This window comes from Gorilla gorilla, chromosome 1 (genome assembly GCF_029281585.2).
Source record: "Gorilla gorilla gorilla isolate KB3781 chromosome 1, NHGRI_mGorGor1-v2.1_pri, whole genome shotgun sequence".
Taxonomy (NCBI): Eukaryota; Metazoa; Chordata; class Mammalia; order Primates; family Hominidae; genus Gorilla; species Gorilla gorilla.
The window spans coordinates 34,026,374-34,306,258 of record NC_073224.2 but is presented as its reverse complement, the minus strand read 5'-3'; the positions used below and the strand labels follow the sequence as shown (position 1 = coordinate 34,306,258).

The 279,885-nt window shown below is 39.6% G+C and overlaps 2 protein-coding genes, 1 long non-coding RNA gene and 2 pseudogenes across 8 annotated transcripts; 1 reads left to right on the top strand and 4 right to left on the bottom strand.

The window, feature by feature from the left end:
- Positions 1 to 43,453: 43,453 nt before the first annotated feature.
- On the bottom strand, positions 43,454 to 52,359 carry C1H1orf115 (chromosome 1 C1orf115 homolog). The gene is made up of 2 exons (XM_004028429.5): positions 51,893 to 52,359; positions 43,454 to 45,998 (listed from the first exon to the last, which is right to left on the bottom strand). The coding sequence occupies exons 1-2, from the start codon at positions 52,199 to 52,201 to the stop codon at positions 45,879 to 45,881; spliced, it is 429 nt and encodes a 142-aa protein (XP_004028478.3). The 5' UTR covers positions 52,202 to 52,359; the 3' UTR covers positions 43,454 to 45,878.
- A 25,309-nt stretch (positions 52,360 to 77,668) lies between these two features.
- Positions 77,669 to 213,708, bottom strand: MARK1 (microtubule affinity regulating kinase 1). 6 transcript variants are annotated; one of them, XM_019030673.4, is made up of 18 exons: positions 212,965 to 213,708; positions 162,048 to 162,251; positions 160,484 to 160,537; positions 143,256 to 143,304; positions 141,769 to 141,834; positions 137,483 to 137,553; positions 125,642 to 125,698; positions 123,094 to 123,330; positions 122,885 to 123,004; positions 110,498 to 110,597; positions 109,325 to 109,437; positions 106,106 to 106,259; positions 105,609 to 105,802; positions 90,893 to 90,993; positions 89,434 to 89,598; positions 88,232 to 88,486; positions 83,773 to 83,817; positions 77,669 to 79,796 (listed from the first exon to the last, which is right to left on the bottom strand). In XM_019030673.4, exons 1-18 carry the CDS (start codon positions 213,013 to 213,015, stop codon positions 79,442 to 79,444), a joined length of 2,391 nt encoding a protein of 796 aa, XP_018886218.2. In that variant the 5' UTR covers positions 213,016 to 213,708; the 3' UTR covers positions 77,669 to 79,441. The 6 variants fall into 6 exon arrangements, with proteins under 6 accessions (XP_018886218.2, XP_004028476.2, XP_063564342.1 ...); XM_004028427.5 differs by having other exon boundaries at positions 88,232 to 88,483; XM_063708272.1 differs by lacking the exon at positions 212,965 to 213,708 and adding an exon at positions 190,540 to 190,926.
- On the bottom strand, positions 110,606 to 122,872 carry LOC109027715 (histone deacetylase 1-like; annotated as a pseudogene).
- Positions 213,709 to 256,590: 42,882 nt separating the features above from the next.
- LOC129529520 (uncharacterized) lies at positions 256,591 to 259,017 on the top strand. Its single transcript, XR_008675062.2, has 2 exons — positions 256,591 to 257,134; positions 258,681 to 259,017. It is a non-coding gene; the product is annotated as an uncharacterized lncRNA (long non-coding RNA).
- Positions 259,018 to 275,186: 16,169 nt separating this feature from the next.
- Positions 275,187 to 276,119, bottom strand: LOC115931588 (PRELI domain containing protein 3B-like; annotated as a pseudogene).
- Positions 276,120 to 279,885: the final 3,766 nt, after the last annotated feature.

The window sequence follows — 279,885 nt, the reverse complement described above, 5'->3', positions numbered from 1 at the left end:
TCACCAAAAGAACTAAATAAGGCACTAGGGACCAAGTTTCAACTTGGGTGAGACTCTGAAACATGCTGGCTTCAGGTGTGACCCAGCACATTCCCAGCAGTGGTGGCTACAAGGAGAGACTCCTTCAAGCAAAGGGAAGAGTAAACAGGATTTTGCCTTGCAGCTTAGGTACCAGTGTGACCACCGTGGATTAGAGCACCAGGTGGGCTCTTGGGGTCCTTGGTTCCAAGACCGGGCTGTTGGATGGCATTTCTGGATCTGTCCTGGGCCAGAAGGCAGCCCAGTGCCCTGAAGGGTGAGTCCCAGGCATAGCAGTATTCACCACAAGCTGACTGAACAGCCCTTGAGCCTTAAGCGAACATCAGCAGTAGCTTGGCAGTACTCCGGTGGGCCTATGGCGATGGTGGCATGGAAAGAAGCTCCTCTGGCATGGAAAGAAGCTCCTCTGCCTGTGGAAAGGGGAGGTAAGAGTGGGAAGAACTTTGTCTTGTGATTTGGGTGCCAGCTCAGCTGCAGAAGAATAGAATACCAGGTAGATTTCTAATGTTTCTGACTCCAGGCCCTGGCTCCCTGACAGCATCTCTGAACCCACATGGGGCCTGGGGGAACTTGCCACCCTGAAGGGAAGGATGTAAGACTGGCTGGCTTTGCCACCTGCTGATTGTAAAGGCCTAGGGCCTTAAGCAAACATAGGCAGTAGCCAGGTAGTGGTCACAGCAGGCCTTGGGCAAGACCCAGTGCTGCGCTGGCTTCAGGTGTGGCCCAGCAAAGTCCTATGGTGGTGGCCATAGGAGGGATGGTGTCACCCCTCCCCCAACTCCAAGCAGCTCAGCACAGAGAGAGAAACTCCATTTGTGTGGGAGAACATAAGAGAAGAGAACAAGAATCTCTGCCTGGTAACCAGAGGGTTTTTTAAAAAATCTTATCCAAGACCACCAAGAAAGTACCTCCACAAGTCTGCAAGAGGCACAGAATTACCAGGATTAGTGTGCCCCCTAATGCAGATACAGCTGCAGGGACCAAAACCTAGATTACAACACGCAAGTCCCTTTGAATACCTGGAAAGCTTTCCGAAGGATGGGTACAAACAAGCTCAGACTGTGAAGACTACAATAAAAACCTAAGTCTTCAATTCCCAGATACTGACAAACATCCCTGACCAATCAAGACTATCCAGGAAAACATGACCTCACCAAACGAACTAAATAGGGCACCAGGGATCAATCCTGGAGAGACAGAGATATGTGACCTTTCAGACAGAGGATTCAAAATAGCTGTTTTGAGGAAACTCAATGAAATTCAAGATTACAAAGAGAACGAATTCAATATCCAATCAGATAAATTTAACAAAGAGATTGAAATAATTAAAAATTCAAGCAGAAATTCCAGAGTTGAAAAATGCAACTGACATACCGAAGAATGCATCAGAGTCTCTTAATAGCAGAATTGAGCAAGAAGAAGGGAGAATTAGTGACTTGAAGACAGGCTATTTGAAAATACACAGAGGAAACAAAAGAAAAGAGATTAAAAAGGAATGAAGCACACCTACAAGATTTAGAAAACAGCCTCGAAAAGGCAAATGTAACAGTTATTGGCCTCAAAGAGGAGGTAGAGAGAAAGATAGGAGTAGAAAGTTTGTTCAAAGGAATAATAACAGAGAATTTCCCAATCCTAGAGAAAGATATCAATATTCACGTACAAGAAGGTTATATAGAACACCAAAGAGATTTAACTGAAAGAAGATTACCTTGAGGCATTTAATAATCCAACTCCCATGAAGAAAGGATCCTAAAAACAGCAAGAAAAAAGAAACAAATAATGCACAGTGGCACTCCAGTACATCCAGCAGCAGCCTTTCAATGGAAACCTCACAGTGGAAACCTCACAAGAGAGAGTGGCATAACATATTTAAAGTGCTGAAGGACCCTACAAGAGTATATCCAGTGAAAAATATCCTTTAAACAAGAAAGAGAAATAAAGACTTTCAAACAAAAGCTGAGGGATTTCATCAACACCAGACCTGTCCTACAGAAAATGCTGAAGTGAGTTCTTCAATATGAAAGAAAAAGACATTAATGAGCAATAAGAAATTATCTCAAAGTGCAAACTGAGAGTTGATAGTAAGTACACAGAAAAACATAGACTATCCTACCACTATTATACCACTATTATTGTGGTGTATAAACTGCTTATATTTTAAGTTTCTACTTAAACATGACAAGACTGAAACATGAACTGATCAAAAATAATAACTACAACAACTTTTAGATGTAAATAGAAACAACAAAAAGTTAAAAAACAGGGGCACTAAGTTAAAGTGTAGAGCTTTTTGTTTTCTTTTGCTTGTTACTTTGTTTAATCAGTGTTGTCATCGGTTTAAAATAATGGGTTATGATATAATATTTGCAACCCTCATGGTATCCTCAAATCAAAAAACATATGATGGATACACACAAAATTAAAAAAAAAAGAAATTAAAACATCCAACCAGAGAAAATCTTCACTAAAAGGAAAACAGGAAGAGAAGACCACAAAACAGTCGGAAAACAAATAACAAAATGACAGGAGTAATTTCTTGCTTATCAGTAATAACATTGAAAGTAAATGGACTAAACTCTCCAATCAAAAGACACAAAGTGACTGAATGGATTAAAAAAAAAAAAAGACCCAACAATCTCTCACCTACAAGAAACACACTTTACCTATAAAGACACAAACGGACTGAAAATAAAGGGATGGAAAAAGATATTCCATGCAAATGGAAACCAAAAAAGAGCAGGATAACTATACTTATATCAGACAAAATAGATTTCAAGATAAAAACTATAAAAAGAGACAAAGAAGATCATAATGATAAAGAAGGGGTCAATTCAGCAAGAGGATATAAAAATATAAATGTGTATCCACCCAACACTGGAGTGTCAAGGTATATAAAACAAATATTATTTGAACTAAAGGAAGGGATATACCCCAATACAGTACTAGCTGGACTTCAACACCCCGCTTTCAGCATTGGACAGATCTCCCAGACAGAAAAATCAACAAAGAAACATCAAACTTCATATGCACTACAGACCAAATGGATCTAATAGATATTTACAGAACATTCATCCAATCACTGCAGAATACACATTCTTATCTGCAGCACATGGAATTTTCTCAAGGATAGACCTTATGCTGGACCATAAAACATGTCTTGAAACATTCAAATAATTGAAATAATGTAAAATATCTTCTCTGGCCACAGTAGAATAAAACTAGAAATCAATAACAAGAGGAATTTTGGAAACTATACAAATACATAGAAATTGAGCAATATGCTCCTGAATGGCCAGTGGGTCAATAAGGAAATTAAGGAATTTGAATAATTTCTTAAAACAAATGATAAGCGAAACACTGTATACCAAAACCTATGAGATACAACAAAAGTAGTACTAAGAGGGAATTTTATAGCTATACGTATAAAAAAGTATAAAAGTAGGCCAGGCACAGTGGCTCACGCCTGTGATCCCAGCACTTTGGGAGGCCGATGTGGGCGGATCATGAGGTCAGGAGACCGAGACCATCCTGGCTAACACGGTGAAACCCCATGTCTACTAAAAATACAAAAAATTAGCCAGGCGTGGTGGCGGGCGCCTGTAGTCCCAGCTACTCAGGAGGCTGAGGCAGGAGAATGGCGTGAATCCGGGAGGCAGAGCTTGCAGTGAGCCAAGATGGCGCCACTGCGCTCCAGCCTGGGTGACAGAGCGAGAAGCCGTCTCACAAAAAAAAAAAAAAAAAAAAGTATAAAAGTAAAAAAGTATAAAACTTCAAATACACTGTATAACACTACATCTTAAAGAACTAGAAACGTGAGAGCAAACCAAACCTAAAATTAGAAGAAAAGAAACAATAAAGATCAGAGCAGAAATAAATGAGTTTGAAATGAAGAAAACAATACAAAAGATCAATGAAATGAAAAGTTGGTTTTTTGAAAAGATAAACACAATTGGCAAACATTTAGTCACACTAATTAAGAAAAAAAAGACAGAAGACTTGCCATGATGTGATTATTACATATTGCATGCCTGTATCACAACATTTCATGGATCCCATAAATATATACACCTACTATGTACCCATGAAAATTAAAAATAAGAATTATAAAAGATCCAAATAAATAAAATCAGAGATGAAAAGGAGACATTACAACTGATACCACAGAAATTCAAAGGATAAGTAAAGCTACTATGAGTAGGTACATGCCAATAAATCGGAAAACTTCAGTAAAGTTGCAGGATATAAAAACAAAAAGCAAAAATCAGTAGCATATCTATATGCCAACAGCAAACAATCTTAAAAGAAATCAAAAAAAGTAATTCCATTTACAATAGCTACAAATAAATTTAAATACCTAGGAATTAACCAAAGAAGTGAAAGATCTCTACAATGAAAACTATAGAACATTGATGAAAGAAACTGAAGAAGACACAAAAAAGTGGAATGATATTCAATGTTCATGGATGGAAGAATCAATGTTAAAATGTCCATACTACCCAAAGCAATCTACAGATTCAATGCAATCTACAGATTCAATGCAATCTACAGATTCAATGCAATCGCTATCAAAATATCAATGACATTCTTCCCAGAAATAGAAGAAAAAATCCTAAAATTTATATGGACCCACAAAAGACCCAGAATACCCAAAGCTATCCTAAGCAAAAAAATAAAACTGAAGGAATCACTTTACCTCATCTCAAATTATACTACAGAGCTATGGTAACCAATACAGCATGGTACTGGCATAGAAATGGACACAAAGACTAATAGAACAGAATAGAGAACCCACCAATAAATTTATATATCTACAGTGAGCTTATTTTCACAAAGGCACCAAGAATATACACTGGGGAAAGAACAGTCTCTTCAATAAGTGGTACTGGGAAAACTGGATATCCATATGCAGAAGAAAAAAACTAGACCCCTACCTCTCACCATATACAAAAATCAAATCAAAATGGATTGAAGACTTCAATCTAAGACCTCAAACTATGCAACGACTAAAAGAAAACTTTGGGGAAACTATCCAGGACATTGGACTTGGCAAAGATTTCTTGAGTAACACCCCACAAGCATAGGCAACCAAAGCAAAATTGGACAAATGGGATCACATCCAGTTAAAAAGCTTCTGGACAGCAAAGGAAACAATCAACAAAGTGAAGAGATAACCCACAAAATGGGAGAAAGCATTTGCAAACTACTTGTCTGACAAGGGATTAATAACAAGAATGCATAAGGAGCTCAAACAACTCTATAGGAAAAAATCTAATCTGATTTTAAAATGGGTAAAAAATCTGAATAGACATTTCTCAAAAGAAGACATGCAAATGGCAAACAGGCATATGAAAAGGTACTCGACATCACTGATCATCAGAGACATGCAAATCAATACTATAATAAGGTATCACCTCAGCTCAGTTAAGATGGCTTTTATCCAAAAGACAGGCGGTAACAAATTCTGGTAAGGATGTAGAGGAAAGGGAACCCTGGCACACTGTTGGTGGGAATATAAATTAGTACAGCCACGATGGAGAACAGTTTGGAGGTTCTTCAAAAAACTAAAAATAGAGCAACCATAAGATCCAGCAATCTCACTGCTGGGTATATACTCAAAGGAAAGGAAATCAGTATATGAAAGAGATATCTACACTCTCATGTTTATTGCAGCACTATTCACAATAACCAAGATTTGAAAGAAACCTACTACATGTCCATCAACAGATTAATGGATAAAGAAAATGAGGCACATATACACTATGGAGTATTCAGCCATAGAAAAGAATGAGATCCTGTCATTTGCAACAACATAGTCAGTACCGGAGGTCACTGCATTAAGTGAAATAAGTCAGGCACAATAATACAAACTTCACAGGTTCTCACTTATTTCTGAGATCTAAAAATCAAAACAATTGAACTCATAGAGAGTAGAAATATGGTTATCGGAGGCTGGGAAGAGTTGGGAGTTGGGGTAGTGGGGATGCTTAATGGGTACAAAAAATAGAAAGAATGAATAAGGTCAACTATTTGATAGCACAACTGGGCGACTATAATCAATACTAATTTAATTGCACACTTTAAAAGAGTGTAATTGGATTTTTTGTAACACAAAGGATAAATGCTTGATGTGATGGATACCCCCATTTACCCTGATGTAAATTTTTTATTTTTTATTTTTTATTTTATTTATTTATTTATTTATTTATTTATTTTGAGACGGAGTCTCCCTTTGTTGCCCAGGCTGGAGTGCAATGGAGCGATCTCGGCTCACTGCAACCTCCACCTCCCGGATTGAAGCAATTCTCCCACCTCAGCCTCCCAAGTAGCTGGGACTACAGGTGCCCGCCACCACGCCTGGCTAATTTTTGTATTTTTAGAAGAGGCGGGGTTTCACCAGGTTGGCCAGACTGCTCCCAACTCCTGACCCCAAGTGATCCGCCCGTCTCGGCCTCCCAAAGTGCTGGGATTAGAGGCATGAGCCACCGCGCCCGGCTTTTTTTTTTTTTTTTTTTTTTTTTTTCTGTTTTCTTGAGACGGAGCCTCGCTCTGTCACCAGGCTGGAGTGTAGTGGCGCGATCTCGGCTCACTGCAACCTCCGCCTCCCGGGTTCAAGCGATTCTCCCGCCTCAGCCTCCTGAGTAGCGGTACTACAGGCACGTGCCACCATGCCCAGCTAATTTTTGTATATTAAGTAGAGATGGGTTTTCACCATGTTGGCCAGGATGGTCTCAATCTATTGACCTTGTGATCCACCTGCCTCGGCCTCCCAAAGTGCCGGGATTACAGGCATGCATGAGCCACTACGCCCGGCCCCTGATGTGATTATTATGCATTGCATGCCTGTATCAAAATATCTCTTGTATCCCATAAAAACATACACCTACTATGTACCCACAAAAATTAAAAATTAAAATAAAAACAGGAGTTTGAGGCTTTAGTGAGCTATAATCATGCCACTGCACTCCAGCCTGGGTGACAAAGCAAGACTGTGTCAAAAACAAAAGTCCCCTTAAAAAAGTGATTGAAAACAAGAAAGGAAGGAAGGAAGGGGGAGAATAAAATGATAAGCTATGTATAGTGATCTTCAAAGTTAAAGAATATTTTTTAACTTGAAACATTAGTAAGTACAATGTTAATTTTTAAAAATCAATGTAGCCTTGTTTAGGGCCTTTAGGGCCTTGTAACAAAAAATACATATACACACACATATATACATATATATTTATATATAATATATTTCTATTTATTTAATATAAATATATTATATATTATATATGTACATTTATTTAATATAAATATATTATATAAGTACATAGTTATATAGTATAATTAATTATAAATATATATTTAGAATATACATAATTTATAGTATATATTTACATATATACATATTTACATATAATATATACTATAAATTATATCTTACATATTATATAAATATAAACATATATCTTATACATATTATACACATGTATAATATGTATCCCTGTGCCGTTTTATCCATTCATAGTGACTAACATCTCTGCATGCCCACAAGTTTCTCTTCCTCCCTGTGAGGATTTGAACTGGGAGAACAAACCAGCTCAGCTCAAGGAGAGTTACTTGTGTATTAGTCGGGCACCTCTTTAGATTGCAAGGAGAAGACATACATTCAGATTAGGTTAGGGTTGGGGGTTGTCATCAGGATACCCAGGGAAGTAATGCCTCAACGGCCAAACGTGTGTCCCAGAACAACATCTGAGGCGGCTAAGAGCTCAGAAGGGCTCCAGGAGAACAAGCACAAGGGTCAGTTGTTGTTCAAGCATGAGCAACTTTCGTTCACGCCCTGCTATATGCTAGATGCTAGTAAGTCGTCTTTAATAATGATAGAGGAAGATAGAGTGTCTGATCTTGAGAAGCCAGTAAATCGCTAAGGTAGCATATCAGGAAATAGCCACTTCGATCCTGGCTGGAAAGTAGAGAGCAAAGGCCAGGAGAGAGGAGTGTACTAGGAAGGTAAACAAGCACAGATGGTAGAAAAAATTATACTGCACACAGAGGAATGTGGACTTCATTCCACATAAGTGAGTAACATCATGTACCAATAAGAAGAGAAACTGGGTGGCTGGAAACATGAATATAATGGAAAGTTTTCATTTGTATACTTATGCTTTTTGAATTTTGAACTGTGAAAAGTATTACTTGTTCAAAAAATTCAAAAATAAAATTATTTAAAAATCCAATGCAATGAGTCTGGTGGTGTACTAGGCTCTGGGAGAGCGAAACAGCAAATATTCCCTATCAGCCTACACTCTACTAGATATTTTTAAAGTTTTATGGCTCATCGGTGACACAACACAGCTTTAGGTAGATTCCCAATGTCAAAACATGTGTAAACAAATAATTATAACAAAAATAGTAATTGTTTTCCTAAAGATATGGGCTTAGAGCTTTGAAAGTGCATGTTGTGGGCTGGGCAGCTTATTCTGCTTGAAGGTTAGTGGGAGGTAACATGTAAACTGGGATACGAAGAACGCATGCATAGGAGCTTCAAAAATGGAAAAGAGAGTAAAAGCAATTAATCAACGAGAAATACAATTTTCCGAAAAAAAAAATGAAATGTTTTTGGAGGAAAATAGTTTCGTATGATGATCGGACCAGCAAAGGGAATGACAGGAGGTGAGGCTAACAGTCAGGATGAGACCAAATTGTGCAGGCTTTGCCTGTTGTCTTAAGAACTATGAATTTCTACCCCAGAAAGCTCAAAAAACCCTTCATGAGCATTGGCATTCTGGAAGTTGGTGAATATGTACCTTTAGGAAAATGGATTTTATCTCCAAATAGTGGGGGAAAAAATTAATGGGAATTTCTTTTTCTATTTTGAGTTTTTTTCCCCATAATTTTTACTGAAACTTTCTGGTTTTATTCTGGTTAATATAGGAAGTTAAGAAAATCAGTATATAGCCAGCAAATATAGATGGGAAAACTCAGAAGCAAGTATGTTAAGTATGTTTGTTCTTTTTTTCTCCTCGTCAAATATGTTCACAGTTGTGATTTTTATATATCATAAAAGATATCTTCTGTTACCAGGATCGCTCCTTGTCAATGTGTTGGGATTAACTATCATCAATGTTTCATCTTTTCCACAAGAAATCAAAGCTTCCTGACGGTTTGCAACCGCCCCACAGCCTGGCCCATAGCTTGTTTTATTTGGCTTACACAGTTGTTTTAATCGGGAAGTGTCTAGCTTGTCTTTTAAAACCAAAATATCTGGCAATATGAGGTCTATATTCAGCATAACGAGAAGCAAACGGACCTGACTGGAGCCTGTTCCCTGTAGGCATCACCGCCCTGTAGGAGCCCCAGTTCCCGCCCACCCAGAGTTCAATCGGACCCCCTCCTTCAGCTTTCGACTTTGGCCCGGGTTAGACGGGGGATTTCCCGGGCAGTTGCTCTGGATTTACACGAGGGGGCGCTGTGATCAGGGTTTTGGACGGAAGGGTGGGGAGGAAATGCTTGAAGCTGGTTCTAACGGGAAGTGAAAGGAAACCCTCCTTTCCTTTCTGGTGAGTAAGTCCTAAGGAACAACCTCCTGTTACCCAACTCAGTGAAGAGTCGGGACTAAGAGTATTTTGAAATAGGAGGAATACTATATTTGAAATGTCAGAAGTCATAGAAAAGTGTGGGAGAAACAATGCCACACTTTCTATTTTCCCTGCCATTTGAATAATACTTTGCAGTCTATAAAACTCTGTCGGAAGCAGAAGGCTATTCGGTCCTCACAGCAATCCCATGTCCGAAGTAGGAGAAGGCACTTGCTCCTGCAATAGCCGAGCCACTCAGAGTTCCTCGTCTCACCTAGGAGCGCCTACCCAGCCAGAAAGGGGAGGTCCCGTGGCTGCTTCCTCACACTTTCCTTTTTAAGGGAGGAGGAGGGGGAAAGGCCCTGGAGAAGGACAGGGTGCCAAGAATATGTGGCGAGAGGAAGGGACAGGCCAGAAGAAATAAGTTGAGAGACCAGTCCCAGGAAACTTCCTACCTAGAAGATGGCCTTCCTTGGCTGGGACTTGTGCCTCTCCCTGTGTATCTCAGGCACAGTCAATCTCAGTTTGTATTTGTTAAGTAAATAAATTACCCGAGGCGTCTGTTGGGCCTTAACCTGTATATGGGAAGGGCCCTGTTATTCCATCAATATTAGTTACAAAATTATGGGGGCTTGAGCTGATGACACTGAGGGTCCGGGGACCTTCTCACCTCTGGTCAACCCTGCCCTGGATGGCCCCTAAGCTCTATCAGTGGCCCTGACTGTGTGTCTTTGTGGCTTTGATTTTGACGATGTTATCAACCAGGATGCAGAATCCTGCTTCCTCTCCCAGTTTTCATTTACTTTTTTTCTGTGTTTGTTTTCTTTGGCTGCTACAGGGAGATTTGCTTTTCATCTTGGCAGCACGTGCCCCACTCAGAGTGGAAGAAGGCTATGGCAGGATACAGTGTTTTGGGAAGGGAAGAGAATCTCCTTGCTTGGGGACATCCTTTCCAAAACAAATTCCCTGTAAAGTCAAGTCCTGCTAGTGTTTCCCTCCAACCTCTCTGTGTTCTACTACTTGCCCAAGAAAAAAATTATACGAAGTGTCTCCTCACCCATGCTTAGTCACAAAAGACCTCTGTTTCCCAGGCTCCCTTTCATTCTACTTATTCATCAGTTCATCAAGTGATTCGTTCATTCATTCATTTATTCTGTGACAGTCTTTACTCTTTCCTAAGTATGACCAGAAAATAATGACGTAAGTATGATCTACTCTACAGCATGTAGGTTGTAAGCATTGTTATGGTCTTTTTTAAAATTAAGATACAACTCACAAAACATGAAATGTACCATTTTAAAGTGTACAATTGTATTTGTCCATTTTCATGCTGCTGATAAAGACATACCCTAGACTGGGTAATTTATAAAGAAGAAGAGGATTGAGGGACTCACAGTTCCACGTGGCTGGAGAGGCCTCACAAACATGGCGGAAGGTGAAAGGCACATCTTACATGACAGCAGGCAAGACAGAATGAGAGCCAAGCAAAAGGGGAAACCCCCTATAAAACCATCAGATCTTGTGAGACTTATTCACTACCACAAGAACAGTATGGGGAAAACTGCCCCCATGATTCGATTATCTCCCACCGAGTCCCTCCCACAACACGTGGGAATTATGGGAGCTATAATTCAAGATGAGATTTGCGTGGGGACACAACAAAACCATATCAACATTCCATTGGTTTGTAGTATATTCACCCTATTATGCAACAATCACTTCTCATTCCAGAATATTCCTATCACCACAGAAGGAAACCTCATACCTGTTAGCAGTCAGTCCCAGCTCTGCTCCCCTTATCCCCTGGCAACCACTAATTTGCTTTCTGTCTCTGAGGATTTGCCTATTCTGGACATTTCATATAAATGGAATGACACAATGTGTGGCTTTTTGTGTTTGACTTCTTTTATTTAGCATAATGTTTCCATGTTTCATCCCTGAGCATACAGCATATAACAACAGAACATTCCTTTTTATAGCTGAATAATATTTCATCATATGGATAGGCCACATTTTGTTTATCTAGTCATCAGTTGATGAACTTTGTTCTGGCTATTATTAATAATACTACTATCAACACTCATGTACATATTTTCTTTTCTTTTTTTTTTTTTTTGAGTCAGGCCTTGTTCTGTTGCCCAGGCTGGAGTGCAGTGGCACAATCACAATTCACTGCAGCCTTGACCTCCTGGGCTCAAGCAGTCCTTCCACCTCAGCCTCCTGAGTAGCTGGGTCTACAGGCACACGCCACCACACCTGGCTAGTTCTTGTAAGATAACATATTTTCAATACTCATGGGTCTATATTGGAGTGGATTCATCAGGTCCTGTGCTAATTCTGTGTTAACTTTTTGAAGAACTACCAAATTATTTTCTACAGTGACTGTACCATTTTAAATTCCTTCCAACAATGTCGAAGTTCCCTTTCTTTCTTAACACAAGCAATTTAAGGGATTGCTTAAATGGTCTTAGATGAATCTGTCATCAAGGTGGGGGAGGGCATGAATTGATATTTGCACAGTGCCTGTGCAGAGACACCTGACAGTAACCCTTAGGACGCTGGATAATTTATCCCAAGCCATGGTGAGGAAAATGGAAAGGAATAAGGCAGTCAGTAACATGGAGCAGATTTGCCAATCTCTTATCCTCATCAGTTTAGGGATTGTGTTGGTCTTTAACAGATGGAGAAGAGGTCTGAGAACATTTAATACATGTCCACTGCTGAAGGAGCAAAAGAGTGTAGGCCTGCATTTTGCCTCTCTCCTGTAAGACTTCTGAGGTGCCTTTGAACCCAAGCCTCAGAGAATGAACAGCAGTGGTAAAGACAATGCCCTTTATAAGTGTGTAGAGGGTTGAGGAAATGGTTGGGGTGGGGGGCTTTTCTGTAGAACTGCCCTCTTTTCATGTTCCCTTCAAAGGGTACAGTGAAACAGAATACTGTATTGTCAACTAATTTATAAAAAATGGGCTCAATACATCCTGCTATAGAAATTCCATCAATGTACTAGAAAACTTACATTTATCAGAGTTCATCTATTGAATAGCAGCTGGAGTTGTGTGTGTTCATGGATGTGGAATGAGAATACAGAAGTTCAATCTTTATAAGCACACAGCAGAAACACTGTAGGTAGAGGGGTCAATTTGAGACCATCCCTGCCTATCTTTGATTGGCCTGTGAAACACAACAGGAAACTAATTCATCTGAAAGATGTGCTAAAAACACTCGTTGGCTTTAACAAAAGGAATCTTGGCTGATTTTACATTAAAACTTCTAACAAAGGAAAATAAATGCTCTTGGGTGGAGAACATGTCTTTATAACCAAACTCTACAATTGTTACCATATAAATAATTTTTCTTTATAAAAGAATAAAAATATATATGTACCTAAATATATGTATGTGTATACGTAAGAGACAAATATAAAACTTCAAATAAATTATTTTGCTTTGGATAAGTCACTTGAGCCTTTGACAGTGTGAGAATGTTTTTCTTGGCCAGGCGTGGTGGCTCATGCCTGTAATCTCAGCACTTTGGGAGGCCAAGGCGGGTGGATCACTTAAGGCCAGGAATTTGAGACCAGCCTGGCCAACATGGTGAAACCCGTCTCTACTAAAAATACAAAACTTAGCTGGGCGTAGTGGCGCGCACCTGCAATCCCAGCTACTAGGGAAGCTGAGACCAGAGAATCGTTTGAACCCGGGAGGTGGAGGTTGCAGGGAGCCAAGATGGCACCACTGCACTCCGGCTTGGGTGACAGAGCAAGACTCTGTCTCAAAAAAAGAAGAAGAAGAAGAATGAGGAGAGAAAATGTCTTTCTTCGTCTCTCAGTAATCAAAATGGGGAATCAATACATTTAGTAACGCTCACCCCACCTGGCCTCATCAGCATCTTCCCCACGATTATCTCTTTTAGTGTTGTTTGCTCACCACAAGCTGTAATATTGATACATATGAATTATGACTGAGCATCTATTATATGCAAGACTCTTACATTTGCAAAACAAATTTGGGAGCATTCTTCTCCCTACAATCTTAGAATCAAGTGTATAAAATTACATATACATAAATGTATAAATAAATAAATATAGTACAAGGTGGAAAGTGATGAAGGTCATGTGGGAGGTTGGAACATAGTGATACAGAGATTCAAAGGGAGGAAAAATAACTTTTGGTGTGGAGTCAAGAGAAAGATTCTATTCTTGTTGAGAAAGGCTGAAAAGCATTTTCAATGGGGAGCTCACTCTGGTACCAGGGCAGCTATTAAGAGAAGTTTTAAAAGGAAATGCCCAATTAGACTTGGGGTGACTATGCTAGATACTCAGTTAAAAGAAGAGAGAGTTTGTACATGTGCCTCATTTAGGCCTTGTTCCCTTCCTTTCGCTGCATGAATAATTAGTTTTTGAGACCTAAAAGTCCATCTTCCACCCAATTAGTTCCTCTAATTAAAAGCCATCATGATGACAAACGTTTTCTCTCATATCCTTCATTTTTCCAAATCTAAATGCACAGTTTCTAGAAGTTCTCTTCCAGTTCGAAGTTTTTACAATTTCAGAATAATGAAAAATGACCAGCTTTCCCTAATCATATGTATAGGAAAGTGTGTACCTTAGGATTTTGATACTCCTTGAGGAAGGCCATGTGGATTTCTTTCTTTTTTTTTTTTTTTTTGAGATGGAGTCTCGCTCTGCTGCCTAGGCTGGAGTGCAGTGCTGCGATCTCGGCTCACTGCAAGCTCCGCCTCCCGGGTTCACACCATTCTCCTGCCTCAGCCTCTCGAGTAGCTGGGAATACAGGTGCCCGCCACCATGCCTGGCTAATTTTTTTGTGTTTTTAGTAGAGATGGGGTTTCACCGTGTTAGCCAGGATGGTCTTGATCTCCTGACCTCCTGATCTGCCCGCCTCGGCCTCCCAAAGTGCTGGGATTACAGACGTGAGCCACCGCGCCCAGCTGGCCATGTGGATTTCAAGTGTCATACAGAAAGCCCAAGTCCACAGCTTGGAATGTTCCTAGTCATTATTAGGATGATTAATGAAAAACTTCCAAAAGCCAATATGGACTCAGATTAGAAGCATCAAAAACTCCCCATTCTGGCTCACTTTATCGTGACTCTGCTGAGCATGTGGTATAATAAAGACAGTGGGTTAATTAGGAGAGAATATTATAGTAAGGAAACATAGGTCTCACCTATAGAAACTTCAGGAAAGGTTTACTGCTTTAGCTTGGCTTGACATGGTACAATGCCCACTTCCATAATTCATTCATGCAACAAAATATGTCTGGTAGGTACTGAGGATCTAACGGTAAACAAGAGAAAAACAATCCTGCCTTCAAAGCGGCCACAATGAAATCATCAATGTTTTCCAGGTTTCTTTGGGCCAAGCTGACTGCTTTCTTTTGCAATATCCTAAAGTGCTGAGGAAGCAATAACTAAAAGGAGGAGTCTTTGGCAATGATAACAGCAATCATTATAAAAACAGAGGCCTGGTTTCCAATAATATTAAATAGTAGACTAGAAAACTAAGACACATACAAGAATGTTTTGGGCAGCATTATTGGTGATAGACAAAACCAACCCAAATGTCCCTCAACAGCACAATAGATAGATAAGTTGTGGTGTATTTATTCAGCAAATGAATGTACAGCAAATAAAAATGAACAAACTATAGCTACACACACACGAGTTAAACTTTTTTAAAAAATGAGCCAAAGAATCCAGACAAAAAAATAATACATACTGTGTGATTCCATTCCTATAAAGTTCAAAACCAGGAAAAACTAAAACACGATGTCAAGGGATACACAAGATGGTGGGGAAACCACAAAAAGACGCAATCAGGTAATAACCATAAAACCAGGCTGTGGTTTCATGTAGAAGGGAGAGTAGGTGATGTGACTGGGAAGAAGCAGGGGGAAACTTCTGGAGCCTGGAGCATTCTTTTTTGTGGCTTGTTCAGGGGTTACAGAGTTGTTCACTTTATAATGATCTGTCCACTATTACATTATGTTTCCTGCACTCTCAACATGTGTACTGTTGGGAGAATGACAAAATAAGGAGAATGACAAGCCAATACCGACATCAGGACAGCAGAAAGGGGTCCAACCATCCATCATGTTCTGGGGCAGTGCACAGTGATCTAACAGAGTGGAAAACAGACACCTAGAGTGGGGCGTTGGTCCTTGGGCTCTGGGGCTTTTAGGCTGCATGAATGGGAGAAGAACCAGCTCCTCTCTGTCATGATCAGTAGCTGGCAGTCAATTATAAGCTGAAAAGAGAGACCCTGGGTTTCCAGCCCAATTCTAGCACCTCAGTGTTTATGGCTGGGGGAGCACCAGCCCCCTACCTGCATAACCAGGAACTACAGGCAAATCCTTGCAGTTGCAGCTGTACATCTATCCGGTAGTGAGTTCTACCAGGATTGATTGGCTTCATTCAGCCTACCCTACAGCCGGTGTTCTTGGAGGTCTGCAGAAGACCAGTGCTTTCTCTGGGAGAGCTGTCTATAGGGATCAGCCTCAGCTCTCGTGTGTTATATTTCACAGTAAAGAAGGAAAAGAAGATAGGGTAGGCAGAAGTATAACTGATCAAAGATGTCCACATCATAATTCTCAGAACCTGTGAATATGTTACCTTACATGGCAAAAGAGACTTCACAGATGTGATTAAGTTAAAGATTTTGAGGTGGGAAGATTGTTCTGGATTATCCCGGTTGGCCCAATGTAATCATGTCTCCTTATGAGGGAAAGAAAGGGGCAAGAGAGTCAGAGAAGAAGATGTAATGATAGCAGAAGTTGGAGTGATGTGATTGCTGGTTTTGTAGATGGGAGAGGGCATGAGCCCAAGAATGTGGCAGCCTCTGGAAGCTGGAAAGACAATACCAGAAAGAAATTTACAACATTCGCAAATATGTAAAAATCAAACACACTCCTAAATCATCAATGGGCAAACAAGAAATCACAAGGGAAATTAGAAAATACCTTCAGATGAATGAAAATGGAACCACAACATACCAAAACTTTAGGAGATAAAGCTAAAACAGTGCTTAGCAGGATGCTTAGAGATGTAAATGCCCAAAAATCCCAACTCAGTAGCCTAATGTTCTACCTTAAAGAAAAGCAAGAAGAGCAAACTAAACCTAAAAGAAGGAGAAGAAAGGGGTTGATAAAGATTAGAGCAGAAATAAATAATACAGAGAATAGAAAGGCAATAGAGAAAGGCGATGAAACCCAAAAATGCTTGTTCTTTGAAAAGATCAGCACAATTGACAAACCTTTAGCTAGACTAACAAGAGAAAAAGAGAAAAGACTCAAATTCATAAAATCAGGAATGAAAGATGGGAAACCACTACCAATCTTACAAAACTTAAAAGGTTATTAGAGAGTATTATGAAAACTGTGTCCCAACAAGTTAGATAAACTAGTTTAAACTGACTGATTCCTAGAAAGATACCAATTATCAAAACTAACTCAGACCTGGGCAACATGACAAGACCTTGTCTCTACTAAAAATTGAAAAATTAGCTGAGCGTGGTGGCATACACCTGTGGTCCTAGCTACTTGGAAGCCAGGAGGTTGAGGATGCAGTGAGCCATGTTTGTGCCACCCAGCATCTTTCCATGGTAAATATACTGAACAAATTAGCAACAGAAGGGAACTTCCTTAATCTGAAAAAGACCATCTAAGAAAAACTCGCGTCATACCTAATGGTGAAAAACAGAATGGAATGCTTTCCTCCTAAAATCAGGAGCAAGACAAGGATGTCTGCTTTCACTACTTCAATTCAATATTGTATTGGAGTCTCTTGCCAGAGTAACTAGACAAGAAAAAGAAAAAACAGGATCTATATTGAAAAAGAAGTAAAACCATCTCTACTATATCATAGTCTTGTATATAGAAAATCCTAAGTAATCACTAAAAAAACTATTAAGTCCAGTAAATAAATTTAGCGAGATAGCAGAATACAAGATCAATATCCAAAAATCAATTGTACTTCTATAAACCAGCAAATGAATAATCTGAAAAGGAAATTTAAAAAATAATTCTACTTACTGTAGCATCAAAAAGAATAAAATACTTAAAAATAAATTTAACAAAAGAAATGCAAAACTCATATTCTGAACACTACACAACATTGTTAAAAGAAATTAAAGAAAATTTAAATAAATGGAAAAACATCTCATCTTCATGGATTGAATGACAATATTAAGATGACAGCATTCCCCAAATCTATAGGTTCAATGCAATACTGTCAAAAATCTCATCTGGCTTTTCTTTTCGTGAAAATTGATGAGTTAATAGTAAAATTTATATAGAAATGCAAGGAATCAAGACGAGTAAAACAATTTAAAAAAAACCACAAAGATGGAGAACTCACACTTTCAAAACTTACTACAAAACTATAAATATTAGGACATTTTTTATACTGTCACACAGTCCGGCATATAGTTCATTGGAATAGAATTAAAAGCCCAGAAACAAACCCTTGTATGTACGTTTAATATACATAGCGGAGTCTCGCTATGTTGCCCAGGTTGGACTTGAACTCCTGGGCTAAAGCGATCCTCCAGTCTTGGCCTCCCAACATGCTGGGATTACAGGCATTAGTCAGAGTGCCCAGCCTTCAACTTATTTTTCACATAAATCCCAAAACAATTTAATGTGGGGGAAGAATTGTCTTTTCTTTTCCTCTGTTTCTTTCTTTTTGAGAGAGTCTCCCTCTGTCACTCAGGCTGGAGTGCAGTGGCAGGATCTCAGCTCACTGCGACCTCTGCCTCCCAGGTTCAAGCAATTCTGAGGCCTCAGCCTCCTGAGTAGCTGGAATTATAGGCGTGCACTACCATACCCAGCTAATTTTTTTATTTTTCATAGAGATGGGGTTTCACCACGTTGGCCAGGCTGGTCTCAAACTCTTGACCTCAGATGATTCACCTGCCTCAGCCTCTCAAAGCGCTGGGATTACAGGAGTGAGCCACCAGGCCCGGCCAGAATTGTCTTTTCAATAATGGTGCTGTAACAACTGAATACGCACATTCAAAGTGCACCATACAGAAATTTAACTCCAAATAGAACATAGACCTAAATATGAGTTAAAACTATATTTTTATATAGTTTTATAGGAACTAAAACTCTTAGGAAAAAATAAAAGTGTACATCTTCATGATCTTGGATTAGGCTAAGCCTTCCTACCCAGCACCAAAAGCACAAGAGACAAAAGAAAAAAATAGTCACAGTGGAATTCATCTGAGAAAGGAACATTTTGGGACCCCCGAATTACTAAGCTAAAGGCAAAAATCAAGCTGGAAACTGCTCAGGGCAAACCTGTCTCCCACTCTATTCAAAGTCATCCCTCTGCTCACTGAGATAGATGTGTATCTGATTGCCTCCTTTGGAAAGGCTTATCAGAAACTCAGAAGAATGCAACACTTTGTCTCCCACCTCCCAGTAACCTGGAAGCCCCTTCCCTGCTTTGAGTTGTCTCCACCTTTCTGGATGGAACCAATGTACTTCTTACATATATTGATTGATGTTTCAGGTCTCCCTAAAATGTATAAAAACCAAGCTGTGCCCTGACCACCTTGGGCACACGTCTTCAGGACTTACTAAGGCTGTGTCACGGGCGCGTGTCCACAGCCTTGGCAAAGTAAACTTTCTTTTTTTTTTTTTTTTTTTGAGACTCGCTCTGTCTCCCAGGCTGGAGTGCAGTGGTGCCATCTCGGCTCACTGCAAGCTCCGCCTCCTATGTTCACGCCATTCTCCTGCCTCAGCCTCCCCAGCAGCTGGGACTACAGGCGCCTGCCAGCACACCCGGCTAATTGTTTTGTGTTTTTAATAGAGACGGGGTTTCACTGTGTTAGTCAGGATGGTCTCTATCTCCTGACCTCCTGATCTGCCTGCCTCCGCCTCCCAAAGTGCTAGGATTACAGGCGTGAGTCACCGCCCCCTGCCGGCAAAGTAAACTTTCTAAATTAACTGAGACCTGTCTCAGATTTTGGGGGTTCGCATTTTGGTAATCGCGAGGGATTCTGAGTGGAGGTGCTCTTGACCTTTGACAAATCTCCTATCGGTGCTTGGTACCTACATGAGCTATGTTTATGGCTTAAACCAATAAGACAATTTGCTGAGGTCTGGGAACACCCCCTCCAGACAATCCCTGATCTCACAAAATTTGGTCGAGATCTAAAGTTTATTTTGCAGTACAACTCCCTTTTTTTTGGAGTTTTACTTGCTTCCAACAAGGAAGGCAACACTTCCTACTTTTTTCAATTTAAAGAACGGCATCTTATTCTATGCTGATTGCTATTGATCGTGGCACAAGCATTAAATTTTAGGGTTATATGCTTGGGAACCCCTCTTTATTTTGTCCTAGCTATTACTTTACTTGTGTCACCTAGAAAAGGACCAGTCCTTAATTTTATTTTAAAAACTGTGTTCATGGGAGGCTTAAAATGGGTCATAACACGCATCAGGTTTGTTATTTCCTGGGCTGCATACCTTGGATACAATAGCATTATACAAACAAGTTTCCTTTAGAGTCCCGGTACACTTATAATAACCATAAAATAATAGGACTGTAGCAATCTTTTGTCCTACCTCGGTGACTTGATGTATATACTGGGAACAGTCCTAAGTCTGAGGAAGGTCAGTTGAAGTCCTTACTGTAGAAGTCCAAATTTTAAGGAAAATGAGTCCTGCGATGAGTTCCCTCATGTTTCGGCCATGCGTGGACCAGTCAGCTTCCGGGTGTGACTGGAGCAGGGCTTATCGTCTTCTTCAGAGTCACTTTGCAGGGGTTGGCGAAGCTGCTCCCATCCACGTACAGCTCCCAGTCTACTGATGTTTAAGGATGGTCTCAGAGGTTGGGGCCACTAGAATAAACTGAGTCTAATACTTCCACACAGTTATGTTTAACTGGGCTCTCTGATACCAGGAGCAAGGTGGCGGGGTTTAGGGTGTTGTAAACTTCAATGGTTATGCGGGGACTTTCACAGAGCAAGCTTTGGTATCTAGTTAGTCTAGCATTCGTTAGCTAATGATGTCTTTTGGTATTGATTAAAGTCACCACAGCATGGGAGGACTTTATGTTTAGGTTTTGCCTAAGAGTTAGCTTATCTGCTTCTTGTGCTAACAGGGCCGTTGCTGCCAGGGCCCTTAGACATGGGGGCCAGCCTTTGGAAACCCCGTCTAGTTGTTTTGAGAGATAGGCCACTGGCCTTGGCCAGGGCCCCACGGTCTGGGTTAAAACTCCAACTGCCTTTTTTTTTTTCTTTTTGACACACAGAGTGTAAAAGATTTTGTCAGGTCAGGTAGCCCCAGGGCTGGGGCCGACCTGAGTTTTTCTTTTAACTCATGAAAAGCTTGTTGCTGTTGGTTGTAATAGATGTAGTTTATCTAATTTATATTTTTATTGACTGTCATCTACCAAAATATTGACTTAAATCCTGTAACTATTTGATTTCAAGCTTTAAATTGATCTGGTGTTCCTTGTGGGGCTCGAATTGCATCTAAATAGACGTGAGAGTTGAAAGACCTATAAGGGGCTTCTCTTGCTTTATGATGTCTTATTTTTTTTCTTCCTCTGGTTGATGAAATGCCAGGGTGAAAGGGACAGCCAAATGGACTAAAGCACAAGTGCCACTCTAGTTATTCGGCAGAGTGCCCAGTAAAGGTCCACCACAATACCATCGCACATCCGCTCGGGGATGAACAAGGGCTGACTGATTGATAAGCTCTTGAAAATTCTTAAGCTCACTGCATCCCTTCAGGTCTCCAAGGAATGCTAAGTTTCCTCCCTGTCATGAGAGACACGAAGTGAACTTAGCGTTGGGAGACAGAAGTTGGATGGTCTCCAGGGGCTGACCCACAGGGTGCCGGACTTTGGGATATAGCAGAGAGAGCTTGGCACGACTTATTACTCTAGGCTGTAGAATCCTGGAAAAGAGCGACCATGGAGCCCATGCTCAGTCGACTGGAGGACCACCTTAGTGGAAAGGGGACCATCTGGGACTCTGGCCTGTCATGTGCACAAGCATAATAATTGCTTTTGTTTAACATGCGGATGGAATATTTGATCCATTCCAACCAGGCATTTGCATCTTGTTGTGCTGTCTTAATTGCCAAAGTTTAAGTCTTTAACTTCTATGATCCTCTAGTAAAATGAATGTTTCCTTTAGCACCTATTTTTATGAGTTTTTAGACCAAAGAAAGCTAAACACAATTTTATATTTAATAATGCTTCTTGTATGATTTTATACCAGATAAGCTAAACTCTACCTTTATATTAGTGTGTTATTAATAGTAAATTTAATTTTAATAAAACCTTATAGACATATTTATCCAAATTTTCATGTTTGACCATAAGGTAAGATTTTATAGACTCTTTTTAACCTTTTATAATTTTTGTTAAAGAGCAGGTTGGTGCTTTAAGAAAAACCTGTTGTGTTTTTACTTTAATGTCCAGTTCACAGAAAAACTGGATGATACCTTTTTAACTTTAGCTAATATGTTTACACACAGAATTTTCTTTACAATTGATGTTTTAAAACTTGCTTAAACTTTCAAAACAATAACTTTTTTTAACCTTTTACTGTAGGTAAAAATCCACATTCTTATGCCTCCTTATATTCCTTTTACCAAACGTATATTTTACTTTTCTTATACACCTTGCACATAAAACTGTTTCTTCAATACTACTCAGGAGGCCTTATTGCTTTTTAAATTATACAACATTTTTTGCATAAAATTTTTTTATAACCTTTTTTCTTTCACAACTTTCACAGACAATTCTTCGACATGTCTCAACTTTCTGACTTATTATAAACATTTCTTTCTTTAAACAACCAGTTAATTTATTTCAGGACAAGAATTTACCATATAACACTCTTTTACGTAAATTCTGCCTCCCCCTTTTTTTCCTTTTTTCTTTTTTTGAAGATAACCATTCTTTTTTTTTTTTTTTAAAGCGAACTTTCTTTATGTCTGTGGACTAGATTGTCTAAGGCCACAAGATTAGAAGTTACTGTAATACGTGTTACACTGTTAACTTTAGCAAACTTTACTTTTGTTGAAAACCTTGTAAGTTTGGGATTTCAATTATCCTTTGCTATTAATAAGACCTCGTTTAGTCTAAATTAACTTAGAATTAGTATAGATGGCCCTTTTTTTTTTTCCGTTAGCAAAGCAGCTGCCATCCGGGGGTTACTGGATTAAGGATTTTTGATAGGAAGACCTCAGTGCTTTCGGGATTTGCCCTTGTTTACACTGACAACAAAGTGGTATTAGAGTGTCACAGGGTTATGGAGAATACCTTTAATTATCAATTATAGGTTTTAAATTTACCTTGGCTTTTAAAGGAATAGGGTATACTGTTTTTTTCTTAACTACTTGTGTATTTCTCTTTCTCTTTTTCTTTCTTTCTTTGACTTTCTGTCTCTCTCTCTCTCTTTGACTTTCCTTTTGCCTCTGTCTCTTCCTCTCTTTCTGCCTCTCTCTCTCTCTTTGACTTTCCTTTTGCCTCTGTCTCTTCCTCTCTTTCTGCCTCTCTCTCTGCCTCTCTCTTTTCTTGACTCCTTCTTTGTCTCTCTGTCTCTTCCTCTGTCTCTTTGCCTCTTTTTCTCTCTGTCTCTTTCCTCTCTTTCTCTCTGCTGGTCTTTCCTTGCCTCTGCCAGCCGCTTATGCTGCTGTTCTCTTAACTACTGTTTTGGGGAAGGGGGTCTAAAACCAGCTGTAACTAAGTGTCTCTCTACGGAAACTGGGCTGGTTGCCCTGCCTTACAGGTTACCTTGTGCCATACCTTTGAAACAAGGGACCTGTCCAGGCTTCCTTCTGATGGCCAACACACCTCTAATGCTGGCCAGTCTATTTCACACAAAGTTCTAAGTTTTCCTGGTGTCATAGTAACACCGTAATCTCCCTTAAATCTTTTCTTGAAATTTTTCAACATAGTTCCTAGCCGGGTGGGCTTATTTGTGCCTGACCCATGCTTCTTCAAGACAAAACACCACACTCACACCACACATACACCACAAAACAAAGAACAGGTAAAAAGGGCACACACACACTTTTGCGGTTTACACCAAACCAAAATCAAAACCAAAATCAGAGAATCCAGAAATCCAGGCCATGTCAAAACCAAAACCAAAGTATCAAGCAACCTAAGTCAAGTCAAAAACAAAAACCAAAGTGCCGGTACAGGCACACCGTGGGTGATCAGGCCACACTTCCACTCAAATGGAGTGGGCAAGTTCCCAAGACCAGTCCTATCAAGCAATTCAAACCAAGTCAAAACCACTACCAAAGTGCTGATAAAGGCATGCCGTGGGTGATCAGGCCGTGCTTCCACTCAAATGGAGTGGGCAATTTCCAAAGACTAGTCTTACCAAGTTTCAGATATCCAGACTCCAAGCACCAGTTCCTTCCCATTGTTCAGCCACTGCGTTGATCCTCCACGGGGGCGTGCCACACACTGCTCTGGTGAGGCGTCCCACCAGGGCAAATGCCTACCCGGGAGCACTCTCAGGATCTTTGTCGCTCCAGCTGGTTGGAGTCCCCCGCAGGGATGTACCACAGGGCAGGCTAAAGCTGCCTAAGGAGCTGCCTTGACTGTCCGTTAATCACCTCACTTCCCGGTCAGGGAACCAAGAAATGTAGCAGGATGAGCCATGGAAAAACCCCTAAGACACCGAGACACTGAAAGGAGTGGCTTTAATCAGGTGGGAGTATCAGCAGACTATCGTCTTAAAATCCAAGCTCGTCAGGTGCTCAACTTCTGTCCCTTTTAAGGGCTCACAACTCTAAGGAGGTCCACGTGAGAGGGTCATGATCGATTGAGCAAGCCAGGGGCTGCGTGACAGGGGCTGGAAGCACCAGTGGTCAGAGTGAAACAGAACAGAACGGGAGGTTTCACAACGTCCTTCCATACTGTGTCTGGAATCTATAGGTAACAACAGTTGCTAGATCAGGTGTCGATCTTTCACTACCCGGCTTAGGTCAGGCAGGCCCAGGCCTGGTTTCAGGTCTGGTTCCTTGGTTTTGGGTCTGGTTTCTAGGCGCCGGGCTACCTGCCTTTAGTTTCGCTTCTCTTTCCTTTTCTGAGTGTAAAACAATATCAAACAATATGAGAGGTTCTCTCTCTTCCCTCAGTATGAAACGGTGTTTGGTTTTCTTTGGGCCGTATTTGTGTAAATATGTTATTTGTATGTGTTCCAAAATTATGGGCAACTCCTGTAATTCTGATATGACTAAGTGTACATTATCAGTAATAATCATAATTGTCACGTTAAAATTATTATGTGCCACAAAGGTAACAAACTTTCTTGCCAATTGTGTCTTTGACTATGGCGGCCCTAAAACATTTTGTCATCCACAGACAATTGTTGTCTTGTTTTGGTACTGTTTAGACAGTTGTTTTATAATCAGCTATAACTGGTGCCCTTGAATGCAGGTTTCTAATAACTTTGGAGATTGTGACATCAGAACAGTGGAAAAAGGGGCACAGCTTGGTTTTATACATTTTAAGGAGATACGAGGCATCAATCAATATATGTAAAAAGTTTATTGGTTCCATCCAGAAAGACGGGGACAACTCAAAGCAAGGAAGGGGCTTCCAGGTCACAGGGAGGTGGGAGACAAAGGGTTACATCCTTCCGAATTTCTGAGAAGCGTTTCCAAAGGAGGCAGATACACATCTATCTCAGTGAGCAGAGGGATGACTTTGAATAGAATGGGAAGCAAGTTTGCCCTGACCAGTTCCCAGCTTGACTTTTACCTTTAGTTCAGTAATTTGGGGGCCCCAAGATTTTCCTTTCACACTTCCCCCCTTTTCTTTTTTAAAATCTTTTGGAGAAAGTATTTTAGAAGAAAATGAGTCTCTGATTTCAGGTTTCATCTGATCTCTCATGGTGAGGATGGTTTATTCCTAGACAGGTAGGTCCCAAAAGTTCATTTTTAGCAGGTTATGAAGTCTCATGTCCTATAAAGAGAAACTAAGGGGAGGAAGAGAGAAAAACAACAGCAAACAGAAGAATGATCCTGGAAAGTGGCTTATGTATGTAAATGGGTTGCTGTTATTTTCTTCTGAAGTTTAAGTTGTCTAGCTTCAGTTTGCAGGGCTTTAAGAAACACAGCTTAGTTTTCAGTGATTTCAAATTAGGAAAAATTGGGGAAAAAAAGAAAAGAAAGAAAAAAATATTGAAAATGTTATTTTGTAGACTTGTAGCCAGGAAAAATTAGAGTTCAGCCCAAACTGTAGAAAATAATAAAAATTGAAAAACATTAGGCAAGACTAGAATCTAACAACAAGTGTACTATAGTTTTTGAAACATATTTTTTCTCTCTCTCCAGTTTCCCATTTTCACTAAAGACAAATCATGGTAGGACCAACTTGCTTTATTTTACCTGTCCAGATTATTTGTATAAAGTACAGCAAGAATAATTATTTTTCACATAGGCTTTTTAAAATTGGCTTTGATGAAACTTTGTTCCATAGAAGAAATATCAAGACATTTTTAAAGCTGAACCCCATGATGGATTTGTACCACCATCAAATACCTATGAGTTGGGTGAATTACCTCTCCTCTTGAGGTTCCAAGATAAACCTAGGGCTCCTGGGCCTGTCAGAAGGTGACATTCTTTACTAATGACAGGTCAGAAACCCTGTACAGGGACTCTGTAGACAAAGTATGAGGCCAGTTTTCCCAAGGGCTTTTATTGGCTGCATAAGTCAGGTTTTATTCTTTAAGGAAAGCATGCCATTCCAGTCAAAGCCTTGGTAAAATAACCAGTTTCTCCAGTTGTGTCCTCTTACAAATGAGAACAGATTCTTATTGCACTTAAGCAAATAACTGTATTGTCGTAAGTTAAGAATACTCACAAATAGTTCCCAAATTCTGCAGAAATCAGGTAGAGAGAAACAAATATGCTCCAAATTTTGTTCATAGGAGTGTACTCAATTGTTAAAAGCTGTCAATAGCTCAAAAGAAAAGTTTCAAGACTCCGAAAAACAAAACAAAAGATCAGCAATGTTTTAAGCAAGAAGTCAAAAAGATTAGTTCAGTCCATGCAGTTAATTCCTGTTTTGCTTGATATTCATGGACATTTTAGCTCTCCGTGAGTCCACCTTGGGCGCATGTCATCAGGACTTTATGTGGTTATGTCATGGGCATGCATCCTCAACATTGGCAAAACAAAATTTGTAAATAAACTTTCTAAATTAACTGAGACCCTCTCAGATATTTGGAGTTCACAAATCAAAATTAAAAACTTTTGTACTTCAAAGGACACCACCAAGAAATTGAAAGGACAACCCACAGAGTGGAAGACAATATTGGCAAATTATAGATCTTATTATATAAGGGACTTGTATGCAGAATACATAAAGAACTGCTACAACTCAACAATCAGAAAAAGTAACTCAATTTTAAAACAAAGCATTTGAATAGGTACTACTCCAAGAAGATATATAAATGACCAATATGCGTAAGAGAAGACAATCCACATCATTAATCATTAGGGAAACACAAATTAAACCACGGTGAAATATCACCTCACACCAAGATGGCTATAATAAAAAAGATAACAATAAATGCTGGTGAAGATGTAGATAAACTGGAACCCTCGTACATTCCTGATGGTAATGTAAAATGATGTAGCCACTATGGAAAAAAATTTGGCAGTTTTTCCAAAATGTTCTACATGGAGTTGCCAATAACCCAGCAATTCCATTCATAAGTTGTGATATTATGATTATATGTTTAGGTTTTCCTCCCTGGTTTCTGGCTAATAACTCCACTAGCCCTTGTTACAGTCTTTTACTATAATGTTGAGGTGTTTTAGCCTCAGAAGCAGGCCTCAGGAAATAGAATCTCTCTCTCTGACCTTCTCCTGTCCTCTTTACACCTTCCCAAGGCAAGCCTTTAATCTAACTGTGGGTCAAAAGACTCTCATTCCAGAAGCAGTCCTGCCTCAAACCCTGGGGAAAGGAATGCTATGCAGAGAGGCCACAAAAAGTCTGAATAGACAGGCTTCCTGGGTTTAGATCAGGCACTTTTTGTCCAACCACATTTCTACATGGTTGTCAACCATATCTATGTAATAAAGCCTCAGTGACAACCCAAAGGGACATGGTTCAGAGAGCTTCCAGATAGTTGGAACGTGGAGATCCTGGAGGGTGGCGTGCCAGGAGAGGGCATGGAAGTTCTGCTTTCCGTCCCGCATGCCTCACCCTATGCCTCTCTTCATCTGTATCTTTTGTAATAGCCCTTATAATAAACCTGTAAACACAATTGTTTTTCTCAGTTCTGAGAGCTGCTCCAGCAAACTAATCAAACACAAATTAATCCAGCAAATTAATCCAGGGGGGCATGGGAACCCCAACTTAAAGATGGTTGATCAGAAGTTTTGGAATCCCAGACTTGTGACTGGGTCTAAAGAGGGGGGACACAGTCTCGGGGGACTGATCCCTCAAACTGTGAGATCTGACACTATCTCCAAGTAGATAGTACCAGCACTGAATTAGAGGACGACCATTTGGGTGTCATCTACAGAATTCATTGCTTGCTTGCTGGTGGAGAGAAATCCCCACATATTTTGAGGTCATAGAAGTCTTCTGTGTTCATTATTACTGTGTTGATGTGAGAACAGAGGAAAAAAAATGGTTTGAAAAACATGTTAAACATAGGTGTATACCCAAGAGAAATGAGAATACATGTCCACACAAAATATGTACACAAATGTTCATAGCAAAATTATTCATAATAAACAAAAACACAGACACAACCCAAATATCAATGGATGAATGGCTGAACAAAATGTGATATATCCAACCAATGGAATATTATTCAGCCCTGAAAACAAATGAGGCACTAATACATTGCTACAACATGGATGAACCTTGAAAACATCAAGCTGAGTGAAAGAAGCTAGTCACCAAAGGCCACATTTTGTATTATTGCATTTATATGAAATGTCCAGAATAGGCAAATCCATAGAAAAATAAAGTTGCTTGGTAGGTATCTGGGGTTGGGAGAAAATTTGGATTGACCACTAATGGGTACATAGTCTCTTTTTGAAGTGATGAAAACATTCTAAATTTGATTTTGGTGATGTTTGCACACCCCTGAAAACATAGTAAAAACCATCGAATTATACACTTTAAATGGGTAAATTGTATGATATGTGAATGATATCCCACTAAATCTGTTTTTTTTTTTAAAAAGACTGTCCTTATGTAAAAAGGTTTGTTAGAGGATACAGCAGCAACTTAGAAACAGGGCTTACATTATAGTCAGGAAAATGGATTCCTTGCATGCAAAGATAAAGCAAACTGCAGTTCAATAAGCTAATGTAAAATCAGTAACACTTTCAGAGCTAAGGGATTTCAGAGGTGGGAGAGGTCCTCTAGCCAGAGGAAGAGGGAGATAGGGAGAGGTTCAGAAAAAGCTTTCAGCTGGGCCTGAAAATGTGAAAATTCCTAAGTAGGAAAGTACAGAAGACCTAGACGTGTGGTCCTGCAGGCTGGTCACATCATGGACAAAGGCAGAAAAGATGGAAATGTGAAGGACATGGCCGGGTGTGGTAGGTCACGCCTGTAATCCCAGCACTTTGGGAGGCCAACGTGGGCGGATCACTTGAGGCCAGGAGTTTGAGACCAGCCTGGCCAACATGGCAAAATCCCGTCCCTGCTGAAAGTACAAAAAAAGTAGCCAGGTGTGGTGGCAGGCGCCTGTAATCCCAGCTACTCAGGAGGCTGAGGCAGGAGAATCTCTTGAACCTGGGAGGTGGAGGTTGCAGTGAGCCGAGATGGCTCCACTGCACCCCAGCCTGGGCGACAGAGAAAGACCCTGTCTCAAAAAAAAAAAAAAAAAACTGTGAAGGACATGTTCAGAAAGTTTGGCTGTAGCCAAGGGTTTGTATAAGGAAGCAATGGATTTTTTTAAGTCAATTGAATAGGTTATAATGGTGTATTTTTGTGCTAATTTGCATTTCTATTATTATTGAGGATGTATTTGCAATGTTCTTTTTTTCTTTTAATTTATAAGAGTTTTGTTTCAATTCTGCATATATTATCATTTATATTACACGCACACTTTTTTTTTAATTTAACCCACAGTTCTATCTGAAATTTGGGTGAGAATATGGCATGATATAGTAGCTCCAAGCCCGCAGACCCCGTTTGTCGTCTGGTTTCTCACGCTTCCAGCACAGCACAGTGGTGTGCAGTTTGGGAAGCAAAGATCTTGCAGAGATCTATCCAGAAGAGAACACTGGAGGCCTCCCGAACAAGCAATAATAGAAGATTATGGTTCATTCCACACAGTCACTTCACACTGTGCTGGAGAAGGCATCAAATGATCTAGCAAATGTCCATCACCATATGTCTGAGTGGTGGAATTACCAATGATGTTTTTCATATCCCTCTTTCCTCCATTCAAATCTTCTGTGACTAAATACTTAGAAGTCGAACAATAAATAGTAGTCAAACAAAAACACTTTTAGGACATTTAAAGCCTTGAAAGGTTTAAAGTAACTCATCTACAGGCACGTCTGGGTCCACCACGCAGTGTTATCCTGGGTGCAGGGGCCCCTAGAGATCTTTGTGCCCAAGCTCACCTGGCTGGCTCCCCGCAAGAGCAACCGTCTCTAAGAGTGTGAGCCATGGCTCCAGCCAATCCGGATCCATCTAAACTCTATTTCCCCAGGAGCAGTTCTCCGTTCCCTCAGCCTCTGCCTGAAACATCACCCCTTAACTGAATAACAAGGGGGTGGGCTGCATAAAAGTTGCTGCCCGACCAGGAGCCGTGGCTCATGCATGTAATCCCAGCACTTTGGGAGGCCGAGGTGGGTGGATCACCTGAGGTCAGGAGTTCAAGACCAGCCTGGCCAACATGGTGAAATCCTGTCTCTATTAAAAATACAAAAAAATTAGCCGGACGTGGTGGCGGGCGCCTGTAATCCCAGCTACTCGGGAGGCTGAGGCAGGAGAATTGCTTGAACCCGGGAGGTGGAGGTTGCAGTGAGCTGAGATCACGCCATTGCATTCCACTCCAGCCTGGGCAACAAGAGCGAAACTCCGTCTCAAAAAAAAAATTTTTTTTGCTGCCCATATTTCCCTAAGGAGAGGGGGATTTCACTGAACCCAATACTGTATTTGGAAGCCACAAAGTTGTTTCTTCCCTAAGTTTTGGAGAAATCAACATGGGGAACCCACAGACCCTCAAATGGAAAGAGAAGTGCTTGGGAAAGGGGAACTGCCTAGTGTAAAGTCCACCTGGACAACAAGCACAAAATGTGTGTGTGTGTTGAGGGGAGTGGGAGAACCAGAGCAGAAAAAGCCTTTCAGGATCTATCTGGAGGGAAGGCATGACCAAGAACGGTGTGGAATCCACCCAGCCTGAGATGTCTCCTGTGGGGCCTTGTGCAAGGAGAGGCCTCTCGGTCTCACTTCCTCATTTGAATAAGAAGGATAATAACATCTATGTTACTGGGCTCTTATGAGGATTAAATGACATGATACTGAGCACCTAGCAGGGCTTGAATTTTACTGAGGCGTGCGTGTTAATTTCCTTCACTCAGTTCTGCCTTATATGCACAAAAGGCACCACTTCTGTCCCCTTCAGGAGGGCCTGAAATGTGCCTTGAAGCAGACTCCAGAGCCAGGAGACACTAGTGGGGAGTGTGTGTACAGTAAGTCTGTGTCTCTCCCAGGGAGGACAAGGTCAGGGACGGGGCCAACCATGTGACTGTACAGGTTCCAAGGTAAAAATGACAAGGGCAGAGGAAATACTTTGGCTGCAGCAGAAAACCCCAGAGCTTGGCTTTGCACATTTTCTTTCTGGCCCAGCATAGAGGCATTGTGCAAATTAAACAAATAAACAGCAATCTTGGCCTTGGGCTCAAAAGACTCCACATTCTCCTGTTTCTTCCTCCAGCTGGTGCCTTCCCTGTCGCTCAGACCAAAATCCCAGAGAATTATTTGGTTCCACGCTTTCCCTAAGTCCCACACTTATATTGACAAATTTTGTTACCTCTGTTTTCTTTCCTTTCCTTTTTTTGGGGGTGGGGGGGCAAAGGGGTTGGGGACAGGGTTTCTCTTTTTGCCCAGGTTGGAGTACAGTGGCAAAATTATAGCTCACTGCAGCTTCAAACTCCTGGGCTTAAGGGATCCTCCAGCCTCAGCCTCCTGAGTAGCTGGGACTACAGGTACATGTCACCATGCTCAGCTAAACATTTTTCATTTTTTTAGAGACAGAGTTCTCACTATGTTGCCCAGGCTGGTCTCAAACTCCTGACCTCAAGCAATCCTCCTACCCCGGCCTCCCAAGGCACTGGGATTACAGGCTTGAGCCACTGCACCCGTTTCCTCAATAGGGCTCCAGTGGGCTTTCTCTTTTCCATTGCTCCTGGACCACCCAAGGCCCCTTCCACTCCTCCCTGCTTCAGCAATCCCACCCCAGGCCAGCCTGTTCCCATAGCAGTTAGAGGGATCTTTTCAAACCATGGAGTGGATCCTACTGCCACGCCTCCCCACTACTTAGAGCCTATCAAAAGTTTCCCCTTCACTTCCCCTCGCTGTCAATACAGCCTACAGGAAGTGGGGAGAGGGCACCTTCACTTCCCACCCCCACTCCCTTCCTCTCCCCTCTCCAGCGAAACTGGCTTCCCTTCCCAACCACGCTGAGCCCCCACCCTCCTGAAGGCACTGAAGGCATCCCTTCTGACAACCTTGCAGCTCTTATCCCTGCCCAGAGCGCCTGCCCCAAGGCTGTCAAGTCCTCCCACAGGCCTCCCTGCCCATCCACCGGAGGCTAGGGCCTTCTCATTTGCTTCCCCCATAGCAGCTGACTACTCATTTGTCTTTTATCCTCGGTCTGCCCCTCAGTAGGAGGCAAGGAGGCAGGCACCATGCCCCTGGTTGCTTGTGCACTGTCCCAGCCTAGTGACAGGTGCAGAGCAGGTGTCAGGTAACATTTGTTAAATGTCTGAGTAACTAAATAGGTGAAAGAATTAGCCAGGCATGATGGTGCATGCCTGTAGTCCCAGCTACTTGGGAGGCTGAGGCAGGGGCATCCCTTGAACTCAGGAATTTGAGACTGCAGTGGGCTGTGATTGCACCACTGCACTCCAGCCTGGGTGACAAAGACCCTGCCTCAAAATAAATAAATCAGTAGGTGAAAGGAATTGGTAATCAATGACACTATAGAGCCAAGCACACTTCTTTGACTCTCCAAGGTACAGTGTCATGGTGGGTTAGGGTAGGGCCCTAAGCAGACACCCACATATTGGACTTCAGGCTGGCATGGAGCCCCATAATTTGTATGGGAGCTTGAGTGCTGACTTTTTGGAGAGAACCCAGCACCGGTCATGCCAGCACCTCCTCTCTGGGCTGTGTTTGTCTGTCCTTGTTTACTATAAGAGATAGGAACAAAGTCAAAGTATTTTTCCTACTCACACACCCAACACTCAACACAAAACTCTTCTGAGACCAGATGTTCCCCACACACTAAACACTTCTCCGGTAGACTCCAGCTGGGTGTCCTATAATTCAATCGATTTGGACCTGAGCCACCTGGAGTCAGCCAGATCCCTCAGGTTAAGGGCCCAGTCCTGCCAGACCGCCTCCTACTTCAGACGCCAATCCCAAGTGGTAGGTTGTCATCTATACTTCTGATCAACCAGCTATAAATCAGAGTTCTCATGACCTCTTCCTTAGGTTCAATTAATGTGCTAGGATGGCTCACAGAACTCAGAGAAACACTTATGTTTACCAGTTTATTATCTTAATAAAGGCTGTGATAAGGATACAGATGAACAGCCAGATGTAGAGGTATATAGGGCAAGGTCTGGAAAGGTCTCAAGTGCAGGAACTTCTGTCCCCAAGGAACTGTGGTGTGCCACCCTCTCAGCATGTGATGTGTCTACCAACCAGGAAGCTCTCTGAACCTTGTAGTTCAGGGATTTTTTTAAAGTTTCATTTCATTTATTTATTTTTAATTTCAACTTTTAGGTTCAGGGGCACATGTGCAGGTTTGTTACATTAGCATATTCTATGATGCTGAGGTTGGGTGCAATTGATCCTGTTAGAGAAATGCAAATCAAAATCACAATGAGATACCATTTCATACCAGTCAGAATGGCTATTTTGTTCATTTCTAATTTTTGTGGGTACATAGTAGGTGTATATATTTATGGGGTACATGAGATATTGATATTTTTGATACAGGCATACAATGTGTAATAATCACATCAGTGTAAATGAGGTATATATTGCCCTCAAGAATATTTTTTTCTGTTTTTTAAATCATTTATTTTTTTTTCAATTTTAATTTCTGGGATACACGTGCAGAACCTATGCAGGTTTGTTACATAGGTATACATGTGCCATGGTGGTTTGCTGCACTTGTCAACCCGTCATCTAGGTTTTAAGCCCCACATGCATTAGGTATTTTCCCTAACACTCTCCCTCCCCTTGCCCCCCACTCCCTGACAGGCCCCCATGTGTGATGTTTCCCTCCCTGTGTCCATTTGTTCTCATTGTTCAACTCCCACTTGAGTGAAGCTCAGGAAATTTTTGGAGGCTTCATCACACGGGCACGATCAATTATTAACTCAATCTCCAGCCCCTCCCTTCTTCTCAGAGGATGGGGGATGGGGCTGAAATCTCCAAGCTTCTAAACATGGCTTGTTCTTTCTGATGCCCAGCCCCCATCTAGGAGCCCACTAAGAGGTGCCTCATTAGAACAAAATATATTCCTATCGCCCAGGAAATTATAAGAGTTTTAGGAGCTCTGTAACAGGAACCAGGGGCAGAGACCAAATATACATTTCCTGTCATATCAGTACTATGGTTTGAATGTGTCCCCTCCAAAATTCAGGTGTTGCTAATGGGATGGTATTAAGAGTTGGGTCTTTTAAAATGTGATGGGGCCATGAGGGCTCCTCCCTCATGAATGGGATTAGGGCCCTTATAAAGGAGCTTGACAGAGAGTTCACCCCTCTTGCCCTTCTGCCTTTGTCCATGTGAGGAGACAGCCTTCCTTTCCTCTGGAGGATGCAGCAACAAGGCGCCATCTTGGAAGCAGAGAGCAGCCCTCAGCAGACACTGAACCTGCCGGTGCCTTGACCTTGGAATTCCCAGCCTCCAGAACTGTGAGAAGATAACTTTGTTCTTTATAAATTACTTTGTCTGTGGTATTCTATTACAGCAGCACACATGACTAAGACATCACAAGATCTCATTCACTCTTCAGCAGATGGACACAGAGCCCCTGCTCCATGCCAGGCATCGTTGAAGGCATGAGGATTCAGCAGCGAACAAACCTGTCCCTGCCCTCACAGAGCTGACATTCGAGTTGGGGGAGTGAACCTGCAAACAAGTGAGCAAACTGATGGAGAAGTAAGTACAGACAGGGCTGGTCATGAGCAGGGGGCTGTGAGGGAGTCACACCTTAGATGCGGTGGGGCTGGGGCTTAGGCGAGTTCGTCACTTTGCTTCAGTGTCCTCATCTGTGAGATGAACTAATGAGCATCTCTCCCTTTAGGGCCCTGCCCTCCTCTGTTCAAAATCGTGCAGCAGTGCCTCATCCCACTCTGAGCAAGAGCCAAGTCTTCACACGGCCCATGAGGCCTGCGGGATGGCCCCATCCCCAGCTCCACGCTCCCCAACCCAGCTCCCTGTCCCTCTGCTCCTCCTGGGCATCCTGCTGCTTCTCAGTCAGTCCAGGCAACACATGGGACAAGTGCCATCCACATCCGGACCACACCTAGGGCAGCCTGTGGACAGCCCCCAGAACTATAGCTGAGGGTCCCACCCTTCCCACCCACATACACTTTCTGAACACTCTGCTCCGGGCAAAGGGTACCTGAGTGCAGCAGCAGGGCCGTTGGAGCAGCTTTCCCAGGGCTGTCAGCAGTGACCCAGGGAGACCTCCCTCACAGCCTACTTCCTTGTTCCTGAGCAGAGCTATCCAATGGAAGTACCCAGAGCCCACACACTCCCTACAGATTTTTATGTTGGACATAAAACAATGAACAGAGACTAATGTTGCCCTAGATGTACCAAGCCTCCTATAGAGATTCGTACTGTTTCCTTTCTTGCCTTCTTCTTTCCCTCCTTCCCTCCCCCAGCCAAACATGAAGCACCCACTATATGCAAACATCAGGCTGGGGCCAGTAGGGGAAACCATATCTGTGAACAGGTAATTCTCATACGCAGCAGAATAAGACAGGGGCTGAATATCGGGACACACATCGTGCTCCCCTGTCCAGAGGCTGATTCATTCCAGCTGCTGAGATCAGGGAAGGTTTCATTCAGGCGGGGCCCTTGCTTTGAGAGAGAAGCAGAATTTAAAGTGCAGAGTGGGGAGGCTGGGGTGAAGGCCGGGAGTGGCCTCTCCTGGCCAATCCTGACTGTTCTGCCACTGGGAACCTTGGTCAGGAGGGAGCCCAGGGCAGAGCGGATGGTGGGGTTGGGAAAAACAGCTGCAGGGCCAGCAAAACAACTCAGATACCTATCCGAGGTGGGGCAGAAGCGATTCCCATTGTTTTTGTTTCCTTTGTGGGGGGCAGCGTGAGAGGAGGCGGCAGGCCTGATATTGTCAGAGTGGCCTTGGGAGCTGCTTAAGAAGTCAAGAGGGAGCCCAATAGGAAATGGCCCTCATGAAATGAAAGACAATGATCCAAAAAAAACAAGAGGTGATTTTCTTAGAGGCAGGACAGGAGAAAACACCTCAGACTCAGCATGCCAGAGCAGGGAGGGACGAATGTACCATCTACTTCAACCGCGCTGTTTTGCAGAAGACGCCCAGATTCAGCTAGGTGGGTGACTGGTTCGAGGTCACACGCAGCTGATTGCCTTGCTGACTCCCAGTATAGTGCTCAGGTTGCTTCCTGGGGCTGAGAACAGGCAGAAAGGAAAGCCCTAAATGCTTTCTCCCTGCCTCCTGTGTCAGCTGAGTATGGCTCCAAATTCCCAGCTAAGCAGGACGACTTGCCCAGGTGTCCGGGATGACCTCATGGCATAGCGCCTCAGCAGGGCCTTAAGAGGAGGAGGCTACTGCCCCACCGCTCCCTGGCCTTGGAGGTCAAGGTCTCCTGATAACTCCCTGCCAACTAGCATCCATCGCTCTAAAGCCCAGGCTATCTAGGAGGGCTGGCTCCAGTCCCGACCAATCAGAAGAGCAAACAGGTTATTATCATTATTATTATGATAACAACAGATTATTATTTTATGCTTGCAGCAGAACGCGCCTGCTTTGTAAAGGCTTCTGTTTGCCAAGGTCAGTTCATGATTGAGGCACCCGCCACTGCCCCCTCCCTGCCAGCCCCAGGTCTCCCACTCCAGCCACACTGTCGCTTCTGAGTTTCTTTCACCTTTAGGGTCTTGCATCTGTAATTACCATTGCCTGAAACCCTCTTCTTCTCCCACCCTTCTGTACTTCCTCTGCCTGGGCATCACCTACTCATCCACAGGCCCCAGCTTGGATACCCCTTCCTTTTGAGAAGCCTTTCCAGGATGGGGTGAGGTGCCCTTCCTAAGGGCCCCCCTCAACCCCTGCTTGTACGTGCTCATCATACTGGATTATAGTTGCCTGGAAGTGTACAAGACAACACACACCGAGTTCTTTCTGTGGGTTTCACTATTGTGAGAATTCACTCACTCCATCCTGCTGATGGCTCTAGGAAGTGGTATTACCCCCATTTGTCAGTTGGGCAAACTCATCAGAGATGTTGAGCCTCTTGCCCAAGGTCACACCGTGAGTTGTGGAGTCAGATTCCACAGAGCCAGTGTGGTGGACAGATCAATATGCTACCCAGATCCTCCTTCGAGTGAGGATCTTGTGCCACTTGCTGGGAGTGTTGTCAGAAGACAACTTTGCAGCACAGAGCCCCTTCAAGGATTGCCGCAGCAACCCAGAGCTGCCTGGCCTCAAGGTATCTCTGTCCCAGGGCAGCTCGTCCATCAGTTGATCAACGTCGGGTATAATTGTTACTGGAAAAAGGGGTCCTGGATTTTGTGCAGGAAGAAATTCAAGGCAAGTAGGGGGTGGAGTGAAAGAAGCGAGTTTATTGAAGTGACTCCATTACAGGGTAGGGTGTCCTCAGAAAGCAAGCAGAGGAATGTCTTTAAGTTTTTCTTATGTGGGGCCTTCCCTATGTCAACACTAAGCTAAGCTGTGCCTTATGTGTTTTTCTTATGTGGGACCTTCCCTATGTCAACACTAAGCTAAGTTGTGCCTACGTCCAGGTGGGTTGATAGCCTGAGAAATTTTATTATTTTATTGATTTAAATAAAACTATCCTTAACATTTTAGTGTATTAATACATTCAAGTATAACTATCATTATCTTGAAAGCGTATATTGTTATGGGACGTCTGGACTTTCTGTTGTAGGAATTTGTCCTCGAAGGCATTATCAAGCTGTTTTCTTAGCTTTAAACATCTTAGGATGGGTCATGACTGGCAAGGAAAGTGTCTTGCTAGGCTAGTTTTAAGACAGATTTTTTTATTTTTTATTTTGAGACAGTGATTCGCTCTTGTTGCCCAGGCTGGAGTGCAATGGCGCCATCTTGGCTCTTTGCTACCTCTGCCTCCCAGGTTCAAGCGATTCTCCTGCCTCAGCCTCCTGAGCAGCTGGTAGTACAGGTGCATGCCACCACCCCTGGCTAATTTTTTGTGTGTGTATTTTTAGTAGAGACAGGGATTCACCATGTTGGCCAGGCTGGTCTCGAACTCCTGACCTCAGGTAATCCACCTGCCTCAGCCTCCCAAAGTGCTGGAATTACAGGCATGAGCCACCACGCCCAGCCGACAGAGTTGATTTTAAAATGGTGTCACTCTGGCTCTCTGAGGCCCATGCTTCCCTAACATAACGGCCCGGCCATCCCATTGCAAGTCGGGTCAACCCTGAAGGGCCATTCTAGTTTCGTAGCTCCTGGTGGGGTGGGCTGAGGCCTTTGCTGGGTCTGCACTGCAGCTCAACTTCTCCCCGTCCAGTCCTGCTTCCTTCTCCTGTGGGGTTGATCAAGGCACTCCCGCTAGTCATCACCCTGTACATTAAACTCCAACCCTCAACAGAGAGTCTGACACTAGGACTCACAGCCGTAATGGCTCCCTCCCTTCTAACACCTCCCAGTGGAGCAGGCCCAGCATCTAGCATGAGGCCAGCACACAGCAGGGGCTCAACTGTGTTTGTTGAATAAGTGAATAAATACACAAATGAAAATACTTTGGGAGATTAAGGAAAGTGCATATTTGCCTTCCAGGTTGTCATAATAGCTATTATTAAGTATGTTGCCATCATATTTGCAATGAGCAGTGACAGCGACCCCTGTGCACTTCCTCAGGGCCCAGGGGTTTTCTCACTGATCCTCAAACTGCCTGTTTGTCCTGTGCACCCTTGTGCCTTGGGGAGCTAACAGGACTTCTTCCATCCCGTTACAGATAAGGTGAGTTTGGGTCTCCAGAAACAAGGCCATAGGCTGACCAGAAGGGGAAGTGAGTTCAGGGCAAAAATTGAGTCATTCCTTGTCAGGGGTGGCTGGGAGAGACCAAAAGCTACACACAAACCCTTTCTCTCCCGCTGCCTTGAACCAGCCCGGCTCCGTCCTCTTCAGCCCTCTCTGTCCTGCTGCTCCTGAGCCACAGCCCCCAACCCAGTTCCCCTGCAGCTCCTGCCGCCAGGTTTGCTTTCCAGCAAAGGGAAAGCTAGGTCTCCAATCTTTCTGGAAGGAGAGAAAAACACAAATGGTTGGGGAGACAGGTTGTGTCTCTCCTTTCCTTTCCCTCTCACCCCTGCCTGTTTCCCTCCCTGCACTCTCCCCACCACCCTGCCCCACTCCTAGCTCTCAGACCTCTTTCCTTTCCTCCCACGGGTCAGAGGCAGCTGACTTTCAGCTAGGGGCAGTTGCAGAGGCAGAACACTTCATATCCTACAGGTTGGGCTCTTAATACACTTCATAGTTAACCTTCCGAATAAGCCTCTGAAATAGATGCCATCTACTTTGCAAATGAAATTCAAAGTTGAAGAGCTTGTCTGAGGTCACACAGATACAGGATTGGAAGCCAGCTGGTCCAATGCCAATACTGTTCCTATTAGGCAGGGTGGCTTCCTGCTGCCCCTGGAGCTTCGAAAGGTGGCTTCTGGGCCCCTGGGGTGAAAAACGGAGGGTTGCATCATGAGAACAAAATTGCAGCCAGTGGGAATAGTTACTGCAGCTGCAGAAGTCACGCCAAGGAAGTGTGGCAAAACTGCAAAGCAAATTCAACCCCATCGACTTGGGAATCACACACCCCTTCACATGCTTCCTTCTGTGTTTTGATCATGGCAAATCCACAGCTAAACTATCTCAGCATCTCAAAAATCCAGAGTATAATGTCGGCACCTCAAGTCTTTATTGGAGTCTTGCTAACTATTTTGATTACATAAATGCAGTGAGAAATACATGTTGGATTTAATTACATCTAAAGCTTTCTCTTCCTTGTGGTCACTGGAGGTTAACAGGAGTGTGAGCCAAAGCAGCAAAGGTAAGAAGCCATGTTCCCTCAACTCTGCCTGCCAGCGTAATTTCACGAAGCCCCTGACTGTGACAACATGCAACTCTCTGGAAAGATGCACTGAAGACAAAATAGGATACAGCACAGGACACCCCCATATCTCTTGCCTGAGTCACTACATTCCTTAAAAGATAAATGATCATAGTCCTTGCTGTTTCCTACACATAACGTCCCCCAAACAAGCAATAATAGAAGATTATGGTTTGTTCCACAGTCACTTCACGTTGTGCTATAGAAGACCTCAAATGATCAGGAAACGTCCATCACCATATGTCTGGGTGGTGGAATTACCCACGGTCAGTGGTTACACTTCTGTAATCTGGAGCTGATGTAATCTTGAACCCAAACTTTGATGTGATTTTGCAGCTACTTAACCTGCACCACCTGTGTATAAGCAATGGGCTGAAACACTGTGCTGGAGCAGCCTGACAGGACCTCTCTAAAGGGCTGCTCCTCGGCTTTAAGCCTCAATCTAGAAGATTTCTGAATAAAAGTGACTTTAATGCTTTAAAAGCTTGATTTTTTTTTCCCTTCAGTTGACAGGAGCTTGAGAGGAAATGGAAATAAGAGGCAGCTGAAACTGACAGAAAGTGCATAGTCTTGGGTCCTGATTTCAGCACCTCCTGGCCAAAGCACCAGAGCCAAATTCCCTAACTTTCCTCAACTTCAGTTTTATTATCTATAAAACAGAGATAATCATAATATCTACCTCATCGACACTGTTATTGAGAATGAAATGGAGATAAAATGATGCTGAACCACCCAGCACAGTGCCTCGTGTACCTACCGAATGTTTATTTATTTTCATTTTTTTGAGACTGAGCTTCACTCTGTCACCCAAGCTGGAGTGCAGTGGCACTATCTCGGCTCACTGCAACCTCCGCCTCCCAGGTTCAAGTGATTCTATGCCTCAGCCTCCCGCGTAGCTGGGATTACAGGCGCCTGCCCCCATGCCTGGCTAATTTTTATATTTTGAGTAGAGACAGGGTTTTACCATATTGGCCAGGCTGGTCTTGAACTCCTGACCTCAAGTGATCCGCCCGCCTCGGCCTCCCAAAGTGCTGAGATTACAGGCATGAGCCACTGCACCTCACCCCTACTGGATGTTTAATGCATCTTAGTTTGCAGTGATCATATATGTCCCAGAAGTGTGTCCAGGGGAAGCAGATGGGGTTCTATTCAGGGGCTTGTGGAATTCTATGAATGGCTCATTGCTTTATTAAAATGAAAACACTGAAAGACAAATTCAAGTCTGATTTTGTATATGAGAATGATGGCTGTGAAAATGTTTCATAATTACATGCTTTTTTTCTCCTTGACTCTAAGAACTCAAAATGCAAAAATCATCATCCTTGCCAGAAAGCATCTCTGCTTCCGAGCTCTGTGACCATGGACATGATAATAATACCATGGAATTAAAGAGCAAGTTAAAGGAAGTGTGAACTCTTCAGCTCTATTTCTGTCTGGTCCTTTGGCTGGGATTTTTATGTCTGGTTTGGACCAGATGCATCTGTTCAGAGCCTTGTCAACAGGTTATGCAAGAGGCACTACCTGAGAAACACTATTTTAAAAAGCAAAGTCCATCCTCAAGGTGCTTTATTCTAATCCTAGTTTGTGTCTCCAGATGAGGCTGAAGGGTAGAAAGCAGGAGGCATTTAGAGGCGGAGATTTGGCCTGAGGCTTCCAGCAATAAAGCCTTTGTTCTGCCTTTCCTCGGCAGGGTGGCTGCTGCACTCACTAGGCTCAGGCACTGAGGCCTGTAGATCAGAAGTGATCTCCTTTTCCCTTGGCTATCCTTGGAGTGGTTTGGCTCAAAACCAACCTTGCCTCTAGAAAAAAAAAAAATACACACCCTGTATATTTTTTATTTTCCCACATTTCCCCATGAATGGTCAATGCAGTAGAGATTTTTTTTTTCACTCAAGAACCATCTGGGTTTTTGGTAAAACCATGGAACCTCTCAAATATGTTTTTTCTGTGTGTTAATTACAAAATAAGCTTCTGGGGTGATCTATCAAATGTTCAAAAACATTATGGAAGTGATGGCATCATTGAGTTTACTCAGTTCCTCTGTACTCCTGCAGTCAGGGGCTGGAAAAAGACCTCATGGGTGCAAACCCCCTAACCATGGCTGCCTAAATCTAACACTGCAATAACTGTTTCCTGAGGCCACAACTGTTTTCTGCTAAGGGAGACTACCATTCCTCAGAAGACTATTGGAGGGCGGAGGAGGTGGTCTGAGTTCAAGTCCTGCCTCTGGCTGCTTCTTGGTCACAGAGGCTGTCGGGACTTCTCTGACACGACACAGGTGCTGGGCAGAGGGGCAGCAGAGATGACTCCAAGGTGGCTGAAGACACAGTGGTCCCTCTCTTCTGCTTTGCTGTAAGCCTAACAGCAGGTTGGGACCAGTGGGCCCTGATGGCTACCAGGACCACTCCTCTCCTCTCCACCTTCCCCACCTCCAAGACCTTCTCTCTCACTTCTGTGAGGACTCAGTGAGCAGGCATACCACACATACTCAGTGCAGGCCTGGAACCTGGCAGGGCCCCTCCTCTGGCCCAGCCTCCCACTTGGAGTCCCATTGGCAGATGCAATGTGCAGCAGGCCCCCAGGGGCCACCATTTCCCAGCTGAGGCAGAGGAACAGCTGCATTGGAGTTTTCTCAGCACCTTGTGGGCAGTGCAGCTCCTGCCCCCCTGCTAGGCTCTCTAAATCTAAGCTGGAGGTTCTGGAAATTTTTTTTTTTTTTTTTGTCTGAGACAGAGTCTCACTCTGTTGCCCATGCTGGAGTGCTGTGGTGCAATCTTGGCTCACTGTAACCTCTGCCTCCTGGTTTCAAGCAATTCTTCTGCCTCAGCCTCCCAAGTAGCTGAGATTACAGGAGTGCGTCACCACACCCAGCTAATTTTTTGTATTTTAGTAGAGATGGGGTTTTGCCATGTTGCCCAGGCTGGTCTCAAACTCACGCAATCTGCCTGCCTCAGTGCTAGGATCATAGGCGTGAGCCACTGTGCCCGGCCCATTTTTTAACAAACCCATGAGCTGAGGCTCCTACAAGGCAAAGCCTGTTCTGCTGGCTTAGAGAGAACTGTCCCCTTTAACACACATGCAGAGTTCCCAGGTGAATTGGGGTCTCTCCCTCCCCTGGGTCCTTGGGGAGCAGCTGTGGGCTCCTACTGGTTCCCAGGGAGGTCTCTCCCGACTGGTCATCACCTGCTGTGCCAGGCTCTCAGTGTGGCTGGACTCCAGGAATCTCCCTCAGGCAAGGCTAGAAAGTGAGGAGCTGGGAACCCTTCACACCAGAAACATTACATAAATCGAGGCTTTTATTTACATCATAGGACAAGAAAAGGATACAAAAGAAGTCTCTTGGTCAAGCACATCAAGCAAAAGCTCTAAAACTCAATACTCAGTAAGGTGTGGGCACTGATATTGAAAAAAAGAAAAAAAAAGAAAGAAAAGGTAAAAAGGTAATCTGTGACATGATCCAAATGCTTACACTCCAGGGACTGAGTAAGAGAAACCCAGGGCAGCCCTGCCACAGAGAATGACGGCTCAGGCTGAGTGACATCTGAGATTCATCTTCTGTACCCGTGAACCTGACTCCCAGGACAACCCCTAGGAGGTTTTGACTTTTGACATTAGTGAGTTAATTCTTAACCAGATTCTTAAGAATTTCAGGGCCAAACAGGCTTGAATGTACGGTTTTTCCAATTTGGGGGATGGGAGTGGGGAAGCTCTTCCTGGGACAGACTCCCAGGCAAGGAAAGGCCCCAGCAGCTCTGTCCCCTACCCTGGGCTCTGCCTCCATCTCCCCACGAGAAACTTGTGGGCTGCCTGGGGCTCGTCAGCAGCCTGCACAGGCTCTCACTCTCTTTCCCACTCACTGTGCTTGGCTTTTTCTTCCACTTATGACTATCTCTCCCTTTCTCCAACACCCAGTGTTGTGGGGCAAGCTGTAATTATCTCACGTGTGTGAAAATGTGCCATATCCACTTTCATCACCTGGGCTAAAACCAGATCACTTGTTTCACTTTTCCTCACAAATATTAACAATGCAGGAATTGGGTCCCAGTGAATCTTCGACATGAAGTTGAAGCTTCAGGAAGTGAAGCAGAGTCTAGCTCCACAGCTTCAACCTTCTCCTCTACCCCTTCCTTTTTTCCGTCTGTCTTTCTGTCTGTCTTGGTGGGGCTTGATTAGAGAAGCATGAGTGTTGAGGCTTCCTTTGTATGCCTTGGGACAACAGGTAGGTGCTGTCACTGATCCTGCAGACCATTCAGCAACAGCCCCTTTGGATTTCTGGATATTCTGGAAACAAAGTCAGAACAGTGGCCTACTGGGGGGTTGGCAGAGGGGTATGGTAAGAGGACCTCCTTCTTTCATCTCTCTGTTCAGCATCCGATGGCAGTCCACAGGTCATCCTTGGTGGGTGTCAGGCCCAAGACCCATGCCCACCTTACCCTTTGAATCCAGGTGAGATGAGGTCAAACCAGGCAGCATAGAAGAAGACAGGATGCTACAAAGGCAGCCAATGAGCTCATGGCCTCAGGGGTTTTAAGCACCAGCCCTGGCTACCCAGCCTCCCTTGTCCCTACCTAGAGGCACAGACCCAGCCTACCTGAACTCCCTCACACTGATGCTCCAGACCTGGCTCCTGGACGGCAAACTTCTCTCTTCCAACGTCCTCTTGCCTCATTTCCATTTCCTTCACATCTGTCTCCTACTTACTGGTTCCTTCTCTAAATCCGTATTTTCATTCCTGGGTGTTATGTCTCCCCCCATCTCTCTCAGCCCCTGTGTCCCACCCAGGACAAAGCACTCTTAGTTGGACTGGCAGAGAGGAGCTGAGCCAATGGCGGGAGTGCGCTGATGGTGCTAGTAGCACCCTGACCACAGCCAGCCACACCTTTGCAGGGACTCTGGTCGCTGCAAACACGTGGCTGGGCCGAAGTGGGCAATGCCAGGCAGAAGAGCCCTCCAGAGTAGTCCCTTAGCCAACCTGTCCCAGCCACCCAGCCTGCATCTGAACTTGCCCTTCTTCCTCCTTCCTCGCCAGCTTCACAGTCATGCAGGGATGGGGTAAAATGACAAGCTTTTATCTACTTTAAACAGTCATGCCACACTGCCAACACAGTTTCCAAAGCATCAAGATATCTTTTCTTCCTTTCTTCTTCTCAAGCCTGTAATTAAACTCCTGGTGACAGAGTGGTAGAGGAAGGAGATCGGGGAGCATGACTTGAGGAATAAACAGCTCCTTAGCTGCCCTCAGAACCGAGGCAGCCAAGGAATGTGAGCGCCTGTCAGCCTACGACCTTTCAGGAGAATACAGCAAATCATCTGACTCCAGTAACATCCTCTTCCTCCCCCAAGATCACTGTTCTGCTGCACACCCACACTGCTTGCATCTGTTGAGTGTTGGCTTCCGCCCCAGTGCCTGCCACCTTCACGTGAAGGCTCTGGCTTTAGCACGCTAGCTCCACTCCCAAACCTAAGCTCCGCTGAATTCTCTGCAGGATTGACCACTGGGTCCACGTGTGACTGAGAGATGTGAGAAGCTCAGCAGATGGGTAGGGATGACTCATTCATCATACTAATGTGATTCAACAAAGAAAGGCATGTTTTCTCTTCCAAATATGCTGTGTGTTCAAGTCTGAGATGCTCCAGGATTCACAAAGTTCCCACAGCAGGGGCTCCCGTTCACTCTGGGGGCACCTGCCACAGCAGCTCCCATTAGCGCACGAAGGATACCACGCTGGTGGCTACCGCAAACGGGGCGGAGTAGGCTGCAGCGAAGCCTTGCAGGCCGATGACCACGTAGCGGCATCCTTTGATGATGACCTTCCCGACATTCTAGTGTTAGGAATAAAAGAGAAAAGCAAAGGATTAGGGTAGGCAACTTTTTAATTCTGCCATCTTTCATGAAAAAAAATGAGTCATGGCGACATATATAAAGATCATTTTTCCTGATTCTCTTGTGACAAATCAGCAAGTTACCACATTCCCACATCTCTGGTGGAAGGTGCCCACCTCCAGCCTAAGAATATGTAGCGGCTCACAGCAGACATCATCACCTTGCAAAGTGCTTTCAAGCACAGCTTATTTCCAGATAATTCAAAGACCTTCTTGGAAACAGCAGTAAGGCTGCTAATTCTAAAACTAAAGCAGTTTTGTTTTGTTTTTTAAACCAAAGATCACTCCTCTTCTCCGTTCCAGCTAAAAATTACTGGACCGTCAGAAGGCTGGGTTAAGTTTTCCTTCCTTCACCTTATCTGAAAGCCCATCTTCTCCTCCTTCTACCTCAATGGCATATTTCTGTCTGACCCACACATCTGTCCCTTTGTAGTCTTCTGCCATTTTCTAATTGCTATATCCACGTAAGTCCAGCATTTCCAATACCATTATAAGCTCCTTGACGGTCAGGCTTGGGCAATGCTTTCTTGGTAACCACTCCTCCTCTTCCTTTTCTACAAGGCTGGATAGGGGGCATTCAGGGAATGTCAGGTGCTAGACAGGGGAAATCTAAAGGACTCAAATGTGATTGCAACAGAAAAATTAACACCACCACCACCAAACATTTATTGCATGGCTGCCCACGGTCTTCCCCTCTGTACCTCAACTTCTGTCATCACTCTTGGTGACATCAATGTCCATGCAGATAACCTGTGCCTTAGGCCACATACCTTGTCTCTCAGTCCTTTGACTTTTCCATATTACCATAACCACTCAGACTGGTTTAACTTAAAATTCCTGATCACAATCACATATCTCACCTTGACTTCCAACACCACCTGACAAACCTCTCTATCTGTCCAGTAGGATGAATTTCTCTCTCCCCTGGGTACTGCCTCATACCTTTTCCCTTCGTAAGCCTCCCCACTTGCAACACACACGAACACACCCAAGTCTCCATACCTTCATGAGATGATCCCACTTCACCTTTCACAGAAAAAAAAAAAAAAAAAAAAAAAAAACCCAGACATCATCAGGGAACACGTTCACCTTCCACCACTCTCTACAGCCCTGCCTGTGTCTGCCCCTGGCTTCTCCCGCGTTGCCTGTGTTACGGTGGAGAAAGTGGTCCTCTTCCCCCAAGCCATTCCCTTGATACTTGGTGTTGGTGCCTTCTCCCACCTTGATCTTGGCTTTCCCTTCTCCACCTCCATCATTCGCTTCCTCTCCATTGGATCCCATTAGCTTACACACATGCTCGGGTATCACCGTGACTCCATATCCTGCCCCAGTCTCTGCCCTCCATCGTGCCAAGCCAGCCAAAAGAGCCAACCACATATACTGCCTCCATGTCTGCGCTTCTTATTCCCTCTGACTCCGGCTCCTACCCCAACCCATGAGGGACTGTCTGGTCATGGCCATCTACAACCCCCATGCTGCCTGACCCAGTGGACGCTTTTCTGTCTTTCTCTCCCTGACCTCTCAGCAGCTTTTGACATACTTTATGAAATAATCATGTGACGTCTTGGACTCCGTGTTCTTAGTTCTCCCCTACCTAAATAGGGAGCTCCTCCTCAGCTTTCTTTGCTAAATTATCCCTTCTACCAGACTTTAAAATGTTGCTGTTGTTCAATACTCAGTCCTGGGTCTTTCCTTCTCTCTTTCTTTCCCTACAATCTCTCCGTAGATGGTCTCATCCATTTCTAATGACTACAAGTATCTCCTAGATTTGAAGAACTCTTTAGTTCAGACTCAAATATTCAATTCGTTACTTGAGATCTCCACTTTTTGAAGACCCCACAATTCCTCTGACATGCACTCTCCCTTGTAGCCCTAAGCACATAAACCTAACGTGGATTGGCTCCTGGCATGTCCCTGGTGGCCTTTGTCTATCAGACTTCAATCATTCAAAGCACAGAGAGATTACATCTGTCCACATGTATATATCTGGTTAGAGGCAGAGCTGAAGTTCAATCCCAAAGAAATCTCACTTCAGGGCTTATGACCTTAACCCCCATACTATATTTCCCTTTTTAAATAAAGGCAATATGTAAGCTTCTAGTTAACCACTCATGCCCTGGGCTTGAATTCCAACTCTATCACTTACTTAATTTCCCATGGCCTCGGTTTCCTCACCTATACAATGGGAATATTTAGTAACCACCTCATTGGGTTGTTAAGAGGAGTAAATGAGATCACATAAGCAAAGCACTGAGAACAGGGCCTGGCACAAACTGCAGGCAGTATAAGTGCCCCCCAATGTCAGCTATTATTGCTGCTAAATAACATCTGCTTCTTTTGATTACATAGCAATTTAGGTTTGTGGTGGTGATAGATAAACCCAATATTTTTGTTGTCTGTTTGGGAAAGTTTCTTAAGACTATAATTTCCTATGACTTCTGGCTTACTTGAGCTTTTTTTTTTATTTGACACTGCGTTTTGCTCTTGTTGCCCAGGCTGGAGTGCAATGGCGCGATCTCAGCTCACTGCAACCTCCACCTCCCAGGTTCAAGCGATTGTCCTGCTGCAGCCTCCCAAGTAGCTGGGATTATAGGCATGCACCACCGCACCAGGCTAATTTTTTGTATTTTTAGTAGAGACGGGGTTCACCATGTTGGTCAGTCTGGTTTCCAACTCCTGACCTCAGGTGATCCACCCGCCTCAGCCTCCCAAAGTGCTGGGATTACAGGTGTGAGCCACCACGCCCAGCCGAGCTTTCAATAGTTTAAATTACAGGGTCCCTCACAGTAACAGAAGGAGGGCAGGGACTCTGTTGTGCTCATTACTGTATCCTGAGCATGTAGAAAGAGGCTGGGTGTTTCCTTTGGTACCTCTCCCGCTAAATGAGGAGCTTTGCAAGAACCAAGTAATGTCTGTGTCTTCTCTAGACTCTGCTTTCCTGGACATTACCCTGTTGATGTCTCAAAGAGACACTGGGCTGGGGCATGCGCATGTGTGGGTATGTGATGTTGCTAAGAGATACAGTTCTCTAAATGTGTGATAAGAATCACTGGGGGAATTTTACTTACATGTTTGAAACAACAAAAGAAAAACATATTCTCTGGGAACAAGCTTAACAATCAAGAGTGATGCATTATAAACAAGATCAGAATGACAATCGCCTGCATTAAACGTGACATTTTTGGTATTTGTACATCCATTTTGCTCAGCCTGTTATACTTTAAAAGCTGCTTGTCACTTTGTAATTTAGGGGAAAAAAATCTACTAAAATAGTTCATTAACTGGAACACTGTTAAAAACACAGATTTGAGAAATGAAATGCAAAGAAACATAAAATATCTCTCAACCACTATTTCAGTGTCATTTAAGAGAGTGCATTTGGAATTCTTTGATCTGAGTAGAGCTTTCTACCCAACTACTCTCTCAGAGGGGAGCTGGGGTCTAGGGGAACAAAGAGGGGTCACCTGCTTTATATCTCCATGTTTGAGCCTGGTGACCCTCTCAGTTGGCTCCAAGAAAGTAGAAGCTGAAGTCACTTTTGAAGGGCAGAAAGGAGAGATCCAACCCTAACCTGACGATGTCCTCTCACCTGGCCTCCTGGGTCCACTGAACTAGCATGCAACACTCTAGAGCTTTCATGCCCACAGCTGGGCTTGTGATGGCCCCTCTACCTGAGATGACACCACTTCTCTATCCACTGAAATCTTGTTTTTTTGTTTGTTTTAGTTAAGGCAAAATTCACATAACATAAAATTCACCATTTTAAAGTGCGTACAGCCCAGTGGCATTTAGTACATTTACAATGTTGTGCAACCACCACTTCTATCTAGTTCCAAAACATTTTCATCATCCCCAGGAAAAAACACATTCCCCATTAAGCAGATGGGCTCCATTCCTCTTTCCCCCAGTCCCTGGCAACCACCAATCTGTGTTCCATCTCCATGGGTTGACCTATCCTAAGCATTCCATACAAATGGAATCATACGCACAATACGTGATCTTGTGGGTCTTGCTTACTTCACTTAGCATAATATTTTTAGAGGTTCATCATATTGTTGCATGGATTAGTACATTTCCTTCCTTTTATGGCTGAATACTATTCCATTGTATGTATATAACACACTTGTTTATGCATTCATCCATTTAGGGACATTTGGGTTGTTTCCACCTTTTGACTATTGTAAATAATACTTCCATTAAAATGTGTATATAAACATTGATTTGAGTACCTGTTTTCAATTCTTTGGTTACATCCCTAGGAGTGGAACTGCTAGATCACAGAATAAGTCTACACTGAACTTTTTAAGGAACTCCCAAATTGTTTTCCACAGCAGCTGTCCCATTTTACATTCCCACCAGCAATGTACAATGGTTCCAATTTCTCTACATTCTCGCCAACATTTGTTATTCGGTTTCTTTGGACATTTTTTGGAGTAGCCGTTCTAGCGGGGATGAAGTGTGCCTACTTCATACCACTTCACTGTTATCTGGTGAAATCTTAACTCATCCTTCTGTGCCCAGTTTTCATGTCACCGTGATTTGAAAACTTCCCTGAGTTTACAAGCTCACCGCTGAGGAGTGAACTGCCTGAGCTCTGTGCCGTGAAGCCCCCCCGGGGGCGGGGGGAGCCAGCTATGTCAGTGTCTCCCTGGGAGGCTGTGCCCTTCTCTAGGGCAGGGCTGCACTGTATTCATTTTCGCATCTCTACTGCTCAGCACAATGCCTGACGCATAATGAGTGCCCCCAAAATATCTTCAAGTCCTAGTCCTTGAGCTGAGGTTTCTGCAGTATCAGTTCACCAGTGGAGAGGGACATGATGGCTTCTTTGTGCTCAACTGGGACCCAAAGCAGAGATGAATCGTCCTAGCAGGGCTCTAAGCCTGAAAGACCCAACTTCATATTTTTAACCCTGCCTGTATTCTGCTCCAGAAGCTGCTGACATACCTTTAAAGAGGATGATAAACCTAAGCTCCCAGGCATGGAGACTGAATGGCTTCAGGTGTAAGACGGCATTGGGCAACACAGATAAATAGCCAATAAATCAGATGGGGCCCGTGGCCTTTGGCCAGGACACAGTAACTTCTGTGACTTTATTCTGGGTGGCCTTGTCCAGGCCAGCAGAGCTTCCGGCAGCAGCTTCGAGTGTTTCCATGCAGAGACACCTGGGAACTGCATCTGGGCTTTGATTTCCGCGAAGGAAACTGTCATTTTCTCCCATATTCATTCTTCCTAACCCCATCTCCCCGAGACAAATGGCAGAATGTTTTGAAGGCCCCAGAGTACACTGATAGTTGGCTAGACGAGAAAAATTCAACGAGCGCCTATTTATGTATTTGTTGCGCTCCCAGGCTCGGGAAATAACCTTGGGAATATTTGGGAGAGTAACCCAAACATTTCTCAACTAGTGGGATATCCTGGAGGGGATGTTACTGGAAAACAAATACACTGGGTTGCAATTTCTTTCTTTCCAACTGGGCCACCTTCTCCAAGTCACCTGCCGCGCTAACGCTTCAGTATTCCCATCTGTAATCAGGAGACTGATTCCTGATCTTACATAAGAACCACCTCGGTAGGAGCCCCTTGAGAATGTTCTTAAGCAGCCAGGAGCGCAATAGCAGGCACAGCAGGGACCACCCAGCGCAACCCCCGATTTAAGTTTCTATCACGACTCGCAACTCGCGGCTTCCCTCCGGCGAGGGAATGGGAGCGGGGGCGGAGGGGTCGCAGGTGCAGCCCGGAGAAACTGGGTGAGTCGATGGTAAGGACCCGGCTCCCGCTCCCCCGCGGGACACCACACCCGCGCCCCCCGGGCAGTGGTGGCGCAGGGCCCCTACCTTGCCGTACTTCTTCAGCTTCCTCCGGTACCTCTTCCTGGGCTGCTCGCTCGGCGCCGGCTCCTCCAGTGGCTCGTAGCGCTCGGGCAGGAGGGCGAAGTGCACCCTCCGCGCGCCCCGGGTCCCCGGGCCCCGCTCGTCCGCCGCGCTCGTCCCGCTCTCGGCCGCCGCCTCCGCCTCGTCCGCGTACTCCAGGTGCTCCAGGATGGCGGCCGCCTCCTCGTCCCCCTCGGTTCGCCCTCGCCCTCGGGGCCCGCGGCGCAGGAGGCTGCTCTCCGCCTTGCTTCGGAGCCTGGCTCCCACCGTCATGATGTCCCGGCCCCTCTGGCGAAGGTCCGAGCGCAAAGACACCAACCTTTGGTCCCCGCCCGCTCCTCCGCCCCAGCCCGGACGGGGCGGGGGATTGGGGGGGCCGCAGCGCCCCCTGGCCGTGGGGCCCGGGATGGCGTTGGCTCCGCTCCGAACTGGCCTCCCAGGCGGCGGGCGCGCTCCGCCAGCCCCGCCCTTCATCCCACCTGCCGGCCAAACTGTGCAGACTACGGCGCGCACTGCACAATGAACATGCAAAACACCTTCAACTGCACTTGCTACGAAATTAATGACCCCAAATAATAGGACTCCGTCTGCTCATGTTCAAATTAGCAACGATGGAAAATGATACTAGAGATCACGCTCAGTGCTAGGGAGGGCATGGCGAGATAGTCACGGTAACAGGATTCGTGGGAGTGCAAATTGGTGGCAAGGTTTTGGAGAGACGATCAGAAAATCTTTATCGTGAGTCTTAGGAAACGTCCGTATTCTAGGAAATATTCGGAAACGCAAGACAGTGTGTCCACGGTGTTCAACGGTCTGACTCAGTGAAAAAGTGGAGCAAACCAACAGGGAGGGGCAAAGGAAATTCTGGTGCAGACATGCCAGCATATGGCGCAGTCTTTAAAATCATGATTTTCAGGAATATCTCTCTGTGAGATAAGCATTCTCAGTGTACTATGAATCTCAACAAGCTGAGAGTGCCCTATTTTCTTAAGTGGGTAAATGCCTTTGAATTCTGGCTAATGTAGAATTAAGGGCCGAAAGCAGTGGCTCACGCCTGTAATCCCAGCACTCTGAGAGGCTGGGAGGATAGCTTCAGCCCAGGAGTTCGGGAACAGCCTGGGCAACATAGTGAGACCTCCATCTCTAGAAAAAAAAAAAATTAGCCAGGCGTAGGGGCGCACACCTGTGATCCCAGCTATTCAGGAGGATCGCTTGGGCCTGGGAGTTTGAGACTAGCCTGGGCAACACAGGGAGACCTCGTCTCTAGAAATAGAAAAACAAATACAAAAGTTTACCTGTAGTCCCAGTGAGGTAGGAAGATCGCTTGATCCTGGAAGGTGGAGGTTGCAGTGAGCTATGATTGTGCCACTGCGCTCCAAAGGGGTCGACAGAGTGAGATCCCATCTCAAAAAAATACTTAGGTATAAAATAACATAGATTGTTAGATATACTGATATTTTAACATTAAAGTTTGTGATTAAATTTAAGAATAACGTGGATATGTTGGTATAAGCACATACAATGTTTACGACAATTTAGTTCACTAGGATGCAAAAGAAATTAGTTTTGTGATTCCAACTTAAAATGTGAGCCAGCATGGTGACTTTCACCTGTAATCCCAGCAACTCCACAGGCTGTGGTGGGAGGATCCCTTGAGGCTAGGAGTTCTGAGCAATGTAGGCCCCATTTCTAAAAAAGTAAAAATGTGTGGCTCGGTGCGGTGACTCACACCTGTAATCCCAACACTTTGGGAGACCAAGGCGGTGGATCACCTGAGGTCAGGAGTTCGAGACCAGCCTGGCCAATATAGTGAAACCCTGTCTCTACTAAAAATACAAAAATTAGCCAGGCATGGTGGCGTGCTCCTGTAGTCTCAGCTATTCGGCAGGCTGAGGAGGAGAATCGCTTAAACCCAAGAGGCAGAGGTTGCAGTGAGCGGAGATCGTGCCACGGCACTCCAGCCTGGGCAACAGAGTGAGACTCTGTCTCAAAAAAAAAAAGTAATCAACTAATTGATTTACGCTTTTATTTAACTGTTATTTAATAAGGTAATAAGTAATGACTTATATTTAATCTTAAAAACATATAGTCTTTATATGTAAAATAGTATATAAAATTTATGTACAATTCAATTTCGGGTGAAATGGGTATGAAAATAAATTTAACTTACTATATAAGAATTACTTAGAGTTTTGTTATAGAATTGAAGTACTTGAAAAGAAAGTCAAATATTAAATTTGTAAAAGTTGCTTGAAATGTCTAGGAGAATTAACTAAACAGTAAAAGTGCCTCCTTACAGTAATTGTGAAATTTTATCGGGTGAGTAAATAGTTTAAAACAGTATGTAATTTGAATTTAAAAGGTTAAGTGAAAGTAGATTTGTAGATTTGTAATTTTGCTAAAGCAACTATTACTTTATAAACAAACAGAGACCCTTGTAGTCCCTTTTTTTTTGTACAAAACCGACCTCAAAGAACCCTAGGCTGCTTATCAAATGGTGATATAGTTTGGTTCTATGTCCCCACCAAATTTCATGTTGAATTGTAATCCCCACTGTTGGAGGTGGGGCCTGGTGGGAGGTGATTGGATCATGAGGGTGGCCCTTCATGAATGACTTGGCACCATCCCCTCAGTGCTATCCTAGTAATAGTGAGTGAGTGAGTTATCGTGAGATCTGGTCGTTGAAAAGTGTGTGGTGTGCACCTCCCCCTTCTCTCTCTCATCTTCCTTCTTTGGCCATGTCTGCGTGTTTCCCCTTTACTTTCTGCCATGATTGTAAGTTTCCTGAGGCCTCCCCAGAAGCAGAAGCCATCGTGCTTCCTGTATAGCCAGCAGAACTGTGAGCAAATTAACCCTCTTTTCTTTATAAATTACTGAGTCTCAGGTATTTCTTTATAGCAGTGCAAGAACGGACTAATACAAATAGAGACGAAGGTAGAACATCCATGGGCCTAAAATGTGTTTTTGTCAGTACAAAATACTGTTCAAATATCACAACAACATTTAGTTTGCCTTTAAAGGCAAAACACTAGAACAATTAAAAATTGATCTCCAGATTAAGTCTCTATAACCAGTGAACAAGCAGAATTTTAGGAGATGTAATCAGAAACTGTCTTTATGTTGCATTCCCTTGTCTCTCTACAAGTTATTCTGTTCAGAGAATGAGTCTCTTGCTCCTCGGTGAAAACTTAGGTAGTCTTGTAGGGTTTTTTGTTTGTTTGTTTGTTTGTTTGTTTGTTTGTTTGTTTGAGACAGAGTTTCACTCTTGTTGCCCAGGCTGGAGTGCAATGGTGCAATCTCGGCTCACCGCAATCTCCGCCTCACAGGTTCAAGTGATACTCCTGCCTCAGCCTCCTGAGTAGCTGGGATTAGAGGCATGTGCCACCATGCCTGGCTAATTTTATATTTTCTAGTAGATACGGGGTTTCTCCATGTTGGTCAGGCTGGTCTCGAACTCCCGACCTCAAGTGATCCACTCGCCTAGGCCTCCCAAAGTGCTGGGATTACAGGTGTGAGCCACCACTCCCAGCAGTCCTGTAGTTTTTCTGTTCACACAGAAGTAATAAGTCCCAACCTCTGTCTCAAAAAAAATAAATTAAATAAAAATAAACAAATAAATAACTAAACATAATCTTAATCTATATAATCCTAAATCGTATAATGTTCAATTCCATGTAATACTCAGAACCTTGAACTTGATTTAAAGTAAATCTTCTCTCCTCACTCAGGCAGCACCTGATGTGGGTGTGTACCTGTGTGCAGTGGTGGTGAGGGAGTAGGGACTGGGGAGAAACAACAATTTCTCTTCTGCTTCCCCCACCTAGTGTTTCTCGGTCTCCCAAGCTTGTAAACTGGTTTCTGACTCTTCCAGGGCCAAAACAGAGAAGAGTGCAGAAAACATCTTCCATGGCTAGTATTGCCCAAGGCGTTGTCTCACCCACAAGGCCTACCAGGTGTTTGAAGCTGGTTGTCCATAGTTCTTTACAGGCCCTCACTGGAAACATTGTACTCTACTGGTTATGACCCAGCAAATACCCTTGAATCCCTGATCACCTATGCCCTTCTCAATCTCCAAGGGTCCTGTGGCTCCATGCCAATGCTATGGTCTGAATGTCTGTGTCCCCCCTTCAACCCCCAAATTCATGTGTTAAATTTCTAACCCCAAGTTGATGGTATTGGGCATGGGAGGCCTCTGGGAGGTGATTAGGTCATGAAATGTAGCCCTCATGGGACTAAAGTCCTTATAAAAAGAGGCCGAAGAGAGAAAGCCTTCACCCCTTCTGCCTTATGAAGACGCAGCAAGAGATAGAATCAGCTGGCACCTTGATCTTGGACTTCCCAACCTCCAGAACTCTGAGAAGTAAGTTTCTGTTGTTTACAAGTTACCCAGTTTATGATGTTTTTTATAGTGGCCTGAACGGACTACGACAACTGGTTTTCCTATCCTGAGCCTTTAAGTTGGCCATGTGGATACAGGATTTGATATACGGACTTCAGTGCTTCCACATTTCACAAAGGGCTAGAATAGCAAGCTCTAGGCTGGGCCATCTCCAGTGTAACTCCTAGAATGACCACTGAGCTGTTACTTGTGCTGTAGTGAGGAAGCTGGGCACCAGGAGTCTGCCACTGGACCTGGTGGCTGTAAGGACATTACCACTTCAGCTGCCACCTAGCAAGCTCCCAAATCCCGACAGTTAGCTACAGTCCCAGCCTTGCCTGTGTGTTAGTCAGCTAGAGCTGCCATAACAAAATACTGCAGTCTGGTGGCTTAAACAACAGAAATTTATTTTTCACAATTCTGGAGGCTGGAAGTCTGAGTACAAGGTGTCCGCGGGTTTGGTTTCTCCTCAGGCCTCTCTCTCTGGCTTGCAGATGGCCACCTTCTTTCTGTCCTCACATCACCTTTGTTCTGCGCATGCACGTCCCTGGTCCTTCCTGTTTTTAGAAGGACACCCATTTTACTGGATTAGAGCCTCACCCTTATGACCTCATTCAACCTTTTTTAAAAAAATTTTTTTATTTGAGACAGGGTCTGGAGTGCAGTGGTGTGATCTCAGCTCACTGCAGCCTCGGTCTCCTGGGCTCAAGCCATCCTCCCACCTCAGCCTCCCAAGCAGCTGGGACTACAGGCCTGAGCCACCATGCCCAGCTAATTTTTTTGTAGATTTTGTAGAGTACTGGGTTTCACTATGTTGCCCAGGCTTGTCTTGAACTGGGCTCAAGCAATTCACTGCCTTGGCCTCCCAAAGTGCTGGGATTACAAGTGTGAACCACCTCACCCAGGCTCATTCAACCTTCACGACCTCTTTCAAGGCCCTATCTTCAAATACAATCACATCTAAGGTACTGGAGGTTAGAGTTTCAACCTATGAATTGGGAGGTTTGGAGTACAATTTAATCCATAGCAGACTGCTGGTCTGCACTGGCAACACACAGGCACCCCCTCCCCTTTCTCTAAATACCCATGAGACTGAGGACCAGACGCTGGCATTCTGGCACAAAAAATCCCAACATCTGCAGGACTGCCCTTGTCAGCAGAAGCAGCATAAACAGTTGAAGCATGGCTTCCACACCCTCTGCCTTCCAAAACTCTCGGGAGTGCACCTGATTAGCCTAAGCTAACTTGCTCAATTTCCTCCAGTACCCGAGGGACCCTGGAACATGATTTCACTTCCTAGACTCTGCACGCTGGAAGGAGGGTGAGAAGAATGCTGAGTGACAACCCACAACATTCACCTCTTGTAGGAATCTTTCTTTACTGATAAGAATCAGAAACTTGTTCTCCAAAGGAGCAAGTACATTGGAGAGCTAAGATTCATGAAAACACATCGTCAGTTATTGAGTTCAAAAATGTGTAGAGACCTCAGAAGCTTAAAAATAATTGCTTATTTGGAATGACTTGCATAGAAACAGCTATACATATTTAATTGAAAACCAAGTTTCCATTTGTAGACATAAGGACTTTATGTTTTACTCTTTACTCTTTCATTTTGTAATAAATGTGTGAATTTAGAGAAGAGAATGTGGATAGACCCGAGACTGTATGAATTAAAGTTGTTTAAAACAATTAATTTATTTTTACAAGATAGATTTAGACTCAGGAAGAAGTACATCTTTGGCTGATAAGAAGTGGTTATAAACCATGAACCAGATAGGAAAATATTTGTAATTTTCCAAAGGTTGCTGTTTAAAACAATTAATTTATTTTTACAAGATAGATTTAGACTCAGGAAGAAGTACATCTTTGGCTGATAAGAAGTGGTTATAAACCATGAACCAGATAGGAAAATATTTGTAATTTTCCAAAGGTTGCAACTTAAAAGGAAGGTGGGGGGCATAGAGGTGGTGGTAGTGGCAGTCTTGTATACCAGCTAAGCCTCAGTTTTTGGTGCAGCCTTAAAAAAAAAGGATGGTAAAAAATTATCTTTCCTTAGGTTAAAAAATTTATTTTTTTAAAGATCATTTTTTATTGGGGCCTTCCACATTAAATACCTTTTAGTTCAAAAAGTGATAAAAGTAGATGATGTAGTAGAAAAAGAAACTTAACATTTACATATAAGTGTTTTTCTCCTCAAATACATATCTGTGGTAATCATGCAGGCCCCATAAAATGCACAATTAGAAATCTCAGGCACAGCACTTTTTTTCTTTTTTTTTTTTTAAGACAGATTTTCGCTCTTGTTGCCCAGGCTGGAGTGTAATGGCACAATCTCGGCTCACCGCAACCTCTGCCTCTCTGCCTCCCAGGTTCAAGTGATTCTCCTGCCTCAGCCTCCCTAGTAGCTGGGATTACAGGCATGCACCACCACACCTGGCTAATTTTGTATTTTTAGTAGAAACGGGGTTTCTCCATGCCGGTCAGGTTGGTCTTGAACTCCCGATCTCAGGTGATCCTCCCGCCTTGGCCTCCCAAAGTGCTGGGATTAGAGGCGTGAGCCACCGCGCCCGGCCAAGCACAGCACATTTTTATTTCACCTGAAGGGTTACAGTTCTTACACTGAAGATAAAGGGCAAAGACTTGACATAAATACAATGTATCATGGAATTGCAGTTAAAGGGTATTTCAACTAGAATTTGCTACAAACATAAAACAAGGGTCTTCCGTATATTGTTTCTTGTGGAATATGAAGAATTTTTAAAATTTAAGAGCAAGCCTTTTTGTTGCTGGTGGCTGTCCTGAGGGACTGACCATTAAAACCTACCAAGAGTTAGCTCAGCTGTGGCGGGCCTGGGCCAGAGCGCTAATCAGAGTGCATCCACCTCTGGCTAGCTCAAGCCTGGACCTTCTGGGCCATCATGATCCAGGGCCCAAAGCCTTTGGTCTTGTGGGGCTTTCAGCTGGGAGGAGATGGAGTGCAGCGTAGGCGTTTGGGTTCACTTTTGGCTTCAACTTCAGGAGAGCCGAGGCACCAACAACTGTGCGGATGCACAAGCAAGCATGCAAGCTCTGCTTGGCAAGGCTTCCTCCCGCGGCTTTCTCAGCATGACTGCAGGAGTGAGGGTGGCATCACGGGGCTGTGTGATTTGTTTATTTTCTTATTTGGGGCTTTTGCAAATTCCAATCTGTCCTTCCAGCCCACACCGTAACTATTATAAAAGCATGGCTGGCGTCCGCTCACGCCAGAAGAGGCGCCTGAGTGCCAGGCTCACTTTTTCAGAAAAGAGCCCACTTTATGGAAAAAGCCCACTTTCCGCCCAGCCCTGCCCAGATCAGTGACTTGCCCAGGCGTGGAAACGGCTGCAGCTCGCTGCTCACCCGTGAAAGCCATGCCCTTCTCTGGAATCCCAGGCACCAAGGCTGTCTTGCACTCAACACTCTTTGATACCACAATAGAATGCAATTTTAATTTGTGTGTGCACAGATTTACATCTGTGTTACCGCCAGATTGAAAAGTCTTTTGAATCATTCTATATCAGAAGCAGAATCAGAAGTCTCCCGTGGATAAAGTTTTAAAGCATAATACCTAACATTTAAAAGAATTATTTAACAATGTAACAGAATTATGTCTTATTGGACTGTACATATCCAAAAGCCACTGAAGATTAAAAAAAGATGGAACTATCTGCCTTTAATAATATTGATAATAGAAAAATACATGTGTAGAGAATTCAGGTCAGAATTACAGCCTTATAAGTTAAAAGGACATTTCTGACAAAACCTGAAAACCCTGCATTGGTCTCTATCTCCCTTGCCAACAGTATGCCATTCTACTATATACATTTACATCCCTCTAGGTAGATTAAACTATCTTAATAATTGCTACTATATTTAGAAAACAGCAACAAGGGGCCGGGCACTGTGGCTGATGCCTAGCGCTTTGAGAGACCGAGGCAGGCAGATCACCTGAGGTCAGGAATTCAAGGCCAGCCTGGCCAACATGGTGAAACCCCGTCTCTACTAGAAATACAAAAATTAGCCAGGCGTGCTGGCGTGTGCCTGTAATCCCAGCTACCTGGGAGGCTAAGGCAGGAGAATCGCTAGAACCCGAAAGGTGGAGGCTGCAGTGAGGTGAGTTCGCATCACTGCACTTCCAGCCTGGGCGACAGAGCGAGACTCCGTCTCAAATAAAAAAAAAAAAAAGAAAGAAAACAAAACAAAACAGCAACAAGGAAAAGTGTCTTGGCATATACATGTAAGCATATTGTAAAACTAAATAACTATTATAATTTATAACTGTGATTTGATATGATAATACTTAACATGCATACTGTGTTAATTGGAAGGGAAGGCTATCATATATGACAGAGAAAAAGAAAAACTGGAAGCTGGGGTGCAGGGAGGAAGAAGATAAATCATAAAGCTCTCATATTAGGATAGGATGTAGTATAATTAAAATTTAATTGGATACACAAAACTGTAGCTCCTAAATATATTCAGAGGAATTGAATATTGGAAGTCAGAATGGATTTGTACAGCTTTTTATGCACATGTAAATCTTGTACATGTAACTTCTGGGCAATAAGTCATTGGAGGTGAGGCAGACAGTGAATAAATGAAATTTTTTCTGGTACTTTGAAAATTGAACTGTTAGGATATTTCTATTTGTCCTCGTGATAAAACTGCCTTACCCTTTTGCCTCCGACCCCATATGGACTCTAAGCAGAAAGTGAAAGCTAAAATCCTAAGAACCCAAACTGAAAATGAACGGAAACATTTGGATAGACTTCTGTAACCCACAGAGTGAGGATTTATTTCAGAGTACTCTAGATCAAAGTAATTGTACTCTGTATCCTATACCCTCTGTATCCTGCACTCTAAGGACAAAGGCAATTTACAAATAAACACTGGAATTCTACTTAGTGGCTTTATAGTTAGTACAGTATCGCTATTTTGGACCTATTTATTTTATTGGACCTACTTTGGATCTAAAATAAATAAGTGGTTACGTTAGCTTTGTTATGAATCAAGAGCTTCAGAATGGCAAATATGAGTCATCCATTAAAAAGAAAATGAAGCACAATTATAGTTTGAGTATAGGATTAAGAATGTAAGTATTATGGTTGTGAAGTAATATTAGGACTAACTTGAAAATGGCTGTGAACTTCTTAGACATATGTTTGTCTGTGTGTATGTATACTTTTCCCATGACCGTCCATTGAAACGGCCCATAAGTTCTATCATCCCAGCAGCACGAAGCCAGATAAGCACATCACAGTGCTCATAGTTGGGTCTCTAATATCACGGCAGGTGATCCACTTGCCGTGGTCTCCCACAGTGCTCATGGTTGGGTCCCTGCTTTCTTTCTCTGAAAGAAATTGGGACTAGGAAAATTGGTAGATTTCACATCTGGGACCAGATGTACAAAATGGGCCTGTGGCATCTTGCTGCCGAAAAGCAAAGATACTTTAAATATTTTGTGCATGTTTTGTAAAAAGGCTACATGGGCCAGTTAAAAGTTTCCTTTGGCTAAATTGTGACATTTTGATCACTGACAAAGAACTGATGACTACAAATAATTGAAACAAATTGTGTCAATGAAAAGCCATTGGTTCATCACAGTAACCTGAGAAAAAAGTATGACATTAAAATAATATAGCTATGAAAGACTATGTCATGTTTAGAAGTCATTTTAATATCTCTAAGGCTTTGGCCCCATCAGATTTACATTATATGAAAAGAGTGCAGAATTCCATCAAATTTTCATCAAAATTCATCAGATTTCATCAACATTATCATCAAAATTTGTATCAAAATTTATCGAGAGAATTTTCATCAAAATTTATCAAATTTGATAAAAATGTATGAAAGCATTTACTTTCGGGATATGAGGAATCCAGTGGAATGGAATTAAGGTGCCTTTGTAGCCAGATGGAAAGATGTTTAAATCACATGAGTAGATTAAAAAATGTGCAAAATCCAACTTAAGCAGGGAAGGATGTTAGCCTCAAATCCATGAGTAGGCAGAAGAAAAAAGACATGCTATTAGTTAAGTATGTGGGACACAAGACTAAGTGCTTCTTGGGGAGGGGGCTTTGGGGTCTCTGTTGTACAGACAGATCCAGAGGGTTCCGGCTGCTGCAGGTGGTAGGACAGAAGCACTGTCCTGGGCAGGGGTTTTCCCTGACCTCTAGTGGTTCTCTCTGGTAATAACAGAAACTAACAATTTCAACGTGTCAAAACGTTTAAAAGAAATGGTAAGTATTGCCAGCTAACAAACCTGCCCATGTGTTCCCTGAATCTAAAATAAAAATCGAAATAATTTTTTTAAAAAAGAAAAAGATAATAGTATTACCCATGGGACAAAATTTGTACTATTAGCAAGAATCAGTTTGTGTCTCGTTTAGAAACAATTTGACTTTTGTTCCAGTGTTTAAACTTCGACAAAAATGGTTTTGAATAGATCTTTATAACCTGATGCCATAAATACAAGATTCTCTGATACCTTCATTTAATATATCAATATTGGGCCTAAAACATTATTCTGTAAAGCTTAAATTGGTATTAACTATGATCATCTTGATATCTATGATAGATAATAAACAAGGTCATACATACCTTACTAAACAATTTTGGTTTTTCACCAACATTTGATTCTTTAAAAGATTTAGACTAACAGAATTATTTAGCATTTCAAGGCGTGTGCTTTATTTAGCAAGTGAGTAAAAATATTGGAATATTGAAGTATTTGCATAAAAAAATCAAATGGTGGTGTTTTGTAATCTCTATTATATTTCCTATTAAGGTTTCGTATATTATTTTCCCATTGTTCCTGAATTTGTTATCCTATACATAAACAGAAACATGGACGAGTAAAAAAAAAAAAAAAAAAGAAATGGTACGGCATTTCTGTCCTTTTGGCTGGACTTATGTCCGTTCAATAGGGTAGCAGAGATTATCTGATACCAGAATATTTAATTGACAAAGGATTATTATTTAAGTGCAGCTTGATGGAACAAACCTTTCTAAAGTTAGGTCCACAAAGAGAAACGTGGGTGTTGGTAGGTGGTTGTTGATGATGATGTTGGAAAGAACCAGCAGCGCAGCAGGCTGGGATTCCGAAAGCCAGGGCTGAGACCTTGCTCAGAAAGACTTTGGATCAAATCACTTAAGACATCTTAGAACACAGTTTCCTCAGGAGAGAAATGAGGGCACGGCTGAAATAGTTTCTCAGGCCTCATCGGTCCCTGATCTTCTGAGAACACTAAGTATGGAAGAGTTTAAAAATTGGAACCAGTTTTTCAGTCTGGATACATTTATTTCCATAGTTAAGTAAAATTCATTTAACAAACAGGATTATACCTTTAAAAAGGAGCAGATTGAAGGAAAATACTATAACTCAAGTTTACTTCCCATTTTGTACTCAACATCTGAAGTAAAACTACTTGGATTAATCTAACCTTTTCAGCTCCTTTACAAATAGCTGAAAAAAACAAGTTATGTCTGCTGTGTGCCTATTTTGGGGTCATTTAATTTTCAAATAATAGCAACAATAAGAAGAATGCATTTTTATGATTAAAACATCAAATTTTAAAATTTTTACTTAATAGTTATTTGATGAGAAGGGCTGCAGGAAAGCTGCAAGGAAAGTAGGAAAAGAACTGTTTCTATAAGGAGAGAACAGAGGCCACATTGATGCTCACGAAACTGAGATGTCACCTGGCATGGTGGCTCACACCTGTAATCCCAGCATTTTGGGAGTCCAAGGAGGGTGGATCACTTGAGGTCAGGAGTTCGAGGCCAGCCTGGCCAACATGATGAAACCCCATCTCCACTAAAAGTACAAAAATTAGCCAGGTGTGGTAGCTCATGCCTGTAGTCCCAGCTACTCAGGAGGCTGAGGCAAGAGATTCGCTTGAACCCGGGAGTTGGAGGTTGCAGTGAGCTCATATCACACCACTGCACTCCAGCCTAGGTGACAGAGAGAGAAAAAGAAAGAAACAGAAAGAAAGAAAGAAAGAAAGAAAGAAAGAAAGAAAGAAAGAAAGAAAGAAAGAGAGAGAGAGAGAAAGAGAAAGAAGAAAGAAGAAAGAAGAAAGGAAAGAAAGAAAGAAAGAAAGAAAGAAAGAAAGAAAGAAAAAGAAAGAAAGAAAGAAAAGAGAAAAGAAAAGAGAAAAGAGAAGAAAAGAAAAAGAAAAAAGAAACTGAGATGTCATCAGGGAAGAATCTTTGATGGCTGTCCTGTTTTGCAGTACTCGCCAGGTATTCTTTCTCCAAATCAGCCTGCTCTAAAGGGAGGGTAAAGGAGACATTAAGATGCAAAGTCACTCAAAAGTATACAAATTTGGAATTGCTATCTTGAAAAGAGAATATTGGAAGAGGCCCACGAATGAAGCTGTAGGCACTGAATTATATCTGCTAAGTTTAGAAAATAAGAGGAATAAATTATGTAAGAGAATATGTGTCTAACTAGGGTGAGGGGATGGCTCCGATAAGCGTGGGTTGTTTCTGCCCTTTGTTGGTATCCTAACTCCTCATTATCCCCTCTCCCCACCCCCTGGCAACCACCATTCTTTCTGTTTCTATGAAATTGACTAGGCACCTCATATAAGAGGAATCATACTGTATTTGTCCATTTGTGACTGTTTATTTCACTTAGTATAATGTCCTCAAGGCCCATCCATACCATAGCATATGTCAGGATTTCATTCCCTTTTCAAATTGAATAATATTCCATTGTACATATGCATCGCATATGTTTACCCATTCATTATCCATTCATCTGTCAATGAACACTGAGTTGCTTCTACCTTTTGGCTATTGTGGACAATGCTACTATGAACATGGATGTGCAAATACACTGGAGTCCCTGCTTTCAATTCTTTCTGTATATACCCAGAAGTAGAATTGCTGGAGCATACGGTGATTCTATTTTTAATTGTTTGAGGACTCACTATACTGTTTTACACAGGGGCTGCCCATTACATTCCCATCAGCAATTCACAAGGGTTCCAATTGCTCCACATGCTTGCCAATACTTTTTGTTTTTGTTTTTTATAGTAGTCATCAAATCGGTGTGAGGTGGTATCTCATTGTGGTTTTCATTTGCATTTCCCTAGTGATTAGAAATCTTGAATATCTGTTCATGTGTTTATTGGCCATTTTTATATCTTCTTTGCTGAAATGTCTCTCCAGTTCTTTTGCCCATTTTTAATCAGGTTATTTGTTGTTGTCATTGCTGCTGTTTCTAAGTAACACGTCTTTTTTTTTTTTTTTTTTTTTTTTAGTTGGAGTTTCAGTCGCCCAGGCTGGAGTGTAGTGGCATGATCTCAACTCACTGCAAGCTACGCCTCCTAGGTTCAAGCGATTCACCTGCCTCAGCTTCCTGAGTAGCTGGGATTACAGGCATGCACCAACATGCCCAGCTAATTTTTGTATTTTTAGTAGAAACGGAATTTCACCATATTGGCCAGGCTGGTCTTGAACCCCTGACCTCAGGTGATCCGCCTGCTGGTCTCCCAAAGTGCTAGGAATACAGGTGTGAGCCACCGCACCCGGCCTAAGCAACATGTCTAACAACAGATTTGATTTTGGTAAGGACTGCTGAGAAAGTTCTTGGAGGGAACCATGCTAAGTAGAAAACACCAAGAAGAGCCTGTGAAAAGTGGGCCCAATGCAGGACATGGGCAGGGTTTGGGCTGTTATCTTTCAGCACTGCTATCTTTCGTCTGGTCGAAGATGACTCCTGTCCCTGCACAGTGGCTCACGCCTGTAATCCCAGCACTTTGGGAGGCTGAGGTGGGCAGATCACTTGAGGTTGGGAGTTCGAGACCAGCCTGGCCAACATGGTAAATCCCTGTCTCTACTAAAAATACAAAAATTAGCTGGGCCTGGTGGTATGCGCCTGTAGTCCCAGCTACTTGGGAGGATGAGGCATGAGAATCGTTTGAACCCCGAAGGCAGAGGTTGCAGTGAGCTGACATTGTGCCACTGCTCTCCAGCCTAGGCAACAGAGTGAGATTCTGTCTAAAAAAAAAAAAAAAAAAAAAAAAAAAAAAAAAGATGACTCCTGTGCATTACTTTACACTTCCTCAAGCAGCAAGAGGAGGTGGGGACACTCTCTTTATGGAGACGCATAGGGCACAGGAAATGACAGCCTTTATTCAAAGAGAGCTGCAGGTAAATACTGCCTCTCAGAGGAGGCAAGTTAAGACTGGGAGGTGGAAGGGAAGTCCTGTGCAGGGATGAGGTGGTGAGTGCTCCTTTGGAGTGGGTTTCCAGAGAGCTGGAGAGAGGACTGGAACAGAGTAGAGTAGTGAGAGCATGAGTCTGAGGGGGACAGAGCATCCTTGGACATGCAAATCTGTTAATCTGGAACTTTTTTTAAAAGCTATGCTAGTTTAATTAGTTTAATATTATATTTCTTTAATATTTAGAGGTATCACTGAAAACTATAGCAAGGGCAGGGGAGGCCAATAAATATGTACAATGCACTTTGCCAAACCAGCTCAGTGGTTTGAACTTTCAATAAAAGTTCAAGGACTGGATAAAAGTAAAAGGACTGAATAAAAGGCAATTCCTCGAACATGTTATTTTACAAGCATGTTCCTGAGGACGTCTTGTCTCTCTTTCCCCATCTTCAGCCCTTTATGAAAGTATTCTTTCCAACCACCCACTGAGACTTTTTCTAAGAGGAATTCTGGTGAATCTAGTTTTTCCATCTCCTTACATTTTGGTGTTGTCTTGGCCCCTCCTATGAACTGGAACCCTGGAAACTGCCCACCTGGCCCATCTCTTAACCTGTGTTTTTGTGACAAAGGCAATAAATTCCCAACTAATTTTTTATTTCATTCTCTTCTCTCAAGGAAAATTATTGCCAGCTTCAGGGATAGAATATAACCATAGTTAAGAAAAAATAAAAATCCAAAAACTATAAAAATAGTCATGTGTTTTGAAAAAAATTTACCCAAGGAATAATTATGGAAATATGTATAGATTTGATTACAAGGATATTCATGGCAAAGTTATGATATGAAAAATTAGGAAAAAAATAAAAATGTCTGCCAAACAGGTCATTAAGTAATCTTATTACACAGAATATCATAAAACCATTAAAATATTTTATAATAGCAGAGGCTTATCACCTTAGACTTTAACAGAAAGCCAGAAGGGGGTAGCTGGCAAAAGCAAGCAGAATTTCACTCTTTTCTCTCCAACACACACACACACACACACACACACACGTATATACATATATAATGTCTATATATAATTTTCATATAGATATGTGTGTGTGTAGTGTGTGTGTGTGTATATATTTTTTTCCATATATTTATTCCATGAAACAATGCATTGGGGGGAAAAAAATTCCACTTCATGCATTGGGGGAAAAAAATTCCACTTCATAAAAAAAAGCTTGAAGAATGTTGAAGAATATCGACATAAAGACCCAGAAAGAGGTCCATAGAGCTTAAGTGGAAAAGGTGTGTTGTAAAGCAGTGGTCAGTATGAATCTCATTTTTTGTTATTATTGAATACTGGGCATGGTGGCTCATGCCTGTAGTCCCAACACATTGGGAGGCTGAGGCAGGCAGATCACTTGAGGTCAGGAGTTCAAGACCACCCTGGCCAACATGGTGAAACCCTGTCTCTACTAAAAATACAAAAATTAGCTGGGTGTGGTGGCACATGCCTGTAATCCCAGCTACTCAGGAGGCTGAGGCAGGAGAATTGCTTGAACCTGGAATGCAGAGGTTACAGTGAGCCGAGATCGTGCCACTGCACTCCAGCCTGGGCAACAGAGTGAGACTCCATCTCAAAAAAATAATAATAAATAATAAATAAATTACTGTTGAATAAATGTGTTCAAGTCGGCCTCTGTGTATGGACACCCATGGTGTTTACTTCTGTACCACACCCCAGGATCATTAACTCAAGCCTTTCTAATATATTACTTTTTCCCCCATAATAGTTCACATTTGTTAGGTACTCAGAAGGGTCTTTTAGATGGAGTGGAATGATCTGGAACTATATGGCAGTTATGGCTTAGCATAGTATAGTATATCATAGATGAAACTTTGGATACATAGGCGAATGGCAATATTAGCTTGAGAAAAATGTATACATTTACATAACTTCAAATGTCCTTGAAGTGAGAGGACCTCAATCTCTGACACTAGCTTGTCAATGTCAGCCTCTCAAAATGCTCTTAAAAAGGGGACCTGCTACATCAACCTGGCCCACCCCAAGTGGCATTTTAAGTGGCTGCAATGAGCCAGGCTGTGTACTAGGAGCTGTCGTGCAATGTATTATTGCTCTGGTTTGCTTAGTGCCAATTATTGTGTATTTGTTTCAGAATTCTCCTGGCTCACCAGATGTTACAGGAGGTCCTATGCTGATTTTGTGGCTTTCTTCTTTATGAGTCTCAAGTCCCGCTAATGTGTTTGTAAAATAAATACTTCTGGCAAACTTCAGGAAAAAAAAAGTGTGAAATTTCTGAATTGCTGTTAAGTGTGCTTTGAGAAATTGAGCAAAACAGAAGAGGCACCAGACACTACCAAAACAGGTAAACATCAAAGATCTAGAAAGATCTTTGAGTGGCTTAGGAACTAAGCACCGAGGAAGGAAAATGAAAGGTAATTATTAGCAAGTGGCATGGATTCATTAAGAACTGCATTATACCATATAACCTTTCCCCTCCTCCTTCTCCTCTTTCCTCTTGTTATTATTATCATTAAATGTAATGGAAAGTATGCCTAGATTTCAGCTATATATCTGGAAAAATCAAAATGAGGAAGAGCAAGTTGAATGATCACAGATTTAGTTAGACTTGTAACTGGCCGAATGAAATAAATGCAGACCAGGAAACTGTCCACACGCTTGTGCTTCATGCCCCTCCCAGTGGAGGATCGAGCTGGAGGGATGGGAGTGGGGAAGAGGGGTTTCCTTTGGGACTTCTTTGGTTTTCTCTGTGCTCTTGTGCCTGCCCTTGGCAATATTTAGGGCAGGCTGGCCTTGTCTTTGTTACTCCTGAAGCAGCAGTAGCATGACCAGTTTGGAGAGACAGCTTAATTTACAGCCAGCATCATAAGCGCTCTTTCAATCTATATTTTGATTCTTGGACATTTATTATCAATTAATCTAGACATAAAGAATAATACTCTATATAAATTGCTGTTGGGGTTGAAAAAATTGTCCACTGTGGGTACAGGAATATCAAACTTCAGAATGCCTCATGTTGAATAATTTAATTAATGATGGCATAAAGAAAAAATATTAACTCAATGTAACTCAGATTCTACTTTAATAAAATTAGCATTTTAGGAATGTATAAAGAATTCCAGTTAGACTTGTTTATATGTAAAAAGGTATGAGTTAGACATTATAAACATGTAAGAAAATTTGATTTATCGTAAACATTAAGGAGGAGGGGTTTTGTTGTTTTACTTGCTTTACTACTTTCACGGCCCCATCTATGTTAAAATACAACTTACTTAGAGATAAACTAAGACTAAAACTAAGAAATGCCAGCTTTTTTCAAAGTAAAAAGTTATAGTAATACTAAGTAAAAAGTAATACTTTTTCAAAGTCTTTGATTTTCAAAGTAAATATCACTAATTTTTTGAATTACTTTTTTCTTAGAAAAATAAAGATCAAGATTGAAGTATCATTTCTCCACACCTTGTCTATATTTCAAATGTATTAGCACCAAACCACTGAGTATAGCAGCAATTATTAGGAAATGTTACAGAACATGTCTATTTGCAATGATCATACAGTAGAGCTTTTAAGTAGGTAGAAATTTTTTAAATATTGATGATTTTTAAGATGATGTTTCTTATATGTAACACTCCATATCTACAAATGGGTTTTTGTACTTATTGCCATACTATACTGTGTCCTAACAGCCTTGTAAAACAGGCTGTAATTTTTTAAAGGGGTAATTTTTCCAGATAATTCACTTTCATCACATATCCTTCTCTTTCACATACCTCTTGTTTTATACTCATGAAAATGTATTGTGGTGTTCTATTACACATACAGAAAATGCAGGCTGGGTGCAATGGCTCACACCTGCAATCTCAGCACTTTGGGAGGCCAAGGCGGGCAGATCATGAGGTCAGGAGATCAAGACCATCCTGGCTAACATGGTGAAACCCTGTCTCTACTAAGAATACAAAAATTAGCCAGGTGTGGTAGTACATGCCTGTAGTCCCATGTACTTGGGAGGCTGAGGCAGGAAAATAGCTTGAACCCGGGAGGTGGTAGTTGCAGTGAGCTGAGATCATGCCACCGCACTCCAGCCTGTGTGACAGAGCGAGACTCCATCTCAAAAAACAAAACCAAAAAAAGAAAATGCAAATGCTATTACCAACCAATATGTTGAATGAAAAAAATTAACTTTTAACCATTCTGGCTTTTAAAAAAGTTCTAAACATAATGTAGACAGGTTTCTACATAAATGCAAGAATCTAATTTTTAGCAATAAATAATTCAGTTATAATATTAATTTAGAGAATGGAAAATATTAAATTTTATACTCCCCAAATAAATAATTTATGTTTAATGTTTCCAAACCCATAGATAAAGGATATATGATTTTCATATTTGAAAACATTTATAAATTTTCTTCATGTTCCCCCAAGTACCTATCATTGGATCATGACTATATATTCTTTATTTCAGTTACTGATCATGTCCTAAATCTACAACCATCATATCTTTACTGAGAACATCCAAATCTGCCTTTAGATCCAGCTTCCAGTTTACAGTCTGTCTATAGGACATTTCATTCAGAGTCCATCACCTTAGCCTGCCATCTGTTGTTGCACTGAGCTGCAACCTATTTATGTGTTAAATAGAGGGGTAAAGCTTGATTATCTTTATGCTATGATTTAAAAATTCTAAGCCTGAAAGCAAACATTATTTTTACTTCTAAACTAGGCAACTCATGATTCTTTGATCCTTTTGCTTTTAACTTATTTGTGTCTATATTAAAAGTGGGTTTCTTGTAGGCAGCATATAGTTGGTCTTGATTTTTTAATCAAATCAGCCAAGTACAGCCTTTGCACTGGGGCTTTTAGACATTTTGATATGACTGGGTTTAAGACTGCCATTTGTTGTTTGTTTTCTATTTTGTCATCTATTCTTTTGTTTCCTTTGTTTCTTTTTCTGCTTTTCTTCCCCACTGCCTTCCTTTGGATTGTGTTTTTTTTTTTTCTGGTTCAATTAAAACATTTTTTAACCGATAAGTTAAAATTATTATATTTGTGTTGTACAACATGGTTTTGTTTTCATTTTTGTTTTTCAGACAGGGTCTCACTCTGTCACCTAGGCTGGAGTGCAGTGACACGATCTGCGCTCACTGCAGCCTCAACTTTCCAGGCCAAAGCGATCCTCCCACCTCCATCTCCCAAGTAGCTGGGACTACAGACACACACTACCATGCCTGGCTAAATTTTTTTCTAGTTTTTGTAGAGACAGGGTCTCACTGTTTGTCCAGGATGGTCTTGAACTCCTGGGCTCAAGCGATTTTCATGCCTTGACCTCCCAAAGTGCTGGGATTACAGGTGTGAGCCACTGCACCCAGCCAACATGATGTTTTTATATATGTATACATTGTGGAATGGCTAAATCAAGCTATTTAACATAGGTATTACCTCACATACATATCATATTTTATGTGAGAACACTTAAAAATCTTCTGTCTTAGCAATTTTCAAGTATAAAACATACTATCTACAGTCACCGTGATATACAACAGATCTCTTGAATTTATTCCTTCTGTCTAATTTTGTATCCTTTGACCAATATCTCCCCAATTATCCTTTCTCCCCCAGCTTCTGGTAACTACTATTTTACTCTGCTTCTATGAGTTTGACTTTTTTAGATTCCACCTGTAAGTGAGATCATAGGGTACTTGTCTTTCTGTGTCTAGCTTATTGCACTTAACATAATGTCCTGGAGGTATCACTCATATCACAATTGACAGCATTTCCTTCCTTTGTTAAGGCTGAATAGTATTCCGTTATGTATATATGCCACATTTTCTTTGTCCATTCATCTGTTTATGGACATTTAGGTTGGCACCATATCTTGGCTATTGTTAATAATGCTGCGGTGAACACGGCAGTGCAGATATCTCTTCAACTCACAGATTTCATTTCCTTTGGAGGTATATCCAGTAGTGGGATTGCTGTATCATATGGTAGTTCTATTTTTAATTTTTTGAGGAACTTCCATACTATTTTCCATAATGGCTGTACTAATTTACATTCCCACCAACAGTGTACAAAAGTTCCCTTTTCTCTACATCCCTGCCAGCATTTATTAATCATTCAGCAATTTATAACAGTCATTCTAACAGGTGTGAGGTGATAGCTCATTGTGGTTTTAATTTACATTTCCCTGATGACTAGAGCTATTGAGCATTCTCCCTTCTTATGACTGTTGGCCATTAGAATGTCTTCCTTTGAGAAATATCTATTCAGGTGCTTTCCCCATTTTTCAATTAGGTTATTTGTTTTCTTATTATTGAGTTGAGTTCATTTATATATTTTGGATATTAGCTCCTTTTCAGATGAACAGTTTGCAGATATAGTCTCCCATTCTGTAAGTTGTCTTTTCACTCTTTTGATTGTTTCCTTTGCTGGGCAGAAGCTTTTAAATTTGATGTAATTCTAAGAGAATTTTTAAAAATTCCATTTTGTCTTCTTTGCTGGCTCATTAGTTATAATTCTGTTTTGTATTTTTAGTGGTTGCTGCAAGGTTTACAGTATACATCTTTAACATACTCCATCTCCACCATATACATGATATAAGAGCTTTGCAAAAAACCTTGGTACTATGTTGCCGTAACTTTTACTTTTACATGTTATACATCTTACAATGCATTGTTAATATTTTTACTCTCAACATAGTTGTTATTTTTGGTGCTTTTTATTCCTTTTTGTAGACTCCCATCTGGTATATATTTTATTCTGCTTGAAGAGCTTTATTTAACATTTCTTTCCCTGGCCTCTCAGCTCTAATGCAAGTCTGCTGGTGATAAATTATTTCAGCTTTTATGTGTCTGAACATCTTTATTTCACCTTTGTTTTAGAGAGATAATTTTATCTGGGTATGGAATTCTAATTTGATACTTTATATTTTTCCCAATACTTGTCTGGCTTGCATCATTTCTGCAAGAAGTCAGTTGTTGTTCTTGTTTTTGTTCCTTTTTCTTCCTTATGTAATATGTCTGGTTTTTTTTTGTGGCTGATTTTACTGTTTTTTCCCCCCCCTTGCTGGTTTTAAGCAACCTGTGATATGAAAATTTAGTATAGTTTTCTTAATTGATATTTATGAAACATTTTAGGTCTGTTTATGGTTTCCTGAAAATTTGGAAAAATTCTGGTCATTACATCTTCAAACATTTTTTCTCTCCCCACCTCCTCCTCTTTGTCGGGACTTTACACATATACTAGATTGCTTGACATTGTCCTACAGCTCTCTAATCTTTTTTCAGCTGTTTTTTGTTTCATTTTGGATTTCTATTGTGATATGTTCAAGTCCACTATCTTTCCTTCTGCAATGCCCAATCTACTAATTCCATTTGTGTGTTCTCCTCAGAAATCTTAACTTTTTCTTTTTCTTTTTGAGATGGAGTCTCGCTCTGTCCCCCAGGCTGGAGTGCAGTGGCGTGATCTTGGCTCACTGCAACCTCTGGCTCCTGGGTTCACGCCATTGTCCTGCCTCAGCCTCCTGACTAGCTGGGACTACAGGCACCCGCTACCATGCCTGGCTATTATTATTATTATTATTATTATTTGTATTTTTAGTAGAGACAGGGTTTCACCATGTTAGCCAGGATGGTCTCGATATCCTGACCTCATTATCCGCCTGCCTCGGCCTCCCAAAGTGCTGAGATTACAGGTGTGAGCCACTGCGCCTGGCCCCAGAAATCTTAATTTTCATTTCTAGATGTTTGAATAGTGTTTTTTTTTTTTACATGAAATGTCTCTACTTAACATAACCTTTTTTCTACCTTTCTGAACATATATAGTTATAATAATTGTTTTAATGTCTTTGTCCATCAATTTGATCATCTCTGCCATTTCTGGTTCAGTGTCAATTGATATTTCTCATTATGTGTTGTATTTTCCCGCATATTTGCATGCAGGATAACCTTGAATTAATGCAAGCTATGATGACTATTACCTTGTTGAGTGATGCACATTTTCTGTTTTCTTTTTCTTTCTTTCTTTTTTTTTTTTTTTTTTTGAGATGGTATTTTGATCTTGTTGCCCAGGCTGGAGTGCAACGGCACGATCTCGGCTCACTGCAACCTCCGCCTCCTGGGTTCAAGTGATTCTCCTGCCTCAACCTCCCGAGTAGCTGGGATTACAGGCATGCACCCCCACACTCAGCTAATTTTTGTATTTTTTTTTCTTTTTTTTTTTTTTTTTGAGACAGTCTCACTCTGTCAGCCAGGCTGGAGTGCAGTGGCACGATCTTGGCTCACTGCAACCTCCGTCTCCCAGGTTCAAGCAATTCTCCTGCCTCAGCCTCCCCAGTAGCTGGGATTACAGACATGTGCCACCACGCCTGGCTTATTTTTGTATTTTTAGTAGAGATGGAGTTTCACCATGTTGGCCAGGCTGGTCTTGAATTCCTGACCTCAGACGATCCACCCACCTCAGCCTTCCAAAGTGCTGGGATTACAGGCGTGACCGTGCCTGGCACATTTTCTATTACTATATTCTTGAGCTTTGTTCTGGGACACAGTTGTTACTCAGAAACCCTTATCCTTCTGGATATGGCTTGTGTTAAGCAGTACCAAGGCAGTATTTAGTGCTAAGTAGTTCCCACTACTGAGGCAAAACTCTTCTGAGTACTATGCCCACTGCTCCATGAATTGTTTTCTACAAATGACTGGGTGGAACAGGCATTACCCTTGCATGAGGTTCGATGAATTGTTCCCTCTAATACTTTCAGGTGGTTCTTTCACTGGCCTCATTTAGTTTTCTTACATTCATGTGCTGATTTCTGCAGATCTCCAGAGCTGTTTCTTTGGTATCCCCCCACCCCGCTCTTCCCTGCAGACTCTAGCTGTCTTGGCCTCCCTGGCCTCTCAGTTCTGACTTCTTAACCAGAGAGAATGCCAAGCTCCAACTTGATTTTCCTCTCCCTGTGCCACAGGCTGGGCCAATCATAGAGGTCATTTTGTTTGTTTTCCTCTCAAGGATCATTGTTCTTCATTGACTAATAGCCAATGTCTCAAAAATTGTTTTTATTCTGATGAAAACATTGTGTGAATTTATTATTTCATATATCTCATCTTGTTTCTTCATTGTCTTAGGTGGGAGAGTAAATCTGGTACTTGCTGCTCCACGTTAAGTGAAAGTGGAAGTCTTAAAATGCAAGCTGAAAACGAATCCTATGCCAGGAAGCTCTGCTCCCACCCAATCATCTTTCTTACAGTCTGTGAATCCTATTCATGACACCTTGTTTTTTTGGAGAGGGAGGGGGGACAGGGACCACTCTGTCACCCAGGCTGGAGTGCAGTGGCATGATCTCAGCTCACTGCAACCTCTGCCTCCTAGGCTCAAGCGATCCTCCCACCTCAGCCTCCCAAGTAGCTGGGACTATAGGTGCATGCCACCATGCCCAGCTAATTTTTGTATTTTTTGTAGAGACAGGGTTTCACCATGTTGCTCAGGCTGTTCTTGAACTCCTGAGTTCAAGTGATCCACCCACCTCGGCCTCCCAAAGTGCTGGGATTACAAGCGTGAGCCATTGCACTTGGCCCATGATACCTTGTTGATACATCTTTTGAAACGTCTCTCATATACCTTGTTGATACATCTTTTGAAATGTCTCTTTCCTTTTACTTTTTTCCACCCTGTGTTAACCACCCCACATCTATGCTATTTCATTCATGCTTTATTGTTTTAACCTCTGAAAAGATCTTCCTGCCTCTAGTCTTTAATCGAGTTCATACATTTCTATGATACACTTTTTTTACTGCTATTTCCTAGAACCTAGACACTAATGTACCCTGGCACTCAACAAACTTGCTGAATTAATAAGCCATTCTTTAACAACCAATTTATTAGGTACTTCCTTGGCTTAAAAAAACCTCGTAATTTCTCCCCTCTATCCATAGATCAAGTCCAAGCTGAGACTGCCAATTGATGCTTTACATAATCAGCTATTAATCAAGCTATGTGAACCCTGCCACTTCCTAGAATACGTGGTTTATTTTTTAACATGACTTAGAGCTATTACTAACTTGTAGCTTTTTTTCCATCTGTAGGATCTTTTCTATTGTCTCTTAAATTTTACCCACTCTTCAAATCCCTTAAAAGACCCACCTTTCCAATGTCCATACAGAATTCACTCTTCTCTGAATTTCTACAGCATCTATTATCTGTGCTTGTTTCAGCGCTTTCAGTTTCCTCTGTGTGTCTGTGTATGTTTTAGTTGTGCATATATTTACATCTATTTTTTCAAATGGACCAAAATCTCAGAGAGGTAGGAACCATCTTTTATAATTTTTTTTATGTATCTTAAGACACAGTAGGTATTTCAATGGGTATTTCAAAAATGAAGGCAGAGGTCATCTTGATTAATTTGCACAGGTTAATGGAATCACTAGTTTACAGTAAATTGGTGCCTTGCTGCTCACCGTATGCTTTTTTCCCCCATGGTGTGAAATGACACTGTTGGTGAAAATCACCTCAAAATAAGAGCTTTTAGGTTTTAAATCAAATTCTATCTTAGAGAATATTATTGGATCAAGGTTCTGGAGTATATTTCATCTTACTCTTTTCATTTAACAAATAAAATGCTGTGCCCCAGTTTCTACAAAATAATTAATTTAATATAAGGGATGTCATACCAAATAATATTTCAACAGAAGCCAAGGAAATCCTGGTATCACATAGCCAGTGAACATAAACTGGTATTTATTTATGCAAACATATTGCAAAATTCCTCTAAATCTTTGAAAAATATTTATGTTGTCATGAACACATAAAATGAAAAATCTAAAGTGAGTATCAAGATTTCATTTTTAGTTCATAAAAGATATTGAAGTCAAATTCCTTTCTACAAACACAGAAGAGTTGGCCACAGTGAGAAAATGTAAAAAAATAGTTTCTACCGTGGAAAACACATGAGTCTATTTTTTTAAAAAAGTATTTCAGTGACAGGAATTCCTATAAAAAGATTAAACTTTCTTGTCATAATGACAAGAAACCTTCATCGTTTCAATAATCTTGAAAACCTTCACAGCTTCACCCTTTGCCAACTAAATTTAGAACACATACAATAAACTCCTCATACAGAATACTTTTGTACCAGAAAACAGGTAATTCACATTCTGATAAAGAGCAAAAGACAAGTGCTTTATTATGAGAACTGTTCAAGTAAAATTTCAGTGTGCACCAGTGAAAGTGAATAAAGATTTGCATCAATTTTTTTTTGAATGAACACTAGGTTAAAAAGGGGCTACACATTTTTTTTTTCAAACACCACCCTTTGCTAAGGCAAAAAAAAAAAAACTCACTTAATTTTAAAACACAACTGTTACAGAAGAAAGCTACATCACAGTACAGTACAGAACGTAAAATTCACCCTAGTCTGGAAGCCATTATGGAATGGCACATCACCTACACTTAGACCTTCTAATGTAGGTTGGAATTACAGTATTTATCACAGCTTTATTTTCTTTAAACTGATAAAATTTGAATACACTTTCTGTTTTTCAGGAGTGTGCAGATGGGGCCCATATGTTGGTATTACAGTAATTACAACAGTAAATAACATTGCACAGTCAACCTCCAAGGCTAATTCAGTATAAAATAACAAGTATTAAAATGTACCTTTACTAGTGGTTTTACATCGCATATATCACTAATTATGAAAGAAAAGTAGGCAAATGCCCAATCACAAAGCGGCACATTATAGGCATAATGATGTGGAATAAATACAAGAAATCTGGCAAAATATTTAAAACAAACGAGTTACATGGGAACAAACTGAACAACCACATAAGCATAAATCAATCATATACTGTTATAAATAGTATGTTTTGCTCACAAGTCTCTTAAGTACTTATAGATATTACAGTGGCAGGGGTGAATGAAGAGGATAGCAGGAGAATGAGGCAAATGTTCCCAATGCCAGTTAATTCCTGAGGTGGCATTATTTCTTAACTGATGCATTGATCAACACTGTAAAGATGAGTTTGTGCTGTGAAACAGTCCCAATGTTATTCTATTCCCACAATTAAATTGCGGTATTCTGAAGGCAGCAAACCTACGTGACAGTTTATGTTATAATAGCCAGATAAAGTATGGTTTTTTTCTTTTAAATTTTGTTGCTACAATTAGCAGTGGGTCAGAAAACACTTCAAAGTTCAAAAGAAACTTGATGTAGATTTAACTTTTTTCCCAGTACTTCCTAGTTAGCTCAAGGCAATGCTATTATTGAATTTCATGTACTTGAATTTAAAAACTCTAAGTGCCAACACTGTAAACATTTTGTATCTTCTCAACTAAACCTTGTGGGATAACAAGGAAAAGAGCAAAGATAAGCAGTAATAATTTTGTGTATAATAAAGCTGATCTATTTTTCAGCTTCTGGTTTAAATTTAAATAAGATTTTAAAACAATTTTTAAAGGTCCATGCTACAATTGTAAAGGCTATTTCTATGCACTTTTAATTCTGGACACAATTTCAAAATTGCATGATGGAGGTAAGAATTTTAAAAACCCACCAGAATGTAAATAACAGGGAAGAACATTTTCAAATCAAAGCATCAAACATACATTCAGGTGCAGAAATCTAGACAACTATACAAGTTTTTAAGCAATCATGTTTTATTATACAATTCTATGAACAGAAAATGAACAGAAATACACAATATACTTACCTGTACATGTGAACCTACTTTTTAAGCTACAGATATTTATTATAGTTCATACTGACTTTAATTTTACAGTTCATAACTATGTATAACCTTATTGCATTAAGGGCAAATTCTACATGGGGAGATTCACAGGCAGACCACATTAGGCATTACCAGTACATTCAAAAACTGTACCTCATATATGTATGTATCTTCCCTGAACCTGTAAATTTGGACTTCTTTACAGCTTAAGCTCATTTGCTATTTTTGATGCAATGTTCTTAAAGGCAATAGATGTCCCAGATATTCGCTTGAAGCGAACCCCATTAAGTGACAGTCGTGGCAACTTGCAGACTTCCATCTCCCACTGCACGAGGCTATCCTGTCTAGCGTCTCCATGGACACAGAAAAGCAAAAATCTCTCTTTTTGCTCATAATCACAGTTATTTGCATCTAACACTTTTCGGATTTCTCTCATCATGTCATTAGGGTCCATTGAACTAGTGGTCTTCATACTCCATGTGAACCGCAAAGAACGCGGCTTAGAATCTTTACCCTCTTCCTTGTCTCTTTCTTTTGGTTCCCCTGATGTACTTCTGGAAGAAGAGGGCAAAGGGAAAGAATGAAAACAAATATTTCACTCAGCAAAGAGATCAAAACACACATAAAATCTAAGTGGTCATAGTTCAGTGCCTAATAACACTACCTAATTTGCAGACTACCCTCAGATGGACGCAAAGATTTATGTTATCTTGCTGTTACAGAAACACACCCCAAGATGCCATCTGTTTTGACTTTTAATATTGTCAATCTAAAATAGCATTTTTCTTAAATATAAGTGGTTTGAGGGAAACAAGTCTGCAACTGAAAGTGAAGAACTTAATACCTTCTTCAGTTCCATATTTCTCTGTTCAAGCACACACACAAAATAGGGACCACTAATATTCTATTTGTAAACATACATTTTTGAAATATAAAAAATTTCTTTTTTCTGCCTTTTTGGATAGGAGGAATGTCGTAACTTCAGAGGGAAAGATAATCCGTTTACCTGGTAAGGTTGAGAAAGAATGTTGTACTGCAATTAGGTAAAGATGTTAGATTATACCACACATCTCAATGTCCTCCAGTGACTTCTCATTTCACTAAAGACATCCTTAAAACAGTCTACAACGTTCCCCATGACTTCCATTCCAACTCCTACTACCCCTAGTCCCATTTCCTAGAATTTTTCTCCTTCCTCACTCCTATCAGAACACAATGGCCTCCATGCTGCTCCTTGAACACAGGGGTTATGTTCTTGCCACAAGGCTGCTGCACAGACTGTTCCCTCTGTCATGAATGCTTCTCCCCAGATGGCTGCGACGCTAACTCCTTTGCTTTTTTCAAATCTTTGCTCATATTGTACCCTAACTCCTATCCTAGCATGGCCAAGGCCCCTTAGCCGCTTTATTTTTCTTGATAGCACTTACACATTCTAACGTATTATTTAACCCATTTGTTAGGGTGTTGTCTGAATCTACCATTAGACTGTAAACTCAAGGAGGGCAGGGAATTTTGTCTATTTCATTCACTGATATATCTCGGGCATCTAGAACTGTGCTGGGTACATAGTAATAATTAACATATTTGTTAAATGACTAAATCTCACTGAATTTTACTTATTGCAGGCATCCCCCAAGTAATATGGAAACAAAAAACCTATTTCAAACAGTCATAGAAAGAAACCTTCATAGCTTCATCAAAGTTAATAGATTATTCATGATACAGAAAATCCTGTAATTAAATTTCTTGAACAATTATCCAAATAGAGATGTTACAATTGCAACTTGTTAACCTATCTCACTTATGTGATTTAAGAAAAAAAAAGTTCCTTGAAAGGAGTTTATAATCTACTGCATACATCTTTTAAATTAATATATATATTTTGTATCAATAGTATGATATATATTCACGTATAATTTTATATATATTATCTACTTCATTTCCAGGTGTCTGAGCCTAGGTATCTGAGTCCCCAAAGCTCTGCAAACTATGCAATCTTGAGAAAATAAGGAAAGGAATACGTAGAGAAAATAAATTTCCAAAGACTATTAATAAGTATGGAAAGTATTTACTTCATCGTGTTCTCTATTTTTCTCTTTTTGCCCACTGAATCTAAGCCATTGCATCACAGGCCTCTTAGGGCTTGCAAGCCAACCAGAGTCATTTACCAAGGTCACATGTATAATTCTGGTGGAATCGGCATGCTGGAAGGGACCTGAGAGATCAGTTGACTGAGCACTCATTTTAAAGACGGAACTGATGGCTGGAAAACTTAAAATTAGTTTTCTGTGGCTCACACCTGTAATCTCAGCACTTTGGGAGGCCAAGGTGGGAGGACCATGAGCTCAGGAGTTTGAGACCAGCCTGGCCAACATGGTGAAACCACGTCTCTACTAAAAATACAAAAATTAGCCGGGTGTGGTGGCACGCACCTGTAATCCCAGCTACTTGGGAGGCTGAGGCAGAATTGCTTGAACCTGGGAGGCAGAGGTTGCAGTGAGCTGAGATCGTGCCACTGCACTCCAGCCTAGGCAACAGAGCAAAACTTTGTCTCAGAAGAAAAAAAAAAAAATTAGTTTCCTGAAGTTATAGAGCTAATGAGTTGAAAAGTGAAGACTAGAATTTAGGGATATTATTCTAAGTCTAGTTTCCTTCTATTCCACCTTAAGATGACCTTAAGACAATGAAATATTTTTCTGCATGGTCTCACAGACATTGCCACTGATAATGTCCATTGTAGAAAGCTCCTCGAAATGTGGATATTAATATAATAACAGCTAACATTTATTGAGTACTTACTAGGTGCAGGAATTGTCCTAAGTGCCTAAAATGTATTAATTACTCATTTACCCCTCAGAACAACCCTAGGAGGCAGTTAGAGTGAGGAAATGGAGGCACGCAGAGTTGAAGTAACTTCCTCAAAGCCACACAGTAAGGGAAGTGGTAGAACATAGCTGAAACCCATGCACTCTGGCTGAGAACCTATACTTCTAACCACAGTATCACCTCATCTCCCTGAAATGACAGAACCTTATTATAGCTGGCTTGATCCCACCTATGTTCCTTGCTGTTTTTTTTCATCTGTAAAATAGGCATTTTCACCTAGTTGTTGTGAAAATTGAATGATCAGAAAGTACTTTATAGTTAGTATTCAATAAGTCAGTTCAAAAGCAAAAACAGAACCAAACCCAACAACAACCAAACAAAAGGGAATGTGAAAAGTATTGTGTAAACGTTTATAAAATATCAGTTACTAATTCTTATAATGTAATAAAATTATGTAGTTACATTAAAAGGACAAAAATGCAACTATTAAGGGCCACTTGCAATGCCACACACTACTAAATGTCTCAGAGGGAAATTTAGTGGAAATATAGGATGAAATGCAAGGAGGGGCTCAAAAGTGAAGACTAAGTGAGGGAGAGGCTAAGAACAAGTCCTCCATGTTTCTATAAAAGGCAGAAGAAAGTGAAGAATATTTGTCTTGCTCCCCTGTGGCTCCCTACCGTGGTGACTCAGGTACCTAACTCTACAAAGAAACATTTCAACTATTATTACTAAATGTAAATATAGCACGGTTTGTTAAAAAGACTACATGGGAATGCTATAGTTTTCCAAAGTTAATTATGTTTTATATTTTAAGTAACTTGAAAAGTAGAAATCAAATTGGAGGCTTGTGTTCAGCTGGTCACAATCATTCCTGAATGAAGCCAGAGCCTTTCATACTGTGGAATACCTGTTGGTTGTAAAATTTACATTGCATTCCTTAATGCTTGGGTACACTCAAAATAAATTAATGCCTTCATTTCTTAAATTTCCCATTTGTAAAATATGAACACAAGTACTAACATGTCCATAATGTGGTCCCTAGAACAGCAGCATAAGCATCTCCTGGGGACTTGTTAGAAATGCAAATCCACAGGCACCTGCCTCGGCCCCTGAATCAGAAACCCTGGGAGTGGGATCCAGCAATCTTTTTATCAAGTCTTCCCTGTAATTCTGATTGTGCTCAAGTATGAAACCCATTGCCAGAATGAATATACAACTAGCATGAAATGTCAAAAAAAGAAATCCCCAAAAGTATGCCTGGATAGAATTTTTAAATGTGGTCAAACACTGAATTATCACCTAAAATATATTACTAATATCAAATCTTCCTACATGTAATTATCTCCCTGTTCTGTGTTATTTGTGCTATTTGACTCAGACTAATTTTAGTTACATTACTTTAGTGAGAAAAATATCAGTACATTTAATCTATTAATTCTTCAGCTTGACATACTTTATAGAACAGAAAGCCTATTTCTATACCAAGTACACAATTCAAATGCATGTTTGGAAAACAAACTTAAAGTTGACTGACTTGAATGCTAGGTAACATTATGAAAACCCACCCCAATATAAAAATCTAAAATACGCATGCTATCTAGTTATTAGATCTATTCATGATCATTAAGTGCTGTAAGTATTTCAAAAGTACGTTTTCATACACAGGGACCTAGCAGCGAAGTATTAATAGTGGCTCCTCACCTTGAGGGGTCGGTTCTGCCACTGGCTTCGCCTTCACTTGGATCCCTCAAAACAAAGTGAAGGTTGAGATTTAATGATAAAAGTAAAAAATATATCAAGAAAACCTATATCTAAAATTATTTTAAAATTAGCTTGTTGAGCAAACTTCTACCATGACAGTTTTCTATTACTAGTCAGTCTGAGACTATTTCTCATGTTTTTCACCATAACCGCATGTAATTTATCATTTATTGAGCGTCTACTCATTTTTGTCAAGAGGCAATATGAGGTGAAAGTTTGAAATTTTTTTTTCATAATCTTCCAATTCCCAGCCATGATTCATTTGAAGTCATAATTTATCTTTTGGTTTAGTTTAATCTAAAGTTAAAACTATTTAATAATTATCAATAGCAAGATTCAACTTCAAATTTGTAATTATGTATAATTCTAGTAGTCGCTCAATTTAGAAAATATATACATTAACCTTGTAGTTAGCAAATAAATACCAATTTCTAAGTAAGCAATTTCTTTTAGAAGTTATGCTAACAATTCATGCACATGATAAAACATCGCAGCAAATTAACAGCCTATCCATGTAGGCGAGTCTAAAAACACGGATTCAATCTTAAATAAAAACACTGACCTTACCTGGATATCCACCTGCGAAATAAAACCAAGAAAACACTACTAATTGTTCTGTGTTGCATGTAATTAATATTTTTGAAGTCTACCAAAATTTTAATGCTTTCTTATTTTTAAAGGTAATTAAATATCTTGTGATAAAGGGTAAAATACTATTAAATAGTGGGAAAAATCACCAACTTGAATCCTTAATACTGTCTTAATGTTTTAGCCATTCCAGAAACATTTCTATTATTTATGTAAAACGAATGCAATAAGAACAAAATCAGTGGTACTCTCCCATCCCCCAAATTCATAAAACACACCCACATACCAAGCCCTAAAATTTTAAATTGTTCTTAAGAATATGAATGCCTTATGCCTCTCAGGGTCTTTAACTAATACATGCCTTTCTTAACAAACATATTATGAAAAAAAAAATTTTTCTATCTGAATTTAAAAGAATACTAAAATGTATTCTCACATTCAAATGTAATTTCTTAAATTTCTATTTTTAGTAACTGGCATTTTCATTGGGAAGTATAATAAAAATTCAATGCCATCTATACAAATCCATTTTTATTATAGCACATTGAAATAAATAAAACATTTTGAGCAGGCTGAAAGTGAAATGTACATTTTCAGTTACATGTAGATGAACTGATATACACAGATGGGCAGTATACCAACTTGGCAAGCAAGACAGTAATGCTGTTGACTCCCACTGCTAAGACAAAATTCCTTTAGGAAGGGACAAAAATCTCACTGGACTTTTCTGTCCTATTTATATTATGCTTTATTATTCACTATTAGCAAACACCTATACCACAGCTGCCAAACTTAAAACATTAGGAGTGAAATGTCCCTTAGACCCTATCTCCTTTGCTATAATTGACTGAAATAGCAATTGACCCATACCCTGTTCCTGCCTACCTGGATGCCAGTAGGAACATTGGAAGAATTTCTGCTACTTGGCAATTGTTTCAAAGAGCCCAGGAAGTCTGCTTTAAGTAGCCATGGTAGGAGGCAGATGGAGCTACAGAAGGTGCAGCTGGCTCTAACAGCATATGCAGCACAGCATGCTCTCCATCACTTAACACTTAAAAAACAATTACCTACAGATAGCAATATATACTCAACTGAACAAACTGGGTTGTTCCCTATTTAAGAATGAGCTATGGTTAGAAAATCATAAGGTTTGGTGTAGAAGTGAGCCATGCAGGTATTCAGGGCAGAGAATTCCAGGCAGAAGGAATAGTAGGTACACAATGCCAAAGCAGTGCTTAATGTACTTGAGGACAGTCTGGTGCCTGTGTGGCTGGTGTGGAAGCAGCAAGGGGAAGAGTGGGAGAAGAAGAGGTCAGAGCAGAAATGGATGGCCAGGTTACACAAGGCCCCACAGGCCACAGTGAGGGCACAGAATTGTATTCTGAGCAAGGTGAAAGCTAATCAGGGGCTTTAAATTTAAGAGTGACATGATCAGACTTGACATGACACTGCTGAAACAGAAGAGGAGGACAAGGACAGAAACTAGGAGACCTATGAGGAAGTGAAAGATGAATAGTGGTTCAGAGTATGAAGGCAGTGGCGGGAGTGATACAAGCAGTTAAATTCTGGAAATGCTGTGAAGGTAAAGCCAACACAAATTGCCAATGGATCTGAGGTGGTATGAGGAAAAGAAGTGTCAAGGATAACTCCAAGGCTTATGGTCTGAGCAACTGTAAGGACAAGGCTGCCAATTTCTAACACGGTGAAGAATGAGGGAGGGACAGGTTTGGGAAGAGGAACGAGAGTTTACTTTTGAACATGTTCTGTTTCAGAGTCTATAACGTATCTAAGTGGAGAGGCTGAGCAGCAGTTGGATATAAGAGTCTGCAGTTCAGGAGAGAGATGTGGGCTAGAGATACAGTTGGGAGTTGTTCATACAGGATGGAATCTAATGTCATGAGCCTGACTGAGATCACCAAGAGTATAAGGAAAACCAGAGAAAAAAATGTGTCCAAAGACTGAGCTCTGGGGCATTCTAATATTTAGAGGTTGGAGGAAAGGCAAGGGAATCTGAAAAAAGCCAGCAAAGGAGCCTGAGAAGGGATAGCTAGAGCCAAGCAAGGGAAACGCTTTAAATGTGTGGAATGTTTCAAGATAGTAAGTTGCTCACAGGAAGGAAGGAGACCCATCAGTCTCACTCACTGCCGTAGCAATAGCTCCTACAAAAGGGCCTTGCATGTAGTAGGTCTCCACATATGTGTTCAAAGACTATATGGCAATCTTTATCAGAACCTCCCAACAGACCAGCTCTAAGGCACTTTCTTGCTTTGGCATTCTATCTCACGACTTCCTTTCCACAGTACTCTGTTTCCCCTAGAGTCTAAATTTTTGTTGCAGTTAAGAGAAATATTTTGCACAATGCTTAATGCACAATTAGTAATCAAGCACTAAACTATAAACCTATTTTTCTTCACTTTAAAATTAATTCTGGCTTAACCATGAGAAAGTACTGGCTTTTTGAAATGGCCTTAAATAGACAAATTCCAAAAGCAGAAACTACTGATAATCTGACTAGTACCCTGCAGATGGCCGGCTAACACTATGATCTAACTTCCCTGCTGACTCTGTTGGTGAACTTTTAGTTCTTTCTCTAGCAAGTTTCATGCTGCATAGTAATTGCCCCAATGGTACAAAGTCACTGACTCATATGGTTAGAAATTTATGTTACATTTGAGGCTTTAAAGTTTTTAATTCAGCTATGTGATACTGGGCAAACTGATGTATGAACCAAGCCTATAAATAGCTCCATGACAAGGCAAGTAAGACTGAAGCTGCTGCTTCTCTTTTCCACATCCACTCTTTGAAATCCTAGAAACACTAATAACATTGGAAACTAAGTATTTAATTAGTATTTCTTAAAGCAAGTATAATTATTTCTTACCCATCACTGAAGGCTCAGCTGAAATGATTATATGATAGGGTGCCTTCACTGTCTCCCTAGATAGGAACAATTGTGTCTTCCTCTGGAATCCAGCATGTTGCCCACACTTTTTAGCACATGTTCTGCTTTATATCATGGCTAGTTGTTTGTCTGCTTCTTACAAGACTATAAGAATCTGGAGGGCACAGATGCCATCTTACCTATCTTTAGATTCTGTTCTGCACCTAACACAGTGCTTTGTCTGTCGCAGGGCTTAAGTAGGCATTTAGTGGGACACAGGAATAGATGAAATCCACATCAGCCTGCATTGTAGTAGCAACTTGTATCATCAATGTGCACTGTACATGTATGCATAGTAAGCATAGTAAGTATGCTTACTTTTTAGAAAGTATAATTGTATTGTTTAAGTAGATTAGACCTTTACTATACATGTATTCATTTTGTGTTTACTATGTTTTGATGATAAGGTTTTATGATGTAAAATTGCATAAGTGATCTGTGACTCCGGTGTGTAGGCTTTTCATGCAAGAAGAAAAAAATGTAAATTATATATTATTAGTAAGAAATTTAAAAGTATTGTCAAGATAAATTTGAAGGAAACATGTAAACTCATTTCTTTTCCTCAATCAAGGCTTTTAAATATAAAATAATCTTTTGTTAAAACACACATTTTTGAACTTAAGTCTTTGTTCTTTCCATTTTATTTTACAGATTTTTGAAATCTCATTTTGTCCATTTTTTCCTTTCTCTCTCTTAAGGAAAAATACTTTATGTCTTCCTAGATTTTTTTCTTCCAACTCTGTAAAAGAGCAGCTCTAATGAAATGTTATGAAACCATTTTAGAAAATTATTATAAAGATTTTTTTAAAAAGTCTAGTTTCCTTTGTAATTTCTAGAGGAAACAAAACACGACAGTACGTTGGTACTGACCTGCGAACAAATTTGGATGTGATTTTGCTTATTATACCAGTTGACGTTCCCCTTCTGGCATGTGCAAATGCACCCGTTTCATGGGATGGTGAAGCAGGTGGCCCATTATAAGCAGCGCTGCGTCGCTCCCGGAGCTGTTCACCATGGAAAGTGCTTCGGCTTGAGCTCCCTCGGGGAAAACGGGTCCGGTCTGGAGTCGCAGTACTAATACTGTGAGCAGATGGGGAAGCAGCAGGCACTCTCTGGGTTGTACTGCTGGGACAAATTAAGATATATCATTTAGAATAATGACAAGAAAACCTTTCACTCAAGCTAAAAACTTGAAACAAATAGCTATGGCTACTTCTTTTGGCCCTACTTTATTTGTTCACATTAGAGATGTGAGACATGGGTTTGGAGTAAAATTTCAGTTTGAAATTAGGTACCTTTTGTTTGGTCACTAAAAATTAAGAAATGACTGAAACAGGGACACAAAGATAAATAGTTTTCAGTATCAGGAATGCCAAACCAGGAGTACTGCAAATATTTTTTTAATATTCTCCTGAAACCACTTAGCAATGTTGAACACAAATTTTATTGTTTATTAAAAAGGCTTTGAATAAAATAATTTCCTATTTCTAATTTAGGCCTCAGTGATGCTACAATACCACATGGCACCACCAATATGCCTAACAAATCTAACAGAGGGTTAAAATGTTCAGATGTACTGAATTTGGGAAACCTTAAAATAGAAAAATACTAGAAAAACAATTATACGATTTTATATCTGAACAGGCTCTTTGAGTTCATCAGTTTCATTGACAGGAAAACTGAAGCCCGGTTTTATTAAGAACAAGGAATTGAGCCTGATCATTATCTGCGGGTCTCAACTCACAGTCTAGTGTTTGTTTGTATGGTTTAAATAATTAAAAAATCAATTTACCTAAATGACAAATTAAACAGCAATTTTTAACTTTATAGACGGATGTAAAATCAAATCCTTAAAAAAATTCCTCTAGAAAATGATTTAAGTTATATGCAACATTTCCAATAACAGCCAAAGTACACAGAAAGTTTATGTTACGATTCAATTTTTCCTCCATAACAAACACTGGATCTTATTAGAAAGGTCTTAATGTGATGGTGACTATCATGTATTTTCACATGGTGCTATATTTTTAGAAACTCTTAATGAACAAAATGAGATGTAACCAGCACATTACCCAGGCCGGTAAGCTTCAGAGCCGTCTTTAATGGTTGGCAGTGTGACTTTAATAGGATGACCAGAAGTGGACATGGACTTCTGGTGGCGGGGTCGTGCTGAGGGGACAGCAGAGGCCACAGAAGAGCCTGCAGAAGATATGCTACTCACAGACATCTCCGTAAGGCTTTCGCCATAAAGCAGTTGAGAAGACCATGGAAAAAAAGAAGAAAAATTGTGGTTTACTAAAATTTAAGAACTATATTTTAAAAAATCTAAACTGACTAACACCTTTCATAACTGAAACATTTGAAAGAAACTAACATTAGTGGCATTATTAATGACTAACAAAACAATTAATATTCTTATGAAAAGTATACAGGGTGAATTTATCACTATCATCTATGAAAAAAATCTCACACACACTATGTATGTAAATGTGAGAAAGTACAAAATTATTTTTGTGGATATACGATAGTTTCAGATAAAATTATTATGACTGGAGTCATTTTTTACTTCCCCAAAGTCACAGTTTGGTGTGATACATTGCTGTAGTTCGTTGTCCATTATTCATACAATCAGAATTGATAATTATACCAAAAATATTATCTCTGGATTCATCAAAACACTTTTAGATCATATTATGAGTCAATAGGTTAACTGTTGCAGATTAAAGGAGTTGCAGCTTAAAATTTAGTAGAGGAAAAATGGTAACTCTGAAATCAATTTCCAATTATCTTATGTCCAAAGAAGATACATTTTTCTTTGTATCTTTTTCTTTGTATCTTTTCTTTGTAAGTGCCTTACAATAGCACTTACTTTACATTCTTATTAAGTGAGAAGAAACAAATGTGAGAATGGTTTGTACACACTATTGAAATGACTGAAGGTGGTACTAAGAAAATAATTTCATTGGAATAGGCTCCATGTCATTGTACTATATTGATGAGTAGTCCTTGTGACTCATGATAGAAAGAAGACACATCTTTTAAGTAATAAAAATAATATGATTTATTATTATTTGAAATAAAATACTTTAAAAATTATGTGGTTCTGAATGATGAGAAATAAGATGGTCACATTTTTTTCAGAGGGAGGAAAATAAAGCCTTTATTGAGATACAGCAATGACTTAATGGGAAGTGAAAGGGAAGGAGGCAGCAGGTGCATAAGAGAATAAGATTCAAATTATGAAGATGAAATTAGGATGGTATGATCTGCTTTGTTATAGAAAAATATTTACTATCAGATTTTACTCAGAAATTGGCAGGTAAAGAGATTTGTTTCTTGTTTTCTCTAAATGTTTTCCCATCCTTCTATCCCGGTACAGGAAAGATGTCTTAGTAAGAACAGTTGGTTGCAATCTTACTATTTCATGTAATAACTGCTTTTCTCCTGACCCATTCGGCTGCCGGCATTTCAGCAAGGGCACTAACACAGAACAACAGTAAAGGTATTACTACTTGGCACTGTGGCATTTACCTGCTGTCTTTTCCATTCTGCAATGCTGCGTATCGATCTGTGGTCCTTTCACAGACATATGTATTCCTTCTTGCCATGCTACCTCCAGAATACACATTGTTCTTCAAGAATAAAAAAAGGCAATTAAAAAATTATAAATATATTTGTGGAAAGCCAAAGAAATGTATTTAAGCTGACTTTGAGAAAAATCCACAGAATTTTAATTGATCAGAATCTTATATTAACAAGATTATCCCCTGCCTCTCTCTAATTTAGATTTCAGAAGTAAAAGACAAAGCATCAAAAATGAACTCATTACAGTTTCAGCTTATCCTTCTATAATAGCAGACAGCAGTTTGGAAGCAATAGGAGAGCTGGATTTCTATTCACTACCTCCTTTGTGAGCTGGTGGTAGAGAAAGGGCAGGAGCAGGGGTGTGAGCAGCTCTAAGTAACAAGGAGTGCAAGCCAACTCCACACTAAGTATCATCACCAACAGGAGCCTCGGGCAGTGAAGATGGCATGCCCACTCAGAAGCCTGTGGGCTGCCTTTCTTCACCTGCTTGGGAAACTCTCTCAACCACCGGGAATATTAAGCAGACTAAATGCCCCAGGATCAAAGGCATGTCCAGCTGAGGCCACCAACAGTGGTGTGTGCAGTGCCACCCTGAAGATATTTCCTTGAGTCTCAGGTTTGAGCTAGAAGGCAGGCCAAGTCTGAGAAGCCTTGGAGAGAAGAGAGAAAATAAGCAAAAAGGGATAGGCAGGTAATTCTCCTTACCATGCACACAACCTTTGACCTGTAACCCACTGTTGTGCCTGCCAAATCCTTGACTACTCACCAGTAATAAAATATACAGAAATGATTTTCAATGTGGATATAATACTCTTCTGTTTAATCCTTACCCAACAGAACAAAAATTTTTGTACTTTTGACTAACCCAGCACTTAAAATATATAAGCAACCTTAACATTGTTGAATCATGAGGGCTACAAACTTAATAGATACTTGCTTGAATTCACTTTGAAGAAGGAAAAAAACTCATATAAACAAAACTGAATACAGATTTAAAATTTTTCAGTAGTGCAGGTTCCCAGATGGAAGGAATTTTGTCACCAGTTATATAAAAAGCATATGCTAAAAACTATAAAAGTATGGTAGCAAAACAGGCTAAGATTATTAAAATGTTTAGGTAAGACTTGGAACATGTACGCCAATTGTGATGGCTCATGCCTGTAATCCTAACACTTTGGGAGGCCTAGGAGGGCAGATCATTTGAGGCTAGGAGTTCAAGACCAGCCTAGGCAACATGGCAAAACCCCATCTCCACAAAAAATACAAAAAAATTAGCTGAGTGTGATGGCACACACCTATAGTCCCAGCTACTCGAGAGGCAGTGGGAGGATTACCTGAGCCCAAGAAGTTGAGAAGAATACAGTGAGCTGTGATTGCACCACTGCACTCCAGCCTGGGCAACAGAGCGAAATCCTGTCCCCAAAAAAAAAAAAAAAAAAAAAAAGACTTGGTCCATGTTATTAAGGCAAAGAAAATTGATTCGATTATGCAGACGCATTATGAAACTAACTTACACAAAAGTTCTCAAAAAACTAGAAATGTCATCCGTATTTCACAGTTTGAAAGAAATTGTTTCATTACCTGCTTTCCCATTTAACATGTCATTAACATCTATCCACATCAAGTGATACTAAAGTTTTACAGCTGTAGCATATGCAACTGTACAGACATATCATATTTTATTTTAATCAATAAATTCCTAATTTTTGAACACTTAAATTATTTCCTACTTTACTCTTAGAAGCTACTAATATTTAATTCCCTAGAAATTAACTGGAAATTTGAAATCTAGAGGACAAATCTTAGAAATACGTAATAGGAAATAGGAAAAACACCCTGGGCAATTATTAAAACTGCACAGGATTACTGAAAAGCTGTAAAATCACCCCACGGGCACCAAATGTACCAATATAAAAATATTTGCTTTTGATAATCTCATAATTTTGGCCAAACTGTCATATGAATAACTTAATTCGTTGTCAAATCATGCTACCATACATCTTCTAGAAGCCTCTAAAATGTTTCTGGCTATTCTCAATGACATTTCTTTCCTTTTCAAAGGCTGATGGTGAATGGGATCTCTCCTTCCAAGCTGTGCCTCTGAATTTGTGCTCCTCCCACTCTACTTCCCTTGCCTTGGGGCTTCAGTGCCAGTGACATTCAGGTATGGCAACCATCAGTTGTATTTCCCCAAGGAAATTTAAGATACAATTATGCAAAAGTTATGGAAACACAGTGTCACTGCTTCCATTTGTCATACATTCATATAAAACTAACTTTTATAGCTGACTTTCCTAGTTCAAATAAAAAAGATCTAGTTATCACTAAGCAGGTAAGGTTCTTTCTGCTGAGGATTTGGGAACTAGGTGGAAAACTACCCTTGCAGACTCTTAAACTGTAGTTTGGTAACTTCCCTAATGTGGAAACCAACTATGTAAACAACTTTTTGGGGGTTCTTTCACAGTAAAGTGATATTTTATATAATTATACCATAAGTTTATATACAGTATTTTATACTCACTATAGCATTCTTAATCTTTTTGAGTCTTCCTAAAAGAAATCTCTTCTTCCCCTTATTTTTTAAAATGCTGTTTCTTTTTTTTTTTTTTAATTTTTAAATCTTATTTTATAAGTTTCAGGGTACATGTGCAGGATGTGCAGGTTTGTTACATAGGTAAATGTGTGCCATGGTGGTTTGCTGAACCTATCAACCTGTCACCTAGGTATTAAGCCAAGCATGCAATAGCTATTTTTCCTAATGCTCTCCCACGACCTCCACCCTCCTCTGAAAGGCCCCAGTGTGTGTTGTTCCCCTCTCTGTGTCCATGTGTTCTCATTATTCGGCTCCCACTTATAAGTGAGAACATGTGGTGTTGGTTTTCTGTTCCTGCACTAGTTTGCTGAGGATAATGGCTTCTGGCTTCATCCATGTTCCTGCAAAGGACATGATCTCATTTCTTTTTATGGCTGCATAGTAGTCTGTGGTGTATATGTACCACATTTTCTTTACCCAGTCTATCATTGATGGGCATTTGGGTTGATTCCATGTCTTTGCTATTGTTAATAGTGCTGCAGTGAACATAAGTGTGCATGAACTTTTATAACAGAATGATTTATATTCCTTTGGGTATATACCTAGTAATGGGATTGCTGGGTCAAATGATATTTCCAGTTCTAAATCTTTGAGGAATCACCACCCTGTCTTCCACAATGGTTGAACTAATTTACACTCCCACCAACAGTGTAAAAGTGTTTCTCTGAAACCTTGCCAGCATCTGTTGTTTCTCAACTTTTTAATAATCACCATTCTGACTGGCATGAGATGGTATCTCATTATGGTTTTGATTTGCATTTCTCTAATGATTAGTGATGTTGACCTTTTTTTCTTGTTTGTTGGCCATGTGTATGTCTTCTTTTGAGAAATGTCTGTTTATGTCCTTTGCCCACTTTTTAATGGGGTTCTTTTTTTCTTGTAAATTTGCTTAAGTTCCTTGTAGATTCTGGATGTTAGACCTTTGTCAGATGGATAGATTGCAAAAATTTTCTTCCATTCTGTAGGTTGTCTGTTCACTCTGATGACAGTTTATTTTGCTATGCAGAAGGTCTTTAGTTTAATTAGATCCCATTTGTCAATTTTTGCTTTTGTTGCAATTCCTTTTGGCGATTTCATCATACAATCTTTGCCCATGCCTGTGTCCTGAGTGGTATTGCCTAGATTTTCTTCTAGGGTTTTTATAGTTTTGGATTTTACATTTAAGTCTTTACTCCATCTTGAGTTAATTTTTGTATAAGGTATAAGGAAAGGGTCCAGTTTCAATTTTCCGCATATGGCTAGCTAGTTCTCCCAGCACCATTTGTTAAAATAGGGATTCCTTTCCCCACTGCTTGTTTTTGTAAAGTTTGTTGAAGATGAGATGGTTGTAGATGCAAGTTTTATTTCTGAGTTCTCTATTCTGTTCCATTGGTCTACATGCCTGTTTTTGTACCAATACGATGCTGTTTTGGTTACTGTAGCCTTGTAGTACAGTTTTATGTCAGATAGCGTGATGCCTCTGGCTTTGTTCTTTTTGCTTAGGATTATCTTGGCTATAGGAGCCCTTTTTTGGTTCCATATGAATTTTAAAATAGTTTTTTTCTAATTCTGTGAAGAATGTCAATGGTGGTTTAATGGGAATAGCATTGAATTTATAAGTTGCTTTGGCAGTATGGTCATTTTGACAATATTGATTCTTCCTATCCATGAACATGGAATGTTTTTCCATCTTCTTTGGTCCTCTGATTTTCTTGAACAGTGGTTGTAGTTCTCCTTGAAGAGGTCCCTCACTTCCCTTGCTAGCTGTATTCCTAGGTATTTTATTTTCTTTGTGGCAATTGTAAATGGGAGTTCATTCATGATTTGGCTCTCTGCTTGCCTGTTGTTGGTGTAAAGCAATGCTTGCGATTTCTGCACATTGATTTTGTATCCTGAGACTTTGATATAGTTGCTTATCAGCTTAAGAAGCTTTTGGGTTGAGATGATAGGATTTTCTAGATACAGGATCCTGTCATCTGCAAACAAAGACAATTTGACTTCCTCTCTTCCTATCTAAATGCCCTTTATTTCTTTCTCTTGCCTGATTGCCCTGGCCAGAACTTCCAATACTATGTTGTATAAGAGTGGTGAGGGAAGGCATCCTTGTCTTGTGCCAGTTTTCAAGGGGGAATGCTTCCAGCTTTTGCCCATTCAGTATGATATTGGCTGTGGGTTTGTCATATATGCCTCTTACTATTTTTAAGGAACTCAGAATATGTTCCTTCAATACCTAGTTTATTGAGAATTTTTAACATGAAGGGATGTTGAATTTTATCGAAGGCTTTTTCTGTGTCTGTTGAGATAATCATGTGGTTTTTGTCTTTAGTCCTGTTTATGTGACTGATTACATTTATTGATTCACGTATGTTGAACCAGCCTTGCATCCTGGGGATGAAGCCAACTTGATCGCAGTGGATAAGCTTTTTGATGTGCTGCTGGATTCAGTTTGCCAGTATTTTATTGAGGATTTTTGCATCGATGTTCATCAGGGATATTGACCTGAAGTTTTTTGTTGTCTGCTAGATTTTGGTATCAGGATGATGTTGGCCTCACAGAATGAGTCAGGGAGGAGTCCCTCCTTTTCAATTGTTTGGAATAGTTTCAGAAGAAATGGTTTCAGCTCCTCTTTGTACCTCTATTAGAATTCAGCTGTAAATCCATCTGGTCCTGGGCTATTTTTGGTTGGTAGGCGATTTATTACTGCCTCAATTTAAGAACTTGTTATTGGTCTATTCAGGGATTCAAGCTATTCCTTTCAGTCTTGGGAGGGTGTATGTGTCCAGAAATTTATCCATTTCTTCTAGATTTTCCAGTTTATTTGCATAGAGGTGTTTTTAGTATTCTCTGATGGTTGTTTGTATTTCTGTGGGGTCAATGGTGGCATCCTCCTTATCATTTGATTGTGCTTATTTAAATGTTCTCTCTTTTCTTCTTTATTAGTCTACCTAGTGGTCTGTTTTATTTATATTTTCAAAAACCAGCTTCTGGATTATTGATTTTTTGAAGAGTTTTTCATGTCTCTATCTCCTTCAGTTCAGCTCTGAGCTTGGTTATTTCTTGTCTGCTAGCTCAGGGGTTTATTCGCTCTTGGTTCTCTAGTTCTTTTAGTTTTGATGTTAGGGTGTTGATTTGAGATCTTTCTAGCTTTTTGATATGGTATTTAGTGCTATAAATTTCCCTCTTACCACTACTTTAGCTGTGTCCCAGAAATTCTGGTACATTGCCTTTTTGGTCTCATTAGTTTCAAAGAATTTCTTGATTTCTGCCTTAATTTCATTATCTACCCAGAAGTCATTCAGGAGCAGATCGTTCAATTTCCATGTAATTATGTGGTTTTGAGTGTGTTTCTTAATCTTGAGTTCTAATTTGATTGTCCTGTGGTCTGGGAGACTGTTATGATTTCAGTTCTTTTGCCTTTGCTGAGGAGTGTTTTACTTCCAATTATGTGATCAATTTTAGAGTAAATGCCACGTGGCACCAAGAAAAATGTATATTCTGTTGTTCTGGGGTAGAGAGTTCTGCAGATATCTATCAGGTCCACTTGGTCCAGAGCTGAGTTCAAGTCCTGAGTATCTTGTTAATTTTCTGTCTCGATGATCTGTCTAATACTGACAGTGGGGTATTAAAGTCTTCCACTATTATTGTGTGTGTGTGGGGTGGGTCTAAGTCTCTTTGTAGGTCTTTAAGAACTTGTTTTATGAATCTGGGTCCTTCTATATTGGGTGCATGTATATTCAGGATAGTTAGCTCTTCATGTTGAATTGAACCTTTTACCATTATGTAATGCCCTTCTTGGTCTTTTCTGACCTTTGTTGGTTTAAAGTCTATTTTGTCAGAAACTAGGATTGCAACCCCTGCTTTTTTCTGCATTCCATTTGCTTGGTAAAGTTTCCTCCATCCGTTTATTTTGAGCCTATGTGTGTCTCTGCACGTGAGATATGTCTCTTGAATACAGCAACTGATGGATCTTGTCTTTACCCAGCTTGCCATTCTGTGTCTTTTAATTGGGGTATTCAGCTCATTTACATTTAAGGTTAATATTGTTATGTGTTAATTTGATCCTGTCATCATAATGCTGGGTGGCCAATTTTGCAGACTTGTTAACGTAGTTGCTTCATAGTGTCATCGGTCTGTGTACTTCAGTGTGCTTTTGTAATGGCTGGTAACAAATTTTCCTATCCATGTTTAGTACTTCCTTCAGGAGCTCTTGCAAGGCAGGCCTGGTGGTGGCAAAATCCCTCAGCATTTGCTTGTCTGAAAAGGATTTTACTTCTTCATTTTTGAAGCTTAGTTTGAACAGATATGAAATTCTGGGTTGGAAATTTTCTTTAAGAATGTAGAATATTGACTCCCAATCTCTTTTGGCTTTCAGGGTTTACACTGACAAGTCCACTGTTAGTCTAATAGACTTCCCTTTGTAGGTGACCTGGCCTTTCTCTCTGGTTGCCCTTAACATTTTTTCCTTCATTTTGACCTTGGAGAATCTGATGATTATGTGTATTGGGGTTGATCTTGTGGAGTATCTTATTGGGGTTCTCCGTATTTTCTGAATCTGAATGTTGGCCTGTCTTGCTAGATTGGGGAAGTTCTCCTGGATGATATCCTGAAGTGTGTTTTCCAACTTGGTTCCATTCTCCCTGTCTCTTTTAAGTACTCCAATCAGTCCTTTTACATAGTCCCATGTTTCTTGGAGGTTTTGTTCATTCATTTTCATCCTTTTTCCTCTAATCTTGACTGCCTGACTCATTTCACCAAGATAGTCTTCAAACTGATAGTCTCTCTTCCACTTGGTCTATTCGGCTGTTGCTACTTGTGTTTGCATCGTGCTGTGTTTTTCGGCTCCATTAAGTTCCTCTCTAAACTGGTTATTCTAGTTAACAACTCCTGTAATCTTTCATCACGGTTCTTAGCTTCTTTGCATTGGGTTTGAACATAATCCTTTAGCTCAGCAAAGTTCATTATTACCCACTTTCTGAAGCCTACTTCTGTCAGTTCATCCATCTCAGCTTCAGCCAGTTCTGTTCCCTTGCTGGAGAGGTGTTGCAATTATTTGGAGGAGAAGAGGCATTCTTCTTTTGGGATTTTCAGCATTTTAGTGTTGGTTTTTCCTCATTTTCGTGGATTTATGTACCTTTGATCTTTGAGGCTGTTGACCTTTGGATGGGGTTTTTGTGGGGTCTTTTTTGATGTACTTGTTGTTGCTTTCTGTTTGTCTTTCTTCTAACACTCAGGCCCCTCTTCCGCAGGTCTGCTGCAGTTTTCTGGGGGTCCACTCCAGACCGTTGGCCTGGGTATCACCAGTGGAGGCTGCAGAACAGCAGATTGCTGTCTGCTCTTTCCTCTGGAAGCTTCGTCCCAGAGGGGCAGCAACCTGATGCCAGCTGGAACTCTCCCGTATGAATTGTCTACTAACCCCACTTGGGAGGTCTCACCCAGACAAAAAGCACAGCATCACGGATGTCCTTAAGGAAGCAGTCTGGCTGCCCATTGGTGGAGCTGGTGATCTGTGCTCAGGGAATCGCCCTCATTCTGAACGCCCAGACTCTTCAGAGTCAGCAGGTAGGACTGCTTAACCTGAGACCACAGCTGCCCCTCCCCCCAGGTGCTCTGTCTCAGGGAGATGAGAGTTCTGTCTGTAAGACCCTGGCTGGAGTTGCTGGGATTCCTGCAGGGAGGCCCTGCCTGGTGACGACGGATGGATCCAGGTCCCACCTAAAGAAGCAGTCTGGCCATGATGTGCCACAGCTGCTATGCTGTGCTGTGGGGGAATACAGCCCAGTCCAAACCATGCAGCCTCCCTAACACTGGCAGGGGAAAATCACTGACTAGAGCTGCAGTAATGGCGGTTGCCCCCAACGCTGGGAACTTGGTCATCTTAGGCAGACTCCAGGCTGCTGTGCTGGCCAGTGGGGATTCCAAGTCAGTGGCTCTTAGCTTGCGGGGGATCCATGGGAGGGGGACCCACTGAGTGAGGCTGCTTGGCTCCCTGGCTTCAGCCCCCTTTCCACAGGAGTGGACAAATCTCTTGCCTTTCTGGAGTTTCAAGAGCCACCAGATTATGTAAAAACTCCTGCAGTTCAGTGCCTGTCCAAACGGCTGCTGACAGGGGCAGCTGCCATGGGTCTGCCCAGTTTTGTGCTTGGGACCCAGGGCTCTGGTGGTGTAGGTTCATAGGGAATCTCCCGATCCATGAGTTGCAAAAATCTGTGGGAAAAGCGTAGTGCCCCAGGCAGGCAGCACACTCCCTCACTGCCTCTCTTGGCTCGGGGAGGGAGGTCCCTTTGCCCAGTGCAGCTCCTGGGTGAACCGCCCACCCCCACCCCTGCCGCTTTTCCTTGCTTTTCTTGGGTTACACCAATCACCTAGTTAGTTCTAATGAAAGAACCTGGGTACTTCAGTTGGAAGAGCAGAAATCACTCGCCTTTTGCGTTCCTCTCGGTGGGAGCTGCAGACAGGCATTGTTTCTACTCAGCCATCTTTGGCCCTTCCTTCTTCCCCTTATTTTGTAAAAAAATTGATTAATACTTTTCTTAGCGTTCATGTCTTAGTCTGTTTGGGCTGCTATAAAAAATATCATAAACTGGCTGGCTTATAAACAACAGAAATTTATTTCTCACAGTTCTAGAGGCTGTGAGATCAAGATCAAGGTGCAGAGATACTCAGCATGTGAAGGCCCGCTTCCTAGATGGCCATCTTTTTGTTGTGATTTCACACGGTAGAAGGGTAGAACAAGCTCCCTTGGGCCTCTTTTGTAAGGGCACTAATCCCATTCGTGAGGGCCCTCATGACCTAATCACCTCCTAAAGGCCCTGCCTTCTAATACTACCACCTTTAGGGTTAGAATTTTAACATGTGAATTTTGGCGGAGGGTGCGGGGGGCACTAAGATTCATACCACGGTGGTTTACATCATTTTATATTTTGTACTGCTCACACATGTGATAGATAATATGGAAAATACCTTTACAAGTTTTATTGTTTTCTTAATTCAAAAACAGCACAACATATTTGTGTCTTCAAAACTCAACACTTAGCTCCCAAGTTTCTAGGCTAGTCAAGGGTTTTCCCTGAACTCCCACATATAATTTTTGGATGGGAATTTCTAGAAGGAAAATATTAAGTTTGTTTTTCCTGCACCTTACTTACAAATAGTAATACTCTGCTACAGTTTGAATGTGTCTCCTGAAGTTCCTGTGTTAGAAGCTTGATCCCCAATGCAAAAGTGTTGGGAAGTGTGGCTGATAAGAGGTGATTAGGCTCTGGTCTCACAAAGGAATTCTTGTGAAAGTGCGTTAGTTATCTGAGAGTGGCTTTGTTATAAAAAGCATATTTGGCCCCCTCTTACTTTCTTGCATGTGCCCTCTTGACCTCACTTTATGCCACGGGATGATGCAGCAAGAATGCCCTCACCAGAAGTTGGCATCTTGATACTGAACTACCCAGTCTCCAGAGTTGTAAGAAATAAATTTCTTTTCTTTATAAAGTATCCATTATGTGGTATTCTGTTATAGCAACACAAAATGAACTAAGAGAGACTCCTTTCATTTCTAGTCTGTGATGGTTGTGGGTGATGAACAATAAAACAGATGACTCAGATAACTAACCAAAACATTTATCCAACCATTATTCTATTTAACTATTTAACTCAAAACTCTCCCCATGCTATCAACTGGCCAGTTTTAAAGATCATCTGCCAGTATCATCCTTCAGTCAAGATACTAAACTAATATTAAATAATACTGTCAATAGAATCATACTTATAAGCAAGAGCTTTTACTATTGACTAAGACAATTCTGATTTTATAAACATTAAATGTACTATCACCTATTAATTACCTATGGATGTTATGGGCACTATTTCTTTTTCCATCAGAAAGCAAGGGACCATTTCATGCCATTTGAATGGATTTAATGTTTTCCATTATATTCTACTGACACTGGTAAAAATGTTCATTTGTTCAGGCAATATTTCACACTATTACAGGGCTTGAATTGTAAATGCTCAAGTACTTTCTAAAAATTACCTCAAAGAAAAGGTATTAAAGCTGTGTGTTTTGGCTTTAAAGCAGTGATTAGCAAACTTTTTCTGTAAAGAGTCATACAGTCAACATTTTAGGTTTTGTGGGCCACACCATCAATGTCACCAATAGACAAGACAATGCAAATTGAAAACAAATGGATACTTTTTTTTTCTTTTTGCCCTTCAGATTGGCAAAAATGTTAAAGATTGATAATATCCTGTTGATGAGTTTGTGGAGAAATAACTACTCTCTAAATTATCCCAACCATTTGGAAAATTACTTTGGTAGCATTTATTAAAAATTTAAATGTATATATTCCAAGGATATACACATAGTCAAGTATACTAAGACACATCAAAACTGAGGTTTTAGGTGAGGTGAGTGCCAGTGGGGATGGGGCTGCACAGACCAAGGGTGACTGTGTCATGGACTGAGGAGCATGAGGAGCCTGCCTCTTTGCCACTGAGGTTAAAAAGAAGTCACATAGACCCAGACATGGAACTTTGGAGAATGCCTCTAATAGAAGTATACCAATAACATAAATGTATAAGGATGTGCACTCTGGAGAATGAAAAACTCTGAACACTTCACCAAAAGAAAGGTTGAATAAATTATATCTATCTGTTAATACCAATGAAATAATATGCATCTATTAAAAAGATCTTGATGTTCCGATCTAGAAGGACCCCCAAACTATTATAAGTGAAATAAATTGTTACATAGTATGATCTCATTTTTATAAAAAAGTAAAATAAAATAATGCTCTGTGTACATATACATTCACTTATTTATTTTTATTTTTATTTTTTTGACAGGGTCTCTCACTCTGTCATCCAGGCTGGAGCACAGTGGTACAACCATAGCTCATAGCTCATTGCAGCCTCAAACTCCAGGGCTCAAGTCATCCTCCCTCCTCAGCCTTCCAGGTAGCTGGAACTATAGGCATGCACTACTACACCAGGCTAATTTTAAAATATTTTGTAGAAATCAAGTTGCACTAGGTTGCCCAGGCTGGTCTCAAACTCCTGGCCTCAAGCAAGCTTTCCTCCATGGCCTGCCAAAGTGCTGGGATTACAGTCATGAGCCACTGCACCCGGCCTATGTTTTCTTTAATGAAGGAAAACCTACAGAAGAATTCATCCTAAATGATTAGCACTAGTTATAATTAGGAGTTCAGACTAAAAGGAAATGCATAGGGAAGAAGAGATGATTAATTTTACTTTAGAAACTCCTATAGTGCTAAAATTAAACAAAATATATTACTTTGGTTTCTCAAACTACCAAAATTAAAACAGTAAATAACAATATATTATAGTATTATGTGGCTAACAACAGAATTTCTCTATCAAAATCTTTTCGCTTATGTTTTTAAAAAAAATGATAAATAAGTGTGACATATTTAATTTGAATTTAAACTAATTTAATTTTTATGCCTTCTTTAATAAATATGCTTTGAATACACACTGTATGCTTCACCACTAATGACTCTGAGAAAGCTGCTGTGTCAATATACAACAGATTATAAATTTGGGGAGAGATAAGGTTTACATGGGAAAACAACAGTGAATGAAACAAGACAGCATATAAACAGCTAAGAGCTAAATGACAGGATAAGCAATTGAAAAAGCTGATGGGTTTTGGAGTATTTGGCCGTAAAAGATTCTGTCCAGGAGACAAGACTTGAAATGATCTATGGAAATGGAATTTTCATAATGTAAGGGGAATGTTTAGGCAAGGGCACTACATAAAGACAGGCATGGAGATAGACAAAGCTGAGTATGTTCATGGAAAAATAAGACTCAGTTCAGTCAAATGACAGGTTAATATTAAATAGTAGAAAGTACGGGACCAATTATTTCTTTCTGCTATGTGGAGTGATTACACTGGAAACTGTCCTCTAAGGCAAATAGTGGCTTCTGTAACAAAAAAAAAAAAAAAAAAAAAATTTAAGCCCCATTATAGTTCAATCATTTCTAAACAGATCAGGTAGAAGCTAAGTGGTTTTATCCATCAATTCTTGAAGTGGTTATGCACATCTGTTCCACAGACTAAAAGGTGATAATCTAATCATATCATACATACATATTCAAATATACATAACCATATTCAAAAGAGGTAAGGCTCCAGTGGACTACATAAAATAATGGGTATTAGGGAGTTGAAGCCACTTGGAATTTTGCGCATTTTGGTATCTTATCTTGCATTTGCTATTTAAAGTAATTTTTTTCTCTCCTGTCCACAGGCTGAGGTTTTTTTTTTTTTCCTTCTGTTGGTTTAAAGGTTTTAATTCTTTGTTCTTACATTGTTCACCCTTAAGTTCCTGAACTCATGTTTGCTGCTTACTGCTAATGATTTCTTTCTTTCTTTCTTTTTTTTGTTTTTTGAGATGGAGTTTCACTCTTGTTGCCCAGGCTGCAGTGCAATGGCATGATCTTGGCTCACTGCAACCTCTGCCTCCCAGGTTCCAGAGATTCTCCTGCCTCAGCCTCCCAAGTAGCTGGGATTACAGGTGTGCACCACCATGCCCAGCTAATTTTATATTTTTAGTAGAGACAGGGTTTTATCATGTTAGCCAGGCTGGTCTCAAACCCCTGACCTCAAGTGATCCAGTCACCTCGTCCTCCCAAAGTGCTGGGATTACAGGTGTGAGCCACTGCGCCTGGCCTCTTAACTGCTAATGATTTCTTAAACTTACTCCTATCATCTGCCTAACAAGGCATGTGTTTGTTTATATTTCTTTAATCTCCACCTCTATCCTTATGCCCTGGATACTATTCAGAGTTTTGATTCTGAATTTTCATCATTTTCCTCTTTTTGCTTATGTTACTACATACAATAACTTTAGTAAGTTGATTACTTTCAACTCCTATATATTTTACAGCAACATTCTAGATTCATTTCTCTTCCTGTAAGAATGCTTCCTCCAACTAAGGTGTTTTCAAATGGTCACCGTGTAGTAAAACAGTTGAGACATTTTATGCCAAAGAACATGGTTTTTGTACCTTCATATTTAAATGACAACATGGCTAGATAAAATTTCTGGGCTCAATGAGCTTTTCTTTCAATACTTTAAAAATATGTTTCCCTTTATCTTACTGTATCCATGTTGCTATTGATAAACCTAAGGTCAATCTGAATCTTGTTCCTTTTTTTTTTTTTTTTTTTTGAAACGGAGTCTCGCTCTGCTGCCCAGGCTGGAGTGCAGTGGTGCAATCTCAGCTCACTGCAAGCTCCACCTCCCAGGTTCAAGCTATTCTCCTGCCTCAGCCTCCCGAGTAGCTGGGACTACAGAATCTTGTTCCTTTTAAGGTCGTCTGCGCTGACTCTGGAATCTTTAAAATATTCTTCATCTTTTTTTTGGTATCTATAAATTCTATTTTAAGAGTCCAGGAATAGGTTTTCTTTCTGGCTTCTATTTGTCACTCTGGGTCTTTTCAAAATGAAATCTTCCCTCTTTATTTTTTGTTATTATTTCTTTAACTATTTCTCCTCCTTCATTTTGCTCCCTTTCCTTTCAAAACACCTATTATCTGAATGTTACCAACTCTATTTCTACATTTCATATATCTTAGTTTTCTTTTATATTTTCTTATCTCTATTCTTTCCTGCTGCCTTATGGGAGAGCATCTCAAACCCTCTTCTAGTTCATCTCAAACCCTCTTCTAGTTCCCATTATATAATTTCTACAGTTTGCTGTTTTAAGTGAATAATGTGAGGCAACTTTATAAATTAATTATTTAACTGAGTCTGCCTTCAATAAACAGCTTATTTGTAAATAAAAATGAAATGTGCCAATATAATATTAAATAAACATAATAAAAAGGAAAATGAAGCAGGAAAGTTTAATGTACCATTTTGTGTTGAGGTTAAGTGTTACACATGCAAAAAAGAATTCTTTTTTGTTGTTTTTAACTTGCATTTATGAGAAGTGTGGTCCCTTTTGCATGTTCTTTAAATTATAATTCCCTTTAAAATTTTCAATCATTTAAAAAAAGAAAGATAAAAATTTTACACATAACCCTAAAACAAGTTATTACAATAAATTGCAATATACCAGAGTATTTACTCACACTTGGAATAGTTGAAGATTTTTTCCTCTCTGGCCCTACAAGAGGGCTTGCAGTCATCTCGCTTTTTGATCCAACTGTTGTGCTGCCAAGTTTTCGAGCCACATCTTTGTCCCACTCCTCTTTCTGTTCACTTTCCACACTGTTAGCCTGAGGTCTTTTGGTATATGATACAGCAGGAGGAATGGATGGACCAGCTATAATTTTTTTAAAAATAGCATAATGAGCTGAAAAACAACTGATCTACTGTCTGCTCACAAACAAAAACTCTGTATTAAAATTATCCATATTTGCATGCTTTAAACTCTGAACGAAGATTAAATTTTGATTTCAAAAATCAGGTCAGTCCCTGCAAAAGGGATTATATTTATAATTCAGTAATATAAGTCTGTGAGAACTAGATAACACAAGCACATAGAGACATGAATGTACAATGCTTTAAAAACACAAGTTTGGGAAGAACCCGTGTGTTGCTTCACTTATTTGACTTTTTCCCCTACCATGATCACTGAAACGCCGCTGCTTCTGATTTGCTGAGATACTTCTCTGGACCTTCAGGTGAGCAGGGGACTGAAGAGTGCTGTTGTTTAAGTCACTACTGGGCCGGGACCTCTGACACAAGTTTCCACTGGATAACGATTCACCACCTTCAAACTATAAGAAGAAAAACCACAAGGATTTTAAAGCAAAAAAAAAAAAAAAAAAAGTTTGCACAAACACTGCACTCTTGATTTTCTAAATGACTTAAAGCTATACAAGAAGTAATCCAAACTGAAAAAACAGTGTAGTATTGGGCCTAGAACTTTAAGTTGGCAAGCAGGAAAAGGGGTGAACTGGATAGAATATGCTTTAGTGACTACTCATAATCTTCTATTATCTTGTACAAATCCTTAGTTTAGTCAAAATATGAAATAACAGCTACCAATTACTGAATGGGTTATTATAGACTAGGCACTGTGCTAAATAAGCTCTTTCTATATGTCACTTTATGTAATCACCACAACAAACCTATGATGTATTAACCTACACTTTATAGATGGAAAAACTGAGGTTAAAAAAGTTAAGGGGCATCACTGAGATTCAAACTTACAATAAAATCTAAAATTTTAAATATACACATATGTATATACACATATGTATGCATATAAACATACATATAGATTTGTTTGGTTTTCTCCTCATTTGCAAAAAAAAAAAATCTGGTTTACTGTTTCTGATCAGGAAATTATATCTATTTAGAACTCAGCATGGTAAACTGCAGGTTGACACACTATCCCTCTCTCTGTAACATACAAGTTGTTTGTGCCAGCAAACTTTTGTTGGAATCACTGGCATCCCAGTAGGAAATCTAAATTCATATATAGATAATACTAATGATAAATCGCAGAGCAATACCGATGATAATAAACAGCTAATGCAGAGCACATAATAATCCACTAGAAACTGTTTCAAGTTTTTAAGCACATAATAATCCACTAGAAGCTGTTCCGAGTTTATAAGTACTCATTCATTTAACATTTTCAATGATTCTAAAAGATAAGCACATTATTGCCCTCATTTTATAGATAAGAAAACTGAGGCACAGAAAATTAATTGCCTTAGTTGCATAGTTAGTGGTTGTGCTGGGGTAGGGCGGGGGTGGTGGTGCTTAGATCCAGTGAAGCTGGCTCCAAAGTTCAGGCTCTTACTACTTACCAGTAGCCTCATTCGTTTATATTTGATACAATTCATACTTCATTTAAATTCATGCATGGCATGGTTATATACTTATAAAATTAGTGCTTCTTTTATATTTAAATTAACAGGAAAATTAAAGACTTCGGGAGTGTACTTTAAAATCTAAGTAGAAACAGTTCAGTTCAAAGCCTTTAGAAATAACCATTCGTACTATTTCCCACTTAAAATTCTCTTGACTTGGCTTCTTTGATACCACATCTCTAGCTATTAATGTCTCCACTAAAGATTCTCTTCCATTATAATAGTACCTACCTGGTAGGTTCACTGGGAGGATTAGATTAATTAGTATTTGTAAAGTCCTTAGAACAGTTCCTAGTACACTATTGTGTGCAATGTGTTCTCCTCTAATGAAGACTCCAAATCTATTAATTATTCAAATCTCTCCTTCCAATTCAGATCTTTATATCCAAATGCCTAATAGCTCCATCCAACAGGAATCTCAAATTCAACCATCTCAAATTGAACTTCCCCTCTTCCCCCTGAAATCTGTACCTTTCCTATCTTGGCAAATGTGCTTACACAGTCTTCCATATTGGAAATCTCATGGGCTCTTATCTCTTATTTCCAACTGGTCGCCAAGTACTACTGTTAATTCTACTTCTTACATGTCACACAGACCTGCCTTGGTGGGTCTGACCTTAGCCTGTTGTAGGTACATGTCCACCTATATGCTCCCAGAGTATGCTGTGCATCCCCCAAATCAGAACACATACTGTACGATACTATTAACTGCTCACCTCGCCTCTAGACTAAGGGCTCCTTGAGAGCAGAGACTTTCTCGTCCTTCTATTCACAGTACACAGCATCGTTTCTGGTACAATAAAGGTTCAATATATGTCAGCTGGAATGCACTGCTCCATTAACAGTTACTAAGGAATTATAAATAATTTCAGCTTTTTCTCTCTAAAATACCTCCCACAGATGTCTAACTTCCAATAAATTGTTAATGCTCTGCGATCTGTTCTTGACTCTCGATGTATAGCCTTTATATTTGTTTTCCTAAAGAATCATTTGCTTTTATGCTTCATGATATGGTTTGGATGCTCTGTCCCCTCCAAATCTCATGTTGAACTGTGACCTCCAATGTTGGAGTGGGCCTAGAGGGAGGTATTTGAGTCAGGAAGGTGGACCCTTCATGAATGGCCTGGTGCTGTCCTCGTGGTAACAAGTTCTCCTTTTACCGGTTCACACTAGATCTGGTTATTTAAAAGAGCGTGGCACCTCCCCCACCTCTCACCTGTTCCCTCTTGCCATGTGACATGCTGGCTCCCCCTCACCTTCCATCATGTCTGTAAGCTTCCTGAGGCCCTTACCAGAAGCAGATGCCAACACTATGCTTTGTGTACAGCCTGCAGTACTGTGAGTCAAATAAACTTCTTTTCTTTATAAATTACCCAGTCTCAGGTACTTCTTTATAGCAATGCAAAACTGACTAACATAGTTCACCATTTGTATACAGTTATTTCCTGAATCCATCTCCTTATTATAGTTCTCCTGGCCTTGAGAATTCCCAATTGAAAGCATCAGTCACTTGACACTTTATAAGGCAAAATATCATCAAATAACCTTTCCTGGAGTTACCTCTTTTAAAAATCCTTTAAGACATACATTTTATTTTAAATGCTATCACTTCCTCATGTTTCACTCACTGTCTTTTCTGCACACTTGGAATAACCATATTACCTTTGGTGGGACTGTCACATTTGGATGCACAAGCTGTGGGGGAGGCCATTCTCAAAGGCCAGGCTGTGAATGGTGGCTCTTGGAGCTAAGAAAGACAGTAGACCTATTCTTTCATAAAATCTCTCTTGGTACCCAGACATACAACCAGTTCATAATTTAACATCTTGATTTTTGAATTCCAATAAATAAGAATGTTAGGGTAGGACCTTTATATTATTTTTGATTCCACAAAGAATATATTTACTAATATATTAGCTCAAGAAATAATTCACAGTAATTTGAAAAGGTGAAAAACTTACTTCAGGTGGTTTTCTACCTAGAAGAATATAAGTAGCCATAACTTCATCATACTTCTGATTTATTAAGGCATCATTTATTTCATCTCGTGCAAAGCCCATGGTGACCATAATGTCTAGAAATTTAAAAAAGAGAAATTTTCTGAAAATGGTTTTATTTTCGTAAACAAATCAACAAAAACGGGCAAGTTTGCCAACTTTGAATATGAAAACTTAGTCATGAAAATTTAAAGTGTAGTTTTAAAAACTTCTGGACTATTAACCTACGGATACCATATGTTCACAGATATTGTACAATGATAATTTTACATGCAAAAATTACCTACATCATGGTTAATATATTAATGGGCCCACTTAATTTCTCATTGTCTAATACATTCCTGAGCTAACTTTCTTTGTCCAGTCTAAGACCATGTCAGTCTTTGTTACACATAAAATTCTCTTTCTCTCAATTCGTCCTCAGCTACTAGTGAAGTGGTTTCTTTCATCTCTTAAAATTTTCTGCTTTCTGATTTGCAGTAGGTTGACTCTTCTTTGGGAGATTTGAATTTCCATGGTTTTTCTGATCAGGTTCCTAACACCCTAAAATGCTCTCCTCTGCCACTCTGCCCTCAAGCCAGGTAGGAACACAGTTGAGATGACTCAGCTGAGACTAAATGATGGCTTTGGGAAGGGATTGTGAAATGAAGAGAACAAGTTAGAAGGAGAGCTCTGGCTGGGTATAGGCAGTAGCAGGACGAGTGAGGAGGGAGAATAAACATTGCTAAGACAGGAAAAAGAAAGGGAGAGCCAAAGTGTTCAACTCTTAATTCGGTGCCTCTACGTCTTTGGTTAAAATACATGCTATGTTCGCTGATGCTTATCAGTCTGATCAGTGCTGATAGTTACATCAGCCATTCCTCCTGCTGGGCATCACTGAAAGGAAAGAATTTGATTTATTTACATTAGGTTTTATATCACTGTTGTCAAACATTGAATTAGACCATAATATATATGGGAACAAATTAGGGAACTTGAAATGTATAATTTTCAGCATATTATCATTAAAATGACAATGCAAGTATTTTTCAAATAAAAATTGCTTCCTATTTATACCCTTAAACACTATTTTGGCACACTAAAGGACTCTTACTTGTTGCCTAGGGACAGCACTTCTTACCATGTTTAAATACTTACCTATTCTTTTTGTGTCATTGAAATCTGGATCAGGCTCAGTATATGGCTTTAGTTCTTCTTCTTCATGACCAACATTCATCCATCGATCTTTCATTATTTGCTAGGAAATAAACTCCACATTATGTGTGGTCAATCAGAACATTCAGCCACTTATTATAGCTCTATTTTAGCAAATGTAAAATTACTAGTTCACTCAAGAAGTTTCATGTGACATTTCTAGTTTGATTAGTGGGCCAAAAAGAGGTGTAAGACTTTGGGACACACACAACAACTATGACTATCTCCCTACACACTCACCAAATGCATTGATTCAAAATAGCATGCCTCTCTTATTCCTTCAAAGGGAATATTTTCAAATTTGGATATTTTAACGTAAGAATTTACTTCTTATAAAACAGATTTTAACTTCTGTTTCAGATTTTTACATTTAAGATTAATACAGAGATTATAATTTTTTCCTGTTTTATGCCAAATACATGCCTTATTTTAAAATCATCATTTACTAAAATATTAGTAAAGAAGAGGTCATGGGGAATGAAAATCAGGGTTAGCAGTAAAGCTATCAATAAAGATAGCTAAGATAATGTGGGAAGGGAAGGCAGTCAAAATTTAAGTCTAGAGTTAGGAATTAGGTAAGAATCAAGCTGGGGTTGATGTGAATTACCAGAGTCAGATTAAGCTAAGGCTGTGAAATAACAGACAGTCCTGGGCTGTTAAAAGGCAACCTTGTGGGGGCCAACTAGAGAATGGGAAAAATATTTGCAAAACACATACTGGATAAGGAGTAAATATTCAGAATATGTAAAGAATGCCTGCAACTCAATAACATCAAAACAAATAACCTGAATAAAAAATGGGCAAAGTAATTAACAGATATTTCTCCAAAAAAGATACGTAAGTGGCCAGAAAGCATGCTTGCTGTGTGAAAAGATGCTCAACATCACTAGTCATCAGGGAACTCAAAACCATAGTGAGCTATCACCTTATACTCATTAGGATGGCCACTCATTAGAATGGCCACTATCAAAAAAACAGGAAACAAGTGTTGGTGAGCATGTGGAGAAACTGAAACCCCTGTGAACTGCTGGCAGGAATCTAAAATGGTGCAGCTGCTATGGAAAATAGTACAGAGGTTCCTCAAAAAATTAAAAATAGAACTACCATATGATCCAGTAATCCCACTTCTGGGTATTTATCCAAAAAAACTGAAAGCAGAATATCAAAGAGATATTCAGAAACTTATATTCACTGCAGCATTAGTCACAAAAGCCAAGATGTGGAAGGAACCTAAATGTCCATTGACAAATGAATTGATAAAGAAAATGTGGTACATGAATACAAATAAATATTATTCAGCCTTAAAAAAAATCCTGTTATATGTTACAACATGGATGAACCTTGAGGACATTATGCTAAGTGAAATAAGCCAATCACAGAAGACAAATACTGCATGATTCTACTTATACAGATTATCTAAAGTAGTTAAACTCACAGGAACATAAAGTATAATAGAATGGTGATTGCTGGGGCTGATGAGGGGGAAATGGGGATTTGTTCAATGAGTACAGAGTTTTAGTCACACAAGATGAATGGTGATTGCTGGGGCTGATGAGGGAGAAATGGGGATTTGTTCAATGAGTACAGAGTTTTAGTCACACAAGATGAAAAAGTTCTGGAGATCTGTTGTACAACAATGTACACATAGTTAACGACACTGTGATACACACTTAGAAGTTGTTGAGGGTAAATATATGTCACGTGTTTTTTACCACCACGACCACCACCAAAAAAAAAAAAAAAAAGGCAATCTTGTAGAGAATTTACTATACTCATGGTCAGGCAATGGAAAACTGGAAGAAACTTATTTGAATAATTCTGTATTAATTTAGAAAGACTGTTCACTTTTTATTACTACAGAATTTTAGGTTTTCATTTTAGGTGCTGATATATTAATTGCTTTTTCCAGGTCCTGTAAAGTACATTCTCCATCTTTAAACTTTACTTGCCAATATTCCACTAATTAGAAAAATAACTTCCCATACATATATCTTTTGAAGGCTAATTTCTTGACTGCCCAGGTACCTTCCCCTCATTTATTAATATCTACCTAAAGCTAATCACCAGAAAATAAGAAATCCAGGGCAGATCTCTAACAACTGGAATCTCTTAGGAATAGTGCTGTGCTGGATTGGAGGCTTTTCCAGCGGTCATCGTCACATGATTTTTTTTTTTTTTAAAGACAGGGTCTCACTATGTTGCCCAGGCTTGAACTCTTGGGTTCAAGTTATCTGCTTGCCTCGGCTTCCCAAAGTGCTGGGATTATAGGCATGAGCCACCATGCCCGGCCACATGATACATTTTTAAACTAAACTTTCTAGAGAATTCATATTTTCTTGGAAGGCTAGGGATTGAGACTCAGGAATCCTTAGCCTACAGAGGATGCTGTACAAAAGTTGTGGGGTGGGTGTGATTCTCCAGGAAGAATGAATAGTGTAAGAATGAATAGAAGAGGGCTCAGAGTACAGCCTCAAGGAACACTAGTATTTAAAGGTTAGAAAGAAAAGAAATCCAAAAAGAAAAACCCGCACAGCATGACATGGAAGGCGAGGAAAGAGTTCTTCGAAGAGGAGAGTCCTGTCAAATACAGCCAAATGGTCAAATAAGGTGACGCCTAAATAAGTAGCCCCTTGTGTTTAGCAACAGAGATGGGGGACTTTGCTGGGGGAAGTTTCAGTGGAGTGGTGGCACTAGGAACCAGAAAGTAAATGGATTGGTGAGGAATGGGTGATGGTTTAAGTGTAGATACTCTTCAAAAGGGCTCACTACAAAGGAGGAGCAAGATGGCAGCACTGAAAGGGGATTGCCGGGTTGAAGGATGCCTTTTTTAGTGGAAGAGATTCACGTATGTATAAAAGCTGACGAAAAGGAGTCGATAGAGACAAGGTTCAGTTGGTTACAGAAGAAAGAGCCTTTTTGAAGGGGTGAGATACTGAGAAGGAAGGTAGTCACCAGATACAGCAAACAGATGAGTGAGTGAAGTCTTCAACAAAAGACATCTTTCCACTGTGACAAGCAGTGGGGAGAGATGGGGTCTAAACAGTTAATTTAATTTTTTTTGTATAGAAATGTACCATTTTATTACAAAGGTCTCAAAAATGAAAACGGTATCTCAAAAAGGAAACTAGACCACCAACCTCCACCTGCAGAATTAGGGGAAGACAAAGGGCAGGCAGTGTGAGTTTCTTGGCTCACCTGAGGCCACTGGGAAGGTATGAGGACAGAGCCAATCTAAAAATGGCTGATGTTACATTAGCAGCCTGAAAAGAACAGGAGACCCTTGAAGACCTGGCCACCCCTTCTAGAATGTTCAATAAGGGTACCTTTCCAAAGCTACTAAGCAGGCATTTGGCATTTCAGGATTTTGTCTTATGGTTACATGAAAGTATCCCTTTCACCCAAACCTGGTACTCTTTATGGTTCAAAGTTAAGAACTGGGGAAGTATGGAAGGATGGGTGGCAAGGCAGCTCCTAGAAGAGTTCACCCAGCATAGCTGCCCTGGGCTCAGGGCCTTGGTTTCTGTCTAGTCCCTGGGGATATTTATATTTAATAAACTTTCCTATAAATACACAGAGAAATAGGAAGTATAAAATCTGAGGTGTTGGTGGAGAAAGGCAGGGGACTTGGCAAGAAGCCAGAGCTGGAGAGGTCTGCTCAGGCCAACCTGACCTCCTCCTTGACCCCTTTGGCTTCTGGCTTCTCCTCCTTGGTTTTCTCCTCTTCTCATCTAGGTCTTTCTCTTTTCCATCCTGTTTTGACTCTCTTGGCTTTTTTGAAGTTGGAAGAGTTCTTGTGGCCACCCTCTCTCACCTCATCAGAGTCAGAGAACTCTTCCTCACAGGCAATTCGTTTGTCAGAAGAACAGATCGAGATCCATTTGTCAGGGTCTTCTTCGCTCTCATTGCCACTCTCCTCAGGGACAGATCTTCTGGAATCACCTGCATTTGGACCCAGGTGTGTGGGGCAGCATTCTCAGGTTCTCAAACAGTCGCTGTTTATCTTCTCCAAGTACCATTCGTGTTCTGGTTAGTCATACTGGAAGGACTGATGTGGAGCCTGAAATCTGGTCCAAACTATTCCAAGTAGTCGCTGTATGGAAGCTCATTAGGGATCTCTGTATCCAGGGCCACACCTGTCTCATATGTCCAGCACTAGGCAACATTACAAATTGGAACCACTTCCTCCCAGCATTAGCATAGGCAGGTTAAAGCTCTTGACAAATTCCATACACTTGGCATGCCCCCCTCAACCCTTTTTTTTTTTAGATGGACTCTCACTCAGTTCTCCAGGCTGGAGTGCCCTGGTGCAATCAGCTCACTGCAACCTCTGCCTCTAGGGTGCAAGCGATTCTCATGACTCAGCCTCCCGAATAGCTGGGATTACAGAAGTGCACCACCATGTCTGACTAATTTTTGTATTTTTAGTAGATGCGGGGTTTCACCATGTTGGCCAGGCTGGTGTCAAACTTCTGACCTCAAGTGATCCTCCTGCCTGGGCCTCCCAAAATGCTGAGAACAGGCATGAGCCACCACGACAGGCCAGCATGTGCTTTGATGATCAGATTGAAGCAACCTAACCAGTCCCCAGATAAGGAGTCTGAGCCACACTGTAAGAGCACTGCACTTGAAATGGCTTCATAGGACTTGTCGTCAATCCCATCTCGGAGCAGGTAGTTAACAGCATAATACTTGCCTTTGACAGCCCCAATATCCTGTAGATCCCTAGTTCCTGAAGAGTTCTCTCCATACTTAGGAGAAGACATAGTCATGACCCAGCCTGTGGTATAGAAGGCCTCTTCCATCCCATCGCCGTGGTGAATATCAATGTCAATATACAGCACCCTCTGGTGATAGGTTAGCAGTTCCAGGATGGCCAAGACAATGTCATTGATGTAATAGAAGCCAGATGCCTCAGGCTTCTTGGCATGGTTCAGGCCCCCAGCCCAATTCACAGCGATGTCTATCTGCTGCTTATTAAGTTTCACAGCACTTGCCAGAGAGCCACCAGTAGACAACTGTAAGAATTCAAACAGGCCATTGAATACTGGACAGTCCTTGCCGACGTTGAATCTGCATCTGCTTGCTGTGCTCGAACATGTAATCTGAATGGATGGAGCGCAAGAATTTAATGTAGTCATCCCTGTGGTACGTGGTCATCTCCTCAGCACTGGGTTTTCTATTGTTCAGTGGAGACCATAGCTGGGCAGCAAATTGTGAGTAGTAGATTTGGTGGGGCTTCATTGGATGGTCTTGTCTATAATATTAATTTCCAACATCCCCGTCTTAGTAGTAACAGACTTTCCTCCTGGTGCCCTGTGTCTGCATCATCTTGCTTGCCTTCTGTCCCTCCCATCAGCTGGTCTCAACAGTAATGTTTAAGGTATGGGAATGGGAAGTGAAGAGTACTCATGACTTTTGGTTTCTATTTTCTCAGAAGAATAAAAGACAAGGATATTTGCCTAGAATGTTTTCCCCTATCTTCCCACCTAAGTTCCTTTTTATTTCAAAATGACCACATAAAGCCTGGGACCTTTCTGTTACTCTCTTTCATGGCACCCTGATCTTTGCCTACAATTGAATGTAGCTTGTTGTTATGTAATATTTTGGTTTACCTGTTAATCATGTATCTCCACCACTGGACCATAAACCCAATCAAAGAATGATCCATGTCTGGTTTGTTCAATATTGCATATCCAGCACCTAAAAGTACCCAGCACTAAATGGTCAGTACATATTTGTAAACTGAATGAATAAAACCTCGTCTTAATCACTCATCTGTCCTCCTGTGTTCCCATGGAACTCTGCTTATATCCTAGTGTTACTGTTATTAAACTCTACCTTTGATTACAGTTAGTTGTGTAGAGGTTTATCTCCTTCACATTATTTAAAGTCCTTGAGGACAAAGGCTGTGGCTTATATGCTGTTTTTCTCACTACAGATGCCTGTTTTTGAACAACGTAGTGTTTTAAAATAATGTTGCTACAAGATCCCTGGGTAAGACAGAATCCAGAGATTAGCAACAAGAAGACACCTTACGAAGTTGTTATAACGTCCAGGAAAGAGAACAGAGGACTGAACTAGACATGAGGAAATGGAAGAAAGAAACCAGAAGTATAATCTATTGCACTTGATGACAACATTCATTTGGTTCTGAGGGAATGGATGGAATACAAGAGAGTTCTGAGAATTTTAAATCAGGTGCCTGGCAGAATATGGTTTCTATAAATTAAGCAAGAAATATAGGAGCAATAGCAGATTTGATAGCTAAGAGATAAGCAATTAGAAGGAAAATGAAAATAACTTTCTGATGTTTCTCAGTTAAGTTGTATTTATTTGGTGCTCACTTCATATCCACATGTTCCTGTCAGAAAAAATATATATATGGATCAAACCCTTAAGTGATTTGTTTGCTTTTTGGGGAAATGAGATTTACTTATGAAATCTAAAACTTTTTTTTTTTTTTTGAGATGGAGTTTTGCTCTGTCACCCAGGCTGGAGTGCAGTGGCACAATCTCGCCTCACTGCTACCTCTGCCCTCCCAGGTTCAAGCGATTCTCCTGCCTCAGCCTCTGGAGTAGCTGGGATTACAGGCATGGGCACCATGCCTGGCTGATTTTGTATCTTTAATAGAGACGGGGTTTCTCCATGTTGGTCAGGCTGCTCTCGAACTCCCAACCTCAGGTGATCCGCCCACCTCGGCCTCCCAAAGTGCTGGGATTACAGGTGTGAATCACCATGCCCAACCTATTTTTTTTTTTTTTTTGAGATGGAATCTCATTCTGTTTCCCAGGCTGGAGTGCAGTGGCGTGATCTCAGTTCACTGCAACCTCCACTTCCCAGGTTCCAGCAATTCTCCTGCCTCAGCCTCCTGAGTAGTTGGGATTACAGGCGCTCGCCACCATGGCCAGCTAATTTTTGTATTTTTAGTAGAGACGGGGTTTCATCATGTTGGCCAGGCTGGTCTTAAACTCCTGACCTTAGGTGATCTGCCCCCTTGGGCCTCCCAAAGTGCTAGGATTACAGGTGTCAGCCATAACTATTTGAATACATAACAGAATTAACTATTTAAAGTTGTGCTATTAGCAGTGAGTTTTAATAAAGACCAAAAGAACAACTTGAAGTGTGGGCTGGGATTTTCAGGGAAGGAACTGTAAGGGGGCAGGATGTAAACTGATTTGAAATATAAGCAGTATTTGGAATGGTGCAAAGTCATGGCAGAAGGATGTGAGGAACAGTGAGGAGGCACCCTTCTTTTACTAAGCACACAGATTGTGTACAATGAAAGAATACATTTTATACAACATTTTACAATTAGCACGGGAAAAAAAACAACAGGTGGACACAGAAGGACTGACTGCTAATCCTCACATAAAACTAGATTTGAGGCTAGGCTGAGTCAGAAAAAGTAGAAAATGCAGTGATAAGGAAAGAAAGAGAATTGGGCAGCAATGAGAGAATCAACAGTTTTGTTTCCCTTTATTATTATTATTCTAGTCACTGGGAATCACCAAGAGTCTACTTAGCAGTTTGTCTCACAACAACAGTTGTATTTCAAAGCAGAATAAAAGTAATCTTCTCAGAATGGAAGATAAAGGTTGGAAAGAGGATCTCCTTAAGAAAGGGAAGATGTGGGGGTTTAACTCTGTTAATTTAAAATCTGAGGGTCTTTTTCCAAAAATAAAGCATAGAAAGCAACGAAGTATGGATACATGAACGGGAAGAGAGATATGGACTACCTGCCCTTAGTTGTGTGAACCTCATGCATATGTAAAATTCTTTCATGGTAACCAAAAGAGTTAACATTAAAAGTCGAGGGAAAAACTTTCCCAGAAAATGGAGGTACTGGGTGACAGGAGAGAGCTCATGTAACCCGAGTCTGGGTGGTCTCAGGCATGGTATAAAGAACTAGGCCAACAAACTGCACTAGACATAGAAACTAGCTGAATAAACTCATCCACTCCGATTTCATTTCAGGTATCTCATGAGAAACTAGAGGACAAAAACAATTCCAAAATTAACAAAACAAAGTTTACTCTAGCCATCAGTGCCAATGAACATAAATGACTGCCTGAGAGTTATATTAACAAAATAATTGATTCAGACGAATTAAAGAATTAAACCAGCTATGGGAAATATACACTCTATACTTAGGTGCACATTTATTTTATTTTATCTTATTTGGAGATAGGGTCTTGTTCTGTCATCCCGGCTGCAGTCCAGTGGCGCAATCATGGCTTACAGCATCCTCAGTCTCCTGGGCTCAAGCAATCCTCGTGCTTCAGCCTGCTGAGTAGCTAGAACTACAGATGTGTGACACCACACCCAGCTAATGTAGAGTCAGGGTTTTTCCATGTTGCCCAGGCTGGTCTCGATCTCCTGGACTTAGGTGATCTGCCCGCCTTGGCCTCCCAAAGTATTTGGATTACAGTCATGAGCCATCAAGCCTGGCCTGAGGTGCACATTTTAAAAATATGGAATTTAGAATGGCCAGACAAATAATTTTACTTAAATGATTTCAACCTTTGTAAAATATACTATATGCTTCTGAATTTGTACACAGAAATCTTTCATTAAAAAATTATGAATTAATTGATTTTTTTGCTTTACTGTCATTTGGCAGACATAAACAAGACTGTAAAGATTATTTTAGTAACACCTGAAAAATTAAGTATCAAAAGTCAAAATAAACACTTTTACGGGAGGACCAATGATGACAAAGAGCGGGCAATAAGAGGAGCTTTGCTTCAGGCTCAAATTTTGCATTGTTTTGAAAGGTAATATAGTCCATCTTGGTTAAAGACTGGAAAAATGAACGAACACATACAAAACAGGGAAAGCAGAAAAGTTTTTCAGTTTCTTTCTAATAAAAAAATCTAGACATACTAATATTCCAATAAATGGGTTAAAAAAAACCCTAGTGTACAACATAAAACACAAATCCTTTTAAAATCATAATGCCCTCATTATGAGAGGACAGTATAAAACATGGAAGTTTCAGACTAGTACAATTAGAAAGAGCTGACAGCATTCACATATATAACCTGAAAAAATTATATAACTGTTTGCTTATGTCTAGAAACAAACTACAGGCCTAGTAGAATATGAAACTAATTTCAATAATTTTTATTTTCACAGATGATAAATAAGGCATTTAACTTATGAGTCTTTAAGAAACACTTTAATAAAATACACAGTTATGTCTGGTAGCAACAGAAAGGTAAGTTAAATAAGTTTGAAACAATATGCAACCATGTAAAATTCTCTAAATCAAATTTCAATATTAGCAAAATATATAGTGAAGAAAGACTAGAGGATACTCTAATCAATAATTCATGACACTAAAGTAACACTGAAAAAACATTCATGATGTTCCATTTTTTTTAAATGTGGAAATTACCAGAAAAATATTTTATATTAAAATATACAAAGTTGGTACAAATCTATGAGGCTTATTAACCAGACTCCTTAAGACAAGTAGTTAAAAGACACTGAGAGCTTATACATGAAGAAGCACAAACCATTCATTAAAAATATTCCATTTTATTGCTAATAAAAGAAATACAAATTAAAGCAAGGCATCAAATACTAGAATTTGTATCCATTATTGAATCAGGGTATGGAGAGTAGGTACATTCAAAAGCCTTGGGTCACACATATCTTTTGGCAATGATAAAAGAGCTATCCGATCACTTACACCCTTTGACCCAGTAATTCCACTCTGAAGAATTTATCTAAGCATATATCCCAAATGGGAAAAAAGTATACCACATTGTTTTTTATCAAAAACAATGTAAACAACTCAGATGTGCAATAAGCAGGGAATAGTTAAATAAATTACGTTACGTAACCCAAGGAGAATAACATAGCTATTAAAAAGGAAGGAGTGCATTCTTATGACAAAGCAAGAAGTGCATATCAAAAGCTTCTAAGGTTAAAAAAAAGAATGGAACATAATATAAAACATTACTAACACATAAAATGTTATGTTTACATAATAAAGATGAGTATTTTGAAAATAGCTTTAAAAAAGTTTACAGATTTTTTACTGTAAAGCTAATAAAATTGGTATGAAAAATAAAAGTGAAGACTAACAATTTTTGAAGTCACCAATGTTTCTAGGAGAGTTTCTTAAGGTATGGTATAAGAAATATTTCTTTTTTAAAAAATGGTGTCAAGTTTCCCTGGAAAGTCATTTCTGGGAACTGTGAAGCAAATCAGCCTTTGTATAGTAATATCTATAATATGATAATATTTCCAGTGGGGACTCGTGGTTTCATAGCTGAAAAACTTTGTTTTGGTAAGCTGGAACAGAAAGTTTCAGACTATACTGAAATATATTAGAGTGAGCTTCTGATGATCAAATATTTTAGTAATAAAAATTTGGCTTTTAAACTCAACTCAAAGCACTCTAATATTTTAATCCTCAACATGTTAATAATAATGATGAAAGACTAAAGTGTTTGGCTATTATAAATTAATCATCTTTAAGACATAAGCACATCTTACCTACTGTCCATAGAGATCTGTAATATCTATCCCCCCAAAATAATTTTTGTATGTTCTTTTTGCTCTGCTCATTAGCTAAGCTGCTGCTTCAACTTTGGGCATTTTATTGTGTCACTCAGGTAAAGTGGGGTTCTTATGATAAAAGTTAGTCACAAAACAGGATTACAAAACATGTTCTCTAAAGTTCATTATTTTAGAACTGATATGAGAGTCAAAAATTTTAGCTTTTTAAATATTTCACCTAATTTTTCTATGAATAATGATGGAAAGCTTTCAAAATAAGTGATATAAAAGTGGGCATTATATAGTACATGTTCTCTATTAAAGCATTACCTCATATTTTTTTAACCCCAAAAGGGGGGAAAAGCCCACAAAACTCATAAGCTATAACTAATCACATTTAAACAAATAATTCAGTAAAAAAATCATGATAATTGACTAACTGACACAAAGCATTTAAAATAATTTCCCAATGGAAGTCGCCATCCCTTAATTTCCATCAAAACATGCTGTATCCTCTACTGAAAAATATTTGTGGAAATAAAATTACAAAGCCCACACTAACCTGAGAGCTCTGTACACAGGGATGGCTCACTATAAGGCTGCCTCCTAAGGAGCATGAAGTCCATGCCAGAAAGCCCCATTGCTACACTAAAAAAGTACAGTTTATATGAGGTTAATTCTCTGAATTCTCTACCCTTTCTATTAAGGCAAATAAAAGAAGACAGAAAGTACTAGTGAATAATGCATGCTGAATCTCTGAAATTATCTTAGTAAAGGCTAAAATATCATTCTTAAAAACAGATGGGCAAAATACTTAAGAAATAAATTATTCTAATTGCAGTGCCAGAAGAAAAAAAATAGTAGACATTTTGGTTATGTGAACTTGCTTGGCTGTAACATACTTAGTCCATTTATAATAGTGTCTTTTATTATAAATAACCTCACATACAGAACATATGTAGGCAACACAACAGTGTGCTAAGAAATGAAATGCCTGTTTCCAGTATGTTGTACTTAAATATTTGTAAATTTTCTTTACTAAAGTTGAGAGGTTTCTGTTACATTTTTATTTTATTTTATTTTATTTTTTTATGATAGAGTCTCGCTCTGTCGCCCAGGCTGGAGTGCAGTGGCGTGATCTCGGCTCACTGCAAGCGCCGCCTCCCAGGTTCACGCCATTCTCCTGCCTCAGCCTCCCAAGTAGCTGGGACTACAGGTGTGCGCCACCTCGCCGGGCTAATTTTTTGTATTTTTAGTACAGACAGGGTTTCACCATGTTAGCCAGGATGGTCTCGATCTCCTGACCTCATGATCTGCCCGCCTCCGCCTCCCAAAGTGCTGGGATTACAGGCTTGAGCCACCGTGCCCAGCCCTACATTTTTAAATGCTAGATATCAATGTCAGATATAGCTGTGAAATATTCATTAGATTAGAATTTTCACTATTTTCTTTTATCCTTGAAATATTTATTGAGTACCTACTAAAAACAAGGTTTCTGTTTTCGACAAAGCAATTTCTGACAGCAGCTACGTTTTCCTCCTTCTCTAACTAAAAGTCAACCTCTATTTTTGTGTTGTTTTTATTTAATACGGCACTGCAGAACAAAGAGGAAATAATAGTTTTTAGAGACAGTTACTGTGGCAACTTTTGAAAGTGAAAAAAATAGTGAAAAAAAGTCATGTAATTTTCCCTACCTATAAACAAAAGGCAGATTAGATAATTTGGCAATTTTCCTAAGAAAACATAGGAGAAAAATGCTCTTCAGTTCCTGGAATATTTTAATTGTTAAAATTTAAATTTGGAGTACAAAAATTTACTTACTTCCAAGCTGCCTCTCTTTATTGGATTCAGGACTAATAATTTCTTCAGAAGATTTTCACAGTCTGTGGACATATAGAAGGGAATACGGTACTTCCCTCGTAAAACTCGCTCTCGCAGTTCCTTAATAAAAGTGAAAGAAAGCACTTATAACTGGTTTTTGAAATAATCATACTTGGGGATAAAACATTAATAAAGAATTTAGCTGATACCTTTAAATTCTGGCCATCGAAAGGCAAGGAGCCACTGACTAATGTATAGAGAATGACGCCCAGACTCCACACATCCACTTCAGGCCCGTCATACTTCTTTCCTTGGAAAAGCTCAGGAGCAGCATAGGGTGGGCTTCCACAAAATGTGTCCAATTTGTTCCCAACTGTAAATTCATTACTAAAACCAAAGTCAGCAATTTTAATATTCATATCACCATCAAGGAGAAGGTTTTCAGCCTAAGAGGAAAATAATAGAAAGAACAATGTAAAAAGCCTACATAAAATAAAAATATTTGTAAAAGAGTTTTAGCTTCCAAACTTACATATCTCTTGCCCCTCATTTCTAAATGTAGTATCAAATTTAGAAGCCCAGTATGGTACTTCAATGCATAACTGTTCTGAATTACATCTACATAAGACTAAATTTTAACACTACATAAGGAAAGCTCTCTTTATATGCATATATGCAACTACTTAAGAAAGGTTATTTAAAACCTATTTTCTTTCATAGGTTATTTTAAACTCATTTTTTTCCTCACAGTCAGAAACCTCCTGGAAGCGTACCTTAATATGACCTACTCTAAAGAACATAATACTAATCCATCTTGGACTTAAACCAACATGATTACCCAAAGGAGCTCTATTTTAATAGGGTATTGTTGGTTAATGCAAGGCTCAAAGGTATATCTACAGTAACTGCCTGTCAGAGGTTCTGTGACTACTAATTCATTCCTTTGTCCTCTCTTGTAGAATGTTTTCTCAACAAAGTACTGTTTCAGTAAAACATGACCAAAAAATACAGCCTCCATTATATCTTGTCTGTTTTAAGCTTCTTTTTGCTGTTCTAAAACTAGATTCTCTTCTTGACGTATATTTTACATAGAAAACAATGAATTTTCCACGTTTTGAGATGGTTTTCCAAAATCCTAAAGCAGAATCACTCAAAGACAATATTTCACATGTCCCTTTTGTAAACAGAAGCAACTCAATAAAGGACTTGCTTTTGTACATGTTTTATTTTAAACTCTATTACAACGGATGGATAGACTAACAAAGTTATAGGTTACTTTGTAGATGTGTTTTATCAGGTTCCAAAAAGAAATAAAATTTGACTAAAACAAAAATCAGATTTCTCTATATTACTGGAAGGTCCAACAATTATAAGAGTCAAGCACTCTGCCCATCATCTATCTCTTCCCTCCCTACCTACCACAACCTTTCTTTTCTTCTTTTTTATGGTATACTAGCTTGGGATATTTGTTTTCATTTTATTTTGGAAAATGCAGATACACCTAGAACCCAAAATATACAATAAAAATAGGGTATCATTTATCACATAAATACTATAAAAGCACATATATTTGGAAAAATTTATATTAGATTGTCACATTTTTGAACTGTGACAAAACCAGGTTATTTTTATGTTCTGATGTAAGGGGCTGGTCATTGTAAATTTCTGCAGCTGTTTGTGAGCAAGCTGGACTTTTTTCAGTCTCTCTAAAAATGTCTAGATGAATATCAAAGTATCCAAGCTGCCTCAGAAGAGAAGAGCTGCAAGGGGTTCTGAGGTCTCCTTCCAGGAATGTACAGGAAAACTCTCTCTACTGGACTGGAGGGAAAACAGAAGGTTTTGAACAGGATTATTTTTTGCAGATTTTTTTCATATAAGAAATGAGATGATAAACTGGGAGTTAAACACAGAAGCAGGGGAACAGTTCGTTTCTTTCTCATTCATCATAGAAGTGATTCCCCTTAAAATAGCCAAGGAAGGAAACCAAGAAATAGAAAAATTTGGAGCAATAGAAAATTCATAAGCTCTGAAAAATGAAGCTAAAATACAGAATTAGACTTGACTTTTGACAACTGTTTAGGATAATATATTCAAATATAACCCAAACTGGTGATAGTAGTTGATAAAGGTGATGAGGAAAAAAGTAAAACAGAAAAATAAGAGTCCTATGTAAGGGACAATGCAAATTACATTTGGAAGATTAGAGAAAAAAGGAAAAAAAGGTATAAACATTTTAGTCCAGGGTGTTTCCACTTTCAACAAAATCTATGCGGCACAACCATTAATTGACTAACTACACATTTCTTATTCCAAAGTATGCTCATTTATACTATTATACACATTTAATGTTCATAAAAATGTTTTACAACTTTCCTTAGTTCTTTGAGCTTTAAGGTAGAGTGTGAATACTGTCTCTTATGTAAAGGAAACATGGGTCTGTGCTCTGACTTTGCTTCTGTCTGAGGTCCCACACTTTTGGCTGGGAACGAAGTTCCATATCTATGCATTTAAAACAAACTAATTAATAGTGAATCAAATCGTCTAACCTCTAAAGCCAGAAAACTTACCACTCATATTTTCTTCATTTGCTCAGTGAAAATATTACCTTTCATAAAGTTGCTGTGAGAATCAAAAACTAACTACTTGTATAGTGTCTAGCAGCACAGTTAGGCAATAAAATAGACAGCTCTAATATTATTATTAAACATATGTTAATAATAAAGATTTTTTTTAAAAAAATTACACTCAGAAGCTTACCTTAAGATCACGGTGAACAATGTACTTTTGATGACAATACTGTACAGCAGATACAATCTGGAATAAATATTTGGATAAAAGAGTCAAATTATTAAAAAAACACAATTTTCCCCAATAATCACCTCCAATTTAGATAAATTACTAATTTGGATTTCAAGGTAATATTTAATAAATATGCAATGCTTTTAGTTCAGAAAACTACACATTAAAGTGATGAAACTTTCGCTGTTAAATGCAGAAAATATGGAAAAGTAATATTCTCTTGCTAAAATACAATAAAATATTTCTTTGTCAGAGGCTGTGAAGATTTCATATGGATCATTTATAGTTCTCTGTTTATGTGACTGAATGTGTACAATTTATAGTTTTGGCCAAATGGTTTATTACAGTGTTGAAATAAAAGCTTTGGCACACATGAATTAGTATTTTAAGATAATTGTCTCAAGTTAAAAAAGCAAAACTCTATTCTAGGAATTACATCAAATGTGTTCAAGGCATGTTTCTTTAGTGAGGCCAAATCACTAAGAACTTAACAATGAGGTATTTAGCAATATCTATATTTATCTGTTCATATATAAAGAGAAAGGAAAATTTTTGAGCCTTAAAAAGAAACCTGATCAGCAACAGAAAAGAGGGAAAAATGAAATTTAATCTTAAACCTGTCACTAATTCAGTCAGGTGAAGTATTCTATGCCTGTAACTTGATTTTGTATGCAGCCATAATTTTTAACTATCACACAGGGCTCTTTGGAGAAAAGGACTAAACAAGGAGGAACCCAACAGTTTAAAGGCCAAAACTATGAGAGAAATAGATTATAAACAATTCTATGATAGTTCTTTATTACATAAAATACAGAAATAGAAAGCATCTGATAGCAATCAATTAAGAACTATTTTGTACATATAATTACATCTGATGAATAGAAGGACAGTCATTTTAATGTACATCAGAACATTCAATTCTGTGGATTCAGTTAAATATAAAAACAGTTTGAATGTTAGGCATTTACAAATGGAGACAAAAATGAGATTTTTTTTAAAGTCTAAAGGTGATGTGAAGTATGACCATGCTAATAGGAATATGGGTGGAAAAAAAACTTCAAAGTAGAAGTAAACTGATATTTCAGTATTATAAAATTATTCTAATGTATATTAAAATGGTTTGAAGACAGAGAAAACATGAATTCAAAACAAAATCATCAACACACATTGAGTAATATACAATTCCATTTAATTCATTTTGATTCAACAGTTTATTGAGTACCTGCTATGTGCAAGGAAATGTGCTGGTTGCTAGGCAAATACAAAAATGAATACTAAGTGGACTCTGTCCTTAAGGCGCTTACAATCTGATTAAGAAGAGAAAATAAGGTATATATTCTCTATATACCTTGTATTATGGAGGTATATATTATTATATATAGAGGTATATATTATTACCTTTCTATATATTGTATATAGAGCGGTATATATTATTCCCCTATAATACAAGGTAGAATCACAGAACTCTACCTTTTATGAGAGAATCATAAAAAATAAAGAATAATTTCAGTTAGAAATGCTTCCTGAAGGAGGTGATATTTGGTCTAAGCCATCCTTGAAGGACAGAAATATTTTAAAATGTGGAGATCTGGGGATGGGGAGGTGATGAAATGCATTAATGACAAGGGAACTGTGTATTTGAAAAGCAAGTAGGACTCATGCCTATAATCTCAGCACTTTGGGAAGCTGAAGTGGGAGGATGATCGCTTGAGGCCAGAAGTTCAAGACCAGGCCTTGGCAACACAGTGAGACCCCGTCTCTACAAAAAATAAAAATATTAGCTAGGCGTGGTGGCATGCACCTGTGGTCCCAGCTACACGGAAGGCTGAGGCAGGAGGATTTCTTGAGCCTAGGAGGTCGAGGTTGCAGTATGCCATGTTCACACCACTGCACACCAACCTGGATGACAGAGTGAGACTCTGTCTCAAAAACAACAAACAAACAAACAAACAAAAAGACCAACCAACCAAACAAACAAAATAAACCCCACAAAACCAAACCAAACCAAAAATCATTTAAAGAAAAGGAGGTGGAAAAATGGTGACAGTGGGAGTCAAATCTTGACAAATAGGTTGGTAAAAGTCATGAATTCAAAACTAGGCAGGAACTGCAGAACCACTAGATGTTCTTGGGCAGGGTGACTGGGAATGATTATAATCAATTTGAAGTATGAGTCCCAAAAATACAGAAGGTTCTAATGATGAAAATTTGTAGTATTAGTTTTCTTAAGCAATATGCCTCAAAATTCTAATACCCAATTTTCACTAAACTATGTTCATTAGCCAAAAGATACATACATTTATATGTATATTTTATTAGACATACTATATAGGTTATAGTATGTTCATATTATAAGATTATTTTGTATCATGGGTGCCAGAAATTTGCTGATAATTACATTATCTTTTTTTAGTCACATGTTTGTATGAGCCACTGAAGGTATGCAACAGATAATAATTTGGTTACCAAACATGATCAGAGGCCATGCAACTCATGTCAGACACAATGGTCTCTATGAAAACAGTTCTATAAGTACTTCTGGAATCAAACATTTCCTGAGCCTCAAAGCATCAAGAATGGAAAGATAATTACAAAGAATCCTCTGCATTAAGCATGTGTTCTCCCCAAACTCTATGAACTCTGAGCTATCAGTCAAATGTGGTAGTTTATTATAGTATTACCACATTTGCTTAGCAGGGAACAATTTCTGCCATGAAAGAAGTTCTGCCTTCTGACTCAATGCAAGAATCCCCCTCCACAAGCCCAATTTTTACTGCATTATTTTACAGCTAGACCTTCGCATCTCAAACCATTCTGTACTTCCATAAATAGGATATCGGAACTTCCCTATGAGCCTTCTATTAATGGATCCTGAAAACATGATTTACTGTCAGCTGGGTACTGACGGTAAGACCACACACATCAGTGTTTTCCATTGAGGTGGAGTTATCACGGTTACTTTGCAATTATTAATACTTATAAGTGGTAGACTTGATATTGCAAGAATTGAATCAATATTATGACTTTTTTTTTTCTGTAGGCTCAAGTCTTAAGGAATGTAAAAGCATTGTATGGGCAATGGCTGCTCAGTGGTCTTAAACTGCCCGAGTGTCTTCGGTATTTCTAAGAGTAAGGTCAAGGACGTATATACATTTATTATTGTTGACACAGTATTAATACATACATTCTTTCACTGTTAACATAAAAAAGCAAATAAAAGTAAATGTATATTCATTAAGTCTGTAAGAGTTTAAATCAAATCCATAAATAAAAATAAGCTCCTCAAAAATAAATTTAAGTATAAATTTATCTTTAGTCAGGTAACTACAAAATAATGTACGTGTGTGCATGTGTGTATGTATGTTTACATATCTCTGGTTTGTAAAAATGTGAGTTAGTAACTTTTTTAGTTTTGGGAAAACATATATAGATACTAAATACATTTAAAATTTATAGTAAATAAATAAATTATAAAGAAAATATTTGCCATTGTTTTACAATTTATATAGCATTCATTTGGCACTCAGTCTCTGCAATGTAAAGAATACAAAGATGATTTCAAAATATTACAGACTTTATTTAAAAAACCAAGCCAATTTTAGTAATTATTTGTATCTCTATTAAAATACCTATGTCCCAACCTCTCATCCTGCTCTTGCTCTCCAGCAAAGATGGAAAGCTCTTTAAAATAGCAGGCATTTCCACCTTCTCTAATTCCATATAGTACCCAGTACAATTTTCTACATCTACCAAAAAATAAGTAAAACTAGCTGCCTTAAAAAATAAGTAGCAATAATCTTTAAAATATACATTAGGATTCTAATGGGAATATTTAATGCAAATTGGAACTTTCTTGCTGATCTGCTACTAACAAAAGCTACTGTGACTGATATTAAATGAATAATACTTAAAACTATGTGTGTGGCTGGGCACAGTGGCTCACGCCTATAATCCCAGCACTTTGGGAGGCTGAGGTGGGCAGATCACCTGAGGTCAGGAGTTCAAGACCAGCTTGGCCAACATGCTGAAACCCCATCTGTACTAAAAATACAAAAATTAGCTGGGCGTGGTGGTGTGTGCCTGTAATCCCAGCTACTTGGGAGGCTGAGGTAGGAGAATCGCTTGAACCCAGGAGGCGGAGGTTGCAGCGAGACAAGATAGCGCCACTGCACTCTAGCCTGGGTGACAGAGCAAGTATCTGTCTCAAAAAAAATAATAAAAATAAAAAATAAATAAATAAAATAAATACATGTCGAGGGACATTCCAAGATGGCCGAACAGGAAGACCTCTGGTCTGCAGCTCCCAGCATGATCAACGCAGAAGACAGGTGAATTTCTATATTTCCAACTGAGGTACCTGGTTCATCTCACTGGGACTGGCTGGACAGTGGGTGCAGCCCACGGAGGGCAAGCTGAAGCAGGGCAGGGAAGCACGAGGGGTTGGGGTATTTCCCTTTCCTAGCCAAAGGAAGCCGTGACAGACTACCTGGAAAAACGGGACACTCCCCACCCAAATACTGCGCTTTTCCCAAGGTCTTAGCAACCAGCAGACAAGGTGATTCTTTCCCGTGCCTGGCTTGGCAGGTCCTACGCCCACGGAGCCTTGCTCACTGCTAGCACAACAGTCTGAGATTGATCTGCCAGGCAGCAGCCTGGCTGGGGGAGGGGAATTTGCCAATGCTGAGGCTTGAGTAGGTAAACAAAGCAGCCAGGAAGCTTGAACTGGGTGGAGCCCACTGCAGCCCAACAAGGCCTACTGCCTCTAGACTCCATCTCTGTGGGCAGGGCATGGTTGAACAAAAGGCAGCAGGCAACTTCTGCAGACTTAAATGTCCCTGTCTGACAGCTCCGAAGAGAGCAGTGGTTCTCCCAGCACGGTGTTTGAGCTCTGAGAATGGACAGACTGCCTCCTCAAGTGGGTCCCTGACCCCCGTGTAGCCTAACTGGGAGACACCTCCCAGTACGGGCTGACAGACACCTCATATAGGTGGCTGCCCCTCTGGGACGAAGCTTCCAGAGGAAAGATCAGGCAGCAATATTCTCTGTTCTGTAATATTTGCTGTTCTGTAGCCTCCGCTGGTGATACCCAGGCAAACAGGGTCTGGAGTGGAACTCCAGCAAACTCCAACAGACCTGCAGCTGAGGAACCTGACTGTTAGAAGGAAAACTAACAGACAGAAAGGCATAGCATCAACATCAACCAAAAGGTCATCTACATAAAAACCCCCATCTGTAGGTCACCAACATCAAAGACCAAAGGTGGATAAAACCACAAAGATGGGGAGAAACCAGAGCGGAAAAGCTGAAAATTCTAAAAATCAGAACACCTCTTCTCCTCCAAAGGATCGCAGCTCCTTGCCAGCAACAGAACAAAGCTGGACGGAGAATGACTTTGACAAGTTGACAGAAGTAGGCTTCAGAAGGTCTGTAATAACAAACTTCTCCAAACTAAAGGAGGATGTTTGAACCCATCGCAAGGAAGCTAAAAACCTTGAAAAAAGATTAGACGAATGGCTAACTAGAATAAACAGTGTAGAGAAGACCTTAAATGACCTGATGGAGCTGAAAACCACGGTACAACAACTTCATGATGCATGCACAAGCTTCAATAGCCGATTCGATCAAGTGGAAGAAAGGCTATCAGTGACTGAAGATCAAATTAGTGAAATAAAGCGAGAAGATAAGGTTAGAGAAAAAAGAGTAGAAAGAAATGAATAAAGCCTCCAAGAAATACAGGACTGTGTGAAAACACCAAATCTACATTTCACTGGTGTACCTGAAAGTGACAGGGAGAATGGAACCAAGTTGGAAAACACTCTTTAGGATATTATCCAGGAGAACTTCCCCAACCTAGCAAGGCAGGCCAACATTCAAATTCAGGAAATACAGAGAACATCCAAAGATACTCCTTGAGAAGAACAACCCCAAGACACATAATTGTCAGATTCACTAAGGTTGAAATGAAGGAAAAAGTGTTAAGGGCAGCCAGAGAGAAAGGTTGAGTTACCTACAAAGGGAAGCCCATCAGACTAACAGAGGATCTCTTGGCACAAACCTTACAAGCTAGAAGAAAGTGGGGGCCAATATTCAACATTCTTAAAGAATTTTCAACCCAGAATTTCATATCCAGCCAAACTAAGCTTCATAAGTGAAGGAGAAATAAAATCCTTTACAGACAAGCAAATGCTGAGAGATTTTGTCACCACCAGGCCTGCCTTACAATAGCTCCTGAAGGAAGCAGTAAACATGGAAAGAAACAACTGGTACCAGCCACTACAAAAACATGCCACATTGTAAAGACCATCGATGCTATGAAGAAACTGCACCAATTATTGGGCAAAATAACCAGCAAACATTGTAATGACAGGATCGAATTCACACCTAACAATACTAACCTGAAATGTAAATGGGCTAAATGCCCGAATTAAAAGACACAGAGTGGCAAATTGGATAAACAGTCAAGACCCATCAGTGTGCTGTATTCAGGAGACCCATCTCATGTGCAGAGACACACATAGGCTCAAAATAAAGGGATGGAGGAAGATCTACCAAGCAAATGGAAAACAAAAAAAAAGCAGGGGTTGCAATCCTAGTCTCTGATAAAACAAACTTTAAACTGACAAAGATCAAAAGAGACAAAGAAGGCCATTACATAATGGTAAAGGGATCAATTCAACAAGAAGAGCTAACCATCCTAAATATATATTCATCCAATACAGGAGCACCCAGATTCATAAAGCAAGTCCTTACTGACCTACAAAGAGACTTAAGACTCCCACACAATAATAATGGGAGACTTTAACACCCCACTGTCAATATTAGACAGATCAATGAGACAGAAGGTTAACAAGGATATCCAGGACTTGAACTCAGCTCTGCATCAAGCAGACCTAACAGACATCTACAGAACTCTCCACCCCAAATCAACAGAATATACATTCTTCTCAGCACCACACCGCACTTATTCCAAAACCATCCACGTATTTGGAAGTAAAGCACTCCTCAGCAAATGTAAAAGAACAGAAATCACAACAAACTATCTCTCAGACCACAGTGCAATCAAATTAGAACTCAGGATTAAGAAACTCACTCAAAACCGCACAACTACATGGAAACTGAACAACCTGCTCCTGAATGACTATTGGGTAAATTACGAAATGAAGGCAGAAATAAAGATGTTCTTTGAAACCAATGAGAACAAAGACACAACACACCAGAATCTCTGGGACACATTTAAAGCAGTGTGTAGAGGGAAATGTGTAGCACTAAATGCCCACAAGAGAAAGCAGGAAAGATCTAAAATCGGCACCCTAACCTCACAAATAAAAGAACTAGAGAAGCAAGAGGAAACACTTTCAAAAGCTAGCAGAAGGCAAGAAATAACTAAGATCAGAGCAGAATTGAAGGAGATTGAGACATAAAAAACCCTTCAAAAAAATCAATGAATCCAGGAGCTGGTTTTTTGAAAAGATCAACAAAATTGATAGACCAGTAGCAAGACTAATAAAGAAGAAAAGAGAGAAGAATCAAATAGACGCCACAAAAAATGATAAAGGGGATATCACCATTGATCCCACAGAAATGCAAACTACCATCAGAGAATACTATAAACACCTCTATGCAAATAAACTAGAAAATCTAGAAGAAATGGATAAATTCCTGGACACATACACTCTTCCAAGACTAAACGAGGAGGACGTTGAATCTCTGAATAGACCAATAACAGGCTCTGAAATTGAGGCAATAATTAACAGCTTAGCAACCAAAAAAAGTCCGGGACCAGATGGATTAACAGCCAAATTCTACCAGAGGTACAAAGAGGAGCTGGTACCATTCCTTCTGAAACTATTCCAATCAATAGAAAAAGAGGGAATCCTCCCTAACTCATTTTATGAGGCCAACATCATCCTGACACCAAAGCCTGGCAGAGACACAACAAACAAAGAGAATTTTAGACCAATATCCCTGAAGAACATCAATGCAAAAATCCTCAATAAAATACTGGCAAACCAAATCCAGCAGCACATCAAAAGGCTTATCCACCATGATGAAGTCAGCTTCATCCCTGGGATGCAAGGCCAGTTCAATATATGCAAATCAATAAACGTAATCCATCACATAAACAACAAACAATGAAAACCATGATTATCTCAATAGATGCAGAAAAGGCCTTTGACAAAATTCAACAGCCCTTCATGCTAAAAACTCTCGATAAACCAGGTATTGATGGAACGTATCTCAAAATAATAAGAGCTATTTATGACAAACCCACAGCCAATATCATCATACTGAATGGGCAAAAACTGGAAGCATTCTCCATACTCAATGGGCAAAAACTGGAAGCATTCCCTTTGAAAACCAGCACAAGACAGGGATGTCCTCTCTCACCACTCCTATTCAACATAGTGTTGGAAGTTCTGGCCAGGGCAATCAGGCAAGAAAAAGAAATAAAGGCTATTCAATTAGGAAATGAGGAAGTCAAGAGGTCCCTGATTGCAGATGACATGATTGTATATTTAGAAAATCCCATCATCTCAGCCCAAAATCTCCTTAAGCTGATAAGCAACTTCAGCAAAGTCTCAGGATACAAAATGAATCTGCAAAAAATCACAAGCATTCCTATACACCAATAACAGACAAACAGAGAGCCAAATCATGAATGAACTCCCATTAGCAATTGCTACAAAGAGAATAAAATGCCTAGGAATCCAACCTACAAGGGACGTGAAGGACCTCTTCAAGGAGAACAACAAACCACTGCTCAACAAAATAAAAGAGGACACAAACAAATGGAAGAATATTCCATGCTCACGGATAGGAAGAATCAATATTGTGAAAATGGCTATGCTACCCAAGGTAATTTATAGATTCAATGCCATCCCCATCAAGCTACCAATAACTTTCTTCACAGAATTGGAAAAAACTACTTTAAAATTCATATGGAACCAAAAAAGAGCCTGCATTGTGAAGACAATCCTAAGCAAAAAGAACAAAGCTGGAGGTATCATGCTACCTGATTTCAGACTATACTACAAGGCTACAGTAACTGAAAGAGCATGGTACTGGTACCAAAACAGAAATACAGACCAATGGAACAGAACAGAGGCCTCAGAAATAATGCCACACATCTACAACCATCTGATCTTTGACAAACCTGACAAAAACAAGAAATGGGGAAAGGATTCCCTATTTAATAAATGGTGTTGGGAAAACTGGCTAGCCATATGTAGAAAGCTGAAACTGGATCCCTTCCTTACACCTTACACAAAAATTGAAGATGGATTAAAGACTTAAATGTTAGACCTAAAACCATAAAAGCCCTAGAAGAAAATCTAGGCAATACCATTCAGGACATAGGCATGGGCAAGGACTTCATGACTAAAACACCAAAAGCTATGGCAACAAAAGCCAAAATAGACAAATTAGGATCTAATGAAACTAAAAAGCTTCTGCACGGCAAAAGAAACTACCATCAGAGTGAACAGGCAACCTACAGAATGGGAGAAAAGTTTTGCAATCTACCCATCTGACAAAGGGCTAATATCCAGAATCTACAAAGAACTCATAGAAATTTACAAGAAAAAAACAAACAACCCCATCAAAAAGTGGGCAAAGGATATGAACAGACACTTCTCAAAACAAGACATCTATGCAGCCAACAGACACATGAAAAAATGCTCAACATCACTGGTAATCAGAGAAATGCAAATCAAAACCACAATGAGATACCATCTCACGCCAGTTAGAATGGTTAAAATGGCAATCATTAAAAAGGCAGGAAACAACAGATGCTAGAGAGGATGTGGAGAAATAGGAACGCTTTTACACTGTGGGTGGGAGTGTAAATTAGTTCAATCATTGTGGAAAACAGTGTGGCAATTCCTCAAGGATCTAGAACTAGAACTACCATTTGACCCAGCAATCCCATTACTGGGTATATACCCAAAGGATTATAAATCATGCTACTATAAAGACACATGCACACATATGTTTATTGTGGCACTATTCACAACAGCAAAGACTTGGAACCAACCCAAATGTCCATCAATGATAGACTGGATTAAGAAAATGTGGCACATATACACCATGGAATACTATGCAGCCATAAAAAAGGATGAGTTCCTGTCCTTTGCAGGGACGTGGATGAAGCTGGAAACCGTCATTCTCAGCAAACTGTCACAAGGACAGAAAACCAAACACCACATGTTCTCACTCATAGGTGGGAACTGAACAATGAGATCACTTGGACATAGGGCAGGGAACATCACACACTGGGGCCTGTCGTGGTGTGGGGGGCTGGGGGAGGGAGAGCATTAGAGAAATACCTAATGTAAATGATGAGTTGATGGGTGCAGCAAACCAATATGGCACATGTATACCTATGTATCAAACCTGCATGTTGTGCACATGTACCCTGAAACTTAAAGTATAATTTAAAAAAGGAAGAAAAATAAAATAAAATAAAATAAATAAAAATTTAAAAAAATGATGTGTGTAATACTTTATTTAAGGGTAAGCTTGAACTTCCATCCCAGGATAGAAAATAATATTACAGTACGTGGTTGAATGCCATTCAGTTTCTTAAAGTTGTTTTCCTTATTACCAGTTGTCTTTACATTCAGCTATTTTAACACGAATATTTCTAGGAATCTATCACAAATAAAAGTGCTATGCATATCTTTAGTATAAAGCATTTCACAAATTGTGTTCCAAAAAGCAATAATTCTGTGAAACATTAATAACAGAGGTTTCACAAAACAAACACACTCATTTCATGGTCAATTTGGAGAATGCCATGTTACAACAAGTTAAACAGGCTTTTTCCTCCCCTCCCTTTCAGGACTTCTCTATTTGTTTAACATGTTAACACACACATATGTATCTTAGAGAAAGATCTTATATCAGTATTTGGTCTTTTCCGAACATACTGATTACAGAACCTCTTTAATTGTAGAATTAAAGTGTTCATGCAGGCAGAAGAGGTAGCAAGCCATTTTTAAAATTCTAAATTTAATAAAAGTTTAGGATATAGTAAATTATCCACTTAAACTTTAGTAAATTTTATGAACAATTTACAATTCACTAATTTGCTATTTCTATGGTAACATATGTATGCTTACAATTTACAATTCACTAATTTGCTATTTATATGGTAACTTATATGTATGCTTATTTCAATCACTTCAGTTCTAAAAATTAAAAATAAAATTCTAGATAAATTTATTTTTTCTTATTTTATCATTTCTGTAATAAGTCATATTCAAGTTGAACTGGAAATATGAGTATCTTACCATAGTCCTCTGCCACAATTTGGAGTTTCTTGCCTACTTGGTTAAATAAAATTGACCATATTCTTTAAATCTACAAAAATGAGTTTAAACACCAAAACATCTTTAATTAAAAGAATACAATAACCTCTTTAAACAGTACACATATATGCTGTATATATAAAGCCAGTAATAATTTATAGTAATTATTGGATAAAGACTTCAAAGCGTTAACTAATTTTTTTCTATCTCAGTCTAGTCTACGTTTCCAGGACTCTCAGAGAGTCTTAATAAGGTGAGTCTCATCTATAAATATTTACTCTTTATGACAATCTGAAAATAACCATCTGCAACTATTTAAATTTAAATTCAGAAAGTTTTATTTTTTAGGAGTTTTCCATCCTTAAAAATATAAGAAAGCAGGAATTCTTCTTTTTAAAATACCATGTGCTGTGAAGTCCAGTTTGTAATACTGTCCATTGTACATCGCTACAATTATCAGCAAAACAAAGTTGAAAACTACTTTCCATACCTGCCTAAATTTTGCACGGGCCTCTTTCTCCTTCATTCTTCCATGGGCAACTAAGTAATCAAATACTTCACCTGAATCAGAAAGGTAAAGCAGGTAGTAAAATATACATAGATTTTTGGTTAACAATATATGCAATGTCAAGTTTTTTCCTTGTTTATAAAGAAACTTTTGGCCCACAATTTTCTGCTAGTTTATGTAAGTTACAAACTAACACATGAATAGAAAAAAGGAAAAAATTACATATAAAATTGAGTATCTGTAGCAGTTTGTGATTTAGCAAAACTCTTTAAAAAATAAGTCATAAAAACACAACCAAGAAAACTTGCTTTCTGCTTTCAAGTATTATGTAAAAATACAGTCAACTCTTTATTATCCATTCTAGTAAAGGGAAGCCACAGCCTGGTCAATCAAAAATTGCATTTGGCTTTGTATTTGGGGCCTACGTTTCAAACAAAATGATGAAGTGTGTTTTGTTGGATTGCTCTTTTAAATTCTCCCTGTCATGTAGTCTGGATAAAATTCCATCTCACTACTTCCATCCACATTGATTTATTTCTTTCCTTTCCTATACTCTGTGTTTATTCTCACTCTACTCATTTCATACATTCTAGTAGTCAGCCACAAATTATACAGAATTAAATCATTTGTGTGTGTATCTCTATTACCCCAGATGAACTGTAAATTACTTGAAAAATCATCATAATATCTGTACTTAATTTGCATCTTCATCTTCATGGCAGAACACAAAGTGGATAGATAAATGTTTGGTGAAATAATTTAAAAAGAACTAGAAGCTGTATAAATTTTCTACTGGATCCATTACTTTACATGTCTGTAAGTTTTTCTCCTTTTTCTCTAGTTAGTAATAGCTTAAAACTAAATTAAACTTGAGTTACAATTTTAAAAATAAAATATTATCTTAGTATAAGGATTAAATTTATTTTTGTGTCCTTATAATTTGTACCAGATAGATATACATGTATATTAAAAACTCACAAAATGGCTTAAAGTGTTCTTGTAAAGTACAGCAAAGTGGTAAAAACAAAAAAACTCAGACTTTAGAATCAGACCAATTTTGGTATGAATTTTGTTTTAGCCCTAAGTACTACTGAAAGACATTATTAGGAAGATTTCTTAACTTCATTAAGACTCAGTTTCTACCTACTGTCTACTCACATGGTTGTTTTAAGGATTAAATGAAATAATGCTTGTGCTTAGCACAGCGACTGGCATATAGTAAGCACTCAATAAATTGCATTTTTGTACCTAGGTATACAGATATATTACATATATATGCAATATCAATCCTAGGATATAAATAAAATATTAAAAATCAAATACGTAATGAATGTATGTCACATGAAACTAATACATCTACAATGTTAGACAGCATATTATATAATATTAAGCATACTTAAGTGATTAAATGGGATGATGAGAACAGAGAAATGAATGGATGCTCTAGTTGACTCATCATAGTAGTTAATTCTAGATATGTGGTAATAGTTGTTAATTCTAGTTAACCCATCATAGCAGTTAATTCTAGATATGTGAGTTTAGGCTAGGAAAGATATACACAAGAGTTCAAAAAATTTGGATCTACTCTTAAGTGCTGCCTAGAATACACTTAACCCAGGTATTTACATGACATAGTCCTGTACTTATCATATATTGTTTGTGTATGATTTACTTCCCCAACTAAAATGTAAGTGTCTTGAGGGCAGGGACTTTGTCTTTGCTCACTTATGTATTCCCAGCACTTAGAACATTACCTGACACACGGGAAGCATTTTATAAATGTTGTTTGAATGAACAAAAGAAAGAATAAACACATCATTCCACAGTAGTCCTGAAACCTACTTTTAATAGGCTCTTTTGGATTAAACATGGTGCAAAATAAAAAAAAGATTTCTTTGATTTTCTAATCACTGAAAATTTTCATTCCATTAGTGAACCAGAATCAACTCTTGGCAAACAGGCAGTTCTCTGACTTAATTCTTATTCACATTACCTTTCTAGTGTACATGTCAGATTTGATCCTAAACTAAGTAGAAATTTCAGAGGAAAAATATTTAGTGTTTTATTTTCCAGAGTCACCTTGCCATTTATGGATTAAAAAGGCAAGAAAATCATTCTAGATTTACTGCCACAGAACCATGATGGTTTTTGTTACAGAATCACTAACTTGCAAACTCAAAGAAAACCTATCGCAGGAATCAGGATTTAATGAGACTGGCTGATGTGGTCTGAATTCCTGTACCCATTTCTCTACACTACTCCCCACTGTGCCTCCCAAATATGCTACTGAAGGAGAGTGGTGAAGCCCTTACATACTCTTACTCTAGCCATTACTCCCCTTCATTAGCACCAATAGAGAGTTGACTGTACTTACCATTAACCATTAAGTCAGTACACATATTAATATTAACACAGCCTTGCAGTGGGCCTTTATAAAAAGAGAAGGGTATCTACAGAATTTTAGCAGTCTATGATTTCCCAAATCAAAGCGGGTATAGCCCCTTTCTCTAAATTTTATATCACTAAAAGGAAGAAAAGAGTCTAACTAAACTAAAAATAATATTTGGGGTTCCCATGAGACAGATTATTATAGCAATCTAACTGAAGGACATAAAAATAGAGAAATAGTTCATTATGTGGTATCTGTAGATTCATTAGTTTTATTATAGATCCACATTTTACGGAAATTTACATGGCTGTTTTAATATAATTTTTTAAATCCTATCATAATAAACATTAATGATAGATTTTCAAGTTAAGTAAAAGAACCTACACTGAAATATTTTTTTCAGGTGACAAAAGTTTTGCAAAAAAAAAAAAAAAAAGGACTAAAATATTCAATCTGTATAAACAACTGCAAAAGCAATTAAATATATTAACATCTATAGTAGTTTTTTAGAAATATGAGGCCAGGCGTGGTGGCTAATGCCTGTAATCCCAGCACTTTGGGAGGCCGAGGCAGGCAGATCACGAGGTCAGGAGATCGAGACCATCCTGGCTAACACGGTGAAAACCCATCTCTACTAAAAATACAAAAAAATTAGCCGGGCACGGTGGCAGGCACCTGTAGTCTCAGCTACTCGGGAGGCTGGGGCAGCAGAATGGAGTGAACCTGGGAGGCGGAGCTTGGAGTGAACCTGGGAGGCAGAGCTTGCAGTAAACCGAGATCGTGCCACTGCACTCCAGCCTGGGCTACAGGGCAAGACTCCGTCTCAAAATAAAAAAAAAAAAAGAAAAAGAAAAAAGAAAAGAAATACGAGACAGTATAAATACAGTTTAGTTGCTACAGACTAGATAAATCCTTTTTATTCTAGTTCACATAAAATCTGAATCACCATAAAAATTATAAATTTCATTAACTAAAAGAGCTCAATAGTAAGTTCAACACTAAGTTTTTCTATTGATCAGCAAAAAATCAATCAGCCAAATAATTTCAGCTGCCTTCTTTCTTCTTCAGTTGCTTAAATCCTGAGCCCTTAAAACCTCCCTTTAAGTATTCTTTATTTTTACTTATTAAATGATTAATTCCATAAATTTTCAACCCATTTCTGAGAAAGTGAAGTCCTAAGTCTAAAAGAAAAGTGATTCTGAGCTGACACATTTCTCGTTTAAGGGAAAGTGCAGGAGATGAAGATGATTTTCTATCACATATCAGTGTTTCAAAATCATTCCTATTTTTGACACCATGATAGTTAAAACATATGTGATATTCTACTACAAATGCATCTTGCTATCTCCCTGTCAACTCAGTCCTCTAACATATAAAATGTACAGATCAATACTTGTTTAAATTGAAATATTTAATTCATTTTATGAATTATCTTGGAAATGTATGTATATTGAGAATCTGTCATATGTGAACAATCAGTGAAATAAACACTGACCTAGAACAAGCTTTTATTATAGATTTTATTAAATACATTCTGTACTTGAGATTCCCTGCTGATAGCCAAGAGTTTCTAATCATGATATGATATAGTAAAATTTAGATAAGAGAATCAATACATTTATAAGATGAAAATACAAATTTAACGTTTCAAAAAATGTCCCTAAGTAAAATGTAAATAAGCCAAAAATTCCATTTATAATGTAAGATCGAAAGGTCTTAAAAGTAAACACTGAATTTTCCTTAAGATGTAATTTAAAGGCATTTAAATAAAACAATAGATTCATTAACACTGAAGACATAAATGTCATAATGAACTCTTAGGTGTTAACATTTCTGTATGTCTCAGCAAAGAGAACTTTTCAGTCACCCTCATTCTTACCCCCACTCGCGTATTCCATGACTAAATAGAGAGTCTTCTCTGTTTCAATAACTTCAAACAATTTTACTGAAAAAAAATTAGAGATATAACTCTATAACTGTTAGCACAGATGGAATATGCTTTAAGAAAATCTAAGGTAACACTAAACTAGTAGAAAATTTGACTATTTACTAAACATTATTAATCACAATTTTAAGTTCAAAAAGTCTCTCAAAGATTATTACTCCTATGACAGAAAACTACTTACCACAAAGTGATTTAGAACCAACTTCTTGAGTTGAAAAAGTTAAGTTTCTAGGATTAAAAGGCCATTACTTTTTCAAATTAGAATAAGATAATAAAAGAAACTCTTAAAATCAGAAAAACAGAATTTAAACTGAAGTTTAAAAAGAGACTATGTTACATTACAGTGAGCCATCAAAAAACGCTAAATAATCTTTGGTACAGAAACAAAAGAATTTCTGCATTTCTGTGATATTATGAAAGTTTCTGGTTAGAAGAATTACCAAATTATCAAATTTATGTAGTTCAAATATTCACCACAAATAAACACTTTAACAACTATATACAGATAAGATTTTTAAATGTGCAAAAAAAAAGTGTTTTAAAAAACAGATTTTAAAAAGAATTTTACTCGTCACAATCAAATGATTTCATATAATAATATATCCAATCAATACGTTTATTTGCAAAGATGGGGAGAAATCAGAACTTACTGAAAAATTTTACTAAAATTGAAATCAACTTCTTATTTTCTTTAAAATGCAAAGTTATTTAGCCTGTAAACCTATGATCAAACCCAAGTGCATAGTATCAAAATATCTGAAAGCCATTTTTTTTTTTTTATAAATACCTAAATGACCTGCAATCTCTATTTAGAGACTTTTTTTTTGAGACAGGGTCTCACTCTGTTGTCTAGGCTGGAGTGCAGTGGTGCGATCTTGGCTCGCTGCAACCTCCACCTCCCAGGCTCAAGCAATCCTCCCACCTCATCCTCCTGAGTAGCTGGGCCTACAGGTGCGCACCATCACTCCTGGCTAATTTTTGTATTTTTTTGCCGTGTTGCCCAGGGTGGTCTCAAACTCCTGAACTCGGGCAATCCACCTGCCTCAGCCTCCCAAAGTGCTGGGATTACAGGCATAAGCCACCAAGCCCAGCCAGAAAGACATTTTTTTTTTTTAATTTAGAAACATTTAATTAGGAAATTAAAAAAAATTGTATGCATTAATTCTGAATGATATCAATTATTTTAGTGGAGAGCAGAAGATAGCAAGGTAGCAGAAAACAGCAATCTGTAGCCTCCAGTTAGCTTCTTTGTAATCTATTTTTACCCAAAGTATCACTTCCTGGGGTTATCACTCAGGTTATCACTTTTCTTCTGCTTAAATAAACTATCCTTAAACATTGTGTCTTTTCAAATACCCTCAAATTAAGGAAAACACTTCATCACTAATTATATATATATATAATATATATATATTTCATACCTATATTAGGATGATTCAGTATCTTCATTATTCGTACTTCTCGAAATAACTGTTAAAGAAAACAGGTAGATATATTTCTGTTAAAAAAAAAACAAGCAAGCAGAGAGCCAATTAAAATATTTATTTGAAGAAATTAATCTGCTTACAAAATGCTACAGGATTCTGGCAATGCATTGAAACAAGATATTTTCTCAGTCCCAACTCTGTACAAACAAGCTATGTTAACTTAGACTGTGACATTAACTTCGCTGTGACTTGGTTTCTAAAAGAATTTTAAGTAGATGAACTCAAATGGTCTGTGTGTGTCTGTGGTGTGAATACACTATACACAATAAAACTTACAATTATTTAACCATTCCTTATGAAAAGCTACAGAAGAAAAACACTGAAAATGAAACTAAATGCTCCTTCACATGATTTTTACCCAGAAAGCACCTTCCTTAGGGGTTTGACTCTTTAAAGTCATCTCTTCTGTCTGATCAGACATTTTAATGAAAGATTCAGTAAGGTTTTTAGGTAGATTTGTAGAATAACATTAAAGAACAATAAAAACACATTTACTAATTTATATAAAAACAAAATGACAAGAAGCGACTTGAAACACAAATGTTAAAATTTCCCTCCTTTTCATTTTACTTTTTAAACAATATAGGGCACATTTTTCAAAAGCATAATTTGGTATTATTTTCGCTATGTCTTTGAGTATATGTTAGATTCCAAATAAAGCAATTTGTTCAAGAAAATAGGAGAACCAAAAATTGGTGATATTCTGAAAGTATATTAAGACATATGCATTTTATCAGAATAAAATCTAAAGTTACTACTTTCAGAGGTGACATTTCTGCAGCAAAGATACACAATAGTCAAAAGAACACAAAAAGATGTTGAACATTATTAATCATTATGGAAATATAAATCAAAGCCACAAAGAGGTACCACCTCACACCTATTAGGATGACTGCTATCAAAAAACAACCCCCAACTCTGCCCAGAAAATAGCAAATGTTGGCGGGGATGTGGAGAGACTGGAACAGTTCTGCAGTATTGATGGGAATGACAAACGATAAAGCCTCCATGAAAAAAAAATATAGCAGTTCCTAAAGAAATTAAAAACAGAATTACCATATGATTTAGTAATTCTACTTCTGGGTATATGTCATATACCCAAAGAATTGAAAGCAGAGACTCAAGCAGATACTAGCACACCCATGTTCATAGTAGCATTATTCACAATAGCCCCGCAACCAGAGTCTATCAACAGATGAAGAGATAAACAAAATGTGGTCTATACAAACAATGGAATATTATTCAGCCTTAAAAAGGAAGGAAATTCTGACACGATAGATACAACATGGATAAACCTTAAGAACATTAGGCTAACTGAAATAAGCCAGTCACAAAAGGGCAAACACTGTATGATTATGCTTATATAAGGTACCTAGAGTGGAGTCGTCAAATTCATAGAGATGTAAAGTAGAATGATGGTTGCCAGGGGTTGGAAGGATGGGGCACTGGGCGGGTTACTGTTTAATGAGTACAGAGTTTCTGTTTTGGAAGACGAAAAACATTCTGGAGATTGATGGTGATGTTTGAACAACAATGTAAATGCACCTTAATGCCACTGAATTATATACTTAAAATGGTTAAAATGGTAAGTTTTGTTAGGTATATTTTACCACAATTTAAGGAAAGAAATAAAATGTGCAAAAATGAATCAATAAATGTTCACCCCAATTAAAACAAAATGACTTAAGGCTTACCTCCTACAAAAAAGCTTGCTTTCCCTAGCTATTCTCAATAATTCCTACATAAACCCAGGGAGTCTGTATGTGTGCATATGTATATTCATATAAATAAATTTTTATAAAGTCCACGATACTTACAACTTTAATAATTAAAAATTACCTATCAGTAAATAAAATATAAAGGTGGATTCATTCATGTTCAAGACAAGTACTTTCTGTAACTTTGAAACACATTTTCATTTCAAATTTGGGACAAAGAGCATGCGGGTTAACCTCTCAGTACACATGGTCTTCAGTACACTTGAGATCATCTCTTGCTCTGGCTCTGACAGTACATCTTCCTGACCATCTTCCTGCCTAAATGACCCCTCTCAGTCTTCCACTAAATCTCTCCCCTTCTACTCAACCTTTAAACATGGAGGTCCTCAGGGTTCAGCCCTTAGCCCCCTTTATCTTCTCACTCTACATGTTTCTCCTAATGATTTATCATGGCTTCAAATATCATCGATTTGTTGCTGACTACTAAATTTAACTTTATCATCCCAACATTTATATCCAATACATATATACCTACTCAATATTTTCACTTGGCTGTCTCACAGAAATTCAAACCCAATACTTGATTTCTCACATCAAATTTGATACTGGTTTTCCCCAGCTCCATATGTCTGTCAAGCACCCTAATGACTGAAACTTTAGGATCATCCTTAACAACACCATCTCTTAAAATTTCTACATCAGATGCATCATTAAGACATTTTTACTCACCTCCACAATTTATCTCTAATCCATCAACGTCTACCCATCCATATTGACACTACTGTCACACTGAATCTCACTGGTCTTCGTACAACCATTCTGACTCTCTTTTCTACCTTCCCATCCTCCAATCTGTTATCCACACATCTTTTCTATCCTCCCATCCTCCAATCCGTTATCTACTACTTAATATCCACTGGTGGTTTCTCAATGCCATTAGAACAAAACCCCTAATCTTGAACACTGGCTACCAGACTCTAGAAAAAAATCAAGATCCTATTTACCTCTCTAGCCTTATCTCATGACTCTCAAGTGCTTACTCTGAGCCTCTTCTGCTCTACCTTTGTGCTCCACAGTCCTAATGGCCCCTTTCAGCTCCAAGTCACTGTAACTGATGATTTTGCTATTGCAGCCTTGGACAATGGGAGTCAGCCTTCACCCAGAAGCATTCCTCAGAGTTTTGAACTCTTCACCTCCCAAACAGGGCTAACAGATTTTAAAAAGCTATTAGCTATTAGCATGCTACTGATTGCTTGTCAAAACTGAGCATCTGACCCACAGAGGGACAGCTGCATTCACTGACCAAATTGCCTTACTCAGGTATGCGAACCAGGAAAAGTCAAAGTAGCACCAGAAGTCATTTTATATACATATACATACATACATATACATATCTATGATACACATAAACATAATAGACTTTATTTTTATAGCAGTTTTAGGTTCACAGCAAAATTGAGCAGGAAGTACAAACAGTTTCCATATACTCCCTGTCCCCACATATGCAGAGCCTCCCCCACCATCAACATCCCAAACCAGAGAGGTACATTTGTTATAATCGATGGACCTACACATCATTATCACTGGAAGTTCACATTTACATTACTGTTCACTCTTGCTACTACTATACATTCTACGGGTTTAGACATGTACCCATCATTTTAGTATTACATAGACTAATACTAACACTGCTCTGAAAAATGTGTTCCACCTGTTCATCCCTCCCTTTTCCCTAACCTCTGGCAACCATTGATCTTTTTATTGTCACCAGTTTTGCCTTTTCCAGAATGTCACATACTTGAAATCATACAGCATGTAGCCTTTTCAGATTGGCTTTTACATAGTAATACACATTTAAGGTTCCTCCAAGTTTTTTCATAGCTTGATAGCTCATTTCCCTTTAGTGCTAAATTATATTCTGCTGTCTGGATGTACCATTGGTTATTCATCCATTCACCTACTGAAGGACATCTTGGTTGCTTCCAAGTTATGACCATTATGACTAGAGCTGCTATATAAACATCCATGTGCAAGTTTCTGTGTGGACGTAAGTTTTCAGCTTCCTTGGGTAAATACCAAGGAGTGCAACTGCTGGATCATATGGTAAGATATGTGTAGTTTTGTAAGAAACTGCCAAACTCTCTTCTAAAGTGGCTGTACCATTTGCATTTCCGCCAGCAACAAATGAGAGTTCCTGTTGCTCCACAACCTTGCCAGGATTTGGTGCTGTGTTTTGGACTTTTGCTATTCTAATAGGTATGTAGCAGTATCTCATTATTGTTTTAATTATCATTTCTCTGATGACATATGATGTGGAGTATCTTTTCATATGCTTATTTGCCATCTGTATAATTTCTTTGATGAGGTGTCTGTTCAGATCCTTCACCTATGTGTTAATCAAGTTGTTCATTTTCAAGCCTTTTCAAGCCAATTTTTGAGAAGCCTGCTCCAATCCTCAACAATACCAGATGCCTGTGGACAGTAGGAAATGTAGAATGTTCATTAAATATCTTGTTGATTCTAATTTGTCACATCAGAGAAAGGGTCCTTACCGTGGGCAGTCCTGGAGGTCCCGGGCAGAGGGAGCCAGAAGTCATATTCCCTCAATTCCTCCTCAGGGGTCTCAGGGAGGTGTGGGCCTTGGTCTGAGTGGCGTGCCCTCAGGTCAGCAGAGGAGAATGTGCCTGGAATCTGGGTGATTATCCAGAGTGAGGGCTGAGGGGGCCTCTCACTCTGACACAGAAAGGATGCCACCCCTGCCTGGGCCTACCCAGGACTGACAACAGAAATGGAGCTCCATGGGGTCCCTTGGTCTGAGCAGGTAGTCCCCTCAGAACACATTCAGGGTTTTTACCTTGGCTTCTGACTCCACCTGAGCCTCCTCTCTGCCTACCTAACCCGCCCCAGACTCACCTCCCTGAGAACCCCAAAGAGAAACAAGGGGGCACCTCATCAGGTGACCACTGCCCAGAGACTCCCAGGCTGACAGTAGGGGTGGGGCTCTGTGGGTTAGATTTGCAGAGGATCTAGGCTTCTTATTTCAACCTATTTTTTTTCTTACTGTGGCACATGAGCAGATAAAATTCACAAGTAATATGAGCAGACAAGATTCACATATAGCTATAAAACCAAAATTCACAAATCTGATGATTCTAGGTTTTAATGTAACCAAGTAATTTTTTCCAGAAAGTCAAGTCAAATAAGGTAGCTTATTATTTGATGACTTTCATAAAATCATTTTATAAGCACTGAGTAGTAAAATCAGCCATTTAAACATTTAAAAGTCATTTTATAAGAAAAAATGCTTAAGTGTAACTGAGGTAATTTTAAAAATTGAACATAATTTTTTAAAAATATTGTTTTCCCCAAGCCTCCGAGAACATATTATAAAGAATAAACACAAACAGTACTTATTTTGGTTTTGCTATAAGATATAGATTTTAAAGTTTATGAACTTGTTATTAATATAAGTAGCATTATTATGTCTCATTTGTAATTTATTTGTATTATTGCTATTATATATCTCTAACAGAAAAGCCCCTGGCATCAGTCTTGCTCTCCTACACTCATATATAATATCTAAATGAATTACCGCTTCTACTTTCTTCATCTATTCTTGCTTTCTTGTTAAAACTTTATTTGTTAAGCTGTAGGAAATGACTTAAAAAATCACAACTCAGCACTTCAGTGTATCAGACATCTTTGTAACTGGCCTCTACTAACTAACCTGCCAACCTTTGCTCTACATTCCCTCTGCAACACACAGTGAGTAACATCTGTGCACCCATAATGCTCTTGGCTAGTGGTGCTCCCTGCAGCCTTACACTCCAAGCAGTTGAGAATCATGCTTACCAGAGGTTATCTAGGTCCCAAACATGTTTGCCAGTTGCAGTTACCACTGGAAATAGTTTAATATATTAATTTCCTATTGATGAGTAACAAAGTACCATACCCTAGCAATTTACAACATACATTTGTCACCTTGCAGTTTCTGCGGCTCAGTATTCCAAGCCTGACTTAACTGGGTCTTCTGCTCAGGTATCGTAAGGCTGCAATCAACGTGTTGTCCAGGATGGTTCTCATCTGGATACTTGACTAGGGAGGAATCTACTTCTGAGCTAACCCAGGTTACTGGCAGAATTCATTTCTTTTTAGCTGTTAGTACTGAGGACCCTGGCTTCTTGGTGGCTGTCACCTAGGGGCCACCCTTACCTCTTAGAGACTGTACATAGGTCCTTGCCAAGTGGACTTCTCCAACATGGCTATTTACTTTCTTAAGCCAGCAAGTATAGTCTCTAGAGCAAGTCTGCTAGCAAGATAGTATAATATAATATAATATAATATAATATAATATAATATAATATAATCATGACAGTGAAATTCCATCACCTTTTCCCTATTGCATTGGTTAGAAGCAAGTCATAGGTCCTGTTCACAATCAAGGGGAAGGGATTATGCAAAAGTGTGAACATCAGAAGGCAAGAATCATGGGGGTTGCCTCAAAGTCTGTCCAATACAAATTTTACATAAACCAATGAAGTACATGTTTGTTGTTTGACAAAACAAACCAAATTGAATACTTTGGAAATACTAAAGTTGCTAGACTGCTGTCCAGCTAGGTGTGGGCAAGATAAATGCAAAAGACTGGAATAAAATCTAGGCTTCTGCTCTGATTGCTGCCCGAGTGTCATTCAATTCTCTCATTAATTAAAACAAAACAAAACTGGAAATAGTAGGAAGTGTATTATGAGCTTATGAGTGTGATCTGTACAAGGTAAATAAAGCAGAATGACAATTGGCAGAACCAAACTCAATAAATAAATAAATAAATAAAAAGCTTTGGCCCTACATGAAAAGATTCATCAATGCATATACATTTGTGTGTACAATAGAAGTGTTAAATGTTTATATAACTTTTAATAATTCCTCACTTTAACCTGCTTTTTTCAATTAACAGCTCCTTACTGCACTATGAAAGAGGGCTTTTACTTGTACTCTCTAATTGGCACAGGCATTTCCTGTGTACTAGGAAGTGTGGCCCATTAAGCTACAACATGAATAAGCCATGCTGGTTTCTGGGTTCTAACTCCTCTTCTTTCTCTTGTCTTGACAAAGCACATCAAATTACAGAATACTGAAGACAACACTGTCATATGAATAATCTTGAATTTACTCTAGTTACTTTTTATGAAATTACTGGCAAATTTGGTAGTTTTCTCTTAGAATCGGCTAGGACATATCTCAAAACTAACAGAAACATACTGATGTTTCCTGGCAGCTCCATGTTTCAGAACAACTAATCTAAAGAAATAGACTGGCAGCAAATTCTTCAGGAATTCCTCCAAAAGTACTGGGGTGTTTTTTTGTTTATTTAATTATTTCTTAAGTTGGGTTTTTGACTGCAATTAGTTCATAAATTCAATCCCTGACTGGTACCTGGAATGCAGTTATTCCGTTCTACAAAGAACAGACATGAGCTGAGGGACAGGATTAAAATCATTTTGTGAAAACTGGGGCATCCATAACAAAAACAACACCTAAACAGAAGGTCACTCCACTTCCATCTGAAGAAGCAAGAAAAAGATGTGTAGGCAGGGCCAAAGTTCTAATCAGAACTTTAACTGGAATTTTTAATTCCAATAAAAGAACAATACACAGCCATTGGGTTCCTATATCTCAAAGATGTCTTGAGTATATTGTTTAATCCTTAGTTTCCTCTCCTTCAGCAGTTTTGGACAAGGAGAGAGAAAAAAACATAAGCGATAACAAGAAGATGTGTGTGGGTTTGGGTGTGTGTTGACTAAAAATGATAGGCAGTTGTCGAAGAATGGTTGCTGTGAGAAGGAGCATTAGGATGTTTTACATGGTATATTGAGTAAGGATAATGGAGTACCAGATTCCTATTCCATCAAGCATCTCTCCTCACAAAGAAACACTTGAATTGTCAGCTGGATTTGGATCCCTGTTATGAAATGAACTGTGCCCCCCTAAATTCATATGTTGAATCCCTAATGCCCAGTGTGACTATACTTGGAGACAGGGAATTCAAGGAGCTAATGAAGGTTAAATAAGGTCAGAAGAGTGGGGTTCCAATCCAATATGACTGGTGTCCTAAAAAGAGGGAGAAATGTCAGGGATGAACTAGTCATGTGCAGGCCAAGGAGAGAGAACTCAGGAGAAACCAAACCTGCCTACACACCTTCATCTTGAATTTCCAGACTCTAGAAAGGTGAGAAAATTTCTGTTAAGTCACCCAGTCTGTGATATTTTGTGATGGCCCGACTAGCAGACTAATATGATAACCCTCCAAATCTAGAGAATTTTGGCCAATTGTAAAGTACCACATCTTAAGCAAATGTCTAAGATATCTCTTCCTCTCCAAGACTCCCCTTAACCCCTGCCTAACTCTTTATTTTCCAGCTGGCTGCATGAAAGAAAGAGACAGAAGCTAATGGCAGAGTTTTCTGCATGAGCTGCATGAGGCAAAAGGAAGCAGGGAGAGGGAGAGGAAGAGCCACATATACATATATGATCTTTTAACCCAGAGCAGATCCTCATCAGCAAGGTGCCAATCTTCACACTTCTTTGGGTCAGTGGAGAGAGCTGAGTAGGCATTTAGACTATGAAAAGAAGTTTACTTTGAAACAGAGTTATTCTTTAAAAAGTTAATTATTGCATGTGTCATACACTCCAGGTTCAAGTATAAAAAATAGAGGTAATTTTAAGAACAGCAGTGCCATGCTACTATTTGAGTTTCTGATGTTAATTTTCAGTTCTTTTTCTTTCTCATTTTCAAACTGTGATGTCACACAATGTTGCTGGCAAATGTAAATTTAGTAAAAGAGCTCTGAATTTACTATTCCCCTTCAAATTTACTGTTTCAGGTTTGCTGTAGGCTGGAAATTAAGGCCAGAGTTTGCTAGACTTGTGTGTTAAATTAGGAAAATAAGTCAGGAGTGAAGGCCTGAGATATGTCTTCTATATCACAGCTATTCTAGTTGTTCAGAGGCCTTTATTGTTTCCTTCTTGGTTCTTGGCTTTGTTCCAGATAACTAAAGTTAGTAAACAATCTTCAATTCTTTGGAGATATTTACTTTTCAATTGGGTCTTTCCTGGCTAGAGCTTAGGTCAGGGTTAGCCAAACTCCATTAGTGTCAATCAATATTTCCCTCAATTATGTGCATTTTCCTTTTCTCTTCTCAACTGCTCTTTGTTCCTTCCTATCTCTTCCATTCCTCTGCTAGCACTCTTTTTGTGATGATGAAAAAGTCTGTCATTTTTAGAACTAGCCAACTGGACATGGCTTAGACAATCGTCATTCCAGTTACACCCAAAGTGTCATAGTCAGGGGCCAAATGCACATGGTTTTCTCTCCATCAGACCTGCTCACCAGTCTGATGAAGTTGCCCTTGGTCTCATCAATGTCACAGGACTTCGCCATCGCTTGCTTGATCTTGAGGCAGAAGGAGCACATTGTGGTCATTGGGAGCTTGACAAAGGCAGTGGTTCAGCTTGTTCCTCCTGAGAGAGTTCTTCCAGGCTGTCTTCAGAGCCACAGTAAACTGGGCTAGTAGAAGGCTGGCATACAGTTCTTGTGCCTTACAACACAGCCTTCTTCAGCTTTCAAGGATTTTGCTCTGATTTGGGTTTCAGGAGGGATAGGAACCCTTCTTTGTCTTCACTGCAATCTTTATAAAACTTCTGTCTGTATATTTGACAATTTACTGGCCTATTAATATGAAGTGTGGGTGTGGTTTTACCCTGAAGGTGACATGCAGTTCCAAGAGACTGCTAGGTCCTTGTCTAGACTATCTCATAAGTGCCATTTATTGAGGGATTATGTATATATATATTTTATCTATGTTAACAGAATCCTACAGATTAAACATTCAGCTTTTTAAATTCTAGGATCATCATGTCATTTCCTTTTTAGCTTTTAGACATCTCATTGGGATGTCAAGTATTTTGTAAAATTATTGCTAGCAGCACTGTAACAATTTAAGCTAACTTCTTAAGGTCTTCCTATGAAATCGTAGCACAGAAAGAGATCTGAATATAATTAAATGAATGTATATTAGATGATTTATAACTACAACAGTAAAATAATTATTCAGTATTTCTTTATAAACTTGATAACTTGCAGCCAATTATTCATTGCAAAGTAATAGAAGGAAATATTCTATAAATGATAGCCTGTGTCAGTTTCCCAAAGTTTTGTCTTCACATAGGTAGATTATAAGATTCTTATAAGAAGATTATAAGTCTTATAATTTCTTATGAACTAGTACCAATTTCACATTACTTGAATCTCTCCTAAGATCCTGCACAGCTTTGGGTATAAGTTGGTGCTCAGTAAAAGTAATTGTTGGAGATATGAAGTTAAATAATTTCAGAAAGAAGATATTAAACTTAAAAGCAGCCTAAATTTGAAAAGATGGCCAATCTCATTAGAAATCATGGAAATTAAAATTAAAACTAGATACAACTTCACACCCATAAGGTTGGCAAAAATTTTAAAACATGGTAATATAAAGTGTTGGCAAGAATGTGGAGCAACAGTAAATCTCATACAGTGTTGGCTTAAGTAAAAATCGGTACAACTACACTGGAGAGCAATTTGACATTATCTAGTAAAATTGAGGCTATGCATGCCCTTCAACCCAGCAATTCTACTTGAAGAGAGACATCCCTCTATACATCTTCTCAAAAAGATATACACAATAATGGTCATTCATTATCTGTACAGTAAAAACAAATAGTTAACTAGAAAAACAAAATAAAATACATAGAACAATAAAATCCACTAACAGGAAAATAAATAGATATATTAAGGAGAAAATGGATAAACTATGCATGGCATATTCATACAATGGGATCTAACAATAGCAATAAAAAATAAATGAACAAGGCCGGGCACGGTGGCTCATGCCTGTAATCCCAGCACTTTGGGAGGCTGAGGCAGGTGGATCACCTGAGGTCAGGAGTTCAAGACCAGCCTGGCCAACATGGTGAAACGCTGTCTCTACTAAAAATACAAAAAATTAGCTGGGCTTGGTGGCCAGCACCTGTAATCCCAGCTACTTGGGAGGCTAAGGCAGGAGAATCACCTGAACCCGGGAAGTGGAGGTTGCAGTGAGCAGAGATCACGCCGTTGCACTCCAGTCTGGGCAACGAGAGTGAAACTCTGTCCAAAAAAAGTAAGAAAGACAGAGAGAGAGAGAGAGAAAGAAAGAAAGAGAGAGAGAGGGAGGGAGGAAGGAAGGAAGGAAGCAAGGAAGGAAGGAAGGAAGGAAAGGAGAGACTATATAGTTAGCATGAATAAACTATAAGACAATGTTAAATGAAAAAATCTGATTACAGAAAGATAGGAAATTTTAAAATAACGAATATACTGTATTTTAAGTACAATCATATGTAAAAAAAAGTTTTTAAAAATTTAAGTGGGAATAAGAAAGACCAAATTCAGAATAGTGGTTATTTCTAGGTAGGAAAGACAAGACTGGAACCAAGAAATGACACATGGGTCTTCAATTATAGCTGTGATGTTTTATTTCTTTAAAAACAAGATTAGAACAAAACATTTTAGTGTAATAAATAAATATCATGAGAAAGCAACTTTTTTAAAATGGGAAAGACATTTTGAAGTCCCCATCCAAAAATTAAAAATAGACTAGTTTATTATATCAACAAACTGCCAAGCTTAGAAAAACATGAAAATATGATCCTTAAAATAACTAAATAAGAAAATAAGACTGTGACTTTTAAAACAGCCAGATAGTCTAAACTTCATAGGTGACTTAAAGACTCTAAGCCTCCTTCATTTCCCTCAAGAGAAAATTCTTCCACATTGATTTCAGTATATCTTAAGTAGCTTCTTGAGAACATAGAAATGGATGCTTTGCAGCTATTAAAAACCAAGCAATTAGGACAGAGGTTTTTGGAGTTAGAGGCAGAATACAGGCATTAAAACAAAAACATCAGAAACAAAAAGTGTCAACTAACAAATCAACAAACGACTACCAAAACCAAAACAAATAAAAATAAAGTGGTTATTTATAAATAATCCTTGGTTATGAGTGCTTGATTTTATGGAGGGTAAGTGGATTTAACACTGTTAGGGGAATAGGAAAGGTTTCCCTGAAGAAGTGACTCTAGGCTGAAATGGGAGGAATGAGTAAGGACTAATTAAGGGAAGAGGGGAGATAAGCCTTACCCAGAAGGTGGTAGAAAGTTGCAAAGGCCTGGTAACTGGAATAGAGTATGAATAGGAGCAGATGAAAATCACTAAAGCTGCAGGAGTCGGTGAAGAGGAGAGTGAAGAGAAGCTACGGCGAGTTCATGGTCCATGAGGTGGAAAAGGAAGGTAGGACCTTTATACCATGTTAATGAATTTGATTTTTGGACTACAAACAATAAAACGCCATCTGAAAGTTTAAACAAAGGGATAGCATATTCACAGATGTATTTTGCATCCTTGACGACTTTTAAACTCTATGTATTACATTTTAAACTCTCTCTCTCTCTCTCTCTCTGCGCGCGCGCGTGTGTGTGTGTGTGTGTGTGTATACGTATGTAAAGTGGATGCAGTTGGAAGGCTACAAGAAGATAACAGTGACTTTGTCTAAACTGGTCATGATGAAGAAAGATAAAAGCAGACATTTTCAAAAGAGATACAAGAAATAAAATCAGCAAGACTGAAAATTCCCAAGTCACAATCATAGATTGACTGGGAAAATGAATAAGCATTAGGTAATGTTTCAGGTAATTCTCAAGACATTCAGAGTGATTACTGAATCTAACCTTAAAGAGATATTTCTCCCCGAAGATTATGTATGGCTGTGAAATTCCAGGTTGTTGAGCTTACTAAACTCAAAATGTGAAAGACTGGAAGTTTTAATTTGAGGGATATTAGCAAATAGATTTTTGACATACTCTTTGGATATGCTTGCTCTGGAAGATATTTTTCATATTTGGATGCACATCTGTATGTTAAAAATGCCCAATTATATGTCATTAAGCCCTTTCCCCAGTAATTAAAGAGGGCTAACAAGGTTTAGAAAAGTCAGATTTTTGGTCACTAAACTGCACAGTTTGTTTTTCTCAGCAAATCTGATGATCACATCCTCAATATTTAAACTGTTGATAGTTTAGCCAGATATTAATATTATTGGTATCACCTTTAAAACACTTGTTTAAACACCTTTCCCTCAAAATCCTCATATTTCAGTGTGAAAAGTATACTTCCCACCAATTCTTCATATGATTTTATGTTAAACTGTTTTCAGTATTTTGTCCAAAACCAAATCAAAATTAAAAGCATTTTGCTGACCACTAATTTCATGGAGAGTGAAACAGTGGGTAACTGGCTATTAGGCATAATCTTATTTATTCATGTGGCAGAATTATTCCTTGCAGAATATCCCCACCTTTAACCCTCAAAAAAGCTCTAGGGGTATTTCATGATTATTGATTAAAAGATAACTTATGCAGTCTACATATCATTTCACAAAATAATAATTCTCTTATCACTTATGTTTTTGTTGGCCCACGTAAGAACTGGCCAAATTGTTCCTTCAAATGATCCACACATGTGACGAGAACTGTATGAAAGAACTACTCAGCACATAAGTGGTTTTGTTCAGCTATAAAGGGAAATATGCTATATAGCACGTATATGTGAGAGTAGCTGATATTTCAATATATGTCCAATAGTGACATTTGTTAAGGAATATTTCCAAAGAGCTTCTTGTGCTCTCTCCTTGATAAAAATATTTGTCAATAATTTTGTGATTGGTTTTGCAAGTTTGGTTTCTGATAATTTGCTAAAACATATTGAATTCTGAATATTGCTCCCATGGTTCTGTTCTCCTCTCTACCTTTAGTTACCAAATTCTTCAACATGACAAAGATTATTTTGCAGATAATCTGGAAAACTTAATTAGCTTACCAGAGAGGTCTCTGGGCTTTATTCAAAAACTCACAAAAGTTTAATGGCTTAGGCCACCATTTGACAACATTTTATATAACAGGTAACACACCAGACACGAGTGGTAACTTGATTATTCATTTAATAAAGTCTAATTTTCAGAATTCAATAATTTAAATGTTTTACCCTTCTCCTGTTTGTGTAAAATCACTGTCCTAGCAAAGCGATTCACATTCTATAAAACTTTAGTGCAGCAGTCATCTATTATATAATGACATAATTCTGAGTTGTACTAAGTCTTGTTTTTATTTTCATTACAGATTTTACTACTTAGGAAATCACTTCTGAACCACTTAGCCACTTTTGTGAATATGGAACATAATATAACACAGTAAAACAATAGAAAATGTAAATTAATAAGTAATACACAGAAGATACAAAAATGTTAGCAGAGATAAACTGCACCCTGGTGACTGTAAGCTGAGACAGACTGACACAAACTTTGTCATATTTGCATAAATTGATGTGTCCAAGTTTCAAAACTAGTGATATCTCTGAGAAAATGATCTTACAACATTTCAAATTTATGAACTATGAAAAATATTATTTTATTGTCTTGCTTTTCCTTCAACATTAGTAGGCTGCTTAAAAGAACCCCAGGAGGCAGGGTGCAGTGGCTCACACCTGTAATCCCAACACCTTGGGAGGCCAAGGTAGGTACATCACGAGGTCAGGAGATCGAGACCATCCTGGCCAACATGGTGAATCCTCGTCTCTACTAAAAATACAAAAAAAAAAAAAAAAAATTAGCCAGGCATGGTGCATGCACCTGTAGTCCCATCTACTCAGGAGGCTGAGGCAGGAGAATCGCTTGAGCCTGGGAGGTGGAGGTTGCAGTGAGCTCAGATCGCACCACTGCACTCCAGCCTGGGCAACAGAGCAAGACTCTGTCTCAAAAAAAAAAAAACAAAAAAAAAACCAGGAATCACTAGTATGGTTCATGGACCCTCTTCTAAAATACATTATTCTATGAGGTAGAACTAATGCTTTGAAGAGGAAGAACTAAAAACAGCATCTACCTAAACTACTTTTTAACTATGAAAACTCATTGAATTGGATTCCATTAATTCAAAATATGTAATACAAATAATATGAGCATATTATGGGAACAATATTGAAGCCAAAGATACTTAACAATTCCAAAAACCAAACACGTTTAAGAACTTTGTATTTTGGCAGTATTAAGCAGCTGGTGTATCAACTTTAGATTCTTTTATCTATCATTGATGTTTGCAAAGGAAGGCAGTAATTCCTATAAATATCTGATACACAGAAGAGGATAAAGGAGAGGGATCAGCTTAAATTCAGATCAAACCAAAACAAATTTACCCAAACACTTCTAGAAGTGAGATTACAATGAATCCTTATTTCATATAAATGTGCGATAATTACCTGCCTTTTAAAGAGTATACCTAAGACATGGAAGCAAATTTTACTGTCTTTTTCAAAGCTAGGGAAAAATGGATTGTTTCACATTCCATTACTTTTTAAGTATGACTGACTGGGAGATGCTACTGCCTAAATGGGAAAGGTCAAATGCTGAATGTTCTAAACACATGAGAATTAATGAAGACTTGATCTGCTTTTTCTTCAGAACTTCTAAAAGAAAGCAAATCTATGAACATACATGTAAATCACTCAAAAAACAATCACACACACAGTGTACTGGCTACATTTGGTGAGTCTTCATCTTTATTTTTATTTTCATGGGTTAAAGAAAACAAAATTGTATCATTTTTTATATGCCTATATGGAAAAGCAATACTTTATCAACAAGATTAGTAGATTTTATGACAGAAATTACTTATCATCAACAAGTACACGTTTTAGTTATTCAGATAAAGAAAGCAACATTCAGTTTCATGTTCACATGTTTCAGTAAGTACAACTTTGTTTATACAACCTTGGGAAAGACAGAGTAGGAGTCGCATTGCTGTGTATTCCAGCTAGCACAACAGGCCTGAGTAGTTCTAGATGCCACTTAAAAATCACTGAATTTGCCAGAGTAACCCACAACTAAATCCAGGAAAAGTAGAAAAGCTAGGTGGGCCATGGACAGGGACACTGTGTACAATTACCCAGTTTGTGCATTTTAAGTGGGTTCCCAGCACAGGGGTAGGCAAAGATATGTCCTACTGTGGTTGGAACCCAGTAAAAAACAGCATCTTTGCATAGTTAATTGGTCCAGGTAGGATGTCTTTTTCTCACTTACACAAAGGCATCATGGTTAGCAAAAAGACTGGTGCTAAAAGAAGAGACTTTCTCCAAGAAGAGACCCATAATACATTATCTCACATTCACAGAAAAAGAAGAACCCAGCAAAGTTTTCATGTTCTTACTGGGCAGAAATATCAGTGTTATGAAAAGTTATACTGGTTGTCAAATTTTCAAAAGAATCTCCGATAAGTACAAAGGCAGAGCTCTAAGAAGAAATCTGGGACTGAGCCAAATGAGAAGAAAGTTTGAATATCACAAATCTAAATTTTTAATCTAATGCTATAATCATAGCAGATGTAAGCACAGCATACTAACAATTTCTTATAAGATTCTTTCTGTTTTAGGAATTCAAAGTCATTTGTGTTAAAATTACATATGTGACAATGATCCCATTATATTCTAATAAAAGTCACAATGTATATTCTCTCACTCTATACAAACCTATCACATATGGCATAAATGTTAAAACATTTGCTTCATTTTTAAAGTACTAAAATGTGCATCTGAGAAAATTTTCCCATTTAAGTAATTAATGAAGTAACGTGAAACAGCTTTGGTTTGCTAAGGCAATCCCCTTCCTAAGTGCTTTCTTTTCTCTCTATGTTGTTTCATATTTTCAATCCTTTAAAGAAACATTCTTATTTTGTACTGTGAGTTATCTGAAAGACTAGTAGTTCTTGTGGAAGAAGGAAGAAGAGCAAATGAAGCAATAAAAGGAAACTCACCTATGAACAATATTAACTTCTAACTAGATTTTTAATTAAGAAGCTTATCAGCAAGGTCTCTGGACTTTATCTGAAAACTCACAAAAGTTTAAATGGCTTAGGCCACCACCATTGGTCATTTTATATAACAGCTAAGGCACCAGATATTATCAGTAAATGGATTATTCATTTAATATAAGTCTAATTTTCAGAGGTCAATTCTGAATACTTGAAAATACTTCAAAATACTTGAATATTTCAAATCCTGAATACTTCAAAATGTATGACACAAGGTTTTATTCTATTGAATAGAAGAGATAAATTTCTTTCATATACTACATGTATTTAAGTAGTAGATAGTTTTCAAGCAACTACTTGGTAAGTCATAAACATTACATTTTATATTATGTCTTTTCTTCTTATATTGATGAAATGTAGAATTGTACCTAATAGAAAATTTAGAATGACTGATTTTACAGAACATCACATATTAATGATAAACTCACATTCTAATTACTTATTAAATTAATTAAATACCTTTTGTAGACTGGTAGGATTTAGCTGAGTTTTGTCTATTATTTTCACAGCAACCTAAAAAAGAAGAATCATTAAACTCTATTTCAAAAATGCATATTTTAATGAATAAAACTTACAAAAAATCCAACTTCTGTTTCATTCCTAACTAGATATAATTTAGCTCTTTTTAAGTGTTCACATAATCAGATAGTAACGTTTTGATAATTTGGCAGCCTTAAAATATACTCCATTGACCCAAGTCTTTAATCTTTTGATCCTGAGCCAATGAAATGAAAGCTTTGTTATTTCTTCTAAGTTTCCTTCTTTAAAGTAAAAATCATCCTGTATCTTAACCTTTTACTCATGATCTTGATAAGCAACAATTATAGGGGGAAGTGGCTTGTGAACTTGCAGTAAGTTAAATATTATGTGAATAAAACAATTATGTTGGTAGAGAGATTGGATATCCAAGCTTACTTAGAGCAAACTGACAAAATGGACTTGAATATCTAAGGCTCTGCCCAGTATTCCCGGCCTCTGAATGGCTCCTGGGGTCAGAATAGACAGAAGGAACCAAATTCAATGGGAAACGACAATAATATTATACATAGAGCAAAGTGAAAATTTATTAAAAATATTTTCATTGAGGTTTTGTGTTTTTTTTTTTGAGACAGGATCTCACTCTGTTGCTGAGGCTGGAGTGCAGTGGTGCTATCACAGTTCACTGCAGCCTTGACCTCCCGGGCTCAAGTAATCCTCACCTCAAGCTCCCAAGTAGCTACAGTTGCACACGACCATGCCCAGCTAATTTTTGTATTTTTTGTAGAGCTGGGGTTTTGCCATGTTGCCCAGGCTGGTCTTGAACTCCTGGCCTCAAGCAATTATGCCCACTTCAGCCTCCCAAGGTGCTGGGATTGCAGGCATGAGCCACTGCATTGGGCCTGATTGAGATTTTTTTTTATAATGTCCTAATCAGATCTAGTAAACTTTGTATAATACAAAATGTTACACATTTATTCAAATAAAGTCTTTAACCCTAGCATACAGGTATATACACACAACGTACATATGTGCAAATATATAAATTCTTACTATATAAATACATATAACTTAAAACACATGAGATTTTAGAAATCCAATTATCTTATTACCTGAGAAAACCACCCTTATAGAAGTACTTGTTCAATGTAGTCTCTAAACAGATACAAATTAGCAGGTGACTTTCTACATATTTATACCTAACTTATATCAAGCAGCAAGAACTTTTGTTCCTGAGGGCTGGGCAGCAATGGCAATCAGAAATGTTCACAGAAATCATATAACGAAAGTCAGAATCTGAGGAAAGCTCATCTGCAGCACACCTGATTTATGAGATGCTAATATATAGGAATGATTCTTTTCTAAATATTAAAAGGTCAACTTTTATGCCGTGATAAACCTCTGCCTACTAATGTTCCATTCACACACACCCCAGTGTTAACCATATTGAAACTGTCATTTTACTCCCAAACATGGGCTATAAGAAAGCTTTAACAAGACTCCAGAGAGGTCCAGGCAGATATTAAAAGGCATTGTGCAAACTTACCTCTCTACCAGTTAGAACGTGTCTTGCCAATTTGACTTTGGCAAAATTTCCCTTCCCTATTGTTTTTTGTAAACGGTAATTTCCAATGTGAGGCTGTTCATCTGTTGCTGACGTAATAGAGTTTCTACACCGGGGGATGTTCTGTCTGCTACTTGACTTGGTAGGCTGGATGTGTGGTTCAGTATATCCATCCACAGACGTATGCTAAGAAAAGTTTACAAGATTTCATTGTTAATTAAATTATATTATAAAAGGACAAGTAAAAAGAGTACAAATAATTATTATTACCAATTCTTCAATAAAAACATATTGCACTACATCCTTTTAAAGTTTGAGCATTCTATTTATAATTTCTTCTGGACTTCAGCTCCCTTTACCAGGTAGAGTATAATTGTTTAAAATGAAATATTCAGGCCAAGCATGGTGGCTCATGCCTGTAATCCCAGCACTTAAGGAGGCCAAGGCAGGCGGATCACTTGAGGTCAGGAGTTCATGACCAGCCTCGCCAAAACAGTGAAACCCCATCTCTACAAAAACACAAAAATTAGCCGGTTGTGGTGGCATGTGCCTGTAATCCCAGCTACTCAGGAGGCTGAGGGAGGAGAATCGCTTGAACCCGGGAGGCGGAAGTTGCAGTGAGCCAAGATCATGTCAGTGCACTCCAGCCTGGGTGACAGAGCGGGACTCCATCTCAAAAAAATAAAATAAAGTGAAATATTCTACATGGCTTTAGGGATATGCTTTCAATTTAAAATTGTAAATATACAGCCAGAAGCCTCACAAACCATTATTCCTATAAAGGTGTTATCGCTTTAGGTTGTGATGACAGTATAGCTCAGGGCTGCTTCATTAAAAAGGCAGAATGTCTTTATTGTCAAGACAACCTCACGGGTGTAAATCTCTTTCTCAAAACTAGCCCAGCCATTTGTCATGTTCTTGCTTCCATTTTCTGGGCATATAACTCAAAGAACTGACCAATCAGCAGCCTGCCTCAAGTATACCTCTAATTCATTTCTGCCCAACCCCCTCACCCAGTTTATCATGTCCAAGTGAAAGCTATCTATAGTCCTGCCCAGGTCCATAATCTATCCATTGCATCTGTGCTGTTCTGGAGGCAAAGATGTCACTTTGTCTCATGGTCTCACGCTAACCTACAATTGCAATGGAGAGCTGATCCTGTTCACCTATGGACTCAGCACCTAAATTCCCAGGTCAAGCTGCCTAGCCAGCTCTGTTTCACTAGCTGTGATTGTTCCTGCTCTTGTCTAGCTTTGTCTGCATTTTGACATACATAAAATTTCTAGCAGTTTTTGTGAAAATGTTGAATCGCACATAATAAACACAACATCTTTCTCTGGCTTCTTAAAAAATTGCTGAAGAAGAGTAAAACAAAGTAACAAAGGAAAGGATATCTTTTGTCTGCAAAATAACTAATGCAGAGTTATATTGCCCCACCTATAAAAGCAACAGCTTCCTAAAGAATTTTGATCTTAAAGGCAACATTAAAGAGGAATCCATTTACCAATCTCACGCAAAGCATGATTCAAAGTCATTTTTCTATTTGTTACTACTTTTTGTTTTATTTTATGATAATTTTTTAAAACTCAGCTCAGGATTAAGGGTTTTTGCTGGGTCTTATACACATCTGCAACCTCTGGCCTCATTCTGTGTTAGATGCGCTTTGGGGTATTCTCGCCACAACCTGTACTTCCACATATCACAGCATGCTTTCCATTGTGCTATCATTATACATTTACTCATCTGTCTCCCACCACCCTATTATAAACAATTTTAGGGCACAGATGTTTTCTTTTCATCTTTATATACTCAGCACATTACAGGCTGCCAGATACACAGGAAGGATTCAATAAAGCAATAGTTTTCACAGTGTTATCCCTGGACCAGCACCATCAGAATCATCTGAGAACTTGTTCAAAATGCAAATTCTCTGGTCTTATTCCAGACCTACTGAATATGAAACTCTGGGGGGTAGGGTCCAGCACTCTGTATTTCAACAAGTTTTCCAGGTGATTCTGGTGCATGCCAACATTTGAGAACTGCAATGAAAATAATGTAAGAAGGAGTAAAATATAAAGTTATTCACTGGCTCTTGGAGACTCTTCTATTACCTGGGTAGAAACAAGAGATTTTAATTATAGTACTTAATTTCTAAGAGTTAACAGACTGCCATTATATTTCCTACAACTAGTACTTCTCTACCTGAACTTGTTCTGCAGGGAATGCTGACTTCTCCAGCCTTCAAGATGTATCTTTTTTTTTTTTTTCCTGAGACAGGGTCTTGATCTGTCACCCAGGCTGGAGTGCAGTGGCACGATCACTGCTCACTGCAGCCTCAAGTGATCCTCCTACTTCAGCCTCTTGAGTAGCTGGGACTACAAGTGTGCACTGCTGCCCCTGGCTACTTTTTTTAACTGTTTTTTTTGTTTTGTTTTGTTTTGTTTGTAGAGATGGAGTCTCATCATGTTGGCCAGGCTGTTCTCAAACTCCTGGGCTCAAGCAATCCTCCCACCTCAGCCTCCCAAAGTGCTGAGATATAGGCATAAGCCACCGCATCTGGCCATTTATCTTTCAAGATTTAATATGAATATCTCCTCCACACAGCTTTCTATGTCTTTTCACAGAGATGATTATTCCTCTTTTCTGTTGCTACCTATATACCCAATATATACTTCAACTATTAGAACTCTCACACCATCTTCTAAGTACTTGTCCATGGTCTGTGTTTACCGTTGACTTAAAGCTCCTAAAGCCCCATAACTTAATATAGTGTTAGGCACAAATAAGGCATTTGATACATACTAACTAAATTGAAGGGATTTAGGATCCTCATACTCCTGGTACCCTTATAGAATGACTTCTGAGGAATAAGTCCATGCTGTCTAGATTTTTGACGCATATAAAAGCAATACGCATTAAAATACTTGAGATGTAGCTCAGCTCCTAATGCTGGTTGTAGGCTATATATTAATACTATACCACATTTTGATGGACTGTATTATTAATCCCAAATTTTCACACCCTTTGCCATGCAGCTTTTCCAGGACCCTCCCACTGAGGGTGGGGGCATACTTTCCCACCCTTTGGGTTTAGTCACGTGATTTTTTTTTTTTTTTTTGGCCAATAAAATGAGTTAGACATGATGGTATGTGAGTCCCAAGCTAGACTTCAAGAGGCCTTGTTGTGTCTCAATTTGCTGTCTGCCATCACCATGAGAAGGACTTATCCAGACTGACAGCAGGATGATGAGAAATACATGGAGCAGAGTCACTCCCAGTTAAGCCAAGATTTAATCAACTGATCCCCAGCTGACTCTGACTCATGAGAAATCATAAATGGTTCTTGGTTTAAGCCACTTAGGTTGGGATGATTTGTTACACGGCAATGTCAGTAGATACACAATGCTATCGTTATTTTAAAATTAAAAAGTAAACACAAGAGAAAAGGGAAAAACTTATGAACAATTAGAAGATTCTTATCAGACATGTTTACATTTTAGCAGAGTCTGAAAAGAAAGGATGAGGGAGGGAGGAAGGAAGGAAGGAAAGAAGGAAGGAAGGAGGGAGGGAAGGAAGGAAAGAAGGAAGGAAGGAGGGAAGGAGGGAAGGAAGGAGAGAAGGAGGAGGGAAGGAGGAAAGGAGAGAAAGAGGAGGGAAGGAGGGAAGGAGGGAGGGAGGGAGGGAGGAAGGAAGGACAGGAAGGGGAGAAGGAGGAGGGAAGGAGGGAAGGAGGAAAGGAGGTGGGAAGGAGGGAAGGAGGTGGAAGGAGGGAAGGAGGGAAGGGGGAAAGGGGGGAGGGGGAAAGGAAGGAGGGAGGGAGGGAGGGGGAGGGAGGAAGAGAAGAAAAAAAAAAAGGAGCTATATACGGTCAATTCCCTAAGGAGGAACCCTTGATTGTAAGCTGTACGGGAGCAGAATCCTTGATTATTTTGCATCCCCATCACCAAGTATGGTGTAACACAGAGATTGACAAACGATTCTGGAGAAATAATACCCATGGGCCTATAGGCTGCAGTTGGCCAACCCTTGGTGTAACATGTCACATTTTGGGATACAGGTTTAAATTGTTCTCAATGATTTTTTTAAAAGATCTCCTAGCTCTCAACATTAAACATGATCATTTATACACAATACATTTATATGTCTTAAATAAAAAATCAGAATATACAGCATATATTTTATACTAAATATATTATACATTCTGAATATATTATATATTCTGATTATAAGATACCCACCAAAACAAATATTTTCAAAAATTACATCTTTCCTTAGGATTGCTACAGCATCACTTAGGAGACAACCTTTCCTTGGAAGGACTCTTTGAAGTACAGTTTGGGATAGCTGATCTCACTTTCCTGATCAATAGCTTAATTCTCAAATAGAAAATGTGGCAAGAATATCAATTCAGCTCATGCTAGATTAAACAGTGAATTTAATTTGGAACTACCTCAATCCTAAGGCTGTTAGATAGAAGAAATTATGTTAGCTCAATTACAGCATGTCTATGAATTTTAATTTCTACCTTTATCTGAAAACACAAGTTCCAATCCTGTCATTCTTTCTTCAAGTTTTCCACTTAATCCAGTAGACTGTGAATTCCTTTATTCTTTCTGCAGCAGTGGTAATGTGACCCTAAAGCTTGCCCTGAGTGTGCAGTGTAGTCAAAGTAATCAGAGATAATGATTTCATTAGCTCTTCAGTGCTGCATCGCATGGAGCACCAGACTCAAATTCCTGAGTAATAAGAGAATTTTCCCCGCCTTTAATACTGACTGAAATGAAGTTCTTCTACTCACTGGCTATACATCCTTAGAAATGTTTTTAAAAAATTGCAATGTTTTATGACAGTCACTAAATCTGCTTGGTGATTGAATATTCAAATACTCCTAAAAAGTCATATAACATATTAGACCTGAAGGTAGGGCTGTCACAGCTCTGCTCTCAGGACTTTGGAATATGCTATTTTTGCATACCACAACCACCCTCTGGCCAAGTGATATTAGCACCAATACAGGTCATTGCAATTTAGAAACAATAACTAAACTTTCATTTCTCAAAGTCATTTTATTAAAGGAGTAGGGAAGTTCTGCTTCCAACAAAGAATAGTTTGTAACTAACTAAACCTATCAGCAGACAAAAATATAATCTGTAGACAAAACATTAAAAACAACTGTTTGAAGGCTCTGAAGAGCCACAAAAAAGCAAGCAAAGTCTTAAGGGAAGTTGATCATTGAATGAAGAAAAATTTCACAACGTAGAATCTGGCTTGTTATAGTTTCGAGCTGGAGGCAAACTCTGGCCCACCTCGCTCCATGTGACTTAAACTCAAGCAGACAGCAACAGTCTTCTCAGCTAAAAAGGAGTCTGAGGATAGGTTTGGGAGCTCACAAAATGGCTGGAAAGTGAGAGAGAAAACCTTGGGAAAAATGAAGTCATGGAGAAGAAAAATGAAATTTGTATATTAATTGCAGGTGCTTTGCTAAGTCCCAAATGATGTATAAGCAAGATAACCTCTAAGGAACACATTAGAACAAGGCAGTTAGAAGTGTAAGCTAATAAAGTAGGTATTTGGCCTGTTGGCCACCACAACGGAGGCTGAATTTGAAGTTTGAGTCAAGCCAAATTAACTGTCTGCTAAAGCAAAAATCAACACTTCAGAAGATAATTAAATTCAGAGTCTCCGTAGAGTATGAATAAAAATGTCCAGTATGTAAGTAAAACTTACTAGACACATGAAGGAACAGACAAATATGATTCACTGTCAAGAGAAATAATAGTCAACAGAAACAGACCCCAAGATGACCCAGAAGTTGGAATCGACAGGCAAGAACTTTAAAGCAGATATTATAAATACATTTTTTAAAGTAAAGGAAAATATGGCCAGAAATAACAAGTATATGGGAAATGTTAGCAGAAAAATGAAAACTATAATAAAGAGACAAATGGCAATTCCACAATATACCACATATACTACAATATATACTACATATATACTACAATATATACTACATATATACTACATATACTACAATATATAATATACTACAATACTGCAACATTTAAAAAGAAAAATTCATTGGATAGGATTACAGTAGACTGCAAAGAAGAAAGGGTCAATGAACTTGAAGACAGATTAATAAAATATAGCCAATCTTAACAACTGGGACACAGGAAGACTGAATAAAAATAAAGCCTCGGCCGGGCACAATGGCTCATGCCTGTAATCCCAGCACTTCGGGAGGCTGAGGCGGGTGGATCACGAGGTCAGGAGATCGAGACCATCCTGGCTAACACAGTGAAACCCCATCTCTACTAAAAATACAAAAAATTAGCCGGGCGTGGTGGCGGGTGCCTGTAGTCCCAGCTACTCAGGAGGCTGAGGCAGGAGAACAGTGTGAACCCAGGAGGCAGAGCTTGCAGTGAGCCAAGATCACGCCACTGCACTCCAGCCTGGGCGACAGAGCGAGACTCCATCTCAAAAAAATAAATAAATAAATAAATAAAGCCTCTATGATCTGTGGTGGGTCAATATCACATAAACTGTCACATGTATAAATGGGGCCCAGAGAAGGAATAAAAGAAAATAGGGTAGAAAAAAGTACTTGAAGTAATAATGGCCATACAATTCCTCCAAACTGTAAATTCTAAGAAGGATAAATACCAAAACAAACAAACAAACAAATAAAAAAACCCGGTGTAGAAGATCACTGTCAAATTGCTGAAACCATGCATAGAGGAAAACAAAAACCTTAAAAGGAGTCAGGGAAAAATGACACATTCACACAGGAATAACAATACAAATGGCAACTCACTTCTCATTAATCAACAACGGAAGTCAGATGACAACATTTTTAAAGTGCTATAGAAAAATCAAATGCAAGCCAAAATTCATTATCCAGTGAAAACATTCCTCAAAAAAGGCAAAAAAGACATTTTTAGATCAACAAAAACTGAAAGAATTTGTTGCCAACAGACATACACTATAAAAAATGCTAAAGAAATGAAAGTAACAATAGAGGGTAAAACGAATCTATATAAATGAATAAAGAGCTCTGGAACTAGAAAATATGTGGGTAAATACAAAACAGTACACATTTTTCCATCTCTTCATTTATTTAAAAGACATATGACTGTTCAAAGCAAAGCATAATACTGTACGTGGAACTTATAACCAGAAGTAAGTATATGTGAAAACAAAACCACAATCAGAGATTTCAACATTACTCTCTCAATAGCTGAAAGAACAACTATACATGAAAAAACAACCACCAGGCGCGGTGGCTCACTCCTGTAATCCCAGCACTTCAGGAGGCTGAGGAGGGCAGATCACCTGAGGTCAGGAGTTCAAGACCAGCCTGACCAACATGGAGAAACCCCGTCTCTACTAAAAATACAAAAAATTAGCCGGGTGCGGTGGCACATGCCTGTAATCCCAGCTACTTGGGAGGCTAAGGCAGGAGAATTGCTTGAACCCAGGAGGCAGAGGTTGTGGTGAGCAGAGATCGCACCATTGTACTCCAGCCTGGGCAAAAAGACTGAAACTCTGTCTCCAAAAAAAAAAAAAGAAAAAAAAGGAAAAGAAAAAACAGTAAGGATACACAAAATCTGAACAACACTATCAAGTTATGGAAGCTTACAGATTTCTTAAAGCACATAGTTCTTAAACTCTAAGTCAAGAACGCTTCTCTAGCTCCCTTAAGCTCCTTCCATAGATATTTTAGTTCTCTTTAGAGTGATAACCTTGTCTTTTTATCAAAGGATAACTTAAAGAACAGCTACTTTGCTGGCTGCAGTGGTGTTTGCCTGTGGTCCCAGCTACTCAGGAGGCTGGTGGGAGGATCGCTTGAGCCCAAGAGTTCTGGGCTGTAGTACACTATGTTGACCTGGTGTTTGCACTAAGTTCAGCTTCAATATGGTGACCTCCTGGGAGTGGGGGACCATCAGGTTGCCTAAGGAGGGGTGAACCAGCCCTGGTCAGAAACAGAGCAGGTAAAAACACCCGTGCTGATCAACAGTGGGACTGCACCTATGAAGAGCCACTGCATTCCAGCCTGGGCAACATAGTGAGACCCTGTCTCTAAAGAAATAAAAATAAATAAATAAAAAAGAACAGTTACATCTGTATAGGAACATGGCTGAAGATACATTAATAATAATTAATACCTACTTCATAAGGATCCAAGCAATGAATCTGCCTGAGTTTAGTTGTCAGAAATATTTCTCTGACCTGGTACGCTTCCTGTATTATGTTACTATACAATAATCTCTCCCTCTTTCCCCTGTTTTGGCATTTGAAGGTGAATTTTCATATTAAATAGTACGATGGTGGATGTTGTCAGTGACAGTACTTTTATGAGTGACAAAAATGTTTTAACAGCTGGAAAAGAATGCTTATGAAGCACAGAAGACCCGTGATTCTCCTCCTCCATGTTCCTACTGCACTTGAAACATTCTTTTACATAATACTTACAACTTTACAATGAAACTACCTTATTTTTTTAAACCATGTTCTATGAAACTGTGAGCTTTTAAGTTGTCACGCACTACGTCTTTTACATGCATTATCATTCAATATAGTGACTAGTACATGAATGGACCCACTAAATATGTTATCTTCTATTGTTAAATACTCAACTTAAATCCTTCTGCAAACTGGCCAATAATTATTTTATCTGGTTCTTTAAAATCAACAAAACTAAAAGTCCTCCACAAAATGTAACTTAATTACAAACAAAAAAATCAATTTTATTTGATATATCAGAGCTTATTTCAATGAGATGTCAATAAATTTGATAAGACAGTCACATACCTATTTACAAAAACATAAAACACAAAAATACGAGGTCTAACAATGGAAAAAGAAAAAGCTATTGAAATAAATTGCCACTAAAACCTTCTGAAAGCTACTATGCTATGCACAGCATAAATCCAAAGGGAGAAATTGTATAATATGTTCCTGCCTGCCCTTATTGAGCAAGTGCATACTTCTCCAAATGTTCATATTACAAGTAGTCTTTTACCTGGCTTGTTTTTAGGTACTAGAAATGGGTTCAGTTTTAAAACCTAAACAGTAACATAATAATGAAGAAAAGTAGCCAATACAGTGTATTAATAGAGACCCAAGGAACCTAAATGAAATATTAGCTGATATCACCAATAACATATTAAACAATTATCACTTCAATCGATTAGGTGTATGATCAGAAGGGAAAGTTAACTCTATACAAGAAAAATATTACAATTTACTGCTTCAACTTGAAAAACATAGAGGAGTACTAAGTGAGATAAACCATAAAAACAGAAACAAGAATATCCCATCAAACACCCTCATTCAACAAAGCAGTAGTACTAGATATATCAGCAATACTTCTTAAGAAGATATATACATGGAAGAGATTTATTTGTATTCTCTTTCTGCAGCTGGTATAAATATAAACCTAGAAAATCCAAGTAAATCAATAAAGTATCTTTTGGAGGTTCAAAAAGTTGTAAGAGACAGGAAACATCCTTAATAATCATTACATTCTGAGAAAAATCACTGGGTTAACTCTTCACTCATCCTTTCGCATTCAGCTTAGATATCACTTCCCAGGAAACACCACACATCATATTGGAGTTTCCACTCCTTCTTCAACTAAGCCAGGTTCAGTGTCATATTTGGTCTTTCTATTATTATTTCTAGCACTGCACTGTTCCAAATTTTTAAATTAATTTTTATGAAATGATATATTATTCACCATTGTTTCTTACATCCTTGCACTTCTCGATTTTTCTAGTTTGTAAAATTTTTTTCAGATAGGTGTGTAGGTGCTACACTTTCTGAATCTTTACAGCTACTAATTTTTCTTATTTCAACTTCACATGTAAACAATAATTCCATTAGATACAGAACAGGTACAAAGGAACATTTTTCCACTTACTTCTGGACTTATTCCAGAAGGTTGAACCTTTCAGAAACATGGCTTACTGATATCTATAAACACATCACAAACTGTGACCTCTGAATGACAAAACAATAAAAGACAGAAGAAATCCTACAGAAGTTCCAGGTGAAAAAAACTTTTTACAAAACCTTTGTCTAAGGAATAGATCTAAATGCAAACATATGTGATATGTTAGTGTGAAATATAGCACTTCATATCAATGAAGAAGTAATAAATTATTCAACAAATGGTATTGGAACAGCTAGAAATAAATAAAGCTGAATCTCTAGGAGTGAGGTATCACTCTTTATTCCAAAATAAATTCACAATTGATTAAGGATATAAATGTAAAAAGAAACAGAAAAAAACACAAAGACAAAGAAACCACCAAAGTACTAGAAGAAAGAATTGACAGTTCAGCAAGTGTTTTTTAGTCTCAGCATGGGAAATGACTCTCTAGGTATAACATAAAATAAAAGTCACTAAAAAAAAGTTTAATAAATGTGACATCACAAATTTAAAAGACAGTAGTTGATTTTTGAAAAAACTCTCCTTATATAAAAGTAAAGAGGCAGATAATAAATTGAGAAAAAATATTTGTAACATATGGCAGGAAAATGGTTAATTTTAAAATACTAAACCTTCCACAAGTCAATTTTTAAAATGGGCAAATATGAATGTGCACAGGATGTATACAGATATTTCACAGAAAAGGACACATATGTGACTTTTAAACATATGAAGTAAATCATAAGTGAAATATAAATTAAAGCTACAATAAAATCTATTTTTCATCTATCAGATTACAACGATTAGAGTTTGATAGCATTTGATGGTGATGGTATAGAACGAGGCATACTTATATATCATTGGTCACAGTGAAAATTGACACAAATTCTATGTATAGGAGGAGTTGGGAGACAATTATCAAGTAAATTCCCACAATCCTTGGGCTAGAAATTTTACTTCTAGTAATTAGTTTTACAGACATAGTCACAAATGAGTGTAAAGATGAACACATACAATATTTATTGTAGCACTGTTTGTAACAGCAAATAACAGAAGCAAGCACAAAGTCCATCAATAGGCAGAGCTGGTTATGTATGTATGGTATGTTCTTTGTAAATGTGTATGTGTGTACATGTGCCTCCATGCACATGCTTCAATAAGCACAGACTATCTCCAGAAGGTTACACAAGACACAGAAGAGAAAGTAGTTACCTCTAGAAAAGGGAGCTAGGGGACTGGGAAACAGGAGTATAGGGAACATTTTCTTTTTCATATCATATCATCACACTCTTTGTTAAATATCCTGCAACAGATCCCCATTTTATTCAGAGTAAAATCAAAGCCCTTATATGACCAATAAGGTAAGACTAACAAAGTCAGACCCCCTATTACCTTTCTGCCCTCATTTACTACTATGCCCCTTCTCACTCACCTTGCTCCAGCCAAATTGGTTTCATAGCCATTCTTCAGGAATGTCTGGCACACTCATACAACAGGTCGTTTGCTCTAGATGTTCCCTCTGCCTAGAACATTCTTCTCTCAGATATCAGTTTGTCCAATTCCTTCAGGTCCCTCAAGTCTTTGCTTAAATCTCATCTTTGCAGTGAGGTTTACTTTGACCTATTTCATACCACACATCTCCTTTGCCTTACTGATTGATTATTTATTGGTGTTTTCTCACCCTCATAAGAACAAAGATATTTATTGCATTTACTTTTATATCCCAAGTGTCTGAGAAAGTACAGATATCAAGAAGTACCAAAAAGGTTCAAATACAATAATTTAACAATATTTTAACAAACATATCTATTATATTACTGAGCATAAGTGGGTTGCATTAACCTATTCAAAAGAAAAAGACTTTTTATACCATGAGAGGGGTGTACCTAAATTCAACTATATGCTGCCCATCTAAAACATCTAAAACAACTGAAGTAAAAAAAGTTAAAAATAAAATATACTAGGCAAATACAAATGGATAGAAAGCAGGGGCCATGTGGTAATTAAGAGGATAAGCTTTAAAGCTAGACAGACTTAGTATCAAATAGTGCCTATGCCACTAAGTAATGTGACCTTTGGGAAGTTACCTCTCTGAGCCTCAGTTTACTATTCTATAAAATGTTGTTATTACCTATAAGTCAAGGATTTTTAAATTAGAATTATACAAAAGAGAGCATTTAACACAGTGCTTGGCACATGCTCAATACCAGAACCTACTGTGATTACTGTCCTTGTCACAATTCAAAGTGGAACAAATGCCTTTCAATATTTCTGATATCAGAAAAACAGTCCTAACCTGAGTTGTTTTAAAATAAAGGGAAAGTCCAGAGTAGCAATTCTAGCTTTCGGATATCTCTTTAGGAATCGGAAGAGGCCTGAATAGCCTTTAATGTGAAAAGGCTTACCACATAACTGGTAGCTCTCCTGTGTTTTTCCATCCCTCTTAGGTAAAACACAAGTACTAATTCGGTCCTATCAGAAGCTTCTTTAGTATTTACTCCATGAGCCAGCAACTCCACTTCTAAGATTTTAGCCTACAAATAAATTCCCACACATATGAATGTGAAATTACACAAGTACAGGTCAGACATTCACTGCAATAAAATATTTGTAATAACAAAAGGTCGGAAACAACCTAAATAGCCATCAGTAGCAAACTTGGTTAAATATGTCCATACGGCAGAGTATTAAGCAATTTTTAGAAATAAAATCTTCATATAGTGATATGCAATCATTTCTAAGACATACTATTACACTTACAGTGTCATATGCTGCCATTTGTGTAAGGGAGAAATCTGTATTTGCTTATATATACATAAAATATATCTGCAAACAAACTCAAGATACTAAGGACTAGGTGGGGAAGAAAACTTCACTGGCATACCCTTTTGAACTTTTAAAATTTTCATGTATTTGAATATATTACCTATCAACAAAAATATTTAAACAAAAGACTATTAAGTAGTTAGTTTCTAAGTAGTTACTTAGCAGATGTTACCAGTTTCTCAAGCTTACAATGAGGATTAAATAAAATAATGTCTAAAAAAGCATTCAACACAGAAGATGTTGTCAGTGTTGAGTAAATGATGGCTGCTATTAAGTAGTTACTAAGTAGATAGAAACTACTTACCTACTTTCTGAGCAAATTAGATTATGCCTGAATTTGTTCACCAAAGGCTAACTAAATATCTACTATGTATTGACATTTTTTCTTCAATTTCATAATTTGTTTAGTTAATACTGCTGTCATTAGGGAACTACATACATGCCCATACAAATTACATTTACTGATCCTGGCAAGCACAGTGTATTTACATCCACTCACATCATCTCCTTTTAGAAATGAACAAATAAACAAACCAAAAAACCCCAGCAATGGTTTGCTCTCAGTAAACTGCTTGACCAATAATAGTTTCAAGTACAAATGTTTTCTGGTCTGCAGATGGAGATCCAAACTAGAAAATTCTAGCAGATAGATGTATGGTGAAATGGTGTGACTCAGTATTATTCTTTATTAATAGATCATTCAAGACTAAATAGCATAGGTTTATGCCTTAAATGGTGGTTCTTTCATCTGGTCACTTCTCTTCCATTTTGTCCTAGCTTCTACTATGAGCAGAATACATTGGCAACTGAAAACAGGAATAATGTTACTACCAGTCCAATAATAGTAATAGCAGCCATCATTTACTCAACACTGACAATGTCTTCTGTGTTGAATGCTTTTTTAGACATTGTATTATTTAATCCTAATTGTAACCTTGAGAAACTGATAACATTACCCAATTTAAAGATGAGACATCAGAAGCTTGGAAAGCAAAACAAATGTCACACAGCTAGTAAATGTCAGTTCCAGAGGCAAAACCTAAATCCATCTTACTATAAGACCTATGCTTTTCACTAGAGCTACCTCCCCAAACCTTCCTCCTATCCCAACATTAACAGTCTCTGAAGATACCAAAGGATTCCTCTTGGGGCTGAGTGTTTACAGAGTGTTATCAGTTTTCATCTACATGGTAAGCTTTGCAAGGCAGGCTCTGCCCCTTGTGCCAGAGGCTTGTGACTGTCCAGCCTTACCAATAACTAAAAACGATAAGTGAGAGAAAAACATCAAAAATCTAATGGGAATTCTTACAGGCATGGACAAGGAAAAATCTCATCAATATCTCTCACTGGCTACTACAACAAGGCCAGTTTCCTCCTACAGAGTCTTTAGCCTGAGCTTTTGGGCTAGGGAAGCCTTTGTTTCCTCCCCACTCCCAGTTATATTTTGTTGCTCCAACCCCACCCCCCCGACCCCCACTCTTCATAGGCAATCCAAGACCAGGGGCTTGCCATGTAGCCAGCCCTCACAGAACAGTGCATATACAAGTACACACTCACATTTCAGCATTTCCTTCTGTTCCTCCAAAACAATGACGGCAACTTCAACAAATCAAGATTATGGGCCACTTTACAAAACCAAGAGTCAAGGTAGTATTCTCTGGATATTACCATAGGGATACTGGTGGCTCCCAGAAGGACCTCAATATTGTGGCACCATCTGAAATAGGTTGTTAGCTGATGAAAGACACACCCACAGGCTCTAAATGATGGTCACAGCTGAGAAAACTGATCATTCATGTTATAGCTTAAATGCTCAGTGAGAAACAAATGGGAATATATTTGATAGATATAATTAAAATATACTTATTTTCCCCTAAAGCTCTGCTCATTTTTCACATCTACTGTTCTATTCTTAATGAAAAATTTACTGCAAACAATACCTTACTGAAATATAAAGGCAGAATTATACACATTTGGGATTTTACATGCTTTTGCATAAAATAGGTAGTTCTGTAGTGTTTTAAATTACAATATAAGCAAGTTTCTTCTCTGAAAAAATAGAAGGGGAAGAAAGGAGAAAATGTAATCTAAAGAAGAAAATGAGAATAATGATAATAAAGAGGAAATTATATTGGATACTTCTTCTTTGGTATTTGAATAAACAGCCGTAAAGAAGAAAAAAGACAGTATTACTTCAGGAATAAGATGAAGTCCCTACACTTCAACATCACATTGTCTAGTTGAATTTAACCAATACTAATTGACAACCTATAGTTGCTGAAGAAATAAACATGATTACAAGAAATGGCCCAAAATATTAAAGGTTAGTAGGAAAAACTAACAGTTTCCATATGATATGGTACTTTATAAGAAAGGTACACACAGGATGCTATGTTTCTGTCAGCTAGAATTGTTTCCCAACATTAAACAGCAATTCTCAGGCCACCTGAGTTGTAATTCAGTAGATCTCTTATCTACCTTGTACCATCCGAGACCTAATTGGATAATATATAGAGAAAACAATTTGCATATACATCTGGTTTTTATCTTCTTAACAATTATCGCTATAATTAAATAATTAATTGTATGTCTCCAAAGGGCAGAAAAAGTGCTGACTCATTTGTCTCATACCAAACAAAACACTTTGTACCAGATACTCAGCCCACAACAGATTTTCATGTATGAAACAAAGGATTAAACATCCAAATACATACAGCCCTACAACTGGGCTTCCCCAGTGCAGTACCTCATACTCATTAGATGTCACAAAGCCTTTAGTTAATGAATACTGTTTGAATCCAAGCCACAAAAAGAAGTTACAGACTAAAAACACATAAAACAAAAAACCCTCAATTATTTGTATTAAATTAAGAGCACAGAGAACTCAGAGAAATTAAATCCACAGGCTATTTAAAGGCCATTTAATGCAATGATTTCTACTTTGTCTCTCACTAAACTAATGTTTTTAATAAATAAGCATGTAATCCATTTTAACTTGGCAACTCTTCTCTTTTCCACTGCTATCCTCTAACGGAAGTACTGATTTACAATGAAATAACCAAAAGGAAGACAGCACAATAAAGAAGGCTCTCTCTATATAAACTGGATTATCAGTTTTTTAAAGCAAAAAAAGATGGCGGTTCAAATTAAAAATATTTCCATTAAAAATATGTTTTGATTATTCATTCATTCCTACAGACTTTAGCACAGTGATTAAAAGAAATGAACAGGTCTGGAATCAGGCCACCTGGTTTGAATCCAGGCACTGCAACTTGTAAGCTGTGTGACCTTGGGCACGTTTTTTAACTTGGGTATTCCTAAGTTCCCTACCACAAGTAGGAAAATGAATGATAATATCTTCTTCAAAGGGCTATGCTCAATTTTCACCCAACTACACAGAGGGGTCTTCTCTGATCACTGTTTTTAAAAATGCCTCCTGACAGTTTCTCTCCATCTTTTAACTTTCCTTTATTTTCTTCACATAACTTACTACTATCTAAAATGATAGACAGTTATCATTTACTTGTTTTCATCTGATTTGTAAGAATAAGAATCTTGTCTGTCTTATTTACTTCTATAGTCCTGATTCCTAGGAACAGTCCCCAGTACTCACAAGTAGGAACTCAGTAACGCTGAGTAAATGGAATGAGTAACATACAATACAGTAAGAGGTATACTAAGCATTCAATAAATGTTAGCCATTATTTTTCAGGTAATTGGTAATTTTTTTGGCTTTTCTTTTACCTTCTTTTAAGGAAAATTATTTATAATTTTCCTCATTGTCTTTGCAGGTTGTATTTACGATTTACCAAAATCAAGAATTACATTAATTTACTGCTTGAAAGGATTTTCCCTTCCAGTGTTAGGAGCTGCCTTTGGGATACATTATTTCATTTACCTTGATCTCAGACATTTATTGAGCACCATACTAAGAACCACATTTTGTAGACAAAGCAATAAAGACAGCCCTGGCCTGCCAAGAGACTGTGTCTTAGTTCAGCACCTGCTACTGGCCAAGCTACCTACTTAAATGCAGGAAGAGGACTGATATCAATATGTACAGTTGGCCCTCTACATCTGTAGTGTTCTACATCCATGGATTCAAACAACTATGGATTGAAAATATTCAGAAAAAAAAATTCCACAAAGTTCCAAAAAGCAAAACCTGAATTTGCTCTGCCAAATACTACATTGAATCCACATGAATGAACTGGTGTGAAGGCACTGTATTCAGTATTATAAGTAATCTAAAGATGCTTTAAAGTATATAGGAGGATATACACAAGATATATGCAAATATTATACTATGCCATATTATATAAAGGGACTTAAGCATCTGTCAATTTTTTTTTGAGGGAGGTCCTGGAACCAATCCCCCACAGACATGGAGTGACAACTATACAAAATGTTACTGGGTTGAGGGAGGTGGGAGTTTGTAAACGGTCCTGAGCATTTAATGGAAATCCTCATCAATTACACAGTTCTTTGGGGACCTTCAAATTCCTTTACTCATTATGGCTGAAGTTTTATCTTAGCTACTGTTTTTGTTTTTGTTTCCTTTTGAGACAGAGTTCTCGCTCTGTCACCTAGGCTGGAGTGCAGTGGCGCTATCTGGGCTCACTGCAACCTCCACCTCCCAGGCTCAAGTGATTCTCGTGACTCAACCTTCCAAGTAGCTGGGATTACAGGTGTGTGCCACCACACTCAGGTAATTTTTTTTTTGTATTTTTAGTATAGATGGGGTTTCGCCACGTTGGCCAGGCTGGTGTCAAACTCCTGGCCTCAAGTGATCCGCCTGCCTCGGCCTCCCAAAGTGCTGAGATTACAGGCGTGAATCACCATGACCGGCCTGTTTTTGTTAATAGTAATAGTATCATCAAAAGGCCAACTGGCTATACCAAGATTCTCAAATAAGCAAGTTAAGTGTTTCCAAAATATTTCCAACCAGATAAAAGTTTACACAGGTCTTCAGCAAATAAAAAATATATATTTGTATGCATATGCAAATGCATACACATATATTAGTGTAAGATTGCCAAATGTTCTCTCTTAAAAGGACCATCCCTCTGAAATCATGGCCTTCTTCTCATGGTAAGTTTTCCCCCACATACTTGACAAACAAAAAGCTGGCAATGTCATCCATTGCCAATAGGTTATTTTTATTAATTTTCTAAGTCCATGAAACTCTGAAATCTAGAATATCTAGAAGTAAACAGAACACAACAGCTCCCTGGCCAAATTCCAAATACAAAATGGTTGATCTTTTATTCATTAACATACTGTCTCTTCATTCACCCAAGTCCAATTTTCATTAACCATTGTCTATACTATTCTAGTAGATCTTAATAATAACTCAGACAATATTAACAATATTTATCTGATCATGTGTCTCAAAATGGCATGGAGCTTCCCAGGAAGTGCTTAAATCCTGTCGCATTGCTTAGAAACACTATTATCAAACTCTGTTTGACCTTGTTCTTTGTAACTTTTTAACTTTTCATGTATCCCTCTAAGTAAATCTTGTCACAGAGAAGCTAAGAACATTTAGAGCAGAGGTGTCCAACATTTTGGCTTCCTTGGGTCACACTGGAAGAAGAAGAACTGTCTTGGGCCATACATAAAATAACACTAATGACAGCTGATGAACTTAAAAAAAAATCACAAAAATTCTCGTAATGTTTTAAGAAAGTTTACAAATTTGTGTTGGGCTGTATTCAAAGCTGTCCTGGACTGCATGCAGCCCAGGGGCTGCAGGTTGGACAAACTTGATATAGAGCATTTATTTCATGTGTTTAACTCTGGTCCCAAATACCTTTCCTGGAATATTCAAAGCTTTCTTTAACCTCAAAGCCTCTAATTCACTGGCCCTTCCCATTCTCACTACTATTCATCCCTGTAATGTCCTACCGACACCTCCTTACTCAGGTTATATGTCAGAGTCCTTGGGTATAACCACTCCTTTGCAAACATCCCTAACTTCCCTGCTTTCCACACTCTCTTCCATATTTGCTTGGCAAACCCACACCATTCCAAAACCCAACCACTCCCTACTCTACATCTGCACCTGAAAGCTCAACATTGTTACACACATATACAAATGAGCTCCCTGATTTCACTTAAATTTTTGGTCACAGATCCCAATGAGGACTCAACATCACCTGACAGTCCTCTGTACTTTGAGTACAGTATTCCCCGCTTATCTGTGATTTCACTTTCTCTGGTTTTAGTTACCTAAGGTCAACCATGACCTGAAAATATTAAATTGAAAATTCCAGAAATAGGCAATTCATACATTTTAAATTGTGCATCATTCTGAATAGTATGATGAGGTCTTACTTTGTCCATTCTGTCCTGCTTAGGACCTGAATCATGCCTTTGTGCAGCATACACATGCTGTATAGGCTTTCCACCCATTAGTCACTTAGTAGCCATCTCACTTATCAGATAGGCTGTCTTGGCATCACAGTGCTTTTATGTTTGAGTAACTCTATTTTACTTCGTAATGGTCCAAGTGCAAGGGCAGTGATGCTGGCAATTCAGGTATGCCAAAGAGAAGCCATAATGTACTTAATTTAAGTGAGAAGGTGCAAGTTCTCAACAATAAGGAAAAAATAATAATCCCATGCTGAGGCAATTAAGATCCATGGGAAGAACAAATCTAACCATGAAGTTGCAAAGGAGGAAAAAGAAATTCATGCACAGTATATGTATATCTGCAGTTTCAGCCATCCACTGGGGGGATCTTTCATATGGTTTAGCTGTGGCCCCACCCAATCTCTCATCCTGAATTGGAGCTCCCATAACTCTTATGTGTTGTGGGAAGGACCTGGTGGGAGATAAACGAATCATGGGGGGGGCAGTTTCCCCCATACTGTTCTCATGGTAGTGAATAAGTCTCATGAGATCCGATGGCTTTATAAGGGGTTTCCCCTTTCGCTTGGCTCTCATTCTCTATTGCCTGCCGCCATGTAAGAGGTACCTTTTGCCTTCTGCCATGATTGGGAGGCCTCCCCAGCCATATGCAACTGTGAGTCCATTAAACCTCTTTCTCCTTATAAATCACCCAATCTTGGGTATGTCATTATCAGCAGTGTGAAAACGGACTAACACAGTCTTAGAACATATACCCCAAGTATAAGGGGGGACTACTGTACACTCATTTTACTCTTCTCTAAAACTTCCACTTCATTCTTCCTCCTCTGTCTTCATACATCCCCATTTGCCAGTGATGTCTTTGCTTTATGGTTCATTAATCCAGAAACAATTAGAGATCCACTCAGTCGTCAATCTGTACCAAAACTGCAGCCTACCCACTGCCTCTATATTCTCTGCCTATGTGAAATCTCCCTGCCAAAACCACTTCCCATGCTATGGATTCTGTTCAGTTCCATCTTTTCAAGAGCTTTTTGCTCCCGCACTTAGTCTCACTTACCTGAATCATCAATTACTCCCTCTCAAATAGACTTTGTTCAATAGCATATAAACATGCTCCTGTATCTCATGGTAAAGAGAAAACTCTCCCATGACCACATGTCCCTTTCCAACTATGGGCCTATTTCTCTGCTTTCCTATATATAAAAAGTTCTTAAAAGAAGTTTTTATAGTTGTTGTATCACTTCTCAGTGTTTACTTCAACCCACTCCAACCAGGTTTGCCTCCATCATTCCACTGGGACTAGCCTTGTCAAGATCATCAGTTACCTGCTGATTGACAACAGCTGCATTTAACACAGATGACCTATCCCTCTTTATTCTCTTGGCTTCCACAACACCACAATCTCCAGATCTTCCTTCTAACCTACTAACAGATACTTCACTGCCCTTTGCTGCTCTTCTCTAGCACCAAATGTTGACATGCACAAGAGCTCTGTCCCAAAGCCCCTTCTGTTTTATTCATCTTTTCAAAGAACCAGCTTTTTAGGTTTCTGATTTCTGTAATTTTTATTTATTTTGCTATTTCATTAATGGCTGCTCTAATTTTCTTTACTTCCTCCTTCTACTTACCTTATCTGTTTAACCTATTTCAGGTTGCAAAACTGACCTCTTGAACCTATTTAGTTCTCTAACACTAGCTGATTAATTTTCAATTCCTTATTTTCTAATATGTGTATGTAGGGTAATAAATTTTCATCCTAGTTGCATTTTAGCTGAAATGTTCTATAAATGTTTCAAGAGAAGAGTATATTCTGTTTTGAGAGTATACAACTCTATACATTTCCATTGAGTAATACTTATTTTGCTTGTTCAAGTTTTGCTTATTCTTATTTCTATAGTTTTATCATTAGAGATGCTTCTTAAAAATCATCTATTTGCCCATTTCTTTTATAAATATATCAATTTTTTGTTTTATATATTTTGGACCATGTTGTTATATATGTATAGTTACAGTAATATATCTCCTTGTTAATAATATCTTTGATTATTTAGGGTAATGGCCTTTATCTCTAATAATGCTCTTTATCTTATTAGTCTGATATTAATATTGATATGTCAGATTCTTAATCATCTTTTTTTCAACCTTTCATTGTCAGCAAGCTTTAGTCACTTTAAAATAGCTAGAGTTATGTTTTACTAGTTTTTACACAAGCTGAGAAACTATTTTTTTAAATAAGAGAGTTTAATCCTTTTATATTTATTTTCTGATTATCTTACCTGGTTTTTTCTTTTTCTTCTATCCACTGGATTTACTTTTCTTCAATCTTCCTCCCTACTGCAAGCTGCTATGAAGTTATACATTCAGTTTTTATTCTTTTAAATTTTTAAATGCATAATGCATAATAAAATAGTCCATTTCCATCCTCCTCACCAATAACTGAAGACCTCAGAATTTTTAGCTCCAATGTTTCCCCTGCCATTTCCCATATTATTATTATTATTATTATTATTTGAGACAGGGTCTCACTCTGTTGCCCAGGCTGGAGTGTGGTGATGTGATCATGACTCACTGCTGCAACCTTGACCTCCCAGGCTCAGGTGATCCTACCACCTCAGCCCCCTGAGCAGCTGGAAGTACAGGTGCATGCCACCATGCCCAGCTATTTTTTTGTAATTTTTGTAGAGACAGGTTTCACCATGTTGCCCAGGCAGGTCTTGAACTCCTGGGCTCAAGTGATCCACCTGCCTCAGCTTCCCAAAGTTCTGGGATTATAGGTGTGAGCCACAGTGCCCAGGCATTTTCCATATTATTCTTATCTAGCATCTTTGTCTCACCTGATTTTTCCAACACCCTAAAAATAAGCAATTGCTCTTTTTTGGCAGTTTTACAGTCAGTTCTTGTTCACAGTTATCAACCTGCAACTTCTTTTGCATATTATCACTTCTTGTATCCAACTTCTTTCCTCTAAATTCTGTTTCCTTCTCCCTGAACTACATTTTTTTGTAATTCAAACATAAGAGTACATAGGTAGAAAAATCTTAGTTTTCATTTGTCTGAAAACACTTTTATTTGTCCTTTTTTTTTGAGACAGAGTCTCTCTCTGTCACCCAGGTTGGAGTGCGGTGGTGTAATCTTGGTTCACTGCAACCTCCACCTCCTGGGCTCAAGCAATTCTCATGCCTCAGCCTCCCGAGTAGCTAGGACTACAGGCACATACCACTAGGTCCAGCTCTATTTTAACAGAGACAGGGTTTCACCATGTTTGGTCTCAAACTCCTGACTTTAAGTGATCCGCCCGCCTTGGCCTCCCAAAGTGCTAGGATTACAGGCGTGAGCCACCGCACCCAGCTTAATTTGTCCTTATTCTTGAAGGATCATTTAGTTAAGAAGATAACGTGAGACTGACATTTTCTCTCATATTCTTTAAAAATATTATTTCATTTTAAAAATATTTGTTATTGCTGATGAGAACTCTAACTTTTGTTACTTTGGAAATCATGTTTTCTCTTTGTTATTAAAATTTTCTTTCTATTCTGAGTTTGCCATTCCATAGGTATGAATATCCTTTTATTTATTCTGCTGGTACTTGCTATGCATCAATCTGAAGACATGTATCTCTCCACTTCTGGATAACCCCTAGCCACAATCTTTCAAATACTGCCTCTCAAAAATTTACTCTATTATCTCCTCCTGGATGTCTAGTAGATGAATGCTGCACTTTCTTATCTGTATTCCATATTTATTAACCAGTCTTTAATATCCTCAGTCCCTATTTCTCTATAATTCATTCCAAGTCATTTCCTCAGATCTATACCAGTCCATCAAGTCTATCTTTGGCTGGGAATAATCTGCTGCTTAATCATTCTACTGAGATTTTAATTTCAGTGACAACATACTTCATTTCTATAATTTCTATTTAGTTCTTTTTCTAATCAGCTTAATTCTCTTCATTTCTTATTCTTTTATTATGGTATTTATTACTGCCTTTAAAACTTTTTAAACAAATTTATATTCTGCTTTATTTCAGATTGTTCAGATAGTCGCATTATTTCCAGTTCTTAGGGTGGTATTACTACTTTTTGTATTTGTTAACTCTCTCCACAAGTGGTTAGTTTCCTCATGAAATCTGTAATTTGGTTTTTTTTTTTTTTTTTTTGTGACAGTCCCATGGGTCCTAGATTTTGAAAGTAATCCTACCAAGCACTTTTTCACTTGTTTCTAGCAAAAACAAGTCGTGAAATTTTTTTCAAGTTAATTTCATAGTTTGGGGTTTCTACTCGACATATAGCATGGAGCTGATGTTTTCATTTATTTAGAATAATCATTTAAGTTTAAGTGTTTCCCCGTTAAACTTAAGGCCTCCGGTACTGACGACAAGCTTCCTTGTCAACTCCCTCAACTAAAAGGCAGAGTTTTTTCTAACTTTCTTTGCAGGGAGACAGAGCTATCAAGGCTTTGAGCTTCATACAGGAGGTTCATTTCCAGTTCTTCTAGCACAGATGGTGCTGATACTGTATTTCCTGTCCCTAAGACAGTGTTAGAGCTACATGTCCCAACTCTTATGCTGGATCAAAAAGCCCTGAGGAATGCCGTTACGTCAGCTTGTGCTCACCATTCTGGCTTTGATTTCTCTTCATTCCTTTGTCCTTTAAAGCTCAGTTATGTAGTTAATAAACTTTCAGAAATTATATTTTAAGTCTATCTACATATTAGCAGCAAGAAGAAAGGGAACCATGTCAATTCAGTCCATTATGTTTTTGGTACTCTCCCCTTTTTCCTGGCTATATATTCTCCCTAGGTGAATTTACTCAGTCATGTGACTTTCAATATTATCTGTACCATATGACACCAAAACTTTCTCTCTACCTATGACCTTCCTTGAATTTTAGACTTGTGTGTCAACTGTATGACATCTCCATATGGATATCGAATAGGCACTTCAGATTTCTCATAGCCAAACATAACTTAACTTCCAAATATCAAATTTGCTCCTCTCACAGAATAGCTCATCTCATTAAATGGTTCTACATCTAAAAATCAATTAGTTATTTTTGGTTTTCTTCTTCCTCACCCTAACTCCTCAAATCAAGTCCCATAAGCAAATGCAATCAACCTTAGCTCCAAAACACATCACGAATCCATTCACTTCTCTACACCTTTACCTTTACCACTTAGATCAAGTTGTCATCATCTCTTACTTCAATACATCAACAACCTCCCAACAATTTTCTCTGCTTCTCATTATTTTGCATCCTCCTTACCCCTAAGAATTCTGTCCACAGCAGCCAGAATAAACTGAGACATAAATTAAGTCATATGTGATTATTTTCATTACAATTAAATATATCTAATACAGATAGGATGATTATGTAATAGATTTCCACGCCCTCAACCCCCTGCCACATCTCCAAACTATCTCCAAAGTAATAATTCCTAGAGACCCCAAATTCCACTGTGATCCACCAATCAAAGCAGGAGTTTATGGAAATCAGATGCTCAATGACCTTTTGGACTGGGTCCAGTTCACAATGGAATCAGTGGGTCCCCAAACCCATTCTGTGGTTACTTCCCTAGTTCTGGAATACAGTTGGAAGACATGTACTCAGCATCTGCTACAGCCTACACATTCATCCCTTGGCCTGCGAATTAAGGACTATTACACTGGGAAAGGACAAGTGGAAGCCATTAGAACTGCTTGGGCTTACCAAAATAGTAAACCAAAAGCAATATTGCTTCCTGGGGGAACTGTAGGTTTAGTGCCACCATAAAAAGTTTAAAATTTTCAGGGATGGCAATTACCACTACATCTCCACTCAGCTCACCTATTTGGCCTGTGCAGAAGACAGATGAATCTTGTAAAATGACAGTTATCAAAGTTTTATAAGTTGGTTATGCCAATTACAGCACTATTCTAGATGTGGTTTCCTTGCTGAATCAAATCAACACACTCCCAGTACCTGGTGTGTGACTACTGAACTGCAAATGCTTTTTTCTTTATAATTGTTAGTAAAGAAACATCTGAACCAGCTTGCTGCTTCATTTACTATCCTACCTGGGGGCTATTTCAAACCTCTACCCTTATGTCATAATTTAGTTCAGGGTCTCTCAAACTCAGTACTACAGACATTTGGGGCCACATAATTCTTTGTTATAGAAGACTATCCTACACATTATAAGAAGTGTAACAGCATCCCTGGCCTCTACTCAGCAGATGCCAGTAGTACTCCAACCTCTACTTGTGATAACCAAAAATGTCTCCAAACATTGGCAAATGTCCCCTGGGAGGTAAAATTGCCCCCAGCTGAGAAGCGCTGATCTAGTGCACAGGGACCTTAATCACCTTTCCTTCTATAGGAAATCACACTGGTCCATTATGTTGATGACATTACACTGACTAGATCTGGTGAGCAGGAAGTAATGACTACTTTAGACACCGTGATAAGACACAAGCATGCCAGAGGGTGAGATACACATCCCACATAAATTCAGGGACCTGCCTCCTCAGTGAAATTCCCAGGAGTCTAGTGGTCTGGGACATGCTGAGATAGTTCTCTTAGGACAAAAAGAAATTGCTGCATCTGGGCCCTTCTACCCTTAAGAAAGGGTACCATGTATGTCAGTAGTGAAAGTAATATATACTTCATTACTATTACAGCTAATCTGAAAGCCTGCCAGTTTTGAATGGACGCCAGAACATCAGAGGTCTGCAACAGGCCTAGGCTGTCATGCAAGCTGCTTAGCCACTTGAACCCCGAAGACTCACTGGTGCTTGAAGTAACTGTCTGTGGCAGATAGAAATTCAGTATGGAGCCTCTGGTGGGCCCCTTATGAACCACAGTGTAGATCTTCAGGATTTTGGAGCAAAGGTATGCCATTCTCTGCAGACAACTAAGTTTTCTCTTTCGAGGAAGCAGCTAGTAGCTTACTATTGAACTCTAGTAAACACTGAGCAATTGACCATAGGCCACCAAGTTACCATTCAACATAAGCTTCCCATTATGAGCTGGGTGTTGTCCGATTCATCAAGCCAAAAAGTTGGATATGCACAGCAACATTCCACTATAAATGCAAATGGTATGTATTAGATAAGGCTTGAGCAGGTCTTGAAGGAACAAATTACATTACATGAGATGCTCCTGACCCATACTCCTGCTCCCCTGCTACACTGATGTCTAAACCAACAAGTATGGCCTCATGGGGAGTTCCCTAGGACCTGGTGATGAAGAAAGAAAACAATACAAGTCTTATTTACAGTTGCTTCTGCACAATATGCTGGTACCACCCATAACTAGACGGAGCACTAGAGTCCCACTCTGGGGTGGCACCAAAGGAAGAGTATAGGCGGAACTTTGAGCAGTGTACCTGGTTGTTTATTTTGCCTAGAAAGAGAGAGAGTATCTAGTATAAATCTATAGAGATTCACAGACTGGTGCTAATGGCTTGGCTGAATGATCAAGGACTTAGAAAGAGTATGACTTGAAAATTAATAACAAGGAGGAAATCTGTGAATAGATCTCCCTGAATGAGCACAGCATATGGAGATCACTGTTTCCCATGTAAATACTCAGAAAAGATGACTCATGCTGTATACATCAGTTAGTCTCTTTTTCCAGCCACCCATTCTTGCCCAATGGCCTCATGAACAAAGTAGCCATGATGGCAGGGATGAAGGTTATGCATGGGCCCAGCAACATAGATGAACATTCACTAAGGCTAATCTGTCAGCTTCATAGAACAACACTGAGCTCCCAAAATAGCACCACTCCTGGGGGTGGCAGGCGGCAGGGGGTGGAGTGGGCAGGTGGGTAAGAGAAGGTTACCCAGTTACCCAGTGACAGGTTGATTATTTTAGACTACTTTCATAATAGAAGGGAAGGTGTTTTGTCTATTCTCATTGGAACAGATACTTGCTACAGACATGTATTTGTCTTCTCTGTCCACAATGCTATGCCAAAACCTTCACTGGTGGACTTACAGAATACATTTTCACCATTGTAGTATTTCTTTAGCATCATGGTATTCCACATAGCATTGCTTCTAGGCAACGAACTCATTTTATAGCAAATAAAGAATGAAAACAGGCTCATGCTTTGAGAAATCACCAGTCTCACTATATTCCCCCAATACTCTGAAGCAGCTGTCTTGATAAAACAATCTTTTGAAGATTGTTTTGATGCCAGCTGGGTAACGACACCTTGCAGAGCTGGGGTAATATATTCCAGGATGCAATATGTACTCTAAATTTGTGCCTAAGATATGGTGCTATTTCTCCTGTAACCAGAATTCACAGGTTCAGGAATCAATAAATAGAAATGGGAATAGCTGTTCTCACTATTATCCTTAGTGATCCATTAGTAAAAAAAATTTTTTTCTAGTCCCTACAACTTTGGGTTCTGCTGGTCTAGAAGTCTTAGTGCCTAGGGAGAAAATGCTTCCACCAGATGTCATGGTGATGGTCCATTAAATGGCAAGTTGAGACTGCTTCATGGCAGTGAATCAATAGGCAAAAAAAGAGGTTACCATACTGGCTGGGGTGACTGATCCTGACTATCAAGGGAAAATTAGGTTGCTATTACATAATGTCTGTAAGGAGGACTATATCTAAAATGCAGGGGATCCTCTGGGGCACCTCTTCTTACTCCCACGTCCTATGGGATAAGGCAATGGAAAACTGCAATAACCCAGTGCAGGCAAGACTTCTGATGGCCCAGACTCCTCAGGAATGAAGGCTTGGGTTACTTCACCAGGCAAGGAACAAAACTCAGCTGAAGTGTTTGCCGAGAGCAAAGGAAATATGGAATCAGTAGTTGAAGGAGGTAATTATAAATACCACCTACAACCACATGACCAGTTACAGAAACAAGCCCTGTAATACTTATAAATATTTTTTCCTTATTTTGCTGTAAATATACTTGCATATATATTAACCAATTCTTTTTTTTCTTTTTGATTCCCCTTCCCATTTCTCCATCATTCAACATCAAAGTGTTAACGTTAGCTAACTCTTTATGTTAATACTGAAGTTGCAGGGAATAAGGAGAGACTGAGAAGAGAAATGAGCATCACCTAAAGATAGATAAAGAGACTTTTGTATCATGTTAGGCTAAAGATTAATTCTGCTATTATCTTTATCTTAAGTATGGTTAAGAGAAGTGTGGCTAAATCTCATACTTAAAATGATGGCCAAGCTGACAAGTGGGTTTTAATGACTTCCAATGTGTTAACTTAGCTAAACTGGAACTCCGTTTCCCAAAATTCCCTTCTCTCTATGGTCCTAGGCTAACATCAGCCACAAGAGAAATTTGCACAAGATTAAGAAGGCAGAAATGAAAACAATAACCATTTATATGCTCTGAAGGTCAGTGCAGGGCCAGACACAGCAGCACTCACGCTTGACATAGCTGATGTGCTGGCATGTCTCATGGAGCTCCTTCAGCTCCCGCTGGACCACTTGCTTCAGCTGCTCTGAATTCTGGTCCAGATGCGTGGGCAACTCTCCAATGAAGGGCACCAGCTTATCCTCCAGGTCACCCATCTTAGAAGACAGAAGGCAGTGAGAGACACGAGTTCCAGTTTGTCCTCGCAGGTTCTAATTTGTTTTACTCCCCCATGTCACATTCATCTTTCCCTCCTGACTGCTGGCCCTGAGGATTTCGGCCTCTTAATACCAGACTCTGAAGCAGCAACTATACACAGAATGCTTAACCAGCTTCCACAATTGTGTAAGTATAATCCCTTAGTAAAAGCTTTATTCTGTATCACTTAACAGAATTCTGCTTCCCTGACTGAACTCTGATGTGATAAATTAAATGGCATTGTTCTTACTTCTAAAAGGTAATTGAACATGAGATTGTATTTCTAATTTAAGTCACTATTATGTAAACCTGACCAAGGTGAAGTTAATTCCTTTGAATAAAAAAAATACCAAGCATTACTTTAAGAAAGATGAAAATATCTTTCCTTAAAGGGACGCAGGACAAACAGAATTAGAACTCCTCAGCTCTCATCTGTAATCCCGACACTTTGGGAGGCCAAGGCATGCAGATTGCTTGAGCCCAGGAGTTTGATACCAGCCTGGGGAACATGGCAAAACTCTGTCTCTACAAAAAATACAAAAATTAGCCGGGTGTGGTGGCGCACACCTGTAGTCCCAGCTACTTGAGGGACTGAGGTGGGAGGAGCACTTGAACATGGGAGGTTTAGGCTGCAGTGAGCCATGTTCCCAACACTGCACTCGAGCTTAGGCAACAGAGCAAGACCTTGTCTCAAGAAAAAAAAAGAGCTTCTCCTAACTCTGCTTCTAGCTCATCAAACTATTATCTATCATTTATAAGGGGCAAAAATATAAGCATTATGATTCAGAAAAGACAACAGAAGAATACTATATTCCAGCATACACAATGACATTATGAAAATTATCTTCAAGCTGTAAATCCCTGACTTAAGACTTGCCTTTATATTTGGGTTCAGTAAAATCAATGCAGTCTCAAGAGAGAGATTCCATTAGCATGTTTAAAGCTGTAATCATTTCAAGTATATTTGTACTCAGTCTCAAGAATGAATGTATTAAAATGAAGAAACTGGTAAGCATGGAGAAAAGGCAAGCCCAAAGAACATGAATTTAGTTGTATCACGACTGTGGGGTAAGAGAAATACATGCTGATCAACAACTGTGAACTTTCTCATCATTTTGGTTTGATTCCTTGCTTCTTTGATACCATTACTGAACATCTATTATTACAAAAGTATATTATATAAGCCTACTAATGAAAACCCAACAACCATCCAACCAGGTGTGTATTATCTTTGTTTTACAGATAAGCAGACATGCCCAATGTAATACACCTTGTAAAAGGCTGAGCTCGGGATAAACCCCAGGAATGTTCTGCCTACAAAGTTTGTGCTCTTAAACATTATGTAACACCACAAATATGTCCATTCCCACTGAGGACATCTATGTCACTAAACAACTCTCCTCTTCTGTACTCTGCTCTAATTCCCTGCTTACCAAGCCGCCTGCAGATAATTCAGCTTCACAGTGGCCCTCTTACACTTACTACAAGCATTCTAGTAAAACAGAAAGACCTCATGTTGTAAATGTAATACTTTTTCTTGGTATAAAAAGGAATAAATTCATGATGTAAATTACAGAAATTTAAAAAATGAAAACCATGTAATTCAGGAACCCTGAGATGCACTTAAAACTGGCAAATTTACTTCTTCCAAGCTTTAATTAAATGGAATAATAACAGCAGCATCAGCAGCTAGCACTTCTGCTAGGTGTCAGGTACTGTTCTAAGGGCGCTATATGTGTTCAGTTAGTTAAACAAAACAACAACTGAATAAGGTAGACACTTTTGTTCCATTTTACATGTAAAGAAACTGAGGTATAAGGAAGTTAAGTGGCTTCCCAAGGTCACATCTAATAAATGCTAGAGCTAGGATTTGAACCCAAGGACTTGAGCTTCAAAGCTTGTGCTCTTAACCAAGAAATTACACTGCCTCTACATCTGAATTGTGGTATACAAAGGGCAATTACCCCTATTCCCCACACAAGCACAGCCTGAGGGCTCAGACAGAGGAGGCGAACAGGGAGTGGCTGAGCCTGTATTTTAATTTTAGAGGCACTTCTCCCTAAGATACTCCCCTACACCCCAAGAAGCTACTTTGGGAGGGCTTTCACTACCACTTGCCAGGATTTATTACAAGCTGGTAATAAAAGAAAACACTTACCTAAATTATCTAAAAATATCGTGTTAAATTCTTTTCCAAACTTCCTAGTTCTTTCACTCTCACAAGAACAAAAACGTTACAGCAAATTCATGCCAGAAATTACAATAAGTGTTTGTTCTTTATTTATTAATTATTATTATTATATTTTTTTTCTGAGATGGGAGTCTCACTGTCACCCAGGCTGGAGTGCAGTGGCACGATCTCGGCTCACCGCAGCCTCCGGCTCACCACAGTCTCTGCCTCCCAGGTTCAAGCAATTCTCCTGCCTCAGCCTCCCAAGTAGCTGGGACTACAGGTGCCCACCACCACGCCTGCTAATTTGTGTATTTTTAGTAGAGATGGAGTTTTGCCACGTTGGCCGGATTGGTCTCAAACCCCTGACCTCATGTGATCCGCCAGTCTCAGCCTCCCGAAGTGCTGGGATTACAGGTGTGAGCCACTGTGCCCAACCAGATGTTTGTTCTCTAAATCATTACATTTGATTTAATTTAATACTCTAGTAGTCAAGAGCTTTATTCTACGACCTTCATTTCAGTTATATTTAGTAAATCTAACAAAATCCAGTAATTATTTCCTAATATAAGCTAATAATCATATCAACTTAAATTAATTTTTTGAAGTACATTGAAATTTTATGATAACTTTAACTTATGATCATGAACATAAAGAGAGGAAGCTCTCTCCGATATACTTCAGATGTTCACCAAAAAATGACCAGAATTTAACCAGCAAATACTGTATCTACATAGCATCACCTCATATTCTTAAAGTACTCCACTATTTCCAGGGAATGAATGAATCTTAACTTTATACATTTACTAAACATCCAATGAGTTGCTACTATGTGCACAGCACTGTGCTAAAGTATTGTAGGAAGAGGAATGTATTTTATTGACATACTCTTGCTGTTTTTAATCCAGCAAGGTAAGCAATTCTGCAAAGTGCAGGTATCACTGTTTGCTTGATACAGGAGTCAGTAATAGTGTTCTTGGTCTCAAGGAGTTTGCAGCATTATGTGTGTGACAGGCTTAAGAAAATCACAGTACAGAGGTTGGGCACGGTGGCTCACGCCTGTAATCCCAGCACTTTGGGAGGCTGAGGCGGGCAGATCACGAGGTCAGGAGATCCAGACCATCCTGGCTAACATGGTGAAACACCGTCTCTACTAAAAATACAAAAAAATTTAGCCGGGTGTGGTGGCGGGCACCTGTAGTCCCAGCTACTTGGGGGGCTGAGGCAGGAGAATGGTGTGAACCCAGGAGGTGGAGCTTGCAGTGAGCTGAGATCGCACCACTGCACTCCAGCCTGGGTGGCAGAGTGAGACTCCACCTCAAAAAAAAAAAAAAAGAAAATCACAGTACAGTTTGACACTACTGTCACAAAGTGCATACAAAGCAGAATTAGCAACTGATAAATACTCAATTCTGGCAAAAAGGGGAGTAGAGTCTCCTCAGTGACCATACTCTTACCTCTCCTTGTTTTTCTCCCCTCCTGGAGAGGAAGGTAGAAGGGAAAGGTGGAAGTGATCAACCAACCTGGTTCCAACCTTTTCTATTCAAGACTTTCTTCCGTAGGATGTTATTTGGGCACTGGTAGTTAACAATTCACTAGTAAGCCAATTCCACTGGTTTAAACAGTGGCTACTAGTAAATACTTTATTTCCTTCCAGTTCTTGGTATTTAGGCAATACAGAAAGAATCTAGAGTGGCCAGAAGGATCAATGGCATGATTTAGTAGTGCTATTCAGTTAATAAATAATTTCTGTAGAAAAAAGTACCCAAGACAGTTTACAGGTAAGTAGGTACCAAAATGAGATGTACCAGTAAGAGCCATAAGTAGGAAAGGTTAGTGATTTGATCCAAGATAAACTAGCTTATCCATAGCTTTTTGCTTTCTATTCCTATAGTTGCTTTTCTTTTCTTTTTTCTTTTTTTTTTGGAGACAGAGTCTCACGCTGTTGCCCAGGCTGGAGTGCAGTGGTGCGATCTTGGCTCACTGCAGCCTCCACCTCCAGGGTTCAAGCGATTCTCCTGCCTCAGCCTCCCGAGTAGCTGGGACTACAGGCGCACGCTGCCATGCCCAGCTAATTTTTTGTATTGGTAGAGACAGGGTTTCACCATTGTTGCCCAGGCTGGTCTCGAACTCCTGAACTCAGGCAATCCACCTGCCTCAGCCTCCCAAAGTGCCAGGATTACAGGCGTGAGCCACCGCACCCAGCCAATTAGTTGCTTTTCATTACTAAAAGCAGGCTGGACACTACCTTTACAAAGCAATAATATCCCTCCTTAAGAAACTGAAGAGGCAGTAATAGAAAGATAAATCTAACCCAGAACAGAGCAGTAGCTAAATCATCTTTCCCTTTAGTTCAACTATATTCATCACTGATTAAAATCACAAAGACCAATCACCATTAAAGGACAACGATATACCAATCCTAGTATTTGCTAAATCCTTCTCCTTGCCCCTTTTTATCATCCTATTCTTCTGCCCTAAATCTAGAGAAACTCTACTTTCTAGTATACTAAGTGATTGTTTTATGGTTACCATGGACATCTGTAACCATACTCGCAATACATACCACCACAGTGAAAAATGTGTGGGATTTCATTATGAAATTGAATCTTTTCTTAACTGGTGTTAAATAAAAAATTATTCTGATGTTTGTTAAAACTATAAGGAAAACTTTACTCAAGACTATTGTAATAGGGGTATTCCCATAGGGAAGAGAGACAGGCTCAACTCTGAATATTGCAAAGATGGCTAGGGATTTACAGGCAAGGAGCAGAGTGAGAGGGTCAACAGATGGAAAAGTACTAAAGAAGACATCAAGGGTAAGGTGATTCTTGCAAATGACAGGCCAAGGACTCAGACATCAAAGGTGGGGGGTGAAGAACTCAATCAGCTCTCAGGGGTGGTCAGATATCGAAGGTGATATCTCACCAAACTGACTTAGCAAGATTCTTTGCTAATTCGGAGTTGTGCAGGCCCAGTAAGGGCAGGAAGGAAATAGAGGGCCAAGGTCAAGGCCTAGTAGAGAACAGGACTCTGAGCAGCCTAACTAAAGTTTGTCAAGAGTCTTTGTCACTAGCACTGGCGTCTCCCCTTTACCAAACCTTTCTCTCATATGCCAAATAAAGTGTATATAAATACTGTATTAAAAGCGCTTTCAGGCTGGGTGTGGTGGCTCATGCCTGTAATTTCAGCAATTTGGGAGACAGAGATAGGGTGGCTCGCTTGAGCCCAAGAGTTCGAAACCAGCCTGGGCAACATGTCGAAACTCCCATTTCTACGAAAAAATACAAAAATTAGCCAGGCATGGCAGCGAGCACCTATAGTCCCAGCTACTCAGGAGGCTGAGGCGGATGGATTGATTGAACCCGGAAGGCCAAGACTGCAGTGAGCTGTGATCACGCTACTGCACTCTAGCCTGAGCAAGACCCTATCTCAAAAAAAAAAAAAAAAAAAAAAAAAAACCATGAGAAAGCAGCCCACTGAATTTAAAAACTAGAGTGTTTCTAAAGCATGCAGGCACACAGAAAATATTTAATACAAATCTCATCAAGTTGACCCTCCATCTAAATCCTCCAAGAGCTTCTGCGGCCTCCAGGACTGGTTCTTGCTATGGCATGTAAGGCCCTGCCTAATCTCAAGCCAGGCCCTCTCACTAAATGCTGCCCTCTTCAGGGTGATGCTCTCCTCTTCTCCACTTCACACTCAGGGCCTTTGTGCAAATGCACCTTCCACCCCGAATGCCCTCTTCTTCCCACCAACTCAACTTTCCACACAGCCACTTGGTGAAGGAGTACTTATCTTTCAAGCCTCATTTCAAAGGCTTTCTTGAGCACCTGGCCCGCCTCTCCTTCCTTCTTTACTCTGTGTTCTAATCAGCTGGATGACAAGGAACTGCAACTTTCTACTATACTTGTTTGTCTCTATGTCTGTCTCCCACTTCAGGCTCTGAGTCACTCCAGAGCAGGGAACAGGTTTCATTTGTCTTTGTATCCTTATCATCTTCAATTGTGATGAAGCGAATAGAAAAGGAAATAAAAGCAAACCCTCTTTTCAAATTGTGAAAGCAGCATTGCTGATCTCAAAAGGAAAGGTAGTCTTGTTAAACCCGTCACCATATACTTTACAGGTAGTTCACTATAATTTGGTACTGTGGCTCAGCTTCTAATTTGTTTACCACCTGGACTAACCTGATATAGTGGTCAAAACAGTATTAAATAACACTTTCTCAGGAGAAAGATTCACCCTATAACTAAAGGCACTGTCTTAGTCTCTTTTCCGTTGCCATAACAGAATACGGCAGACTGAGTAATTTATAAAGAACAAAAATTTATTTAGCTCATGATTCTGTAGGCTGGGAAGTCCAATATCAAGGGGCTGGCATCTCGTGATGGCCTTCAGCCTGCGTCATCCCATGGTGGAAAGGCAGAAGGGCAGAAGGGTAAGCAAGTGTGCAAAAGAGAAAAGCACTATGGGCAGGGCTTGCTTTATAAAAACCCACTATCGAGATAACTAACCTGCTACTGAGAAAACATTAAGCCATTCGTGAGGGCTCTGACCTTATGACCCAATCATCTCTTATTAGGCCCCATCTCCCACCACTGTTGCATTGGGTATTAAGTTTCCAACACACAAACTTTTGGGAGGCACATTCACACCACAGCAGGCACCATATGGTAAACTCCTTTTTCAGTTGCCATCTCCCTTCCCACTTTATTGTTAACCACACAAATTTGAGGGAAGGGAAGGGAAGAACATGAAATTCCTCTTTTACCCCTTTCTTATATCTCACACCTATAACAACCACATGCATGTACCTTATTATTTACAGAAAATTCCCCGATATTTTCTACTGTTGTCATCACCTACAAAAGGATTGACTTATCATTTTTTCCATCCTACTTTCTAAAATATAGCCATCAACTATAATTGTCTTTTCATTTTCATCATAATATGAGGTTAATTACAATGTAATCATCATCATCACATAAATCAGTGTTTTCCAAAACCTAGCTGGTGGATATCTGTGTAAGAATTCCCTAAGGGTTTGGAGAAAGAGAAATTCCTAGACTCCACCCTAGAAAAACTGAGCAAGAACAAAGAATGGGAGGGAGCAGGAGTTAGGAAACGCAAATTTGAAACAATCTCCTCAGGTGGTTCATAAACTCACTGTATTTGAGAATAAATAAATAAAATAGACCTTGGTTTATTAAATTGTTGAGTACCAAAAAATATGCCAAACACTATGCTAGGTAATAAAGGATATACAGAAATAATGTTGAAAGTGGTCCATGGCCTCAAAATATTTTCAATTTAGCTGGAAAGCAGAAGTTTATACGCAGAAGAATTAGAGAACAACGCTAAACTCTGTGGCATAGAATGGCCTCTAAACTACAGTCCAAGATATTTTTAGCTTCAAAATGTGTAAGTACGCACTCCCATAGAAATGCTAATAAATTACATATGAATTACTTTATAAATAGATTATGCATATTAAAAAGTATAGTATAAAAATTTTTGGAAATATATTGAATTCTAATGGTGCAAACTTTTCAGTGATTAGCAAAATATTATTAATGTTATACAATACAAATGAATGTTTCTTGAGTTTGTAAATGTTGGCTTAACAATTTGTGATAAAGAACTGAAAGACTGATTATAAGTCCAGTTTATGTTGCTACTTAATTTCAATGACTGTCATGGCTAATGAGAGCATCTCACATAAATGGAAGTAGTGGACAACTGCTTGCACTTATTTAATTATGATGCTCATATTTCGATCTATTCACCAATTATGCAAAAGTTCTGTTAGATTTCCACTTTGCCTGAGCCATTCTTGAAAATTAATCATTCTAACAATTGTAACAAATGATTTCAAAAATCTAGCAAATTTTCAAATGAAAGATTTATAAACAGAAAATTATGCACATTTTAAAGTATACAGATATGAGAATTTCAGAAATGATACATGGTTTAGGAACATAAGTATGGAAATTTACATAAGTATGGAACATAAGTATGGAAATCCCGTAAGTATGTAAATTTCTGAAGACCCATTTACAAAAAATTTATTCCAGAATTTCTACAGTGCAGTAGGCATGATATTATAAGGGGTACTCCAAAATAGTATCTATTTTTTAAATGAATTACTGAACTATAAGCGAGTAAGAGAGACCTCCAAGGGCAAAACAAAAACAAGTAAACAAACATAAAAAAAATCAACAAACAACAGCTAAAAGTTAACCACAAAAGCCTTAGTTACCCTCGAGTCAAATACTAAGCCTTGGACTCACTACAGGGTGAGAGAGCTGAACCTACAACTCCCAGGAATCCCTACAGGAGACTAAAGTGCCCCAGGTCAGTAGTGGTTCCCAGCAGAAGCAACCCAATTTCTTTCTGAAGGAAGCATCCTCAGTTTAGGCCCCCAAGTTTCAAACAAATAACAATCAGGCAAAGAGGAGTTCACCATCAAATACCAGCACATTCAATAAGAAACAACCATAGTGAATGACACCATCAAATACCAGCAATTCAATAAGAAACAACCATAGTGAATGAGAATTAGCAGATATCAACAATAAATCTAACCTCCTAGGGACTTCAGATAATGGAATTACCAGAAACAAGTTGCAAATTACTATATATTAAATGTTCAAGGAAATGAAGATGAAATCATAAAATAAGCAAAGTCCAAGAATCTACTTAAAAAGGCAGACAAGCTTAAGAGAAAAATCTTAAAACTTTTAGAAATTAAAAATATGATAAATGAAATTAAAAATTCAACAGATGGGGAAAAAGAGTGGAGCATGGATCCAATGCTCTGATTTTTAGGGAACTGCCAGAGGGACTGGTTTTAGATGCTGACAGAACCCAGCTTACACTATATGTCACTACAAAAAAATCAATGAAACACATAGGATTACAGCAAGAGAGGATAAGAGGGACAAAAACCTACAAGACGGAAAATAGTTAACAAAATGGCAATAGTAAGTCCTTCCCTATCACTAATTGCACCAAATGAAGATGGATTAAACACTGTAATCAAAAGACAGAATTGTTGAATGGATTAAAAATATAACATCCAACTATATGTTGTGTACAAGAGATTCACTTTAGATTTAAGGACACCCACAGGCTAAAAATTAAAGGATGAAATAACCAAAAGAGAGCAGAGGTAGCCAAACTTACATCAGATAAAACAGACCTTATGTCAAAAACTGTCACAAGAGACAAAGAAGAATATTACGTAATGATAAAAGGATCAATTCATGAGGAAGCTATAACAATTATAAATACATATGTACCCAACATCAGAGCAGAAGCAAACATGACAGAACTGAAGGCAGGAATAGACAGCAACACAACAATAAAAGATTTCAATACCCTACATTCGATAATGATAGAATAACTAGACAGAAGATCAACAAGGAAACAGAGGACCTGAAGAACACCATAGAACAAATTGACCTAACGGACACATAGACATACAGAGCATTCCACCCAATAGCAGCACAATATAAATTCTTCTCAAGCACACACAGAACATTCTCCAGGACAGATAACAAAAATACAACAGCAAAACTTATGGGATGCAGCAAAAGCAGTACTAAGAGAGAAGTTTATCGTGATTTCATTAAAAAACACCTACGTTAAAGAATAAGAGGCTGGGTGTGATGGCTCTTGCCTGTAATCCCAGCACTTTGGGAGGCCAAGGTGGGCAGATCACTTGAGGTTGGGAGTTTTAGACCAGCCTGGCCAACATGGTGAAACCCCGTCTCTTCTAAAAATACAAAAATTAGCCAGGTATGGTGGCAGGCACCTGTAATCCCAGCTACTCAGGAGGCTGAGGCAGAGAATCACTTGAACCCAGGAAGTAGAGGCTGCAGTAAGCTGAGATTGCACCACAGCTCTCCAGCCTGGATGACAGAGCCAGACTCTATCTCAAGCAAAAAAAAAAGAGAAAGACCTCAAATAAATAATCTAGCTCAACACCCCAAGGACTAGAGAAAGAAGAGCAAACTAAGTCAAAATTTAGCAGAAGAAAGGAAATAAAAAAGATTAGAGCAGAAATAACAAATTAGTGAATACAAAAACAACAGAAAAAAATCAACAAAAGACTTGGTTTTTTGAAAAGATCAACAAATTTGACAAACCTTTGACTAAGAAAAAAAGATAGGACTCAAATAAATAAAATGAGAAATGAAAGAGGAAATACTACAACTGATGCCACAGAAATAAAAAGGATGTAAGATACTACCATGAATAATCATATTCCAACAAATCATGTTGGAATGTATAAATGTATAAATTCCCAGAAACATATAACTTACCGTGATAGTTAATTTTATATGTCAATTTGACTGGACTGAGGAATGCTCAGATAGCTGGCAAAATATTATTTTGGGGTATATCCAAGAGAGTTTTTCCAGAAGAGGTTAGCATTTTGATCAGCAACTGAACAAAGCATATACCTTCATCAATGTGGGCAAGCATCATTCAATCCATTGAGAGAGCCCGATTGGAATATAAAGAAAAAAAACGGAAAATTTATTTCTCTCTTCTTCAGCTGGGATATCCATCTTACCCTGCTTGCAGGCATTAGAGCTACTGGTTCTTGGGCTTTCAGACACAGACTAAATTATATCACTGGTTTTCCTGGTTCTCCCACTTTCAGATGAAATACTGTGAGACTTCATGGCCTCCATAATCACATGGACCAGTTCCCATAATAAATCTTTTCATATATCTATATATAGCCTATTGGATTTGTTTCTCTGGAGAACCCTAATAAACCTACAAAAACTAAGTTATGAAAAAATAGAACATCTAAACAAAGCTATAACTAGTAAGGAGATTGAATCAGGAATCAAAAACCTTCCAACAACAATAAGCCCAAGACCAGATGGCTTCACTAGTGAATTATACTAAACATTTAAAGAAGAATTAAAACCAACGCTTTTCAAACTCTCCCCCAAAAAGAAGAGAAGAGAATACTTCTTAACTCATTTTATAAAGCCAGCATTACCATGATAAAAAACCAGAAAAAGTCACTACAGGAAAAGAAAACTACAAGTCAATATCCCCAATGCATATCAATATAAAAATTCTCGGAAAAAAAAAAAACCTAGCAATTCAATTTCAACGGCACATTAGAAGGATCACGTACCACGCCCAAGAGGCAATTATCCCTAGGATACAAGGATGGCTCAACATACAAAAATCAATGTGATATATACCACATTCATAGAAGGAAAATTAAAATTGCCTGATCATCTCAATAGATGCAGAAAAAGCATTGACACAATTCAGTACCCTTTCATGATTAAAAACACCACTCAACAAAATAAGAATGGAAAAAAATTACATCAACATAAAAAAGACCATATATAAAAAGAACATTGATGCAAAAATCCTCAATAAAATACTGGCAAACCGAATCCAGAAGCACATCAAAAAGCTTATCCACCATGATCAAGTGGGCTTCATCCCTGGGATGCAAGGCTGGTTCAACATATGCAAATCAATCAATGTAATCCAGCATATAAACAGAACCAAAGACAAAAACCACATGATTATCTCAATAGATGCAGAAAAAGCCTTTGACAAAATTCAACAACACTTCATACTAAAAACTCTCAATAAGTTAGGTACTGATGGGACATATCTCAAAATAATAAGAGCTATCTATGACAAACCCACAGCCAATATCATAGTGAATGGGCAAAAACTGGAAGCATTCCCTTTGAAAACTGGCACAAGACAGGGATGCCCTCTCTCACCACTCCTATTCAACATAGTGTTGGAAGTTCTGGCCAGGGCAATTAGGCAGGAGAAGGAAATAAAGGGTATTCGATTAGGAAAAGAGGAAGTCAAATTGTCCCTGTTTGCAGATGACATGATTGTATATCTAGAAAACCCCATCGTCTCAGCCCAAAATCTCCTTAAGCTGATAAGCAACTTCAGCAAAGTCTCAGGATACAAAATCAATGTACAAAAATCACAAGCATTCTTATACACCAATAACAGACAAACAGAGAGCCAAATCATGACTGAACTCCCATTCACAATTGCTTCAAAGAGAATAAAATACCTAGGAATCCAACTTACAAAGGACGTGAAGGACCTCTTCAAGAACTACAAACCACTGGTCAATGAAATAAAAGAGGATACAAAGAAATGGAAGAACATTCCATGCTCATGGGTAGGAAGAATCAATATCGTGAAAATGGCCATACTGCCCAAGGTAATTTATACAGTCAATGCCATCCCCATCAAGCTACCAATGACTTTCTTCACAGAATTGGAAAAAACTACTTTAAAGTTCATATGGAACCAAAAAAGAGCCCACATCGCCAAGTCAATCCTAAGCCAAAAGAACAAAGCTGGAGGCATCACACTACCTGACTTCAAACTATACTGCAAGGCTACAGTAACCAAAACAGCATGGTAGTGGTACCAAAACAGAGATATAGATCAATGGAACAGAACAGAGCCCTCAGAAATAATGCCACATATCTACAACTATCTGATCTTTGACAAACCTGGGAAAAACAAGCAATGGGGAAAGGATTCCCTATTTAATAAATGGTGCTGGGAAAACTGGCTAGCCATATGTAGAAAGCTGAAACTGGATCCCTTCCTTACACCTTATACTAAAATTAATTCAAGATGGATTAAAGACTTAAACGTTAGACCTAAAACCATAAAAACCCTAGAAGAAAACCTAGGCATTACCATTCAGGACATAGGCATGGGCAAGGACTTCATGTCTAAAACACCAAAAGCAATGGCCACAAAAGCCAAAATTGACAAATGGGATCTAATTAAACCAAAGAGCTTCTGCACAGCAAAAGAAACTACCATCAGAGTAAACAGGTAACCTACAAAATTTTCGCAACCTACTCATCTGACAAAGGGCTAATATCCAGAATCTACAATGAACTCCAACAAATTTACAAGAAAAAAACAAACAACCCCATCAAAAAGTGGGCAAAGGACATGAACAGACACTTCTCAAAAGAAGACATTTATGCAGCCAAAAGACACATGAAAAAATGCTCACCATCACGGACCATCAGAGAAATGCAAATCAAAACCACAATGAGATACCATCTCACACCAGTTAGAATGGCAATCATTAAAAAGTCAGGAAACAACAGGTGCTGGAGAGGATGTGGAGAAACAGGAACACTTTTACACTGTTGGTGGGACTGTAAACTAGTTCAACCATTGTGGAAGTCAGTGTGGCGATTCCTCAGGGATCTAGAACTAGCAATACCATTTGACCCAGCCATCCCATTACTGGGTATATACCCAAAGGACTATAAATATGCTGCTATAAAGACACATGCACACGTATGTTTATTGCGGCACTATTCACAATAGCAAAGACTTGGAACCAACCCAAATGTCCAACAATGATAGACTGGATTAAGAAAATGTGGCACATATACACCATGGAATACTATGCAGCCATAAAAAATGATGAGTTCATGTCCTTTGTAGGGACATGGATGAAACTGGAAATCATCATTCTCAGTAAACTATTGCAAGGACAAAAAACCAAACACCGCATGTTCTCACTCATAGGTGGGAATTGAACAATGAGAACACATGGACACAGGGAAGAGGAACATCACACTCTGGGGACTGTTGTGGGGTGGGGGGAGGGGGGAGGGATAGCATTAGGAGATATACCTAATGCTAAATGACGAGTTAATGGGTGCAGCACACCAGCATGGCACACGTATACATATGTAACTAACCTGCACATTGTGCACATGTACCCTAAAACTTAAATTTAAAAAAAAAAAAACTAGGTGATAGGATGATCTGTGCAACAAACTATGCCACATGTTTACCTATGTAACAAATGTGCACATCCTGTACATGTACCCCTGAACTTAAAAATTGAAAAATAACAATAGATACACTTAGAGACTTATCTATGGAGATACTCATCAAGGTTATTTACAGTAAAGAAATGGAAAAACCTTCAATATCTAACAAGAGAGGACTGGGGCCGGGCACAGTGGCTCACGCCTGTAATCCCAGCACTTTGGCAGGCTGAGGCAGGTAAATCACCCAAGGTCAGGAGCTTGAGACCAACCTGGCCAACATGGCGAAACCTGTCTCTACTAAAAGTACAAAAATTAGCCGGCCATGGTGGTGTGCACCTGTAATCCCAGCTACTGGCATGTGCCTATAATCTCAGCTACTTGGGAGGCTGAGGCAGGAGAATCGCTTGAACCCAGGAGGTGGAGGTTGCAGTGAGCTGAGATTGCGCCACTGCACTCCAGCTTGGGTGACAGAATAAGACTCCATCTCAAAAAAAAAGAGAGAGAGAGGACTGGTTAAATAAATGCTAGTTCACCCACTCTAATGTAGCCATTGCAAATGATAAGGTTAGAAACTTAAGGCATGGAAAATAGTCATAATTGTATAAAATGTACACAGTAGTTTATAAAATAAAATGTATTGTGTGGGAAAAAAAAAAGCCCACAACTAATATAACACTCATTGGTAGAAAACAAAGGTTTTCCTTTAAGACCAAGAACAAGACAAGGATGCCCATTCTTGCCACTTCTATTTAACATAGTATTAGAAGTCCTAGGCAGAGCAGTTAGACAAGAAAAAAATAAATAAATAAAAGGTATCCAAATCAGAAAGAAGCAAAATTATCACTGTTTGTAGATGAGATTATCTTATATGCCGAAAACCCTAAGGATTCCAAATACCAAAAAAAAGAACTGCTAGAAATAATAAACAAATTCAACAGTTTCAGGCTACAAAATCAACATACAAAAGTCAGTTACATTTCTATGCACTAACAAAGAACTATCCTAATGGCATTTTTTACAGAAACAAAAAAAAATTATAAAATTCATATGGAACCACAAAGGACCCTGAATGGCCTAAACAATCTTCAGAAAGAACAAAGTTAGAAGCCTCACACTTACTGGCTTCAAAACATATTACAAAGCTATGGTAATCAAAATAGTATAGTAATAGCTTAAAGACAGAGATATACACTAAGAACAGAATAGAGAGCTCAGAAATGAACCCATGCATACACAGTCAAATGATTTTCAACATGGATGCCAAAAATTCACAATGGGTAAAGGACAGTCTTTTCAACAAATGGTGCTGGGAAAATGGATATATATATGCAAAAGAATGACACTGGACCCTCATTTTATATCATACATAAAAACTATCTCAAAAGGGATTAAAGATTTAAATTTAAGACCTGAATTATAAAATCCCTAGAAGAAAACATAGGAGAAGAGCTTCATGATATTGGTCTTGACAAAGATTTCTTGTATATGATATCAAAAGCACAGCCAACAAAAGCAAAAATAGACAATCAGGACTAAATCAAACTAAAAAGCTTCTGCACATCAAAGAAAACAACAGAGTGAAAAAGCACACTACAGTATGAGCAAAACTATACGCAAACTTGATTAAAAAAAACTTGATTTTTAAATGTGCAAAGGAATTGAATAGACATTTCTCTAAAGAAGACATACAAATGGCCAACAGGTATATAAAAAGATGGTGAACATCACAAATCATCTGGGAAATGCAAATCAAAACCACAGTAAGATATTTACTTTACAACTGTTAGGATAGCTGTAATTTTAAAAACCACAAAACAAAAATAAAATAAAAATAGAAAATAAACATTGGTGAGGATGTAGAGAAATTGCAACCCTTGTGCACTGTTGGTGGAAATGTAAAATGCTGCAGCTGCTATGAAAAACAATATGAAGTCTCCTCAAAAAATTAAAAATAGACTTACCATTTGACCCAGTAGAACTACCATATGACCCAACAATAGAACTAACATATGACCATTTCTGGGTATTTATCCAAAAAACTAAAATCAGGATCTCGAAGAGATCTTTGCACTCCCATATTTACTGAGGTATTATTTATAAGAGCCAAGAAGCAGAATCAACCCAAATGTCCACCCGCAGATAAACAGATAAATAAAACAAGGTACATAATACAATGGAATATTATTCAGCTATAAAAAAGAAGGAAATCCTGTCATATGCTATAACATGGATGAACCTTAAGAGCATTGTGCTAAAATGAAATAAGCCAGTTACAGAGGATAAATGCTACATGATCTCATTTTTGTGAGGTATCTAAAGTAGTCAAACTCATCAAAACAGAAAATAAGAATGGTGGTTGCCAGGGTCTGGAAAGAAAGGGAAATAGGGAGTTGCTGTTCAATATGTACACTGTTTCAGTCACACAAGATGAAAAATTTCTAGAGATATGCTGTACAATATTGTGCCTATGGATGAAATTGGAGGTCATTATGTGAAGTGAAATAAGCCAAGTACAGAGAGACAAATATGTTCTCACTCATATGTGGGAGCAAAAAAAGCGATCTCATGAAGATAGAGAGTAGACTGGTGGTTAACAAAGGCTAGAAAGGGTTAGTAGGCAGGGGAGGATGAAGAGAGATTGATTAATGAGTATAAACATACACTTAGAAGGAAAAAGACCTCGTGTTCAATAGATCACTGAGGTGACTATAGTTAACTAATCGATTGTACATTTCAAAATAGCTAGAATAATTTTAATGTTGCTAGTATAATGAAAAGATCAATATGTAAAGTGATAGATATCCCAATTGCCTTAATTTGATTATATGAATGTATCAAATTAACACATATACCCCCAAAATATGCACTAATAGATCTAATACATATCATAAAATTAAATAAAAAATAAGACATGAAAAAATAAAAAAATAAAATTGCCACCTTACCACCACTAAAATCTACTCCCTCCCCACCAAAAATACTGTACTGTACGCTTAAAAATTTGTTAAAAGGGTGTATCTGATGTGTGCTTTTTACCACAATGAAAAAAAATTCAACAGATTGGTTAACAGGGTTATATACAGCTGAAGAAAGATCTAAACATATATGCTAACTATAGTATAGGTTATACTACAGATTGGAGTACAGATAAACAGTGAAATAGGAGGAAAAAAATAAATGACAGGTTAAACATGAAGGATAGAACGATAAATTTTAGCACATCTAACCAGTGCCAGAAATACTATGCAGAACAGAGGTAAGGTAACATTCAAAGACATAATGGTTGGTACATTCCCATAACTGATGAGACATATGAATCCACACAAGATAGAGACAGACAGAATCACACACCAAATAGCAGATGACTCCTGAACAGAAACAATGTATATCAATAGACAATGGAATACTACCTTCTGAGTGGTGAAAGAAATCAAACTATCAACCTAGAGTTACAGACTAAGCAAAGCTATCGTTTAAGAATTAGGGCAAAATATGTCTTCAGATCTAAAAAAGTTCATGACTAACAATCCTGCACCAAAAGAACTTCCACAGATATTCATCAGGAAAAGAGAAAATGACACCCAAAGGAAACAATGAGATGGAAGAAGAAAAATAATAACAACAACAATAATAACTTTAAAATCATGTGTCTAATTCTATATGAACTGGATTTTTATAAAAAAAAAAGACGTAATAATAGCATGTAGGTCAGAAGTGAAGTGATAGACATTAAATACATTTCTTCTTCCAATGTATTGCCCTGCACACCCACTTTAGAGACCACTGATGTGGACTATATACATCCACCACTGTTCAGCTACAACAAACAACAATATTAGCTGCAATCATTTCAGAAGTCTTGTTAAAACAATGAGACAAGCCATAAAGGATTTGTAAATTTGATATGAAGGAACAAGTGCAAGGCACTCCACACAGGAAACAATAAAGGTTCAGAAGTAGGGATAGGGACGGCATACCCTGTTCTTCCTCTAATAAAGTATCTTATACCATTTCATATGCTCTTCTAAAATCTATTTTTTAAAAAAAGGGTTCACACTCTGTCACCCGGCTGGAGTGCAGCGGTGTGATCTTGGCTCACTGCAGCCTTTATCTCCTGGGCTCAAGCAACCCTCCCACCTCAGCCTCTCTAGTAGCTGTGAATGACTACAGGCACACACCACCATGCCCAGCTTATTTTTGTATTTTTAGTGGAGACAGGGTTTCTCCATGTTGCCCATGCTGGTCTTGAATTCCTGGATTCAAGCAATCCTCCCACCTCGGCCCCACAAAGTGCTGGGATTAGAGGCATGAGCCACTCTTCTAAAATCTTTACGACACAAACAAAACAAAAGAAAACAAAAAAACACTTTCTAGAAGTAACAGCATGAGTACAGTAATAGTGGAAGGTGTCAGATTTTCATTATTCACCTTGAAGGATAGAATTATTAACCTTGGGCAGGTCACTAAATTTTCTCTCTGAAGGCTTCATTCAGCCTCTCAGGTTGTAATACGTAATGTCTACCCCTCACCAATGTCACCAATATATTCTGATGATAAACGAAAAAATTCAAAGGGGGTGTTACAGCACTGATTTCTTATATACTAGTACTAGTCACTGTGCTGGGCACTGGCAACACAGACTAAGGGAGACAAAGTCAGGCAATTAGATGCTATGTGATAGGTACTGTGACATGTGAAGGATGCACAGAAAATCCAAGGGTGGTGACAAAGGCATGCTTTCCTCTCGCTTCTTCATGCCATTAACAATGATTCTCAAAAGACAAACTACTGATGGCAACCTTAGTTACAATAGGTAATCATTATAATCACCGCCATGAATTTCAGTATGTCACAAGACTCAACATGGAGTCTTTTTTTATTAAAGGCTTTTTAGTCTAACTGAATTCAATTTTAAAACATCCCAAGAAGTAGTCAAAAGAGTTTTCTTCATACCGATCAAAATTTCATCACAGAAAGCTAGGCTGAGCATTTTTGACCCATTAATAATTAGCATAATCGGAGTTTTTCCCAAATACTAAATTTTTTTTTCTTGTTTCATTAAAAAACATGTAAGAGTAATGATAATATATTATCTATATCCATGGTGGAATTATCCAAATAAAATCTAACAAAAGAAAAAAAGAGAAATCTTTTTTACTCTTTTTCTGGACTTACTGTTTATAATCTAAAATCAAACACATTTTGCATAGATTCTATTATCTGCAACACATTTTTTTTACTTTACTACAAAGTGTTTATTGCCTTAAAAGTTAATCATTGGTTGTCCTGTTGTATTTAGCCCGTTGAGGCCTATTAACAAGGCACACACAAATCTTTCATCAAAGAAAATACTCCTGAAAAAGTACACATAGACTGTTCTTAGAGAAAAGCAATTCTTTCTCATTCTACTATATATAGTAGTAGTATATAAGAGATCAGTGCTATAATATTCCTCTTTTGGGATTTTTATTTATCCTGAATATATATTAGTGACACTGAGAAGGGTAGATATTATATATTCCCAAGGAGACAAAATCCAAATACGTTATATGGATGACCAAAGAAATGTTTATATTAACTGCAAACGACAACGAAATATCAAGATGGTGTTTTAAATTACTGTATTTGTTGATTTTAATTTCTAAGGAAAATAAAATGTTTTTAGTTAGTGTCCTTGATATACCAAAGGACTTAGAACCCTTTAATAGTCATATGAATATAAAAGTTTTGTAACTATTTTTAAAAATATGTCATGTAATTGAAAATGACTATAAACAAAAATACATTTTGGCTGCCATACTGGCATTAATATATTAGCTAACAAGCAGGTTTGTTACTTTATTTCATCGATGAGAAGTAAAAACGGATGATGCCATTTACTACCAACTAGAGAATAAAGAGAGTCACCAATGGTGATTTCGTAGCCATCAGTGGTGGCCTCTTTGATAAACACCTATAACACCTATAAACCAATTTAGCCCTATTTACACAATGTCTTCTACCATACATTACTTGTTTGGGATTATTATCTCTTCTGTAAGCTCCTTGCAGGGAGAGACCTTATCTTAAACACTACTTCTGTACCCCCTTCCCAACCCTTTACCTAAAAAATGAACATGCTGAGTGCATACTTATTAATTGACAGGTGTCGTATAATAGATATTTTCCACAGCAATTAGGAGAAAATAAGGATGTGGGTAAAGTAAGCTAAATGGAGATATCATTATGTACAACACAATAAGGCACAAGGCCATAAAAGTGACTTTGAAATAACATGTTCAGAAACAGCAAATCAGTTTATACAGCATAGTCATTTTCAGAAGGTACTCACAACAAAATTTATCATACTATTATTGCTTAGCTTTAAAATCCTTTTTTTGTGTGTTCTTACATGAGAAGCTGCATTTTGTGCTACTCCTTAATGCATATTTCTATAATTATATCTCATGTCTTTATGAAGTACCTTATTCATACAAGTATGAGAAAAGCTATACTATTCAAAATCTAAAAGAAAATAAAAACAATGTATTTTTCCACTCCTCCTGGGTTAACACATACAGTAATTTGCTAATAAAAACAAAGGTTATCATCTGTCATACTTTTCATTCACACTCTTGAATGACAGGCATTTTTTTAGTGCTCCTGTTAGAAAAATTCTGTGCCAACTCGGCTTTAAAACCAACTTAAACCAAAATATCCATCTTTTTCTCTGAACTTGTTCAATCTCTCAATCAAAATTATGTATCAATTATATTTTCTAAAATAGTTATGATGCAAATGAAGTTCTAATTTATGATAGCAGCAGCCTTACACTATCTTTCCCATTTTAAATGCACGGCGCTAGAGAAGACAAAAGCATACTCTGAAACATCTTCACAGGTCCTCTAACAATGGTCTCTTACTAGAATTTCTTCTCTCTTTGTATAATTATATTAAATTTCTGTGCTTCCCTCCTAAGATGAAATCATCTGTTTATACCCCTCCAACAACTCAGAAGTGAGCTTGTATCCTTTCTCTCATGCCTTTTGTCTAAGAACACCAAAGCGCTTCGTTATTTTATTTTACCAACCCCATGAAGTCAGTGGTACATCAAAAGCTGGACGGCTGATGAGATAACTAGACAGAGAGCTCTGGACAGCTGACCAAAACTTGGTACCCCTCTAGGTCCTTAAAATCAGTCGGAAAATCAGCCAAGCCCTATTTACAGGTCTTGAGTGTTTTAAACAAAAACAAAAACAAGAAAACCTTCCCACAAAGGAACTTGCACACACACACACAACTGTACTTTTCAGAAGGTGGAAATACAAGGGATCTTGTTCTTTTCGTTTTTCAAGAGTTTAAAAGCCCGGCACATCTGCATCTTGATAACAGCTCCAGAGGGCAATCTGATCAAAGACACAGAAAATCCCTCCTTTAAAGATGTGCACCTTGTGACACTTCAAGGAGGAGAGATATTTAAAGTAAAACCTGCCCTGCATCATTATCACTGACTTAAGGAAGAGATTAAAAAGCCCTTGGCTTCATGTGGCTTTTCAACATTTTGCTGTAACCCCAGGGCCATAGATGCTGTTCGTGAAATTCTTCTACTCATCCCTACTAAGAGTGTCACAGCAGTATAAACTCATACACAAACACGCACACATCTCCACTTCCATTCCCATCCTTCTCCCTTTGGTGCCCATGACCCAAAATGTGGACACAATGTTACAAAAAGCAAAGTCATGGGGCAATGCGGGGGGAGGAGGGGAGAGTGCAAAGGATTGAAAGATCCAGAAAAGCAAGAGTGTGAGAGGTAGCCGGCTCGTCTGCTATTGTAAAGCAAGCATTCATTCGGGTGGGGGCACAGAATACAGAGATAGAAATAAAGCAATCCTGACTGCCCACTCTGCCATCCCATTCTGCTTCTCTGCCCTCCATCACCCCATCCGCCCCTGGAGGACCACCTCCGAGCGAGAGGGCGCCACTTACGGTTCCCCACCCTCACCCTTGAGGGGAAACAAGCGAAATGGGGTTGGAATGAAGAATAGGGCTGAGCAGTGGGTGAGGGTCATGCCGGGCTCCAGGTGGAGACCCTGCCGCGGGTGGCCGCGCCGAGGCACGGGGGACGGCCCAAGCGCGGGTGAAGTGGGGATCAGAAGAGGGTCTCGCCCCCACTGCTCCCGAGGGAGGCTCCGGTTACTCACATTTTCCGTGTCCCGCTCGTTCACCGTCGGCAATGGCGTCCGGGCCGACATTTTGTGCGGGCAGCGGGGTCTGGCCGGGGTCTCGCCGGCCGGGCTGTGGTGCGGGCCCCGGGGGCGACAGGAAAGGGGTGCGGACGCGAGCACAAGGCCGGGGCGAGCGGCTCCCGCAGGCCGCGGGGCGGTGCAACAAGCGGCCCCGGCGGGGGAAAGAGGGAAGAGGACGCGGAGGAAGAGGAGGGGGAGCCGCTTCCCGCGGCGGCGCCGCCGGGGTATGCGGACAGTAACGAGGGAGGGCTTCGGGCGAGGCGGTTGCCCGGCGCTGGCGGGGCGGCGAGGCTGGCAGGATGCGGCGCCGAGGGGTGGGAGGCGTGGAAGGGGAGCCGGGAGGCGGCGGCGAGCCCCGCTAGGCTCTCCGGACCATGGGTGAAGGTGAACCCGGTGCCTCAAATCACTGCCTGGCTCGTCCTGGCCGTCAGGAACCGCGGCCCTGACAGCGTCGCCCGCGCCGCGCCCCGTTCTCCGCCTCAGGTGTGCGGCGCCGCCCGACCCAGCCGCATCCACGCGCCCGGGGCCCAGCGGCGGCGGCGCCCGAGCCCCCGGCGCGAATGTCTCGGCTCGGTCCGCGCGGTCACAGCCACCGCCGCCGCCGCGCCTCAGTCAGGAGGAGCGGCCCGAGCCGGCTGCGCGCGGAGCAGCGGGCGCGGCACGCAGCGCCCAGAGGCACTTGGCGGCCGCCGCCGGGTGGGCGGGCGCCAGCCGAGGGGGCCTCTCCATTCATTCCCTCATTAGGGATGCGGGGCCGCCTCCTCCTCCTCCTCCTTTTTCTCCTCCTCCTCCCGCGCTCTCTTGCCCGCCTGTCCCTGTGTTTATTTTTGTTTCGTGCCCCACCCGCAGAGTTTACGGTCGTCTAAGAGCCTCTGGTGGTTTTATTTTTATTCGTGTTTGGTTTTTGCCGGGTTGAGGGTGAGAGCGAGCTGATGTGAATAAGTGGCTTTTTTTTCTTTCTTTCTGTTTTTGTTTGTTTGTTTGTTTGGTTTTTTTTGTCCGTTTCATTGGAGAAGAATTGGATTCAATCCTACCCTGGATCCTACCCCTCCTTTTCTCCTACCTCGGGACTTTTACCATTCTTAAATTCTACTCCTCCTCCCCCGTTTCCACGCTTTCTCAATCCCTGTCCTCGCCTGAGCCCTCTGTCAGTCCCCTTCTCTAGGGAGCCGTTGGGTTCAGGGTCACCCTCAGAGTTTGGCAAAAAGCACAGAAGCCCCTAGAAGCGCCAGCAGCCTAGGGGGGCGGCTGGAGACTCAGTACAAGTGGGTCTCAGCCCCCGACGGCGCGGCCTCTTCGGGAATGGGGCCGGCGGAAGACGTCTCGCTCTGGGCGCCCTGCAGCACCCTCGGAGTGGGTGAGACCCGCGAGTCACAACATCTACACTGGCTGATCGTCACTTCCTGGGACACAAGGAAGTGTCACTTAGGCGAGCCTGTTTAGGGAGGATGGAGAGCTGTGTCTGATTTGGGCCCTGTCCTCCCTCTTCCAGGTGGCTTCCTCACACTTCCACCCACCTGCCTCAAGACATCCTGCAGGCACCCGCGTCTGTAGTGCAATGTCCAGGACCCATTCGCCTTTTATAAGCAAGGCTGCATTTTTTTTAATCTCATTTGAGAGCTTACATTTTGCACATTCAGCCTGTAGAACGAAAACCTTATCGTCTCTCTATTCTTCTTTGCAACATTTCTTTTTCACTTCCTTTCATGGATGGGCAGGAAGACAAAAGGAATGAAAGATAGGAGTGGATACATTGATTTTCTGAGCTGCTTCAGTATGCCTCCAATGGAATTCTTATAATGGTGGGAAATTTCTCGTCTCTTCTGAATTTCCTCCATTTGAAAGAAGAATCCCTGCACCAGATGGTTTTTATCCTGACTCATTAAAGGTTGTTTCTGAAAAGTTAACACTTGACCCTTGAAGCATGGGTCCAAAAGACCTGAAAATAGCAAACACAAAAATCCTTTGAGGAAAGAAGCAATTCTCACCCAGTCTATATTCACTTCTAGAACACCATCTATGTACTTATTTCTTTAGCATTTTCTCTTGTAACCACTTACCAATTTCACAAAGCAAATGAAAAAAAAAAAAAAAACAAGATCCCTTTGGTGGTCATCACCACTTCTCAAACAGAATTTAGGCAGCGGAACTGCAGTGCTGCCTCCTGAACTATGATGTGTTACTGAGAATGTCAAGCATTTACATGCCCTCTGCAGAAAATCCTGAATCACCAAGATGTATTGAAGTTGCAAGGGCATAATCCTGTATTTTTCTGGTTATTTTCTGGTTAACTATTGCGACGGCTGCCTGTAGGGGCTGCCACCACAGTGTCAGCGGCATCACTGACTGCTGCAGCCACACAAGGGTACCTAGTGTTGCAATAGTACCTGAGTTAACCTAGCAATAAACAAGTAGCTGTGAAAAGGCGTTCAGCCCCATTGGAATATGAATCATTCCTTCAGCTGGTAGTTTGTATTTTGCTCTTTAAAGTATACTCACATATTTTTCTATCTTTATAATCGTGGTGACCCTGACAGGCATATTTATTTCCATTTTACAAAATTCCACTAAGTTAACTTGTTCAAGATCACAGATGCACCAGGTTAATAAGATACAGAAGAAGATAACTGAAATATGTGGTGCTGTTCAATCTTGCCCCAGTCACAAAAACCATAGGTTCACCCCGTAAGATATAACGGCTAATTCGAGACAGAGCTTAAAGGAGAGCCCCAGATTCTGGCACAGTGGCTTCCACAGATTTTAAAGTGTCTGTTAAAAGCCATGGACAAATCCCTTAGCTATATTTGCTACACAATGCTCACTATTTCACATATTGAAATTTACGGAATATCACATAATAATAGGAAGGGATATTTATTGTTTAAGTCAATCCCCAAAGAACACTTCTAACAGTGAAACTACATTCAAAGAGAGTCATTACTGGGTAGCTCGAATCCGTAATTCTAGCTAACCAAATTGTTTTTTTGGATAGAACAACTCTATCCAAAAGAAAATGCCGTTCAAATAATGCTTATTAATACCTAACAATTTTAAGCTTGGTATGTAGTGAAAACTAAGTGAAAATGCACTTTGCCCAGGTTAAAAAAAAAAGTCACTATGTTTTTCAAAAGGAAATACTGTCTGTCCCTATATGAGCTCTTCTCCCCTTAAAATGGCATTAGTAGATCCTTAAACATGGGAGAGGAAAAAAAATGACATGAGGCATTATTGTGATGGAGTCAATACTGTTTAACCCTAGTCCTTAGAAATGAAAATGCTCATGAGCAAAATTTTTTTGTGTTACTATATATAGCTTCTGTGTCTGTGACTACGGAGAAATGACAAAGGGAATATTTTAAGGCTTTGAGTAATTTTCTTTTGGGTTATTAACCAAATGTGGCATGTTCAATTCACAGGTTCCTAACTTAATGTGTTAGGGTAATGAAAGTTTCGGAAGAAAATTGAAGTACTGACAAAACAAAAGGGAAATAAAGATCTAAAATGTGCTAAACCTACAGTGAAAAGTGGGAAAAGAGCATTGCCTACCGTCAGCCCTATGGAGTAGCATTTTTTAGAACTACCGGGTCCAGTACCAGTTACATGTGACTACTGAGCTCTTGACATGTTGCTTGAATTTTTAATTTGACTCAATTTCAAATAATTTACACTTAAAAACCGATTTGATTCAGTGACTGAAAAATTGTGTTATGTTTGAAAGTATGTTAAGTATATGAATCTACTTTTTCAACTGTAAATTTTCTGAAATCTATATACCGATCAAGTATTTCTGATGGAAATGTATTACCTGAATTGGGATGTGCTATAAATATAAATTGCACACCACATTTTCAAATAGTAGGAAAAAAAAGAGAGTAAGATGTCTCTTTATAAATATTATAACCATTTCATATTGAAATGCCAATATTTTAATATATTAGGTTAAATAAAATATATTATTAAATCATTTTCAACTGTTTCTTTTTTACTTTTTCAAATGCAGATCCTAAAAAATATAAACTTACATATGTGGTTTACATTACATTATCTCTCTGTTGGACAGTACTTCTCCATATGGTCAAAGCTGAGAATAAAAAGGCTTAGTTGCTTAAGAATCGAAGGCCTTGATTATAAGCTATTAATAATTCATTCTGTGGTAGAGTGGCACCCAATAAATGCTTGTTGGGCACCATTCTATCACATGCCATGCTGTGCTGTTCTAGGGGAATATTCTTCACCTAATAGCGGCAGTCAGTCTTACAGCATTCTTTTTAAAGAGCGAAGTGGGAAACATGTTGAATTCATACAAATGAGCATTAACAGATTGCAGTCATTTGTAAACAAAGAATTTATCAAATGTGACAGATTCAGAAGATTAATAGTAAACTCTTAAAACTGCACATGTCTTTATATCATGTGCTTTAGATGTATCCAATGTCTGATAGACTTGGCCAGTCAATAATTATTTGCGTACTTTGTTTTAGGTACTACAAGGCTATTTACAATCTTTCATTTAGCCACACAGAAAACTACAGGATAGACAGTTCGGTAAGGTAACAAAGAGCAGTCTCAGCTAAAGAGAAACAAGGTTAATGTCCATCAGGAAAGAATAATCACTCCTTGTCACAAATAAACTGGGTCCTGATTGCCTGCCTGTCTGGCAAGGTGAATTTTTATTGTGTCAACATTCACTACTTAAAATGTAGAATCACTGAAATGGACAAGATCCTCAAAAGAAACGATATATTGTATTTTTAAAACTGCTTAAAGCTGTTGCCTTTTACATTGTATATATTGTCACAGAAGGACTGAAAAGTCCTTGTGATAATTTAACTTATACTTGTCTTCATAGCCATCAGCATATACATAAACTGTCAGACCCAGCAAGGGTCAGCTCAATGCTTTTTTTGGTTATGCCACTCCACACCTCACAAACATAACCTCCAAGAGTTGTTTACTCTTCTGTTTCCCACAAGCACTGTAGGTTAAGCGATGTTGGTTTGCTTGGAATTCCCCGAACACACCATATTGCTTGACTCCTCCGTGCATTTGTGTCATCTGTTCTGTCTTCCTGGAATGTCCTCTCCTCTTTTCTGCCTGATGGCCTCAGAGTTGATCTTTAAAAACCTTCCTTTAGAAACCTATCCTGACACCGCTATTTCTCCCCACACCCACAGTTAATTAATCACTCCCTGTGCACTACCTCTGTACCTTGGACATACCTCTACTGTTGCTCTCCTTGCACTGTGTACCTGGCTGGTCCCCTATCCAACTGTGCACTAGGAAAAGGAAGGGAATATGTCTTATTTATTTTTGCCTAGAATCTAGCACAGTGCTTAGCAATTAGTAGATGCCCAATTTCCTAAATGACTTTTATTGACTTGTATGTTCTCCTGAACTTTCACATTCTTTTAAATTTCTAAGAAGCATCATTGAAAATATAGGAGAATTGAAAATATAGGAGGATAATTAAAGTCTACAACTGGGGGATATAAGAGTTTACATAGTATGCAAAGTATCTTCCCAGTAAATGTTATTGACTGGGTATCAAAGTGACTCTGTTCTGTCTCCTACAGATTACCATAGTGCCACTAATTTTACTGCTCTGTGATTTTACTGTAATTATTCATTTTTATCCATACATAGGAATTGCTGATCATTGATATTTCGTTAAGTCTTTTAAATGAGTATCTGCATAAACCAAGGTGTACTGTACTTGGTCAGGAGGAAACACTTCAAAAGTAGGTTGAAAAATTAAAAATGGAATGACACGACAATGAAGTGCTAGAGGCAATAGAGCTGGCGGTCAACCCCAGGGAACAGTCATCAGAAATTGGGTGACTCTTCCTAAGTGAAAGCCTTTCAGCAGACTGAGCGTCACAGTGTCACTTGGCAGTGCAAATTGGCACAGCAAAACAAAGAACAAGACACATGGAAGTTACTATTGCAGTGAGTTATGCACTGGTCTTTAGCAATGCTGGAAAAGTGCAGGTGAAAATCAACATTCATAGCGTGATCTCAAAGGAACAGTGGTTGCATATGAGTTCATAAATGTATCAGTATAGATATACCCACATTATTGTACCTTCCATACTGTAGTTTTGTAAAGTCACATAGAAAGCAAAACAATCTCTTGAAAGTCTTATGGTAGCCTCCCTAAAGTAGGAGTTTGGTTGTCTTTTACTTGGCATTTGTGACTACAAATTACACATAATGTAGTTCAATGCCCTTTTAAACAGGCTTGCAATTTGAGTATTTGATTTCCTAGATGACACACTAAGTGAATTGTTCCCTCATGTCTTTATACTTACCTTATTAATATAAAAATGTTATTTTGTAGGTTCTTTTTATAAACTCAATTTATTCAATGCCTTCAAATTATTTTTTCTATGTTAAATGTGACATCACTTAACATTTTGTTGATTTCTTCCTTTTCTACATAAATACACCATTTTTCACTTTGCTTTTCATTCATTCATTAATTTAAAAATATATAGCTCTGTTAATGTAAGGGACTATTATAAGCTCTTCAGAAACAGCAGTAGACGAAATAGACAAAAATCCCCACCCACATGAAGTTCACATTTTTATAGGTACTTTCAGTGTCTAGACAGTTCAAAACCAGAGACTCCCATTATACAAATAACATTTTGTTATGTCTTGATTATATTACTCTTTTAACAAACACAAGCACCCAGGTTTAACTTTTCTAAAAAAATTAATGAATTACAGCAGCTAGATCTATTCTCCAATCCAATTATAATTTGCTTTCTGCCTTAATATTTTGGCATTTCTCCAATAAGCTTTTGTATAAACAGCTTCAACTGGTTCCACAACTAGCTTAGGTACTTGAAAACCATAATAAAGATGCCTTCCTGAGCAGGTGACTTATATTTGATCTACATTTCGTAATATTACACCAGCTTTATTATATTGACACAGTACACTTACTACATTTCAACATTATGAACTGCTTTATCTTCAATAACTGATAGTTTTCTATTTCTGTTAGTGCTAAATAATATTTTTGTAGTTCAGCAAAAAATCATATAGTAAATAGGAGTCTACATTATAACCTAAGCAAAAGCCTTTCAGCAGACTGAAACCATTTAATCAAATGTGAGATTATCCAATTTAATTATCAATGCAGCTCATCAAAGTTGATGTGTAAACTTTATCACTCTGTAATAGTAGAAACAGCTTTATTATAACTTTTAGCAGTACTTTTTTTTCAGATAAACAAACAGTTTTGGAATACTCTTCCCTGTCCATTTCATAAAAACCAAGCTCCCTATTACTTTAGTAGTGTATTCTACTTTTCTTTAATAGCTCTTATAATAATGACTAAAATAAAGCAATTGTGAATGTTCAGTCCAATACTGTGTCTCTAATGCCTAGCACAGTGCCTAGCATATGGGAGTTGCTCAATTAAGCAGATGAATGAATAGTAGATTTAATCATCTGTCTGAATTTGAGCATATGTTTTCAGATCCTGGATTTCTTTCAGATGATTTTAGTATATTACCACTCATAAGCGAAGAACCCAGGTTAAGTGTCCTTAATCTTTCCAAATTGACCCTCTATAGTCACCCATTGGGCACTTGCCATCCCTTGCTTAAGAACTCAATTGCCAAGACTCCCATATTAACTTTTTCCACTATTTACTAATATCTTCCTTTTCTAGCACTAAAACAAGCATCTAAATTTCTAAAGTTATAAATGTGTCCTTTTAAAAACATTACAATCATGGAATATGCATCTCAGAAGATTACTACGGCTAGAATCCAGGTTCGTTTACATATGAAAAAGTATATTTCATTTGTAATATTTTTAACCATTCTTTTGTTATCTACTTCTGTCATATCAAACTCTTAACAATAAGCCACAATCAACTGCATACTGTTCAGCATGTACTATGAGTTCTGTTCTATTCTAAGAGGTGCTAGGTATGAGGTATGATGCTAACATGTTGCAATTAATATATATATATATATTTTGAGATGGAGTCTCGCTCTGTCTCCAAGCTGGAGTGCAGTGGTGCAATCTGTGCTCACTGCAGTCTCTGCCTCCTAGGTTCAAGCGATTCTCCTGCCTCAGCCTCCCCAGTAGCTGGGATTACAGGCATGCACCACCACAGCCAGCTAATTTTTGTATTTTTAGTAGAGACGGGGTTTCACCATGTTGGCCAGGATGTTCTTGATCTCCCAACCTCGTGATCCGCCCACCTCAGCCTCCCAAAATTTTTACATAAATACAACAAGAGTTGTATGCAAAACTTGAGCTGAGCTTTCAAAGTAGTCACTCTGAGGAAGTATATATTTAATACAATGATGTGATGGTACACTTTATGAATTTATTTTGCAAGAGCTCTGGAACCTGTAGTTTGATGTTTTGTATATTCTCAGGGGTGGTATATCTTTGTCTTTTGATGACTTATTTTTAATGAAGTATCTGTTTGGAAACAACTTTGATGAACTGCATGGATAATTAAATTGGATAATCCCACATTTGATCAAACAACACAAATGTAATAGTAAAAACAACAGTATTTTCTTATGTTCATCAAACTGGATCATTCCTCAAAGGAGCATTTAAAACAATGAATGATTACAGCCTCTTTTCAAGCATAAAATCTTGAAAAGTAACTATTTTAGGATATGTACTAATTATTTTACAATCATTTCTACAGGTGGTCATATGGTGCATGCAGTTGAGGAACATGCAGTCTTAATAGAGTAACATGAAAAGTTAAAGAACAAAATACAGTGTTAATTGGTAACTGTCCAAAGGGCACTAGCGGCAAAGGAAGATAAGGAAAAGGCTTCATACAGAAACATCAATGTATATCATCATTGTCTTTATTAAGAGCTAAAGTTTATGTGGGTTTTCTAAAGTCTTCTGTTTACATCATCTCCAGTAATTCAGCCTAAAATTCTTATAAACCAACAAGTGTTCTTAGTCCATTCCCCAAAGAAGAAACCAAAGCACAAAAGGTAAAAAGGTTTCTCTTGTAGCATATATTCCATGACAAATGAATCTGGAAATCCACGCCCTCCAGCCCTGAACCCAGGCCTCTTTTCATTCATTTCTGGGTCACAGGCACCTGCATAATGATTGCTGACTCCCACATCCATATCTCCCTTTTCTTTTCGTTTTTACTTTTAAAAACCACTGTAGTCTTCTGAGTATGAGAACATTAGTGCAACAGAGACATGGAGGGGAGTGTTAAGGACATAAAAGTATATGAATAAATGTTGTGAACTTATTCTGCTATAAATGTGAAATAAAATCAGGTCTGGCCATAAAGGCAGGATTCAGGACAAACTGCATTGTGTAGCTTGCCTGATGTTTTTATATGGATGAAATCAGATTAGAATTAAGACAAACAGCAAACTAGAAATAGGAAAGAAATAGTAAAACTATGCAACGTACAGCCTAGAGAGTATGTATTGGAGGGACTGGTAAGAGGGAAAGGCACCTATATGCCGAAGTGGAGAGAAATTTTGCCATGTTGATGGTTGGGAGAGAGCTTGTGGACTACAGACATACTTCAGAGATACTGCAGATTCAGTTCCAGACCACTGCAATAAAGCAAGTATCACAATACAGCAAGTTACACAAATTTTTTGGTCTCCCGGTATATATTAAAGTTATCTTTACACTATACTTATCTAGTAAGTGTTCAATAACATTATGAATAAACAAATAAGGTACTTAACTTAAAAATACTTTGTTGCTAAAAAAAAAAAAAAACCACCGGATTCTTCAGCAAGTTGTAATTGGAGCCTTCAGCAAGTTGTACTCTTTTTGCTGGTGGAGGGTTTTGCCTCCATGTTGATGGCACTGACTGATCATGGTAGTGGTTGCTGAAGACTGGGGTGGCTGTGGCAATTCCTTAAAATAAGATAACAACGAACTTTGCCACATTCGTTGACTCTTCCTTTCACAAAAGACTTCTCTTTAACAGATGATCCTGTTTGATAGCATTTTACCCACAGTAGGACTTTAAAAATTGGAGTCAATCCTCCCAAATCCTGCTGCTGCTTTATCAACTGTGTGTATGTAATATTCTAAATCCACTGTTGTCAGTTCAGCAACGTTCATAGCATCTTCATCAGGAGTAGATTTCATCTAAGAAACCACTTTCTTTGCTCATCCTTAAGAAGCAACTCCTTATGCCTTCAGCTTTTATGATGAGGTTGTAGTAATTCAGTCACATCTTCAGGCTCCACTTCTAATTCTAGTTTTCTTGTTATTTACCCCACATCTGCAGTTACTTTCTCCACTGAAGTCTTGAACCCCTAAATTCATCCATGAGAACTACAACCAGCTTCTTCCAAACTCCCCTTAATGATATTTTGACCTGCTCCTGTGAATCATGAATATTCTTAATGGAATCTAGAAAGATACATTCTTTCCAGAGCTCTTCAATTTACTTAGATTCATCAGAACAATCACAATCTATGGTAGCTATAGCCTTACAAAATATTAATATACCTCTAGGCTTGAAGGCCAAAATTACTCCTTGATCATGGGCTGCAGAATGGATGTTGTGTGAGCAGGCATGAAAAAAAACATTAATCTACTTGTACATCTCCAGCAGAATTCTTGGGTGACAAGGTACCTTCTCAGTGAGCAGTAATATTTTGAAAGGAATCCTCTTTTCTGAGGAGTAGGTCTCAACAGTGGGCTTAAAATAGTCTGTATATCATGCTACAAACTGATATGCTGTCATCCAGGCCTTGTTGTTCCATTTATAGAACACAGGCAGAGTAGATTTAGCATAACTCTTAAGGGCCCTAACTGGTATTGGCTTCAATGTAAAGTCACCACCTGCATGAGCCCTTAACAAGAGAGTCATCCAATCCTTTGAAGTTGTAAAGCCAGGCATTGCCTTCTTCTCTCTAGCTGTAAAAGCCCTGGATGACATCTTCCTCCCATAGAAGGCTATATTTTCCACATTGAAAATCTGTTGTTTCATGTAGCCACTTTATCAGTGATCCTAGTTAGACCTTCTGGATAACTTGCTGCAGCTTCTATATCAGCACTTGCTGCTTCACCTTGCACTTTCACGTTATGGAGACAGCTTCTTTTCTTAAACTTCATGAACCCACCTCTGCTAGCTTCAACTTTTCTTCTGCAGCTTCTTCACACTTCTCAGTCTTCGTAGAATTAAAGAAAATTACTGCCTTGCTCTGAATTAGGTTTTGGCTTAAGAGAATGTTGTGGCTGGTTTGATCTTCTATTGAGTCACTAAAACTTTCTCCGTATCAGCAATAATGCTGTTTCATTTATCATTCATGTGTTCACTAGAGTAGTACTTTTAATTTCCTTCAAGAACTTTTCCATTGCATTTACAACTAGCTAACTGTTTGGTGCAAGAAGCCTCGCTTTTGGCCTGCCTGGTCTTTCGACATGCCTTCCTAAGCTTAATCATTTCTAGCTTCTGATTTAAAGTGGGAGACATGTGACTCTTCCTTTCACTTGAACACTTACAGGTCATTGTGGGGTTATTAAGTGGCCTAATTTCAATATTGTTGTGTCTCAGGGAATAGGAGGGATCGAGGAGAGGAAAAGACATGAGGAGATGGCCAGTAGGTAGAGAAGTCAAAACACACACAACATTTATAGATTAAGTTTGCCGACTTATGTGGGCACAGTTTGTAGCTCCCCAAAAGAATTACAATATACCATCAAAGATCACTGATCATAGATCACCATCACAGATACCACAATAAGAAACAAGTTTGAAATATTGTGAGAGTTACCCAAATGTGACACAGAGACATGAAGTGAGCATGTGCTGTTGGAAAAATGGTGCTGATAGACTTGCCTGGTGCAGGGTTGCCACAAACCTTCAATTTGTAAAAAAATGCAGTATCTGTGGAGTGCAATAGAGTGAAGTGCAATAAAATGAGGTGTGCCTGTAACAACCTGCCCAAGGAGGTTAAGTAATTAGTGAAAGACAAGGTGTTTCCTAAATGCTAGCATTAGTTTCAATGACCATCTAACTCTCCCAGAAGAATAAACGTAGGTTATTTTTATTAAGCAACCACAACAGCAATAGCCACGAAAACTAGCAATCTGGAGTGAAAAGCTCCCATACTGAGCCTTGTACTAGAATCACAAAAAGATAGACTGCTTCTGTTATTGAACACCTACCGGGTGCCCTGCAGGTCACGTTTGTCATGCTATTTAATCCCCACAGCAATCCTATGGGAGTTGCCTAAAGTCACACACACTTACGAAATATGTCTGACTCCACCACAGCCTGAGGGAATTGTCCCTGCTTTCGAGGGTCTCACAATCTAAGTAGATCAGATGCCTACCCACCACATCTTGCCACTTTACCACCAAGACCTGAACACACATACACACACACACCCTACACAGGGCCAAAAGCAGCTATAAAGCAAAATGCCTGCATAGAAATATAGTATAAAATGTATAGATTAGGGCCACAAAAGAATGACTGAGTCAGTTACATGAGTTAATTAGAAAAGACTTCCTGGAGGAGCAGAGCTTTAAGCTGTGTTTTAAAAGACAAAAAGGACAAATATAAGTAAAGTGAATCAGGCATTCTCCAAGAAGAATGTAATGGGTAAAGGCCTGGAAGCAAGAATGAGCATGCTGTGGATGGGCGATGACAGGTAGCTTTGTTTGACTGAAACAAAGTTTTCCACAGTCCTGAAGAATCATTCATGTGAAAAAATATTTAAGAACTCAGCTATGTGTGCTCATAGGTGAACGTTGTCTTTCTCTGAATAGAATTTTGCTACTTGCTGTAGAACCATCAGCATCTACTGAGATGGCTTTAAAATAATGCTGGGAACCATTACTTGCTTTTTTCAATTCCTTCGCAGTTTTCTCCCTGTGGGACCATTCAATTCTCATCTTTGGGCTCCTCTGAGTTCTAGCAGCACTCACTCCCTTAGGTCTATAAATACTAGTATTAAACACATACACACACGCAAACTTTCTATTTCCTTAAGAGGGGAATACAATCTTTATTTTTAGTTGAAATGTATTATTGTGCATTTTCTGAGATTCTTTCCCAACAAAAGACCACAACTATTTGTAGTGAAAGAATATTTTGCAGTTCAGCATGTGGAAACTTGTTTTTGTAAGATACTTTAATGCATTGCTAAAGAAATATGTTTGCTTTGCTTTGCTGCCTGTTATTTTTATAGACCATTTATTCGTGATACTAAGAGCTTTAAACAATAAATGAACACAACCCCAACCCTCCATAATCTCCTCTGGGGAGGAAGCGGGGTCTGGATGTTAAGCCATACCAGATGATGGAACAACAGGAACTCTGGGCCTGCTTCCTGGTTTCAACGCAAGTCAATTATGGCAATTCCCTGTGCCTCAGTTTCTTCATTAAAATGGAGATAGCCATTCTCACCTCATAGTAAATGCTTATAAAATATGTTCAAAGGCCCAGCGAACTATAAATATAGGTTTGAAAGTACTCACTTTCTCCTATTTCTGATAAAACCACAATATCTACATGATGTAATAAGAAAAGTCGCCAGAATAGAGAATTGATCATTCCTGACAGACCTCTTAGATGGTGACAAAAATGCCACTTAAAATTACATTAATTTATATGTGGCCCAATTCTGAGGGAAAGGTTCATAGTTCTGATCTTTGAATGCCTTTCCTAGGCTTCTGAATATATGTATGTTGCTTTAGAATACTGCTTCTAACATTATCTATGCTGAGGGGCCAGGTGTTTTCCTCCCACATTTCAAACCTCTCAAATAATTATACCTTTGTAAAGTACAATAAGAATGAATTCATTAAAAAACCATTTAAAAATGTAGACATACACAATAAAAGCTTAAATTTATTACTAGATTCAACAGACCTAAAATTACTCTGTCAAGTTCTATACATTTCTTTTTCTTTTTTTCCTTTTTTTTCCCCAGGAGGTGAAAGGAAGGAAGGGAGGGAGGAGGTTGGCGAATGTGCCAGGGACTCTCAAAATTCTATACATTTCTAAACACTCAATGGGTACTCAGCTCATCATTGAACAAAAATGAACAATTCCGAGTTTGGCACCAGCGTGTGGACTGACCATACTTTCAGTAGCTCTGCTCAAATGTACTCTCCCTGAACTCTCTTTCCATCATTTCCTCCTGTACTTTACCCCAAAATGTTCTTTTTTTTTTTTTTTTTTTTTTTAGTGGTGGGTGTGTGAATGTTTATTATATTATCTTATGGCTTGTGTGTCTAGTTTACAAGTTTCTCTCAAGCATAACTCTGGTCCTCATTCTTGATGACTTCAATATCCACGTAGTCAACCCAACTAACTGGACTTTTAGTTCTTTATCTTCTCATTCTGAATTATTTGTAATCTAACAAAAAGTTACAAAAATAGTACTGAGAGTTCCTGTGTACCCATCACCTAATCTATACCAATGGTGACGTGCTACATAGATAGAGTTTATTATCAAAACCAGGAAATTGATGTTGGTACAAAACAATTATCTATAATATACATCTTATGGGATTTCACCAGTGATTGCATGCACTCATTTTTTTACGAGTGGGATATGTCTTTGCAAGTAATTTTGTTTGTTTGTTTGTTTGTTTTTTTCATTTGGCTTTCGCAACAGTTTTTTTTTTTTTTTTTTTTTTTTTTTTTTTATTGATCATTCTTGGGTGTTTCTCGCAGAGGGGGATTTGGCAGGGTCACAGGACAATAGTGGAGGGAAGGTCAGCAGATAAACAAGTGAACAAAGTTCTCTGGTTTTCCTAGGCAGAGGACCCTGCGGCCTTCCGCAGTGTTTGTGTCCCTGGGTACTTGAGATTAGGGAGTGGTGATGTGATGACTCTTAACGAGCATGCTGCCTTCAAGCATCTGTTTAACAAAGCACATCTTGCACCGCCCTTAATCCATTCAACCCTGAGTGGATATAGCACATGTTTCAGAGATCACAGGGTTGGGGGTAAGGTCACAAATCAACAGGATCCCAAGGCAGAAGAATTTTTCTTAGTACAGAACAAAATGAAAAGTCTCCCATGTCTACCTCTTTCTACACAGACACGGCAACCATCCGATTTCTCAATCTTTTCCTCACCTTTCCCCCCTTTCCACTCCACAAAACCGCCATTGTCATCATGGCCCGTTCTCAATGAGCTGTTGGGTACACCTCCCAGACGGGGTGGTGGCCGGGCAGAGGGGCTCCTCACTTCCCAGTAGGGGCGGCCGGGCAGAGGCGCCCCTCACCTCCCGGACGGGGCGGCTGGCCAGGCGGGGGGCTAACCCCCCACCTCCCTTCCGGACGGGGCGGTTGGCCGGGCGGGGGGCTGACCCCCCCACCTCCCTCCCGGACGGGGCGGTTGGCCGGGCGGGGGGCTGACCCCCCCACCTCCCTCCCGGACGGAGCGGCTGGCCGGGCAGAGGGGCTCCTCACTTCCCAGTAGGGGCAGCCGGGCAGAGGCGCCCCTCACCTCCTGGACAGGGTGGCTGGCCGGGAGGGGGGCTGATCCCCCCACCTCCCTCCCGGACGGGGCAGCCGGCCGGGCAGGGGGCTGGCCCCCCCACCTCCCTCCTGGACGAGGTGGCTGCCAGGCAGAGACGCTCCTCACTTCCCAGACGGGGTGGCTGCTGTGCGGAGGGGCTCCTCACTTCTCAGACGGGGCGGCTGCCGGGCGGAGGGGCTCCTCACTTCTCAGACGGGGCGGTTGCCAGGCAGAGGGTCTCCTCACTTCTCAGACGGGGCGGCCGGGCAGAGACGCTCCTCACATCCCGGACGGGGCGGCAGGGCAGAGGTGCTCCCCACATCTCAGACGATGGGCAGCCGGGCAGAGACGCTCCTCACTTCCAGGATGTGATGGCGGCCGGGCAGAGACGCTCCTCACTTTCCAGACTGGGCAGCCAGGCAGAGGGGCTCCTCACATCCCAGACGATGGGCGGCCAGGCAGAGATGCTCCTCACTTCCCAGATGGGGTCGCGGCCGGGCAGAGGCTGCAATCTCGGCACTTTGGGAGGCCAAGGCAGGCGGCTGGGAGGTGGTTGTAGCGGACCGAGATCACGCCACTGCACTCCAGCCTGGGCGCCATTGAGCACTGAGTTAACAAGACTCTGCAATCCCGGCACCTCGGGAGGCCGAGGCTGGCAGATCACTCGCGGTTAGGAGCTGGAGACCAGCCCCGCTGACACAGCGAAACCCCGTCTCCACCAAAAAAATACGAAAACCAGTCAGGCGTGGCGGCGCGCGCCTGCAATCGCAGGCACTCGGCAGGGTGAGGCAGGAGAATCAGGCAGGGAGGTTGCAGTGAGCTGAGATGGCAGCAGTACCATCCAGCTTCGGCTCGGCATCAGAGGGAGACCGTGGAAGGGAGAGGGAGAGGGAGGGGGAGGGGGAGAGGGAGAGGGAGAGGGAGAGGGAGAGGGAGAGGGAGAGGGAGAGGGAGAGGGAGGGCCCAAAATGTTCTTAATACTGATCTCATAGTTCATTGACTATGCATAGAGGAGTATGCAAGACCAGAGCATGGTTAGTGCTAGCAATTTAGAAATGTCGTCTTATCTTTGAGCATCCAGAGCATCTTCTCAGCTTTGTGTGTTCATCTCAAGTCCGGAAATGATCTGAGTAGTTACTTAATCACTGGGAATGGTCATAGTCTTCTGGTAAAGAAAGCTAAATAGTCTAGGCTTGTCCAAACAACTCTACAGTTGCACACCACTCCTAGGCTAAGTAGGGGAGATTCCTGAGATTTGCCATGGAATGCCAGGTCCTCCATGCCCCAATCCCTGGTCCAGAGACAGGGGAGCCCAAGAGAGTTGGGAACTCTAGAAGTGCATTTGTCCTCCTTCCTAGCCTTTGTTTTGGTGGTCTCTGCCACCAAATGACATTAGCTGCCTCCAAAAATGCTTCCAAGCAGCCATCCTTATCCTTTGGCAACATTTTTCTCTAATAACTGCATTCCCGTGATATCAGATAAATAGAAAATAAAGAAGAATGGCCAAAGGGCATCAGTCCTTATGACTTTAAAAGCTAAAAGAAAATAACCTCCTGAAACTTCAAGCCCTCCCCCGCCATGATGTAATGAGGATGCAATGAGGTCATCCACTTTGGACTTCTGCCTCTGTATAGAGCTATAATTAAATTAAGGATCATTTGTCTAGAGTCTGAAAAAGAAGGAGATCTAGGCCAGGCATGGTGGCTCATGCCTGTAATCCCAAGACTTTGGGAGGCCGAGGTGGGTGGATCATCTGAGGTCAGGAGTTCAAGATCAGCCTGGCCAACGTGGTGAAACCCCATCTACTAAAAATTCACAAATTAGCCAGGAGTGGTGGCACCTGACTATAATTCCAGCTACTCAGGGGGCTGAGACAGGAGAATCACTTGAACCCAGGAGGTGGAGGTTTTGCAGTGAGCCGAGATAGCGCCGCTGCACTACAGCCTGGGCGACAAAGCAAGACTCCATCCCCACCCCACCCCAAAAAAAGGGAGATCTAGAGACCCCCTGAAAGATATAAGAAATCACGAGTATATGTGAAGTTGTCTGTAAAATGGGGCCCTAGTTTTAGTCAGATTTTTTAAAGGGCTCTGTTTTTTAAAAAAAGTTTAAGACTTCTCATTTAAACAATCCTAAATGGAAGAGTAGCTTTCTTTCTGTGTTTTTGACTTAGATTCTTTATAGTGCCAGACTCAAGCCTTATTTAATATTTCCTCTTCATCTAGCCACTGTGTTCTTCAAATTACCTTTGTGATCTGTACTATAAAGCACTGTAGGCATTTACAAGAGAATTAGAATAGAGTAAAATAATCATTAGTGTCTTGTGTATAATAAGGGTAAGTACTATCTTTTTTTTTTTGAAATGGAGTCTTGCTCTGTCACCCAGGCTGGAGTGCAGTGGCATGATCTCGGCTCACTGCACCCTCTGCCTCCCAGGTTCCAGTGATTCTCCTGCCTCAGCCTCCTGAGTAGCTGGGATTACAGGTCCATGCCACCAAGCCTGGCTAATTTTTGTATTTTTAGTAGAGACGGGGTTTTGCCATGTTGGCCAGGCTGATGTCAAACTTCTGACCTCAGGTGATCTGCCTACCTCGGCCTCCCAAAGTGCTGGCATTACAGGCGTGAGCCACCATGCCCAGCTGGTAAGTACTATCTTATGACACTTTTGTCATATGTGTATACTGCATCTTGATGTAAAATGAATTTTTTACCTGGGTTGGGCCAAACATGGTTGAAAGCGATTGATGTGGGGCTTTAGTTCTCAGACTTGAATGGTGTACAAGAGTCACCTGGTCAATGAACTAAAATACAGATTCCCTGGCCCTGTCTGTAGAGCCTGCTTATGAGAAATCTGCATGATTACAAGCTTTTTGGATGAATCTGACACAGGTAGGCTGTGAACACACCAGGATAAACATTCACCTGGAAGCACCGATTGAGAGCATAGGATTGGGAATTGCACAGACCAGAACCAAAAGACCAATTCTGGTGTGTTAAGGATCTTGGCAAATTACTCTGTGAGCCCACTTTCTTATCTGTGAAATGGCATCGTGTGTCCTACGCATAGAGTAGTTGTACATACTACAGGAAATAGCCCGTGTATGGGGCCAGCTACATGTTACGGAGATCCAGTGCAAAATGAAAATGCAGGGCCCCCTTTTCAAAAATTATCCAGAATTTCAAGATGGCAACAGCAGAGCATTAAATCAAATGCAGGCCTTTCTGAGGCCAGCATCTTGTGCCACTGCGCAGGTGCACACTCATAACGCCAGATCTGTGAGCGCAAAGCATCTAATTCAGTGCTTAATGTGTAGAAAGCCCTCAAGAAAAGCGCAGAATTATCTAGCTAGACCATATATCAGTATAAATATGAGACAATCTGTATAAAAGCATTCCAAACAAAAGCACACAACTGTAAATAGGCCAAGGTATTACTAACAGGATGTAAGATAACTATGATGATGCTGATAGGAGCTGATCTAAACTTTCTTAATTAGGATCAGGGATGCTTTGTTCTACAGTTTTGTTGTTTGAAGGAAGAAGAGCCATTGTGCAAGTCCAAGTACTGAATTGTTTCTGGCAGGTCGAAAATGTGCCATGTCCTCCTGTGCCCTCCAGGGGCAGTCACAGTGGGATAAGCCGCCACTCCCTTTCAGCAGCAGTACCCTGAGTGTGAGGCAATAGCAACCTCCTGCCCGCTTCCATCTCGGAAAGCCTCCCAGGAATTTCTCAGCAGCCTCATGGAAGCCCAGTCTCTTTATCAATCAGTAGAGGTTAAATAAAGCACTTTCAAGATCTAAGAGTAATTCTCAGAACTTCATGTCAAGTGGAAATCAAGTATTATTAACATCAGTTCAGAGATGGAAAAACAACATGTAGGAAAACTCATTCACTCTCTGGGCAACTTATCTACATACCTTGCTCATTACTTCTATGCCCTCAACTCCCCAAATTACATTCCCATCAAGGCCATTCATTCTTTACGTACCCTTAACAAAATTAAGCACACTTCTAATTTAACCTCAAATGGGCTTAAAACCAAATTTGGCATCGTTGTCTCTCACATTGGCTTCTCTTCTTGACATTCCATTTTGTTACAGTATCCCAGACCAAAACCTTGGAGTTTTCTGTAGTTTATCCCTATATACATACACCTCCCATATCTAAGAGACACTCTTTCAGATTATAGTTATTTATGTGCTCCTCGGTTGCCCTTACTGTATTCAAATGCCCAGAGGGCAGGAACAGTGACTCAGTCTTTTATGCATGCTGTGTCAGCAACCAGACCTGTCTCATCCTCCATTTGCCTAGCAACAGACAGTACAGAGGGCTTGCAGCAGGCCTTAGTATATATCAGCATCACTTCGAATGCCGATTGGGCTACCAACTGTAGCTCCAGTCATCTGGTAACTGCTATGTCCAATGCTTCCCAACACTTAGGGCCCATGACAAATATTACAATTTGCAATTATTGTGTACCCATTAAAAAATATTTGCCTGGGATAGGGTTGAGGTGTATAGGACTTCCTCTTATTCCATGAAGTAATAAGGTAACACTTAATTTGAAGGTACATAAATGTAAGTATCTTGAATCATTTTTATATGACTTTTCTTGATATCTTAATACCTTAGATGACTCTGGAATATCAGTCAATCAACAGGCTTAAGAATAGTGTATCAATTAATCTAACATGCTAGGTCAGGTTCTGATACGCTAGGCATTACAAGGTATAATTCTTGACATCAAGCATCTTAAAATTGAGTTTAAGATATTGTCTATGAAATTAGATACAAAGAGTACTAATGTACAACTGGCTAGAAATTTCGGAGATGGATATAAAATTATAAGATTAATGTGTGCATGAATGACTGAAAGAAGGCTTCAAGCTCCCTGGCTTGAGCGTTGAGGGATAAGAAGGGTTTGGATGGATAGAAGGGGGATATAAAGAGATAGCTGGGGGAAAGAGCAAGTAGTAAGCCAGGTAAGCCTGACCTAAGCATGGATGGGAGAATAGGAAGGAAATCAGCTTGTCTATAGACAGGAGTTATATTTGGGAATAGCAAGTACCTGAGTTTGTATATTTAGGTAAGCCAGGAACATTAATCTTGAAGTGATAAAAGGACTTTGAACTTAATCTGATAGGCAATAGAAAACAATTGCAAACTATTTCCAAGAAAGTGGCAGAAAAGGTTTGGGCATATGAATCTATCATTGGTGCAAGAAATTATTTGGGAGGATGAGTATTATGGGGTAGTCAGGGGGATGGAGGTTCTGCTATAATCCATATGTGAGATTATGAGAAGCCAGACAGCCATAGAAGTAGTAGAGTAGGGGAGAAACAAGAGGAAGGAATCTAGGAATTGCTGAAAAGTCTTGATTCAGTTCACAAACACTCACTGAGTGCTTGCTAAATGCAAGAACTTCTGCTATGTTTAGGGGAATCAGTGGAGAACAAGACACACAAACCCCTGATGTGCCAGCATTTGCCTTCTAGTGAGGGGGCCAGACAATGAAAGAAGCAGGCAGTTACAGCACAGAGTCATAGGTATTCTGATGGGACAAGTGAGTGTATTCTCCATGGACACATACAAAATGATTCCCAGACCTACAGGGACAAGGGGAGTGGTGGAGAGTCTGGGAAGATAGTTAAATAAAATGACATGTAATATAAGAGGATGGGGTTGGAGAAAGAAAAGTATTCTGGGCATGCTATAAAATGGGGAAAAAGTGTCACATACCCAACAAAATACACACAGAAAACACACATACCTTAGAGGCAGCTCTCAATCTTCAAACCATTTCTACTTGACAAATGGCAGAGCCTTAGATTAAAGACTTCCTTTTCGACTTGAAGATAATGGAAGCTGATCAGGTTTGTATCCTGTATTTTTTTTTTCCTGGAAATACATAATCTTAAAGCATAGGAGGAAGGTATCAAGATCCTTGCTCTAGGCAGCTGCTGGCCGAAACAAGAGCATGATATACTTCAAAGTATGTAGAGAGACAAATAAGGCTTTGGAGAACAAGACGTGCCTGTTTTTAAAAAACATATGCGGTGATACTGTATTATCAGCTTGCATCTGGATACCAAGGTTATTGCTCTAGTTACAGAGACTCACTTGGAATAGCAAAGGGCAGGAGGGATGCACCATCCTGTGCACTCATGAGCTTAATGATGGAGGAGCAGGTAGAGTACACAAAACAAGCTTATGGACCACTAGAACTGATGATGGCTTCCTTCTTTAATAAAGGAAATACTGGAATAGAAACAGGTTTGGAGCATGTTGGGGGGTGGGGGAAATTATTGTTCACTTAACACATGAGTCTGAAGTACCTATGGGACATGCAGATGGAGATATCCAATTTGCAGGTGAATCTGAGCTCAGAGAAGAGGTCAAGACACCCTGTATAATGAATACTTTCCTTTAAAAGAAGAAAAGATCTGAAGGGAATATCGGAAAATTTTAACATCTATTAAGTCTTTTTAGTGGAGATTAGGAGCAGTTTGAATCACCCAAGAACCATCTTCTTGAGCTAATATTTTTGCATAATTATATTTTTATTAAATGAAGTATTTCAAACAGAAATAAATGTTCGGGGAATCACTTAACAAACACAACTATCAAACAACAGCAGCTCTAAGAATTTACATCAATTTACCCAGAAACAACAAAGGCCAGCAGACAAAAAATTCCACTCATCCACTTCTCTCCCACCATGTGTCCCATCCTCTGTTCCTCAGCCCCTTTCTCCTTCCCCTTCCATTTTTGTCATGCCCTTCCCTCTATCCTACTTTTGCTTTTTTCTTGACCATTCTTCATCATCTCCAGCTGGTATAGACTTTACAAGATATGACCTTGTCCTTCCACATGATTCAGTTCATTACATCTTCCTGTGTAGCACCCCAGCTTTCCATAGCCCATGATGGAGCCTGGGAGAAGGAGGGTGACTGCTCTCCGCAGGACTCATATACCCAGGTGCTTCCTCCTTTTCACCCTAAAGAATTTCTGGCCTCCACAAACAATTTATAGATACCAACAGCACTCCCAACAGAAAGCACTGCACTCCTAACCAAGTATCATTCTGCAGCTCTCTTATATGGCTCTCCATACACAGCTTGCTCTTAAAATTTTACTCATCTCCTGTTTTCCTCCTTACTTTCAAACCTGAGTTGAAGTCATTCACTGTGGTCATAAGAGAACAAACATTTTTGTCGATATCAAACCCCTCAACATAGAAAAATCTGGGATAAATATTTTAATCCCCCATGGCCAGGAACAGTGTGACCAGCAATTGAATATTCAATTTAGAAGTCTACATTTTAATCCCTGTTCAACTTTAAGATAACTTTTCTCGACTTTCCATCCTAACCAACCTTAAATATCCAACTCCTTCCTGAAATCTTCTGTTACTATTCTAGTTCACTTTATTATTTCCCTTTTCCCAGTGACCACAGTACAGTCATCTCTCAGTATACTAGGGGGATTGATTCTAGCACCCCCATGAATATCAAAATCCGCAGATGCTCAAGTCTTTTGTATAAAATGGCATAGTATTTGCATATAACTTATACACATCTTCCTGTATACTTTAAATCATCTCTAGATTACTTATAATACCTAATACTATGTAAATGCTATGTAAATAGTCACTATACTGTATTGTTTTTATTTGTATTCTTTTTATTGTTGTATAGTTACTTTTTAATTTTTTTCCAAATATTTTTGATCTGCAGTTGTTTGAATCTGCAGATGTGGAAACTGCAGATATGGAGGGTCAACTGTATTCACATCAAACCAAAACAATTGAAATTAATCTAATCAAGTACTTGCATATGTTGCAATTAAGTGATTTCACCAAGACTTCTGCATCCTTCCAGGTACTAGCATAATGGGAACCAAATCGTAGTTTGGTTGGAGTAAATATTAATCCATGCTCATACACATGTTGGGAGTGGAAATAAGAAAAGTCAGGTCTGATAAAGGCCTGCTAGAAAGCCAGCATTTTTTTTTTTTGAGACAGAGTTTCACTTTTGTTGCTCTGGCTGGAGTGCAATGGTGTGATCTCGGCTCACTGCAACCTCCACCTCTGGGCTTCAAGCAATTCTCCTGCCTCAGCCTCCCAAGTAGCTGGGATTTCAGGCGTGTACCACCATGCCCAGCTAATTTTGTATTTTTAGTAGAGACAGGGTTTCAGGAGTTCGAGACCAGCCTGGCCAGCATGCTTTTATGTGAGATCTAGGGAGTGACTAGACAGCTGCTGTGTCCCCACCAACCTGCCCATGCATCTCACTGCCACAATATAGCTTGGAGTGTCACTATATTATGTACGTATCTTGAGTCATCTGTTCCTCAGGAAAAAGCACAGACAGGAACAAGAAAAGGGAAGGGTAGCACTCTATGTACATTCACCGACAAGTTTCCTCAAAGATGTAACATATTACAAAATATCTCTAAAGGGTTCTCATTTCTCACAGCATAAACTGTCATAAAACATGCAAGTAGCTGTATCTGTTTCCTAATGAAATTTATTTTTATCCCTTCCCTGAGGCCTCACGATAACTTCAGTAAGAGGAAATGTGAATTCAAGTGGAAGCAGGGGGACTGCAGATGGTCCATCTCCCTGTTAGGATGGGGTGAGGAGTGGGATTTATATAAGTAGGATGGATAGTAGATAAATAGATAGATCGATAGATAGATGGACAGACACATAATTTATTGAGCATGTACTCTGTACCAGGTACTGTGTTAAATCCATTACAAAGATTACCCCATGAGGTGGTTAGACTATTATTCTATTTTAGAGAGGATGAAACTGAGGATCATAGAATTTAAGTAATTTGCCCAAGGTCAACACCTAGAAAGTTGAAGTGTCAGGGTTTGCTGCCAGTCTGGTTCTAGAACCCAAATTCTTAACCCTTAATGCTTAATGTTCTGAATATAAAAAGGAAGTTTAAGCCTACTGAACCCTTTCTGTATCTTTACTTTACCATTAGCAAAATGCCTATGAACACCTGAAAAGTTTCTTCTCAAGAATGTTTCTGCATAGAAAATTTGGGCACTGGAGAGGGCTGTGAAGAAATGATCTCTAACATCTTCTCCAACTGCAAGTTTATCCTAAAAATTTACTGTGTGAGTAGAGCAAGTTTTATTTTATTGCTCTTTAAAACTGAAGGGAAGGCTGGGTGCAGTGGTTCACACCTGTAATCCCAGCACTTTGGGAGGCCGAGGCGGGCAGATCACTTAAGGCCAGGAGTTCAAGACCAGTCTGGCCAACATGGCAAAAGCCCATCTCCACTAAAAATACAAAAAGTAGCTGGGCGTGGTGGCATTTGCCTGTAGTCCCAGCTACTCGGGAGGCTGAGGTGGGAGAATCACTTGAACCCGGAGGCAAAAGTTTCAGTGAGCCAAGATCATGCCACTGCACTCTAGCCTAGGTGACAGAAAGAGATGCTGTCTAAAAAAATACAATACAATAAAAACTGAGGGGAAGATAGATATCATCCCTCCGGGATTAATTTTTGAGGGCTAAGTAGTTAGAAGTTTATTCAAAGCATTTGAAGAAAGGACATGGCCAAATTGCTGTGTTCAGAAGGCTATTTTAACCATATCCCTTTCCACCCATCCCTAACACCCAAACACGCATATTCGTCCAGCTAATTGCATTTTCTCCTTCAAAATCTCTGCTCAAGGTTTTCCTCCTCGAAGAATCCGTCGCTGCCTGCGCCCCTCAGCGGGATCTCATCCATGTCCATTGGGTCCCTGCCTTCTTATAGGTTTTATTACATTGTCCCATCATCATGGATTTTCGTGTTAGTCTCTCCTGCTGAACTGCATGTGTCTTGGGGATTGTGAGCATGCCATCTGTGTATAGCAGTTTCCAGCCTAGTGCATGACACTGAAAAGACACTTAATATATGCTAGTAATAAAGTAATATACCATAACAATATAGAGCCTCTAAGTCTGAGGAAAGGACCCTCATCTTTACTGTGGGGAGCTACTGGCTGAAGCCAGCTCAAGACACCTTTCCAACCAATGTGCAAACCGTGACAGCCTGTGTGAGAGCCCAGGGCAATCAGATAAATCCCCAGTTGCAAACCTTTATGGTTTTCAGGGTAAAATACCTCAGAGACAATTGTTCTCACTTGTCATTTCAAATATTTAAAGTCACCATTCCCTAGAGCTGCTGCTGTTGACAAGCACCATGGTGAACGTCTCTGGGTCTTTTCACCTGTCGGAGAGGTCTGAGGACAGAAGGGTTTAAGAAAGGAGCATGGCCTTTTTTTTGTTTTTCGAGCATGGCCTTTTTTTTTTTTCAAGCATGGCCTTGTTTTTCTCTACACTCTTGCATAAGGTTTTCTTGCCACATTTTTTTAATGTATAGATTTTTGTCCATGGTCATATGAGTGGCTTTGCTGGATGCAGAATTCAGGTTTCCTGACCCTCAGGCAGCTATATTTCTACCAGTTGATTTCAACTCTTTCATCAGAATGAAGTCAAGCCTCACCTCCTCCAAGAAGCCTTCAGTGACCTGCTCCCCAAGTCACATTTAAATGCCCTCCTCCGTGCTCTCAATGCCCTGTGTGTGCTTCTAGTGCAGCACTTATTACCCTGGTCAGAAGAAGGGCTGATTAACTTGTCTGTTTTCTACTAGGCTGTTCGCTGTAGAGAACCAAAAGCACGTCTCGTATCCCGTTGCCTGAAACCATGCCACACAAACAGACTCTTACATTAATTATCTCCTTGTTTCTTCCTGGTTGGGGAGGGGGAGGAGTAAACATTCTTTGATAGTTTGTGCTTTTCATGAGGTCCATTTTTGCACGTCCCACTGCTACAGGGAGCAGGAAGAAAGATTTTAGTGTGGTTTACCATGTTAAGATCCAGGCTAATGATAAAGGTTGCCTACATAAATTCTAGGAGCCCTTCCAGCTCCCAAAATCTAAAAAGTAATTTTATTCGATGCCATCTTCTTTTCTCCCTCCTGCAAAGCCCTGCTTCCTGCTCAACCAACATTAGAGAAAATAGGGTTGCACTGAACTGAGCAGCCATCTGAAGGCTGATGTTATAAACACTCCCTGGGACTTCATAGCAGTCAGGAGGGCTGAACTGCGTGTCGATTCAAAGACCAGTCCAGCTGCTACCCTGGGATGAGGGATCACAGGGAGAAGATGCTGAAACAACTATTATAGATTTTACTGGCAGTGGCTTTTGACAGACTAGAATGGAAACGATAATTGGTGAAGACATCTTAGAGGTCACTAGTGAGTAGGAGAAAGCTCTCTGGCTTTCATTAATAGCAGCATCTGCCTGAACTGGATAATAACCTTGAAGATAGTAGCTTGAAAAATGAATTCATGTTGGGAGAAAGTCCGGGACCACTTCTAAATAGCAGCTTATAGCCTTTCAGAAACAAGTGCTATAATGAGAGTCAAGTATTTCTCTTTAAAAGATTCTTTGCTACAAATTCAGGTAGTCAAATAACTGTACCCCAGTTTTATCAGAAAACAAACCTTCTAAATTAACAAATAAGCTAAAGTCATTAGTGAGCATTTTCAGTAACAAATATATGTTTCTTAGTGGAATAAAGAGAAGATAAAGAAGTTAGCTTTTTCCTTCCTGGTTGCAAATGACCTTAAAAGATATTTTAAATAATAAATGTCCATTAACTAGTCTTGAAATAATTGCATTTAAACCAATTTTATGATCACATAGAACCACATTTTACATCATACTGAAGCAAGAGAAAAGTGCTGTATATTGCAGCTATTGGGCAGTAATAGAAGGCTGTCTTGTGAGAGGATTAGTATTCAGGGCATCAAAAGACTATAGGTGTCCCCCAGATGTGGTATCACCAGCTTGTGGTATCGGTCTCCTTTTCTCCCATCAAAAGATGAACAAAGAACCAGATCATAAAAGAGAAAAAGTTTCTCGAAATGTCATTCTTTTTAAAGACAAATAAGTACACAAAAATCAGCCAGGTGTGGTGGCATACACCTAGTAGTCCCAGCTGCTTTGCGGGGGCTGGGGCAGGAGGATACCTTGAACCCAGGAGGTCAAGGTTGTAGTGAGCCGAGATTGCACCACCGCATTTCAGCCTGAGTGACAAAGTGAGACCCTGTCTCAAAAAAAAAAAAAAAAAAAAAAAAAAAGGCAAATAAGTGACTTAACAGAGTGGGAGGGTTCTTTCCGTAGCCTCCACCACAAATGCAGGTTAGTTTCTCCAACTGACTAATTTTCACCTGAGAAGGTAGAGGAAATCTGCTAATATTTACCAACATTGTAGCGTGACTAAGGAAATGAGCTGCAGAAATGCAGGACATCATTTTATCATTAGTTGGTTAGTTAACATCTTCTCTTTGCGCATGATCTACAATGTAAGTCACCATCATTATTATCTGGGTTTTTCTGTTCATATCAAAGTTTTCTAATATGATGGTGTTGCTTAGGAGGGAGAACCACATAGAGAAGCCTGCCCTTCTTCACTTCTGCACTTTGTAAAGTGAGAGAGGGAAGGAGGGAAAAAGTGAGGAGATTTTCGTCTCAGAATAAAAAATTTGCATTATTGGTATTCAGTAAGAGAGTTCTTATGCTCTTGGGAGAAACAGAAAAAAAATCTTTAGAGAGAAACCTCATATATTGTGATATTGTGATACCATAGGCAAAAAAGAGTTCAAAGTGAAGAATTTATGGCACGTATAGCCAAAGAAGAAAACAATTTTAAATATATCACGTGCCTAGGTAATAGCTCAGGTGGGTACAGAGTCTGCCTGCCTGTTAATGGATTAGCATTAGGCCTAACGTTTCCTGTGTGCATTCTCTTATGCCACACAGGATAAAGGTACACTCTACACAAACAGTACAAATGCTTTGGAAGGAAAAATGCTCCTTGCTTTAATGAGGATGGCCTTCCCACCTTGATCAGTAATTCTAAACCATCTAATGTGGCCAGGGAATGTGGATGATCAGCCAGGGGTCAAGCCAAAAAGATCAAATTCATCAGTAGCTTTCCCTTTTGTATTTTTAAACTTCCCCCACCCCATCCCTACAGACTTATAGGAGTCCAGAACAAGTCCTGGAGTTGTACTTCTTAATACTTATTATAATTTGAAGGATGGAGCTTTCAAAAATGACAATAAAACACTGATAACCTGATAAAGAATTTGTTTGGCATTACTTTAGGGCAGCACCATGAATGAATGGCATTTGGCCATCTGTGTATTAGGGCCTGGGTTGATGAGGGTAAAGAACAGAAACACCCCCTCCCCACCCTCAGCCTGTACCTCTGCCACCTACCACCAGGATGGATATAAAGGGAAGGGAAGGGGTAAGATGCACCTACCCTGAAACTACTCTCTCCAAATCAGCATGAATACCCATGCTGGCCTTCATCTATGCTGGAAGTAGCTAATATGGTTATAACCATGCCGCAGATCTGCACTGTATTAGACCATTCTTGCATTTCTATAAAAGAATACATGAGACTGGGTAATGCATAAAGAAAAGAGGTTTAATTGGTTCATGGTTCTGCAGGCTGTACAGAAAGCATAGCACCAAGATTTCCTTCTGCAGAGGCCTCTGGAAACTAACAATCATGGCAGAAGGTGAAGGAGGAGCACGTGTCTTAAATGACAGGAACAAGAGCAAGAGGCAGGGGAAGGTGCTACACACTTTTAAACAACCAGATCTCGCAAGAACCCACTCACTATTGTAAGGATAGCACCAAGAGGATGGCACTCAACCATTAATGAGAAATCTACCCCATGATCAAATCACCTCCCACCAGGCCACCTCTAACATTGGGGATTACAATTCAACATAAGATTTAGAGGGCACATATATTCAAACTACATCAAGCACATTCTTTTTACACAGTAGCATAATTTGAGAAGTCTGTGAAGTATCCTCATTCTCATCCTGAGAACTGCAGCTGATGACTGGTTGAAATTCATGCGGTCATCGTTGCTGCATGTGTAGAAAGCCTTGGACTTCTGACTCGCAGTGCATCTCCCACATCTACTGGACAAGGGATGCTTAGGACGATTGTTTGATTTCACTGGGGAGATTTGTCAAAATATAATTTCCTGGGCCTCCCAATACATAGATCTGATTCATAGATCTGTACTTTGAAAAACCTAAGGGACTATGGCATACACCCCAGGTTAGGAACAGCCTACTATCCAGGAAGACATTATCGGTCTTGAGTAAGAGTGACCCAGGACAGAGCCAACAAGAACCATAAGTGAGTCAACATCTGCTAGAGATGCCAGGGTGCTGGAGCAGTGGACAGGAGGAGGAGGAGGAGTAACAGTTATCTAACTTGTGTACCTCAGTCTTCACATCTATATAATGGAGATAGTAATATTACCTGTCTCATGCAATTGCCATGAATGTTAAATCAGTCAATGTAAAGTACATAGTACAGTGCCTGGCACTTATATCTTAATAAATATTAGATGCTGTTGTCTTTATTTGGATCCAAAGCTGCCTGAGTAGAAGTTGGAGAACGAGGCAAGGTTGTTTAATTGGACAAGTCTAAAAGGGGCAAGGTGAAGTACAAAGGAAACCAGGTTTCTAGCTCCTTTAAATGTCCAGGGAAGAGCTGGAAATTCTGCTAGGGTCAATCTTTAAGGATTAGTAGTTTGTTAATTCACATTAAAAGGATCAACTTAAGGCAAGATTATTTAACATCCATAACATACATTTGTGTCATCCAAAAAACCTCCAGCATTTGCCAAAAGGAAAAAAAGAGAAAAGGAAAATATTTTACCAGTAATTCAGATTTTATTTGGAAGCCCCTGGCTTCGTGAACATTCTTTATAAAAACTGCAAATTTTTCAGGATTAATACTTACACTCTGACTTACAATTCAAGTTAGGGAGGTATATTTGTTACCTATTACTGTGTAACAAATAACCATAAGGCTAGTGGCTTTTAACAACACACAGTTATTATCTCACAGTTTCTGTGGACTGAGATCCAAGCACAACCTGTCTGGGTCCTCCGCTTCAGGATGTCTCCTAAGACTGCAATCAAAGTGTCTGCCAGATCTGGGGTCTTGTATGAAGGCTCAACTGGGGAAGAATCTGCTTCCAAGCTGATGAGGTTGTTGGCAGGATTCATTTCCTTGTTGGCTCTCCTTACCATTCCTTACCATGCAGGCCTCTTTGACATGACAGTTTTCTGATTAAATCCAGCAAATGAGAGAGTCTGCTAGCAGGTCAGAAGTTACTATGTTATGTAACCTAATCATAAAAATGACATCCCATCCTCTTTGCTTTCTCTGCTCATTAGAAGCAGTCACAAGCTCCATGCACACTCAAGGAAAAGGGATTAAACAAGCGCACGAATACCAGGAAGCAGGGCTCATTGAGGTCCCTCTTAGAGTTGGTCTGCCACAGGCAGCATTTCCCAAAAGCACTACTGTGCCTCAAGACATTAACTGACACTTTAGGAAACAAATTGACACAATGATAGTAATTGTTTTTCATCTCAATATTCTCAGACAAGGAAATCCAAAATATGCTCTTATATAATGAACCCAAATATGCAATAATCTGCCATATCCAAGAACACTTTCCTTGAAAGATTATTACTTAATATGAGCATGCAAAATGTTCACCATCTATAGTGATGCGTAAATAGTATTGATTACAGGTTGATCTATGTCATTTACTCAGTGTCCGCTGCTGTGTGTTATCTATCTTGTCTTACAATTTCAACATAAATGAATATTTAATGTTTCTTTTATATTAAATACTTATGCTACACAAATTTATGCTCCATAGATCTGTGACTCAAAAAAGGACCTTTCCAAACAACAAAAAAGAGTGTTGAGATTCTCAAACTGTGTCACAATCAAGCAGAAGTTGGAATACATCAAAATGAAGGCTAAAGCTTTGCTTTCTAAACATGCATGGGAGTAAGATGCCCAAAATGAAACACTGAATTATTCCAGAATAATCTAAGTCAATGGTACCAAGATTTTGCAAAATATATAATTTGGGCTCTTTCTTTCCCTGTAACACTCACCACCTCTATGACATTGGATTTTTTTGGCTGGGCATGGGGGCTCACGCCTGTAATCCCAGCACTTTGGGAGGCAAAGGCGAGTGGATCACCTGAGGTCAGGAGTTCGAGACCAGCCTGGCCAACATGGCAAAACCCCATCTCTACTAAAAATACAAAAATTAGTCAGGAGTGGTGGCAGGTGCTTGTAGTCCCTGCTACTTGGGAGGCTGAGGCAGGAGAATCGCTTGAACCATGGAGGTGGAGGTAGCAGTGAGCCGAGATTGTGCCACTGCACTCCAGCCTGGGCAACAGAGCAAAACAGTCTCAAAAACAAAACAAAAGAAAACAAAACAAAAAAACCATGGGATTTTTTATTTTTCTTTGAAATGAAAGGAAAATATGGAAGAGATTAGATGCTGCACTTCAAATTTGGATTTTAATTCAGCAATATATCATTTCCAAAATTAGACACAAAACATTGTTTTCGTCAAAAGGGTCTTTTTTTTGATGTCACATTTTACATTAACATGTAAAATAAGATTTTTGTGTTTTCTCTTAAAATATTCCACTTTTCTAATTTTTGTGTGACAATTTTAGAAGGAAGACAACAACTGTGAAACCTTAAATATTATATCCTTTCTCTTGTCACTCCTTCTAAAGAATATCCTATGTTTTATATTTAGCTCCTTGTACCTTTGTGGTGTTGATGGGATAAAAAGGCAAATTAAAGGTTGAGAGAAACCATGCAAACATCAATGAGCTCATAGAAAAAGATCACGAAGAATGACACAAACTTAAAGACAGGGAGAGGTCATCAAAGTTCTGGAAAGACAGGCAGAGAAAGGAACTGGAAGCAGCATCCATCAATAATGTTGTTCTGTACTGAGAAGGATGAGGAAAAACTGCTTGGTTTTTCTCTGTGCTTTGCAGTATAATTCTCTCTTTTTCTGCTCACAGAAAAGCAGTAGCACCAAAATAATCTTCAATAATAATCATTATTAGTCTTTAAGACTTTCAAAGCCAGACTTGTGTTTCTTTTAGATGTGCCACAATGCTGAGGTGGGCCTTCCTTGGGGCACTCAGAAAGTTGTCTCTCTCCACAGCATCCTCTGTGTTTGCCCTGTGCTAATACTGACAGTTCTTCTCCCAGTTTCCATAATATAAAATCCACTCCACAGGGTATTAGTGTGCAAGGTAGATTTCACCAAAGATTTCATGGTGCATCATGGATGACTTCATTAAAAAATTTCCCTTGGGTAATTGCTCTCCAAGACTGGTCTAGTCTGCCAGCTGCCAGGTCTGTGTGTCCCTGTTTCCCCATCTGCCTTTCCCTCCTTCCCTCACTGGTATTGCCTTCCAGTCCTCCAGCTCCTTGAGATCTACTTCAGTATATTCAACCCCCACCCCCACCCACCCCATTCCCTACTTGGCAAACAAAATACTCTCCCTAGAAATCCATGCAGGACTACGTAGAAATGTTTTTTCACTGTCACATAATGTTCAAAAAAAGAAAACTGATAAAATTTTAATCATTTATGATAGCAATTGTTTTGTCTGTCCCTTTTCTGGCATAAATAGAAACCAAGCCTCTATTACATCTCCTGACCTTTTGTCAATGCTCTGTCAGTACATTCTAATTTTAAAGGAGTTTTGATGTCAAAATGGTTTGGCAAATTTTGCAGTGGAATGTACGGCAGGGAGTGGCATCTCTAAATCCAAATTAGGCAGGAGGATTCAAGCAAAACTTGGGTAAAGTGATCACTTCAAAAGGATGAAGGATACGCCATATGTAGAGGGAGAGGCTGAATATTCATTCATTCACTGAGCATTTGCTGTACACCTACTATGAGACAGACATGAAGCTGAGGGCCAGGCCTACAATAGGAAACAAGTTGGACATGGTTCCCACCCTCATGAAGTCTGTGGTCTGGTGGGAGAACAAGTAAACGATTAAACAAGCAACTTGAATAGAATGTGCATAAATTGCAGGGGAAGTACAGAGCGAAATGGGACAATATTCCCAAATCCCCTAGCACATTTATTTGTTTATCTAAGATAACTAGGGAAGAGGTGGGAAGGTGAGAGTGGGGATCTTTTGAGCAGGAGTAACAACAGATTCAAAGGTAAGGAAGTAGAGGAAGCACAGGCAGCTTGAGGAGTGTTGAGAAAGGAGCTTATTTTGTCTGGGTGTGGGAGGGGAAGGGCAGGTTTAGCCAAGAAGAGGCTGGAAAGGAAAGTCCCATATCCTCAGGTTTCTACCCTTCGGCAACAAATTCTGGTTTCCTTATGCTCAGCTGAAACCTAATCTCAATCTAAGCCTGTAGTTTGACGGCATCTCTTTCTCTCTGGAGGAGCCCAGAGTTTCTGAGTCAGGGGGCTGCCCTGCAGCATCTCAATGGCACCCCTCAGCCTCGACATCAACTCTCTAAAGTTGGGACATGCAATCAAAGTGTGGTTAACTTTACATCCCTCACCTTACTTATGCTGCCTATCAGAAAAAATGGGGAATTTAGCAAAATATGTTTTTTATTCATATCAAATAAATTAATTTTACTTTAAGATCTTCTCTGAGAATTTCTTGACCAATCTTCAAAATAATAGTAACATGCTGGCATATTACATACTGGATTTGAAATTCTTTTCCTCGATCTGAATATTATACATTATGGAGATGAAAAAAATTAATTAACCCAGAAATCATTGGATGAGTAATAATAGCCATGTCCTAGGAGTTACATAAATAAGAAAATGTCTCTCCAAAGTGTTCACAGTCTAGTACACATACAAGGAAACTCTATAAATTCCTGTGATAAAGAGTGATGTAAAGGGTATTATTACAACCCAGACCCAAAGGCATAGAGTTAAAACAGTGACTGGCGGCTGGACGCAGTGGCTCACGCCTGTAATTCCAGCACTTTGGGAGGCCAAGGCGGGTGGATCCACTCTCCTGACTCGAGGTCAGGACTTCGAGACCAGCCTGGTCAATATGGTGAAACCCTGTCTCTACTAAAAAAATACAAAAATTAGCCAGGCATGGTAGTGTGTGCCTGTAGTCCCAGCTACTCGGGAGGCTGAGGCAGGAGAATTGCTTGTACCTGGGGGGCGGATGTTGCAGTGAGCTGAGATGGCGCCACTGCACTCCAGCCTCGGTGACAGTGAGACTTTGTCTCAAAACAAACAAACAAGCAAACAACAAAAACCAATGAGTGGCTGGGTAATACTCACCGAGGAGGTGCATATCAAGGGTGATATAGTTTGTCCCTTCCATATGTCATGTTGAAATGTGACCCCCAGTGTTGGAAGTGGGGCCTAGTGGGAGATGTCTGGGTCATGGGGGCGGATCTGTCATGAATAGCATGATGCCCTTCCTGCAGTAATGAATTCACATGAGAGCTGGTTGTTTGAGGGAGCCTGGCATCCCTCTCTCGCTCCCTCTCTTGCCATGTGATGCTTGGTCCTGCTTTGCCTCCCTCCATGCATGAGTATAAGCTTCCTAAGGCCCTCACCAGAAGCAGATGCTGGTGCCATGCTTCCTGCTCAGCCTACAGAACTGTGAGTCAAATACACCTCTTTTCTTTGTAAATTACTCAGTCTCAGCTATTCCTTTATAGCAATGCAAAATGGACTAATACAAGGAGAGGCTGTTTCTCTTTGCCTTTTCCTTCTTTTCCTTTATTGCATGATTACTGCTGTTCACCCAGGCTTTCTGGGACCATATCCCCAATTACCACACCAATGTAGTAATTAGATAAAAAGACTCCATTATGAAAGCGTTCTGGACATATTAAGCTGGGGTTTGAAGGAAGGGATCTTGCTCCTTCTCTGTCTCAAGCCTCTCCTCACATTCATGCCTCTCCCATGACTTGTTGGCCCATTTGATCAAGGAGGTCTTCTCTGATAAATAGGCAGCTGGATGCTAACTTGTGTTCCTAGACACCCCAGTACTCACTGCCCCAACCCAGGAATTAATGTTGAGAGCAGACAGAGCACCTAACTAGAAAAGACCTGCAGAAACACATGGAGGCAGAGACCAAAAGATACAGAACTTAGCATACATGGGAAGGGAAGCCCACACAAATTATACGAGGGGAAATGTACGATGTCAAGAATCATTTGTTCTAAACTTCTTCACTAATTTTTTTCAAAACTTGGCATTTTAATGGAAAATGACAATAAACACGTGGGGCAGTGAAGTCAAATCAAATGCATTTTTTTTCTTCTCATGCACCCTGCAGTCAGTACCTGAGGGCCCACATTGAGAACAGATTACCCTTTGAGTGTTGAATAGGAATGTTTGAATATTAGAGGTATGCTTATTAATCAGCAGTAGTTATCTTTTTCACTCATTTGTTCACTTATACAACAAAAATAGAACCCCTACTACATGCCATATACTTTGGATCCAAAATATAAATAAGACAAAGTCAGTCTAATAATGAGAACAGACAAGCATAGTACAATGACTAGAGTGCAGTATATCCGAGAACAATGTAGGCCTCCCAAAGAACAGGGACGTATTTCCCTATTTGCCATTCAGAATTCACCCCAAACACTTAATGCAACACCTGACATATAATAGGTGCTCATTAAATAAGTGCTAAATGATGTGTCTATGTGTCCAATGCACAGTATGCTGTATAGCATGGAAGCAGGACACATAATCAGACAGGGTTGGTGGGTGAGGAAGGTTCAGCTGAGTTTTGTGTTCATACATAGAGTGACAGCATCTGCCTGATAATGTGATTTTCTGCAGCAGTGCTCATCTGCTTGATTATAAGTGGAATCATTGGATGATTTGGATGATAAAAAATAAGTTTCAGAAGGCAAAATATACAGGCGTAGGGAGGCAAGAGCCTTTCTGGAGAGTGACTGAAATAAATAACCATAAAATCTAGGAAGGAGAACTGGGAGCTGTGGCTCACACCTATAATCAATCCCAGCACTTTGGGAGGCTGAGGCAGGCAGATTGCTTCGGCCCAGTAGTTCAACACCAGCCTGGGGAACATAGGGAGACCCCATCTCTACAACAAATACAAAATTTACCTGGACATGGTGGTGTGTACCTGTAGTCCCAGCTACTCAGGACACTGAGATGGAAGGATTGCTTGAGCTCGTGAGGTTGAGGATGCAGTGAGCTGTGATCGCGCCACTGCACTCCAGTCTGGGTAACAGAGCGAGACTCTGTCTCAAGAAAGAAAAAAAAATCTAGGTGGGTAGGAAAGAGAATAAAGAAGTTCCAAGGGAGTGAAAATAGAGTGGTCAAAGCACCAGAGGTCTCAGTGAAATTCAAATACTAGAGAGTGGGAATAAGAATGAGGAAATAGGACCCATAGGTGAATATTGATGTACAAAGCTAAGATACTGATGTTAAAGATTTCAGAAATAGACCTGTTCAGGGTAATGTTTATTTCCAGTGGGGATGCTGAAGTGGGGTGGAGGCCATTTAATTAGAGAAGATTAAAGCAGTCTGTAATGCTTGGGTGGCAGATGGGGTCATCCTTGCTGTGTAGGACAATGGCAACAGGAGTAGCCGTGGAGGAGAAGAGCCAGAGGCCAGAGACCTCAATGGAGCAGTGGCAGGGCCATCAGTGAATGACAGCATTAGAGAGGGGTAAGCTTCACCAGGGTTCTTTCAGAAAGCAGAGCCTGAGGCGATGGCTTGCATGCAGTTAGTTGATTTGAGGAAAAGATCCTAGTGAGTAGGAGTGGGGAAATGGGGAGATTGAAACAAGGAAGGCAAAAAAGTTAATGAAAAGGTATGCTCTTGAGTGATCTCTACTGTGATTGAATAGGGTTCTATCCTGCCTTCAGAAACTTCTGAAATGCCACGTAAAATGAACCTCAGAATTTGTCCACCTTCTTCTTCCACTTAAGGAGGAAGTCAAGGATTGTCTTAGTGGGGCTTGAACTCTTTCTTGTGAGGCTGCAGCAGTGTGAGTGCCAGGCAGCTTTCCACAGGTGTTCTACCCTAAGGCCTCTGAGAAGCCCCAGGTAAAAATCAGATGATAACAAGGTGCAGCTGAAGCAACATGCGGTCAGGTTTACACCTGCCTGGAGCTGGTTGTCACTACGGTGGCTGGAGTAAAAGCTAGGCAGAGATAATGTGATATGGGGCACCAGAAGAGTCTGTTACAATGGGTAAAGGAGTCATTGTAAGCAGGAGGTAGGAGCAAATAGAAAGCCAGTGTAGGCACAGGCATGGAGTTACTGTAGATGGTTGGCATTAATGACCAGAGTCTAGTTGGAGCCTTGCCCTAGAACTCCAAAAGAATGTGGATGAAAAGTCATCTTGCAGCTGAGGAGGACCCAGTTCCAAGGAAGGGGGCTAGACAGGAAGATCCATGCTCACTTGGGCTTCCAGGTGTCTATCCCAAGTGTGTTTAACCAGATATAGAGCATGGCTGCTTGGAAAAGCAAGCTGTGGCCTACTCAATGGCATCAATATATCAGGAGATACAATATTTGAGTGCGTAGAAGTGTGTTCTGAATATGGAAGAGAGAGAGAGTGTGTGTGTGTGTGTGAGAGAGAGAGTGTGTGTGTGTGTGTGAGAGAGAGAGAGAGAGACTAGAAAAAGAAATAAGATGGCACTTTACTCAGCCTTGAAGAACTAACATACAAAGATATAACTTATCTGATCCACTTGGCAGTTTTATTTATAAAAGTAAATTAACAAATTGGCATTCTGATTTAGATATAGCTCTCTTGGGAGTTTGTTTAGCCGGTTAAGCTCCCCTGAGCCTGAACAACCCTGGGCTTGCTAATAAATCAAGTCTAAGGATCTCCAAAGCAGAGGATCACACCCTGGGATTCAGTGTCCACAGCAAAGAACTGAGGTCCTTTGCAGTATGCAGTCCTAAGTTAGTGTCAAGCTCATCCCCTTCTCTAATATTTTAAAATTCACTTTCTGACTTCAACACACTACTTCTGTTACATACCACTGTATGAAAATAAAATGATGTCTCTGAGGCATTAGTTACCTTTGGCTGCATAACAACTTACCCCCAAACTTAAAACAACCCACATGTATTGTCTCACAGTTTCCGTGGGTCAAGAGTCTGGGCAGGCTTAGCAAGTTCCTGCACTTCAGGGTCTCTTACAGACTTGCAGTCAAGGTGTCAGCTGCGATGTAGTGATCTTAAGGTTCAACTGGGCAAGGATCTATTTCCAGGCTCACATGGTGGTTGGCAAGATTGAGATCCCTGTGGACTGTTGGACTGAGGGTCTCAGTTTCTTGCTGGCTGTTGGCTGGAGGCCTGCTTCAGTTTCATGCCACATAGGCAGCTCCAACATGGCAAATTGCATCATCAAAGCCAGCAAGGCAGAGAGTCTGTTAGCAAGAGGAGATTGCAACCTTTTGGCACTTAATCAGTGAAGTGACATCCCATCATCCATCTTTGCCACAATCTGTTGGTAGAAGAGAGTCACCAGACAAACCCACATTCAAGAGAATGGGATTATACAAAGGTACATATACCACGAGGCAGGATCATTGGGGACCATCTGAGAGGCTATCCACACCACTGTGTATCATCATAATGGTGACTGTGGCTCATTGAGGATACAAGCTAAGCTGCTTGGATATAGAAGTCCAAAAGCAGTGGCTTAAATGGGATAGAAGTTTCATTGTCTCTCTTTAATAACAGGCCAGAGATCTGCAAACAGTGCAGTGTGGAGGGGTAGCTGTAGTTCCTTTTATCCTGTGGCTTATCCCTTCCTCAGAATGCTGTTTAAATCCCCATGAAGTAAACTGATTTACCACCTCATTTTCATTCTAATCCCCGGGAATGAAAAAGAGGAAAATAAGAACTTAATCAAATTTATTTTAAGGATGTAATGCAACAGGAAGTTTTGCAGGTCACTTCTACTTGCATCTCACTGGTGAGAACTTGGGCACATGACCACCTATAACTAAAAGGAGGCTCTTGCTGGTCATCCATGGGCCCTGTCAAAACTTGACAGAAGGGGTCCTATTAAAGGAAGATAATGGGGAACAATCAGCAGACTCCACCACTGTGGCCAAGGATGAAGGGAGAGTTAAACATTTAATTTGTTACTTTCAGGTCATGCAACAGATGTTTCTTTGTCCCAACTGTGACGCTCTCTTCTTATCTATCATGGCCACCTAGAAAATACTATATGCTGGCAGGCACGGCTGCCAATCTGAGATGAGCAATTTTCTGCTTGGTTAAAATATTAATTCCAGTCCTGATGAGGGTCAGACAAGTGAGGTATTTTCCCAAACTAGAAAGAAAAAGTGCATTACAGATGACCGACCTCAAGCTCTGTTACAAGCTGGACCTCATATAGCTATACTTTGTTATTTAAACATCTTAAATGCTAAAATTCAAACTTATAAATAAAATATTCAAATTAGTGGACAATTCCTAAGAGAACTCTTCACTTTTTATATATTTCAACACCATAGTTATCAAATCATGAGAACCCCTTGTGCATTTATTTTAAAATATTAATTTATTGAAAAAGAAAAACTCTGCATCCCTGTATTGATATAAAACAAACTGGTGCCTGGTAAATTCTATTAGAAATGCAAGCACTGATAAGGCTGTGATTGCCATGTTGTCAGTGTCTAAGAGGCATTTCCAGCCACTAGTCGTACACTAATCCCAGCTAACAGGAGAAGACTGGGGATAATGCCCAGTTTTTTTTTTTTTTTTTGAGTTTTTCTAACAAATGTGTTAACTCTCAGAAACACACTTACTTTACACTGTGTAACTTCTTCTTTGTGTAAGAAAGAAAGTCTCTAGGATTTTCTAGGAGGTTTCGGGGTATACGTGTATTAAAAATCTTCCTATGCTATGTCTTTCAATAGTGCCAGCACAGGTCACTCTATGGTTAAAGAATTCCCATGGACATTATCTATCCCAAAATTTGTCACTAGAACCACTGGCCAGGGTACAACTGTTGGGCAAATTGGATCCACCAGAAAGTTAGGATAAGTAAGTCATTGGGCTAAATTTTTCAAACCTCTCAACTTTCTTAGGTATTTTGGTTTGATGGCATTTTGCCAGAGGTATTAAGAAATTCAGATGCATCTGTGATCTTTCACCTAGTGATTGACAATTTATAATTATATTTCAGATTTTTTTTTCCAAAAAGCAAAATACAGTTTGAATGATATGTCTTCCTTTCCTCTTCTGCTTCCTAGTGTGAAGATTCTCAACATGGATTCCATGAAATTGCTTTGGGAGTTGTGTAAAACTCTTGCAATTGTTTGTAAAATTTGTATATATGTGTACAGACTCTTAAAAGGGTGTTTGACACTAAGAAGTTTCCAGTGATTGGATGACACAATAGTAAAATAAAACCTAAAAACAAAAGAAATGACGACAATTGTCATTTATTGGGTAATTCCTATGCACGAGGTATTATGCTAAATACTTCACCTAAAATACACCATTCCATCCTCATAACAACCCTATTAAGTATGTAGTAATAGGTCTCATGTGGCGGCTCATGCCTGTAATCCCAGCACTTTGGGAGGCCAAGGTGGGTGGATTGCCTGAGCTCAGGAGTTCAACACCAGCCTGGGCAACATGGCAAAACCTTGTCTCTAATAAAAGTACAAAAAATTAGCCAGGCGTGGTGGTGCACACCTGTCATCCCAGCTACTCGGGAGGCTGAGGCATGAGAATCGCTTGAACTGGAGAGGTGGAGGTTGCAGTGAGCCGAGATCACGCCACTGAATTCCAGCCTGGGTGACAAAGGCAGATTCTGTCTCCAAAAAAAAAAAAGTTGGGGAGAAGGCAAGGCATGTTTTAGCAGTGTCATATGAATAAGCAGTTGGGTTGTACAGATGCACCAAAGAGGAATAAGATCACAAAGCCAAACTTAAATTTGTACAAAACAGAAGCTCAAGGAGATTCACTGTCATGTGGCTAATAAATAGCAGAAGCCAGATTTTAACTCGGGGTGTTCTCATGCCAAAGCCAGTGCTCTAATTCTGTGATTCTGTGAGTTCTCGCCTCCTCTGTATTGAGAAGCGCAGGAAGAATTTGCCTTATGTTGATGAGCAGTATCTACACTAAGAGCAAGGGAAAAGTTTTGATTTTTTTTTTTAGGTTTGGGGGTTGGAGTTTGTCTGTCATTTGTTATTGATTGATTGATTCATTCGTTCACACACATATCAAATATTTACTGAGCACCTAGCATATGCTAAGCACAATACTAAGTATTGGGGAACTCAAGATGAAAAGACATGTCCCTTTTCTCAAGAGATCTAACAGGTTAATGGGGACATAGTCCCACTAATATATAGCGACACCAGATTGCGAAGGAACTAAAGTGAATTTGTGAGGATGCTACAATAAAAACATAGGAAAAGGGGTAATCCCCAGGGGAGTCTGAGATGGTTTAAAAGATAAGAAACCCTTTAAATAAACATTTCAAAAAGAGTAGTGTTTAGGAAGATAAGTAGGGGAACCTGCAAATGAGAGAGGGGGAGGAGGAAAAAGAGAAAACATGGCATATTTAGGGAGTGTCACATGGCTTGACATTATAAAAGCACGAAGAATGAGGAGGATACAGAGGTGTGTTGAGAGAGTTATAAGGCTGCACTGCAAGACATGCCTGTGAAAAGCCAGGCAACATGGATGATATCGGCTGACATCATTTGAGCCGCAGTGACCTGCTTTCATTGTTGTGTTAGAAGGATTACTCCAGCAGCACTGGGGAGGAAGGACCGAGGAGGGCTCAGACTGAAGGCTGGTCTACTTACTAGGAAGCTATGGAATGATCTGGGTGACCAGGTGGTATTGCCTTAGACTAGGACAGTGGCAGTGGGGATAGATTTAAAAGAAAATTGGAGTGTAGACTCAGTAGGCCCTGATGGTCAATGGGATATGGAGGATGGGAGGAGGAGGAAAAAGGCTAGGAGGACTCCCAGGTGTGTGGCTTACACAGCTGGTAGGTGATGGTGATAATCATGGTCAGGAACACAGCAAGAGGAACAGATATGGCAAGAGGAGTATCTGAGTTAAGTTTTGGATCTGCTAAATATGAAGTGCCTGTAAGACATGCCATTGGAGAAATCCAAAAGGCAAATCCCTCCCATGCCCCTGAGACTTCAGGCTGCCTCAGCTGCATGGCGGTTTGTGGTGGACTCAGGGGAAAAGTCCTCCCCTCAGTTCTGTGTCTTCTTTTACCCATAGGCTACTAGAGCAAGGCTGCTTTTGCCCTGAGTCTCGGAGTATCATGAAAATTGGCTCCTTTGGCATCTGATTCTTTCTAACTCCTTTTTTTCCACAGTGGTTCAGAACCATTCAATGGGACCCAGCAGAGCATTCCCCATGCCACATTCTCTGTTGTCCTTTTCTCTTACCCCTGGATTTCCATGTATATTCTCTTCTTTCTTCCTTCACCCAGAATGCCAAAGTCTCTGTGCCCATGGATAACAAAACACAAGTATATGTCTGGCTGAGTGTAAGGAGATGTCCACATACCCAATCTTCATTAAGGAATTCCCCATCTCTGCTACACATATGTATGGAATAAAGTGTAGGAAATGAGTGAAGATGCTGACAGTGGTTATCTCTATGTGGTGCGATGATAAGTAGTTTTTGATGTATTTTTACTTCCCTTTGTTTTTAAAGTCTGGTAATTGTTTAACAACAAAACATCAAAAACATAAAAAAAAATAGAATTTGTAATTTCCCCCAATTTGTCCTCAATGCCTGTACCTGAGGTTGTCTCTGTGATAATGAATCGAACCTGCCCCTGGATGCCAACCACTGATCCTGCACACTCCAGTTTTTATTTCTGTTCAGTGCCTGTTCTATGATCAACTGGAAATCACATGTTCAGTGAAAGGCAGAACCCATATGAAAGAGAGCTGATTACTGTGAGCATTCACTGTATTATAGTGAGTGTGAAAAGAGAAGTGTAGCAGGCTGTAATCAGAGTGAAAAGGAAGCTCCATTCCTCATCAGCTGTGACGTCATCGCACATCAAATGGAAACCATGGCAATGAGTTAGTAATGTGAAACCACAGTTGCCAGAATGCTGCAACTAAGAGAGGGTGGAACAATGGAAAGGTAGCAGGAAGGAACAGTGTCACCCAGTACAAATGTCAAACACTGGATCCTGGTGTAATTAAAGCTGGGCCCTCAGGAGATGTGGCAGAGGCTTACAATGGTGCCACCACCCTGTACATTACTCACCTGGTGCCTGTCAGGTGACACCTCAGCGTGAACAGGAATATCGCCTGACACCATAGAAACACTGTCCTCTGATTCAGGACTCACCAATGGGGAAGTTAAAAATTAACCATGGCATTTATGCTACCCCTACGCACACCTTCAGACTTCAGAAATGTCTCCTGGCAGAGGCCTCTTTGGCCTGATGGTACTGTACCCTTCATAGAGTTATTATTTTATGGTTTTATTTTTTCACAGCAAACAGCAACACTATTTCTGAACTGTGGCTGTTTCTACAGAAAGGCTGAGTAGTAGGGCCAAGGCTATCTTTTGCCCAGTGTCCTGGGACTCTGGGGTATTGTGATAGCCCCAGAAAGTGAGCAGCCCTTCAGTGACTGGACGTTTAGAATCTGCCTCGCCTGCCCTCCAGCTCCCCTGAGCCCCTTCTGACCAGGGTTATGTTTACTTCCTCACAGCCACTTTTACTTCTAGGTGAGTGTTCTATATGCCTAGATTTGGGGACACCAGGAAAGTTTCTCTAATTCTCCAAACAGTTTGACCATGAACTAATTCAGACTTAAAATTCCATAATTAGAGTCACCGTCTTTTGACCATAGTTAAAATTCAATTAACTCTACAAGCATATTAATTTTGAACTGATTCTCTAGTTGGGACAATTTTGACCTCCAGGAGATATTTGGAAGTGTCTAGAGACAGCTTGGGAAGGTGCTACTAGCATCTAGTAGGTAGAAAGCAGGACAGCCCTTGCAACAAAGAATTAACCAGCCCGGCTGAGGTTGAGAAACCCTGCTCTAGTCAATGGATGTCACCTCTGCATTTTCAGTCATATTAATATTATTTCAAAGAAAAAAATGCAATTAACCCTAAAATGAAAGTATTAAGCCTTGTCAGTTATCTACAGTGTGGTATGAATACGTTTAACAGATCCTTTGGGAGAACAGTTTTAATAAGTGGAGGAAGACTATTTGGATGCTGGTGAGGAGTGAGGAGTGACAGTGGGTGGAAACCATTCAAAATTGAAACTTACAGGTGAAATATCACTTTGCCGGAGACAGATGCCAAAGGATTACTCTCTGATTATTTGGTTTCTTCTTCTAATGCAGTTGGTTAGTTTAGCAGTGTACACATCAAAATCCCCTTAGAAGTTTTTTTAAAATTAATATGCTTAGTCCCCATCCCCAAAATATGTTTAGGGCTTGGGCATGTGCTTTTAAGGCACTCTGCAGGTGACGATGATGTACACTCTTGGTTTCCAGCCACTGTGCTTAACACAATTAGCTAGTTAGGCCACCATGCTACATTTTCCCATTTTCCTTTTGAAACATGGAAGCCCCATTTTAAAAGAATGACCCATGATTATTCTGCTGCATGGCCCTGTAAATTAAGATGGAAAGGCCCTTCCTGTCCCGGCTTGAATCCTCTTGTCTTGAGAAATAATAACCCCCCAGGGCCATCTCCATTAAGTTTCCATTACCAGGCCCGGCAGCAGAGGCAGTGTTACCTGAAATACAACTTCTACTCAGAACAATTTCTGAATCCTGAAGATTGAACATGCCTGAGAGGAGGAGCACCTCTCTGGGCTCAGTAGCTTGTTCATTACGCGGGGTTTTAGACTTTCAAAACGACTCACTTGCCCTTTAAAAAATGTCCTCTTTTATGTATGCGCTCACTCATTCCATCAGTCAGCCAACAGCTGTATTTTAGACTCCTTGTCCATAAAATTATGCCACGTGTATTTGAGATCATGATATTACAAAAATAGTTTCCTTGGAGGAACTCACAGTCTATTAGGGGCAAGACATGAAACAAAAACCATGTAAAGCTGAGAAAACAAATAGAATAAAAGAGAAAACACTTAGACCCTGTTCAACAAGTCATTTATCTTTTGGTCCCAATTTCCTCATCTGTATGACAATGAGGTTGGATTAAATGGTCTTTAAAGCCCCTTCCAGCTTTCAAATTCTCTAAATCTACAATGCTGTGTGTTTGACCTGAGTGTTTGTGTATTTATTGATAGAGTTGTAGCCCCAAGAAGGATGTCAAATAAGGGAACGAAACACCCTCCAGAGAGATACCTCCAAAGCTCACCTATAGATGTCAACCTCTGCCAGTCCTTTGGGATGAGGTCATGAATGCCTTTCTCCAATGGAAAGCTTTGCCTTCTGCAGTTCGTGAGTCAGTTGTGACATGGACAGCATATAGTCCTTCAACCTCAGCCTGCTCACTGGTGGGATATGGACCTATTCGAGTCTGCTGCCTCAGATATATGGGCTATCATTATCCTAAGTGCCTGCACACCTACCCACCCCTGACCTGCCTGCCCTGCTCAGGATTAACTCAGTCTGGAAGGCTTAGCTTGGCTTTTGCTTTGTTTTCTTCCATTTGTTCATCCACTAACCATTAGGTGCATGCATGTTCATATCAGGCACTACCCTTGGCACCCAGATACAGACATAGACATAAGAGCAGGCCCTGCCTCACAGAACCCACAGTCCAGCTCTGCCTACCCCTGGGCTTTGGGCAGGGCTCAAAGCCCACTTTGTCGGCTGGGATTCTGCTGTGGAGGAATGAATGCCTAGAACCTCATGGTCAAGGTTTTGGCTGACTCTCCTAATTTGTCAATTAGACCCCTGCTGATATGGACGCCTGTCTATATCTCACACTAGTGTGCCTTTCTCTTTTCTTCTGGATCCTCTGCGTGGGCCTCCCCAAATCCATGTGGTCGACTGACATCTCCCCACCCTGGACCCTGTCTGGTCCTGGTTTCTTCCACTAGTACACCACTCTGTTCTTGAAATGTCAGCTGTAGCCAATTCCACCTGAGTAATAACAGGATGGAAGAATCAAGTCACCCTCACTGCCCCAGTCCTTCATAACTAGGAACATTTTTATTCAATATGCTCTTAAAGCATCTTGTCTGAAATGTGTCACAATTAAAAACAGGAGCCTTTTAAACAGATGTAGTAATGGAGCATTAATGGCATCTAAGTGATTGCTGAGAGAGTTTCCCACCACATACAAGTGTCTAGAGCCATATTTTGCAAAAACTGAGTAATGGGAAATGTTCTGCCAAGACTCATCAGTTTGCTCTTTCTCTGCAGTCATGCTGCCAGTGCAAGGATGATGCTGGAGACAGACAAACCCAGCTTCCCTAGGAAATATCAATTCAAAGTTTCTGTTATCTGTCCCTCTGCATTCCTCTCTCCCACACCACCCCCATCCTAGTAGGAGTTTAATATGCAGCACATATGTGTTTCTCTTTTGCTGGGGTTGGGGCTTTGCTCTGGGGCCTGTAAGTCTGCCTTGCAAACATATGGGCAAATCCTCCCTTTCCAGCCTCCTCTACGCCCAGAATCCCCTCCAGCATGGAGAGGGAAGGCAACACAAGCTCACACCACAATATGGAGATGTTTATCCAGAGTCACTGGCTTAGTCTCCACTCCAAACCCCTAAACACACTGTCAGCGAAAGGTCAGTCTCAGTTTTCTTTAAGCAAGGAGACTTTGAAGCTGCTATTTCCCAATCCAAGGAATTCCAGAGGAAAGTTGCAATGGAAATTGCTGTGACCAACGCAGCAGGCTATTAATAACATTTTAAAGTCAACGAGCATGTCGTCATTTGCTCTCATATCATTTCTTTCAATCCCCACGGTCCCACCCACTACCAGATGGGTAGAATCTCAAGTCCCGGGCTGGTAACCCATGGTTCCCTCCTCACCACTGAAAGTTACAACAAAGACACAAGGAACTGTTAAAGAAGCTCTCCATAATCACCTCCCTCAAACCCCCAAAGAGTATGCTAAATTCCAAGTCATCACTAGCCAGCCTAGAGAAGGAGGAAAGCCAACTGTTAACTGGAGCTAAATAGCTAGATTTCCAAAAAGTCTTTAGCCAATTGTGTCTGTCTTTCCTCTCTCATTTTCCCCCATGGGCAAAATGAGAATAATACTTTACCTGCCTAGTCCATATAACTAAGATTTGAGAAGTGCTTTGAGATCCACAGATGGGCAAAAGCTAACACTTCAGAGCCCTCCTATGGGCTGGGTCTTCACTGGCATTCCTCATACCTACCTTGTAAATTAGATGTCACCTCCAGTTTTCAAATGAGGAAATCCCATTCCCAAGACCCCAAGAATTTGACCCAAGTCACACAATTGGTAAACTGAGCTGGGAATCTAATCTAGAATCTTGTAACTCCAAAGGCTAATAGCTGAAATAATTTAATTTCCCCCTAAAAGTGGCATATGTACTTTTATAAATTTATTTATTCAATAAAATAATTCTTAAGCACCTACTATGTGCCAAATATTTGTGATAAACCAATGAAGAAATTAAAATTCTTGGCCTCATAAAGGTTATCCTCTAGGGAGCAGAAATGAAGGAAGATATTTCATGGTTCTTTTTGCTTAAAACTCCAAAATGTGTATTGCTATTGAAAACACAAATAGACACCATAAAATGTGCTGCATGAAGAATGCGATATTCCTAAATGAAGCTGAATTGGTTACAATGATCAAATCCAGGAAATTTGGCCATTAAAATAAGAAACCATAATAGTGAAGAAATGGATTTCCATTCTTATAGTAGATGGCTGACAATTGTTGAAATTCTGTATCATCAGTCAGCTTTGTAAACCAAAACACTTAAAAGGATGAAGTGTCTGTCAGTTGATGATTTCTTGCCATAACATTCAAAGGTTTGTGTTTCTACACATATTTCATAAATAAAGACAAAAGTTCTCCAGGGGATGAATTGCTCAAAGTCACTCAGAGATCATTTCTATAATGGCAAAGTGCAGTCCTGAGTGGAAAATTAAATGCCAGATTTACCAGCAGAGGTGTGAGAAAAATTTGATGAATGCTACAAGACATGCTCTTTTTAAAGAAATTTCATTTTAAGTTTCTGGGTACATGTGCAGGATGGGCAGTTTGTTATATAGGTAAACATGTGCCATGGTGGTTTGCTGCACCTATCAACCCATCACCCAAGTATTAAGTCCAGCATGCATTAGCTATTTACCTCGATGCTCTCCCTCTCCCTGACCCCCAACAGACCCCAGGGTCTTCTTCTCCTCCATGCGTCTATGTGTTCACATTGTTATAGTGAGAACATGTGGTGTTTGGCTTTCTGTTCCTGCATTAGTTTGGTGAGGATAATGGTTTCCAGCTCCAACCATGTCCCTGCAAAGGACATGATCTCATTCCTTTTTATGGCTACATAGTACTCCATGGTATATATGTACCACATTTTCTTTATCTAGTCTAACATTGATGGGCATTTGGGTTAATTCCATGTCTTTGCTACTGTGAATAGTGCTGCAATGAACATATGCATGCATGCATCCTTATAATAGAATGATTTCTATTCCTTTGGGTCTATACCCAGTAATGGGATTGCTGTGTCAAATGGTATTTCTGGCTCTAGGTCTTTGAGGAATGGCCACACTGTCTTTCAGAATGACTGAACTAATTTATATTTCCACCAACAGTGTAAAAGCATTCCTATTTTTCTGCAGTCTCGCCAGCATCTGTTGTTTCTTGACTTTTTAATAATTGCCATTCTGACTGGCATGAGATGGTATCTCATTGTGGTTTTGATTTGCATTTCTCTAATGACCAGTGATGTTGAGTTTTTCATATGTTTGTTGGCCATATATATGTCTTCTTTTGAGAAGTGTCTGCTCATGTCCTTTGCCCAATTTTTAATAGGGTTGTTTGTTTTTTTCTTGTAAATTTGTTTAAGTTTCTTGTAGATTCTGGATATTAGACCTTTGTCAGATGGATAGATTGCAAACATTTTCTCTCATTCTGTAGGCTGTCTGTTCGCTCTGATGATAAGTTTCTTTTGCTATGCAGAAGCTCTTCAGTTTAATTAGATTCCATTTGTCAATTTTTGCTTTGTTGCAATTACTTTTGATGTTTTCATCATGAAATCTTTGCCTGTGCCTATACAACACATGCTTTTAACTTTCTCTGCTTCAAGCAATAGGAGTGAGCATTAAGTAACACCTATGTGACGATCCTACAGAAGTCAGACTTCCGCTCTTAAAAGCTCTGGCTTCTCCTCTAGAATGAATAGTTCTGATAATAGGAGTCCTAGAAGGTGGGCCACCTAGTATTTCTCTACTGCTCAGCATAGAAATGACAAATGACTCAGCATCCAGAATGTGAAGTTGTGGCCCACATTCTAGGACTCCTGTTATCGCAACTTTTCATTCTAGAGGAGAAGCCATAGCTTTAAGAGGGAAAGTCTGACTTCTGCAGGATCTTCACCTAGGCGTCACTTATCCTCACTCCTATTGCTTGAAGCAGACAAAGTTAAAAGCATGTCTTGTAACATTCATTAAATTTTTCTCACACCTCTGCTGGACCATGTAACTTTACTTTACCAGAGCATGTAAAGATCCAAAAAATGTTAGGCGATTGTTTTGATGATCACTTTACTTTTGGCTGTTGTAATGAGTGTTTACCAGCAAGTGGCACCACTAGTGGTTCAAATTCTGACTCTGTCACTTAGCAGCTGTGTCATTTTGGATAAATTACTTAACTTCTATATGTCTCGGTTTCCTCATCTAAAAAGTAGGGATAAAAATGGTACCTACCGGCCAGGCGCAGTAGCTCACGCCTGTAATCCCAGCACTTTGGGAGGCCCAGGCGGGCAGATCATGAGGTCAGGAGTTCGAGACCAGCCTGGCCAATACGGTGAAACCCCATCTGTAATAAAAACACAAAAATTAGCTGGGCATGGTGGCATGCATCTGTAGTCTCATCTACTCAGGAGGTTAAGGCAGAAGAATCACTTGAACCTGGGAGGCGGAGGCTGCAGTGAGCTGAGATCACACCACTGCACTCCAGCCTGGGCAACAGAGTGAGAACCCGTCTCAAAAAAAAAAATAGTATTTACCTCATAGGGCATTGTAAGGGTTCACTGAGTTCATGTGAAAGCACTGGGTTAATTCATGTCTGGCACCAGAGTAAGTATTCCATATGAAAGAAGTTATTATTATTTAGGATTGTGCATCTAAGTGGAGTAATGGGGAAACGTTCCGACATAGCCCGTTTGCTCTAATAGCATTTGAAATTTCCTTTTCTTCAATGGTGGCTGAAGACATGCAGAAACAACTTCCTGGCATGTCTGAAAGATCATGAGATAACTAACAGAGCCTTTTTGTCTATCTCAACAAAAAAAATCGGAATAAACTATCACGTAGCCCTTCAGGTTACTGGGTACAGAGTCATCCACACAGATGACTGAATACTGAATTTCCTTTGGATGGTTTGATTGCCCCGTCTAGACCTGACCTGAGAGTGCTGACGTCCATCAAGGCGCAGACCAGGCAGTCATGATGCTTCAAAAGGAGCAAAAGAACTAAGTGCTACTGAGCAGAACTCTGTGCCAACATGAAAATAACTGTTAAGAATCCTTTTCTGTTCATATATGGGGTAAATTTCAGAGGCTAAGTTAAGAAACGACATTACACCAAATTGCAACGATCCAGTTTCAGCTTGAGAAGAAAGCACTGAGATGAAATATTTGTTTCCTCATGAGAGGTTATTATCTCTGGCAGCCTTCTGAGTGATTTGTTAAAATGGAACACAAACCAAAAGATGAATCCGATGAGACTTCCTAGTTGTTACAAATGGGGCAAGGTATAAATTGTGAGGCTGACTGGTTCTTTTCACATGTACTTGGGCAACAGCACAGGTGTCCTCTGGGCAAAGAAGGAAATAGACTGCTGTTGAAGGAATATATATATTTTTTAAATGTCACAGCCTGAGTCCCAAATAATGACCTTGATGTGCCCCTGCCAAAAAAAAAAAAAAAAAAAAGAAGAAGAAGAAGAAAAATTTCCTGAGCACCTTCACCTTGAGCTTTTGGCCTGAAACAAAACCTTCACTTGCCTCTGAGAAAGAGCTTCCCTTTCCAGATGGAAATCTGTGCAGACACCTCGTTGGCCAAGATGCTTTCTTGTAGCTCCAAAAAAAGATCAGGCACAGAAAGACAAACTTTGCATGTTCTCACTCATTTGTGGGAGCTGAAAATTAAAACAATGGAACTCATGGAGATAGTAGAATGATGGCTACCAGAGGCTGGGAAGGGTAGTGGAGAGGGGAAATGGGAAATGGGGGTAGTTAACGGGTACAAAAATAGAATTCGATTCAATGAGTAAGATCTAGTATTTGATAGCACAACAGAGTGACCACAGCCAGCAATAATTTGTTGGACATTTTAGAATAACCAAGGGAGTACAATTGGAATGTTTGCAACACAAAGAAATGATGAATTCTTGAGGTGATGGAAACCCCATTTATCTTTTTTCAATGTCACAGCCTGAGTTCCAAATAATGACCTTGAAGCGCCTCTGCCAAAAAAAAGGAGAAAATTTCTTGATGTGATTATTACATATTGTAGGTCTGTATCAAAATATCCCAGGTACCCCATAAATATAGATACCTACTATGTACCCATTAAAATTAAAAATTTAAAAAAAAAGATTAAAACATGCCAGGAAGAAGAGTTGGCAGCCCCACTACTTCCACAGAAAAAAGGAAAACAAATTTTTATTCCCTCAGCTCACCACAGAATGAGTCTTTCCAAGAGTTTATGATAGTCAGTATCTTATTGAAAGATTCATTAACTGAGTAAATGTCCAGCAGTAAAATTGAGTAGACAATAAAAGGTTATGTACATGCTATCGTATAAATTAAAAATTAAAACAACCTATTAATTTCAGCAAAATGAATATGTTTCCTTGGGCATCAATGTATTTCAGTTCAAAATATCTGGGGGCCTGCGATGTCTATAAAGTATCCTCAACTAGCATCTTCAATTTGCTAAGAGAAAGCATGGTTTTAAAATATATATAAAACTTTCTTTTTTTTTTTTTTTTTTTTTTTTTTTTTTTTTGAGACCGAGTCTCTCGCCCTGTCACCCAGGCTGGAGTGCAATGGCGTGATCTTGGCTCACTGCAACCTCTGCCTCCTGGGTTCAAGCAATTCTCCTGCCTCAGCCTCCTGAGTAGCTGGGACTACAGGTGCCCGCCACCACACCTGGCTAATTTTTTGTATTTTTAGTAGAGATGGGGTTTCGCCATGTTGGCCAGGCTGGTCTCAAACTCCTGACCTCGTGGTCCACCTGCCTCAGCCTCCCAAAGTGCTGGGATTACAGGTGTGAGCCACCGCACCTGGCCAAAATAATATAAAACTTTCTAGATTCATTTCCATTTTTTTTGCTATATATTTACTCACAACTTGCTTGGTGGCTAAAGAAACTTAAAAATCCCTTGCGAGCTTTGGATTAATTTAATAATCAAAAGACAACTCCAGGTTTTATTAAATGTCCCACTGTATACTATTTGGCTATCTTTTTTTTTTTAAGTACAAGGACTGAGCCTGAGACTAATAATGAAAATTATGATTATTACCACTAATAATAATATTATCAGTAGGAAAATTCTCTATATGTATTTAATCAAATATATTTTCAGGGGGTAAATTTAACCCTAGAAAATAGCTGAATATTATGCAGAATGGTGTGCTCCCGCTATAAGGCATGAATGGAGTTCATCACTATCATTGGTGAACGGAACTGAGAGGAGCACGGCAGGACTCAAGCTGGGATTATCATCCAGAAAAGTAGGCGTATAGCAGATCTAGAAGCAAAAGGACACAAAGAGTAGGCATTGAGAAAGATGGAAACCTAATCACAGGTTCTAGAGAGTTTCCCAACACAGTGTCAGGCCCTGCCCTCAGTGCTTCATAGAACATGTAGGATGAGACTTGTACCAGCACAGATACATCTTCTGGACCTGGCTGTCAAGAGACGCAGGGGCTGGGCATGGCTGAAGCAAGGCACGGACTGATAGACACTGATTCAGGAAATATCTACTTGTCACCAGGATAGCAGGTCAAGTGAATTGGTTTGACCAAATAACCAGTTAATTTGATATAAAAGGGTCAGATTGGTGGTTTGAAATTCATTAGTCGGTATTCAAAGCGAAGAAAACTGTAGCCTGTACAAACTTATAAATAGGTTTTTGGTCTAGCTATCAGGGTAAAAGAGCTGCAAAATTCATCTGAAAAGTAATAAAGCATATACAAATGTCAAATATTATCACTATGCTATTATTTTCCTGCACCTCCATTACTGGATTCATTTATTCTAAGTATCACACTTCCAGTCTGGGCATGAAAGCTAAATTACTGTATTGCAGAAAATGTACATTTTGGGACCTACCCTGGATTGTTTTAGCATGCAAATAAAACTATATTAATTGCCACTGATGGCAGTCATGGATTTCTTAGGACTTTTTATCTGCAACCAAACTAATTGGCCTTGAATCCATTCTGACAACATTTTAATTATTCACTAGTTAATAATTCTTAAAAGCAACTTCAACATTAAAATGTCTCTAAGAGCATGTACAGAGCTATTCAATCCCAAATAATAATTTTATACAATATTCATATCAACCTAAATATTCTCTGCGATCTTTCTAAATTTATGTAACTTATTTTTGTATTCGGAAAATAACCTTAAAATTCTATGGCTGTGTATAGCACCCTTTGCATGATATGTATGCATATTCCCCAAACGCCTTGTTTATTCACATAGAGTTTCTCTGATGTCAATTTAAAAAGAAAATGAATTGAGAAAGCAATTTTTTTTTTTTGAAAAGCCTAGTTCCTACTGTCTGTACAACTATACGATGGAGAGTATGAAGAAACACAAGTACTACACTCTGTTGGATGTCTGCTCATATCCCCCAAAGAAACCTTTACGAGTCAACATAGGAAAACAATTGAAAGTAAAAAATATATATAAATGCCACTAGACAGTAACAGATTTGTTTCCCGACTTAAGCTGGGATCCCCAGATGAGGATTTGTGTGAAAGTGATTTGGGGAGTAGGAAAGTGGGACCAGGAAGGGAAATCCCATAAAGGGTAACTTCGGCTCAGTCTTTCAGTCTTTGGAGACCATGTTCTGGTCCGGGGCCAGGGAGCTGGTGTAATTATTCCTCCTGTCCATCAGCCCCTAAGATGAGGCACCCTAGGTCGGGAGTGTGATGGCCACTTATATTAAATAAATTTCCAGGCACTTCCTGCTGTCTGCACTAGCAGGAAAAGTGGGTCATCACTGCTTACAAGTAGCCTTACAACAGAGAGATGTGGGTGCTTGCTCTAAGGAGTGGAAGCTCACATTGAGAGGTGACAGCGTGCTGGCAGTCCTCACAGCCCTCACTTGCTCTCGGCGCCTCCTCTGCCTGGGCTCCCACTTTGGCGGCACTTGAGGAGCCCTTCAGCCCACCGCTGCATTGTGGGAGCCCCTTTCTGGGCTGGCAAAGGCCGGAGCTCACTCTCTCAGCTTGCGGGGAGGTGTGGAGGGAGAGGCGCGAGCAGGAACCGGGGCTGCGTGCGGCGCTTGCGGGCCAGCTGGAGTTCCGAGTGGGCGTGGGCTTGGCGGGCCCCGCACTCGGAGCAGCCGGCCGGCCCTGCCGGCCCCGGGCAGTGAGGGGCTTAGCACCCGGGCCAGCGGCTGCGGAGGGTGTACTGGGTTCCCCAGCAGTGCCGGTCCACCGGTGCTGCGCTCGATTTCTCGCTGGGCCTTAGCTGCCTTCCCACGGGGCAGGGCTCAGGACCTGCAGCCCGCGATACCTGAGTCTCCCACCCCCTCCGTGGGCTCCTGTGCGGCCCGAGCCTCCCCGACGAGTGCCGCCCCCTGCTCCACGGCGCCCAGTCCCATCGACCGCCCAAGGGCTGAGGAGTGCAAGTGCACAGCACAGGGACTGGCAGGCAGCTCCACCTGCAGCCCCGGTGACGGATCCACTCAGTGAAGCCAGCTGCGCTCCTGAGTCTGGTGGGGATGTGGAGAGTCTTTATGTCTAGCTCAGGGATTGTAAATACACCAATCGGCACTCTGTATCTAGCTCAAGGTTTGTAAACACACCAATCAGCACCCTGTGTCTAGCTCAGGGTTTGTGAATGCACCAATCGACACTCTGTATCTAGCTACTCTGGTGGGGCCTTGGAGAACCTTTATGTCTAGCTCAGGGATTGTAAACGCACCAATCAGCGCCCTGTCAAAACAGGCCACTGGCCTCTACCAATCAGCAGGATGTGGGTGGGGCCAGATAAGAGAATAAAAGCAGGCTGCCCGAGCCAGCAGTGGGAACTGCGTCGGGTTCTTTTCCAGTGTGTGGGAGGTTTGTGTTTTTGCTCTTTGCAATAAATGTTGCTATTGTTCATTTTTTGGGTCCACGCTGCTTTTATGAGTTGTAACGCTTACCACGAAGGTCTGCAGCTTGACTCCTGAACCAGCGAGCCAAGGAGCCTACCGGGAGGAATGAACAACTCCAGACGAGCCGCCTTACGAGCTGTAATACTCACCGGGAAGGTTTGCAGCTTTATTCCTGAGCCAGCGAGACCACGAATCAACCAAAAGGAAGAAACTGAGAACACATCTGAACATCAGAAAGAACAAACTCCAGACGCGCCACCTTAAGGCGCGCTGTGAGCTGTAACACTCACCGCAAGGGTTCTTGGCTTCATTCTTGAAGTCAGTGAGACCAAGAACCCACCAAAGCCGGACACAACATCAGTGTGATCACTGTGCCTGGAAATGGCCAAATGTGCTAATGGGATATAAGCAGAGCTCTGACAGCATCTGATCACCTCTATTGTGGTGGTATTAGGCTGGACATACATGATCGATTGCCAAATTAGCTGTATAGGCAATTATCGCTGGAACAGATGGGAGAAAGAAGAAATCTGATGACAGAAGCATCTGCTCAGGTCGCCTTACTGTAAATTTCACAGGGACAGATTTGCCCCAGTTCATTGTCACCTGAGATTGGGTAAGTCCACCTACTTCTGGGGTTTGGTGTAAAGAAGACACTTGCCCAGAGATATAAATCACATTCTACAATAATGCATTATCGGTGTTAAAGGTGAATTTTGATCTCCATCGACTTTAACTCTCTATTTCTTAATTATATGAGTACTCAGGTGAGGAAATGGAGTGATATATATTGGGCCTTTATGAACCTCAATAAACAATAATAATTAACATTTATTGAGTGCTATGTGCCAGGAACAAGTCTAAGTACTTTACAAAAATGGTCTTACTGCATATTTTCAACAGCCCTATGACATAGGTCCTTTTTGCACTTTTTAAATTGTGGAGACTGAGGTACAGAGAGGTTAACTATCTTGTCCAAGACCACACTGCTGTAATATGAAATGAGGATTTTAACACAAAGTCAATCTAGTTATGAAGTCTATACCTTTAACCACTAGATTAAAGACAACTGAAGTGAGAGCAACAAGATTTCCAAAGGCTTCTGTAGCCAGAGGATAATGACTGTACCACAGAAGCCACAGGATAGGTTTTTTAGTGAGGACCATGATGGAGAATTAGAACTTACAGGATCAGTGAGACCCAAGGTAGGCTGAGATCACAATGAGAACCGCAGGGTTTTAACCCAGCTGAAAGAATAAACCAGAAGTTCGCTAGCCACACTTCAGTGGACAGTAGTGTAAAGAGACTCACAGACCCGATCAGACCAGAAATCTATTACCTGGGACCAGAAAAGTCTGAGAGGGGAGTTACAAGGATAATCAAAAGGTGCCAACTTCTCTTCCTCCAATGCCACAAGGTTACATAGGGACTCACCATTCCCAATAAACCCAGATTTCACATTGATTGGTTTACACTGTGTCTCAGGTGTAACTATTTATTCTGCTTTGGATTCATAGGGCTTCTCAAATCTGTGGATTGATGCCTTTCATCAGTTTTGGAATACATTCTTGTAACAATGAATGATGGGGATACATTCTGAGAAACATGACCTTAGAAAACATTGTCATTGTGTGAACAGCATAGAGCATACTTACACAAAACTAGATGGTATAACCTACTACACACCTAGGCTACGTGGTATAGTCTATTGCTGCTGGCTACAAACCTGTGCGGCATCTTACTGCACTGAATACTGTAGGCAACAGTAACGAAATGGTAAGTATTTGTGTATCTAAATATAGAAAAGTACAGTAAGAATATGGTATAATCTTTTTGGACCACCTTTGTATTTGCGGTCTGTTGTTTACTGAAACATTTTTATGTGGTACATGACTGTATTCTCAGCCATTATCTCTTCAAATGTTGTTTATTCCTCATTCTCACTTTCCTGCCCTTCTGGGACTCAAATTAAAATGTTTTAAGCTTTCCGTCATATAAACATTATCATTTATTGTTAATTACTTTTTAAAAATATTGTAATATTGGGGGATTTTCTTCCATTATAGCTTCTAGGTGATTGTGATTTCTGTATCTGATATGTATTGGTTTCTTTATATTAATTTTGTGCCCTTCCTTCTTGCTGAATTATTTTATTGTTTGTAATAGTTTTGCAGTTGATTCACCTAGGTCTTCATGTTATCTGAAAATAGTAATAGCTCCATCGATATATAAATGGATTCAGAAAATGTGGTATATATACACAATGGATACAATTCAGTCATAAAAAATAATGAAATTATGTCATTCGCAGCAACATGGATGGAACTGGAGGTTATGTTAAGTGAAATAAATCAGGAACAGAAAGACAGATGCCACATGTCCTCATTCATACATGAGAACTAAAAAATAATTGGCCTCATGGAGATAGAGAATAGAATGACAGATACTAGAGGCTGGTAAGAGTGTTTGGGTGGGAGGAAGAATAAAGAGAGGTTGATTAGTGGGTATAAGCATACAGTTAGAACAAATAAGCCCTGATATTCAATAGCAAAGTAGGGTGACTATAGTTAGCAACATTGTATGGTATTTTTCAAAGTAGCTAAAAAAGAGGACTTTAAATGTTACCAACATATAGAAATGATCCTCAGGGTGATAGATACCCCAAACACCCTGACCTAATCATTACACATTCTATGCATGTAACAAGTACTCGTGTGTATCCCGTAAATATGTAAAATATTTTGTATCAATAAATAGTAATAGCATTACCTCTTCCTCTCCAATTTCATACTTCCATTTTTTTCCTTTTTGCTAATTGCACTAACTACTACCTCCTGCACAGTATGAAATGATGATAGTGGGTATCCCTGTCATGTTTCTGACATCAAAGGTAATCTCAGTTTTGGGGCAAAAAACCAAAAAAGCTTTATCTTATCATTTTAAGGATCTGTCTTTTCCTATCATACTGAGTTTTGTTTTAAGTCAATAATGGTTGTTGACTTTTGCCAAATGCTTTTTAGCATTTATAGAGAGGATCAATAGTTTATCTTCTAAAAACTATTAATTCGATGAATTATATTAACAGATTTCCTAGGTCCAGGCATGGTGGCTCACCCTGTAATCCCAGCACCTTGGGAGACTGAGGCGGGCAGATCACCTGAGGTCAGGAGTTTGAGACCAGCCTGGCCAACATGGTGAAACCCTATCTCTATGAAAAATAACAAAATTAGCCAAGTGTGGTGGCACATGCCTATAATCCCAGCTACTCGGGAGGCTGAGACAGAAGAATCACTTTAACCCAGAGGGGGAGGTTGCAGTGAGCCAAGACTGTGCCATTGCACTCCAGCCTGGGCAAAAAAGACCATCCCCCCATCAAAAAAAAAAAAAGATTTCCTAAACCATTTTTGCCCTCCTGAACTAAATCTTACTTGTCCATAATATTAATTTCATATTTTTATGGATTATATTCTCCAATATTTTATTCAGGATTATTGCATTGACATTTATAAATGGACTTGATCTTTAGTTATGCTTGTTTTTTTAAAAGAAGAAAGTGTTTACTAACACAAGTTTTTCTTAATTCACATTTCGATTTTAATATTAAATAGTCCAAGATTTTCATTTATTAATACTTTATTCCAGTTTAGTCCTCTTAAATTCATTTGCTTGCTGTGCATTTATATTTAACAGGTAAAAGCTATGAATTACCAGCTATTTTTTTAAAAAGGTAACTAACTTTGGGAGGCCAAGGCAGGCGGATCAGGAGGTCAGGAGATCAAGACCATCCTGGCTAACACGGTGAAACCCCATCTCTACTAAAAATAGAAAAAAAATTAGCAGGGCATGGTGGTGGGCGCCTGTAGTCCCAGCTACTCGGGAGGCTGAGGCAGAAGAATGGTGTGAACCCGGGAGGCAGAGCTTGCAGTGAGCTGAGATGGCACCATTGCACTCCAGCCTGGGCGACAGAGCGAGACTCTTTCTCCAAAAAAAAAAAAAAAAAAAAAAAAAGTAACTGCACTGGAAAATGGAAAATGAAAATTTATAAAATTGTATCATTAGATCAGAGTTTAAAAAATCAAAAGATAAGGATTAGTTTAAAAATCTTTTATTATTAGGGCGTTACACCTTTTCAGAACAAGGATAATTTGCAGAAATTATACAAGGTAACTTTTTATCAAATATCAATATTTAGCAAAGTTTTATTTAGCTGAAATGTTATTTCACTGGTAAAAACTATCTTCAGTTACAAAAAAATCAGAAATCTTATTAAATTTAACCTGCTTTTATAAATGTCCTAAGAAGTCTTAAGCTAAACATATTTGAAGTAGAAAAATGATAATTTTAAAATACTTTGTTATACTGTTTCTGTGGTTGATGTACATATATTAACTGATCTCTTTGATAGGAAACATGACTAGAAGTTTATCACATTAAGCACTGTAAAATAAAAGTGAGAGCTAGTCATCTTCTAGCAAAAATACTTTGTATGCAACAGTTGCAAATGTCAAAGCTATTATTAAGTGGTTATTGCCTGCTATGAAATATTAAACAAAGCATATATACTGGATTGTTTTTCAGTTTGCAGCTGCCCTCTGAGATCCCAAACAAGGGGTTCCCACAAATAAAAGCTGCAGTGCAGATCACTTAGTGGTTAGTTTCAGACCAATCCTCCCCCCATCATTATTCTTGTTCTTCCCCACTGCCCCCAAACTCTGCAGTGGCACCATATTAGTAAAAACATTAAGTACCTGGGATTTATGCTTCAGAACAAAACATCATTTGAGTAATTTCAAATGATTTACAGTTCCTTCATGTAAAAAACATGTTTTGTGGTCACAACTACTTCAAAGAGTAATTATATTCAAATGACCTGACATATCATGCCTTAGCAATTACAAACCATGATTTTGACACATGGCAATTTTTAAGTTAGGCAAATGTGAAGTGCTAAAAGATGTGAACAGCTGTTCTGTTTAAGTTAGAGTGCTGCAAAACTCAGGTAATGACTTTATTTTTTCAGTTAACATAACCAGCCCATGGTACGGCATACTAAATCACAAAGTACAAATCCAAGGAAGATAATACCTTTACTAAATTACAAACTTTGGCAAATCAATACAGTATTTTTTTTTTTTTTTTTTTTTGAGACGGAGTCACGCTCTGTCACCCAGGCTGGAGTGCAGTGGTGCGATCTCGGTTCACTGCAAGCTCTGCCTCCCAGGTTCACGCCATTCTCCTGCCTCAGCCTCCTGAGTAGCTGGGACTACAGGCGCCCACCACCACACCCGGCTAATTTTTTGTATTTTTAGTGGAGAGGGGGTTTCACCATGTTAGCCAGGATGGTCTCGATCTCCTGACCTCATGATCCGCCTGTCTCAGCCTTCTGAAGTGCTGGGATTACAGGCATGAGCCACCATGCCTGGCCTACTGTACTCTAATAGAATGAAGCTATACTTCTGGCTTGGCACAGTGGCTCATGCCTGTAATCCTAGCACTTTGGGAGGCCAACGTGGACAGATCACCTGAGGCCAGGAGTTCGAGAGCAGCCTGGCCAACATGGCGAAACTTCATGTCTACTGAAAATACAAGAATTAGCCAGGAGTGGTGGTGCGTGCCTGTAGTCCCAGCTACTCGGGAGGCTGAGGCACAAGAGTCGCTTGAACCCAGGATGGGGAGGTTGCAGTGAGCTGAGATTGCTCCACTGCATTCCAGCTTGGGTGACAGAGCGAGACATTGTTTCAAAACTAAACAAAACATAACACAAAACCATACTTCTGTTGGAGTCATATGTTACTTTAGTGACGATTTTCACTCCCAAAATATTTAAGTACCAAATCAAAACACTGGTTTTTAATGGTGGTTTATAGCTGAGCAAGTTATTTTACACAGAATATAGTTTAAAACCATGCAATTTCTCCTTTTGAGTGAATTCCCTTATGCAAGCTATTGAAGCGTATACAGCAGCAGGGCAATAGGAAGTGGCTCTGCTCTGTTCTGGGGTCGGTCCAAAGGCAGGTGGAGTTCCAATGTATGGAAAGCTTTAAAATTCTACCTTAAAGAGATTTAATGTCAATACCAATTTCCAAGGACTTCTTGTTAATTTTTTACATAAATACTGGAATCCTCAAAATCAGACAGTAATTTCAAACAACATTAATTTCAGATGATCCCTTTTATTTAGAAGCCTTTCTGTTTTGATCAAAAGTCACATAGCCTTATATCAGCTTAACAAAAAAAATCTACCTAAAGTATAGTTGTAATTTTAAAATGACGAATAAATATATGGTCAGCTTGGAGAGACCTGGGGTACCTGATGTTGTCTGTCAACTTTCAGGATCCCCTTTCTGCAAATGCTGCTGCTGCCATTGCTTCCTCTTGGCGAGGCTGTCAATTCTTCAATCTCTGCTTTTTTTTTTTTTTTTTTTTTGAGACGGAGTTTCACTCTTGTCACCCAGGCTGGAGTGCGATGGCAGGATCTCAGCTCACTGCAAGCTCCGCCTCTTGGATTCAAGCAATTCTCCTGCCTCAGCCTCCTGAGTAGCTGGGATTACAGGCAGCCACCACCATGCTCGGCTAATTTTTGTATTTTTTAGTAGAGACGGGGTTTCACCATGTTGGCCAGGCTGGTCTCAAACTCCTGACCTCAGGTGATCTGCCTGCCTTGGCCTCCCAAAGTGCTGGGATTACAGGCATTGAGTCACTGCACCCAGCCCACTCTCAGCATTTAATTTGTGTATTACCAATTCCACTGCTTCTTCACCTTTACTAGCACTTGAGGATATTGTACTTACCATCAGTCCTTCAAGGTAACCACTGAGGCTAACTCCTTTCATGATGATTACGGCTTGTTGAGTCAAAATGGTTCCTTCTGGGTCCTGAGGATGTGGTTTTTATATGTCTCTAATCTACTGAAACCATATTTGCAAATGAAATATTAGTAGATTTAAGTTCCATTGCTTTCTCTACAGGATCAACAGAATGTTCTCACACACGTTTTGGTTCTTGCTGCACCAATAAGAGACTTCACAATGGACAGCAGTCCCTACTCTGTGCTGGGAAGTCTGTGGCTGTGCAACTTTCCAGACAGATCTATATGTCTGTCCAACACATTAACTCCAGCCACACTTGGGCTCATAGGGTTTGAGTATTTCTGCATTGCAGCTGTTGTAACAGTTTCCTATGGGTGGTCAAAGACGTGCTCCGAAGTCCAGATCTTCATGGTGCTGGTGGCCTGAGCAATGTCTGGTGGCACCAGGGAACAATGAGGCGCAGAATTTACACCTGCTCCGGCCCACCTCCAGCAACCCAGCCAGCTCTCAGAACACAGAGAGGAGCTACCCACTCTTCTGAGCTGTTCTCAGGCCTAACATGAGGGACCTCCTGATGCGCAGCCCAGTTATATCTGTCTCATAAGGAGAATATGGAGGTTTTGATATAGGAGTGCTGAGAAGGGAACAGTGTGGTCCCTTTAAATGATAGGGAAGTGGGGAAGGGAAGTGGTGGGTAGAGAAAGGTGGGTCCCTGGCTAGGGCTCCACCCCCACTGCACTCCAGCCTGGGCAACAGAACAAGACTCCATCTGAAAAAAAAAAAAAAAAGCCATTGAAATTATTTGCCGTTTAATGCCTTTATCAAATTCATCTGTAACACTATTGGTCTTGTTGCCTTGATGGGGGTGTAACTCTTTGAAAGTTTTCTTGATTTCTTCTATAAAAATCAGACTGTTTAGATTTTCCATCTCTTCTGGAGTCACTTTTGATAAATGTGGTGAATTTCTAGAAAGTTATTCATTTCTATCCAGGTTTTAAAATTCATTTGCATAGATTTCAGCCATCTTAAATGGTTCTTCTAATGTGGTTATTTCCCCTTTATCATTTTGTATTTTGTGTATCTCTACTTTCTGTGTTTTTTTCTTCAAGTTTCCTAGGCTATTTCTCAATGTTGAATGTTATGTGCCAAATTTTCTGGAAATTGGAATTCTAAGCCAATGTCTAGGTACAGACCTAGGTATATTTTAAAAGTTAGTTTACGATAAAAGTGACATTTTAAGTCAGCTGAAGAAATTTACCAAATTGTGTTAAGAGAAATAACTATTAATATATATTTGGGGAAAAAATTGACTCCATATCTAATGGCACTCACTGAAATAAACTCCACATAAATTTAAAAGTTATTCCTGAAATGTATGTGAGAAGAAAATATAGTAGGGTATTTTTCTAACTTTGGAACAAGGAAATCATTTCTAAACAAGGCAAAAAAAGCCATAAAAATAATTGTAGATTGAATCAATTAAAACTTCAATGCAGTAAAAGACATCATATGTAAAATTAAGTTACATTACAGGGAGAAAACTTTGCAAGATATTTAAAGGGCTAATAGTTAATAATCTAGCATACATTGAATTCTTACAAATTAATAAGGAAATGCCAAATAGCCTATTTAAAAAACGGACAAAGGATGGAAAGGAAAATTTACAGAAAAAAGTTAATAATGTAGCATGCATTGAATTCTTACAAATTAATAAGGAAATGCCAAATAGCCTATTTAAAAAATGGACAAAGGATGTAAAGGAAAATTTACAGAAAAAGTATAAACAGAGAATAAAAGGATACCCAATTTACTGTCATCTGAAAAGTGCAAATTAGAACAAGTGGACCAATTTTGCCTATCAGAATGGTATCAACTAAAATAATTGAAAATATTAAATGTTTAAGCAGAAATGGATAGGAAATATAAAATATAGAAGGGAGTGAATCTGAAAGATCACTTTAGAAAAATGTATATACCCTTTCATTCAGCAGTTACTCCATTCTAAAGAAATACTTACATAGCTTCATGAAGATACAAGAACATTCGTTATTGGTTATATAGAGAAATGGTCAAACAATACATATTATATGCATAATATGAAATACTGGTTGTCATTATAAGAAGGAGCTAGAGCTGACTGCAGTGATGTGCAAAGCTCTAAAGACCTATTGTTAAATGAAAAAAACAGGTTGAATAATGATCCATATATTATTATCATGTGTGTAAAACAAATAGCTAAACTGTGTGGTGTATAGTGCATATGTATAAATGCATTTTTTAAAAAGACCGAAGACCAAAAGATGTTGTCTTAGTCCATTTAGGCTGCTATAACAAAATACCTTAGGCTAGGTAATTTAAAAGCAGCAGAAATTTATTGCTCACAGTTCTAGGCTGGGAAGTCCAAGATCAAGGAATCAAAATGTTACGGGATCTCTGGAGCGTTGATTTCTTTGACTGGAAACCTCTGTGGCCATGGTGCCTTTGCCCAAGTTCTTGTCCTGCATCCAGACAAGTGAAGGGTGGAGAAGAGTTTTATTTAGTGATAGAACAGCTCAGAAGAGTGGGTAGCTCCTCTCTGTAGGCAGGTCATCCTGTCGAATGTTTAGCTCCCAGCAGAGAGGAGGTCCTGGAGAGGGTGGCTCCTCCATGCAGGCAAGTCATTCAGATGTCTCTGTAGGTCTCTGAAACTCTCAGCAGACAGAGCAGCTCCTCTCTGCTAGCAGGTCATCTCTGCCGCTGTCAGTGGAAAGGGTACTCCTGTCTGCAGCTGACTGGCCTGTCCGTCTGCACTCTTCATCCTCCAGCCACCCTCTGCCCTACTCTGGCTGAGCCCAGGGCTTTTATGGACCTCAGAGGGGAGGAAGTGTGTGCTGACTGGTCCATGGGTGGCCATGAGCAGGCTGGAAGAGGCACCCCAAGTTCCCACTCCAGTGGGAGAAACTAGCAGCCCAGTCCCCAGCCTTCAGGCCCTCCACTGCCTGAGGGTGGGGCCTTACTGGGGACCCCACCCCTTCTGTCTAGGGCTCTTGTCTGCCTCCGGCTGCCATTCATGGCCCCGGGGCCTGGCTCCAACCCCACCCTGAGGTTGGAGACGGTGCTGGGAGCCGAGAGAAGCCAGACAGTGGGAGCAGACACCCCTGAGCCTGCAGGGACGGGGGTGAGGGGGACCTTCCTGGGGTGCCCAAGGGCTCCCAAGGGTGCAGGCTGCAGAGATCCCCAGGTCCTGTACTTGGGAGGGCAGCAGCAGCTGCACCTGGGAGCTCCTGCCCCACCAACTTGGAAGGGACAGGTTTCCTGCTTGTTCCCTGCTTCTACCGACTTCCTGAAGCCGGAGGCCCAAGTCTGCAGCCACAGGTGCTGCAGCTGCAGCTACACCTGGGAGGGCAGATCCTACCTGTTCCCAGCTCCCCCAAGAGCACAGGGAGGCTCGGATCCACAGTTGCAGTTTGCGCTGCTGCAGCCCCGGTCGGGGCTCCTGTCTGCTCTATAGAGCAGGAGGCCTGGGTCTGCAGCTGTGGTTTGGGCAGCTGCAGCAACACGGGGAGCTCCCATCCCAACTCAGAAGGGGCGGGGCTCCCACTTGCTTCCTGGAGCGTGCAGCCCCAGCTGCACTTCCCTGCTGCAGCCGGCATGATGGCAGCAGCCACTGCCATCAAAAGGATTCAGTGTCTGTGAGTGCCTGTTCCTCATGAGTAGCGCCTTCTTGCTGTGTCTTCACAAAAGGGGCAAACAGGTTCCCTCAAGTCTTTTTTATAAAGGCACTGGTTCCATCTCCCAAAGGTCTTACCTTCTAATACCATTACCTTGGTGATTAGGTTTCAACATGTGAAGTTTGGGGTATACAAACGTTTAGACCATAGCAGAGGTTTGGCAAAACGTTGACATTCTCCCCTCTAGGTAAATAAGGCAGTGCGGGAGGAATGAAGATATTCACATTTCTGTTTATATATTTCTTGTACTTGATATTATTTGAATAATTTACAGTAAGAATATATTAAATATTACTAGTATCATTTTTTAAAGGCAGTAAATATAAACAAAAAATAAAACTGATGGTATGACCCTGCCAACAGGGTTGCTGAGCCTGTGATTCCAGCTCTTCTTTCATACTACTTGACAAAAGACAACTAGAGAGGATATAAATATATATACAGGGCAGGTTTGGTGAGGACCAAT

What these genes read in the sequence shown, in the direction of transcription:
- C1H1orf115 (XM_004028429.5), bottom strand. Translation starts at nt 52,201, where the DNA reads ATGACGGTGGGAGCCAGGCTCCGAAGCAAGGCGGAGAGCAGCCTCCTG. An exon ending in AGCTGAAGAAGTACGGCAAG is followed by an intron (nt 45,999 to 51,892) that starts GTAGGGGCCCTG and finishes TCCTAACACTAG; the next exon opens with AATGTCGGGAAGGTCATCAT.
- MARK1 (XM_019030673.4), bottom strand. Translation starts at nt 213,015, where the DNA reads ATGTCGGCCCGGACGCCATTGCCGACGGTGAACGAGCGGGACACGGAA. An exon ending in TCGATGGCCAGAATTTAAAG is followed by an intron (nt 123,005 to 123,093) that starts GTATCAGCTAAA and finishes ACTTTTATTAAG; the next exon opens with GAACTGCGAGAGCGAGTTTT. An exon ending in ACATCCAAATTTGTTCGCAG is followed by an intron (nt 83,818 to 88,231) that starts GTCAGTACCAAC and finishes CTTTGTTTTGAG; the next exon opens with GGATCCAAGTGAAGGCGAAG.